The sequence below is a fragment of the Dermochelys coriacea genome, chromosome 1 (assembly GCF_009764565.3).
Source record: "Dermochelys coriacea isolate rDerCor1 chromosome 1, rDerCor1.pri.v4, whole genome shotgun sequence".
NCBI lineage: Eukaryota > Metazoa > Chordata > Testudines > Dermochelyidae > Dermochelys > Dermochelys coriacea.
In genome coordinates, this window is record NC_050068.2 from 352707759 (window position 1) to 352956073 (window position 248315).

The 248315-nt window shown below is 51.6% G+C and overlaps 4 protein-coding genes and 3 long non-coding RNA genes across 7 annotated transcripts; 6 read left to right on the plus strand and 1 right to left on the minus strand.

Moving 5' to 3' along the window:
- Positions 1-43813: 43813 nt before the first annotated feature.
- Positions 43814-47611, plus strand: LOC119860321. The gene is made up of 2 exons (XR_005294498.2): positions 43814-43925; positions 47486-47611. It is a non-coding gene; the product is annotated as an uncharacterized LOC119860321 (long non-coding RNA).
- A 3991-nt stretch (positions 47612-51602) lies between these two features.
- LOC119861176 (protein FAM71F2-like) lies at positions 51603-63329 on the plus strand. Its single transcript, XM_038415904.2, has 7 exons — positions 51603-52067; positions 53850-54034; positions 55327-55582; positions 56524-56663; positions 56924-57003; positions 59744-59917; positions 62951-63329. The coding sequence occupies exons 1-7, from the start codon at positions 51894-51896 to the stop codon at positions 63037-63039; spliced, it is 1098 nt and encodes a 365-aa protein (XP_038271832.2). The 5' UTR covers positions 51603-51893; the 3' UTR covers positions 63040-63329.
- Positions 63330-67262: 3933 nt separating this feature from the next.
- LOC122457109 lies at positions 67263-67581 on the minus strand. The gene is made up of 2 exons (XR_006276440.1): positions 67551-67581; positions 67263-67354 (listed from the first exon to the last, which is right to left on the minus strand). It is a non-coding gene; the product is annotated as an uncharacterized LOC122457109 (long non-coding RNA).
- Positions 67582-76505: 8924 nt separating this feature from the next.
- LOC119846257 (struthiocalcin-2-like) lies at positions 76506-100656 on the plus strand. The gene is made up of 5 exons (XM_043500303.1): positions 76506-76632; positions 83483-83580; positions 88571-88673; positions 95613-95733; positions 99163-100656. The coding sequence occupies exons 2-5, from the start codon at positions 83531-83533 to the stop codon at positions 99228-99230; spliced, it is 342 nt and encodes a 113-aa protein (XP_043356238.1). The 5' UTR covers positions 76506-76632; positions 83483-83530; the 3' UTR covers positions 99231-100656.
- On the plus strand, positions 82772-208850 carry LOC119861893 (C-type lectin LmsL-like). The gene is made up of 6 exons (XM_043500295.1): positions 82772-82849; positions 108867-108871; positions 203469-203554; positions 204367-204507; positions 206678-206789; positions 208534-208850. Exons 1-6 carry the CDS (start codon positions 82779-82781, stop codon positions 208599-208601), a joined length of 483 nt encoding a protein of 160 aa, XP_043356230.1. The 5' UTR covers positions 82772-82778; the 3' UTR covers positions 208602-208850.
- Positions 124011-141458, plus strand: LOC122457111. The gene is made up of 3 exons (XR_006276443.1): positions 124011-124242; positions 124375-124376; positions 141440-141458. It is a non-coding gene; the product is annotated as an uncharacterized LOC122457111 (long non-coding RNA).
- A 21335-nt stretch (positions 208851-230185) lies between the features above and the next one.
- LOC122458854 (lithostathine-1-beta-like) lies at positions 230186-248095 on the plus strand. Its single transcript, XM_043508555.1, is given in 8 exon segments — positions 230186-230206; positions 231564-231593; positions 235636-235714; positions 238973-239057; positions 239562-239671; positions 239674-239696; positions 244716-244830; positions 247761-248095. Coding segments are annotated over 8 exon segments (531 nt in total). The 3' UTR covers positions 247829-248095.
- Positions 248096-248315: the final 220 nt, after the last annotated feature.

Consider the following 248315-nt stretch of genomic DNA (forward strand, 5'->3'; position numbering starts at 1 on the left):
TGCAGACGGGGTTGTCTGGCTCACTGCCCCCCAAAATGGACCCAGCTGAGGGGTCCTGTTCTCTACACCTACAAGCTCTGTGTTAGACCATGTTCCTGTCGTCTAATAAACCTTCTGTTTTCCTGGCGGCTGAGAGTCATGTCTGATTGTGGAGTTGGGGGGCAGGACCCTCTGGCATCCCCAGGACCCCGCCTGGGCGGACTGGCTGCGGGAAGCGCATGGAGGGGCAGAGGATGCTGGATGCTCCGAGGTCAGACCCAGGAAGGGGGGAGCCGGGTGAGCTGTGTGTCCTGCAGACAGGCTGCTCCCAGAGAGACTTCCCCAGAGTCCTGCCTGGCTTCGTGGGGAGCAGCTGCAGAGCATTGCCTGGGGGCTCCGTGACACCTTGTCTCCACAGTCTCCACCCCACAACAGCTGAAGCCAGCCTGTTGCCATGGCTGGTGCCAGCTACAGGCTCCTGGCAGTGCCCTGTACTGCCTCCAGCTCTGTACATGCCCCCACCCCTGGGCCTGGCAGCCTGCACCAGGGGATCCAGATTCACACTACGGTAACCAAACCTTGCTCCTGGGTCAGCCTCCCTCTCCCCTTTCCATCCCCTACTGCTCCCATGGGGGTTCCCGCCCCGATCCAACCCCCAGGGATGCCTCAGCTCTTGCTGCCCTGCGCATCAGATCAGCCCTGTCCGACCCTGGGGCAGGTCTAAGGAACACCCACTGCAGACAATGGGCGGCAATGCTCACGCACGCGGGGAGCCAGGACTGGAACCTACCTCCCTCCGTACCTCATAGGCCCCCTTGGCCAGCTGTCCCTGAGGCCAGAGCAGACGCTGCAGGGCACGTGAGAGCTGCTACCCAAAGCACGCAGGGAGACCAGAGCAGGGTGGGGCCGTGGCCGAGCATGGGACTGGGGGCAGGGAGCTGCCGATGCTAATCCCAGCCCTGGGCTGGAGGAATCTCCTGGGCTGGTTTACAGAGCGTGGGAGCCTGAGGTGCCGAATTTGCATCCTCACGGCAGCTGCCTGAGCAAATGGGGGACATGGAGGTGCTAACATGTGCCTGGACTTCACCTGCCTGAGGACCAGCCCAGCCTCTCCACGGCCCAACTTCTCCACCTGCGCACGGGTTAATCCCAGCACCAAGCCAGGGCTCCCCATCTCCCGCTGGCCCCCAACAGTGGGGACAGAGCTCAGAGCCACCTGATCCGACAGCATCAGTCCTGGCTGCAGCACTACCCTTGTTAGTGCAAGAGGGTGACAGCACACAGGTGAGCCCCCCCCGATCGCACACCCTGCCGATGGAGGTTCACACACCCACACACCTGTATACATGTAATGCCAACAGACCCCAGTCATCGGCAGGTGGGATTGAACCTGGGACCTCTGGAGCTTAGTGCATGAGCCGCTCCAGCATGAGCTAAAAGCCAACTGCCTGTTACCTAAGGCGGTAGAACAGACTCATTTAACTCTCTCTAAGTGGTCTCGGTGCCACTAGATAGGCCAGAACACCACACCCAGAAGGTGTGTGGGTTACACATGCACACACATGCTCTTTATTGGCATGACAAGCTAGCCATGGGCTGCCAAGGTCCCCAGCACAGAGGGGCCTGTGGGCTCTGTCTACTCCAGCCGCCTGTGCTGAGGTGAGACCAAGTAACCCTAGACCATCTCTGGCAGGAGATTGTCCAACCTGTTCTCAAAAACCTCCAGCGATGGGGATCCAAAACCTTGCTTGGGAACCTGTTCTGGAGCTTCATTGCCCAGAGAGTTAGAAAGTTTCTCCTAATATCTGACCTAACTCTCCCTTGCTGCACATTAAACTCATTGCTGCTTGTCCTGCCTTCAGTGGGCACAGAGAATGATTGATCCCTGTCCTCTTTATACCAGCCCGTAACGGATGTGAGGACTGGTCCCCCCTCACTCTCTTGTCTCAGGACTAAACATGCCCAGGGTTTTAACCTTTTCTCACAGGTCAGGTTTTCTGAACCTTTGATCATTTTACTTGCTCTCCTCTGGACTCTCTCCAGTTTGTCCCCATCTTTCCATAAGTGCGGTGCCCAGCCCTGGACACAGTATCCAGCTGAGGCCTCCCCAGTGCTGAGCTGAGAGGGAAAGTTACCTCCTGTGTCTGACACACCACACTCCTGTTAACACCCCCCTCCCGCCAGAATGATACCAGCCTTTTCCAAACGGCATCACATGGCTGACTCGTATTCGGTTTGTGAGCCAGTCACCCCTCAGCTCCTTTTCCGCAGGACCTCACCAGTCATGCCCCGGGTTGTAGCTCTGCTTTTGATTTTTCCCTCCTAAGTGAGGTACTTTGCATTTTGTCTTCATTGAATGTCCTCCTGTTGATTTCAGACCAAATCTCCAATTTGTCAAGGTCATTTTGAATTCTAATCCGCCCTGCAAAGTACTTGCAGCCCCGCGCAGCCTGGTGTCTCTGCAGACTTTATAAGCACACGCTCCACTGCATTATCCGAGGCATGAACGTAAATATTGACCAGTAGCAGACCCTGGACTGACGCCTGCAGGACCCCACTGGATACAGCCGCCCAGCCTGACAGCGAACAATTGGTAACGACTCTCTGAGTACGCGCGCTCGTTCACCCAGTTGTGCCCCCCCCCCCCCCCCGCAGTCATTTCGTCCCGCCCGCAGTGCCCGGCTTTGCTTCTGAGACGTCATGTGGGGCTGTGGCAGAGTCTTACTGAAGTCGCGATATATCACATCCTCTGCTACCCCCTGAGACGAGCCCTGTGTTTGGGGTCCCCCCCAGGGACTCCATCCATTGCCCCCCCCCCGGCACTGTGAGGCCTTGCTGGTGTCTGGGGATGGTCTGGGAGAGGAAAGCACTGCATTGCTGTTTGTGGTGGTTGCCGGGGGGGGGGGCGGCAGAGGACCTCACCTGCAGCCCCCGCCCCCTGTCCCACAGCAGGCTGGGAGCTCCTGCAGCCTGGCCTGGATCACCACCGGAGATGTTTGTGTGCAGGGCTCTCCCAGTCTGCCCCTTGGGCAGGGCGGGGCAGGGGCTCCCCGAGGGCCTTGCTGCCTGTGCTCTGATTCTGGCTAATGACCCCCCAGGGGGGAGTGAGCAAAACAGCTCCAGTCTCTGCCTTTGTGTTCCAGCTGGGGAGGGGGGACTCTGAGCGGGAGGGGGGAGAGCAGTGGGACTGACCAGACCTTCATCCCACTGGGGGCTGAGCCCTGAGCTCACCTCCCTCACCCCCACCCCCCATGGGAACCGCCAGGCTGGATCAGCGCCCAGCTCCACCGAGACCAGGAGCAGTCTGTGCCAGCAGCCAGTGCCAGCGCTGCTGAGGAAGGTGTAGGCACCCGCCTGCTGTACCACCCGGGGGTGGGTCCCCCTCCTGGCCCCCGATTCCATTTGGCTGAAGCCCTGAGGCAGGAGGTTCAACACCCCTACGGGCGCTGCTTTTTGCAGGGATGTCTTAGCCCTGTCGGCTCCAGGGACCTGCTTCTGCTGGGGAGAGAGCCGAGCTTCGAGCTCCACAGAGCTCTTCCTCCGGGCTGGGACACAGAACAGATCCTTCTCTCCAGGGCCCATTTGAGGGGTTAACGCCCCTCCAGGCCTGCAGGAAAAGGCAGGGAGGAGGCTCAGCAATGGAACCTGACAGATAGCCCCACTCAAGAAAGCCACGGACCCCCCCCCACCTACCCTCACAGACTCAGGAACCACCCCAAGAGATCTGTGCTCTACAGCCAGCCCTCAGATACCCCAGAACACACTCTGAACATCCAGGATACACAGCGTAAGACACTCAGAACCACCTTTGCCAAACAAAGATGCTCCCCCAGAGGAGCAGATCACATCATGGACTGGGCCAGCCACATACCCCGACAGAACCGGCTTCAATACAGAAATAACCCACCACCCCCGACCTCACACCCCTACTTCTCATCTGCACCCCATGCTGGAACTCAGATGGGGTACCATCAAACACCTACCACCCATACCCAATGGGGACCCCATCCTGAAAGAAATCTTTCCTGAACCCCCACTTCTGGCCTTCAAACACCCCCCAGCCTCTCCAAGCTCAGCATCAGAAGCAGGCTCCCCACAGACCAGAACACACCAACTCAGAGCGGCACCAGATCCTGATGCAAAACCTGATTAACACCCCCCACAACACTCCTGTCAAGATCCAGGTATCCTACACACGCCGACCACAACATGCGGGGTACGTCAGCCAGTGCCCCAAGGGCTTGTCTTCACGCACAGCGCTACACCCGTGTGGCTGTGCAGCTGTAGTGCTCGTGAAGATGCTCCTAGACTGACCCTCTCCTGTCAGCCCTGTTAATCCACCTGCCTGAGAGGCGGTAGCTGTGTTGACAGGTAAACTCTCCCGCCGATCTAGTGCTGTCTACACCAGGGGTTAGGTCAGTGTGACTCTGTCACCAGGGGTGCGGGTTTCACACTCCTGAGCGATGTCGCTGTACTGATAGAGGGCTGTAGTGTAGACCAGACAGCTGAATTAGTTTCGCAAAGTGGCAGACGAGCTTTGGGTAGCTGGAAAGCTTGTCTCTCTCACCACCAGAAGTTGGCCCAATGAAAGATATTCCCTCCCCCACCTCATCTCTCTGACATTGTTGTTAGCACCGGGTAGGCTGACTCTGGCTGTTCTTGGCATCCAAATAAATGTCTCATCCTTCTTTGAATCATGCTAAATTCTTGGCCTCAGTGACGTCCTGTGGCAATGAGTTCCACATTGCATGTGGTGTGAAATTGCAATTGCATGTGGCTGGTAACTGCATGGGGTGTGAAGAGTCCTTTGTTTCAGCGGCTGTGAATTTCCCACCTTTGAACTCCATCACCTGTCCCCTTGCTCTTGGGCTGAAACGGGAGGACAGAAGCTCCATTCCCTAGACCAGTCAGCCTTTTGCCATGGCCACTGTCATTTCTCTCCCCCCTGAGGTAACAGTCCCAGGCTTTTCAATCTCTCTCCACTGGAGAGTTTTGCCAGGCCCTGATCACTTGGAAGCACGTGGCAGGGGATGCTGCGGAGATGGACCCTGGACTGGCTGGGGCTCGGAGTGGACCCAGTCTGGCCACTCGGGCGTTCCCGGGACTTGACAATCATCGCTTACGTGCTGGACGTTTGCTCAGTCCCACGTGACATTGGTCCTCTGCAGGTTTTTAGGTGGTCACTAGGGGGCACTGTGCTGGGAGGGAGGAGGTTTCTGGTGCCCCCCAGAGGGCAGTGGGTCGGGGCTCCCACCTGGAGTGAGAGTTCCAGAGCTGACCCGAAGGGAGGACCCAGGCCAATAAAGCAACATCCTGGACTGGGATTTTCTACAGCTGGGCCCAAGCCAAAGCTCAACCCCTGGGTGTTTGCAGCGCACAGGGAGGGACCATGAGCCAGCTCTGCAGTGTGCACCCACCTCTAGTACCGTCCCCACCCTGGGTCCCGCAGCTTTTAGTGCCCAGGGCGCTGGGAAGGGGGTCGGCCTCTGTGCCCACCTGTCACCACCGGTGGTCCCTCTAATTTTCCCCACGTACATGCAAAATGAATTGTGTTATGTGCCCCAGTATGGAGGTGAGGTGTGACACGACCCTGTGTGACACATCACCTCCATATTGGTGCATGTAACAAAGTTCATGTGGTGGTGGGGCTCTGGTCTGGGGCAGGGGGTCGGGGTGAGGGGGTGAGTGCTCTGGCTGGGGCTGCGGGCTCTGGGGGGGCAGGGATGAGGGGTTTGGGGTGCAGGAGGGGCTCTGGGCTGGGGCAGGGAGTTGAGGTGCAGGGGGTGAGGGCTCTGGCTGGGGCTGCGGGCTCTGGGGGGGAGGGGATGAGGGGTTTGGGGTGCAGGAGGGTCTGTGGTCTAGGGCAGGGGGTCGGGGTGAGGGGGTGAGGGCTCTGGCTGGGGCTGCGGGCTCTGGGGGGGTGGGAATGTGGGGTTTGGGGTGCAGGAGGGGCTCTGGGCTGGGGCAGGGAGTTGAGGTGCAGGGGGTGAGGGCTCTGGCTGGGGCTGCGGGCTCTGGGGGGGAGGGGATGAGGGGTTTGGGGTGCAGGAGGGTCTCTGGTCTAGGGCAGGGGGTCAGGGTGAGGGGGTGAGGGCTCTGGCTGGGGCTGCGGGCTCTGGGGGGGTGGGGATGTGGGGTTTGGGGTGCAGGAGGGGCTCTGGATTGGGGCAGGGGGTTGGGGTGCAGGGGTTTAGGGTTCTGGCTGGGGGGGTGGGCTCTGCAGGGGGTGGGGATGAGGGTTTGGGGTGCAGGAAGGGCTCTGGGCTGGGGCAGGGGGTCGGGGTGCAGGGGTTGAGTGCTCTGGCTGGGGGTGCGGGCTCTGCGGGGGGTGGGGATGAAGGGTTTGGGGTGCAGGAAGGGCTCTGGGCTGGGGCAGGGGGTCGGGGTGCAGGGGTTGAGTGCTCTGGCTGGGGGTGCGGGCTCTGGGGGGGCAGGGATGAGGGTTTTGGGGTGCAGGAGGGGCTCTGGGCTGGGGCAGGGGGTCGGGGTGAGGGAGTGAGTGCTCTGGCTGGGGCTGCGGGCTCTGGGGGGGCAGGGATGAGGGGTTTGGGGTGCAGGAGGGGCTCTGGGCTGGGGCAGGGAGTTGAGGTGCAGGGGGTGAGGGCTCTGGCTGGGGCTGCGGGCTCTGGGGGGGAGGGGATGAGGGGTTTGGGGTGCAGGAGGGTCTCTGGTCTAGGGCAGGGGGTTGGGGTGAGGGGGTGAGGGCTCTGGCTGGGGCTGCGGGCTCTGGGGGGGTGGGGATGTGGGGTTTGGGGTGCAGGAGGGGCTCTGGATTGGGGCAGGGGGTTGGGGTGCAGGGGTTTAGGGTTCTGGCTGGGGGGGTGGGCTCTGCAGGGGGTGGGGATGAGGGTTTGGGGTGCAGGAAGGGCTCTGGGCTGGGGCAGGGGGTCAGGGTGCAGGGGTTGAGTGCTCTGGCTGGGGGTGCGGGCTCTGCGGGGGGGTGGGGATGAAGGGTTTGGGGTGCAGGCTGCCTGGGGACTACAGCAGGGAGAGACAACTCCCCCCAGCAGCACCTGGGCTGGGGGGAGAGGCGCCTCTCCCCTGGCTGCAGCAGGTCTGTGCTGGGGCTGGGTTGGGGCTGGGGCGGGGCGCCTCTCCCCCTCCCCCCCCCAACGCAGCAAGTCCAGGGCAGGTCTGGGCTGGGGCAGGGCGGGTGGAGAGAGGCACCTCACCCCACCACGGCAGGTCCAAGTTGGGGGAGAGGCATCTCCCTGCCGCAGCCCTGAGCCCTGCATGGGGCTTCCTAGGCGGCTGTGCGGCCGTGCAGCTTAGAGGGAACTTAGGCCACCTCCGCCCCTTTGTGCTCCCCTGGGCCGACAGACGCTGCAGACCCAGCTCCGGCCAGTGGCTCTGGCCCACCACCTGCTGCTGGCCCTGGAGGAGCCGGAGCCGGGGGAGCCGGGGTGGCAAAGGCCTCGGTCCCAGCTGCCCTTCCCTGCCCACTGGATGCAGCATGTCCAGCTCCTCCTGGAGCCACCGGGGCCCTGCTGACCCCACAGAGAGACCCCGGCTGGTGGCCGTCCAGCTCCAGCCTGGTCACTGCCCAGCCGTGTGGCCCCAGCAGCCTGGTCTCTCTCCACCCACCATGCTGGGCATTCGCCTGCGCCAGGGAAAATCCAGGCAGACATCCCATCCTGCGCCAGCCCCTGGAGCCAGGGACGGAGCAGTGCAGGGTGGCTGGGCTCCGGGCCATTCCCCTCCCCCACGAGAGGGGCTGGAGCCACGGAGACATTCGCAGCAGAGTCCCTGTCTACCTGTGGGGCAGGTTCAGAGCTCAGGGCACGGGTCAGGCTGGAGTAGCCCCTCGGGCCTCAGGGTGGGAATCCGGACTGACCCTGGGTCCCCGAGCCCAGACAGGGCCCGTGCCATCTCCTGGGTGGTGACGGCAGCCAGCAGCAGAGGTGCCAGCTCGTCACTCCCCCAGGTGGGGAGCCTGGCGCCACTCATGCCCTGCTCCCCCTGCCCCCGCCTGGCAGCAAACAGCAGCAGCTGGCGCCCTGCACCTCCAGCAGAATCCAGGACTTGGAGCCTGTGAGGAGGGGGCCGGATGGGATCCCCCCAGACCCCTTCTCCCCACCTAGCCAGGTGTGAGTGGGAACAGGGTGATCTCCCACGGGCAGCGGCTGGCAGCCCTGTGCCCAGGGTTCCCTCACGGCCCCCCTGGGGATAAGGGTTTCTTCCTGCTCAGATCAGGGCCACTATGTGCAGGGCAGGGGGAGAGAGGGGCAGTGGGAGATATGGGGGGATGGGGGGAGCAAATGGGGGTTCAACCACCAGCAGCACCAGAGTGACCGGAAAGTGGGAGGATGAGGGGGGCGTCCAGTGCAAGTGTCCAAGCTGGGGGGTTGAGGATGCGTCCCCCCCTCAGCCCCTCCCCACGTGGAGGCCATGAGGCAGGACTGAGGGGTGCTGCAGTCTAGGGCGGGGTGCAGAATGGGCGTGTCCTGTTATGGAGATAGAGGGTTTGCCAAGGCAGCACCCAGTTACCATGGGTCACGGCCCTGCCCCCTCCCTGCCCTCGCTGGTCATGCAAGTTTCTGCCTCCACCTGCAGGACGCTGGGTCCGTCCCTGGGGCTGCAGCGCGGGCAGGAGGAGCAGTGAAGGGAGCAGCCAGGATTAGCGGGATCGTGTCACTGGCCCAGCCTGCCTGAGCGCTAATCCCATGCCGAGCAAACGGGACTGAGACGCTGACAGATCTGCACGGCAAGGCCAGACCCTGCCAGCAGCACGGGAACCTGCAACAGGCAGTGTCTGTGTGTGTGTGTGCGTGAGCTTGTATCCAGGTGTATCCCCAGTGTGTGAGATCTCCTTCATGTCATCTCAACAACTATGTGTTGGACACACACATGCACACTTCACTCTCCATACTAAAAGTCAGCCAAGACCATTTAAAACACAAGAACGTTTCGATCTCATTTAATTCACACCCTCAGCCTGGACAAGGGAACAGGGAAGGGGGCTGCCGTGTGCAGGTAGCAGGAGCTTTGTTTGTAAGCAGCTGGTTTGGTTGAAATTTTAACAATAAACCAAATTGCCAAAGACCCTTTCCTGGGCTGAGGGTTTATGAGAGATGGTGCCTTTGACCCCATAGCCCTTGTGGACCCAGCAACAGGCCCGTACTGTGGCTAGGGATACGTGGGAATTGACAGGGTCGCTGTAAGAATGCACTTGCCTGAAATCGAAATACCAATTTAACTTACTCCTGCCAAGTTCTTATTCCTGCTGGTCAAAACCCACCTCCCACCAACACACCTGGGGCAAAATACTTTGGATCCAAAAGTCCCTCATGCCCCTGCAGGCCCAGGTCTGGCTCGGCCGAGGCCATTTCAAATTCGCATCAAGCTTTTCAAAGTTATTACATAAGAGCCCTGGACACTTAGGCAGAAATGCAGCTAACTAACTGTCAACAAGATGCTTTGCCTTGAGGTCGCGGCAGGCTTGGCTTGCCAGCAGCAGATGGAGAACTGCAAATGCTGCTTAAAAAAATTAAATCAGAATAGCCTGGCTGCTTAGCATAGGCCTTTAATTCATTTCTAGCAGCATCAAAATCCCAGCCCCACTTCCTCACAGCTTCATGGCACAAATGCACAGACAGAGGGAAGGGGGCTGAATGCAGGATAGAAACCAGAGCCCAGGCATGTGGGTGGCTGACCCGGCCAGCTCCGACGCCACGCGCGCGATGGCAGAATTTGGTTAAAAACTAAAAATACCCCCCCCGGCTCGCTGGGACAACGACGGTGGCACAGACCCGCTCAGCGGCAGGTTGCACAGCAGCTGCTCACATGTGGCTGAGTCGAGGATCTGGCTCCAGACGCCGGCACTGCAACCCAGAACCCCACTGGTGGCGTTAGCATTTCGGGAAAGACGGGAATTCCTGGGGCTCAGTAAAGTGAGGGGCCGGTGGGAACAGCACCCAGCACAGGCCACGCCACTCAGAGCTATTAATACACCTCTGCCCTGCCCCACGGGTCCCCTGGCTATTCCCGTCCACCAGAACCTGCAGGTCTGCCAATGCCTCAATCCATCCCTTGCTATTCCAGCCCTGGACTCTCCCCACAGCTCCGCCAATGCCCCTCAGGCCCACGTAACCCCACTGCTCTCCCGGCCCTAGGCTCCCCACAAACCCAGCTCTCCCAGTGCTTCTCGCTCCTGACCCACAGCCCCCTGCTAGCCCAGCCCCCCGCCTTCTCCGAGCAGGGCCTGCCAACCGTGCCGAGTTTGGCAAAATTGCAGAGCGGTTTTGTGAGATGAAGAAGCCTGCTCCCAAGCGGAGGGTGGACACCACAGCCCATTTGCCTGCAGTGTTGTTTGGAAGCCGCTCTCCAGAAGTGCCTTGCAGAGAATATCAGGCTTTGGGGGAGCAGCTGAGGGCCCTGCAGGGTTCTAGTGATGGCCTGACACTGGATGAGGAGCTGGGCACTGCAGTGGGGAGCCCTGGGGGCCCAGATCCTGGGGGATGCAGGCACTGCATGGCGCAGCTGCGTTGTCATCGATGGAGCAGCGCTGAGCCAGCCTGCGGCCTCAGGGCAGCAACAGCTTAGCAGGAGCAGGGCCTGGCACAGCAGCCTGGGGGCCGGGGAGGGGACCCGGAGGAAATGCCCAGACCAGAGTGGGCCAAGGACAGACACCCCAGGACGGGCCTGAGCTGGGCACGAAACACCAGGACGCTCCAGCCTGAGGAACACCCCACCCGCCGCGGGCCGCCCTTCGGACCAGCACGGCCAGGCCGAGGGAGAGCGGGTCCTGCCCGAGGGGCCGGCAGGAGAGATCAGGCCCAGAAGTGCAGGCCAGCCCCAGGCCCCCGGTGGGAGCGTCGCCTGGGCGAGCACTGAGCACAAAGCCTCCAGATGTGGCCAGGTGGAGGGCTAGCTGGGGGTGGCGAGAGGCAGGAGGGGGGTGGAAGAGGAAGCAGCCAATCAGATCGTCCCTGTCATGTGACAGAGCAGCAAATGCTGAGCCAGGTGACTCTGGGCTACATGCATGGGGGGGCATGTCCATCCCCAGAGCTGGGGAGCAGAGGGGGGGCCGTACCCCAGCTTCAGAGCTGGTGAATGGAATAAGAGGGATTGTGCTTCATCCCCAGAGCTCAGGAATGACTACGCCCAATCCCCAGAGCCCAGAGGGGCCACGCCCCACCCCCAGAGCCTGGGGGGCTACACCCCATCTCCAGAGCCCTAAGGCTGAAGTAGGGGGACCATGGCACATCCTCACAGCCCGGGGGTCTGTGCCCCATCCTCAGACTCCAGAGGGGCCATGCCCCATCCCCAGAGCCCGGGGGTCCACGCTCCATCCTCAGACTCTGGAGGGGCCATGCCCCATTTCCAGAGCCCAGGGGGCAGTGCCCCATCCCCAGAGCCTGGGGGGGCCATGCCTCATCTCCAGAGCCTGGGGGCTGCACCCAATCCCCAGAGCCCCATGCCCAGAGCTCATGGAGCAGGATGAATGTGTCCCTGCCTGCATGGCTCAGGGAATGGCACCAGGAAGATGGGACCTGTTTCCCCTGCAAAGTGTGTTAAATGCTCCTGTCCTGGGAGGTCAAATTTGCCTTGGGCCTCGTTTCGCCCGCTGGGCCCAGGCATAAGTGATGATGCCAGGCTGGGGAGAGCCAGCCCCACTGGGCTCAGCCCCCAGATAACTACAGGTGGGGGAAAGGCAGCAGAAGGGACCCATGGGCTGCAGGCACGGACTGCGGGGAGGTATTAAGAGTTCACATCAGCTAGCTCGGCCAAGCACCAGCTAACGTGGGTGGGGCAGTAAGGATGATGAGGAATCGCCTAGGGTGGGATCAAGGTGACAAGCTGCAATCGGGTTAGGAAAAGGAACATTCATACCCAGTCTAGGAAAATCTCCCTCACAGGGCTGGGTCCAGCCCAGAGCATCTCCAGGGGAAGGGCCAGGAGTGCCAGGAACACAGGGACCATCCTGGCTGGGCCCTGGACAAACTGAGGCCGGAGCCGGAGGCGGCTTCTCTGCTGCAAGGGAAGGACGTGAAGGCTGCAAAAGAGCTCTGGGGGGCTCGGAAGCTCGTCTCTCTCACCAGCAGAAGTTGGCCCAATAAAAGATCTCACGGCCCCAGCTCCTCTCTCCAAAGCTAGGAGAGACTGTTCAGAGCTGACCTCCTGCATCGCAGGGGCCAGAGAACCTGCCCCATAAGTCCCACATCACACCCACCAGGCGCCTGTTCGAAAGAGATGCCTGAACCTGCCCCTTTGCAAGCTGGCCCAGTGGTTAATGACCTGAGGGATGTTGCTTTTTTTTTTTTTTTACAAACGTACACTTTATTTCTCTCTGGACGTGTCTCTCTTCACTGCCAGCCACTGCAGCTTGTTCCGCCAGGGCTAGGTTAATAAGCCTTTGCCAACAGAAATCTCTTCCTCCTGTAGGTACTTATAGACCGCGATCAAGTCACCTCTTAACCTTCTCTTTGTTAAGCTAAACAGATTGAGCTGTAAGTCTCTCAGGGAAGCAGGTTTTCCAGACCTTGAATTGTTCTTGGAGCGTTCTGAACCCTGTCCAACTGGCCAGCTTCCCTTCTGAGAAGCGGCCACCACAACTGGACATGGTACCCAGGGATGGTCTAACTGATGTCGTCCACACAGGGAACCCCCACTTGCTAGTCCCTGCTTGTGTGACCATCCCCACCCTGCCAACTCATGCTCACATAGCGTCAGGTCTTCCTGGGGACTGTTCCAGAGCTGGGCACCAGCACCGGACCTGTGCTTCCCTGGCACTTAGTTCCCACCAGGACCTCAAAGGCCCAGGGGTTTAGAGGTATTTGGGCCTTGCTGTACCTAACTGATTTAGGAACCTACATCTCATTTGTAAAAGGAGCCTAAGCACTTTGGAGCCAAATCCCTTTGACTGTCAATGGGATTTTGGCTCCTAGATCCCTTTTGAAAATGAGATTAGGCTCCTAAATCTGGTTGGCATTTCAGTGCGGAGCGCAGCAAGGCACAGGCACCTTTAAAAATCAGGGCCCAAGTCCTTGTCAGTTACTGCCCTCCAAACTACAGCCCCCACCTGAGAACATGACCTATGTCCATCCTTGATGTAGGAGCTTACATTTAACGTGATTAAAGGTGAGTTGTTCAAGTGAGTCCGAGCACCCCATAGAATTCACCTCTCCATCCCTGTTCACTGCTCCAACCACCTCTGTGACAGCTGCAAACTTTCCCAACATGGACTTTGTTTGCTCTCCAGATGGCTGTGATATTGAATAGCACCGGGCCAAGAACAGGTCACTGCGGGACCCCACTGAAAACATCACACAGGATGACAATTCCCAACCTACAATTCCTTGTCAAGATTGACCAGTTCGCCCATCGGGAAACCACTGAATGAGGGCTACACTGATTTTGCCAAGAGCGAATGTCTCCATCAGAATGTGCAGAGGGAGTAAATCCAACACCATAGCGAACGCTTTGTCGGTTACACCTACGCCGTTACCTTTATCAGCCCAACCCACAACCCCTTCTCAAAATGGTCTGACCAGCCCTACTGGAGTCATGAGGAGTCAGCCCCTAGGGTCTGCCTCTTGTTTCAGCTGCAACCTGGGCCAGGAAAGGATCTTTTGGGCTGAAAAGCCACCAGGGGCAGCCAGCAGCTCACACTGGGGCACGCGTGAAAGCCCATTTCAGGGGTGCACTAGGGTGTGTGTGTGGGGGGGTGTCCCTTGGTGAGACCCCAGGGTCACACTGCAGCGATGGTGGGCTTGGGGCAGTTAATTCTTCCCTGGCAGTGAGCATGTACGCTGTGGACTAGAAACCTCCTTCCGAGGAGCAAACCACGGCTGCTCCCTGGCCTGGACAAGGGGGCACCAGAGGGCAGGGGAGGCCCCAGCAGGAGGTTCTCTCCCCCCCCAGAGCCCGGCCAAGGGCTATAGCCCAGCCCACACGGCTCTTGCCAGAACAGGCACAAGCTGACCCTTCGCTCCCCTTCTACCCCTCCAGGGCATAACATGCTCCTCTCCAGCAACAGGTGCTTCCCAGACCCAAGCTCTCCCCTCCTTGGTTCAGACTGCCTCCCAAGGGATCTCCCCCACCTGGGGGACAGGGCTGAGCAGGGGCTAACAGAGATCCTGGGACCCCCTGGGAAACCTGGCCTGGGCAACTCCTCTGACTTTGTCTCCTCAGACAAACACCTACAAGATCTCTATCAAACGTTCTTACAACTACAATACCCACCTGCTGAAGTGAAGAAACAGATTGACAGAGCCAGAAGAGTACCCAGAAGTCACCTACTACAGGACAGGCCCAACAAAGAAAACAACAGAACGCCACTAGCCATCACCTTCAGCCCCCAACTAAAACCTCTCCAAAGCATCATCAAGGATCTACAACCTATCCTGAAGGACGACCCATCACTCTCACAGATCTTGGGAGACAGAACAGTCCTTGCTTACAGACAGCCCCCCAATCTGAAGCAAATACTCACCCGCAACCACACACCACACAAAAGAACCACTAACCCAGGAACCTATCCTTGCAACAAAGCCCGTTGCCAACTCTGTCCACATATCTATTCAGGGGACACCATCATAGGGCCTAATCATTTTAGCCACGCCATCCGGGGCTCGTTCACCTGCACATCTACCAATGTGATACATGCCATCATGTGCCAGCAATGCCCCTCTGCCATGTACATTGGTCAAACTGGACAGTCTCTACGTAAAAGAATGAATGGACACAAATCAGACGTCAAGAATTATAACATTCAAAAACCAGTCGGAAAACACTTCAATCTCTCCGGTCACTCGATTACAGACCTAAAAGTTGCAATTCTTCAACAAAAAACTTCAAAAACAGACTCCAGAGAGAGACTGCTGAATTGGAATTAATTTGCAAACTGGATACAATTAACCTAGGCTTGAATAAAGAGTGGGAGTGGATGGGTCATTACACAAAGTAAAAAGAAAAGGAGTACTTGTGGCATCGAATGCATCCCATGAAGTGAGCTGTAGCTCACGAAAGCTTATGCTCAAATAAATTTGTTAGTCTCTAAAGTGCCACAAGTTCTCCTTTTCTTTTTCCGAATACAGACTAACACGGCTGCTACTCTGAAACCTACACAAAGTAAAACCATTTTCCCATATTTATTCCCCACCCCCGACCCTTACTGTTCCTCACACATTCTTGTCAACTGCTGGAAATGGCCCACCTTGATTATCACCACAAAAGTGATAATCCCGCCCCCTCCGCCCACCCCCCGTAATAACTCACCTTGAGCGATCACTCTCCTTACAGTGTGTATGGTAACACCCATTGTTTCATGTTCTCTGTGTATATAAATCTCCCCACTGTATTTTCCACTGAATGCATCCGACGAAGTGAGCTGTAGCTCAGGAAAGCTTATGCTCAAATAAATTTGTTAGTCTCTAAGATGCCACAAGTCCTCCTGTTCTTTTGACTTTAATATGTGACACAGAGCTCCCGTGCAGGGTTGCCCTGCCCCTCCCCACTGCAGGGACCCCACCCAGACAGAGCCCCCGAGCGCCTCTGCTCCTGCCCCGGTCGGCACCGTCCCGGCCCCGGCTCCCCTCACCTCTCCGGCTCGTAGCCGGCCTGTAGCAGGCGGGCGCTGTACCTCTGGGCCGCCGTTTCGTGTCCCGCATGCAACGGGGCGCAGCCGTTCATGGTCCCCGGGCGCCGCAGCCGCTGCCCGGGCAGCGCAGGCTCCTGCAGGTCCCCGACGATCAGCCGGTAATCGTAGTGCGGGGGCTCCCAGCCGGGGAACGGGCTCCCGGGCTGCGGCTGCTGCCCCTCCATGGGCCCCGGGAGCGCTCAGGCGGGCACTGGCCACGGGGCAGCGGGGCAAGCGGGCACGGGAGGTAGAGGTCGGGCACCTGGCAGGAGCCTGGCGGGGAGGGGCTCACGGGAACGGGGAGGGGCGCACGGTTCTGGAGAGGGGCGCCCAGGGATCGGGCAGGGCGCCCGGTTCTGGAGGGGGCGCGCGGTTCTGGAGAGGGGCTCCCAGGGATCGGGCAGGGCGCCCGGTTCTGGAGAGGGGCGCGCGGTTCTGGAGAGGGGCTCCCAGGGATCGGGCAGGGCGCCCGGTTCTGGAGAGGGGCGCGCGGTTCTGGAGAGGGGCTCCCAGGGATCGGGCAGGGCGCCTGGTTCTGGAGAGGGGCGCACGGTTCTGGAGAGGGGTGCCCAGGGATCGGGCAGGGCGCCCGGTTCTGGAGAGGGGCGCGCGGTTCTGGAGAGGGGCTCCCAGGGATCGGGCAGGGCGCCCGGTTCTGGAGAGGGGCGCGCGGTTCTGGAGAGGGGTGCCCAGGGATCGGGCAGGGCGCCCGGTTCTGGAGAGGGGCGCGCGGTTCTGGAGAGGGGTGCCCAGGGATCGGGCAGGGCGCCCGGTTCTGGAGAGGGGCGCGCGGTTCTGGAGAGGGGCTCCCAGGGATCGGGCAGGGCGCCCGGTTCTGGAGAGGGGCGCGCGGTTCTGGAGAGGGGTGCCCAGGGATCGGGCAGGGCGCCCGGTTCTGGAGAGGGGTGCCCAGGGATCGGGCAGGGCGCCCGGTTCTGGGAAGCAGTAGGCTCCGGGCTCCGCGTCCCGGGAGCTCCCGCGCGGGGGAGGAGGGTGTCTGGGCCGGTGCCAAGTCCTCAGTCCCCAGGCACGGAGCGGCTATCAGCCCCCGCAAGCGTCTCCGGCCTCAGAGTGAGGGGAGAGCCCCGGGCCCCAGCTGCGCACATGCCCCGGGCCGGCCCGGCAGCTCCTCCTTCGCCCCTGCCCCTGCTGCAGCTGCTCGGTAGGTCGGGGAAGCAGCTGGGAGTGTCCAGGGCCCATCGAGCCAGGGGATTTACACTCCGCCATCTCAACCTCCGCCCTCCCCGCTTTGCACACCCAAGCCGGGCGGTCTCCACCCACGCTGAGCCGGGCTGACCCCGGGAGAGCGGCGCGGGGGGAGCCAGAGGCAGAGAAGCGAAGGCTTGAGTCCCAGCCCCGGGCAAATTGGGCGGAGGGGCCACAGACGGTCCGAAGGGGGAGGGGAGAGGGACCAACGGGAGGGGGCAGAGCGGGGGCGCTTGGCAGAGGAGAGCTCACACATTTGAAAGACCCCCGGGACTCCCCGTCTATTTCCCAGGAGATCCCTGTGAAATCCTCGGAGTTCCTGCCCCAGCAGCGCGGCAGAGACACAGGGCCAAGCACAGGGGGCTGCCCCACTGGAGGACAACAACCTGCTATGCTGCCCGCTGATGGAGCTCCCGGCCTGGGTGGTGGGTTACTCTGGCACCTGCAGAGCCTGTGCAACACACTGTCCAGACATGTCTCCCCTCAGAGCACTCAGGAGGCAGGGGATCCGTGCCGTCACCTTGCACTGACAGCGAGGGAAACTGAGTCACGGGCATGGCAAGTGACCGGGCTCAAATCTCTCCCAGCAGTCCAGTGTCAGAGCTAGGAATAGAACAAAACGTCCCAGTCTGGTGCCCCACCCACCATTCACATGGCCTAGCTCCGTTTTAAATATGGGGAAACTGAGGCACAGAGCAGTTATGTGAGTTGCCTAAAATCACACAGCAAGTCAATGAGAGCTGGGAATAGAACCCAGGAATCCTTACTCCCTCTGCCCACTTCTCAAACAGCTAGAAGATCCCACAGCCCCTCCAGAGATGGGACAGGAATGCAGAAGTCCTGGCTCCCAGCCCCCCTTCTCTAACTCCCTAGTTCCCCTGTCCCTCCCAGAGCTGGGAAGAGAACCCAGGAGTCCTGGCACTCGGCCCCTGCAGTCTGCACCACTCAGGCCTAGACAATGGGCCAGGCCTTTCCCAGAGCTAATTCCCTTGGGGTAACTGCTCTCCACACTCCTCCCTGGAGGAGGGCGCCCGCCTGTTCATTCAGAACCAACTGGATTTCTGTGCCGCCCCTGAGTGTGCCAAGAGTAGGAAGCGGCGGCTGCCCCTGGTGACCTGTTTTCCCTCCGTCAAACCTACCAGTTCCATTGCGTCAACACCCCCGCAAGGTCTCCCTTCTGAGCTGCACCCTGAGCTCCACCCTCCAAGCCATGGGGAAGGGTGTTCGCAGAGCCCTGCCCTGCTACCCCTCAGCCCAAACTGGGCCCCCAGTGGCCCTGATTTACACCAGTGAGGAGCTGGGGCATGGTGCCCCACCTGCAGAATGGATGGGTGACAATGCTGATCATTGCGGGAGATGCTGTGATGCCGGAGGGCACAGGAGCAAACAGAGGACACGTTAGCGAGAGAGTGGGATGGCCCCACCAGATCCCTTCCCCTCTCTGGGCTGTGGTTTTCCCTTCCACCCTTTGGGAACAGCCTGTCTCTCCTGGCAGCATGTGGCACAAAGGGGCCCTGATCCTGGGTGGGGCCTCTGAATAATAATAGACCTGTTAGATTAGTTCAGACAGACAGACAGACAACCACAGCTGGTCGGGCCCCATAACATCCATCTTGAATACTGTACTCCAGACCCTGCCCTGCTACTCTGCATTGTACCGGGTCCAAGGAGGACATGGCGGTGCGTTGCCAGCATCAATTCACTGGCTATTCTCTTGGGTAGTGGGCGAGCGCTATGTACAGCACAGATTATTGGCTAAGGTGCCATAGTGTCCAAGTGCTCCTGTGGCCCAGGCCCCATGGTGCCAGCCATGGCCCAGACACCCGGCTACCACCCTGGTGGGCTGACAAGTGAAAGGCTGGTGAAATCTGCTGGGGGAGGGCTCAGAGCCGGTGGGTACAGTGTGTGCAGTTATGGGGCTGTGGATGGGAGGGGCTCATGGCTTTGACAGAGGGTTCTCCCTTTGCCTCACCCACATCTCATGGGGCAGCTGCTCTGCGAGCTCCATCTCTGCCGTTACTGCCACGAGGAACCAGCCCAAAGGTGAAGATGGGGCCATCCTCGGTTCCACCCTGTCTCCTCAGGACAGTCAGCCCGGAGCCAAAGTGCCCTCCACAGAGAACAGAGCTGCAGTGTCCCAAAGTCTCACCCCATCACTGCGACAGGGCTCTCAGGGGGCAGGAATGGGGGGCTGGTCCCACCAGGGCCGTACAGACTACGATCAGGCCTGGAAACTGGCACCAGCAAAGTCAAGTGGCACAAGCCAGCTCAGGGGCAGGGGTGAGACCTGCAGCAACCTGCACCTGCCCCTGGAGTACAGCTGCTGGGCTCAGCAGTGCTACAGCTGCTTTGGGACAGGAAGTGAAGAAGGTTCGTGCATCCAATCCAGACTGAAGGGTGGGACTTAGGGTGGAGGAGCCTTGTTCACCTGTGGGAGCTCCGGCCAGGAGTCAGGACTGGGCCTTACAGGTGCGAGTGGCCAGGCCTGGATTTAGTTCTGTCCATAGTGCCGGCGGGTCTGGCCATCTCTGCCCCAGGCTCTGGGATTCAGAGTCCCTCCTGTCCCAGCTGCTTGGCTCAGCCCAAGGTCACACTTTACAATGCAGCCAAGACAGGCCTTTGTTTGGAATTCTTGAGCTAATCCTGCTGGGATGGTCAACAACAACATCAGCCCTGGCCCCAGTGCAACAGAGGCTGGTGGAAGTTACTGTTTAACCCACCTGAGCCACCGGCCCAGAGACCCAGCCCGAGCCACCGGCGCAGAGACCCAGCCTGAGCCACCAGCCCAGCCCAGAGACCCCAGCCTGAGCCACCGGCCCAGAAACCCAGCCTGAGCCACCGGCCCAGAAACCCAGCCTGAGCCACCAGCCCGGCCCAGAGACCCCAGCCTGAGCCACTGGCCCAGAAACCCCAGCCTGAGCCACTGGCCCAGAGACCCCACCTCAACCACCAGCCCAGAGACCCAGCCTGAGCCACTGGCCCAGAGACCCCACCTCAGCCACCGGCTCAGAGACCCAGCCTGAGCCACTGGCCCAGAGAGCCCAGCCTGAGCCACCAGCCCAGAAACCCCATCCTGAGCCACTGGCCCAGAAACCCCAGCCTCAGCCACCAGCTCAGAGACCCAGCCTGAGCCACCAGCTCAGAGACCCAGCCTGAGCCATCGGCGCAGAGACCCAGCCTGAGCCACCAGCCCGGCCCAGAGACCCCACCTCAGCCACCGGCCCGGCCCAGAGACCCAGCCTGAGCCACCGGCCCAGAGACCCCAGCCTGAACCACTGGCCCAGAGACCCCACCTCAACCGCCAGCCCAGAGACCCAGCCTGAGCCACTGGCACGGAGATGGGTCGTGTCACTGGGAAAAGTATGCTCTGAGCTCAGGTTAAAAGGGCAGTGAGCCCAAGGCACTCAGCGTCCAGTGCAGGCTATCGCGTTGCCAATTTTGGTTGGACGTATTCCTGGATGCTTTGTCACATGACATGATCATTAGTGAAAAAACAATCTTTAATTCCGGGAGACTCCAGGACAATGCTGGAGGGTTGGCATCCCAGGAGGATTAGGCGCTTGTGGTAAAGCTGACAGAGGGGTTTGGGGAAACCTGAGCTGAGACCCCCCCGCCCCAGCTCTGCGCCCTAGTAGGGCGGAGAGGCTCCCAGCCTGCCCCGCATGACAGGGGAACTAGGCTCAGTTATGACCTCCCGCCTCTGCACCACCATCACACCAGGCACGTACCCCTGAACACACAGTGCCATGATGTCAAGGCCTGGGGGCTGTGGGGGCTCAGAGACATGTGGGATGTGTGCTGAGCAGGGTGGTAGGGGCATGTTGCATGGGGTGTGTGCTGTGGGGGGATATTTTGGGAGTGTGTGTTGAGGGGGATGGTAGGTGGGGGGAATGTTGCATGGGGCCCGTGCTGGGTTTGGGGGTATTTTTTGGGGGTGTATTGAGGGGGATGGTAGGTGGGAGTGGGGGTATGTTGTGTGGGGCCCGTGCTAACCCATTCCAGTGCTTCACCACCCTCCTAGTGAAATAGTGTTTCCTAATATCCAACCTAGACCACCCTACTGCAACTTGAGACCATTACTCCTTGTTCTGTCATCTGCCACCACTGAGAACAGTCTAGATCCATCATCTTTGGAACCCCCCTTTCAGGTAGTTGAAGGCTGCTATCAAATCCCCCCTCATTCTTCTCTTCCGCAGACTAAATAACCCCAGTTCCCTCAGCCTCTCCTCGTAAATCATGTGCTCCAGTCCCCTAATCATTTTCATTACCCTCCACTGGACTATCTCCAATTTTTCCACAACCCTTCTGTCGTGGGGGCCCCAAAAGTGGACGCAGTGCTCCAAGTGTGGCCTCACCAGTGCCGAAGAGTCGGGAATAATCACGTCCTTCGATCTGCTGGCAATGCTCCTACCAATGCAGCCCAAAGTGCCGTTAGCCTTCTTGGCAACAAGGGCACCCTGCTGACTCTCATCCAGCTTCTCGTCCACTGTAACCCCCAGGTCCTTTTCTGCAGAACTGCTGCCGAGCCATTCGGTCCCTAGTCTGTAGCGGTGCATGGGATTCTTCCGTCATAAGTGCAGGACTCTGCACTTGTCCTTGTCATCAGATTTCTTTTGGCCCAATTCTCTAATTTGTCTAGGTCCCTCTGTATCCTATCCCTACCCTCCAGCATATCTACCTCTCCTCCCAGTTTAGTGTCATCTGCAAACCTGCTGCCAGTGCAATCCATCCCTTTAGGATACCCAGGGCATTAGCAGGCTTTGAACCCAGGACCTGCAGCACTGCCCATGATCATTGGAAGAACACTAGGAGCTGGTAGCAGTAGTAGGCTGTTAGCCTCTGGAGGGGAAGTGACTCAGGGCTCACATAAACCCACAGCGCTAAATTCTGCGGGTCCCGGGGCGTGACCAGGCCCACGCAGCATGGTGCTGGCTGCACCTCATCCTTGGCTTTGCTCATTGTGGACTCCTGCTCGGCATCATCTAACGTGGCTTTTTGCAGCTGGTCCCAAGATGCTCCCATCGTGCAGTGACGCCCAGGCTGGAGGGGCAGGGTCCCTGCACGGTGATCCTGCCTGGAGGCCACGAGCCCAGTTCTCTGAGACCCTCCGGCCCAGAAAGGGCTAAATGAGCTGCAGAGCAAATACTGTGCATCAAACCCCTCGGGCTGCTCTCCTGACACCCCCAGGCTGAGCTGGCCCCTCCCAGCCTTCTGCAGGGGGAGCTGCTCTGAGCAGCTGCCGCTGAGTCCGGGGGAGTAGAAATGCCAGCAATGTGCAAACAAGCACCACTATCTGCCCTCCCTACCCAGCCCTGGCTCCGGCCCTACCGCCCCCACAGTCTTCTCACCGCTCCAGCTGCCAGGGCGGGGTTGGGAGGCAGTGCTGGCAGCAGCCAGGCAGGATCCCTGGTAACCCCCAGAGCCCCCCAGGCTGGGGGCAGAGGGGCCCGGCCAGGTGCTAGGCCCAGTGCCTGTTTTTGCCCACAGGATGGAGAGCTCAGTGCGGAGGAAGCGGGGGATGGTGCTAAACGGCTGAAGCAGTAACTTGGACCCAGGCAGGTGGCATCAGGGCATTCAGCCTCAGACGTCCCCCGTCCCCCCCCCCGACAGCAGCTCACCCAGAGCAGCTGTTCCCAGGCACACTGGGCACTGGAAGCCTCCGGCCAGGTGGAGACCAGGGCTGTGCCAGCCAGTGCCCTGCGCTGCTCTCCCCAGCTCAGGCTGCTGCCAGGGTCGTGAGACGGGGTCTGGATCAGCCCAGCTGGAGCATGGACATGACTGGGGCCACAGGGTCCCATCACTGCCCATCCACCCTGGTAATGCCAGGTCCCTGCTCTGGAACACAGGCTGGTCTAGAACATGGACTGGCCTAGATCTGGAAACAATGGGTCTAGAACATTCTGGGGCTATTCTGCCCTGGGGGTGCAAGGGAGGGTTGCTGTATCTAGGGCAGCCACCTGCCCAGGTTTTCCCAGGAGGGAGGTAACTAGCCTTTGCTGAGGGAGCTGGCCTGGGAAATGTGCCAGGTGCGCAGTGCCCTGGCCAGCTGGCCACCGTGATGGGCCCAGGATCACTCTGGATGTTGCGGTCGGGGGGGTTGTACTTCAGAGGTGACAGCTCTAGATTTCCCTGTCCCCTCCCTCCCACACACACTGAAGGCTGACCCCCCCCCCCACCTGAGCGACACTCATTGCCTGAGTCAGTGCCTGGCTCCGGTGGTGCTGCCCCGTCCCAGCTTGGCACACGCACGGGGCCGGTTGATGTGGGAACCTGCGTCCCCAGCGACCCCGCAACCTGGTAACAGGCAGCCTGTGCATGGGGCTGGCTGCCTCGGCGACGCTCCCTGGGGGCTGGGGATTAGACACAAACACACAAACCCCTGCGGGCCGTGGACCCAAGCCTCTTAGTGAGCAATCCGGGCTCAGCAGCCACTCGCGGGCCAGAGACACTTACGGAGATTACGTAACCAGCCCTCCTGGATGTCCTCCAACACCTGCACACTCCAGCCTCATGCCCTCCTGCACCGTGGGTGCCGAGGGGAGCGCTTAGAGGGGCACAGCTGGCATGAAGGACACTCCATCCAGCATCCCTCTGCAGCCTGGCCCTCGCACCGGAGCTCACCCGGGCCTGCACCTGAGCTCCCCAGTGCCAGATCCCAGCACAGTGAGCTGTCTCAGGTGCTAATGCTGATCCAGGGCACCCCCCAGCGCTGATTGCCCCCAGCCCCTGCCCCCTAACTGGAGTTTGCTCACATTAACTTAGAGAGATCCTGGAAGTTACCCACAAAGTCATTGGAAGACACTGGCCAGAAGCGCCAGGCCCTTGTGCATATCCTTTGCTCGGCCTCCCCTGCCCACACAGCGCCACACCCCCACTCCTTCCCCCCCACAGGGAGCACCACAGCCCCTCCCCTCAGCCCAAGATGCTTTTAGTTTAGGGAAATGAGCACATGAAAGCAGAGAAGCCCTGAAGGGTGCAGGGCCTATGCATTCACTGCCCAGCGGGCTGAGAAACCCTGGAGCAAAGCGGCTGCTGCCCCCCCGGGCTGGCAGAGTTCAGCCAAGTCCAGAGAGCAAGTACTGAAAACAAGGGCCCCACAGCAAAGCTGTATGTGCAGCCCATTGGCTATCTTGCACCCCCATCCTCCCAGTTCCCCACCCTTCCTGTGTCCAACCTGGGGCTATTCTGGCACTTCAGGGCACGGTGCCACTGCAGGGTTGGGCCCCATAACTAGGTTTCTGTTTGTTTGGACAGGGTTGTGTGCAGCAACAGGACTGGACAAATGACAGCTGCCCATCCAAATCCAAGAGAGGTGTCTATGCTGCATGCCTGCCCCGGCATGTGCTCCCCTCAGTCATTTGCAAGGGTGCAATGCAAGCACTAGTGAGCCCATGGTACTTTGCCATGTGCAGCACACAGAGCCAGTCAGCAAGGCAGCTGAGTGCTGGCCCCAGAGACATGGCTGGGGAACATTGGCCTGGACCTTTGAATGCAACCATGGCCCCAAACCACCACTCCTCACCCTGGTTTCCAGCCCAGTATCACCTGTGGGGTTGGGCGAGTTTCATGCATAAGGAGCCACTTTGTGGAAATTCCTAATAAAGGGGAATTTGGGGGCAAAATCCTGAGAAACCCTGAGAATTTGGGCAGAAATGCTGTGAAACAGAGAGTGGATTTTCTTTCGCTGCAGAACAACTTCCCCTGGGACAGGTGCAGCCTGAGCTTCTTGATACTGTCCTGACGTGTCAGTGCACCTCTGGGTTAGCACACAGCCCTCTGTCTGCACCCGGCACGCCACTGCTGTGATGTTTGCCCAAGGCATGTCTTGTGAGGGCTCATCTGAAACTGCATCATTTGGAGTATTCTCCTTATAAAATGTGTGTGGCCACATTGTCTGGGAAGTTATGAAGTTTCCCTATACAATGTCATTCATCATCATTGACACACGTCCCAAATCACAGCACAAGCTGGCAAACAGACCTGTCTCTAACAAGGAATGGGTGCTTGGCTTAATTGGCAGTTAGTCAGTAACCAGAGTCATCAAGCAGGAGGGGATGCAAAAGAAGTGCCTACAGGTGAGGAGAAAGCAACAGGGAACATCCTTCCCTGTAGACTCTCTGTCTCCTGAATCTCAGCTGGAAACGTTTTCCCAGAGGGGGACTGACACTGTAAAAGGAGAGACAAACACCCCAAGACACCCCTCTGTTCTATCCCCCCACCCCCATTGATTCACTGCAGGGACAAAGGAAGCGTTGGTTGTAACGCTGAGAGAAGGGGTCCTGACCTAAGAAGGTTGGTCGGTGAGACTGTGGAGAGCATGTGGGGAGAAAGCTTTGCTTTCAGTGTAACATAGTGGATTATATTAGGCACTAGTTGCGCTTTATCTTTCTTTTTCCTGGAACAATTTCTGACTTTTATGCTTCATGACTTGTACTCGCCTACAATCACTCTTTGCAGTTAATAAACTTGTGTTACAGTTTTAGCTAATTCAGCATCTTTAAACTGAATTGTCTGGGAAACTCTATTTGGGGTGACAAGTTGTGTGCACGTGTCACGTTATTGACTTGAACTGGGACCCTACAGAACATGGTTGCAACCAAGGTCCTGTAGTGGCACCAACTCCTGTATAAAGGGGGTCAAATAAGGTGTCTCAGACAAGTTTATGGTTTGCTGGTTATGATTATGTTGTTTATATGTGTGTATCATTTTTGTAGTTAAAGTTATGAATACTGGCTCTATACTGTCTGTATTTCAAACTTATGCTTCTGGGTGGCACCCCCCCACCCCAAAAAGTTGGGGTCAGCTCTGCCTAGCCTGCTGGATAGCCCATTAAGGACCATCAGCTACACAACTGACCCATTGAGAGAAGGCAGACACGCCTCGGGACTCAGCCAGGTGTGCAGGGACCTGCCTATGGACAGAACTCTGAGGTTTTTCCAGGCCATGGGATGGACAGCTTGTCTTTGGGATTGTCAAGGTTCCTTCCCCACTCCGAACTCTAGGGTACATATGTGGGGACCTGCATGAAAAGCTCCCTACGCTTATTTTTAACCAGCTTAGGTTAAAACTTCCCCAAGGTACAAACTATTTTACCTTTTGCCCCTGGACTTCATTGCTGCCTCCACCAAGCATCTAACAAATATATAACAGGGAAAGAGCCCACTTGGAAACGTCTTTCCCACAAAATCTTCCCAAACCCTACACCCCCTTTCCTGGGAAAGGCTTGATAAAAATCCTCACCAATTTCCATAGGTGACCACAGACCCAAACCCTTGGATCTTAAGAACAGTGAAAAAGCAATCAGGTTCTTAAAAGAAGAATTTTAATTGAAGAAAAAGTAAAAGAATCACCTCTGTAAAATCAGGATGGTAAATACCTTACAGGGTAATCAGATTCAAAACATAGAGAATCCCTTTAGGCAAAACCTTAAGTTACAAAAAGATACAAAAACAGGAATATTCATTCCATTCAGCACAACTTGTTTTATCAGCCATTTAAACAAAACAGAATCTAAGGCATCTCTAGCTAGATGGCTTATTAGCCCTTTGCAAGAGTTCTGACCTGCATTACTGCTCTGGTCCCGGCAAAACCATCACACAGACAGAGAGAACCTTTAGTCCCCCAGCTTTGAAAGTATCTTGTCTCCTCATTGGTCATTTTGATCAGGTGCCAGCGAGGTTATCTTAGCTTCTTAACCCTTTACAGGTGAAAGGGTTTTTCCTCTGGCCAAGAGGGATTTGAAGGTGATTACCCTTCCCTTCATATTTATGACAGGGACAAAGAAAGGCCACATGGCAAGAGAATATAAAAAGCTGCTGCAGCTCCTCCATCTGGTCTTCAATCCTGCTTCTTATCTCTGGAGGAATCTTGCTGCAGACTGAAGCTCTGAACCAAGGACTGATGACCCGTCCCAGCTGTGGATGTTCTCCAGAGACTTGATTTGAACCTGCAGTTTATTCTATCACTGCTACAAGCCTGAACCAAGAACTTTGCCATTACTGGTTTCAGAGTAGCAGCCGTGTTAGTCTGTATCCGCAATAAGAACAGGAGGACTTGTAGCACCTCAGAGACTAACAAATTTATTTGAGCATAAGCTTTCATGAGCTACAGCTCACTTCATTGGATGCAATCAGTAGAAAATACAGTGGGGAGATTTATATACACAGAGAACATGAAACAATGGGTGTTACCATTTGTATATATATACCATGTATATATAAATCTCCCCACTGTATTTTCCACTGCGTGCATCCGATGAAGTGAGCTGTAGCTCACAAAAGCTTATCCTCAAATAAATTTGTTAGTCTCTAAGGTGCCACAAGTCCTCCTGTTCTCTTTGCCATTACTGTATGGAATTGATTCCATTTCACCAATTCTAGCTCTCATTTCTATCTTTTTCCTTTTATGAATAAAGATTTTAGATTCTAAAGGATTGGCAACAGTGTGATTTGTGGGTAAGATCTGATTTGTATATTGACCTGGGTCTGGGGCTTGGTCCTTTGGGATCGAGAAAACCTTTTTTCCTTTTACTGGGGTGTGGGTTTTCATAACCATTTATCCCCCTAATGAGTGGCCCTGGTGGTGATACTGGGGTGTCTAAGGGAATTGCTTGTGTGACTTGTGGTTAGCCAGTGGGGTGAGACCAAAGTCCTCTCTGTCTGTCTGGTTTGATTTGCCTTAGAGGTGGAAAAACCCCAGCCTTGCTTGAAGCAATTTGTCCTGAATTGGCACTCTCAGTTGTGTCCCGCCAGAACCAGCCTCATTACAGCATTTCTATTAAAGCAATAACAAACTTTATATGAACTTGCATTGTCCAGGAGAGGGCTGGGCAGGACAGGACATACATTTCTGAGGGGAAATCTAAGATTGGGGGTGTGGTGTTGGGATCACCCTGCAGTACAACCAAGGCCGGTGAGAGCCAAGGTGTGGCTGCAGCACACAGAGATGTGGCTGGGAGCGACTTACATGCTGGAGGCTGTTTGTGAGCAGTCCAGCTTGGGGACGACAGTGCAAGGCATCGTAAAGCACACCTCAGGTTACAGGGCAGGGGTGCTTACACAGCTGCTCATTGCTCTGCTCATTGTACCTGGCATGTGACAATCCCCACCCCAGCAAGCCCAGAAACCAGCCGGCTTCCCTTGGGCTGTGGCTGTTTGCAGATGACTCTGAAAATTGCCAGCAGAAGCCTCTCCTCTGCTTTGGCCTATCTGTTCCCGCTGGGTCTGTCGCAGCTGCTGCCCTTAGTGGTAGGCACTCCTGCTCGCCCTGCAGAGCCGCCCTGCTCTGGGGAGAAGCAGCCCCTTTAGTCTGGTCCACGGACCACTCATGGAACGGTTACATCTGCCCAGCCAGTTACACAGGTGCAAACCCATCCAGGGGGCAGGGCAGTGTTGGTGGCACCGGGATCATGGGCAGGGGGCTCATGGGGGCACAGGCTGAGGCAGGGGGTTGGGTCATGCAGGGGGCTGAGGGGGACACAGGCTGAATAAGGGGCTCTGGGGTCTCATGGGTGGCATGGGCTAAAGTAGGCAGGCTGGGATCTCACAGGGACTGGGGTCTCATGGGGGCATTGGCTGAAATGAGGGAAGCTGGAGTCTTGGATGGGGCTGAGGTCTTGCAGGGGGACTGGGGACTCGTGGAGGCTGGAGGTTCGTGGAGGACATGGGCTGAAATGGGGGAAGCTGTGGTTTCAGGGGGCTCAGGACTCATGGGGGGTCTGGCTGAAGTGGGGGCTGGAGGCTCACAGGAACAGGGCTGAAGCAGGGGACCTGGAGGCTCGTGGGTTGAAGCGAGGGGCTGGGGATAAGCAAGGGGCCCAAGGCTGAAGCTGGGGGTGAGCAGGGGGCAGAGGCTGAAGCTGGGGGTGAGCGGGTGGGCAGAGGTTGAAGCAGGGTCTGGGGACTCGGGGGGGGGGCTGGGGGCTCAGCTGTTGAAGGTCAGGGGGCTGGGGGAGGCTGGGGTCTTGAAGTGAGGGGCTGGGGGTGGCTGGGGGGCAGAGGCTGAAGCTGGGGGCGAGCGGGGGGCAGAGGTTGAAGCAGGGTCTGTGGGCTCCTGGGTGCTGGGGGGGGGGCTGGGGGCTCACAGGAGCAGGGCTGAAGCAGGGGACCTGGAGGCTTGTGGGTTGAAGCGAGGGGCTGGGGATAAGCGAGGGGCCCCAGGCTGAAGCTGGGGGCGAGCAGGAGGCAGAGGCTGAAGCAGGGTCTGTGGGCTCCTGGGAGCTGGGGGCTCACAGGAGCATGGGCTGAAGCAGGGGTCCGGGTGGTTCGTGGGTTGAAGCAGGGGCTGGGGGCTGGGGGGGGCCCTCAGGGGTTGAAGCAGGGGCTGGGGGCTGGGGGGGCTGGGGGCTCACAGGAGCATGGGCTGAAGCAGGGGGCCGGGTGGTTCGTGGGTTGAAGCAGGGGCTGGGGGCTCATGGGGGAGCAGGCTGAAGCGAGGGGCTGGGGGTGAGGGGGGCAGAGGCTGAAGCAGGGGCTGGGGGCACGTGGGGGCCCCAGGCTGAAGCTGGGGAGGAGCGGGGGGAGAGGCGCCCTCCAGACCCTTCCTTCCCTGGCCCTGCAGGGGGAGCCGAGGCCCCACCCGGGCCTGCCGGGGGTTCAGTCTCCAGCCAGCCCCCCGCGAGCGGCTCCGGGGCGCCCCCAGCGCGAGTCGCTAGCGCCGGGAACCGACCGGCTCAGACAATCGGCTGTGGGGCGGCGCCATCTAGCGGCCACAGGCTGTACTGCGCACCCCGTTAGCCGTGCACCGTGTCGGCCCCGAGGAGCCGCCCGCGGAAGGCCCCGATCCTGTGACCGATTCACGTGGGCGCGCAGGGCTGTGGGCTCCCCTCTGCCCGCCTCCTCGAGGGGGAGCGCCCAGCTCCCACCACGCCACCCTGCCTGCTCCCACCAGGGGTCAGGGCGGAGTCCTGCAGGGCACACAATGACCGGGGAGCTGTGCAGAGCTGCCCTGCTGCGTCCCCAGGGCCTGCGCACGTGGGGGGCTGCGCACTGGCCCTTTAAGCCCCCTCTCTGTGCAGAACTGCTGTACAGCCCCCTTGGGGTGAGAGGCCGCAGAGCCGCTGGGTCACCCCATGCAAAGCTGCACCAATTCCTCGGGGTGGGCTGGGGGCCCAGATCAAGCCCTTTGCTAACCTAGAGCAGCCCCTGTTCCTTGATGCCTGGGCCTGAGGAGCTTTGCCTTGAGGAACCTCCTGCTCTAGGTCGGCATGCGCCCAGTGCCCCGCTCAGCCCCTGGGGCATCGGGCCCACCAGAGAGCATGCTGGGAACCTGGCCCTGGCAGCCCTTTGCATCCACTCTGCCCAGCGGGGGGAAGGGATTCATTGCCTCCAAGGCCAGAAGGGGCCCTTGCGGTGGTGGAGTCTGACCTCCCGCAGAGCACAGGCCATGGGACATCCTGAATTAACCCCTCTGAACTAGACACATGTGTTTACAGACACCTCCAGCCTTGCCTGAGATGATGACCCCTGCAACACAGGGGGAAGCTGGGCCCCGAAGCTCCAGTGTGCTGGGGACTCGCCCAGAGGACAGGTTCCCTGGGCGGGGGCTCAACTTCCTAGGGTCGCCCAAGAGAGTCCTGTCAATGGGAAGCAGCTGCTGCTGTAGCTTGGGGGCGGGGGGTGGGGGAAGAGAAACCCTCCCTTCGCTGCTCAGGGCAGGCTAAGGGGTGGCAGAGCATGGCAAGCTCTCTGCACTGCCCCACAGGCTTTGACAATGTCCCGCTGCCAGCAGGTAAGCCATGCCAGTGGTAGCTGAGCATCGGGGGCAGAGCTCAGACCCCCAACTGCACGTGTCCAGGCCAGAGGCACTGACCAGAAGGAGACTCCTCACCAGCTGCCCACTGTATCAGGGGACTGGAGCTGGGGGTACCTTTGGAGGGCCGGAATGGGGTCTGGCCTTGCCTGGGGGCTCTGGGATGTCTATTGTAAGCCAAGCCTTTAACAGAGGGTTCCTTTCTCCCCCATGTTAATAGTCGCTAGAGTTACAGGGGTTCCCCCCAGCCCAGAGTGTTCAGCTGTGTTTTCTCTGCCCAGCCGCTCAGCTTCCACCCCCGGGCTCTTTGATGTCACCTTTCCACTAACCTCTGCCAGCCCAGACAGGATCCCTCTGGGTCCATCTCCACCCACCACAGAGATGCAGGAAGGCCCAAGCCCAGGGAGGCCTTTAAAGAGGTTTCATAGCCCAGGCCTTGCTAAGGGGGAAAAGGGCATTCCCACAAGAGAGCAGCTGCCCATGCTGGGGTGGGAGGACCTGCCAAGGGCTGTGTGGGCAGGGGGAGGAGCCATGGGAGGAGTGGCAGATACTGGGTGAGAAACAGGAGGAGACAGGATTGGTGCTGGCGGAGAAGAGCTGCCGGGCAGGTAGGCTGACAGCAGCATCACATGGCACCCTGAATGTGGTGTCAAGGGTGCAGAACGGCCATCCATTCCCCTCCTCCACTCATTCTGCACCCATGAATCGCCTGAGCTCCAGCCCTGCTTGGCATGGGGCAAGCTGCTGCCTGCCTGTCCATCTAGTGGGTGAGGCCCTGTTCTCATAATAAATGTCACATATTGCCTTGTCCCCTGAAAAGATCCTGTGTATTTTCAGAGGACAAGGCAATATGCCACGTTTATTATGAGAACACAATTTGATTTATAACCAATAGCTAATACCTAAGTACACATATACACACACACATTAAATGTTCTGCTGCTATTGTATAGTTACCAGTCCTGGACGTAGCTTGAGTCCATAGCTTGGGTTTGCAGCTTGGGTTCATAGTGGCTAACTGGCGAGGAAAGCCGGGCACGAGGAAAAGCCGGGTCTCTGTCAGTCGCGCACCAATGCCCTTCGATGTTGTCAGCAGAACGTTACCCAAAGTCTTCCATCTCACCCATCCTTTTTATAGGCTTTAGTGTAAGCGGGGGAATGGTCCTGCTCTTGTGGGGAACTTTCCTGGCTTCTGCAGGACCCCAGTGAAGTGGGCTAGTGAAAGGATCTGAGTCCTCGCTCCCACTTCCTTTACCCAGTGGCCTCCCTGCCCTCGCGGACTCCCCTTCCCCTCTCCTGTCTGACAGAGTCCTCGTAATCTCGAAAGGCTGGGCCCAGGATTCCTGGGGGGCTTGACCCCCAACCCTGCTGCGCTCACCTAGGACAGGGGCTAGGATATCCCCCTCCGGGGGGCTCTCTCTGCACTGGGCACTTCTCTGACCCACTGATTATGACATACAATTTGAAGCAAATGCAAGTTTATTAATCAATGATAAATTTTAAAAAGAATAAGGGAAAATGGGAAAGGTTAAACACATCACCCCGCTCTGTGGCAGGGAACATCACAAACAGTGTCTCTGGAACGTCAGGGCAGTTCACAGTCTGTTCCTTGTCAGTCCCAGGACTTCTTCTCCGGCCCTGGCTGTGCTGCAGGGATGCTGCAGATTGGACACTTGCTCCGGTGGTGGCCACACGCTCTCAGACTCTAGGTGGCAGGACCCTTCTTCCCAGCATTTCCCCCACCCCATTGGGGTTACCAATCCCCCTTCGAGTCTGGCCTGTAGAGCCACCTGGCTGAGGTGTCTCCCTGTGCTGGGCCCTCTGCCCAGGGTCTCCCTCGCTCTCCCCAGCTGCTCACCGCACCCGGCTCCGGACGGCTCCAGCCCCAGCTCCAGCTCCAGCTCCAGCCTCAGCCCCAGCCCCACTCTGCCTCAGCACAGCTGCTGCTCTACCTCCAGCTCCCTGGGCTGCTTCTCCGGCCCTTCTGGCTCTGGTTGCTACAGTTCAGCTCCCAGGGCAAGTCGGCTCTCTCTGGATCTGGCACAGCTCTGCTCCCCCCCAGCTGAGCTCAGGCCCCTGCTTTCTCCTTAGCTCGGCCCCACTCTGTCTGACCCAGGCAATTCCAGCTCTCACTGAGGACGACCACGGGACCTCCCTGGCCTCCTGACTCCCTGATTAGCCTGCCCGCTCTGTCATTCAGGCTGACCTAGAGCATTGGCCTCTCCCCTTTGCTCCTGGGAACTGTCAGTCTCAGGGTCCTGATTCCCCATCGACCCTTCCCCTTTGAGTACTGGGAGTTAGCAACTAGAACACCCCCACTGAATGTTAGTAAGGGGGCCACAGTCCCCTTACATTAGTTTGTGCAAGAGTCTATGGGACTTGCTGTGTCACACTGCCTCTGGGTACTGTGTGATTGGTCCCCCGTCCATTGCAGGCGTGACTTTCAGCCTCTGACCTGACTTTGATCTTGTTTCAATTGCACCTTTGTTCTTTTCTTTTAGGGTGGACTCTTCTCACTGTCGTCATCATGAATAGGTCGGAGTATGAACAAGAGGCTACTAGGCAGCTCTCCAACACCACTTTCTACAAGCCATTACCCTCTGATCCCACTGAGAGTTACCAAAAGAAACTACAGCATTTGCTCAAGAAACTCCCTGAAAAAGCACAAGAACAAATCCGCACAGACACACCCCTGGAGCCCCGACCTGGGGTATTCTATCTGCTACCCAAGATCCATAAACCTGGAAATCCTGGACGCCCCATCATCTCAGGCATTGGCACCCTGACAGCAGGATTGTCTGGCTATGTAGACTCCCTCCTCAGGCCCTACGCGACCAGCACTCCCAGCTATCTTCGAGACACCACTGACTTCCTGAGGAAACTACAGTCCATTGGTGATCTTCCTAAAAACACCATCCTAGCCACTATGGATGTAGAAGCCTCTACACCAACACTCCACACAAAGATGGACTACAAGCCGTCAGGAACAGTATCCCCGATACTGTCACGGCTAACCTGGTGGCAGAACTTTGTGACTTTGTCCTCACCCATAACTATTTCATATTTGGTGACAATGTATACCTTCAAATCAGCGGCACTGCGATGGGTACCCGCATGGCCCCACAGTATGCCAACATTTTTATGGCTGACTTAGAACAACGCTTCCTCAGCTCTCGTCCCCTAATGCCCCTACTCTACTTGCGCTACATTGATGACATCTTCATCATCTGGACCCATGGAAAAGAAGCTCTTGAGGAATTCCACCATGATTTCAACAATTTCCATCCCACCATCAACCTCAGCCTGGACCAGTCCACACAAGAGATCCACTTCCTGGACACTACGGTGCTAATAAGCGATGGTCACATAAACACCACCCTATATCGGAAACCTACTGACCGCTATTCCTACCTACATGCCTCTAGCTTTCATCCAGATCATACCACTCGATCCATTGTCTACAGCCAAGCGCTACGATATAACCACATTTGCTCCAACCCCTCAGACAGAGACAAACACCTACAAGATCTCTATCATGCATTCCTACAACTACAATACCCACCTGCGGAAGTGAAGAAACAGATTGACAGAGCCAGAAGAGTACCCAGAAGTCACCTACTACAGGACAGGCCCAACAAAGAAAACAACAGAACGCCACTAGCCATCACCTTCAGCCCCCAACTAAAACCTCTCCAACGCATCATCAAGGATCTACAACCTATCCTGAAGGACGAGCCATCGCTCTCTCAGATCTTGGGAGACAGACCAGTCCTTGCTTACAGACAGCCCCCCAATCTGAAGCAAATACTCACCAGCAACCACACACACACACACCAGAACCACTAACCCAGGAACCTATCCTTGCAACAAAGCCCGTTGCCAACTCTGTCCACATATCTATTCAGGGGATACCATCATAGGGCCTAATCACATCAGCCACACTATCAGAGGCTCGTTCACCTGCGCATCTACCAATGTGATATATGCCATCATGTGCCAGCAATGCCCCTCTGCCATGTACATTGGCCAAACTGGACAGTCTCTACGTAAAAGAATGAATGGACACAAATCAGACGTCAAGAATTATAACATTCAAAAACCAGTTGGAGAACACTTCAATCTCTCTGATCACTCGATCACAGACCTAAGAGTGGCTATACTTCAACAAAAAAGCTTCAAAAACAGACTCCAACGAGAGACTGCTGAATTGGAATTAATTTGCAAACTGGATACAATTAACTTAGGCTTGAATAGAGACTGGGAATGGATGAGTCATTACACAAAGTAAAACTATTTCCCCATGGTATTTCTCCCTCCCACCCCACCCCCCACTGTTCCTCTGATATTCTTGTTAACTGCTGGAATTAGCCTACCTTGCTTGTCACATTGAAAGGTTTTCCTCCTTTCCCCCCCCTGCTGTTGGTGATGGCTTATCTTAAGTGATCACTCTCCTTACAGTGTGTATGATAAACCCATTGTTTCATGTTCTCTGTGTGTGTGTATATAAATCTCTCCTCTGTTTTTTCCACCGAATGCATCCGATGAAGTGAGCTGTAGCTCACGAAAGCTTATGCTCTAACAAATTTGTTAGTCTCTAAGGTGCCACAAGTACTCCTTTTCTTTTTGCGAATACAGACTAACAGGGCTGCTACTCTGAAACCTCTTCTCACTTTGTCAGGGCTTTTATCTGTATCTTTAGCCATTGGTGTTTGCATTTCACTTTATCAGGACAGGCTGGGACTGGAGGTTGATTCCACCATCCATGCATCCCTCATTCACACGTCTGAACTAAGTTAATACGGCTACAGCAGGGTTTTGCAAAATGGAATAAGCATTTCAAAATGGAGTTTTAGTTACAATATGGAATAGTAATTAAAAAAAACAAACAATTTCATTCTTCAGCTCTGCAGTGCCCCTAATGCCAGGCAGCCCTTTCCGCTGGCCCATCAGCTGTCTGGGCTGAAGGTCTGGCCAGGCACATGAGCTCACTCAGCTATGAACGGACAGGGGACTCCTAGGCCATATCCCGGCTGCTGACTCAGTCCCCAGGGAGAATTGAGAGTAAAAGCAAATACAGATTGTAACTGTGATCTCAGAGTGAGGGAACAGCCTGGCCAGCTGGGGCGGGGGGGAGTGTCTGCTCCAACAGGGAGTGTACAGGGCCCAGCCTGCTGTCCAGGTTAGCCCCACAAGAATTCCTAGAGCAGAGCTTTCAGAAAAACCTCCCATCTTGCTTTAAGAATTGTCAGTGATGGAGAATCTACCACAACCCTGGGTAAATTGCTCCAATGGTTAGTTACTCTCGCCGTTAAAAGTTTACACCCTATTTCCAGTCAGAATTTATCTAGCTTCAACTTCCAGCCATTGCATCATCTTAGACCTTTGACTCAAGACTGAAGAGCTCGTGATCAAATATTGGTTGGCCACGGAGACGTTTTTAGACTGTGATCAAGTCACCCCTTAACCTTCTCTTTGTTAAGCTAAGTCGATTGAGCTCCCTGAGTCTCTCACTATAAGGCAGGTTTTCTAATCCTTTATTTCACGGAGTCCCCGGGCGATGCTCTGGAGCTGCTCCCTACGAAGCCAGGCAGGACTCTGGGGAAGTCTCCTCTCTGGGAGCAGCCTGTCTGCAGGGGACACAGCTCACCCGGCTCCCCCCTTCCTGGGTCTGACCTCGGAGCATCCAGCATCCTCTGCCCCTCCGTGCGCTTCCCACAGCGAGTCCGCCCAGACGGGGTCCTGGGGAAGCCAGAGGGTCCTGCCCCCCAACTCCGCAGTCAGACGTGACTCTCAGCCAGCCAGTAAAACAGAAGATTTATTAGACGACAGGAACATGGTCTAACACAGAGCTTGTAGGTGCAGAGAACAGGACCCCTCAGCTGGGTCCATTTTGGGGGGCAGTGAGCCAGACAACCACGTCTGCACTTCACTCCATGTCCCCAGCCAGCCCCAAATGAAACTCTCTTCAGCCCCCCTTCCTCTGGGCTTTGTCCCTTTCCCGGGCCAGGAGGGCACCTGATTCCTTTGTTCTCCAACCCTTTAGCTCTCACCTTGCAGGGGGGAAGGGCCCAGGCCATCAGTTGCCAGAAAACAGGGTGTCGGCCATTCTCTGTGTCCAGACCCCTGCACACACCTGCCCTCTAGGGCTCTGCAACGATCATACACCCTTATCCTACCACCTAGATACTTAAGAATTGCATAGAGGAAACTGAGGCACCCCCACACTATTCAGAGGAAACATTAAGAACAGTCCCACTTCGTCACACTTTAACCATTGTTTTGGCTCTCCTTTGACCCCTCTCCACAAAAGCTTATGCTCAAATAAATTTGTTAGTCTCTAAGGTGCCACAAGTTCTCCTTTTCTTTTTGCGAATACAGACTAACACGGCTGCTACTCTGAAACCTGTTCTTGAATTGTGACACCAGAATTGGACACAGGATCCCAGCAGCGGTCACACCAGTGCCACGTACAGAGGTAAAATAACCTCTCTGCTCCTACTCGAGATTCCCCTGTTCATGCATCCAAGGATTGCGTTAGCTCTTTTGGGCACAGCATCACCCTGGAAGCTCCAGTTCAGCTGATTTTCCACCACAGCCCCAAGACCTTTCTGAGAGTCGCTGCTTCCCAGGTTAGATTCCCTCATCCTGTAAGTCTGGCCTATGTTCTTTGATCCTAGAAACATGTATATTTTGTTTGTTTGCACTCAGCTTACCAAATGATGTAGATCACTCTGTATTAGTGACCGGTCCCCTAGTTTTTGTGCCATCTTCAAACACTATCAGTGACGATTTTATGTTTCCTTCCAGGTTACTGATAAAAATATTAAATAGCGTAGTGCTAAGAATCGTTTTCTGTGGGACTCCACTGGGAACAGACCTGCTCAATGCCAGCTCCTCGTTTACAGTTACGTTTTGAGATCTGGTGTGATCTGAGTGAGGTAATAGCTTTTATTGGACCAACTTCTGTTGGTGAGAGAGACCAGCTTTTGGGCCTCCCCAGAGCTCTTCTTCAGTTTTTTGAGTTAGGAAACTGTCATCTACAGTGTTTAGAAATTCCAAGATTGGCAGCATGAAACTTCCAGAATAAGACACTCAAATCGATGTCCCTCTTGGTTGTTTTCCTACACAGTGTAGATGGGTGCATCAGGAGTTGGTGTCTTACGGACCCCCAAATCACACCAGAGACCAGGAGGACCAAGTAGGACTCCATCTTGTGCACTATCTGTTAGCACTTTGATCCATACACATTCAAGATCATTTTCTTCCAAGTTATCAGTGACTCGGAAATGGTGGTGCCATTTTTGATGCTGAGTGTGTCATTCCCTGCCCCTCTTGCCCGTTAGATCCTTCCTAACTCAGTTACAACCATCGATTTTACCATTCCAATCAGGCCACTCATCCCACCGGGTTTCTGTGATGCCAACTAGACTGAATTTGTGCTCACCAGTGAGCAAGTCCAGTTCCCCTGATTGTTACCCAGCCCAAACGCTGCAGTGCTGGAGCAGGTGGGTTTGTACAGGGGCAGCCTGGGCTATCACCAGCACAGCGACTGTGTGGGAACAGACGGGGAAGTCAGGCAGCAGAACACTCAGGCTGGCTGCTATTCTCAGCACAAAATTCCCCTTCCAGCAGCAGCTGAGCCCAAACTGGCAGTCACGTGGTGCAGGTCTCTGGGAATCTCCATGCACCCTTGGCCCCCCACTCTCAGATGCTGAGTCTGCTGCTGCCCTCTTTCCAGTAAGCTGTTCGCTGAGTTCCAGCTCCTTACGAAGCAGGAGGAACTGAAGTGCAGGGGTCTGGACGAGTTCCCCAGCCTGCTCCCTGGGCAGTGCTGCACTGGTTGAGCCAGCCTGGGTTTGTCCTGGCACTACTCAGGATGCAGCTGTGAGATGTTGCAATTCTATTGTTGCTCCAGTGTGTCTCTAACATGGAGCACAGCTTAGTGCTGAAAGGACTGGGGAGGAGAGCAGGGGCTGTGGGCCCAGCGGGTCCCCACCTGTGACCTTCATTTGGAAGTGCAGGCTCGGTGGCTGGCTGGGGTCCATTTGCAAGGGGACTCGCTGGACGTATTCCTGGAGGTTTCCTCATGTGACAGAATCTTTAATGGCTGGAGAGCCCAGGACAATCCTGCAGGGTTGGAGTGGCACCCAGCGCCATTGCAATGGATCCTGAGACGGGATCAGAGCCTCCCCCCTCCCCCCAACCTTTGGGGAGTCAGAGTAAAATGGGGCCCCATTCCCAGCCAGACATGCCCAGGCCCCGCCCCAGGGAGGTTCTGGGAATCACATCTGCTCCCCGCCAGCTCCAGTGTCTAATCCCATTCCTCCTGGTCTCCCACAATTCGTCCCAGTCCCAACAGGCCTTCATCACTGTACGCTGAGCCTCACCCCCAAACCCTGAGGCAGGAGGTGCTATTAACCCCATAGGGCGGGGCAGGGAGGGGGAGACTCTGGCCCGGAGGAGATTCAGTGACATGCCCAGGGTTATATAAGGGGATCTGTAGCAGAGCTGGAAATTCAATTCAGTCCAAGACCAGAGCCCTAGGTGCCAGGCCATCCCAGCCCTCCCACCTCCCTGATCCCAGTGTGCACCTGGGGAGCATGGTGCGCTGAGAGGCGGGAGGCCCTGTCGGGGTTTGGGGGCTGAGCCTAGGGCCTAACCCCTCTAGTGACACTGCTGGGTGAGAGGGCCTCACCCTGAACGGTTGAAACAGGGATTGCAGAATAGCTGGTGGCCTCCTGCTATCTGGAGTGCAAGGAGCAGCCTGCCTCTCTGCCGGCCCTTCCCAGGAGCGGGACTCCAGGCTCCGGGCTCCAGTCCCAGGTGCTTGGGCAGGGCTCAGGAAGGGGCTACTCTGTGCAAGGCACCCTCGCTGAACAGGGTTCCTCAGCACACGCACCAGCCGTGTGAGGGGGCTGCAGGGAGGGGGCGGACAGGACATGTTGAACCAGCACGGGACGTCCTGGCTTGGGAAAAATCTGTTCCGAACAGAGCTGTCGCAACCGTCTGTTTCCTGCTCGGGTGGGTAGAACGGGGGTGGGGTGGAGCTGGGAGCCAGGATTCCTGGGTTCTGCTGCCACCTCTGGATGGGGTGTGGGGTCAAGTGGGAGTCAGGACTCCTGGCTTCAGTTTCTGATTCTGGGAGGAGAGTGAGATCTAGTAGTTAGAGCAGAGGGGCTGGGAGCCAGGACTCCTGGGTTCTCATTCTCGGTTTAGGAAGGCAGCGTGGTCTAAAGGTTTTAGAGCAGCAGGGACCGGGGGGTGGGTCTCTTAGGTTGTGGGCTAGTTCTGGAAGCAAGATTTGAGTGTGTGTTTGTTCGATGGGGTGCAAGCATCCCTCTGTTCCCCACATCCCTCCCACCTGCATAGCCGTGGCCCCCACAGGAGCGGTGGCAGAAGGGCTCATTCAGGGTCAAGTGGGAGGGGCTGACATGAGGCACGAAGGGAGGGGACATGCCCCAGAGCCCCTGCTCCCTCCCTCCTGCCCTCCGGGGCTGCCCCTATGCTCCCAACAGCAGCAGTGGAGTCTGAAGTTGGGACGGATGCTCATGGGGTTGGGTCTGTGCTGGCCGGGAGCAGGAGATGGATTTTCAAAGTTCCTGCCCTGAGCGCTGCCTGCACTAGACCAACCCCCAGCTGCATGGTGCTGCTGACACTGAGGGAGTGTGGAAATCTCTGTGGGGCCCCACATTCTCTGCTGCGGGGAGTCTGTCGAGAGCAGACAGGGCACTTTCGCTCCCTTGCTGCAGGCAGCCGAGGTGTCGCTGCGTTGGGGAGGGGGTGGACAGCCCTGGGGAGCTGCATTCAGAAAGCCTCAAGTTCTGTGACACCTGCCCAGGTGAATGTGGCCATGTGAGCGGTCCGCCCAAAGAGCTCGGGTCTGGCTTCGGGCTAGGGGCCTTCCCTGCAGGCCCTGCTATGTTTGGGTACTTTTAACAAAGGTTCAGCCTGAGATTCTCTGTGGGCCTTGCTCTGCCGCTGGGCACGGATGCCAGAAGGGGTTGGAGGTGCTGATGTGGGGTAACCAGGGCAGGAACTCTTCCAAGGCTTGTCAGTTCTGCGGTAGCTCGGCGGCTTATTTAACCCTCCTGACATTTCCTGCCCCTACAGATGTGTCCGGGGTCTTCTCTGGCCACTGGCAACGGATGTTATAATACTGAGTCCTGCCCTGAGTGCAGGGGACTGGACTGGGTGACCTCTCGAGGTCCCTTCTAGTCCTATGAGTCTATGTGAATTGGAGGTGAAAGCAGCATTAATTGAAAAGGGAGTTTGGGGTGGGGATGCTGGAGTGGGAAGCCTCCACGGTTACGACCAAGAGGAACCCCCACCTGGCCAGACCTGCAAGGGGACGTGGGCTGGACGCAGCAGGAAAGGCAGGAGTGGCACAATAAGCCTCTGGGTCGAGGAATTCTCTCTCTCTCTCTCTCTCTCTCTCTCTCACAGGGTTTTCACAGTGACTTTGCAACAGGTGCAAACAACAAAGCTTGCAGGCAGACCACAGTCCTGCCGGCCAGGCCCTGCCTTGTGGGGGAAAGTTGAAGGGAGCTGCCTGGCTTCGAGGGAGAACCTGCTGCTCAGGCTATGTACGCCGGCAGGCATGACTCAGGGCTGAGTGATCGGGCCTGAGTGTTATTTCCGCTCGCTCCAGTTACGTGGCTGCTGATTCAGTGTTCACCATGTCACCCTGGCACTTTGCTCTTGGCAAGGGCTCCCACGCCCCCGAATGCCCCTTCCTGCCCTGCCCAGGCCCTCCAGTGGGCAGGAGGTAAGAACCAGGGAGCTCTCGAATGGGGCACACGTGGCATCTGTGTGACATGACACAATTGGGTGACCAGTGCAACATTGTGCCAGGACCCGGCCAGTCCAGTACCTCCCCACAGGGGGCTGTGCCACAGTCCTGTCACCCTGCTTCAAGCTGTTCCCTGGAGCAGGAATGGGTCGGGGGTCAGGCCCTGGGAGGTGGGCTGGGGCTGGTGCCCTGGAGAGGGGGAGCAGAGGGGCGGGCTGCTCTCTGGGGCATTGGACCTTGAGGGGCGGGCTGGAAGTAGGTAAAAGGTGAGTGTTGGGTACAGGAGGGCCAGGCAGGGCCTCCTTCGCCTTCCCCACTTCCCAGGCCTGAAGCTATGGGGACAGTCGGGGGGGAGGGTGGGGAGCACTCCGGGGCTCGTCCAGGAGGCGTGGTACACATGCTGTCATGAAAGGAAGTCATGGTGACCGGGGAGAGGCAGCTCACAGTCGTAGGGGGCCCTGAGGCAGCAAGGAGGCCCCCCAAAAGCCAGATCCGGTCCCGGCTGCCGCATCGCATGCTGACCCCCTTCGCCCTGCTGACCCGAGAACGTTCTGCAGCCAGGAAGGAATGGGTCAGATAGGGAGCACAAGGGCTGGAGCTGGAGGCCAGCTGGAGCTGAGAAGTGAGGCCACCTTTAGAGCGGAGCCCCCTGCGGGGGGCAGGAACCGGGCACAGACAGGGACGGGATGGGCTCTGCAGGTGACCCCCTGCTCCCTGGGCCTCTCCCAACTCCCTCACGGGGCCCATCTTCCTCCCAGTTCCAGGTTGGGGCCCCAGAACTGAGCTTTACCCACAGGGCAAACAGAAGGAGAAAATTCGGAACCCAGGGCCTCAGCCTCTGCTCAGGGGGCCCCTTTCTGCAGCCCAATGGGGGGGGCTGTGCTGCCCCCTACGGCCGGTCTCCCCAGCTCCCCCTGCAATGGAGAGACCCCAAACCTCCTCCCACCCAACCGCCCAGCTCAGTAGGTAAAAGGTCGCAGCAGAGGGAAGTCCCAGGAAAGCAGGGGCCGTGGCTTGTTTGGGGCGTGACGTGAGAAAGTGAGCCATGACTGGTGGCTGCAGCTGATGCAAAGGGTGTGGAGGAATGTAACACGCAGTCATCTGGCATTCAGCAGGCGTGCAACACGAGCGTCATGCGCACACTTGCAGGGCAGTTGGGGAAGCGAGTTAAAGTAAGTGTGTGGGGGGGTCTCTGTACTGTGTCTGGCCTGTCGCGCTGCCTGACTCGGCAGGGTCCCATCTCCTCCTGTTCTCCCCTCCCCTGCCCAAGGAGATGAGCTGGGGCGTCCTGACCCCATCAGTGCACACACACGGCATGTGGCAATGTGCCCCTTGTACTGCAACGAAGGGGAGTTCATCTGCCTGCCCCGATTGTGTCTGGACTCCTTTTATTTGAAGAGCCCACCCATAAATCACTGGTGAAAACACAGGAGTGGGGGGCAGGCTGCCTGGGTTCTGTCCTAGACCCGCACTACAGCCATGTCACCTTTCTGCCCCGCATTTCCCGCTCTGTGAAATGGGTCTGCTAACGGTACCCCATCCACAGGAGTTGGCTGTGAGCGGGTATCAGTGCTTCACGGTGCTTCGAGATCTCTGGGTAGAAGGTGCTGTCTGTTCACAGAGCACCCTAATTTATCGCCCTGTGCACAGCTGGGATCTCTTCCTGTCTTGGGTCAGGCTAGGCCGTAGCTGAAGTGAAGAAAAAGACGGAGGCTCACCGAGAGGTTTGTAGCTGACTCTACCTGCGTCTTGCTTGGCGCTAGGACTCGATTCCTTTGCTAGAGAAAAGAGGTTGAGAACATTGTTCTAGGTGCAGTGTTAACCCTGGTGCCGCTATTACTCCCGCCGCAGACAATCCCTTCACAGCAAGGAGCGATTCATTCACACCAGCCCAGCAAGGCAGACTCAGGCAAACAACACCGCACCAGAGAGAGACGGAAAGGAAGGGACAGAAGGAAGCTGGAGCAATTGGCAGGGCCTCACCACCGCTCAGGATCCATCCCCCCCTCCGGCCCACCAGCAGCTGCTCCCTGGCGGGTGGCAGGCTTGCCGAGAGCGGTGAGCTGGCGAATGCAGCCAGGCCGGGTGGTTAGAAGCTCTCTCCAGGGATATTGTTCCCAGTTCCTCAAAGGTGCCAGGCTGGGGGCCTGCCAGTGAGGAGTGTTTGCGCTGCCCCAGTGCCTAGGGGCCCCAGCCGGGGATCGGCCCCGGGGGCCAGCAGGCGGCTGCGGGAGAACACGGGAGCAGGAGGAAACTTGGCAAGGGGCAAATGTAACCGAGCCGTGTCCAGGGCCCAGCCTGTGCCCTGGGCCCACACGCCCTTGGCGGGCTCCCTTCTCTGGGACACTTGTGCTGGTCAGGTGGGGCTGGCACAGAGCGCGGTGCCTTGCGCCGGGGCCAGCCCCCCCGCTCGCCTGCGCAACCCCTCTGCCCCCCCCGCCGCAGGGGCGGACCTGTGGAAGGGGCGGAGCCCCCGGCTGACCCCGCCCCCCAGGGAGAGCGGGGGGGGGGGGGTATAAAGTCTCCGCGTTCGGCGCTGGAGCGTTGAGTGTCGCGCTGCGGCACCGCTGGACACGCCGCGCTCGGGGCGCGCTGCCGGGGGACCCCGCGTCGGGCCGGCGGGTGAGCGGCTGCGGAGCCTGGGGGCGCGGATCGCGCGGGATCGGCTCGGCTCGGCTCGGCTCGGCGCGGGGCGCCGGCTGCCGGGGTCGCCTGTCCCCGGGGGCCGCTGGCTGGGGCCGCTCGCCCGGCCACGCTGCGGATCTGGCCCGTGGGGCCGCCTCGCCCCGAGCGCTTGCCCCGGGGGGGCCGGGCTGCCCGGGGGCTGCCGAGCCGGAGCCGGTGAGCGGGGCGGCCGCTTGTCTGCGCAGCGACGGAGACTCTGCGGGGCGCAGGGTGGGCGCTGCGGGGCGACCCATGGCAGCCTCCCCCCCCGTCCTTTCCCGGGTGATGCGGAGACACGACTCGAGAGCGGCCCGGCGGCGGCGGTCCTGGGCCAGTGGCCGCTGGGCTGGTCACCTTGGTTCCTGCTAGTCTCTGGATTGCAGGCTCCCGGGGCAGGGCCTGCCCCTCTGCTCGCCCAGCCGTGGGGCCCTGCCCCATGACTAGGGCTCCGGAGTGCTGCGGGATACACGGAGTGCAGGGGACCCCCGCCCCAGCTGAGGGGTGGAAGGCGGCTCTGTGGGGATGGTGTCTCCTGCTCCTGCCGCCGCTGAGCGGAGATGTGGGGGGCGAGCTAATGGCGCGCAGGGGGGCGAGCTAATGGCGCGCTGGGTGGCAGCGCTGTCCCTCCTCCAGCCGCTGGGTCACTCCGTGCGTTCCGGTGGCAGAGCTGACCGAAGACAAGCTCCGGTCTGACTGTAAATCCCCCTGCCTCACACGCTGGCAGGGCAGCCACACCAGCCAGCTCTCCGATTGTCCGGGGGAAAATGGGTCCCCAAACCCTGAATTGCTAATGGGGATGGGAACCCCCAAGACGCAGAGAGCATGGTTACAAAAGCTTCCCAGGTGAGCCCATTGTAAAGGGCCCACAAACATCCGAGGGTTCCTGGCAGGGGTCTCTGCAGATCTGTAGTGGCAGCTTGGCCCAGGCCAGTGGCTGCTGTTATCCTGGTGGGGGCTTATTGAAGTCCATAGCTGAGGACGCTCTAGGTCCCTTCCAGCCCTACAAGTCTAGGAGACGTCATGTCCATCCTCTACGCTCCTGGCAGGCCGAGGTATTATCTGACCATTCCTGACCTGTTTGTCTGACCTGCTCTTAAACATCTCCAATGACGGAGATTCCACAACCTCCCTGGGCAATTTATTCCAGGGCTTAACCACCCTGACAGTTGGGATGTTTTTGGTTGTTTGTGGGAAGTTCATAGCTGAGGACTCGGGGTTCTCGGTTTACAGGGTGGGTGTGGGAGAGAGGGCCTTGTTTCCCCTGGAGGTGGATGGGAGGAAGGTCAATGGATACTGGGCAATGGGCGCGGAGGTGATGCTAGCCTGGCCCGAGGTGGTGGCCCCAGAGCCGGTGGTGCCCAACACGTACCTGACCCTGATGGGGGTGGGTGGGACCCCATTCCAGGTGCCCATGGCAAGGGTACACCTGAAATGGGGGGGCCAAGGAGGGCCCCTAGGATGTGGGGGGGCACCACCATTTGCCCACTGAGGTTTTGATGGGGGGGGGGACCTAGAGGACTGGCCAAGCAACTCCCAGACCACCCTGGTGGTGACCTGTAGCCAGAGCCGGCGAGGGGCACTGCGTCCCGACCTTGGGGAGGGCACCACACTGGAGGCGCAGGACCCTACCCTGGTGGGGAGGGAGCGCCGAGGGGCACGGCTCAGAAAGGCTGTGGCCTCAGACCTGGCCAGCGAGAGGGAACCGGGCCCCATCCCTTCCCCAGCTGCTGAGTTCCAGGCCGAGTTGCAGAAAGATCCCTCCTTGCGAAAGCTCAGGGACCTGGTCAACCTCAGTGTGGTACGGACCATGAGGAGAGGTTGCCAGGAGAGGTTCCTGTGGGAGGAGGGGTTCCTGTACCGAGAATGGGCTCCCCCAGGGGAAGTGGAGTCCTGTGGGGTCAGGAGGCAGCTTATGGTAGCCCAGAAGTATCGCCGCAAGCTACTGTACCTGGCCCATGACATCCCCCTCTCAGGGCACCAGGGAATCCGGCGCACCCGGCAGAGGTTGCTACAGAACTTTTACTGGCCTGGGGTCTTTACCACTGTCCGGCAGTATTGCCGATCCTGTGACCCCTGTCAGAGGGTGGGGAAGGCCCGGGACCAGGTGAAAGCGGCTTTGAGACCTTTGCCCATCATAGAGGAACCTTTCCAGAAGGTGGCCATGGACATAGTGGGGCCTCTCAGCAAGACGACCCGGTCGGAGAAGAAATACATTCTGGTGGTGGTAGATTTTTGCCACCCTCTACCTCGAGGCAGAGCCCTGAGCTTCCATTGAAGCAGACACCGTGGCAGATGCGCTGCTGACCATTTTCAGCCAAGTGGGTTCCCCAAGGAAGTCTTGACAGACCAAGGATCCAGCTTCATGTCGGCCCTTCTCCGGTGCTTGTGGGAGAAATGTGGGGTCCAGCACAACTGGGCCTCAGCGTATCACCCCCAGTCCAATGGGCTGGTGGAGAGGTTCAATGGGACGCTAAAGATGATGCTGAAAATCTTTATGAACCAGGACCCGCAGGATTGGGAGAAGTACTTACCTCCCCTGCTGTTCGCGTACACTGGGGATGGGAGACCTGAGAGCCTGTAACCCGAGCCGGGAGGGGGAGGTAACACCTCTGCTCTGGGAATGTGGACAAAGGCTGCAGGAGGGAGCCTGCTGGGGGGGGTTAGTTTCAGTTTGGGGCTGGGTGGTGAAATGCAGGAAACCCCAGGGCTGGGGTCTAAGCTCCCTGCCCCCCAGAAGGACTTGACTGAGGGATCCTGGTTGTACCCACAAGCTCTGTTTTAGACTGTGTTCCTATTGTCTAATAAACCTTCCGCTTTACTGGCTGGCTGAGATCACAGTGAATCTCAGAAAGAGGGGTGCAAGCCCCGAACTTCCCCATGATCCGTGACAGGCGGCTCACAGGCTACCTTACGGACCTAGCAAAGCAGACCTGCACTACTTGCTGTAGCAGATGAGAACTACTGCAACTCGGAGCTCCAATCCAAGGAGCAGGGTTATGTCTGTGTCGGTACAGAAGGCCACACTCCGCTGATCTGCTACACTGCAGCTGGCCAGTGAAGTCTCTACGTTCCCTTTATACCCACGATAACACCCTACTTTTATTAACACCCCCTCTGGCTCGTTATGTAATTACTTAGGGGTAAATATGAAATTCCATCTTGCATACTGGATTGTAGACCATATTTATGTACTTATTAGCAACAACTCTAAAGCCTATTTGAATAGGACTTTCCTTGGTTATCCTGAGAGATACTCTAATAGGTCACATCCCCTCTTCCTCTGCCCTGTAACCGAATCAGGGACACTCCAAGAACGCAGTCACAATATCTGGTAAGCCAGAAAATCTTGGCTTGCACTCCCCCACAAAAGGGGACCCCTACATGAAGCCTAGGCTGAGTTTATATTGCTTGTCTATTGCTAGCTGATAGCTGTGATCCACTGACTACATGTGGGTCTTTGCCATTGAACGTACAGTGAGTTCACCTAGTCGCTTATACTGATCTCTCTGTCCTCCCAGGAACAGACTGGTGGCGTTCCAGGGACTGGGAGCAGAGTCCTTCCCTCCCCAAAGAACCGCGCAGGCTCTCCTGGTTGTTCCTGCCCAGCCATGCAGTGGGTGGTGAAGCTCTACTTGCTGGGTGCGTTGCTGTCCCTGCTGTCACTTCTCTTTGGATTGATGGACTCCCTGGAGAGCCTGATGGCCCCACAGGGCCTGGAGCAGTGCCCCTCCAGCCCATGGACGGAACCGGGGGGCGGCCTTGCCGAGGGGCAGCCAAAGATCCTCCAAGGACAGGCGAAGCGAAGGACAAACAAATCCTTTGGCTCGTACCTCTGAGCTCTGGGGGGGGCAGGGACTGCTCCCTGAGGGCTCACCATGGTGCTTGGACTCTGGCTTTGGCTCTTCAGGGCTACGTTGCTGGTGTGGCCCTTCCAGTGAGACGGAGGGCACCGAGCTTCTGGCCTGGGGGTGGCTACTCGGATAACATCCCTGCTAAAATTATGCAGATGGCAGGACCACCGTGAGCCAACTGTGGGGATGGGGGGTGTCCTGTGCACCGATCCCTCTCCAGCTCTGTACTCCTACCATGCAGAATGTCCTGGGGCAGCGGGAATGGGAGGCTCCGTGTCTGCCCTTGGAGTGAATTCTGAGCAGTGAGGGTGGTGGGGGCTGCTGCCAAGGTGGATTTTGTGTGTGTGTGTGTGTGTGTGTGTGTGTGTGTGTGTGTGTGTGTGTAATGAAAGGCCTCTCCAAGGGCAATGATCTTGATCTGCTGTTCTAGTCCTTCATCCCCAGCTGCAGAGCTAGCCACTGCTCTCCAAGGTTGGAGACGCCTTGATCTGCTCTCCCTGGGGCCGCTGGGCTGGGGCTGGAAGAGAGGAGTCTGCAGCTGGTGTGCGCTGTGCAGGGGAGATGGAACAAGCAGCCCTTGTTAACGTGCCTCCTGCCAGCCTGGGCGGCCTCCCCTCCCCCTGGGGCCTGCTGTGAGCCAGCAAGGGAGGGGCAGCTGCACGAGGAACCTCCCACTCCCTGCCCACCTGCCTCCCCTCTTAGCAGCGCTGCTCCCCACTGCCCAGCGGGGAGGGGTCAGCTCTCCTGTCTCTGGGGCAGTGGCGCTTCTGGGACCTGGAGCCCTTGATCCATTTGCTCCAGTCTCTTTACAGAGGGAAGAGGGGCCCTACCTGCTTTCTGGTGGGGGGGGGGGATTTCTGTGCAAAGGCGTGTACCCCCTTGCCCCACTGGCCGGGGAGTGTGCTTGCCCCTCTGCCTGGAAGGACGTTGAGTCTCTTATTTGTATGTGAGCTCCAGAACCCTGCGGCTGGTGGCTGGGGGTTGCTAGAGGCTGGGGCATGCCCAGCGCACATGTGCCCCTGCTTGTTGGAGGGGCTGTGGCAAGTGACTGACCCAGATGCCCTGTATTCATGGTCTTTCCAGGTGCCACTGGACAGCCTGGCCCCTTCCCTACCACATGCTCCGTCCCTGTGCTCTGTACATGCTGGGGGGGTTGCGGAAGCTTCCTGCCTGCCCACGCTGGCTCTGCCCTGGGATGGGAGCCACAGCAAGAGCCCTGCTGTAAACAAGGCTGCAGGTTTCCCTCTGCTCATGTCTGTGAGCCCCCAGCTGGCTGTGCTTGGGAGCTCCCTGGCCTCGCTAGCCAGCAGCAAGAGGCCCAAGGCTGGGCTTTGGCTTCTGAAGGGTGCCTAGCAGTCACCTACTACAGGACAGGTCCAACAAAGAAAGTAGCCATCACCTACAGCCCCCAACTAAAACCTCTCCAGCACAGCATCAAGGATCTACAACCTATCCTGAAGGACGACCCAACACTCTCACAGACCTTGGGAGACAGGCCAGTCCTTGCTGACAGACAGCCCCCCAACCTGAAGCGAATACTCACCAGCAACAACACAACAAAAACACTAAGCCAGGAACCTAGCCCTGCAACAAACCCCGCTGCCAACTTGGTGTCCCTTGAATAGATATGCAGACAATCATGGGACCTAACCACATTAGCCTCACCATCAGAGGCTTGTTCACCTGCATATCTACAAATGTGATATATGCCACCATGTGCCCGCAATGCCCCTCTGCCATGTACATTGGCCAAACTGGACAGTCTCTATGCAAAAGAATAAATAGACACAAATCAGACACCAAGAATGGTAACATTCAAAAACCAGTAGGAGAGCACTTCAATCTCCCTGGACACTCAATAACAGACTGAAAAGTGGCCATTCTTCACCAGAAAAACTTCAAAAACAGACTCCAACGAGAAACTGCAGAACTGGAATTAATTTGCAAATTGGACACCATCAAATTAGGCCTGAATAAAGACTGGGAGTGGCTGGGTCACTACAAAAAGTAATTTTCCCTCTGTTAATACTCACACCTTCTTGTCAACTGCTGGGGATGGGCCACATCCACCCTGATTGAATTGGCCTCATTAGCACTGACCTCCCCACTTGGTAAGGCAACTCCATTCTTTTCGTGTGCTGGGTATTTATACCTGCCTACTGTATTTTCCACTCCATGCATCTGAAGTGGGTTCGAGCCCATGAAAGCTTATGCCCAAATACATTTGTTAATCTCTAAGGTGCCACAAGGACTCCTCGTTGTTTTCACCTCCTCAATGTGATCATTAAGTACCAGCTCCCCTGTCTGAAAGGGCTGGCTGGAGCCCCTCCAGCTCTGCCTCTGGGCTGCCCTCCCGCTGGGGCCTGGCAGGGCTGGGCCTCTATTAGTGCTGCTCAGGGGATCTGCTTCATGAGAGCAAACGCTGACAGTTTTCATGGTGTGTGGGTGGGGTGCAAATGCCTCTGCAGGGCCTGCTGCAGCACCCTTTCCACATTCCTGTACGAGATGGGGAGGGCAGGGCTGGCTGGCAGCGGGGGGCCCTGGCCCCATTCTGTCCCATTGACGTGGGGTAGGAGGACCCATTCCAAGCCCTAGTGCCTAGAAATTAAGGGCAGGATTGGACTCTCAGCAGACTTGAGGGTGGTTCTTTGCTTTCTGAGTAGGGGGATAATGTGTGGTGGTTTCAGGTGGGGGTGGGAGTGAGGTTCCCAGTAGAGGGACCTTGGCCAAAGGGAAAACTGCTGGTGTCTGAATGCTGTAACCAGCTGCTGCTCTAAAGCTTCCTGAAGCTGAGCTCCTGGCACCCTCCTGGGTGTGGGGAGGCTCCCCTGTATATGGGGGGACTCTCGTCAGGGGGTCAGCGCAGGGGAAGCCGTGTGCGAGGCCTGGATCCACTGATCGTTTGTCTCTTGCCCTGCAGGGCCTGTCATGGGCTGTGGCTGCAGCTGCCTGGTGCTGTCCCCGGCCCCTCTGTTCCCCCACCCTGTGCACTGGCTGAGTGCTGCTGGAGTCTGGAGGTCCCTGCCTCTAGTTCTGGGGAAGGCTTTTGAGACTTGTTTCCATTGTGGGACTGTAACACGAGGTTTATACCCCATGGTGGGGGTGGGACTTAGTGGCTCCCTTTAATGCACAGAGCTGGAGGACTCCCTAACAGCGGTTGGGGTCCCTGGGTCTGGCTGGGAGCTGTGCTCCTGACGGTAGGTGTAGTGTGACTTCTGTATTGGGGGGGGGTGGGGGAGGGAGCAGCTCCATTCAGGCCAATGGGGCTGCATGTTGGGTGGGGCGGAGGGGGGAATTCTGCACCTGCCTGAGGCTTGCAGTTTGGGAAGGCCAATGCTCCCTGCCCCCCAATCTGCACCCAGGCTCCTGGCCTTGCTGGTATGCAGCTGGCAGTGCCTGTGCCCTGCTCTGTTGGCTGTGGGGCTCTGCACCCAGCCTGCTCTAGGCTCCTGATGCAGGAATGGCCCCACCTCGTGGTGAGCCCTGGAGCCAGCCCTGAGGCCAGGGCCCACAGGTGCAGGTGCAGCCTGGTGCCCCCCCAGACTCTCCCTCCAGCATCCTGGGAGCGGCCGTTAGTGGGTCTCTCCTGCCCCCAGTGGATAAAGCTGCTGGCTAGACACACACGCCTGTAGGGGGGCTTCCCCTTGCCCTGCTGCCCCTCGCTTCTCTTCCACCAGATGCCTCATTGCTAATCCAGGGGCAAGCGCTCCTGCCCCCCCTGTGTCCTGCCTTCCCTCCCAGCTTGGCCCCTCAGCTGCTGGGGCTGCTCTTTGCCCTGCTGCAAGTGGAGGGGTGGGGGAGCTGCAGCCGGCCGGCCAAGCCACTCCCGGGCCCTGCAAATGTTCAGGCCGTTCCCAGGCCCTAGCCAGGGCAGGTCACTTGCCAGTTATTGTGACATCACAAACTCAGCTGCCTGCAGGCTCCCAGGCAGGTTGCAGATGGGGCCTTGCCGGGCTCCCGACATGCTCAGCGTAGTCCTGTCCCCGGCTGTGGTGCAGAGGAGCACTAGGAAAGCCGGGGGGCCGTAGAGACAGAAGCAGCGTGCTGTCTCTAACGAGCTGCTCCCGAGGGCTGCATGGCCGGCGGCAGGCGCTTCCGCGTGAGCAGTGGCTGCGGCACGTTCCTGGCCCATGACCCAGCCTCGGGCGTGCACCTCGGGGTGGAAGGTGGGACACTCTGCCAGCTCCTTCGATCTCCAGATTACAACCTTTTCCCCAAGTCGGCAGTGTTTGAAAGTAATTTCATCCAGGTACTTCCACCTGGCCCAGACGGCCTCCTACTGCTTTAACCACCTTTGCTGGGCTGCCTGGCAGTGCTACTGCGGCACTAGCAATAAATTAATGGCAAGCCGCCCAGGCTCAAACTCCCCTTTCAGAGCTGGATAGTGTCCCTGGTGGGAGCTAAACTCCTACGCTCCAGCAGATGTTACCCCCTGTTTGCTTTATGGTCCCAAAGGCTAGGGCAGAGCTAAGATCTGAACTCACTGGCCAGGCGTCCTGCTCTAGGGCCTTGTGCTTCCTTTGCCAGGCCTGGCAGAGTCCCTGGGGTGGGTGGCAGGAGCTCTGCTGCTGTGGCATTAGGAATCCCCCTGGGCACAGCAGCTGTGTCTCCCTGGCCCTGCTTTGAGGAGGGTTGCAACTGTCCTGGGGGTTGTCTGCACTCCTAGGGCAGTGGGGGAAATGCAGCCCAAGTACCTACTTGGGGGAGCCCTCTGCCCAGAGCACAGGTGATGGGGGGACTAAAGGCCTTTTCTGGGCTGCACTGGGACTCTCTCCTGGGATGGAGGGGGCAGGCCCAGTTTCCGGGGGATTGGGTTCTTTGGGGGCAGTTGGGAGTCGGTCAAAACCGGAATGTGACTATGATCTGTAGGAAGATCTGTCCATCCCCCTCCAGCAGCCCTCTGTATCTATCTGTGCACCCCTTTACATAGCCAGCCCCAGCCCCAGGTGTTCGCACTCTCCTCCCTCACACACGCTAGTGGCTAGGGCAGGTCCAGGAGCTCTCGCTGACCTGGGGGTGGAGGGTTCCCCTCTCCGGAGTGCAGCCCACACATCTTCCCTTGTAACCGACCTAAATCCATTTCCCATGAATCGCAGGCAATGAGAACACAGGTTAGAAGGATGAGGTCATCAGACCCGACTGTCATTGGTTAATTAGTGAGCCTTGGGGTGTGGTGCATTAACCCTTTCATGGGTATCACCTATGCACCGAGTTTGGTGCTGGGGAGCAGACATAGATCAAGATCTTCAGGGCTGCAAGGTAGCAGCAGCCGTGGGACACACCGAGGGCATGCATTAGCGTGCTGTCTTGTCCCTTCTAGCAGCCTAGATGAGGGGCCACGTTGGAAACTCAACTGGTAACCAGTTCAGAGCCGGTTCCTGGGGCCATTTGGTGGGAGGGAGTCACAGCCCGGAGATGCCCAGCGATCCTTTGAGAATGGCCCCGGGAGCAGTGGCGCTGCGGAGTGTGTAGCATCCCTTTCTAGTGGCTGGCGCACTAGAGGATAACAGCCTACTGCTGCTGCTGCTGCTGTAGGGAGTGGAGTTACTCTTTGCACACAAGTGGCATAGGCCTGTGGTGTGGTGCTGAAGGTACGGGGTTCAAACCACAGGTGTGGGGATGCGGATCAGTAACCAAAGATTTATAAAAGCTCTGAACCTCCACCCCCTCCATGTCCCAGTCCCCGGGAGAGAGGAGCTGAGCCTCCACCTTCCATGTCAGCAGGCCAAGGGGGCCGGTTAGTGCCAGGGCTGCCAGCGGCTTCGTGATGGGGATGGTTTTTCACTGGGCGCTAGCCTCAGACCCAGGGGAGCAGCAAGCTCTCAGAGCCCATGGAAGCACCTGGAGGAAAGGCACCCTGGTGCCGGTAATGGGCTCCGTTATATGACCGAGCAAACCTTGTGGGCACGTCCCCTCCACCGGGGCCTGGCACCGGTGGCTTGGCAGGGAACGGAGGTGGGGGGGTCCTGCAGCGTCTCAATGAGGGTACATTTCCGTCTCCTGCTGTTGACCCAGGGCCTTCTTGCTGCAGGTGACAAAGCAGGGGAACTGGGTGGATATCCACAATGCTCCCACACTGGTGACCCTGGGGGTGACGTCCTCGGACCCCTGCCTGCCCCTCCCCAATGTCCTTCTGATTGCCAGGCTCACAGTGCTGGGAGAAACGCCCCCCCGGAGGGCAGGCCAGCCCCAGGAGCCCTCCGTGGCCCTAAGCAGGTGAGGAACGGGGTGGGGCGGGGATGGGGAGCCAAGCAGGGAGCTCTCTGGTCCTGGGATTTAGCTGTTAGACATCTGAGGTGGAAAAGCCCATTGGGTCCCACTGAATCCCGGCCCATTTGGGCCATGGCAGGACGAGCCCCTCGAGTGTGATCGCCAGAGCGGGACCCCAAACAAGCCTAAGTGACATGAACAATAGGGCCCCCAGTTCTTCCCCCAGGGCTGAGCCCTGCCTGGATTCACCCCCTGTCAGGGACCAATGGGTCCCGGCCCTTCCTCCTGGGGGCAGTTCCCGCCCGGACCCATCCCCCTGTCAGGGAGTGACAGGCCCCTGGCCCTTCCCCAGGACAACTCTTGTTATGTTCATAGCTCCCACGACCTTCATACACCCTCACTAACGTCTCCTCCCAGCCCCCGGCAGGTGGGTGAGCCCTACTCTTAGCCCTGTTGTGCAGGTGGCAAATGGAGGCACAGACAGGTTAAGGGCTAATTTTGGCTCTGTGCTGGGAGAAAGCCCCCCCAGGAGGGCAGGCCAGCCCAGGAGCCCTCCATGGCCCTTAGCAGGTGAGGAACGGGGTTGGGGTGGGGAGCCTAGCCGGGAGCTCTCAGGTGCTGGGATTTAGCTGCTAGACATCTGAGGTGGAAAAGCCTGTTGGGTCCCACTGAATCCCGCCCCACTGGGGCTAGGGCAGGACGAGCCCCTGCCCCTCTCCCACGTGCAGCCTGCTGACTCCAGTGCCCTGGCAGAGTGCGAGTCTGGGGGCCTGGCGTGCCGAGCGCTGTCCTGGCCAGCAGCTCCGGCCATGGGACCTGGGGGAGCACACACTGTGTCTGTCACCTGTGTCCCCCGAGACACTCTGCGGCACCGGCCCCACATGGCTGGGGTACCTGGGGGTGCTGCCGCTGTGCTGCTAAATCCGGGGGGCCCCAGCACCCCCTCATCCTGCTCCTGCAGAGAGGAAGCCCAGACCCCGCCCCCCCAGGCACCAAGCTGGGTCACTGCCATGCTGATGGGGGAGTGGTGTTTCCGTTAACCCTTTGTAAGCCAGCCCCTGTCTGGCCATTCATGCCGCGTCCCCTCCCTCATTACCCGGTCCCTGTGCAGGGGGACGGGGCTCTGCATCCAGCCCCTTTGGGGCCCCCTTCCTCTGAGCTCTCTGTGGGGCAGACGTGGCCCTTCCGCTGCCAGACCCTGTCCACACCCCAGAGCCAGCACTGGGCCCCAGCCACCCTCCAGCTGCTCGCTCCTGTCCCTGGGGACTCGGGCAACCTGTGCTTTCCCTTGGCCCCAGGCTCCTCCCGTTGAGGTACGTCAGACTGTCGGTCCAGGACAGCGGCCAGCGCCTGCTGCGGGTGCAGGTGTTGACGGGGAAGGTTTATTACCTGCGGCTGCACCAGGCGCACCCTGATGCCGTGTTCATGCTCTGGAGCCGGCTGGCAGACATCCTGCAGCGGGGCCTCTCCATCACCACCAAGGACCCCTCCATCCATGTCCCACACAGCCTGGTGCTGAGTGTGGGCAGCTCCTCCACCAGCTCCCCCGCACAGGTACGTCGCCCGGGACAGGCTCGCTGCAGCCCCAGGCCAGCGACGGGCCCGAGGGGTGCAGGTCATTCAACTGCCCTGCCTGAAGGCCGAGCCTGATGGCCAGGCACAGGGGGGCATCGGCTTCATAACTCCTGGGCTGTGGTGGCAGCCCATCTGGGGCTCTGGGGCCAGGGAGAGGGACAGGAGGTCTTATGGCCCCTCTCCTTCCCCACATGCCAGAGGCCGGGATGCCCTGGGGATCTCTCTCCGTCCCCACGTGCCGGGGGCGGGGATGCCCTGGGGTCCCTCTCCGTCCCCATGTGCCGGGGGCCAGGATGCCTTGGGGACCCCTCTACGTCCCCAGATGCCAGAGGCTGGGATGCCCTGGGGGTCCCTCTCCATCCCTACTTGCTGGGGGCTGGGATGCCCTGGGGGTCCCACTCTGCCCCCACGTGCCAGAGGCTGGGGTGTCCTGGGGGTCCCACTCCATCCCCATGTACCAGAGGCTGGGATGCCCTGGGGGTCCCTCTCCATCCCCACGTGCCTGGGGCCGGGATGCCCTGGGCACCCCTTTCTGTCCCCACATGCTGGAGGCCAGGATGCCCTGGGGACCCCTCTCCATCCCCACGTGCCAAAGGCTGGGGTGCCCTGGGGGTCCCTCTCTATCCCCACGTGCCAGAGGCTGGGATGCCCTGGGGTCCCCTTCATCCCCATGTTCTGTGGGACCTGTAGGGGATCTGGGGGTCGAGTCTGAAGTCGAAACTGGAGTTGGAGACATCCCAGGACATCCTCTCGGGGACCCCCAGGGCCAGGTGAGCACCGAGCGGAGAGCTCAGCCCTGTGGCTGGAGAGTGCTAATTTCTCTTGCTCCAAACCACATAGACTGTGCCCTGGTGGCACAGCGATGGCTGCCTTACAAACACATGTCATGGTAAGCGTCACCCCGTGGCCTCCCCCTGCAGCTGGTGCCTGATTCCCAGCCGCCCTCGGGTGCCAGTCGCAGCGTGGTGGCAAGGATGGGCAAGCATTTGTCGGGAACGCTCTCCCATCTCTCAGGAGCAGCCTTGGGGAAAACAGAGAAAGACGGTTCGGTCCAGAGAAGGTAAAGGGACTCCCATCAAATATCCTGAACTCCCCTCCCAGAGCCCCTCTCTCCAGCCAGCGAGTGAAGGAGCTGGTCGCACCTGCTGAAAGCAACCCAGACTGAGCTAGGTGGGAGGAACCGAGGCTGGCGGTTATACATACAGGACGGGGCACGAAAGGGCCGAAATGGTCCAACCGCGCTGCCTCTCCCCAGTGCAGCCCAGGGGGGCAAACAGGCTCTGGCCCAGACTAGAACCAATGTGATTTCCCTTTCCCGAGACTCTTCTCCTGGAATCTTACGGCTCGGAGCAAATCTCCTGCCAGGGAAGAGGATTCGGGTGCCCCAAGCTGGTCAGGAGGTAAGAGGTTCCACCACTTCAGCCCCTTCTCCCAGGAGCGGGGCAGGTCATGCAGGGACGAAGCTTGAACGCAGACTCACAAATTGCCCATCATAGGGCGGCTGGGCTGGCCAAGCCCTGGCGCAGAGTGTGACTGTCACGCCGCCCTTGAAATGGAGCGAAACCCCTGCAGCAGCCTTTGGCTGCGTTGAAAGCCAGCAGAGATCTGGATGGTAAGAGGGTGATAAGTGAGAGCTAACGTGAATTTGTTAAGAGCAAATTACGCCGAACCAACCTCATTTTCTTCTTTGCCTGGGTCACTGTCCTAGTGGATAGGCGGGGAGCAGCAGACAGGACTTATCTTGATTTGAGTAAAGCTTTTGACACAGTTCCACATGACATTCTCATAAGCCAACTAGAGAAATGGGTCCAGGAGAAATGATGATAAGTGAGTGGAGAAGTGGTTGAAAAAACATACTTAAAGAGTAGAACCACCAGTTAGCTATCAAACTGGGAGGAAGTCTCTAGTGGGGGGGTCAGTCCTGGGGCCAGGACTATTCAATATTTTCATTAATGAATGGAGCAGAGAGTATGCCTATAAAATTTGTGGGTGACACCAAGCTGGGAGGGGGTGCAAGCACTTTGGGGGACAGGACTAGAATTCAAAATGACCTTTATAAAATGGAGAATCAGCCTGAAATGAACAAGATGAAATTCACTATCGATAAGTGCACTTAGGAAGGAAAGAGCAAATGCACAAATTCAAAATGGGGAATAGTTGAGTGAAGTTGGACACCATCTACAAGAAGCATCTTAAAAAAATCAAACCCCTCAAATGGTATGAATCCAAGCCCTGCTCTCTCAAACAGTCTAAGGTGGTATGTTCGTCTACTCCAAATGCCTGCCAACTTCTCTGTGAGAGCCATCTTCAACTTTGATCCAATGAAAGAAGGCAGGAAAAGACCCTCTGGAAAACCAAAACAGAATGGCTGGATGGTGTCAGACACCTGTCCCTCACAAGCATCCTACCCCAGACTTGACTCAGGACAGAACATCATGGAGGCATGTGACTGTGCTAGAGGCCTCAGGGTCCTACCACACCCTGTCCCAGAAAGAAGCAGTGGAAGTGAGTCCTCCAAGTGGCCTAGAGAGGCTGCATGGGATGCAGCCCATCTGAGGGGGCTGCAGGGGTTGGCCAATCTGGGCCCAGCAGGCCCATATAAAAGGAGCTGCAATGCAGAGCAGAGAGCAGTTGCTGCCATGAGCCAGAGAAGTTAAGTTGGTGCTCCTGGCTGCCTGAAGGACCTCCAGGACCTGGACAGGAGCAGTTGCTGGTAGGGACCAGGGGAGCAAGAGGGAGCTCAGGGCTGGCTGATAGGACTCAACCAGGACAAGGCCCTGAAGTAAGGGTGGAGAAGGTGCTGGGGCTGCAGGAAAATGGCGCAGAGAATTGTAGCAGTTTAGTTAAAGCGATGTGGCGGATGGCTGCTATTCTTAGGGTCCCTGGGCTAGGACCTGGAGGCCACCGGGGAAGTGGCCTGGACTTTGATTCACACCTGGAAGGGGAACTGAACTGTTTAGTGGCCCAGCTGGAGAGCTGGGGCCAGAAAGGCCCAGAGGGGGCAAAGACATTGCCTCCAGGGAGAGAGCGCTGGGGGTACAGCTCGAGACCAGGCCCGAGACCATTTACAGACTGCTGGACTAAGTAAGGACCTGAACCCAGGGAAGGCTACAGGAGGAGGAAGGCCAATGGAGGGGTACGGAGATAGGCCCCTGTTGGACTGTTTACCTCAGAAGAGGGTTGATTTGTATTTCACACACAGACTGTGCGTGACTCGGCCGGAGGGAACGGAGAGAGAGCATGCAGGCACATGCACTCGGACAGAGGGAGCTCATGAGAGCTGAGTGCTGCCCTGTTACGTGGCACATAATGCTTCTGGTGGCTTTGGGCTGGCCAAGGGATGGCATGAGGGCTGCAGAGGGTCGGGAGTTCCAGCAGCTCACAAACTAAATATCAGTCAACAGGGGGATGCAGTTGCGAAGAGGGATAATATTATCTGGGGCCGTATTAACAGGAGTGTGGTGTGTCAGTCACAGGAGGTAACTGTCCTGCTCTGCTTGGCACTGGGGAGGCCTCAGCTGGATACTGTGTCCAGGGCTGGGCGCCGCTCTTATGGAGAGATGGGGACAAACTGGAGAGAGTCCAGAGGAGAGCAACAGAAATGGTGAAAGGTTTAGAGAACCTGAGCCATAGGGAAAGGTCAAACAAACTGGGGACGTTTAGTCCTGAGAAAAGAGATTGAGGGGGGGCCTGAGAACAGTCTTCACATATGTTACGGGCTGTTATACAGAGGATGGGGATCAATCGTTCTCCATGTCTGCTGAAGGCAGGACAAGCAGCAATGGGCTTAATCTGCAACAAGGGAGATTTAGGTTCGATATTAGGAAAAACTTTCCAACTCTCATGGTGGTTAAGCTCTGGAACAGGCTCCCAAGGCAGGTTGTTGAATCTCCGTCATTGGAGGTTTTTAGGAACTAGTGAAACAAACACCTATCAGTGATGAGCTAGGTTTACTCGGTCCTGCCTCAGCACAACAGCCTGGACTAAACCTCTTGAGGTCCCTTCCAACCCTACGTTTCTGTGAGTCTATGAACTAGGAAAGAGGAATATTTTTAAATCATCAGGAGCAGATAACCTGCATCCAAGAGTTTGAAAAGAATCGGCTGAGCTCATGCATTCTCTCCCTCCTGTGGTTCCCAGGGAAGCTGGCAGTATGTGAGCAGTGCCGGGGGCGCAGGCCAAGTGACACGGGAGAGAAAACCAGCCTGAGGACAGCCCTGCAGTGGCTAGACACTAAGTGCCATGGACTGTGGGAACGAGACACAACTGCTGGGCTGCTGCCACTCTCCCGGCTCAGCAGCCTGGTAGCTGCAGGTCAGCAGTAGGGCCAGCGCCCCGAGAGAAAGTGCCTCGTGCACTGGGCTCCAGGGCAGGCGTGAGCACTGAGGGTGCAGAGGATGTGCCGGCTGCCGGGGCTGGTAGTGCCTGACTGGGAAATCCCAAACATAATAAATACATTGTGAAAGTGGAAGGGAGTTCATGCTGGCAGCTTCTGGGTGTTCTTTAGTGCCCTGGACCCTTGGGAACACAGCCCCCAACACTGGGTTCTGGCTCAGAGCGGCCAGGGGAAACACCCAGGAGACACCTGCCGAGGAGCAGGGGAAAGCACTGTTAGAGGCACAAAGCCCCCTGGCTCACACCTCTGCCAGGCTGCGGGGACAGGCCCCTTCCCTGGTCCCCTGCCCTTCTCAGTGGGATCATCCCAAGGTGGGACGGCTCTCACCTGCACAAGTGTTAGGGTACAGAGGTGGGTTGGGGGGAGCTGTGTGGAAGAGGCGCCTGGAATCCAAGTGTCACGGACTCACAGGTCGTGCTCACTCTTGGCCCCATATGGTCTCTGGGGGGAACCCCCTTCAGTGTGACTACACTTCTCGGGGGTCCTCTCTCTGTAGGGGGTTACCTGGAACCACACCTCTCTGAGCCTTAGCATGCCTGTCTCTCACCATGCGCCCCCTCAGGGAGTCCCCTGGCTCTGGACCCCCGGGGCCTCCACTCCCAGAGGGAATAATGCCCCCTGATCTCTAGACTGGAGTGACTCTCGGGCAGCTTAACACAGGAGGGTTTATTGAGTGTCTGAACCCAGCACAGGAAACTCTCAGGGCCTCAGGCCTGACCTCCCTCAGCCAGTACATCTAAGTCTCCCCTGCATCCAGGTGGGCTCTGCCTGCTCCCTCTCCTGAGTCCCAAGCCCCCCTGCTTCTCAGCTGGGCATCTGAGATCACCTGGCCCCCCAAGCCCCACCTCTGTCCTTTGTCCAGGTAAACAGGATTGCCTGGGCCCTCCTCTCCTCTCAGCCTCTCCTCTCTTCCATCCTTTGTTCCCCACTGGCTGGAACCAGCTGGGCAGGTCACCGGGGTCCTCTCGCCTCAGCCCTTTGTTCTCCCACTGGCCGGAACCGGCTGCGACTCCCGAGCTGGGCCTCCCGGTCACCAAGTCACCAGTTGCTGGGGTCTACATTCTCCACGCCAATGGATGGGGTCCCAAGTTCCCTCGCTGGTCCTCTGTAACAACAAACTCCCTCTCCCATCCCCTTGTTAAACCAATAACACCCAGGGAAACTGAGTCCCTCCCCCTCTGCATGCAAACCACTGGAAAAAAAAAGAAAATCCCCTACTTCATCACATCTCTTCCCCCCTTTGAGGGTGAACTGAGTGGGGTCACTGGACCTGGGGAAGTTCAGGGCCCCCGCTCCATGAGAAAGCATCAGCTATAACATTGGCACTCCCCCTCACATGGACCACCTCCATGTCATAACCCTGGAGGAGCAGGCTCCATCTCAGGAGCTGCAGCTTTTTAAGGGCCCACCCCATGGCCAGGCATTCCTTCTCTATGGCTGCATAGTGCTGCTCCTGGGGCAGCAGCTTCTTGCACAGGTACACAATGGGGTGTCACCCCCATAGTATCAGTTTGCATGAGCACCACACCCAGCCCTGCGTCTGAGGCGTTGGTGAATACCAGGAAGGGTTTGTTAACTGCACCAGGCTTTGGATAAGTGCCTCCTTCAGCGCACAGAGAGCTCTCTGGCATGGCTCAGTCCTGTCTGGCTTGCCCTTCCTACAAAGAATGGTCAGCGGAGCTTCCAGGGAGCTCAAGTGGGGCACAAACCTCCGGTAGTACCCCGCCATCCCAATGAAAGCCTGGACCTGCTTCTTTGTCTGGGGAGTGGGCCGCTCCTTGATTGCCTCCACTTCGGCTGGCTCCGCTTCAGGTGGCTGCTCCCCACTTGTGGCCAAGGTACAACACCTCGGCCATCCCCACCTTGCACTTTCCACCTTTACAGTCAGTCCTGCCTCCTGGAGGTGACCCAGCCCCCTCTTCACCTGGGACACATGGTCCTCCCAGGTCTGTCTAAAGACACAGATATTGTCAATGACGCCAGGGCCAAGTTCTCCATCCCCCTCCGTAACTGACCCACCAGGCGCTGGAAGGTGGCAGTTGCCCCCTTGAGGCCGAAAAGCAGGACCAGGAACTCAAAGAGCCCCAAATGGAAGGGGTGAAGGCAGACTTCACCCGTCCTCCAGGTCCAAGGGCACCTGCCAGTAATCTTTGGTGAGATCCCTGGTAGTGAGGTACCGGGCGCCCCTCAACTTGTCTGGGATCTCTTCCCATCCGATCTGCCAAACTCACCTTTCATCTGCACCCCCTCATGGTTGCTCGATACCTGCACCTATCCTGCCCCTCAGGCCCCTCTGACTTCCCTCCCCTGCCCTGCACATCCAGACTGTGTCCAAAGCGTGATGCTGCATCTTCCCCTCTTGCCCAGCTCCCTCCTCATCCTCTGCCTTTATTGCTTCAGCCTCTTCCTCTCTGGCTGCCCTGACACCCAGCCGACCCCCTCCAGTTCTCCCGGAGCGCAGCTGCGCAGATCCTCAGCCTCCCCCCGGGCCTGACTCCATCCATTGGCTCCTGTTTCCCACCACAAACAATAGTCTGAATAGTTCAGAACCAGCACGTTCCACACAGCGCAGTTCATGTCACGTTATCAGGGTCCCCCCCCTTGTTTGTCACACTCGCTCCTCGTATCTAGTGTGGAATGAGATTTGGGCTTGTCTGCACTCCGCACACCGACCGGGGCCCAGCGCCGCTGGGGGAGGTGGTGTTAAGTCAGCGTAATGGGGCACTGGCGCTGGTGGGAGATCAATGTAAGTGTAGACACTGGTTGATACAAGGCAGTTTCCATCAGTATCACTTTGTAGTGTAGACCAGGCCTTGAAAGCTAATGTGGATGAAGACAGGGTGTGGATTTAAGGCACAGTAGATATTGCCGCACAGGCGCACCTGTCCGAGGTGACTCTGAATCCTTTCAGAGGTACCCTGGTTCACCAGACCTCTCTATACTGCATGCAGGTCCTGTGGTGCCATGGGGGCTGCCTCTGGGACTGGACTGCGTTGTCTGGGTCAGAGATCGCTGCAGCGTGGGCCAGAACAGGCTCTGATGTTAGCGCTGAGCCCGAGCTCGCAGATGCCCTCTCCACAGCCAGGTGTCGGGTGGGGAAGCTGGAGCTGGTCGGCTGTGCAGCGGATCTGTGCTTGGCCTACACACAACGCAGGAAGGAATGCGTTACCCCGGCTATGGCTCTGCTACAACAACCGCGACCGCTGGCTCGGGCTGTGTGCCCTCAGCTGGTCACGTCGCCTCACTCCTTTTGGGGGGTGCAAGGTGCTTTCTTTCCATGTGACTGTCATAGAGCCGAAGACGCCCCATCCGGTTCAGGTTATGACGAGTGTAAACTTACAGCTATCCTGCAAATCTGTGCTCTTGTTTTATGGCCCTTTGCTCTCTAGTATTACTAAATCTGAGGTTTACAGGTGACTTGGCTGTTGCTCGCTGCCATGGCAGGAACTCACCACTGGAGCACCCCCTAGCAGACCGGTGTGGAACCTATGTTATGTCTCTGCCTCAGTTTCCCCTAGTGGGCTTTCAGTACGTTCAAGGAGGCTTGCCTTAAGTTAGCAATGCCCCATCAGTGGTCTAGTTTATGTAAATGTGGTATATAAACAAGCCTGCTGCCAGAGTCACCAGACTTCTCCCCTGCCTGCAGTCTCTTCCCTATTGTCTCAGGGCATCTGCCTGCCTGAGAGCTGTCTAGTCTCTCTCTCTGGAGCTTCCTCTCCTTGTGTTCTGGAGGCTGTTCCTGGGCCTAGCTTCCTATCCAGCTCCCCTGAGGAGCTCTCTCCCCTGGAGCTTCCTCTCTCCGTTCTGGGCCCGCCCCCAACTGAACCCTCATCATAAGCCCTTTATTAGGCCTAGGTGCTCGTTACTTCATTAACTGTCACCCAGCTACTGAGCCAATCAGCTAGCCACAGGTGGATCTTTCTCCTTCGCGCAGCCTGTCCCAGGGTGGCTGGTGGCTGACCCCTCGGAGGGCCAGACCCCAGGACAGTCGGGTACATACACTCTGACCACCCCAAAGAGACAAGAAGGGCTGGTAATGCAGTGACTCAGAAAAGCCTCAAGGCAGACTGTTAAGACCCAGGGCACAAACCCCACCCAGGCTGTGAGTTCTAGACCTAGGTCATGTCTACGTGACAAAGTTTTGCCGATGTCCGTTACATCAGCATGTGGCCATTGCAGTTAGTACATTACTTGTGCAGGTACACACTTGGCTTCTTGCATTGGCGGCACGTATACTTACCAGGAGCGCTTGTGTAAGTGCAGAGTGCGGTGCACCATGGGGAGGTAAGCCAGTGTGCACCCACCACCATCCAGCACACTGGCTTTTGGGTAGTTTTGGCAATGCATGGTGAGGCCAAAACAACTCGCTCAGGGTATCTGGGAGCAAGCGGCCAACTTCCCATAATACATTGCTCTCCATCCCATAATATCATCTTTATCCCATAATTTTCATGCCTATTTTCAATTTCCCACAGACCCACACTGGACCTGTTGCAGTCCACCCTCTGTGACAGATGCGTGGAGCTTGCTCAGCTCTGCCCAGTCGGTGTGAAGGTGGCAAACACAGGACGCACGATCTCTGGGATTTGCACAGCCGCAAGAAGAACCACAGGGAATGTGATGACTTCCAGGTGGTCGGTTTACTGGGGACACAGCGAGGACCAATTCAAGGCTGCTGGCAGCTGTCACGCTGTCTGGAGCGTGGGCTGGTCAGGGAAGGTACATGACACTCGCACCTTTAAGAGCAGAGGCCTGTTCAGAAAGCTGTGACAGGGCTGTGACTCCTCCCTGCTGCATTTCTCACAGGTCTCCTTCCTGATTTTCCACTTTTCCCACTCAGCACTCCAGCAATCTGGGTGTCTCTTTTCCTTCCTTTATTCCTTCTTGACAGGGATTCATCCACTTCTGACACCACGTAACCTGAGGGCATAAACCAAAAGAGCCGTGTCTTAAAGAGCAATTAGACAACTCCCCGGCCACGAAGTCCTTCCGTTTATTAAGCTCTCCTTGCAACATGTCCTGGTCCTCTCTGGTAGCTGTAGGGGAACAGGAACTCTATAACTACTCCCCAATGGCCTTTTCTGAGCCTTTACCCTACCTCGCGCTCTGCATGTTTGCAGAGTCACAGAGTGCGCCAAACTAAAACCACCCGGGGAGCTCTTGGCGCTTCCTTCCTTTTCTTTGAACATAGATAATCAAACACTGTGATATAAAGCATGTGGGGTGCACAGGCAGTGCCCTCTAAGCACTGTTGCCAATTGTACCTGTCATGTACGTCTGTACCAGAGATGGGCTGGCTCCAGAGCTTGCTTAAATACACCTGCTGTGCTCATCATAAGATCCTTTAATGCTTTGCCAGGAATGGCTAAGATTAGCTTAAATAAGGTATTTTACTCACAGGGCCACCTCGTGGTTGGACAGTATCGTACAGTTTAGCATTCCATTCCACCTTCCTCTTTAAGTTCTGCATTTCAGCCATTTACTGTTGAGCTGTCATTGAAGTTCAGTACAGATCAGTCTGTAAAGTGTCTCTGAGTTGTACTGGTTTTCTAATTACACAACCCCAACATGTAACAACTTGGACATCAGACTGTCCATTAGCTGCAACAACTGGCTGTGGTTGGTTTGGAATCCTTGAGTCGTCTTCTTCTTCCACATCCACCCTCTGCAGAGTTTTCTTTGTTGATTTGTTCTTCCTGAGCAACAAACTGATGGTGACAGTTTCTGCTGACATCTCCACTATCAGTTTCCATCACATACAATCTGGGTGCTGAATTCTTTTTTGTTACAACAGCTGGAGTTGTCCATCCTTTTCTCCATCCAATTTGACATGAACATGGTCACCAGGTTCTAGACCAGGCAGTTCTGTAACGGAGTGACGTCTGTTGTAAAAGCGTTCACACACTCTTTTAGCCTTTTCCTCCAATCTGGCCACTCCCTCCATGTCTGCCCACTTTGGAGATAGGTTCTTTTCCAGAGTTGGAAAGGTAGTTCTGAGTTGTGTTCCCATCGCGAGCTGTGCTGGGCTATAGCCAGTACCTGCTATGGGCGTTGATCTGTAGCTCAGAGGAGCAAGGAGGGGATCTTCCTGCTGTAAGATTTTCTTGGCTGTCTGTACAGCTCTCTCAGCCTCTCCATTCGCTTGTGAGTAATGTGGGCTGCTAGTAATATGATCACAATCATGTTTTGCTCAGAAGGACTTAAATTCTGCTGCAGTGAATTGTGGTTTGTTGTCTTTCGCTGTTTTGTTCTGGAATGAAGAAGTGAGCAAAAGTGCACTTGAGTTTCTTGATTACACTGCAACATGTCATGTCTTTCAAGTATATTATTTCTATATATCTGGAAAAATAGTCCACAACAACCAGGTAATGGCTGTAACGATACTGCCTTTGGCGGGACATTTCTGAGAGTATCAATTCAGGACAAATTGCTTAGAGCAGGGCAGTTACAGCCTGAGGCTGGGGTTCCTTTACTTTTAAGGCACACCAAACCAGCCAAACAGAGAGGACTTTGGTCTCACCCCACTGACTAACCAGAAGTCGTACAAGCAATTCCCTTAGACACTCCAGTTTCCCAGTATCACCACCAGCGCCATTATGGGGATGAATGGTTATGAAAACCAATACCCCAGTAGAAGAAAAAAAGGTTCTCTCGATCCCAAAGGACTCAATCCCAAAGCCCCAGACCCAGGTTAAAATACAAGTCAGATCTTACCCACAAATCACGCTGTTGCCAATCCTTTAGAATCTAAAATCTAAAGGTTTATTCATAAAAGGAAAAAAATATAGATGAGGATCAATTGGTTAAATGGAATCAATTACATACATTAATGGCAAAGTTCTTGGTTCAGGCTTGTAGCAGTGATGGAATAAACTGCAGGTTCAAATCAAGTCTCTGGAGAACATCCCCAGCTGGGATGGGTCTTCAGTGCTTTGTTCAGAGCTTCAGTTTGTAGCCAGGTTCCTCCAGGGGTCAGAAGCAGGATTGAAGACAAAATGGAGGGGTTTCCAGGGCCTTTTATATCCTCTGGCCTGTGGAAGGACACCCCTTTGTTCTTACTGTGGAAGATCATAGCAGCAAGATGGAGTCTGGAGTCACATGGGCAAGTCACATGTCCATGCATGACTCAGTTCTTTACAGGCCGATGCCATTGTTTACATGCTAGTTTAAAGGTTCCTAGGAAAGCTCACATGTGGATTGGCATCTCCCAAAGTCCATTGTCAGTTAAGTGTCTCTTGATTGGGCACTTACTGGGAATTGTCCTTTCTCAAGAAGCTGACCAAATGTTTCACTGAGGCTACTTAGAATCAAAACACATTGAGACACAAGTACATAGCCAACATTCCTAACGTCAACTACAAAGAAAAGGAGGACTTGTGGCACCTTAGAGACTAACAAATTTATTTGAGCATAAGCTTTCGTGAGCTACAGCTCATTTCATCGGATGCATCTGATGAATAAGCTTATACTCAAATGTATTAGTCTCTAAGGTGCCACAAGTCCTCCTTTTCTTTTTGCGAATACAGACTAACACGGCTGCTACTCTGAAACTACAAAGATGATACACACACACACACACACACACACACACACACACACACACACACAGATAGCACAATCATAACCAGCAAATCAAACCTTTCCATAGACACCTTACTGGACCTCCTTTGTACAAGATTTGGTGCAACTGTAGGACCTTGGTTGCAACAATGTTCTATACGGTCACAGTTCATGTCAATAACGTCACAATGGCATTCTCTGAATTTGCGTAAATCTGCAGCTAGTCTCTTTCAAGTTCTGTCAGGTAGAGGTGCCGTTATTGAACGTTCTTTGTGCTGTCTTAGTCTGTTAGTTCTGCAATGTTCACGTGTAGATATTTTATTCTTTATGTCCATGCTGATGCCCAGCTGTCACACTTATTGGCTGGGCCTGTAATGCTGGCAGACCAGGTGCCAGCTCATGCCAACACCCCTACATCTCAACTGAACGCTGACAAATACAGAGCTGGAACCAACCTGGCTTGCCTGTATGTTAGTACTGTTCAAATAGGTATTAGAGTTATAAAAATGTGCTTAGACTTTATGAAATGCTTGTAAGTTGCGGCGTGCATTAATCTCACTTATCATGCGTGTATCCCTCGTTATAAGGTACTATTTGAGTGTTTGCTCTGTAACTGCAAATCACCAGACAGGAGAGGAGCATTACCAAGGGTGAAATACTCCCCCCGACACAACCACTAAATTTTCAACTTGAAGCAGAAGGGGGAAAGTTATAAAAAGCCCTAAATAGGAGACACTGTGCCCTCGTCTACACTACAGCATAACTTCAGTTTTACTATGTCGCTCAGGGATGTTAATCTACACCCCTGAGCAATGTCGTTATGCCAACCTAAGCGCTGGTGTAGACAGTGCTATGTCAGCAGGAGAGCGTCTCCCACCGACGTACCTACCGCCTCTCACAGAGGTGGAGTTATTAAGCTGATGGGAGAGCTTAGAGTGTCTGCACCAGAAGCGCTACAGTGTTGATGCAAGTTTCTAGTGTAGACAAGCCCTGTATCTTTTATGCTGCTTGTACTCCGAGAGTCAAGGATTAATAAGCATCAGCAAAGATCCCCAGTGCTTGGGCTGCGGTAGCCGTAAAGGACACCGAGAGCTTGCTTATGTAACTCTTCTTCCAGTCAGAGTTGGCAGCAACCAGGGCCAGGTTCAGTATCTAGGGGTTCCTTTTCAACAATACAACACAGAACCGGCTCGAGCCTTCACCCTGTGACCTGGGACAATTACACACCACCCCCTGGGTGCCTCTAAGAGGCCATACTTCCCCCTCACACGCACAGAGTCTGAGTGTAGCAAAACACTTTTAATAAAAGGAGGGAAGTAACTCAGCATTAATTTGGGAAAACACCTAGGGTTCATAAACACAAACCATGAGCAAAAGACCCACCCCCAAGTAAGATAGGCAGTGTCCTTTTCCCTTCTGGGTCTAAAGTCCAGCAACCCAAAAGTCTCTTTAATGTGCCCGCCCCTTCTCTGCACCCCACTCACAGTTGCTGTGCCCTGGACCCTTTAAATCGCTGCCAGAGCCCCAAGGCAGCTTCCCCTTTTTTCATAGAATCATAGAATATCAGGGTTGGAAGAGCCCTCAGGAGGTCATCTAGTCCAACCCCCTGCTCAAAGCAGGACCAATCCCCAACTACATCATCCTAGCCAGGGCTTTGTCAAGCCGGGCCTTAAAAACCTCTAAGGATGGAGATTGCACCATCTCCCTAGGTAACCCATTCCAGTACTTCACCAGCCTCCCAGTGAAATAGTGTTTCCTAATATCCAACCTAGACCATCCCCATTGCAACTTGAGACCATTGCTCCTTGTTCTGTCATCTGCCACCACTGAGAACAGCCGAGCTCCATGGAACCCCACTTCAGGTAGTTGAAAGCAGCTATCAAATCCCCCCTCATTCTTCTCTTCTGCAGACTAAACAATCCCAGTTCCCTCAGCCTCTCCTCATAAGTCATGTGTTCCAGCCCCCTGATCATTTTTGTTGCCCTCCGCTGGACGCTTTCCAATTTTTCCACATCCTTCTTGTAGTGTGGGGCCCAAAACTGGACACAGTACTCCAGATGAGGCCTCACCAACGTCGAATAGAGGGGAACGATCACGTCCCTCGATCTGCTGGCAATGCCCCTACTTATACATCCCAAAATGCCCTTGGCCTTCTTGGCAACAAGGGCACACTGTTTACTCATATCCAGCTCCTTGTCCACTGTAACCCCAGGTCCTTTTCTGCAGAACTGCTGCCTAGCCATTCGGTCCCTATTCTGTAGCGGTGCATGGCATCCTTCCGTCCTAAATGCAGGACTCTGCACTTGTCCTTGTTGAACCTCATCAGATTTCTTTTGGCTCAATCCTCTAATTTGTCTAGGTCCCTCTGTATCCTATCCCTCCCCTCCAGTGTATCTACTTCTCCTCCCAGTTTAGTGTCATCTGCAAACTTGCTGAGGGTGCAATCCACACCATCCTCCAGATCATTAATGAAGATATTGAACAAAACCGGCCCCAGGACCGACCCTTGGAGCAGTGTGCTTGATACCGTCTGCCAACTAGACATGGAGCCATTGATCACTACCTGCTGAGCCGGACAATCTAGCCAGCTTTCTATCCACTTTATAGTCCATTCTTCCAGCCCATATTTCTTTAACTTGCTGGCAAGAATCTGTGGGAGACTGTATCAAAAGCTTTGCTAAAGTCAAAGAATAACACATCCACTGCTTTCTCCTTATCCACAGAGCGAGTTATCTCATCATAGAAGGCAATTAGGTTAGTGAGGCATGACTTGCCCTTGGTGAATCCATGCTGACTGTTCCCGATCACTTTCCTCTCCTCTAAGTGTTTCAAAATTCATTCCTTGAGGACCTGCTCCAGGATTTTTCCGAGGACTGAGGCTGACCAGTCTGTAGTTCCCCGGATCCTCCTTCTTCCCTTTTTAGAAGATGGGCACTACATTAGCCTGGGACCTCCCTCGATCGCCATGAGTTTTCAAAGATAATGGCCAATGGCTCTGCAATCACGTCTGCCAGCTCCTTTAGCACTCTCAGATGCAGCGCATCCGGCCCCAAGACTTGTGCTCGTCCAGCTTTTCTAAATAGTCCCGAACCACTTCTTTCTCCACAGAGAGCTGGTCACCTCCTCCCCCTGCTGTGCTGCCCAGTGCAGCTGTCTGGGAGCTGACCTTGTTCGGGAAGACAGAGGCAAAAATAGCATTGAGTACATTAGCTTTTTCCACATCCTCTGTCACTAGGTTGCCTCCCTCATTCAGTAAGGGGCCCATATTTTCGTTGACCTTCTTTTTGTTGCAAACATACCTGAAGAAACTCTTCTTGTTACTCTTAACATCCCTTGCTAGCTGCAACTCCAAGAGTGATTTGGCCTTCCTGATTTCATTCCTGCATGCCTTTTGCCCCGCACCCTCCATCAGCGACCCTGCCGGTACGGTGGGCTGTGTACCGGTGGTCATTTTTTTTTTACCAGGACGCCATACTGACCGAGCCCTCTGCTCTGGATTCCCAGTCTCTAAAACCTACCTCACCCCTTGAAGGAGGGAGTGTCTCTTTAACTGGTTTTGGATCCCTTCTCTGCACAGGGACTGTGTCCTTCCTGGGGAAACTGGTCTGGCAGGGCTGAGATAGGGCCTCAAAATGAATGGTGTGTGCATTGTCCCTGGCAGTGTTGACTGAGAAGTGTGTATCGGGTTCCATCTCCCCTTTCCTGCTATTGAATAACTTAATCCCTGCACACAGTGATCGGGAACAGAGTTCATAAACCATTATGGGCAGCTCCAGAATTGTCACATGCTCATTGCTCACGTAACCCTTTACGTCCACAGGACAGACTGTTCTGGCACATGCGGGTCTGAGCAGTATGGGCAGAAGACAGGACCCTGGGATAGAAGGGTCACTGCTCTGCTCTGGATGGCAAATCTGACTTTCCCATCTTGAAATCCAGACAGTTCCAAGGGTGAGGGCTTCATGGCCCGAGAGGCACCAATTAAAGCAGCACTGAAGGCGCTTTCTGTGAAAAAGAAGAACCACCACCACCACCGGCAGCGGGGTGTCCAGAGGGCCCCCAGGGGTTTGAGGACCAAAACCTGATGTGGAGGAGGAGAGAGGTGACCAAATGAGAGCACGGCGCCTGTCCAGGCAGCAGGGGAGAGCCAAAGCCAGCAAGGCAGCAGAATGAGCTGCTCTGTACAACTCCTGGGCCAGATCCCTGGCCGGTCTCAGGCAGTGACACTCCACTGCAGTAAACCCGCAGAGCTCCCCGGCCACCAGCTGAGTACCTGGCCATTGAGCTGCCCATCCTCTTCTCTGAGCCACTGCGCCACAAACTAACCTAGACAATACGCCATCATGTTACAGTGCGACAGGAAGTGCTGCTCCCCTCCGAAAACAAGAACACAGGTGCATCCACCCAGAATGCACATCACCCCTCCAGCCTTCCCCCCACCCCTCCCTAAAGCCAGGGAATGGGCAGTCAGCTTTCAGCCTGGAAACGGTGAACAGAGGGTGAGCCCCTCCCTCTGTGCCAGGGCTGGCCAGGAACGAAGGGAAGGCAATAGCCTCTTCCACCGTCCAACTTGCATCCGAGTATCTCTTCAGTGCTGAAATTAGCATCTTCTCTAAAATCCACAAGCCTAGTCAGAATGGTTTGAAATTTGGTAGGCCAGGTCAAGGCCTGGTGTGGACTCATGGCTCAGTCACTTGGGTAGCCACTTTGGAGTATGTCAATTCTATGGGCTTGGCTGTCCCACCTGGAACCACTGCTCTAGCAACTCGCCCACACTCCCTTCCCAGAGCTGGCTGTGAAATCCAGGAGTCCTGGCTCCCAGCATCCTACTGCTTGCAAGCTAACAGTGGGATGGCTGCCTGGCAGGGCACGCTGGCACAAGTGGCAGGGGGCTGTGGTGAGGAGCTGAGGGTCCCTCATCCAGATCCTGCTCTGTGAGGGTAGTTATGGTTCCACACAACCTCTGTCCTGTCGGGGATGGCACTAGGAACTGGGAACCTCCCGCTCTTAGCTAGCCCTGCCGTATTCTCTGTGCACTCCCCAGCCTGATTTCCCATCACGCATCCCACGGGGCCTGCAGCACAGCCCCTGCAGATCATCGATCCAGAGAGTAATCGTTGAGGGACAGAGCACGCCGGGCACCGCGAGGGGCCCTCTCACAGATCCAAGACGCCCCTTGCTGGCCACCCACAAGGAAGCTGTAAGGGGAAGCCAGGCCCTCGTGCTCAGCATCTCCCAGCTGTGTTACACCCCTGGAGCTTCAGCAGGCGGAATCACAAGCTCCTCTCTTGGTGTCTCTGGCACACTTCTGGGCACCAACTCTCCACCTGTTGCCCCATCTCAGAAACGGGGCTTCTCAGCCATGCCCATACTTGGCCCAGTCAGACACCTTTGTGATCTTTTACACTTAATCATGTAAAGCACAGGAGAGCACAGAGCATCCCAAACAAGACACACAAAATGTACTTCCTTGCCTCCGGCTCCGCACCACTCAGGGCAGGGCCCTGACTCCCCTGGGTTGTCCAGAGCCCTTGGAGTGATCTGGGCTCAGGAAAGCAAGCAGCTCCCTCTTCCCCTGGAAGCTGCTACATACTGGGTGACCTGTCCCTCCTGGAGCCCCTCATCTCGCTTCGGTGTCCTTGCCATCTCCTGCCCGTGCTTCCATCCTCTTCCTGTCCAGCCCCTGTTCTTGTGGGTTTAAACCAGGGCACAAACCCCAGACTGGCAGTGAGTTCTATAGGTAGAGTTCGCCAAGTGTGAACTCCTCAGGCACTATAACAGCCTTAACACGGAGTCACCAACAGTCCCCGCGGGAAAAAAAGAAAAGGAGGACTTTTGGCACTTAGAGACTAACAAATTTATTTGAGCATAAGCTTTCGTGAGCTACAGCTCACTTCATCGGATGCATTCGGTGGAAAATACAGTGGGGAGATTTATATACATACACAGAGAACATGAAACAATGGGTTTTATCATACACACTGTAAGGAAAGTGTACTTTGACCCGTCATGCCACCCAGGTGAGCCTGCCTTGTGATAGATGGTCCCTTACACCAAAACTCACAGCAATATTCATGTTACTCCCAGTCCCAAAGGACCAGTCCTTTATTCCAGGTCAATTGCACTTTAGACCTTACACCGAAGACAACGCTTGTAGCCAATCCTATAATAAGCTATCCACTAATTTATGAATAGGAAAAGGGAACAAGAGAGCTAGTCAGAAGATTAAAGCAGGTGAGCCAGGCTGACTACAACCATGTATTTGTCAGTGTTCAGTTGATGCATGGGGACCTTGGCATGAGCTGGCACCTGGTCTGCCAGCATCACCTCTGCCCACTCCCGAGCACTTGGCCTCTTTTGTTCTCCTCCACATAACTTTCCACTGCTCCTACCTTTCCCCCTTCCCTTCAGAGGAATCAGCTGAATGGGGTTTTCTAAGGCTGCAACTGCTTTTTATAGCGTAGCTTTTTGTGAGGTTTAAGCACCATTATTAATCTTAAGCATTTTCCTTTGCGCCTGTGTGAGGTGTACATGCTACCGGCCCTGTCAGCAGTGGTGGATTCACATACACGTAGGAACTCGTGATCCAGCCGTCTTTCATAATACCACTTCCCAAGAGCAATGGGAATGCACGTGTTATTCACAGGTAGCCCCAATGTATCACAGCCCCTTCTGGCCCCCGCCCCCGTTTGCAGTCACACAATCTCAGTTATGGAGGCTAACGATGCATTAGGGAATTTCTTACAGTTACTTTCCTTTGGACCTGCCTCTGGCCTCGCAGGCATTTGTAAATGTTTACACGGCCTCCCTGAGAGCGTCTGGAGGGACACCAGCGCTGGCTCTGGGGAGTACACGGCATAATCCCGGCAAGCAGCTGACATGGGTGACTGGGAAAGAATTTCTAACAGCATGAAGAGAGCAAATATTTGTGCAGAAAGAGAGTGAAGAGCCCTTGGGGCAGCAGGATAGTTGGGACAGGAACCTTCATCCTGGTGGCCCTCAGGGACCAGCCATGCTCTGCGCTGCTTGTGACCCATGGGCGACCAAAAAGGTCGAGCTAAACTACCTCCACCTGGACAGGCCCAGGCCCCAGGGGACTGGGCTCCCTGACTCCAGTGTGATGGGCAAGGGCACACTTGGCTGGAGACCCCTCAGATACAGGCTTGTGGGGAGTCCACAGGCCTCCTGAGGGCGCCCCATCTCAGGGGCATAACCCGCCTGTTAGCAGAGACCCCGTGCTCCAGCTCACGATGTGCAATACAAGTCAGCCATGACAAGTGTGTTTCTGCTCGCTGTGGGAGGGAAACAGGCGGGGAGCAGATCTCTGGTAAGTAGGCGCCGGGGGAGGGGGCGGATCCCTGGCAGGGACTGGGCCCTTTGTTAGCTCATCACCTCCAGCTGGCACTGGTGCAGCGGGCTTGCAGAGCGGGCGGGGAGGTGGAGCAGCCTTGCTGGCTGCGTTAAAGGACGGTTGCTCCAGGTTCAGGCTGAGGGCAGGGTTGATCTGGGAGTAGCCAGGGGATGCAGCCAGCCCCATTACATCTAGACTCCCTGCCCAGCTGACCGAGCGCGGTCCAGCCGCTCCCAGAGGTCGCCAAGGCTCAGTGCTGTGCGCTCCCTGAGGGCCCTTGGGGCAGGCTGGTCATGTCCCAGGTGGCTCCACACACACAGTGCCCCCCCCCCCCGAGCCTGGCAATGGAGGGTGCAGTTCTAATCTCCTGCCAGCGTCAGAACGTCTCCTCCTGTGGGTTGGGACGAGGCTGCGGGACAGTGTCACACCAGCCTGGAGCAATAGCCCTCACCTGTGTCGGAGCAGAAACTGCTGCTGGCTCCTGAATTGCTGGGTGAGGGGATTGGCCGGGGCCTCTGCTAGCTCCTTCTGAGAGACTCAGAAGGGGGCACGTTGATTTGCCTCTTGCAGCTGCACAATGTCACGTAGAGAGGCTGCCACTGGCCCCACCCGCCCTGCGGATTCACAAGTACGATGCTTTGCTGAGCTCTGCTCTGCCACCTCGGAGGGGACATGGGCTGCCCTGGGATCCCCTTGGCTCTGTGTCTCACTCCCGCCCAGCCGGTGGTGGAGTGTCTATGATCCCCCTGCGCCTGATCAAGACCGGTGCCTAGTTTATACCGGAGAAGGTTTGCTGGGGTGACGATACAGGTGCAGACGTACCTGCAAACCCCCTAGTTTAGCTGCAGCCGCACCTTAGACCAGCAAAATGTTCTTCTCCTGATATAGTTTATACCGATTCCTGGAAGGAAATACATGCTACCAGCAACAGCACTGCTCTGCTGGAATAACTGCATCCACACTGGGGCTTTGTCTGGAGTTAAAGTGCCCAAAAAAACCACCCAGACCACTGTTGCTGTAACGGCAAAAGATTTAAGTGTAGATTTGGCCTCAGGCAGTGCAGGGTTTGACCTGTCCAGGCGAGGGCTCCCACCCTTCCCTTGGGGGACGGTGCCCCAGCCCCACAGATCCTCCTGATCATCAGCCTCGGTTCCCTTTGCCAGCAATCCCCCCATGGCTCCCCATGTCCGTCCCCGCACCCCACGACGATTGTCCCCCCCTGCAGCCTATGCAGCCCCTCTAAGGCCCTGCCCAGAGGCACCTGGCTGCAGCAGCCTCTTGTATCCAGGTGCAGCATGGGCTCCCCCCAATGCAGGGCAGTGCTGGCGACCGGGGAGCAGTGGGGAGCTAAGCCGAGACCAGACCCCTTGATGCATGAGACTTGCCTGGTGCCTGCTCCCCCTGGGCCCAAGGGCTGGGACTGCCCGACCCATCAGCAGAGTGTGGGGAGCAGCTAAGGGTGATATCGCCTCTCCAGCTGCCCCCTCCCCCCAGCCCTGCACCTCCCCCCTTCCCCTCCCAGCAGAGCAGATGGATGGGGAAACGTCCTTAATCTCTGTTTGCGCTGGGCTTGAATTACCTGGTTTGGCAGGTAATTCAGTTTCCCTGTTCAGCCCCCTCTCTCCGCCTGGGCTATAAACCCCTCAAGACCAGCACCCAGCACAGGCTGAACTCCCGTTCCCAGCTCTGCGGACCAGCCGCCCAGCCAGACAGTCAGGACTGGTGAGTCCCTGCCCCTCCCGTCCCTTCTCCGGGGTGCTGGGCACTGGGTGGCAGCTGAGCCCCGTGATGGGGCCTCATGGCTGGACTTGCCCTGTGTGAGTCCCTGGGGCCGTCTCTGCCCCACCCCTTCCCCCACAGCGCGGCCCCAGCACCCTGTCCCCGTGGGTCGTGCTGAGCATCCTCTTCCTGGAGCTCCGCTCCCCACGCCCCTGCCCTGCCCTGCATGGCTGGAGAGGAGGGGCAGGGGGAGCTGCAGGCCGCTGGGCCCATGGGAACCAGCCCAGGGAGACGGGCCCCTCACAGCTCCCCTGCCCCACGGGGGTCTCTGAGCCTGGACCCCTGGGGCTGGGATCCCTCAGGACCCTTCCAGCCCAGCCAGGCCCTTAGCAAACAGCCCAGCTCCGAAGTGCCTCCCCCCGGGAAATGCCCCCTGGCGGGGTGGGATCACTCCGGGGTGTCTCGGTGTCACAGAGTGTGGGAGAGTGCAGGGCCTGCACCCCTCTTCCTGGGATTCACTGTGACTCTCACCCAGCCAGTAAAATGGAAGGTTTATTGGACAATAGGAACACAGTCTAAACCAGAGCTTGTGGACCCCTCAGTCAAGTCCTTCTGGGGGGCAGGGAGCTCAGACCCCAGCCCTGGGGTTCCCTGCATTCCACCACCCAGCCCCAAACTGAAACTAACCCCCCCCAGCAGGCTCCCTCCTGCAGCCTTTGTCCAGTTTCCCATGCAGAGGTGTCACCTCCCCCTCCCCCTCCTGGCTCAGGTGACAGGCTCTCAGGTCTCCCACCCCCAGTGAAACTCCCCTGCCACATTCCCAGGCAACACTCCCCCCCCCCCCCGCCCCGGGCTGCGTCACATCTCTCCCCCCTTTGAGACTGAACTGAGCGGGGTCACTCTGACCAGTGACCTGGGGAAGTTCAGGACCCCCTCTCCGGGACAACGCATCCGCTATCATGTTGGCACTTCCCTTCACGTGGACCACGTCCATGTCCTAATCCTGCAGGAGCAGGCTCCACCACAGGAGTTTGGCGTTGGCTCCTTTCATCTGGTGCAGCCAGGTCAGGGGAGAGTGGTCGGTGCACACGGTGAAGCGTCGCCTGAAGAGATCTGGCTCTAGTTTCTTGAGGGCCCACACCATGGCCAGGCACTCCTTCTCGAAGGCCGCGTAGTGTTGCTCCCGGGGTAGCAACTTCTTGCTCAGGTACACGATGGGGTGTCTCTCCCCCTTTTCATCCTCCTGCATTAACACCGCCCCCAGTCCCGTGTCTGAGGCGTCGGTGAACACCATAAAGGGCTTGTCAAACTCTGGGTTTGCCAGAAGTGGGCCACTGACCAGAGCCTCCTTCAGCACCCAGAAAGCCTCCTGGCACTGCTCGGTCCAGACCACCTTGTCTGGCTTCCTCTTCTTGCATAGCTCAGTGATGGGGGTGGCTATGGCACTAAAGTGGGGCACAAACCTTCAGTAGTATCCTGCCAACCCAATAAAGGCCTGGACCTGCTTTTTGGTGTGGGGAGCGGGCCAGTCTCGGATCACCTCCACCTTAGCTGGTTCTGGCTTTAGGCGGCCACTCCCCACCCGATGGCCCAGGTAAGATCCTTCAGCCATCCCCACCTTGCACTTCTCAGCTTTTACAGTCAGCCCAGCCCCCTGGAGTCGGTCCAGCACTTCTCTAACCTGGGACACGTGGTCCTCCCAGGTCTGGCTAAAGACACAGATGTCATCAATATACGCCACAGCAAAACTCTCCATCCCCCTCAGTAGCTGATCCACCAGGCGGTGGAAGGTGGCCGGCGCTTCCTTGAGGCCAAAAGGCAGGGTCAGGAACTCATAGAGCCCCAGAGGGGTGATAAAGGCCGATTTCAGCCGGGCATCTGAATCCAGCCGCACTTGCCAGTAGCCCTTTGTAAGGTCCATGGTGGTGAGGTATCGAGCTCCTCCCAATTTGTCTGGGAGCTCATCAGGCCTGGGCATGGGGTTGGCATCAGATACAGTGATGGCATTGAGCTTCCGATAGTCCACACAGAACCAGATCGATCCGTCCTTTTTGGGGACCAGCACCACTGGTGAGGCCCAAGGGCTGGCAGATGGCTGGATCACCCCCAAAGCCAGCATGTCCCTGACCTCTCTTTCCAGGTCCTGAGCCGTTTTCTCTGTGACTCGGAAGGGGGAGCATCTTATTGGTGGGTGCGACCCTGTCTGCACCTGGTGGACAGTCAGATTAGTGAGTCTAGGCTGGTTGGAAAACAGCTGTCGGTACGGATGCAGCACCCCCCTGACCTCAGCTTGCTGGGCAGGGGTTAGCTGATCCGAGAGAGGAATTGTTTCTATGGGGGAACTAGCTCTGGTCCCAGGGTGTAGATCTACTAAAGGGGTCATCTCCCTGCTCCTCCCAATGTCCACACACGGCCAACACCACATTCCCCCTGGCATAATATGGTTTCATCATATTCACATGGTACACACGGTGGTGTGCCCGGTTCGACAGCTCCACCACATAGTTTATCTCATTTAGCTGCTTGACAACCTTGAAAGGGCCCTCCCAGGCAGCCTGTAGTTTATTCTTTCCCATGGGGATGAGAACCATCACCGGATCCCCGGTGGCGTAGGCACGGGCCTGCGCCGTGCGGTCATACCAGACCTTCTGCTTCCTCTGGGCTCTGGCCAGATTCTCCCTGGCCAGGCCCATAAGTTCAGCAAGTCTCTCTCGGGAGATCAGGACATACTCCACCACTGACTCTCCATCGGGAGTGGCCTTCCCCTCCCATTCGTCTCTCATCAGGTCCAGGGGGCCCCTCACCCTCCTGCCATATAACAGTTCGAAAGGCGAAAATCCGGTAGACTCCTGGGGTACCTCCCTGTATGCGAACAGCAGGTGAGGTAAGTACTTGTCCCAATCCTGCGGGTGCTGGTTCATAAAGGTTTTCAGCATCATCTTTAGCGTCCCATTGAACCTCTCCACCAGCCCATTGGACTGGGGGTGATACGCTGAGGCCCAGTTGTGCTGGACCCCACATTTCTCCCACAAGCACCGGAGAAGGGCCGACATGAAGCTGGATCCTTGGTCTGTCAAGACTTCCTTGGGGAACCCACTTGGCTGAAAATGGTCAGCAGCGCATCTGCCACGGTGTCTGCTTCAGTGGAAACTAAGGGCACTGCCTCGGGGTAGCGGGTGGCAAAATCTACCACCACCAGAATGTATTTCTTCTCCGACCGGGTCGTCTTGCTGAGAGGCCCCACTATGTCCATGGCCACCTTCTGGAAAGGTTCCTCTATGATGGGCAAAGGTCTCAAAGCCGCTTTCACCTGGTCCCGGGCCTTCCCCACCCTCTGACAGGGGTCACAGGATCGGCAATACTGCCGGACAGTGGTAAAGACCCCAGGCCAGTAAAAGTTCTGTAGCAGCCTCTGCCGGATGCCCGGATTCCCTGGTGCCCTGAGAGGGGGATGTCATGGGCCAGGTACAGTAGCTTGCGGCGATACTTCTGGGGTACCACCAGTTGCCTCCTGACCCCACAGGACTCCACTTCCCCTGGGGGAGTCCATTCTCGGTACAGGAACCCCTCCTCCCACAGGAACCTCTCCTGGAAACCTCTCCTCATGGTCCGTACCACATTGAGGTCGGCCAGATCCCTGAGCTTCCGCAAGGAGGGATCTTTCTGCAACTCGGCCTGGAACTCAGCGTCTGGGGAAGGGATGGGGCCCGGTTCCCTCTCACTGGCTGGGTCTGAGGCCCCAGCCTCTCTGAACCGTGCCCCTCGGCGCTCCCTCCCCACCAGGGTAGGGTTCTACTCCTCTGGTGTGGTACCCTCCCGAAGGTCGGGGCGCAGTGCCCCTCGCCGGCTCTGGATACGGGTCACCACCAGGGCGTTCTGGGGGTTGCTTGGCCAGTCCTCTAGGTTCCCCCCCATCAAAACCTCAGTGGGCAAATGGTGGTGCACCCCCACATCCTTGGGCCCCTCCTTGGGCCCTCATTTCAGGTGTACCCTTGCCACGGGCACCTTGAATGGGGTCCCACCCACCCCCGTCAGGGTCAGGTAGGTGTTGGGCACCACCGGATCTGGGGCCACCACCTCAGGCCGGGCCATCGTCACCTCCGTGCCCATATCCCAATATCCATTGACCTTCCTCCCATCCACCTCCAGGGGAACAAGGCCCTCTCTCCCACACCCACCCTGTAAACCGAGAACCCTGAGTCCAGAGCCTCCAGTCCTCTGGCAGAGCTGGCCTGGGGTACTCTTCCCTCCTGAGCAGGTGGTAAGCTGGCAGCCCCCCTTGCCTGTGCCGTCTGCCCCTCGTCCAGCTGGGTCCCTACCCAGTTAACCCTGGGTAGGTTGGGTTTGCTCAGTCTGTCCCTGAGCCTGGGGCTCTGGGTCCGTACATGGCTTCTCTGGAGGTCATGTTGGTCCCCTCGAGCGGGTCGGAGGGTCCTGACGCCAGGCGTTCCCCTTAGGAGGGGGTTCTCCATATTTCCCTGCCGGGTGGTCCCATGGTGACTCTCTCTGCATCGTGGGGGGCCTTTTGGGACTCCTCCCTGCTACCCCCTGACTGACTGTTCACAAACTCGTCGGCCAGCTGCCCTGCATGCTGTGGGTTCTCTAGTTTTTTGTCCACCAACCATAGCCTCAGGTCGGATGGGCACTGTTCATACAGTTGCTCCAGTACAATTAGGTCAAGCAGGTCCTCTTTAGCGTGGGCCCAGCTGTCCACTTGCAGGCATATCCCTGCATCCGGTTGACCAGTTGTAGGTATGTGACCTCAGGCGTTTTACGCTGACTCTGGAACCTTTTCCGGTACATCTCGGGGGTCAGCCTAAACTCACGGAGCAGGGCCTTTATGAACAGTTCATAGTCCCCTGCCTCCGCCCCTGTCATTCGGCTGTACACCTCCACAGCTTTGGGGTCCAGTAAGGGGGTGAGAAACTGGAGCCTGTCTGCAGGGTCAACCTGTGCATCTCGCAGGCATTCTCAAAGGCTGTCAGGAAGCTATCTATGTCTCCCCCTCCTTACGCTGGGCCAGGAAGCACTTATCAAAGCTCCTTGCAGTCTTGGGTCCCCCCTCACTCACCGCAGCCGGGGCCCCAGTGCTCCTCAGCCTGGCCAGCTCCAGCTCATGCTGCCTCTGTGGGCAGAGTCTCGGCATGTCTTTGGCAGCTGTCTGACCCCTCCCAGCCCGGTCAGACCCCAGGGCCCACGCTGAGTCCACCAGGCGGCTTCCGTCAGGGACAGGATCGGGTCATCCAAGCGATCCCTCTCCTCCAACTGGGCAATCAGCTGTTCCTTGGTGGACCTCCCAATGTGCAGCCCCCTCTGCCTGCACAGCTCCACCAGGTCGCTCTTAAGATGTTTAGCAAACATCTCCCTGCTGGCCACTCGCAGGCCTGGGCAGCTTTCTTCGGTTTCCAGGGAGAACCCCTAGTGTGCCATCCCTTCTTCAGGTCACCACCTCTTTGCCAGGATCGAGCTGCAGACTCCTCCGCCCCAGGACCGCTCGCTGAAATCCCCTGGGGGACCCTGTTACTGCAAAAATCTTTCTCTCTGGTCACACACTCCCAGGGATTAACCACCCCTGGAAACCATCTCTCTCTGAATCTTCATCACGCCTGGTCCCCGTCAATCCCCCTTCGTTTTATTGTTCCCCAGTCACTTACTGCGGGAAGCACCGTTCACGGGGCGCAGTGGATCCCAGCCCTGCCACCAGTTGTCACGGAGTGTGGGGGAGTCCGGGGCCTGCACCCCTCTTCCTGGGATTCACCGTGACTCTCAGCCAGCCAGTAAAACAGAAGGTTTATTGGACAATAGGAACAGAGTCTAAAACAGAGCTTGTGGGTACAACCAGGACCCCTCAGTCAAGTCCTTCTGGGGGAGCAGGGAGCTTAGACCCCGGCCCTGGGGTTTCCTGCATTTCACCACCCAGCACCAAACTGAAACTAACCCCCCCCAAGCAGGCTCCCTCCTGCAGCCTTTGTCCACATTCCCAGGGCAGAGGTGTCACCTCCCTCTCCCTCTCCTGGCTCAGGTGACAGGCTCTCAGGTCTCCCATCCCCAGTGAAACTCCCCTGCCACCTTCCCCCTCGCTGCTGTGTCACACTCGGGCTCTCATGGCCCATCTCCCTGGTGTGTTTTCCCCCCAGGGAAGCGAGAAGATGGGGCCAGTCGCCTACTTCAGCCTCTGCCTCCTCGGCTGCCTGATCTTTAGCCCCTCGCTGGCAGGGGAGTCCTGCCCGGCTGGTTGCCGTGGTGGGAAGTGAATTTACATCACTGCCCTGCCCCCAGAGCCCCTTCCCCACTGAGTCCATGAACCAGGAGCCCAGCCAGTGGCTCAGCACCCACCCTGGGAGACACCTGCCTCCTGCTACCCTGGAGCTGGGTGAGAAGTGACACGCTCATTCCTCACTGGGATTGCCTCTGTCCAAGGGATGCCCTGTCCCTGGGGGACCCTGGGGTCTGTATCTCCCCCCGAGCTGGGAATCCAGGAGCTGTTTCGGGCAGGTGCAGGGAGGGGTTCTCAATCCCCCCTCCCCACCCCTGCAATGCACTGGCTCCTTCCCTGCCCCAGCGAGCCAGGAGGAAAGGAGCCCATGCCCCATTGAAACCCAGAGGCCCTGCCCTGCTGGGATCCCTGCACAGGGCTGGGTTCCAGGGGCCCTGTTCTGCCGATGTGGGGTCTGGGCAAACCCAGCTTCTTCCTGCAGCCCCAGAGTCAGGAGGGTCTTGCCTGCCAGACACAGCCCCAAATGGGCTCCCGATGTTATTCGTGCTTATGGGAAGCCACAGCTGTGCCTCTGAAACATACTCTAACTGCGGTGTCCTGTCCCCACCACTGCCCCCCCGACCCCCCCTCTCTCAGCAGGGGCACAAGTTCCATCCTGTCCCAGGGGCTTGCTGCACTTCCAAGATGACGGCTATGGATACTTCCCCCAGGAGGCAACCTGGAGAAGGGCTGAGGTGAGGGTCTGGGGACCCAGCTGGGGTTGGGAGGGCTCAGCGTTAGGGCCCTAGGTCTTAGGGCTGCTCAGTGCTAGAGCACACCACGCCGTGGGGCGCCAGTCCTGTGCCCGGTGTGCCATGACTCAGAGGCTAGTACTGAAGGCACATCAGCTCTAGGCCTGTAGTGGGATCCCCGGTGGCTCCCGTCACAGGCTCAGGACAGGGCAGTTCCTGGGGCTGGCAGGACTGGGAAGGTGGCAGATACCCCCTAGCTACAGAGGCTTAATCACTTACAGTTCAAAGTGGGCAACCGTGGTTCTTGTTTGGCCCCTGGGCCAGGCCAGTCGCCAGTCAGGGCTCTGCAGGCCAGCGCCAGGGGAGGAGGCCTCCAGTCCAGTCTCTATCCCAGCAAAGAGGCTGGTTTCCAGGCCAGGCTCAATTAGCATCTCTCCCTGGAGCCCTGCCCAGCTGCCGCTGCTCCCCCATAAGCCCCATACATCCCTTCCCCTGGCTGCAGTGTCCAACAGTCACAGCCGGTCCCACAAGTGGTTCTGTCCATGACTCCTGGGCGCTCTGCTTTGAATCCAGCTTCCCTGCAGCTCCTGGATCCCCAGGCCCCGGCTGCTTTCCCCATCACTTGTGGGAAGGGTGCTGCTGGGGAACATAGCCCCTGCTTTCCTCTGGGCCTGACACGCTTGGCATACGCTGTGTCTAACAGGGACACCCAGGACGACCTGGGCCCGGGTGGGGTCATGTCTCCCTCTAGCAGGCGGCTCAGGATAGGCCTGCTCCTTACTTGGTGTTACCAGAGCAGCTCCCTCAGCTCCGTCGGCAGGGCTGTGCTAAGGTCTCCGGTTCGATCCCCATTGCTGGCTGGTTTCGGTGCACGTGGCCAGGGAGTCGTTCCACAGGAGGTGTTTAAAATGCAGACGCCTTCCCCGTGGCGGGGAGATAGAGTCTGCAGAGTGTACCGCTGTCGCTGGGCTAGTGACAGAGAGAAAGGCAAACTGAACCGGGTTGGGGAAGCTCGGTCAGGAATGGAACTAAGCAGCAGCTCTGCGGGTGTTTATACTCCAGAAAGCGTCTAGAAGGGGCTTTTCTGGGCCCCATGGTTATCGTCTCTGGCTGGTTTCCAGACCAAATGTGCTTGCAGCTCTAGTAACGTGATGGCTTTCTACTTGCCAGATGCAGACACAGCCTGGCAGCTGAGAGTCACGCTGGGCTCTGCCTGGTAACTTCAGCCTGGCCATAACGGCGCAGCAGGGTGCTTTGTGCCCTCAGTGACGGCTGGGCAGGCCCAGTGCCCTCCACGGGCTGCACGGGGCACTGACTGGAGCTGGTACAATTCTGCTGGTGATGCCCAAAATGGGTAGACCCCGGGTCCCCCTGCAGAGCTAAGTGGAGTCAGGGCCGGGGGCTGGGTGCTCTGTGTCCCTGCTCTGTGGTCTGGGGGGATTGTGGGGGGTGATGGGGGCTGGGTGCTCTGTGTCTCTGCTCTGTGGTGTGGGGGGGTGATAGGGGGGCTGGGTGCTCTGTGTCTCTGCTCTGTGGTGTGGTGATGGGGGCTGGGTGCTCTGTGTCTCTGATCTATGGTGTGAGGGCCATAGGCTGAGGGGTGGGGACGAGGGGTTCAGAGTGTGTTCTGGGGTGGAGCAGGGGATTGGGGTGCAGGGTGTGTGTGAGGACCCTGGCTGGGGGTGCAGGCTCTACTGGGGCCGGGATGAGGGGTTTGAGATGTGGGAGGGGATTCAGGGCTGGGGCAGAGGGCTGGGGTGCGGGAGGAATGCAGGGTGTGGACTCTGGGAGGGAGTTTGGGTGCGGGAGGAGGTTCCAACCTGGGGCAGGGGGTTGGGGTGTGGGAGGGGGTTCGGGGTGTGGGCTGTGGGTGGAGTTTACCCCAGGTGGCTCCCAGAAGCAGCAACATGTCCTCTGGCTCCTAGGCGCAGGGGCGGCCAGGGAGGCTCCGTGCGCTGCCCTCGCCTGCAGGTGCCAGCCCCACAGCTCCCATTGGCTGTGGTTCCTGGCCAATGGGAGCTGTGGGGGCGGTGCTTGGGATGGGGGAAGCACGAGGAGCCTCCCTGGCTGCCCCTGCGCTTAGAGATGCAGGGACATGATGGCTGCTTCCAGGAGCCGCACAGAGCCAGGGCATGCAGGGAGCCTGCCTTAGCCCCGGTGCACCACTGACTGGACTTTTAATGACCTGGTCAGCACCCGCCAGGGTCCCTCTTCGACCAGGTGTTCCCGTTGAAAACCGGACGCCTGGCAACCCTACCACAGATGTTGGGCAGGGGCACTGATCAGTTGTTTGGTGGATGGCTGGATGCGCTTGGGGGAGGCCGGAGAGCAGAAAGCAGCAGGCTGCGGGCAGGCAGCGGGGCTGGGAAGAGGGGGCTTGTGATGAAGCGGGACTGTTCTTAATGTTTCCTCTGAAGAGTGTGGGGGTGACTCAGTTTCCCCATGCAGGTCTTAAGTATCTAGGGGGTGGGATAAGGGTGTATGATCATTGCAGAGGGCAGGTGTGTGCAGGGGTCTGGACACAGAGAATGGCCGACACCCTGTTTCCTGGCACCTGATGGCCTGGGCCCTTCCCCCCTGCAAGGTGAGAGCTAAAGTGTTGGAGAACAAAGGAATCCGGGTGACCTCCTGGCCCGGGAAAGGGGCAAAGCCCAGAGGAGGAGGGGCTGGAGAGAGTTTCAGTTTGGGGCTGGCTGGGGACATGGAGTGAAGTGCAGATGTGGTTGTCTGGCTCACTGCCCCCCAAAATGGACCCAGCTGAGGGGTCCTGTTCTCCGCACCTACAAGCTCTGCGTTAGACCATGTTCCTGTCGTCTAATAAACCTTCTGTTTTCCTGGCTGGCTGAGAGTCACGTCTGACTGCGGAGTTGGGGGGCAGGACCCTCTGGCTTCCCCAGGACCCCGCCTGGGCGGACTCGCTGTGGGAAGCGCATGGAGGGCAGAGGATGCTGGATGCTCCGAGGTCAGACCCAGGAAGGGGGGAGCCGGGTGAGCTGTGGGTCCTGCAGACAGGCTGCTCCCAGAGAGGAGACTTCCCCAGAGTCCTGCCTGGCTTCGTAGAGAGCAGCTCCAGAGCATCACCCGGGGACTCCATGACAACTGGTGGCAGCAGTGGGATGTACTGCACCTTTGTGCCGCTTCCTGCAGTAAGTGACTGAGGAGCAGTAAAACAAAGGGGGATTGATGTGGACCAGGCATGCTGAAGGCTCAGAGAGGAGCGGTTTCAGGGGGCGGTTAACCCCTGGTAGTGTGTGACCAGCGAGAAGGATGGTGCAGTAATGGGGTCCCCCTGGGGACTGCGGTGAGCAGTCTCGGGGGCGGAGGAGCCTGTGGCTTGGCCCTGGGAGAGAGAAGGACTTTTGCAGTAACAGGGTTCCCCTGGGGATTGCAGCGAGCGGTCCCAGGGGCGGAGGAGTCTGCAGCTCGACCCTGGCAAAGAGATGGTGACCTCGAGAAGGGCTGGTGCACGAGGGGTTCTCCCTGGAAACCGTGGGGAGCTGAGAGCACACAGGCCTGTGAGTCCACAACAACTTGGGGACAGCGGAGTGATGGCCTGTCACCATCTCCTTAAGAAGGACATTGTAGCCCTGTGCAAAAAGAGAGGGTTACGCACTGGAAAGTTCCCCAAAGCCCAGTTAATTGTGCAGCTGGAGGAGGATGATCACTCTAAGGAGCAGATTCCTGACCCAAATGGGGCTATAGCAGGTTCTGGGAGTAGCTGGAGTGGTAGCCAGGCATCCCCAAGACTCCTGTCCCCAACCAGACGGGGGCCTTCACGATCGGGTTCCCCATCAGGGGATCGGAGATGGACGGGATTGGAGCTGAGTCCGAGAGAGCAAGAGGACTGTGAGAGACAGCGAGAGCCCGAGGAAGAGCTGCAGAAGCAGCAGCAGCATGAACTGGCGATGGTGGAGTGGAGAGGCAGAGGGGACCAGGGGTGAGTGGGGATAGACCCGGGGTGCCAGTTCCGCAGGGAACCTCGAGATTAAATTGCTGCCCCTGGTTAAGGGAGGTGAGATGCGGATGCCCCCCTCACCGCCTTTGAGCAGGCTGGCGATTTGAACCAGGGGGAACTTGCGGAACAGCCCCGGTGTCCAGCTCCCTTGCTGGGTCCCAAGGCCATAGACTCCGTCAGCCAGATGGGTGGGGAGATGAACAGGCTCCCACTCCTGGTCCCAACCTATATGTCTGTGGGGAGTTTCCTGGGGCCAGGCCCCTCGGACCCCCAGTGGGAGCGGAAGGTGATGGTCAATGGGGAGACAGTCCTGGGGTGGCGAGATCCTGGGACAGAGGAAACATTAAGAACAGTCCCGCTTCGTCACGGGGCGGAGCGGGGGTGGGAAGAGTGGAGGGAGGGCGGGGCCTTGGGAGAGGCGGGGAGAGGGGGCGGGGCCTTATGGCACAGCAGGGGTGGAGCAGCGACCAGGAAAAATAGAAGTCAGCGCCTGTTTCTCGGTGGGATTCTTTTCCTTCTTCGGTTTTCAATCAATATGTTCCCAGCCCAGGGCATCGGTCGCACAGAGCATTTTCCACGGTGCCAAGTAGGCGGAGGTCTCTGGGGATAGACCCCCAGATCATGTGTAGCTTTGTTTCATGTTGGACAGTGACTGGGTCATGTGAAAACCTTTATCCCATATATTACACCTGAATTACTACAACAGGCCCCCTCGGAGGGCAGGGTGTGGTGCTCAGCATCAGGGCAGCTGGGGTCAGGAGGCGTTTGGCTCTGGGGTGTTTCTGCAGAGTGGGGTGCAAGGAGGGATGTGCACAGGAGCAGACCCTGGCTAGGGGCTGGGGAGAAACACTGGGGGCTCTCTCCCCTCATGGCCCTTCTGCTCGGGGTGCTGCCCGGGGGAGGCAGGGCCACAGGTTCCTGCCAGGCACTCTCCAGCTGCCGTCAGCAGTGGGATAAATGGAGGGCACTGGCTTCGTCCTTGTCACAGGCTTGGTGTCAGAGCTATGTCAGCGGGGCCCATCTCGTCTCCATTCACAGCGAGGAGGAGCACAACGCAGTCGCTGGTTTCATCGCCCACTCTCAGCACCATGACGACGATGAGGGTGACAATGTCTGGATCGGACTCTATATCCCCACCTGGGTGAGTGCCTGGTGCCTGCCCTGGCAGTCACTCCCCTGTATCTCTGCGGATTGTTTCCTTGCTGTGCAGTTAGCAGGGTAGTTATCACAGTTAGTAAATGTTGGCTCTATCGGAGTCTCTGGTGCCCGTAATCCTCTGCCAGCCTCTGCCTTGACCACTTCCCATGGCCCTGCCATGCCTGGCCTTGGCTCTTCTCTAACTAATCTTAGTTTCCACTCACAAAGGAATCCTACAAAAAGTGGGAACATGGACAAATGGCTAAAGATGAGTACAAAAGAATAGCACAAGCACATAGGGACAAAATCAGAGAGTTTAGGTAAAAATGAGTTACACCTTGCAAGGGACAGAAAAGGCAGTAGGAAGAGGGTCTATAAATACATTAGGAGCAAGAGCAAGACAAAGGAAGGTGTAGGTCCATTACATAGCAGGGAAGGAGAGCTAACAACCGACAGCACCAAGAGGGCTGAGGTGTTTCATGCCTCTTTTGCTTCAGTCTTCTCTAAAAAGGTTAATTTTGAACAGCTGCTTACCACAATTAATATAAACAATAAGGGGAAAGAACACGAGCCAGAACAGAGCATGAACAGATTAGAAAATATTTAGATAAATTAGATGTATTCAGTTCAGCAGGGCCTGGTGAAATTCACCGTAGGGTACTTAAGGAACTAGCTGAAGCAATCTTGGAACCATTAAGATTTATCTCCAGGAACTCATGGAAGATGGGTGAGATCTCAGAGACTTGGAGAAAAGCAAACATAGCACCTGTCTTTAGAAAGGGGAACAGAGGACCTGGGGAATTAGAGACTAGTCAGCATAACTTCAATACCTAGAAAGCTGCTGGAACAAATAATTAAACCCTCAATTTGTAAGCACTTAGGTTACGTCTACTGAACACTGTGAATCTAGGGTTAGTGGGACTGGAATCAGCTGACCTGCGTTAGGGAACCCTGGGTGTGAGCGTCTATGTTGCACCTTGCTCACTTTGCCAGCCACCCGCTTCTCTCTACCAGGATGTCTCCAAGTCCCACTACCTGACCCAACTCTCGTTGATTTCAGCTGTTAGTGGGGGAAGCCTCACTGCTAATGCACACCGGGCATTCTCTTGCATTAGAGACACTAGCGTAAAACAGGTCCAATACTTAGCCCTAGGTAGTGGTGAATTAATCTCACTGGTGTGTAACACAACTTTCACTTAAGTCTTAATCAGCTTTGTTATTACATAGCAGAGAGAGAGAGAAAAAAACAAAAAAAGCATCTAGTACTATTAGGCAGGAGAGAGACACCCACACTCTTCCTGATACAAGTATCTCCCCCCCCCCCCATCCTTCCTCAGGACTCATTGAGCTTAGGCACCCCTGTCCCCTGGCTAGTGAGTGCCATTTAGTTGTGGGTGAGTCCCTCAATCATAGAATCATAGAATCATAGAATATCAGGGTTGGAAGGGACCCCAGAAGGTCATCTAGTCCAACCCCCTGCTCAAAGCAGGACCAAGTCCCAGTTAAATCATCCCAGCTAGGGCTTTGTCAAGCCTGACCTTAAAAACCTCTAAGGAAGGAGATTCTACCACCTCCCTAGGTAACGCATTCCAGTGTTTCACCACCCTCTTAGTGAAAAAGTTTTTCCTAATATCCAATCTAAACCTCCCCCATTGCAACTTGAGACCATTACTCCTCGTTCTGTCATCTGCTACCATTGAGAACAGTCTAGAGCCATCCTCTTTGAAACCCCCTTTCAGGTAGTTGAAAGCAGCTATCAAATCCCCCCTCATTCTTCTCTTCTGCAGACTAAACAATCCCAGCTCCCTCAGCCTCTCCTCATAAGTCATGTGCTCTAGACCCCTAATCATTTTCGTTGCCCTTCGTTGTACTCTTTCCAATTTATCCACATCCTTCCTGTAGTGTGGGGCCCAAAACTGGACACAGTACTCCAGATGAGGCCTCACCAGTGTCGAATAGAGGGGAACGATCACGTCCCTCGATCTGCTCGCTATGCCCCTACTTATACAACCCAAAATGCCATTGGCCTTCTTGGCAACAAGGGCACACTGCTGACTCATATCCAGCTTCTCGTCCACTGTCACCCCTAGGTCCTTTTCCGCAGAACTGCTGCCGAGCCATTCGGTCCCTAGTCTGTAGCGGTGCATTGGATTCTTCCATCCTAAGTGCAGGACCCTGCATTTATCCTTATTGAACCTCATTAGATTTCTTTTGGCCCAATCCTCCAATTTGTCTAGGTCCTTCTGTATCCTATCCCTCCCCTCCAGCGTATCTACCACTCCTCCCAGTTTAGTATCATCCGCAAATTTGCTGAGAGTGCAATCCACACCATCCTCCAGATCATTTATGAAGATATTGAACAAAACGGGCCCCAGGACCGACCCCTGGGGCACTCCACTTGACACCGGCTGCCAACTAGACATGGAGCCATTGATCACTACCCGTTGAGCCCGACAATCTAGCCAGCTTTCTACCCACCTTATAGTGCATTCATCCAGCCCATACTTCCTTAACTTGCTGACAAGAATGCTGTGGGAGACCGTGTCAAAAGCTTTGCTAAAGTCAAGAAACAATACATCCACTGCTTTCCCTTCATCCACAGAACCAGTAATCTCATCATAAAAGGCGATTAGATTAGTCAGGCATGACCTTCCCTTGGTGAATCCATGCTGACTGTTCCTGATCACTTTCCTCTCCTCTAAGTGCTTCAGGATTGATTCTTTGAGGACCTGCTCCATGATTTTTCCAGGGACTGAGGTGAGGCTGACCGGCCTGTAGTTCCCAGGATCCTCCTTCTTCCCTTTTTTAAAGATGGGCACTACATTAGCCTTTTTCCAGTCATCCGGGACTTCCCCCGTTCGCCACGAGTTTTCAAAGATAATGGCCAAGGGCTCTGCAATCACAGCCGCCAATTCCTTCAGCACTCTCGGATGCAATTCGTCCGGCCCCATGGACTTGTGCACGTCCAGCTTTTCTAAATAGTCCCTAACCACCTCTATCTCTACAGAGGGCTGGCCATCTCTTCCCCATTTTGTGTTGCCCAGCACAGCAGTCTGGGAGCTGACCTTGTTAGTGAAAACAGAGGCAAAAAAAGCATTGAGTACATTAGCTTTTTCCACATCCTCTGTCACTAGCTTGCCTCCCTCATTCAGTAAGGGGCCCACACTTTCCTTGGCTTTCTTCTTGTTGCCAACATACCTGAAGAAACCCTTCTTGTTACTCTTGACATCTCTTGCTAGCTGCAGCTCCAGGTGCGATTTGGCCCTCCTGATATCTTTCCTACATGCCCGAGCAATATTTTTATACTCTTCCCTGGTCATATGTCCAAGCTTCCACTTCTTGTAAGCTTCTTTTTTATGTTTAAGATCCGCTAGGATTTCACCATTAAGCCAAGCTGGTCGCCTGCCATATTTACTATTCTTTCGACTCATCGGGATGGTTTGTCCCTGTAACCTCAACAGGGATTCCTTGAAATACAGCCAGCTCTCCTGGACTCCCTTCCCTTTCATGTTAGTCCCCCAGGGGATCCTGGCCATCTGTTCCCTGAGGGAGTCAAAGTCTGCTTTCCTGAAGTCCAGGGTCCGTATCCTGCTGCTTACCTTTCTTCCCTGCGTCAGGATCCTGAACTCAACCAACTCATGGTCACTGCCTCCCAGATTCCCATCCACTTTTGCTTCCCCCACTAATTCTACCCGGTTTGTGAGCAGCAGGTCAAGAAAAGCGCTCCCCCTAGTTGGCTCCCCTAGCACTTGCACCAGGAAATTGTCCCCTACGCTTTCCAAAAACTTCCTGGATTGTCTATGCACCGCTGTATTGCTCTCCCAGCAGATATCAGGAAAATTAAAGTCACCCATGAGAATCAGGGCATGCGATCTAGTAGCTTCCGTGAGTTGCCGGAAGAAAGCCTCATCCACCTCATCCCCCTGGTCCGGTGGTCTATAGCAGACTCCCACCATGACATCACTCTTGTTGCACACACTTCTAAACTTAATCCAGAGACACTCAGGTTTTTCCACAGTTTCGTACCGGAGCTCTGAGCAGTCATACTGCTCCCTTACATACAGTGCTACTCCCCCACCTTTTCTGCCCTGCCTGTCCTTCCTGAACAGTTTATAACCATCCATGACTGTACTCCAGTCATGTGAGTTATCCCACCAAGTCTCTGTTATTCCAATCACGTCATAATTCCTTGACATCACCAGGACCTCCAGTTCTCCCTGCTTGTTTCCAAGGCTTTGTGCATTTGTATATAAGCACTTGAGATAACCTGTTGATCGCCCCTCATTCCCAGTATGAGGCAGGAGCCCTCCCCTCACAGACCTTCCTGCCTGTGCTTCCTCCCGGTATCCCGCTTTCCCACTTACCTCAGGGCTTTGGTCTCCTTCCCCCGGTGAACCTAGTTTAAAGCCCTCCTCACTAGGTTAGCCAGCCTGCTGGCAAAGATGTTCTTCCCTCTCTTCGTAAGATGGAGCCCGTCTCTGCCCAGCACTCCTCCTTCATGGAACACCATCCCATGGTCAAAGAATCCAAAGCCTTCTCTCCGACACCACCTGCGTAGCCATTCGTTGACCTCCACGATTCGACGGTCCCTACCCAGGCCTTTTCCTTCCACGGGGAGGATGGACGAGAACACCACTTGCGCCTCCAACTCCTTTATCCTTCTTCCCAGAGCCACATAGTCCGCAGTGATCCGCTCAAGGTCATTCTTGGCAGTATCATTGGTGCCCACGTGGAGAAGCAGGAAGGGGTAGCGATCCGAGGGCTTGATGAGTCTCGGCAGTCTCTCCGTCACATCACGAATCTTAGCCCCTGGCAAGCAGCAGACTTCTCGGTTTTCCCGGTCAGGGCGGCAGATAGATGACTCAGTCCCCCGGAGGAGAGAGTCCCCGACCACCACCACCCGCCTTCTCCTCTTGGGAGTGGTGGTCGTGGAACCTCCAACCTCAGGACATCGCATCTCATGCCTCCCAACCAGCGGAGTCTCCTTCCGCTTTCTCCCCCCAGACATATCATCTGGTCCACTCTCCGCATTGGTACCTGTGGAGAGAACATGAAAGCGGTTAGTTACCTGTGTCTGTGTTACTGGAACCCGGACATTCCGCTTACCTCTTCTGGAGGTCACATGTTGCCAAGCTTCTTCACTGGCCTCTTGGCTCCTCTGTGCAACCTGCTCTACATCTTTAGAGCTTTGTGCCCCTAGAAGGCTATCCTGAGTTTGGTCCAGAAAATCCTCAGTCTCTCGTATACAACGCAGGGTCGTTACCTGTTGCTCCAGACCTTCAATCTTCTCTTCCAATATGGAGACCAGCTTGCACTTTGTACAGACAAAGTCGCTTCTGTCCTGTGGAAGAAAGACAAACATGGCACATCCAGTGCAGGTCACAACAGCTGAATTCCCCCCCTTCCATATCACCTACCTACTACGGAGCTTCCTCAGAGACGTTGGCAAGATGTAAGCCTCACTGGGCTCACTCCAGGCGAACTCCCAGGCAAACTCCTGCTGTGAGCTGCTCTGCTGTCCCCGCTGCTCAGCTGGTTCGCGAGGCTCCGGCTATTTTTAAACAGCCAGGCTTCCCTGACGCAAACACACAGACACCCTAATGCCCGCCCCCTGCAGGCTAGCAGCCAATCAGACACTCACTCAGGCTCCCTCCCAGCAAACACACGCTCGGATACTTCCTCAGCAAGCAAACACACACACTCGGATACTTACCAGTCCCAGGCAAACTCCTGCTGTGAGCTGCTCTGCTGGGTTTGCCAAGTACAGTTCTGCTGCCCTTGATTCACACAACAAGGATAACAACCCTTTATTACTCCTGCCCCAATAACAAAGAGACTGGGGATCCAACACCAGCCACAAGTGATCATTTGGGCAAGCAATCCCATCTTGCTGAGCACCTAGGCAGAGTGGGTGTGCCCATGCAAACAAGATCAGCTCCTGAAGTCCTCTTCCCCAGCTTGTCACTAGATGTCAGGGGAGAACTCATTCAGTCCTGCTTACACTTGTAATATTTGTAGATGACACCAAGCTGGGCGGGGCTGCAAGCTCTTTGGAGGACAGGATTCAAATTCAAAATGACTTTGCCAATTTGGAGAATTGGTCTGAAATCAACAAGATGAAATTCAATAAAGATAAGTGCGAAGTATTTCACTTAGGAAGGAAAAATCTAATGCACAACTATGAACTGGGGAATAACTAGCTAGGCAGTAGTGCTTCTGAAAAGGATCTGGGGGTTCTAGTGTATCACAAATGGAATATGAACCAACAATGTGAAGTAGCTGTGAAAAAGGCTAATATCATTCTGGGGTGTGTTAACAGGAGTGTTGTATGTCAGACATGGGAGCTAATTGCCCCGTTCTGCTCAGCACCGGTGAGACCTCAGCTGGAGTATGGTGTCCAGTTCTGGGTGCCACATTTTGGGCAAGATGTGGACAAATTGGAGAGAGTCCAGAAGAGAGCAACAAAATTGATCAAAGGTTTAGAAATCCTGGCCTGTGAAGAAAGGTTAAAAACCTGGGCAAATTCAGTCTTGAGAAAAGAAGACTGCAGGGGGCACCTGATAACAGCCTTCAGATATGTCAAGGGCTGTTATAAGGAGGACGGTGATCAGTTGTTTTCCATGTCCACTGAAGGTAGGATAAGAAGCAATGGGCTTAATCTGCAGCAGGGGAGGTTTGATAGTAAGAGAAACTTTCTAACTCTCAGGGCAGTGAAGCTCTGGAACGGGTTCTCAAGGGAGGTTGTGTATTCCCTGTCTCTGGAGGGTTTTAAGAACGGTCTGGACAAACCCCTGTCAGGGATGGTCTAGGGTTACATGGCCCTGCCTCTGCACAGGGGACTGGACTAGATGACCTCTCAAGGTCCCTGCTGGCCAGACGCTCAACTGGTTCTGTGATCGAGAAGGTGCGTCACTGTGGTCTCCTCTCACCCATGTGACTGCAGAGGCGAAGATGGTCATGGACAGACATCTCAGAACTGGACTTCGATGCTTGGGATAGCCACAGAAGCTACTCTTTCCCTTCCCTGAAGATGGAGTGCTGTGTGGCGCTGGAGGAAGGCACAGGTAAGGAAGAGGCTCAGGGCCAGGTGTGTCAGTGAGGGAGCCCAGGCAGCTGTCTGGCCACACAGCCTCTGAGATGCTGACCGGGTGCTGGTACCAGTCCCCAATGTGTGGGTGTGGCATGTACACAGACTCTGGTCCCTGCTGAGGGACTCTGCTGATGTGTTCAGGGCAACGGCCAGGAGCAGTTCTTGTGCCCCTACTCCACTAAGTGGTGCTCCTGGGGGATGGTGGGGGGGGGTGTTGCTCACGAGTGCTCGCTGGGTCGCTCCTGGGGGGGGTGTTGCTCCTGGGGGGCTGCGTCGCTCCCGCGGGGGGGCAGGTCACTCATGCATTGACACAGGCTGCTCAGGAAAATGTCCCGAAGTCTCAGCGTGGTCAGGAATGGAGCATGAATGAGGGCTCCCACGAAACTCACAAGGGGCTAGTCCCAGTCGCTTGCTTAACGTCTCCATCAGCCAGCCAGGGAGCAGAGACCGGGCGTGTGATGTTGGGGAGCGGCCATGCCCTGAGCCCGCGGTTGGAGTTCAGAACCCACAAGTGATCTGACCCGGGAGAGCGGTTGACCCAGGCGCCTGGTGAAGCTGAACACATCATGGGTCGTGTGGCATGGGAGCCCCGGCTGATCAAGGGGGCACAGTGTTTCTGGGTGTATCCCAGAGCTCAGCGCCCCCAGGCCACATTCCCAGACCAGGCCCTGAGAGGCTTTGCTATGAAGCTTGTGCACAACTAGCATTTCCAGGAGGCCTGCTGCCAGTCAGACCTGGTGCTGGCAGATGGGCACAGCCAGGGCTGCAGTCACTGGGCGGGCATTGGGAATGGGCGACAGAGGACAGATCACTCCATTCCCTGCTCTGTTCAGTCCCTCTGGGGCACCCGGTATTGGCCACTGTCGGCAGACAGGAGACTGGGCTAGATGGACCTAGGGTCTGACCCAGTCTGGCCGCTCTTATGTTCTTATGGAGTCAAACAGCAGCAGAAACCCGCACCCACGAGAACAGGGCCCTGAGAGCGGCCTGTCCCCCCTGCGGAGCTCCCTGCTGGCCCTGCGGTGCTGCTGAGGGGCTGAGCCCACCCAGCCCAGCCCCAAGACTGTCCTCCCCTAAAAAAAGGAGGACTTGTGGCACCTTAGATACTAACACATTTATTTGAGCATAAGCTTTTGTGAGCTACAGCTCACTTCATCGGATGCATTCAGTGAAAAATACAGTGGGGAGATTTATATACCCAGAGAACAGGAAACAATGGGTGTTACCATACACACTGTAACCAGAGTGATCAGGTAAGGTGAGCAATTACCAGCAGGAGAGTGGGCGTGATAATCAAGGTGGGCCATTTGCAGCCGTTGACAAGAATGTCGGAGGAACGGGGAGGGAGGAGGATGCGGGGGGGATAAACACGGGGAAATGGTAACACCCCTTGTTTCATGTTCTCTGTGTATATAAATCTCCCCACTGTATTTTCCACTGAATGCATCCGATGAAGTGAGCTGTAGCTCACGAAAGCTTATGCTCAAATAAATGTGTTAGTCTCTAAGGTGCCACAAGTCCTCCTTTTCTTTTTTGCGAATACAGACTAACACGGCTGCTACTCTGAAATCTGTCCTCCCCTAGGCGCTCTCTGGCCCGACTCAGCAGGAATACGACCGCCAGGGCAGCTGTGAGGCAGCAGGGAGCGGGGTGGACTGATTGGGGATGGCGTCTAGTTCTGCTGGGACTGTCTGCACGGGGGATGGGAGAGCAGGGGGTGACTCCACTGGAGTGAGGAGACCTGAGCCTGTCGCCTGAGCCAGGAGGGGGTTGGACCCAGGTGACACCTTTGCCCAGGAAACTGGACAAAGGCTGGAGGAGGAGCCGGGGGGAGGAGGAGTGAGATGGGGAAGGGGGTCACTTGGAGTCCCCGGGCGATGCTTTGGAACTGCTCCCTACCAAGTCAGGCAGGACTCTGGGGAGTCTCCTCTCTGGAAGCAGCCTGTCTGCAGGACCCACAGCTCCCGCGGCTCCCCCCTTCCTGGGTCTGACCCCAGAGCATCCAGCATCCTCAGCCCTCCGTGCGCTTCCCACAGCGAGTCCGCCCAGACGGGGTCTTGGGGAAGCCAGAGGGTCCTGCCCCCCAACTCCGCCGTCAGACGTGACTCTCAGCCAGCCAGTAAAACAGAAGGTTTATTAGATGACAGGAACATGGTCTAACACAGAGCTTGTAGGTGCAGAGAACAGGACCCCTCAGCTGGGTCCATCTTGGGGGGCAGTGAGCCAGACAACCCCGTCTGCACTTCACTCCATGTCCCCAGCCAGCCCCAGACTGACTCCCCCTCCAGCCCCTCCTCCTCTGGGCTTTGTCCCTTTCCCGGGCCAGGAGGGCACCTGATTCCTTTGTTCTCCAACCCTTTAGCTCTCACCTTGCAGGGGGGAAGGGTCCAGGCCATCAGGTGCCAGGATGCAGGGTGTCGGCCATTCTCTGTGTCCAGACCCCTGCACACACCTGCCCTCTAGGGCTCTGCAATGACCACACACCCTTATCCCACCCCCTAGATACTTAAGACCTGCATAAGGGAAACTGAGGCACCCCCACACTATTCAGAGGAAACATGAAGAACAGTCCCGCTTCGTCACAGGGGGGTTTTGGTTTCAGTTTGGGGCTAGGTGGTCGAACGCAGGGAACCCCAAGGCTGGGGTCTAAGCTCCCTGCCCCCAGAAGGACTTGACTGAGGGGTCCTGGTTGTACCTACAAGCTCTGTTTTAGACTGTGTTCCTATTGTCCAATAAACTTTCCGGTTTACTGGCTGGCTGAGAGTCACGGCAAATCCCAGGAACAGGGTTGCAGGGCCCAGACTCCCCCACACTCCATGACAGCCGGGGCAGGGCACAGACACCCCCAGAGCAGAGGGGTCACGGTGTCTGAGGGGGGAACGTGCTGCTCTGCGCACAGCAGCCGGGAACACTGACTCCTGGGCAGGGACACATCCCCTCTGCATGGCGGCTGAGCCCGGCCTGGGACAGATGTTCCCATGGGTGTAGCTAGACCCAGGCAGGCAGGAGAGGGAGGGGGCCTGGCTGTGGGGCAGCTTGCTCAGCAGGGAGGAGGTAGCAGCCCGGTTCCTGAGCGGGTGCCCCCAGTCCGGAGGCAGGGCTCTTGCTCTCTCCTCTGCCCTTTGCTGGGGTGGGGGGCACATGGGGTGGAGGAGGTAGGAGCAGTAGCACATGGACCAGGCGTCTCCCCTTTCACACTGAGCCTCAGCATCTCTTTGTGGGATGGGGCTGCCTCAGTCTGGGGTGCTCAGAGCTCCATCCCACCTTCCTCTTCCTCAGGGCCATGCACAGCATCTGGGATCTTCTGCAAGGGGCATGGAATGGGGCAGGATTGGGGTCACTGTACAAGCAGGAACAGCCCAGCTTGCCCCACCCCACGGGTCATTTCTGTTTTTCTTTCTAGGTTTCATGACTTGGGTCAACGACTTCTGTAAAGATAGAAACACATTTGTCTGCAAGTACAGGCCTTAGTGGAGGCCACTTGCCTGCACCTGGGGGCTCCCAGCACATGGGCTGTGAGTGAATCGGGTCCCTCCGTCTCCACGGGGACACCAGATCCTGTGTCCCCAGCTGCAAAATCCCTTCGGCAAAGCATTGCTGTGTTACTCTGTGTCACTCCCGCTCTGCCCCCTTCTTGGGGGAGGAGGGCATCTACTGGGTAGTTTTACCCTGGGCTCCCCCTCTTGTCTTTGCCCAAACCCTGCTACCACCCACACCCCGAGCCTTCCTGCATGTCCAGCATTGCACTCTGAACCCGATGGCTTGCAGGGCTGCGACTGCGGGGTGAAGCCTCAGTGGTGCCTTAGCTTGGGCTCCCACCCGTCCCCTTTGCAGTGAAGGCGCAGGCCGGGTGATGACCATCCTGCAGTGCCCTTCCCACAGCTCCCAACGACTGACACAAATGGCTGGGAACGAACCCTGGAGCATCTCAGCCCAACCCCCTGGGACATGCCTCAAGGCACACGAGGGTAGGAACAAGGAGCACACGGTCAAGCTTTGCAGTCAAGCTAGGCTAGCCCGAGCACTGAGAGCCAGGTGCCATTCCCCCGAAGTAACTGAATCATGGTTGTCCCGCTTGCTCTCTCGTCTCCACCTCTTCAACACAGTGAAGCAATAATAAACTTTCCCTTCAGCATTCAGTCCTGTGTGTGTCTCCTGGTCTCTGGAATGGACCGTTCCATGTGCCCCCGCCTCCGTCCTGAGCACCCCAGAGCCAGACCCCTGGGGCGGACAGGGGATGAACAGGAGGGAGCATGGCCCTGCCCTTTTCGCTACAGCGCAGGACACTGGCATCCTCCTCTGCATGCATTAGCCCCTGAGGCACGGCCCCTCCATCCTGCTCCCCTCTGCCCCTCCCTGGGCACTCAGCCCTCCTGACCTCATCTCAGCGCTCTCCGGGGAGGGGCCTGTCTAGCCTGCCTTCAATGCACCATGCACATCTTACAGAGCAGGGATACCTGACTGAGCCAGGACTCCTGGGTTCCCTTCCCTGCTCTCCTGTGTGACCTGGAGAACAGCCCTTCCCCTCTCTGATATCATAGTCGTTGCTAGTCACATGTCTCAGGCTGGTGGGTTTGGCACCAGCCTCATGGGCACCATGAGCCCGACCAGATTCCAGGCAGTGGCCCTGGCTGGCATCTCTCAGTGCCCTGTAAACAAGCTCCGCTGCAAAAGCACAAGCTGACCCCGTGGCGAACAGGCAGAAACTTCTGGGGGTCAGAGGAAGCCAGCCCTGAGTTGTGTTGATGTTGCAACCCAAAGAAGGGGTCACAGGCAAGCAAGGGGGCTGGTTGGGTGTGGGAAATGCTGAGTATCAGATGTTTTAGAAATGTGTGCCAAGTAATGGAAAATAACAGTACAAGAGATAAAGGACAAGGCCAGAAGATTTTGGCTGGACTGAGGACTAATGATATAAGCAGCACCTGAGAGTCTTTACTACCACAAGATAATGGAACCCAAAGATAAGAATGATGAGAACATTGGGTGATAAACAACAGAAAAGGAATAAACAAGTGCTGTATATATATGGCTGTGGGAAGGGAAATAAAGTGCTTTTTACCAGCAACTGTGTCAGTTGTCCTGTAAGCCAGCCTGCTAGCAGCAACAAATGGTGACCCCGACGTGATTGAATTCTGTGAATTTGACACCACGGACAGAGGAAGAAATAGCAGGGACCGCCGCTGCCGGTGTCCTCCGTTCGGGTGACGAACCGGGACGCCCAAGAGGCGGGGGAGCTCCCACTGAAAGGTGAGCGGCGGGGAATATCTCTCATAATGGGAGCAGCAGCATCGGCAGATGAGCAGGCCGTGTTTAAGGTCTTAAGCAATCTGCTTAATAACCAGGGAGAAAAATTTTCCCCAGAAGCTCTTCAAAAATTGCTTCGGTGGGGAAAGCGACGGGGTGTCCTGGTTAATGCAAAGAATGTGTTTGACTCCTCGGTGTGGAAAACAGTGGGGGAAGACCTGTGGGACTTTGTGGGGGTCGGAAATAAAGAAGCTGCTGCCTTGAGCCCTATCTGGCGGACTGTTCATCGAGCCTTTACCACCGCAGCGGCTCAGGCAGGGGCGCGTATTGCCTTACGTGAGGCATTAGAATCATCAGCGAAAGGGGCCTTCACGGTAGGAGCGAAAGACTTTTTTGGTAAAACAACGCCTATGATTCCTTTGGCACCGTTGGACCCCAGTGAGGTACCGTTGCCCTTGAAGGATGACGACTCAGATCGGGGCGAACCGATGGCCGTGGATCAGCCTGTGTCGGGGGAATTGTCATTGGGCAATCCAGAGAACCCATTACAAGGGGGGTCAGGATTGCCGCCCGCGGTTGTGCCATCAGCCCCTCCCCGACACGTTCGGATTATTGACTTGCCTAAAACTGGAGAGTTTGATAACTTGACGCAGGACCAGATAATTCGGTGGTTATATAAGGAAGGTATTGCAGCTCAACAGATGATGGATGAGCTGGATAGAAAGGAAAACAGACCACAAGGATCGTCACGATCGCATTTGCTGCAACAGCTTCAAGAGCACGGCATACCTGACCCCTCACGTTTGCCCCATATTTGTAGGTTGTGTGGGTATTATGGTTGTACGGAGCACCTCACTCCCGAGGGAGAGTTGCGACCGACAGCAGAGGAAGAATATCGCAAAATTTATGCCCCCGCTACGCAACCGGTTCAACCAAAAGTGAAACCTCCGCCACCTACGTGTTCTTCAATTGGATGAGGGCAAGAAGAACGGGGGACGGGGGTGATTTGGAGGGATGGGGGGGAGGAGTGGGATCTCCTGACCCAATTAAGCGCTGGCATGGATTGATAAAGGATGCTATAATTGAAGGGGAATTTTTGGATGCCATGCCAGCTACTTTCCCGGTATCGGTATCAAGGGAGGGGGTTAAATCTTGGGTGCCATTAGACTGGAAATTGATGAGGGAGGCTCAGAAAGCTATTGTGGCGTATGGCTTGAAAAATCCGTATGTACAAGCGTTATTAGAACAAATATTCTAGGGGCAAGCGATGTGTCCCTTTGACGCCCAGAAATTTGCAGACATGTTGTTAACACCCACACAGAGATTATTATGGAAGGATTCATGGAGAAAAAAGGCTGAGCACGCGGCAGTGCTTAATTTAGGTAGACCCTGGGACGACCCTCTCCAGGTAGCATCAATAGACATGTTGTTGGGACAGGGGCGATTTGAAGAGCCTCAGCTACAGGCGCGATTGGTACCCCAAATATTACAACAGTCTCAGCTTCTAGCATTGGAGGCATTCAAAGAGCTCCCTGATTTGGGCACCCCTTCACCTCCCTATTTAAAAGTCACGCAGGGAGTGGGCGAATCTTTTGCCCTCTTTTTGGACCGCCTAAGGACGGCATTGGATAGGGCCCCTAATTTAACACCAGACGCCAGATCGGCATTGGGGGTAGATTTAGCCCTTCAAAATGCTAACCCCACGTGTAAGAAGATTTTGGTGACTTTACCAAAATCGGCCTCTCTAGTCGACATGATTGAAGCCTGCACTCGTGCCCCCTTGGTGGAGGAGGAGGATAAGGCAAAGATTCATGCACGTGCCTTGGCGGTAGCCTTAAATACCTCCAAGTCAAATTGGCATAGAGAAAGGGAGGGGGCGTGTTATTAGTGTGGAAAGATGGGTCATTTAAAACGGGATTGCCCCAAGAAAAGAGGTCAGACTAAAGCCCCTTTTTTGTATTTGGGACTTCGGATCACTGACTGCACCGTATGCCCCCAGCAGTTGAAAATCTCTCCTCATGTGCGCACACTGTATGATGCACAGAAACTGCTAGGTGAACTGCAATGGCTTCGCCCCCTTTGTGGCATCACAAATCAGGATATAATTCCTCTTATTCCTTTATTAGAAGGGGGGAGAGCCCCTGGAGATAAACGACAACTGTCGGTACTACAGAAGCAAGCATTACAACGAATAGGACAGAAGGTGGGAGAGGGTTATTCCGGGAGATATCGGGAAAACTTACCCTTCGTGGTAGCGGTCTTTAGCCTAGATGCAGTATTGGAAGCGCTATTATTTCAGTGGGATACAAGGGATAAAGACCCCCTAGTTGGTTTGGAATGGATATTCCCACCGTGTAAAAATGTGCGTACGGTAACTTCCAGAATTGAAGCAATAGCCATGCTAATAGTGCAAGCTCGGAAAAGAGTAACCGTAATGACAGGAATTGATCCTCATCAGAGGAGGTTGTGCTTGTGGCCATATCCTGTTTATTTCCAGAATGAGGATGTGGGTTATCGATATTGTTATAGTGGTATTGCTTGGGTTACAGGGGGGACTCCTTGTACCCCTACGCGTGCGAATGACGTATAACCTATGGGAACGTCTAGCATTGATAGCCAATGTCACACACTTTTGTTTGTCTGATTCTGTGGCAGCCGGGGAACTACTGGGCACTTGTCTTGTGCCCATATGTCATCATCCCGAGGAAATTGGCAATCACACCATGCTTGCAGCTTATGCCAATTTGTCTTCACAGTATTCGAATATGGCAAATTGGGGCCCCGCCAATTACTCCTTGCCCCCTGGGGCCCTATCTTTACATACCCCGTACCCAGCCGGGGCAGATAATGTAACGTGTGCGCGAGTGGTTAATTGCACACGCGCAAAGGTACCCATGGGCTGCCAAACCGTAAGTGCCCCCCTTTTGAATTGTACTAATGCGGTTAATGTTTCTTTTAATTATGGACATATTATTTTGCTGTCTGGTTGGTTTTTTACCTGCGGCGAACGAACCTTTAGTTATATTCCTGCCAATCTAAGTCATAATACCTTGTGTTGTCTTAGCCGAATGACCCTTTTGTTGCCCGGAAAGAATCAGCAGCGAAATCGGCGAAGCACGGCCCTGCAAAATACGTGTTCCGCCGATGTTACCTTATATAGTCACTCAGAATATTTGGCTTTGCTGAATGCTGTTGCAGGCATTCCTGGCTTTGCAACTTATTACACGGTGCAAACTTTGAATGCATTAGCTTGTTTTGCTGTTAAAGCGCTTAATGCTATATTACAGGCAATTGCTCTTTTAAGTATGGAACAACAGGAATTAAGAGATGCCATTTTAGATAATCGAGCTGCGATTGATTTTCTATTGCTTAAGCATCCCTGGTGTTGCTATTATGGAAAATGCTTTTAATTTAGAGAAATTAGTGTGTTGGAGTATTAAACAGTTTAATCTAATTTTTGAAATACTAACTGAGTTATTAATCAATGTAGATAGCATTTGCCATGCAGTTTTATATAATAGTGCTGCAATTGAATTTTTATTATTAGCACATGGGCACGGATGTGAAGATTTTGAGGGTATGTGTTGTGTTAATTTGTCAGATCATTCTCACTTTGTTCATGAGTTACTTGCAAAATTAGAACAAAATATGAATAACATCATTATAGAACACTCTTTTATTAATTGGTTTCTGTATTGGTATAATTTGTTTGTGTGGTCCATATATAGTTCAATGTATGCATTGGGGAATGTCACGGATGTTTCAAGCTGCTTTTTAACAAAAAGGGGGAGATGTGGGAAATGCTGAGTATCAGATGTTTTAGAAATGTGTGCCAAGTAATGGAAAATAACAGTACAAGAGATAAAGGACAAGGCCAGAAGATTTTGGCTGGACTGAGGACTAATGATATAAGCAGCACCTGAGAGTCTTTACTACCACAAGATAATGGAACCCAAAGATAAGAATGATGAGAACATTGGGTGATAAACAACAGAAAAGGAATGAACAAGTGCTGTATATATATGGCTGTGGGAAGGGAAATAAAGTGCTTTTTACCAGCAACTGTGTCAGTTGTCCTGTAAGCCAGCCTGCTAGCAGCAACAGTTGGGGCGGTACACGTGTTGATGATGAGGCTTAATGCGTCTGTAGCAATTTTGTAAACTTGTAAAATGTTATCCATAAGTAAATAACAGGAGGCTTTTGTTTTGAGGAACTAACAATAGTTGGAAGATTCCTTATCAACAGTGTTGCCAACTCTTGTGAACTAATTGTGAGTCCCTGGCTTTTGGCACCTGCAGGAGTGACCGAGATGCTCCTGTGACCCTGTGGTTTTCAGAGCCGGGCAGGGCTCTGTGTGAGAGCCTCAAGGCTGAGGCCACTAGCTTGCTATTGTGCCCCTGCTCCACAAAGTGGTGCTTCAGGGTGGGGGGCATCTTGCTGTGTCTTCCCCTCTTGCCCAGCTCCCTCCTCATCCTCTGCCTTTATTGCTTCAGCCTCTTCCTCTCTGGTTGCCCTGACACCCAGCCGACCCCCTCCAGTTCTCCCGGAGCGCAGCTGCGCAGATCCTCAGCCTCCCCCCAGGCCTGACTCCATCCACTGGCTCCTGTTTCCCACCACAAACAATAATCTGAATAGTTCAGAACCAGCACGTTCCACACAGCGCAGTTCATGTCACGTTATCAGGGTCCCCCCCCTTGTTTGTCACACTCGCTCCTCGTATCTAGTGTGGAATGAGATTTGGGCTTGTCTGCACTCCGCACACTGACCGGGGCCCAGCGCCGCTGGGGGAGGTGGTGTTAAGTCAGCGTAATGGGGCACTGGCGCTGGTGGGAGATCAATGTAAGTGTAGACACTGGTTGATACAAGGCAGTTTCCATCAGTATCACTTTGTAGTGTAGACCAGGCCTTGAAAGCTAATGTGGATGAAGACAGGGTGTGGATTTAAGGCACAGTAGATATTGCCGCACAGGCGCACCTGTCCGAGGTGACTCTGAATCCTTTCAGAGGTACCCTGGTTCTCCCACAAGCCCTGGGGAAGGGGCTCCTTGGTGTGTGAGGGCTCCCTGGGGAAGCCCACCCTGCTGAATGTTGTCAAAAGGTTATCAGCCACTTGGGCTGCCAGCCTCAGGAGAGACAGCCACTGCCAGGGGTGGGCAGGCAGTGGGGTCTGTCTGTCTGTCCTGCCCAGGTCATTCTGCTGAGGGGTGCCACGATATCCATAGCCACGCTCGGTAGAGGGTCACCTCACTGGTGGTGGCATCACGGTGGCTGCTTGTGTCTCTCCAGCTCCCCCCAGAACATGAATCACTTGTTTTCCAGTCGTTTTTAACGTGTCCGAATCATCCCCATGCATCCTCTCCATGGGTGGGTGTTTGTGCACCCTGAAATCCTCCCCTTCCCCCCACTTCAGATAGAGCCGAGCTCTGGGTACCGGTAACTGGGGTTTCCCTAACTTGGGGCCAAATTGTATCTGGGTCTGCTACATCGGTCCAAGCAAGAGTCACCTGAGCACCCAGAACCTGCCAGCCTGGACCAGTGCCTCGTGGACCCCTGCCAAGGTCTGACCTCACCTTGGTAACCTGCTGTACTGGGCTGGCAGCATCTGGGGCTGCGTACGCTCCAGGCATTATAGTCCCTGCCTCCCTCTGGGATTTCATTGTCCTTGGGATCTCACAGCCCACTGATCTGTTTTGGCCTCTGCCCCTCTGCTGGCCCTGCAGCTGAGCTGGGTCCTGCTCTTGAGTCCTCCCCAAGCTCTGGATGATGCTGTCTTGTCTTTTTTTTTCAATTATTTTTATTTATTTGCAGTTCCAATAAACGGTTAGAGAAACATTCTCCCAGTGCTAACTGGCCAGTCCCCCCAAGAACAGGCTGGTCACCTACACAGTCCAAGACAGAAACTTGTCTTCAGCCTCTGCGAAGCGAGGCCGGTGGGCAGCGAGCCAGGGAGCAATGTGGTGCTTTCGCCCACCCTTGGTACAAGTCCTCAGGCTTGGTGGGGGGGATGAGTCTGGCCAGCAAATTCCAGCAGGCTGTTGGGTAAGAATCATTTTCCTTGTTCCCTGTAGAACTCTGCCCGGATGGGGCAGCTTGTCGAATGCTAGGGTTGCTCATATGTTTAGGAACTAGGCATTAGATACAGAGGAAGCACCTTTCTTCCACCACCTTGCAGATGTGGCTTCTCTGGCAGAGGGTTAATTGGCTTCTGGTGGCTTTTATACAGTGCAGAATATTTGGGGAAATTCAGCACCCTCCACCTGGGGGATTATCTGGCAGCAAAGTCTGAATCTTTGGACAGGTCCACCATGTGTGACGAAATCCACCCATTTTCTTACACTCTTCAGCATTTACCCGCCCGGCACCATAGAAGTATTTAACGTGAAGGGAGATTCGGTACTCATTGGGTGACTGGCCCTTTAAGAGAGACGTGGCCAGCGCATCTGTGACTATCAGCTGCATCCTAGCTGGGCTTAGGAGAAGGCACCTGGGCCATAGAAATAGGCAGGAGAGGTGGGTGGGAGCTGACGAGGAGGAAAGGGGAGCCCTGGAGAGAGCAAGCAGCAGGGGAGAGCTGCTGGAGACGGGAGCAGTGGAGAGCTGGGAAGGGTTCAGGGACAGAGCTCCAGGACAGAGCTAACGGTGACAAGAGCCGGAGCTGGTGGAAGCTGGCCATAGCCGGGGAGTCCTGCAAAGCTCCAGGAGAGCTCGTGCAGAGGCCTCTGGGCAAAGACCCAGCCTTGTCCGGGGAAGCCGAGGTTGGGAACAAGAGATGCTAGAGGGGGGATCCCCAGGCAGGGCTCACAGGCAGGGAGGGCTGGGGAGTGGAACCCCGCAGGGACCCCTCTCAGGGGAGCAGGGGACCTGGCTTGAGAGCTATGATAGCAGAGTCATGGGAGAGGAGCGACTTGGGTAACTCCAGTGCCTGGGTGGGAGTGTGGGGCCCTGAAACAGGAGCTAAGAAACTGTGTCCAGAGGTTAGCCTGACTCTCGGCTGGCTGCCCCCAAAATGCTGAGTCTGCAGGGAGGCTGGAGAATGGCTGGATGGCACCGGTTGTACTTTGCGGGTGGAGGAGTGGTTTTATCACAAGTACTCTCGTATGTGGACAGGAATAACTATGCCCAGAAGTGAACTGGGCTTTGAGGGACTATCTTCCTTTTGTGCCCAAACAAAGGGGACACTGAGAGTCGTGTATGGGTTGTGCCCCGGGCCTGAGGCGGGGCGGGGGGGGGGCTTGAGGAGGTGCTGCCATCTTACACCCTGGTAAGAGATTTCAGTGGAGTTTTCTTTTATGACCGGGCATGTGGGGGCCACAACTCCAAATCCTATCTCATTCTTTGGACTTGATTTAATTCCCACGTCTGCCTTCCACCGCCTCATGACCATGCTTTTCTAATAACAGTAACAATTTAAACTAATGCTAGGGAAGGTGGCAAGCAGACCCTTGTGTGACGCCGTGTTTTTTTGTCGGTTTCCTGCTTAGCTTTGCCGTTCTAAGCCGGTGGGGATGAAACATTTCTCAGTTGCAGGTTTTGGGACGGTGGAACTTTAGTATCTTTTTCAAGCTGTTGAATCTTTTCAAACAATCTGAACAAAGCTGTGCTGAAGCGGCAATGGGGTTTGTAATATTTTTATGAGTCCCATTTGTGACTCAGTTTCCCCGACATGTTGCATTGTTCCTCTAGTGGGTGGAAAGGGGATTGTTTTCTCTCCAGGCAGGCTCATACCCACAGGTGTGGGTATCGCTCAGCTGTCTGGGCCTTAGTCCCCATAGCAATGGAGCATCTGAGAAGACAATGGCAAATCCAATTGCTTGGACGTTGACACTTAGCAACCAATGGATGTGGACTTCCCCACTTCACTAGCCAAGGTGGCCAACTGTGCGTGGGGGCCGCGGAGGGAGAGGGGAGTGATGTGTTAAAGGGCCATTCATTCAGCAGACGTTCCCCTCATTCATCTCTAGCAATCCCTGAACAGAAACAAAAGGAGGACTTGTGGCACCTTAGAGACTAACAAATTTATTTGAGCATAAGCTTTCGTGAGCTACAGCTCACTTCATTGGATGCATTCGGTGGAAAATACAGAGGGGGTATTTTCCACCAAATGCATCCGATGAAGTGAGCTGTAGCTCACGAAAGCTTATGCTCAAATAAATTTGTTAGTCTCTAAGGTGCCACAAGTCCTCCTTTTCTTTTTGCGAATACAGACTAACACGGCTGCTACTTTGAAACCTGAACAGAAACAAGAACTCTCAGCTGGGTCCAATCTGCTCTGTCTTTACACACGGGAGAAGGGTAATCAAATATTGTCTAGGGCTCTGTATGCAGAGTCCACACCCCAAGGTGGGAATACCTATCCCCACCCCCTCCTCTTCACTAGGATTTGGCTTTGCAAGCCAGCTTCAGTTTCTTAAGGTGAACCCCCCATCCGGGCTAACTACCATTCTGCTGCCCTGGATGCATCCAATAAGGATAAAAACTTTTCATCACCCCGGCATTAAAAGTGGTTTGTAGCCCAACACCAGCCAAATCTGATCGCTTTGGCAATTCAGCGCCATCTGCTGAACACCTAGGCAGAGTGTGTGTGTTTCTGCGCACATACAGTCTGTTTCTAAATCTTCTCCCAGTTTGTCTCTAGATGTCAGGAGAGAGCTCATTCAGAGCATGTTTACAACCCTATTCTCTGCAAAGTTTGCCACTTATTTGAGTTCCTTCAGCACTCTTCGGGGAATACCAACTGGTCCTGGTAACTTATTACTGTTTAGTTTATCAATTTGTTTCAAAACCTCCTCTCTCGACACCTCAGTTTGGGACAGTTCTTCAACTCTATCAGCTAAAAAGAATGGGTCAAGTATGGGAATCTCCCTCACATCCTCTGCATTGAAGACCATTGCAAAGAATTCATTTAGCTTCTCTGCAATAACTTGTCTTCCTTGAGCCCCTTGCTTGAATGGTCCGTTAGCACTTCAATCATCCAGCGGCCCCACTCATTGTCTGTCAGGCTTCCTGCTTCTGACATAATTAAAAAAAAGTTGTCATTAGTTTTTGAGTCTTTTGCTAATTGCTCTTCAACTTCTTTTTTGGCCTGCCTAATTATGTTTTTATATTTGCTCCTTTCTATTTTCCTCAGTAGGATTTGACTTCCAGTTTTTAAAGGATGCCTTTTTGCCTCTAACCTCCTCTTTTACTCTGTTTAGCCATGGTGCCACTTTTTTGACCCTTTTACCCCAAATTAAAAACAAAATAGTATACATTTAATTCCAGCCTCTATTAGGATGTTTTTAAAAAAGCTTCCATGCAGTTTGTAGGCATTTCACACTTCTGACTGGTCCTTTTATTTTCCATTTAACTAATTCCCCATTTTTGTGTAGTTCCCTTTTCTGAAGTGAAATGCTACTGTGGTGGCTTTCTTTGGTATTCTTTTCCATCACCATTGGATGTTAAATTTAATTATATTAGGGTTGCTATTATCGAGGAATGCAGCTATATTCACCTCTTGGACCAGATCCTGGGCTTCACTAAATCAAGAACTGCCTCTCCCCTTGTGGGTTCCCGGACTAGCTGCTCCAAGCATCAGTCAATAGTGTGTCCCAGGCTCCATTCAGTGCCCCCATGATATATTCCAGACCCCATTTAGTGCTCTATAGATTTCACTAATATCCACATCAAAAGGGGGGAAGGTATTGCAGAAGTTAGTTTAAAGAATTTGAAAAAAAGATGGTTCACACATGGCTGATTACAGGGGACAAAGCTATGGCTCCGGAGTAACATGGCTGCAGCAGAAAAAGGTGTTACAAGTCAAGTTCAGCCTGTTCCCATGCAGCCTCGTGAAGGAATAAAGGGGGTTCTAAGGATGAAGCCAAGGGACCAACGCACCCAGATGCTGAGAAACAACTGGGGAAAGTGAGGGAAACACCTCATGTCCCCTGAAGAACCCTGCTTCCCTCCTGACTTGGGCTGGGGGCTCTGGCCCCACAGGGTGACAGAGACACAAGGAGGATCAGACCTCTTGGTTCAAAGCCTGACCTCGGAAACTTCCCCCTTGCTAAGGAGGTACAGGCTTCTCCTGCCCAGAGCTAGGAGTGATGGGGGCATTCCAGTCCCAGGTGACTGATCAATATTTACCCTGAAATACCTGACTCATGCCAGGTAATTCCTAAGAAAGCTGTGCCTGCTAGAAGGAAGGGCCAGAGGCATGAACATTGCTGAGAAGGAGCTTGCGCCTGGGGACAGGGAAGTGAATTGTAGTTGACTTCTGTAATAGGAACTCTGCTCCCCTTAGCTTCAACATTTGCATTTCGCCCCAACAGTCGTGAGAAGCTCAATCCTTCCTTGTGTGCGAATGTGAAAAGTGCCGTTTAACACTGCCATGTTGGCAGGTCTGATGAAAATAGCCAGTTATTTCCCCTCAGGTCACTCCTGTGTTACAAACACTAAAGCAAATGCAGAGGGCTGCTCCTCAGCCAGTGTGAAGAGCTGAGTGCTCTGGGCTGATGGTGGGTTTACACCTGCTGAGGATCTGGCCCTTTACATTAGTTTTCAGATTTAAGTGTGGGCCATTCAGTTTGCCCAGGAAGGGTATGCAGGGGGTGCACCAGGCATCTGCTGCCCCTGATGGAGGCCCTGTTGCCCAAAGAAGATGTTCTTTCCAGGGCAAACAGTGAGTTCAGACATCCGAGAATGGCCTAGAGCGCTGGGGCACCATTTCAGATTTTGCCGGGGGGGGGGGGGGGAAGGAGGACTTTAACCGTGATTGCAGGAGCTACTTAGGCATCTGAAAACTCTAGGGGTTTTTTTTCCTCCCGATAATAACTTAGAAATTAGCTGACAGGAGCACTGTATCTAATTCAGGAGTGGACAAACTTTTTGGCCTGAGGGCCACATCTGGGTGGGGAAATTGCATGCAGGGCCATGAATGTATGGCTGGGGCAGGGAGTTGGGGTATGAGAGGGGGTATGGTGTGCAGGAAGGGGCTCAGGGCAAGGGGTTGGGGTGCAGGAGGTGTGTGGGGTGTGGCAGGGGACTCAGGGCAGGGGGTTGGGGGTGCAGGGTGTGGCAGGGGGCTCTGAGCAGGGGTTTGTGGTGCACGGTGCAGGAGGGGTTTGGGGTGCAGGCTCTGGAGTGGCTCCGGAGTGGCAGTGGCATGCAACGGGGCTAAGGCAGGCTCTCTGCCTGCCCTAACCCCGCGCTGCTCCCAGAAGTGGCTGGCACCACATCCCTGCGGCCCCTGGGGGGGTGGCAGAGGAAAGGGCTTTGCGAGCTGCCATAACCTGTGGGTACCTCTCCCAAAACTCCCATTGGCCGCAGTTCCCCATTCCCGGCCAATGGGAGCTGTGGGGGGCGGTGCCTGCAGGCGAGGACAGGATGCAGAGCCCTCTGTCCCCTCCTCCCCTCAAGTGCCGCAGTGTGGGCCGCTTCCAGGAGCAGTCCAGGGCTGGCAATCCCGTGGGCCGGATCCAAACCACTGATGGGTTGGATCCGGCCCATGGGCTGCAGTTTGCCCACCCCGATCTAATTCCCATTTAAAAAGAGAAATAAATAAATATTAGACCCACTCCCTTCGAATACTAACATGTTCTCACATCTTGTGTCGTCACTTAAGGGTCACTGGTTAGGTTTAAAATTTTAATGTATATTCTTACTATGTTACTAACTCCTGAATACAACAATTGGAGCAATTGTAGAAAAGTCTAGATGACTTTCTATCACTTTTTTGCAGTTGACCAAGCATGGACTAGATCATTTAACTTTGGAAACATCCTACTAGGGCAAGGCCCCGTGAGTTTATACTGCACCTACGTGGGGCTCTAGAGGTGTTATCTCACTACAAATAATAGACTAGAAACTGACCCTAAACAGGAGTGAAGATGACATTTTCAGGTCACTTTCACAGTATTGCCAATCCCAAATGTTCAAAAATCATGAATTAGGCTCACCAAAAATCATGAGATTGGCTTTAAAATCATGAGATCATGTAATAATAATAGATTTAGGGTTCTTTTTATTTGCCTTCTGCTTTTTGAGCCTTTCAGGTGCACTGGGATCACATTTCAAAGCTTTCTCCACAGCCACGAGGCCTAGAAACTTCATTTTTCTTTAAGAAGGAAAGCTGAAATCATCACATATCACTTTACTCCAGGAGCTGGGGCTTTAAGGAAAACAATAATTATCATGAGACTCATGACAAAATCATGAGAGTCGGCAACATGCTTTCACTTCTGTTTAAAGGCAAGTTACTCTCCAGAAGGCTCTTAAACACAACACTCCAGTGACTGAGTTGCAGTTCTCACAGCAGAACATTTAAAACCAAACACCAAGAAAATTTCACGTTTTAAAGTTGAGAAAAAAAATTAAGCCGTCTGAGGTATCTGAGGGCCACGGCAGGCAGGAAAGGAAAAACAAACAGGCCCAGGAGCTTCAGGCAGCTCTTCCTCTTGAAAGAAAGTTGGAGGGTCAAATCTTCAAGTCCTTAATCCAGTAAAACTTCTGTTGCCATCAGTGCCTCCGCCCATGGATATTAATATGTGCTTAATAACTACACACTTCATACTTAAATATTTGTGCCGTCTTAGCCAGGGCTCCACAGGTTAGACACATTGACTTAAGGCCTGGTCTACACTGCAGGGGAGAAATCGACCTAAGAGACGCAACTTCAGCTATGAGAATAGCGTAGCTGAAGTTGACGTACCTTAGGTCGACTTACCTGGCGTCCTCACGGTGCGGGGTCGATGGCCGCCGCTCCCCCGTCGACTCCGCTTCCGCCTCGCGCCGCGGTGGAGTTCAGGAGTCGACAGCAGAGCGATCGATTTATCGCGTCTACACTAGATGTGATAAATTGATCCCTGACCGATCGATCACTACCCGCCGATCCAGCTGGTAGTGTAGACGTACCCTAGGGGACTGCATTTACTGGCATATTCTGAATAGTGCTCAGCACACAGACGATGTCTAGTGAATAATACAAATCTGGACAATAATTGTTGACTTTATGGACTCTGTGGATGCAGTTTCTATTTTTTGTTCGGGAATTGGCCTGGATACAACCAAAACCCTAAGAATTTGAGGTAAAACATAAACACTTCTGATACTTATACGACACTTTCTCATTCCTTCCTTTCCTCAAACTCAGAACAAAAAATGACTAAACACAATAGTTTTCAGTTGAAATGTAAAAATGCCCAGCAGCCATTGCTGTACAACCCAGCCTGGGGCCGAACCTGCCACCCCTTGGGAGTTAAGTGATCTCCTCTCATCTCACTTGCTCCATCCTTCCTGAACTCTGTGCTGCTTTTAATGCTGTCAGCCATGACACCCATCCCAGCCTCCTGGGATTGTTTGCTGGAGTCTCAGAACAGGCCACCTTGGTTTTGCTCCCAGCTATCAGAGTCCTCTCTTTTTTCACAGCAGGCAGCAGAGAGATAGGCAGGGAGCTAATCCTGAAAGACCTGAGTTCTGCTCCCTGCATGGCCTTCTTGTATGACCTCAGGCCAGTGCCTTAAGGATAGAGTTTCAAAACATTTTAGGCACCCAAAGATGCAGCTAGGCATCTAATGCGGTTTACAAAACACCTGACCTTCTAGGCACTTTTGAAAATCCCACTAAGTGACTAAATACCTTTGAAAATCTGGCCTTTAGTCTGTGTGTGCCTCAGTGCCCCACCTGTACAATGGGGATAAAAGCACTTCTCTACCTCACCGAGGGGCTGTGAGGAGAAATCGGTTAGACCTTGTGAGGCGCTCAGATACTATGGTGATGGGGCCACATAAGTGCCACAGGTAGAGTGGGAACCTCTCTGTACCACTGCTGGACCTTTCCTTGCTTTTGGCACCTTCTTTTCACCCACACCTCCAAATCTCCCCCTTTTCTGAATGGAACCTTGGCTCAGAGGGCTTGGCTGCATTTTTCCGAGTCCCCTGTGTTCTCTCTAAAACAACCCCTCCTTCCTCCCGCCAGGGATTCCTGTTTTACAGGAAGAAAAGGAGTACTTGTGGCACCTTAGAGACTAACAAATTTATTTGAGCATAAGCTTTCGTGAGCTACAGCTCACTTCATCGGATACATCCAGTGGAAAATGAATGCATCTGATGAAGTGAGCTGTAGCTCACAAAAGCTTATGCTCAAATAAATTTGTTAGTCTCTAAGGTGCCACAAGTCCTCCTTTTCTTTTTGCGAATACAGACTAACACGGCTGCTACTCTGAAACCTGTTTTACAGGCTAGACTTCTAGATCCTTAATTTAATCACCAACCCTTTCGTATGGTAATCATCCTGCTTCCATTTGTAAACAAAACACTGACTCCCTGCCCTGGAGGCACTGCTCCTCTGCAGAACCTACATTCCCATTAACGCTGTGCTGTAGTGAAGAGTTCCACCTGGGAGCTCACCCATCTCCTGTATGACACTCGGGAGGGGGGAACCCTCTAAATGGCACCCCTGCTAGAGCAGCCACCCAGGATCAAATGTTAACGGAACCAACGAGGTCTGGTCCTCCAGTGGCTAGAAGGGCCAGGGACAGGTAGAAGCCAATCAGGACCCAAAAGGAAAGATAAAAAGGGCTTGCTGCTTGTTCCAAGGCCAGTTCTGAGTAAGGCTAGGACTGGGGGCTCTTCTCGTCTTAACTCAAGAGCCTGGTTGGAAGCTCTTGGGTTGAGACAGAAAAAGACCATTTCATGTTTTAGAATTTAAAGCTCAGGTGGCATATTGAGTTAAATATCGACTTATTGCTGGGAAATTAGGGCGAGCTTGCTGCAGGAGATGCCCCCGGCTCTGCTGAGCCCAGTGCAACATCACTGAGGGCAAGAACTTAGTAAGATACCAAAAGGGATTGGACTCTGCTATGAATAGCGAGACTCTCCAGAGTTAGAACAGCCACCGATGGCCCTCAGTGCTGATCTAGCCTGGCAATCCCTGTGCTCACTTCAATGGAGACATAGGATTTCACTGAATAGACACCAGACAGCTGCACTTACTCAAACTAATCCCAAAAGGACACCCAGCCCATCCAGACCTACCAGCGCTTCAACCCCGCCCCAGGGGAGAGAGGGAGATGGAGGAGGCACCAGCCTGCACCACCAGTACCTTGGACCCTGAGGTCCCTCAGACAAACTCCCCTCCCCTTTTCCAGGTGAGGGTGCTCAGTGGTGGAGATGGTGATTTCCAGAGGGGTTGCCGTGGTTTCTAGGGAGTGGAGCTGGTTGGCCAGTCTGGTCTCTCCCTTGCTCAGGTTAGCTGTTCCTGGGTGTGTGGTTTAAGTGTCCAGGGTTCCCAGGATTTGCTGTAGGAGGAGATACCTTTGGGGCAGGCAGGACAAGGAGAGTGGAGAGCTGCCCACTGCAAGGAGTGGCTCCCATGGGAGGACAGCAGTGCTGCCTGCTTGGGGGTGGTCCCGGGAGGGTTCAGTGCACAGATTTCCCTTCCGAGAGAAATACAATTTGACCTTCCCCCTCCCCTTGTCCGGCCTTTGTTTCCCATCCCACAGCTCCCGCCTCCTTCTCCCCAGTCACAGACATAGCAGTGTCTCACCTGCTCTAACCCCTGCTTACCCCAGTGACCCTGATCTCCCTCACACCCACTCTCAGCTCCCCCCTTACTCTTTTCCTTTATGTCTTGCTCCCTTCTCGTTAAGCTCGATGGACGCATTGTCTACAGTCGCTCTCCGGAGTTCCTCTCGTCCATTTCCAGCCGAGCCCCTCTCCAGTCCAGCCTCGGCCTCTTGCACCCCACCGACACCGCTGGCCTGGCACCAAAGTCTCTAGTGACCTCTGCCTAGCTAGAGCTCGAGCCTGTCCTCCACCCTCCGCCTCCGTGCCCGGTTAATCACTTTCTACACGGTCGACCATGCCCTTCTTGAAACCTTGTCCTCCCTCGGCTTCTCTGACTCCAGCTTCTCCTCCTGCCTCTCTAATGGCTCCTTCCGCATGTCCTTTGGAGGATCCTCCTCATCCGCGCTCCAGCCTTCCATGGGGATTCCACAGGCTCTGTCCTTCGTCCCCTTCTCTTCTCCCTCTGCACCGTATCTCTGCATAAACTCATCCACAAACCCCAATCCAACCACCATCTCTGCCGACACCTCACGGATCTACCTTTGTGCTGAGACCGGTCTTCTTCTGCCCAAAGGGGAATCTCAGCCTGTCCCGCTGACAGCTCCCCATGAATTCTAGCCATCAGCTCAAGCACCCCAGGGCTACACAGATCTCCTACTCTTCCCCCCACCCTGCCCCACGCTCTCCCTGCTACCTCCTTCCTTAACCGCTGGGGCCCCACCCCACCGTGCCTGTCACACTGAGCCATAACCTGAGAGCCATCTTTGACTCAGCTTAGCTGTGAGGCCCTAGAGGGAGGTTTAGGTCTCAGTCCTGACAATTCTTTTTGCATTATTTCCCTAAGACGTGGCCTTCTCTATCCATCCACAGAGCTAGAGCTCTTGTCCTGGCTCCCAACATCTCGATTCCTGCAGGAGAATGCTGCTGCAAAGATCATTCTCCTAGCCCGGCCCTTTGAGGAGATCACCGCTCACTGGCTTCCCTTCGACATAGCATCAAACATTAGCTGCAAGGCCCTTCAGGGTCAATCCCACCCTACCTATCGTCTCTCATGCGCACTCACGCTATCGATTCCGACCTCCAATCAGCCCATGGTGTCAGCCTCCATCACCCTCTTGTAAAATGTTCTAACAAAGAGCTTTGTGCTTCCCCCCCACACAGCCCCCATGCTTGGGAGGAGCTCCTCATTAACACCAGCCAAGCTCTGTCACTGTCCTTCAAAGCCCTCCTTAAAGCTCTCCTTTGCCGGGGCAACGACAAGAAACTTGACAATGGTTAGGCCGTTGGTATTGAACTCGTTTGCATCCAGAAGTGCGGAGCACGGGTACACGGCAACGTTCTAGCTGGGCGCAGCACCCTCAGTGAGGGGCAGACACATCCCGGCCTGGTGCTGACAAGGGATCCTTGGGCCCTGGTCTACCTGCTCAGCTGGCTAAGTGACAGGGAAGTGCTCTTGGCCACGGCTACTGCTTGGGGGTCGCAGAGTAGCCAAGGAGCCACCAGGACCCTGCACCGCAAAACGAGGGACTGAAGCCAGGCAGTGACTGCCCCCCAATCCACCAGCCTTTGCTCAGACTCCCCCAGCCCCAGCTCAGGCCAGGTCGCTCTCATCCCTGCCTCACTGTGAGCTGGACACTGGGGAAGTTGACACAGCCTGGCCCAGTGGAGCAGGAATAAGCAACCTGTATATGCTAACTGCTGCTGAATAGCTCCCTCAAGGCCTGGGGTGCCTGTGACCTGAGCCTGCCCGCTCCTCTCAGCCTGTCTAGGGCTCTTCCCCCTGCCACTGCCCGTCAGACGCTCCCCTCTCCACCCCTACAGAACAGCCATAGCTGATCCCCAGAACCTCCCTGTAGCAAAGTGAGACTCACCAGTGTGGTGCCTCCTGCTGGTTGTCCTGGGAATTAGCTCCTTTCCAGCCTTGGAGTGCCTCCTGGCGGCCCGAGGCTCACCTGCTACATGCTCCCATGTCCCTCCTAGACCCTGCTGCCCTTTACCTCAGGGTTCTGCCCCAGCAGTGCCCCGCAGGCTCTGGGTCTCCCGTCCTAGGGGAACCCCGAACTCTTGAAACCCACCTTGCCTCAGTAGTGACTGCCAGTCACCATATAGCCCCCGCTCACTGGGGCAGACTGCAGTCTGTAATGGCCACTCATCATCGGCAAGGGGGGTTTGGACCAGCTGCCTCTGCCTAACCCCAGGCTGCACCTCTGCAACCCCAGTACCTCCATAGGCCTTCACCAAGGCCTGCAGCCTGGGGTTTTACCAGGCTGGAGCTCTCCAGCTCCCTTTGCCCCTCCCCAGCACTGCTCCACTTCAGGTACCTTGCTCCCAGGCAGCTAGCCCTTCTCTCTCCATAGCTAGATAGAGACTCCTTCAGCTTCTGGCCCACAGGCCTCTTATCAAGGCCAGCTGGGCCTTAATTGAGCTGGCCACAGCTGTGGCTGCTTCCCCTCTTAGCCTAGCTTTTCCCAGCCACAGCCCTCTCCAGGGCTGCTTTTAACCCCTCTTCTCCAGGAGTGGGGCAGTCACCCCACTACACTCCTCCCCGGAAGCCCTCTGTCGCATGCCCACTAATAAATCTCCGGGCATAGACGGGCTGACTGTGGAGTTCTACCGCGTGTTCTGGGACGTCCTCGGCCTGGACCTTTTCATTGTCTGGCCCGAGTCCTTGGAAAGCGGGGTCCTCCCTCTCTCATGCAGGCGAGCTGTGTTCGCCTTATTGCCGAAGAAGGGGGACCTCCGCAACTTACAGAATTGGCGTCCCGTCTCGCTCCTCAGCACAGACTACAAGGTCGTAGCGAAGGCCATCTCGCTGCGGCTAGGGTCCGTGCTGGCGGACCTGGTCCATCCCAACCAGATCTATGCCGTCCCAGGCCGGACCATCTTTGACAACTTGTATTTGGTCCGGAACCTCTTGGAGCTGGGGCTTAGGGATGGTCTGTTGTTCCCCCTCCTGTCCCTGGACCAGGAGAAGGCATTTGACAGGGTGGACCACGGGTATCTCCTGGGCACCCTGCAGGCGTTCGGCTTTGGGCCCCAGTTTGTGGGCTTTCTCCAGGTGCTGTATGCTGACACGGAGTGTCTGGTCAGGTACAACTGCACCCTGACCGAGCCGGTCAGCTTCAGGAGGGGAGTACGGCAGGGGTGCCCCCTCTCGGGCCAGCTGTACGCTCTGGCAATCGAGCCCTTCCTCCGTCTCTTCTGGCAGAGGTTGATGGGGTTGGTGCTTTGGGAGCCGGAGCTGCGGCTGGTCCTGTTGGCATACGCCGACGACGTGCTCCTCGTGGTCCAGGACCTGGACGACCTGGTGCGGGTGGAGGCCTGCCAGGCTGTTTACTTGGCGGCCTCCTCCGCCCGGGTCAACTGGGTCAAGAGCTCTGGCCTGGTGGTCGGGGATGGCTGGCAGGTGAGCTCCCTCCCACCTGCGCTTCAAGCCATCCGGTGGAGCATGGGTCCGCTGCTCTATCTTGGCGTTTATCTATCTGCCATGCATCCTTCTCTGCCGGAGAATTGGCAGAATTTGGAGGCCAGGGTGGATGAGCAGCTGTGGAGATGGACAGGACTGTTCCGGTGTCTCTCCCCGCGAGGGAGGGCGCTGGTGCTGAATCAGCTAGTCCTGTCCATGCTCTGGCACCGATTCAACACCCTGACCCCGGCCCCCAGGATCCTCGCCAGGCTCCAGAGGATGGCTCTGGAGTTCTTCTGGCTGGGGCTGCACTGGGTCTCTGCAGGGGCTCTGAGTCTTCCCCTGGAGGAGGGAGGACAGAGCCTGGTTTGCTTGCGCAGCCAGGTCCATGTCTTCCACCTCCAGGCCCTGCAGAGGCTCCTTTACGGTGCAGGTAGTCCTGTGCGGAGCACATTGGTGCATGCCTGCCTCCGCCGCCTTCGAGGGCTTCAATATGACCGGCAGCTCTTTTTTCTCCATCCGAGAGGCCTTCCGCGAGACCTCTGCGAGCTGCCGGTCTTCTACCAGGACCTCCTCCAGACCTGGAAGCTTTTTTAGTGACCAGGTCCTTTGTGGCCACTGAAGGAACGGACCTCCTCGTGGAGCCCCTGCTACACAACCTCGATCTCCATGTGCAGGTGGCAGAGTCTCCCTCAGTGTGTTGGAGGTTGGTCCTGGCAGAAACCACCAGAGTCGGAGACCTCCTGGACTATGATGGGGGGATTGGGTGGAGCCCCGCGCACTTGGACGACACATGGGGCTTTCCACCCTTCCGACCCCTAGGCATGTACTCTAGGAGGTGAAGGCCACCTTGTCACCCATTCTCTCGCTTTCCTGCGGCAAGCCCTGCGAGAGGGCTTTCCCCGCCCACCCTTCACCCCTGGTCCTCTGGACATTTTTCTAGGGCCCCTGTTCTGCGAGCCCCCCCGGCCTCCCCGCTCCCAAACTCCGAGCTGGCTGCGTACCCTGCAGCCGGTCCGGTTTCGAACCGCGCCCAGAAACCATCTGTACACGCTCGTGCTTCATACATTGCATTTCCTCACCCTCGTGTCCCGCCCCGACACCAAATGGCAGGACTATCTTCCACCTAGAGAGGGTGAGGAGCCCCAGTGGGCCAGCCTTTATTCCATCTTGGTCCCACGGCCCGCCGGGGACATTAGTTGGCAGCTCCTTCATGGAGCCGTGAGCATCTTGTGCAGTTCACCCCTACACCTGAGGCCTGCCCCTTTTGCGGCGTGAGGGAGTACCTGGCGCACGCCTATCTTGAATGCGCCAGGTTGCAGCCCCTATTCCGGCTCCTCCAGAACCTCTTATTGAGGTTCTGGCTGCACTTCTCCCCACACTTGTTCCTTTTTGCACACCCTATCCATGGCCCCACGAAGTCGCAAGACCTCCTCGTCAACCTCCTCCTGGCTCTGGCCAAAGTTTCCATCTATAATACCAGGAGGAGGATGTTAGACGAGGGAGTGCTCTGTGACTGCAGGGCCTATTTCCGGTCCTCCCTAGTGTCATGTATCCGGGCAGAGTTCCACTGGGCAGCGTGTGCTGGCTCCCTTGACAGCTTTGAGGAGCAGTGGGCGCTGTCCGGGGTTCTCTGCTCGGTGTCCCCATCCAGTATCCTCATTTTGAACCTTTGATCTTCACTCCAACCCCTGTTTTTCTTTAGTTATCCCCCGTAATCAGTTGGTCCCTGGGTCCAGTGATCCCTTCTGCTAGGCTGGGGGAAGGGCCTTTAGCAGTGGGTGGGCTTGTGCTCACCCACTTCCCAGGTTTCCAATACGACTACACTCCTCCCTGCAGAACAGAGGCTGGGAATGGGCCGATGGTGCTGGTTCAGGTACGTGGCCTGGAACAATGGGCAACCTGACCAGGTACAGAACAAGCTGCCCTGCATGGAGCTGCTTGGAGAAGGGGAGCCAGGGCCTCAGTGCCACGTGCACCATCCAGGGAACCACAGCAGCTCCGATGTACTGCCCCAGTGCCCAGGGGGACAGGCACCTGCTGCTTTCCCCTTAGTCCTGGTGCTCTATGGGGTGTGCAGGGCGGGATCCCGCATCTCACCTGGCACAGCTGCTCCCTCCAGACCCCATGGGGCCCAGTTTGAGGCACAGCTTTGTTAGGGGCTTTCCCTTCACCCCCTCCCCTGGTTCTTATCACGCAGACAGGAAGCGGAGGACTGGAAGTCCGAAGTGCAGACAATGTGATGTTTACTGGGGTTAGTTTCAAGCAAGCTTGTCCATAGCTCTGACACCACAGAGCCTTTACCCATGTTCCCATTTCTTATTCCCACCTCCTCCTCCTTAGCAGGCCCAGATATACCTGCAGTGCACACTTCTAGTCACACCCCTTACAACTTATGGTCGTGTTCCACTTTGGAGGGTGGTGAGTCTGGGGTCTTCGTCCCATCTTTTCTGTATCCCATGGGAGGGGTAAGGAGTGAGTTATGTTCTGGTCAAGATCAGGCTTTTCTTTGGCTTTTAGTGTTTCTTATGCCACCCCCTGTCCCACCTCTCCTAACTGGTGACTTGACCTTGGTATGAGAGAGGAGCCAGGCAGCCTCCCAATGTATGCTCGTATATTACTCCCACCATACCTAGTAACACTTTAGCCCTGTCTCTTATCTCTTCCCATTATACTGACAAACCCATCTAGTTCTTTAGTGATTTCAGCTTGTAGTAGGGGAGCCTCAGTGCTGGTGCACCATTGGCCCAATGTGAATTCAGCTCAGCAGCCTGTAACTAAACTCCTAATGGAATCAAAATTAGCTCTGATATTCCACAGTGGAGAGGAGGAGGTACAGTTGGCATTTAGGACCCTCAGAAGAGGCCCATGCCATAAGGTACAAATGTCTGTCCCCAGGCAGAAGCAACACCCACAGTGTCTTTGTCCTTTGTTCACACATATTAGTATAAGAGTATCTAAAATCAAAGGGGCAAACAAGACCCAAAGTTCTATCTCTGGCGAAAATTACAGGCCTGAATCTTGCATTATCACTAGTACTCCTAATAAGCTTCAGAAACACGCAGCATAGATGGGTACACACAAACCAACACACGCACACACCCACATACACACATGTGCACACACACAAATATATGCACACTCAAACCCATGCACACCCCTGCCCCCTACTGCACACAGTGCTGCCAGGCCCAGAGGGGAGGCTCTGTGCTGTTTAGTTAAGGGAATGGAGTGAGGGGCTCTGACACCCCAGAGGCATAGGTGCTGGAACTATGGATGCTGGGGGGGCTGCCGCATTGCGTCACTTTAAGTGGTTTCCATTATATCCAGAGTTTACAGTTTGGTTCAATGGTTCTCAACACCCCCACTATACAACTTGTTCCAGGCCCCTGCCCAGAGATTAAATAAAGACTCTCTGCGCAAAGCCAATTTCTTCAAGTTATGGCTAAAATCTCTCTTAGGCTAGTTTGCTTGGACCCAGAAAGAGGGAATGCATACAGCATTAATTAGTGAAAGGCCAGAATATGGTCCCTTGATGTCTCACTACTCAACAAGATAAACAGAAGTTATATATATATTAAAGGATGGGAATAGTGATGCGATCTTTGCAATGAAATCCCATCAGAACTCCTTAGTCCCGTAACCCTAGAATGGGGAGAGTCATTTCCACATGGCTGGTCTGGGCGTCAGTGTCAGGACAGCCAAGTCACTGGCCATGGCTGGAGTAGGAACAGATTGTCAGAACTACCAGGTAGCTGGGAGTAGCCTCAACAAAGAAGTGACATTGAGCAGACTGAAGTAGTTCATTAGGAGCCTGCCTTGGGGTAACCTGGTTAGACCCTTGTCTGTGGATTGGCTGGACAGCTAGGATTTCCAGGGCATTATCTCCAATGACTCACCAGGCTCAGACTGCTCCTCACAACCAGTCACGTTTCTGGAGTCTGCAGCTTCTGTGTGGGTTCAGGTTTCAGAGTGGTAGCCATGTTAGTCTGTATCAGCAAAGACAACGAGGAGTCCTTGTGGCACCTTAGAGACTAACAAATTTATTTGGGCATGAGCTTTTGTGGGCTAAATCCCACTTCCTCAGATGCATGGAGTGGAAAATACAGTAGGGAGGTATAAATACACAGCACATGAAAAGATGGGAGTTGCCTTACCAAGTGGGGGATCGGTGCTTAAGAGTCAATTCAATTAAGTTGGAGGTGGCCTATTCTCAACAGTTGACAAGAAGGGGTGGAAGTCACTTCTGTAGTGCTAATGAGGCCAATGTAATCAAGGTGGCCCATTTCAAACAGTTGACAAGAATGTGAGAGTATCAGCAGGGGGAAATTAGTTTTTGTAGTGACCCATCTGTGATTAAAAGTAATGTCTAGCTTGCACTGAACAAAGGGTATGTCTACACTATGAAATTAGATCGAATTTATAGAAGTTGGTTTTGTAGAGAGTGTTTTTATACAGTCAATTGTGTGTGTCCCCACACAAATGATCTTAGTGCATTTATCTGGAATTTAGTCGGTGGAGTGCGTCCACAGTACCGAGGCAACCGTTGACTTCCGGAGTGTTGCACTGTGGGTAGCTATCCCACAATTCCCGCAGTCACCACCACCCATTTGAATTCTGGGTAGAAATCCCATTGCCTGATGGGGCAAAAACATTGTTGCGGGTGGTTCTGGGTACATCTTGTCAGGCCCTCCTTCCCTCCCTCCCTCCGTGAAAGCAAAGGCAGACAATCGTTTTGCGCCTTTTTTCCTGGGTTACCTGAGCAGATGGCATACCACGGTAAGCATGGAGCCCGCTCAGCTCACGTCTCCTGGGTGCTGGCACACGTGGTACTGCATTGCTACACAGCAACAGCTTATTGCCTTTTGACAGCAGACAGTGCAGTATGACTGGTAGTCGTCGTCGACGTACTCCAGGGTGCTTTTTAACCGACCTTGGTGAGGTCAGAGGCACCTGGGAAAACATGGGACTGACTCAACCAGGTCATTACCCTTTTAAGTTTCGTCTCATGGCGATTCAGTCCTGCCGGCAGTCCTACTGTACCGTCTTCTGCCAAGCACCCAGGAGATGACGATGGCCAGCAGTCGTACTGCACAGTCTGTGCCAGCAAGATGTATAAAGATAGATGAAGTGGCTCAAAACAAGAAATAGACCAGATTTGTTTTGTATTCATTTTCTTCTCCCTCCCTCCATGAAACCAACGGCCTGCTAAACCCAGGGTTTTGAGTTCTATCCTTGAGGGGGCCATTCTGTTTCTCTTTGATGCAAAGCCACCCCCTTTGTTGATTTTAATTCCCTGTAAGCCAACCCTGTAAACCATGTTGTCATTCGCCCCTCCCTCCGTCAGAGCAACAGCAGACAATCATTTCGCGCCTTTTTTCAGTGCAGACGCCATAGCACTGGAAACATGCTCAGATCAGTGCTCAGATCACTGCGGCAATTATGAGCACTATAAACACAGCGCGTGTTATCCAGAAGGATATACAGAACCATAACCTGCAAGAAAAGCGAAACCAGGCGAGGAGGAGGTAACTGCAGTGCGATGACGAGAGTGATGAGGACATGTACATAGACTTCTCACAAAGTATGGGTCCCTGCAATGTGCACATCACGGTGTCAATTGGGCAGATTCATGGCATGGAACGCTTATTCTGGGCCCAGGAAACAAGCACAGAGTGGTGGGACTGCATAGTGTTGCAGGTCTGGGATGATTCCCAGTGGCTGCAAAACTTTCAAATGCGTCAGGGCACTTTCATGGAACTTTGTGATTTGCTTTCCCCTGCCCTGAAGAGCAAGAATACCAAGATGAGAGCAGCCCTCACAGTTCACAAGCGAGTGGCGATAGCCCTGTGGAAGCTTGTAATGCCAGACAGCTACCAATCAGTTGGGAATCAATTTGGAGTGGGCAAATCTACTGTGGGGGTTGCTGTGATGCAAGTAGCCAATGCTATCACTGAGCTGCTGATATCAAGGGTTGTGACTCTGGGAAATGTGCAGGTCATAGTGGATGGTGTCGAGGACTCGAACCCCAAACGGCACGGTTTATTGTCTGACCGGACTGAGACAGGCAACAACAGCAAGGTCCGAACACAAAGCTCTTTATTGAAGAGTGCACACAACAATAGAGAGCAGCCCGTCTCCAAAGAGAACCAGCAGCCTCTAAGTAAAACTAATAGGTTTTTATAGACAGTCCCGTCGCGTCATAGATTTATTCATAAAGCAGCCCACCCCTCCTCTATGTTAGTTAAAATCCTCTTTTTCTATTATGCATGCACTTCTATCCCCTTATTGTAGATAACTTTTAGCAAATTGTAATGCTTCACTAACTTTTTTATCGGTATGGGTGTCAACCAGGAGACGAGGAGTTAAGAACAGACATAATACAAAAAACAGGGAGTGGAAAACAGTGCCCCGTATCTCAAGGACTGTTCCCAGTACATCTGGTACAAAATGCAGGAATCCCCGTTTTTCTCACTCTCTGTAACTTAAACAAGTATTCCTCCATTCTACTTTCAGAGACTTTCCCAGCAGCCTTTCTTGGCCTGACTTTGGTTCGGTTAGCATAACTGCTTCATGTTTAACTTTACTCACCTAACAATGGCTTTGCTGCAATGGGATTCCCTAACTGTGATGGGGTGATAGACAGAACACATAAACCACAAGGGGTACTTTTCAATGGTGATGCAAGCACTGGTGGATCACAAGGGACGTTTCACCAATATCTGTGTGGGATGGCCGGGAAAGGTGCATGACACTCTCATCTTCAGGAACACTGGTCTTTTTCAAAAGCTGTAGGAAGGGACTTACTGTCCAGACCAGAAAATTACTGTTGGGGATGTTGAAATGCCTATAGCTATCCTTGGGGACCCAGCCTACCCCTTAATGCCATGGCTCATGAAGCCATACACAGGCAGCCTGGACAGTAGTCAGGAGCTGTTCAGCTACAGGCTGAGCAACTGCAGAATGGTTGTAGAATGTGCATTTGGGCATTTAAAAGCACGCTGGCGCAGTTTGCTGACTCAGTTAGACCTCAGCGAAACCAATATTCCCACTGTTATTACTGCTTGCTGTGTGCTCCACAATATGTGTGAAAGTAACGGGGAGACGTTTATGGCAGGATGGGAGGTTGAGGCAAATCACCTGGCTGCTGATTACATGCAGCCAGACACCAGGGCAGTTAGAAGAGTACAGAAGGGCACGGTGCACATCAGAGAAGCTTTGAAAACCAGTTTCAGGAATGGCCAGGCTACGGTGTGAAAGTTCTGTTTGTTTCTCCTTGATGGTACCTCCCCCTCACCCCCAGTTTCACTCTGCTTTCCTGTAAGCTAAGCACCCTCCCCTCCCCTCTTCGATCACCGCTTGCAGAGGCAATAAAGTCATTGTTGTTTCACATTCATGCATTCTTTATTTATTCATCACACAAATGGGATAACTGCCAAGGTAGCCTGGGAGAGGTGGTGGAGGAGGGAAAGACAAGGCCACACAGCACTTTAAAACTTTAAAACTTATTGAATGCCAGCCTTCTGTTGCTTGGGCAATCCTCTGGGGTGGAGTGGCGGGGTGGCCAGAGGCCCCTCGACTGCGTTCTTGGGCGTCTGGGTGGGGAGGCTATGGAACTTGGGGAAAAGGGCAGTAGGTTACACAGGGGCTGTAGTGGCATTCTGTTCTCCTGCTGCCTATCCTGCAGCTCAATGATATGCTGGAGCACATGAGTTTGATCCTCCAGCAGCCTGAGCATTGATTCCTGTCTTCTTTAAGCAAGCTGACACCACTTACCATCTTCAGCCCACCACCTCTCCTTGCGGTCATATTGTGTTTTCCTGCACTCTGAGATTGTCTGCCTCCATGTATTTGCTGTACTCTGTCAGTGTGGGAGGACAGCATGAGGTCAGAGAACATTTCAGCGCGAGTGCGGTTTTTTCACCTTCTAATCTTTGCTAGCCTCTGGGAAGGAGAAACGTATCCAGCTGGTGGAGGGAAAAAAAAGGGAGAGTGGTATTTAAAAGATACATTTTATAGAACAATGGATACACTCTTTCACGGTTAACCTTGCTGTTAACATTACATAGCACATGTGCTTTCATTACAAGGTTGCATTTTGCCGGTTATTGAGGGTATGCCGGTTTGGTGTGAGAGATCACTCACGCAGGGCCGGGCAGCAGAATTTGGCTTGCAGGTGGCCATGGTAAGTCTTTTGGCTTCTTTAACATTCATAACATGTGGGAATGGTTTCAAACAGCAGCACCCTCATTTCCCATACAAAGTAGCCGTTGGGTTGTCCATTAAAAATGGGTTGGCAATTTAAAAGGAGAGGCTGTGGTTTCCGGGTTCACGTGCAGCAGAAACCCAACTAACTCCCCCCCCCACACACACCCAATTCACTGGGATGATCGCTTCACCCATCCTCCCACCGCGTGACTAACAGCAGGAAGATTTCTGTTCAGCCACAGGCAAGCAGCCCAGCAGGAACGGGCACCTCTGAATGTCTGCTTACTAAAACCACCCTATTTCAACTAGGTGACCATGAAAGATATCACTCTCCTGAGGGTAACCCAGAGATAAAGAACAGATGTTGTCTGAATGCCAGCAAACACCGGGACCATATGCTGCAATGATTTGTTCCTCAATGATTCCCGATTACGTGCTATTGGCCTGGCATGGTAAACTACCATGGAGGACGGAATAAGGCTGCCCTCCCTGGAAACCTTTTTGCAAAGGCTTTGGGAGTACCTCCAGGAGAGCTTTATGGAGATGTCCCTGGAGGATTTCTGCTCCATCCCCAGACATGTTAATAGACTTTTCCAGTAGCTGTACTGGCCGCGAATGCCAGGGCAAATTAATCATTAAACACACTTGCTTTTAAAGGATGTATAATATTTACAAAGGTACAGTCACCAGAGGTCCCTTCTCCACCTTCAGGGTCTGGGAGCCCATCTTGGGTGGGTTCGGGGGGTTCTGGCTCCAGGTCCAGGGTGAGAAACAGATCCTGGCTGTTGGGGAAACTGGTTTCTCTGCTTCCTTGCTGTAAGCTATCTACAATCTCCTCCTCATCTTCCTTGCCCCCAAAACCCACTTCCGTGTTGCTTCCCACTCCTTGGATGGAGTCAAAGCACAGGGTTGGGGTAGTGGTGGCTGCACCCCCTAGAATGGCATGCAGCTCATCATAGAAGTGGCATGTCTGGGGCTCTGAACTGGAGTGGCCATTTGCCTCTCTGGTTTTTGGTAGGCTTTCCTGAGCTCCTTAAGTTTCACATGGCACTGCTGTGGGTCTGTGTTATAGCCTCTGGTGGAGATTTTTTTCAAATGTTTGGGCATTTCGTCTTTTGGAATGGAGTTCCAATATCACGGATTCGTCTCCCCATACAGTGATCAGATCCCATACCTCCCGTTCGGTCCATGCTGGAGCTCTTCAGCAATTCTGGGACTGTATGATCTCCTGTGATGATGAGCTCTACATGGTGACCTGTGCAGGTGAGCTCACCTTGCTGGCCAAACAGGAAACGAAATTCAAAAGTTTGCGGGCCTTTTCCTGTCTACCTGGCCAGTGCATCTGAGTTGAGAGCGATGTCCAGAGCGGTCACAATGGAGCACTCTGGGATAGCTCCCGGAAGCCAATACTGTCAAATTGCGTCCACAGTACCCCAAATTCGACCCGGGGAAGCCGATTTCAGCACTAATCCCCTCGCTGGAGGTGGAGTAAGGAAATCGATTTTAAGAGCCCTTTAAGTCGAAAAAAAGGGCTTCGTCATGTGGACAGGTGCAGGGTTAAATCGAGATAACACTGCTAAATTCGACCTAAACTCATAGTGTAGACCAGGCCAAAGGCATAAACAATGTTAGGCCTCAAACTTCCAGATGCTCAAAAAGCAAGCCTTGCAAAATTAAGTCGAAGCTTGTGGTTAGGATGCGTTGCAACCAGACAACTTTTGCTGACTCCAATGAACTAAGCAACCACATTTAAAACTCAATTGGCTACAAAAGATAAATAGGCCTAAATTATACGATTAATTGACAATTGGCTGTAAGAAAATAAGATGCATCAATTATACAATTGGGTAAACCACACAAGCAATGTGGTCCACCCTGATTGGTTGTTCTGTATTAAAATATGGCCAACAGACCAGATAAATATGACAAAGGCACAAAGCCAGTGTGTGTCTTGGGGGTACGACATACCTGACTCACACCCCCGAACCGAAGGGACGTGTACTTCTCCACTGTCTGTACTGGCCAGTGTGGAAAATGGCTGACTAAAGGATAACGTATTTTTGGACAAATGCAGGGTAAGTTTTTGGAGTAAAAAAGTCTGGTTGCTTGAGTTGAATTGATCTCAAGTTTTATTGATATTACAGTATAAAATTAGCGATAGATAAAGAGTGGATGATAGCTTTACATATGCTGGTCTTCAGGGTTTTCTGTATAACCTGCCAGGACGAGTGTATGTAACGGTGCTGTTAATTAGCTTCTTAGTGTATAATGGCTTTATATGTATTTGTGCTTGTCTTTAGTATAAATTGCCAACACAAATGCATGTGGGGTTGTCGTTGATCAGCTCTTTTGATTAATAGTAACTTTAGGTGTACTTGTGCTTGTCTTCAATATAACTTGCCATTTATATTAATTCTTATCCAATGCTGGTGTTTGCTTTTTCTTTTCCTGTTATGTTTGTGCTGTCATTGTAGTAAAAAATCATTAAAAACCTTCCTTGAGAAATAATTAGTAGTTTTTATTTATCTTATACGGACTCCACTTGACCTAATTACATCTGTGTTGGGTGGTGGGAAGTAGTGAACACTTCGGGGTGAATTAGGGCCCCGAGGCATGCCTCCTTCTTCTTTTATCTCCGCACCATCCACTCCCAGTCTTTATTCAGGCCTAATTTGATGGTGTCCAGTTTGCAAATTAATTCCAGTTCTGCAGTTTCTCATTGGAGTCTGTTTCTGAAGTTTTTTTGTTGAAGAATTGCCACTTTTAAGTCTGTTATTGAGTGACCAGGAAGATTGAAGTGTTCTCCTACTGTTTATGAATGTTATAATTCCTGATGTCAGGTTTGTGTCCATTTATTCTTTTGCGTAGAGACTGTCTGGTTTGGCCAATGTACATGGCAGAGGGACATTGCTGGCACATGATGGCATATATCACATTGGTAGACATGCAGATGAACGAGCCCCTGATGGTGAGGCTGATGTGGTTAGGTCCTATGATTGTGTCCTTTGAATAGATATGCGGACAGAGTTGGCATGGGGGTTTGTTGCAGGGTTTGGTTCCTGGGTTAGTGTTTTCGTTGTGTGGTGTGTAGTTGGTGCTGCAACTCCCCCATCTTTTCATATGCTGTGTATTTATACCTCCCTACTTTATTTTCCATTCCATGCATTTGATGAAGTGGGTTTTAGCCCATGAAAATTTATAACCAAATAAATTTGTTAGTCTCTAAGGTGCCACTAGTCTCTAATTTGTTAGTCTCTAAGGTGCTCCTCATTGTTTTTGCTGATACAGACTAACACTGCTACCACTCTGAAACCTAAACCCACACAGGAGCTGCAGACCCCGCATTTGGTAAGGCAGCTCCCATCTTTTCATGTGCTATACTATATATTCTGCTTGCTGTATTTTTCACTCCATGCATCTGACAAAGTGGGTTTTAGCCCATGAAAGCTTATGCCCAAATACATTTGTTAGTCTCTAAGGTGCCACAAGGACTCCTCATTGTTTCTGTGTGGGTTCAGTCACTTGTCTTAGTCCTGTGAGCCTGGCAGAAGGAAGAGGCTGCCCAAGGGTGTTCATCAAGCTCTGAGATCCACATGGTGGCTAAAGAATTATACACCATTGGAGGAGGAAAATCCTCATTTCTATTGAGCACTGGTCAGCTAGAACTCAGATTTCATCTTAGTTTTCCTGCTGCTCCCATGGGATTGGTTAGATGGCATTGGTGTACAACAAACTTCTTCAATGCTCCTTTAGTCAGAGGGCTTGGTACATTTCCTGGACTGTGTCTCAGTATTAGCCCAAAAAGTTAGTCTCTAAGGTGCCACAAGTACTCCTTTTCTTTTTGCGAATACAGACTAACACTGCTGCTACTCTGAAACCTATCAGTATTAGCCCAGACAATGAATTGGGTGCTTACGTCTTTCAACATCCCTTTTTCCTTCCTGTGCCATACAAGTCCTAGTGCTTGACAGTCATTTAAAAAGGAAACACACACACTCTAACAATCTGTACATTCTAATGATCCATACATTCTTTGATTATCTTTAATACCTTTCATTTCACATCGTTGTGGGCAGGGGCGCTGGAACAATGTGTACAGTGGTGGGGCTGAGAGCCATTTAACCAAACTTTAAACCCTGTATACAATGGAAACCCCTTCCAGCCAGGGGGTGTGGCAACCTCCCCAGCACCCCTAGTTCCAGCACCTATGGTTCAGGTGTATCAAAGTATTTGAGACATGATATTGGAGGAGCTTGACAGGTCACTCACAAAGACAGATGTAGATTTGTGTCATAAAGCAAACAAATGCAATTTCTGATTTGGGATGAAAGACACAAATTGGCTGAGGTATCAGAAAGTTTGAGCTCTGGGACTTTCAACTTCCCTACACACTCCACTCACACAGCTAGTTAACCCTAGCTGGTTTAAACAGACTTCTTCTACCCTCATCTCTGGTTCTTAATTAACACGTAGGTGACAACAGAGCACTCAGCACAGTCTGTTTCTGGACGGGGTGTAATATTTTGGGGATCACCCAGCCCTGTAAAGGGTTTGATCACTGCCTGCCTTCTAACTTTGGGTGCTGTAATGCCATGCTGCTGTGACTCAGAGCTCTGATGCTAGCAGCCAGCCCACAAGTATAAAGGCTTCATCCTGGCTTCCACCAGCCTAGTTATTCCTTGCCAGGTGGCCCCACTAGCCCTTCTGGTCCTGAGTCCCCCCAAATCTGTCTGCCCAAGTTCTTAACTACCAGACACTCAGTTTTCCCCTGCAGCTTGTCTCCCCCAAATGAGGGATGCCTGCCCCAGTTATCACTTCCCCTTGGCACATGCACTCTACATTGTTTGCACAGCAATGACTTGCTTGAGGAAAAATAAACAAGGATTATGTAATAGAAAAGTCACAGATGCAAAGATCAAGCAGCAAGGCAAAGCAAACACAGATGACTTCCACAGCAAATCAGCAGAGACTCAACCTCAGGTGTTCCATGTCTAATATAACTACATTCCCTTCTCTAATGCAAGTCTCCTAGTGGCTGTTAGCAGGTTCCCAGAATGCTCTCTGTCTGAGAGGGGATCCAGAAGTCCAGGGCTGAGATGCTGGCCTCAGCTTCTGAATCTCCTGCTGTGATGTTATTGACATGAACTGTGACCATATAGACCATTGTTGCAACCAAGGTCCTATAGTTGCACCAAATCTTGTATAAAGGAGGTCAAGTAAGGTGTCTATGAAAAGGTTGTAATTTGCTGGTTATGATTATGCTATCTGTATGTGTGTATCAATTTTGTAGTTGAAGTTATGAATATTGGCTATGTACTTGTGTCTCAGTGTGTTTGATTCTTAGTAGCACCAGTGCAACATTTCACCAGCTTATTGAGAAGCGACTCTTCAGATTAACTGTCCAATCAAGAAACACTTAACTGACAATGGACCTTGAGTGACTCCAATCCACATATGAGGAGCCTCCCTGGGAACATTCAAGGTAGAATGTGAGCAATGGCTGCCTTACCTCTAAAGAACTGAGTCATGCATGGACATGTGACTTGCCCATGTGACTCCAGACTCCATCTTGCTGCTGTGATTTTCCACAGTAAGAACAAAGGGGTGTCCTTCCACATGGCAGGGGATATAAAAGGCCCTGGAAACCCGTTCATTTTGTCTTCAATTCTGCTTCTTACCTCTGGAGAATCTTTGCTACACTGAAGCTCTGAACAAAGGACTGAAAGACCCATCCCAGCTCTGGGTGTACTCCAGAGACTTGATTTGAGCCTGCAATTTATTCCATCACTGCTACAAGCCTGAACCAAGAACTTTGCCATGACTGTATGTCATTGACTCCATTTCACCAATCTAGCTCTCATCTATATCCTTTTCCTTTTATGAATAAACCTTTAGATTCTAAAGGATTGGCAACAGCGTGATTTGTGGGAAAGAGCGGACTTGTTTATTGACCTGGGTCTGGGGCTTGGTCCTTTGGGATCGAGGGAACCTTTTTTCTTTTACTGGGGTATTGGTTTTCATGACCATTCATCCCCATAAGGAGCGGTGCTGGTGGTGATACAAGGGAACTGGTGTATCTGAGGGAATTGCTTGTGGGACTTCTGGTTAGCCAGTGGGTGGTTAGCCAGCCAAAGTTCTCTCTGTTTGCCTTGTGCTGTGAGTGCCCTGCGCTAAGCAATTTGTCCTGAATTGATACTCTCAGTAGTGTCTCACCAGAGGCCACATTGTTACACCTGCACTTCACCTCTCCTCTCTTTTAAGGGTTTTTTTTAAAGGGGGGTGTTCTTTCTCACACTCTGGTGTTTCATGGTGGGGGGAAATTCCCTTATCTTTTTGTTTTCCAAGACTGGGCACCTGTGCACCCAGGCACTGAGCCTGTGACCCAGGTTTTGAGATGGAACTGTGTAACTCATCTCCTGGAGGGGAGCAATCACACAGCTGACTTCTCAGGGACAGAGAAAGGGGTGGGGGGAGGGTACCGCAATCCAGGTCCCGGTTTTTCAGGATGCTATTTCTGATAAGCTTTTGGAAAATGACTGTTTCTTTAAATCAAGATGCAGCACCAATGCATGTGATAACAGAGGAGTTGGGACCAGGAAATTGAGAGGTGGTAGTTTGCCAGAATACAAATGACCCAACTGATGGGTTGGGGGGGTGTTTTCCCCCAGGCTGGTGAAAGACAGGGAGCGGTTATGGGAAAGCTGCTGGAAAGGTGCAGCTGATCAAAGGGTAAACACACCTAGGCCATAGAGCACGGCTCACAGCCCTCTAGGGGGCAGGGAGGGACTAAGTGCTGGGAGGAGGAAACACCAGGTAACCCCAAAAGGGAGCTGGATTTTCTGTATATGTACAATCTTGGGGTTGTTCCCCAGAGGGCCAACCAAGGTGCAGGATCCCCCTGAACACCTATCTTGCCAGACCCTGAGATACCAAAATTCCAGAAACGTGATTAAGAGCCCACATACAGGGGAAAACTGGAGAGAAAGAAAAGCCAGTGACTGATTACATGGGAGACAGTAAAAAGACATCATGGGTAATGAACAAACTAACCTCAAACTACACTATCTGAACAGAGGGCGTGGTATCATAAAGATACTTGTAAATGCACATCTGTGATAAAAAATTTGTTATTAATGTTAAGTTTTGAGGATAAGAATTTTCACATGGCTGTTAAACCTTATGATAATGCTACTCTTCAGTTAATACCTGTATACAGGCTTAAAGCTTACCACAGCGAGAAACCACAACAAATCTGGTTTGCTTGGTGAGCAGGAAACAGGTACACTGCCTCATGGTCTTGATGGCTGGGTGCCCAGAGAACTATAACACAAACTGCCTTTGAGATACACAGTGACTAACCCTTTTGCAGTAAACTAACGGGGGAAGTGTGACATTCTATACCTTGGGTGAGCATACTGTAACCCCCATAGTCCTCATTTTCATATAATCGTGTTCTTACATATAAAGCATGCCTTGTAAGATATCAGAGGAAAGATTATGTACCAGGCTTGTGGCACCTTAGAGACTAACAAATTTATTAGAGCATAAGCTTTTGTGAGCTACAGCTCACTTCATCGGATGCATTTGGTGGAAAAAACAGAGGGGAGATTTATATACACACACAGAGAACATGAAACAATGGGTTTATCATACACACTGTAAGGAGAGTGATCACTTAAGATAAGCCATCACCAGCAGCGGGGGGCGGGGGGAGGAGGAAAACCTTTCATGGTGACAAGCAAGGTAGGCTAATTCCAGCAGTTAACAAGAATATCTGAGGAACAGTGGGGGGTAGGGTGGGGGGGAGAAATAACATGGGGAAATAGTTTTACTTTGTGTAATGACTCATCCACTCCCAGTCTCTATTCAAGCCTAAGTTAATTGTATCCAGTTTGCAAATTAATTCCAATTCAGCAGTCTCTTGGAGTCTGTTTTTGAAGTTTTTTTGTTGAAGGATAGCCACTCTTAGGTCTGTAATCGAGTGACCAGAGAGATTGAAGTGTTCTCCAACTGGTTTTTGAATGTTATAATTCTTGACGTCTGATTTGTGTCCATTCATTCTTTTACATAGAGACTGTCCAGTCTGACCAATGTACATGGCAGAGGGGCATTGCTGGCACATGATGGCATGTATCACATTGGTAGATGCGCAGGTGAACGAGCCTCTGATAGTGTGGCTGATGTGATTAGGCCCTATAATAGTGTCCCCTGAATAGATATGTGGACAGAGTTGGCAACAGGCTTTGTTGCAAGGATAGGTTCCTAGGTTAGTGGTTCTGTTGTGTGGTGTGTGGTTGCTGGTGACTATTTGCTTCAGGTTGGGGGGCTGTCTGTAAGCAAGGACTGGCCTGTCTCCCAAGATCTGTGAGAGTGATGGGTCGTCCTTCAGGATAGGTTGTAGATCCTTGATGATGCGTTGGAGAGGTTTTAGTTGGGGGCTGAAGGTGATGGCTAGTGGCGTTCTGTTATTTTCTTTGTTGGGCCTGTCCTGTAGTAGGTGACTTCTGGGTACTCTTCTGGCTCTGTCAATCTGTTTCTTCACATCAACAGGTGGGTATTGTAGTTGTAGGAATGCATGATAGAGATCTTGTAGGTGTTTGCCTCTGTCTGAGGGGTTGGAGCAAATGCGGTTATATCGTAGAGCTTGGCTGTAGACAATGGATCGAGTGGTGTGATCTGGATGAAAGCTAGAGGCATGTAGGTAGGAATAGCGGTCAGTAGGTTTCCGATATAGGGTGGTGTTTATGTGACCATCGCGTATTAGCACCGTAGTGTCCAGGAAGTGGATCTCTCGTGTGGACTGGCCCAGGCTGAGGTTGATGGTGGGATGGAAATTGTTGAAATCATGGTGGAATTCCTCAAGGGCTTCTTTTCCATGGGTCCAGATGATGAAGATGTCATCAATGTAGCGCAAGTAGAGTAGGGGCATTAGGGGACGAGAGCTGAGGAAGCGTTGTTCTAAGTCAGTCATAAAAATATTGGCATCCTGTGGGGCCATGCGGGTACCCATCGCAGTGCCGCTGATTTGAAGGTATACATTGTCACCAAATGTGAAATAGTTATGGGTGAGGACAAAGTCACAAAGTTCAGCCACCAGGTTAGCCGTGACATTATCGGGGATACTGTTCCTGACGGCTTGTAGTCCATCTTTGTGTGGAGTGTTGGTGTAGAGGCTTCTACATCCATAGTGGCCGGGATGGTGTTTTTAGGAAGATCACCAATGGACTGTAGTTTCCTCAGGAAGTCAGTGGTGTCTCGAAGATAGCTGGGAGTGCTGATAACGAAGGGCCTGAGGAGGGAGTGTACATAGCCAGACAATCCTGCTGTCAGGGTACCAATGCCTGAGATGATGGGGCATCCAGCATTTCCAGGTTTATGGATCTTGGGTAGCAGATAGAATACCCCAGGTCGTTGCTCCAGGGGTGTGTCTGTGTGGATTTGTTCTTGTGCTTTTTCAGGGAGTTTCTTGAGCAAATGCTGTAGTTTCTTTTGGTAACTCTCAGTGGGATCAGAGCGTAATGGCTTGTAGAAAGTGGTGTTGGAGAGCTGCCTAGTAGCCTCTTGTTCATACTCCGACCTATTCATGATGACGACAGCACCTCCTTTGTCAGCCTTTTTGATTATGATGTCAGAGTTGTTTCTGAGGCTGCGGATGGCACTGTGTTCTGCATGGCTGAGGTTATGGGGTAAGCGATGCTGCTTTTCCACAATTTCAGCTCGTGCACGTCGGCGGAAGCACTCTATGTAGAAGTCCAAGCTGCTGTTTCGACCTTCAGGAGGAGTCCACCCAGAATCCTTCTTTTTGTAGTGTTGGTAGGAAGGTCTCTGTGGGTTAATATGTGGTCAGAGGTGTGTTGGAAATATTCCTCGAGTCTGAGATGTCGAAAATAGGATTCTAGGTCACCACAGAACTGTATCATGTTCGTGGAGGTGGAGGGGAAAAAGGAGAGGCCCCGAGATAGGACAGATTCTTCTGCTGGGCTAAGAGTATAGTTGGATAGATTAACAATATTGCTGGGTGGGTTACGGGAACCATTGTTGTGGCCCCTTGTGGCATGTAGTAGTTTAGATAGCTTAGTGTCCTTTTTCTTTTGTAGAGAAGCAAAGTGTGTGTTGTAAATGGCTTGTCTAGTTTTTGTAAAGTCCAGCCACAAGGAAGTTTGTGTGGAAGGTTGTTTTTTTATGAGAGTATCCAGTTTTGAGAGCTCATTCTTAATCTTTCCCTGTTTTCTGAAGAGGATGTTGATCAGGTGGTTCCGCAGTTTCTTTGAGAGTGTGTGGCACAAGCTGTCAGCATAGTCTGTGTGGTATGTAGATTGTAATGGATTTTTTACCTTCAGTCCTTTCGGTATGATGTCCATCTGTTTGCATTTGGAGAGGAAGATGATGTCTGTCTGTATCTGTACGAGTTTTTTCATGAAGTTGACAGATTTCCACTCTATATGGCTAAATTCAGTGCCTTGCACAAGATATTCTTGTTAACTGCTGGAATTAGCCTACCTTGCTTGTCAACATGAAAGGTTTTCCTCCTTTCCCCCCCCTGCTGCTGGTGATGGCTTATCTTAAGTGATCACTCTCCTTACAGTGTGTGTGATAAACCCATTGTTTCATGTTCTCTGTGTGTATATATAAATCTCTCCTCTGTTTTTTCCACCAAATGCATCCAATGAAGTGAGCTGTAGCTCACGAAAGCTTATGCTCAAACAAATTTGTTAGTCTCTAAGGTGCCACAAGTACTCCTTTTCTTTTTGCGAATACAGACTAACACGGCTGCTACTCTGAAACCTGTACCAGGCTTGTTATCCCTAGGGGAGTCTGACATGCTTCAAACCAAATGCACTGTTTCAGGTAGAATAAAAAAACAAATTTATTAACTACAAAGATAGATTAAGTGAATATAAGTGATAGGGAAAAAGTCAAAGTGGTTACCAAAATAAAATATAAGCCCACAGTCTAAACTCTCAACCCTATTAGATTGGGCAACATCTAGATTAAACAGTTTTTCTCACCGCACTGGATATTGCAGTCCTCAATATACAAATTTGTTCCTTAAACCTGGGCCAATCTCCTTTGTTGGACTCTTGTCTTCTTCTGAGCATCCTGGTTGCTTGTGGCAAAGGTGGGGGCAGGAGAAGGGCCCAGTACGTGTCCACTCTGTCTGTTTTATACCCTCAGTCCATGTGCTTGGGGAGGACAAGTCCAGGAATGTCTGGGGCCATTGCTGAGTCTCTCCAGGCAAGGTTGAGCAATTCTCCTGGCGTGTCCTAATGCAGGTGAATCATTGCATTGTCGCTCCCTGGCTGTTGGTGGTTATTTCACACCTGCCCAGGAGTTGGTTACTTTCCTTGCTGTTGCCTCTGGGGAGCTAATATCTGGCTGATTCCCCAACTTACAGCATGTTTTAATGACCACCATACAACACAATTCTTATAACTTCATATGCATTAATGATAGACATCTATGGACAGAGACATGACTTTCAGCAGGTCATAACCTTTTCCCTGATACCTGATGCCTTATATATAAGATCATGATTATATGAAAATGAGAAATATGGGGGTTACAGTATGCTCCCCAAGGTATAGAATGTCACAATTTCTAAGGCATATTTCAATGTCTATACATCTTATACCTCTGAAATCTTCTCCCCATGTAGGTACTGTTTATGGGGAATCTCTATGTCTTAGTAAAGAGGAGAGAATAGAAGTTGATAAAGTACTTGTAGGAGGTAAAGAGAAACAGTCAAATAAAAAAAAAAAAGAGTCCCATTCAATTACATCACATAATGGCAGACCACCAAAAAGTGACAAATTTTAGAAGTGCTTGTATACAAATGCTAGAGATCAAAATATTAAGATGTCTGAACTCATGTGCCTCATATTAAATGAGGATACCGATATACCAGGCATTATAGAAACTTGGTGGAACAAAGATAATCAATGGGACATGATAATACCAGGGTACAAATATATAGGAATGGCAGAGTAGGTTGTGCTGGTGGGGGAGTGGCACTGTATGTGAAAGAAAGCATAGAGTCAAATGAAGTAAAAATCTTAAATGAACCAAACTGTACCATAGGTTTCAGAGTAGCAGCCGTGTTAGTCTGTATTCGCAAAAAGAAAAGGAGTACTTGTGGCACCTTAGAGACTAACAAATTTATTAGAGCATAAGCTTTCGTGAGCTACAGCTCACTTCATCGGATGCATTTGTACCATAGAATCTCTATGGATAGAAATTCCATGCTTCAATAATAAGAATATAGCAGTAGGGTTATATATTACTGACCACCTGGCCACAATGGTGATGGTGACTGTGAAATGCTCCAGGAGATTAGAGAGGCTATAAAAATACAGATTTCAGAGGGGGTAGCCATGTTAGTCTGTATTAGCAAAAACAACGAGGAGTCCTTGTGGCAGCTTAGAGACTAACAAATTTATTTGGGCACAAGCTTTTGTGGGCTAGAACCCACTTCATTAGATGCATGGAGTGAAAAATACAGTAAGTAGAATATATAGTATAGCACATGAAAAGATGGGTGTTGCCTTACCAAGTGTGTGGGGGGTCAGTGCTAATGAGCCAATTCAATTAAGGTGGAAGTGGCCTATTCTCAACAATTGGCAAGAAGAGGTGAATACCAAGGGAGGGAAAATTACTTTTATAGTGCTAACAAAGTCAATGCAATCAAGGTGGTGTGGCAAATTGCCAGCACTACTATGATGGGTCTCACACTTTCTCCTCTTGGGGGGGTGGTTCAGGGCACCATTTCTTGCCCCTGAACTGGGGTATTAACTGCCCCACTAGTGTTCTAGAGGAGGGGAGTGGAGAGGGAAGGACCCAGGCCCGCCCTCTACTCTGGGTCCCAGCCCGGGGGCCCTCGGGGTAGCAGTAAACCACTTGAACTAGTGCTTCCTTCCCCTGGGCTACTTCTCTCTCCTGCCCTTCAGCCTGTGGGGCTTCCTGACCTCCCTCTGCACAAACCAGGTGTCCCTTTACTTAGTATCTTGGTCTTCTTAGCCCACCGGAGCACTTCTCCAAACTCTCCTCTGCTTCCATCCAAACTGCTCTCTACTCCAACACCAATCCACTCTGCTTCAACTCCTTCTCTTGTCTGATTGAAGCAGGAGGGTTTTATCATGTGACTGGCTTCAGGTGCCTTAATTGGCTTCAGGTGCTTTAATTAATTTATAGCAAACTTTCTTCCCTCTACAGGGAATAAGGTTCCCTTCTAACACTCTCTTGCTGCCCTCTGGCCATGCTATATCACAGTGGCCCATTTCCAACAGTTGACAAGAAGGCGTGAGTGTCAGCAGAGGGAAAATTACTTTTTGTAGTGACCCATCCACTCCCAGTCTTTATTCAGGCCTAATTTGATGGTGTCCAGTTTGCAAATTAATTCCAGTTCTGCAGTTTCTCGTTGGAATCTGTTTTTGAAGTTTTTTGTTAAAGAATTGCCATTTTTCAGTGCGTTATTGAGTGTCCAGGGAGATTGAAGTGTTCTCCTACTGGTTTTTGAATGTTACAATTCTTGATGTCTGATTTGTGTCCATTTATTCTTTTGCATAGAGACTGTCCTGTTTGGCCAATGTACATGGCAGAGGGGCATTGCTGGGGTTTTCAACTATCCCCATATTGACTGGGTACATGTCACCTGAGTATGGGATGCAGAGATACATTTTCTAGACACCATAAATGACTGCTTCTTGGAGCTGCTAGTCCTGGAACCCACAAGAGGAGAAGAAGTTCTTGATTTAGTCCTAAGTGGAGCACAAAATCTGGTCCAAGAGGTGAATATAGCTGAACACTCTGTAATAGTAACCATAATGTAATTAAATATAATATCCCAGTGGAGGGAGGGGGAAATACCAAAGAAGCCCACCACAGTTGCATTTAACTTCAAAAATGGGAATTACACAAAAATAAGGAAGCTAGTTAAATGGAAATTAAAAGGTACAGTCACAAAAGTGAAATGCCTGCAAGCTGCATTTAAACTTTCTTAAAAACATGATAGAGGCTCAAATTAAATGTATACCCCAAAAAAAATGATCTGGAAAAAGGGGTAACCAGTGAGGTGGCAAAATTTGCAGATGCAAAACTACTCAAGATAGTTAAGTCCCAGGCAGACTGCGGAGAGCTACCAAAGGGTCTCTCAAAACTGCGTGACTGGGCAACAAAATGGCAGGTGAAATTTAATATTGATAAATGGAAAGTAATACACATTGGAAAACATAATCCCAACTATACATATACAATGATGGGGTCTGAATTAGTTGTTACCACGCAAGAAAGATCTTGGAGTCATTGTGGATAGTTCTCTGAAAACAACCACTCAATGTGTAATGGCAGCCAAAAAAGCAAACAGAATGTTGGGAATCATTAAGAAAGGGATAGATAATAAGACAGACAGAAAATATCAGATTGCCTCTATATAAATCCATGGTACGCCCACACCTTGAGTACTGCATGCGGATGTGGTCGCCCCATTTCAAAAAAGATACACTGGAAGTGGAAAAAGTTCAGAAAAGGGTAACAAAAATGAGGAGGGGTCTGGAACGGCTGCCGTGTGAGGAGAGAGTAATAAGACTGGGACTTTTCAGCTTGGAAAAGAGACTCAGGGAGGACAGGATCGAGGTCTATAAGATCATGACTGGGGTGGAGAAAGTAAGTGTTGTTTACTCCTCATAACACAAGAACTAGGGACCACCCAATTAAATTCATAGGCAGATTTAAAACAAACAAAAGGAAGTATTTCTTCACACAACACACTGTGAGCCTGGGGAATTCATTGCCAGGTGATGCTCTGAAGGACAAAACTATAATAGAGTTAAAAAAAGAACTAGATAAATTCATGGAGGATAGGTCCATCAATAGTTATGAGTAGGGCCCTACCAAATTTATGGCCATGAAAAATGCGTCATGGACCATGAAATCTGGTTTCTCCCTATGAAATCCAGACTTGTGTGTGCTTTTACTCTTTACTGTACAGTTTTAACGAGGGAAACCAGTGTTTCTCAAACTGTGGATCCTGACACAAAAGGAGGGTGAGGAGGGGGTCTCAAGGTAATTTTAGGGGGGGGTCACAGTATTGCCACCCTTACTTGTGCACTGCATTCAGAGCGGGGCAGATGTAGCGTGGCAGCGGTTGGCCAGGCACCCAGCTCAGAAGGCAGCACACCACCACCAGCAGCACAGAAGTAAGGGTGGAAATCCCATACCAGGCCATCCTTACTTCTGCCCTGCTTCTGGTGGCGGCTCTGCTTTCAGAGCTGGGCTCCTGGCCAGCAGCCACCGCCCTCTGGCTGCCCAGCACTGATGGGAGTGCCAATGCCAACAGCAGCACAGAAGTAAGGGTAGCAGTAACACACCCCACTACAATAACCTTGTGACCCTCCCCACAACTCCTTTTTGGGCCAGGACCCCTACAATTACAACACCGTGAAATTTCAGATTTAAATAGCTGAAATCATGAAATTTATGATTTTTAAAATCCTATGACCATGAAATTGACCAAAATGGACCATGAATTTGGTAAGGCCCTAGCTATTAGCCAGGATGGGCAGGGATGCAAAACCATGCTCTGAATTGTCCTTAGTCTCTGTTTGCCAGAAGCTGGGAGTGGACAACAGTGGTGGATCACTTGATAATTGGCCTGTTCTTTTTATTCCCTCTGAAGCATCTGGCACTGGCCATTGTTGGAAGCCAGGTTTCTGGGCTAGATGGTCTTGCTGCCCTGGATTTGAGGAGTGTGTGTACCCCAGAATGTGATTAAGCTAATTGTAACTATATTATGTGTATTCAGCCACCATGAATTAATAAAATAGAACACCACATAGCATAGTGTTAGTTTGAAAGCAAACTTTTAGAGGCAAGGTCAAAACTAGCTGGCAATTTCTGCTAATCAGTATGGGAAGAGGGGAAAGAAAACTCAGCAATTGAGACTGAAAACCTTGGTGGATGAGAACCTTGAATTTGGGTGCCCTTGATATAGAAGTATTATAATTAAGATTGTTAGGAATGTTTGTTGATAAGTAGTTCATTGAAAGTTAGGAAAAGTGATGAGCCAATAGGGGTCATTATGATCTATGTGTTTTGAAGAAATTAGTTAACAGACTAGCTAATACAGTGTACTTTGGAGCAGTCCTCTGAAGCCATCTTGGGAGAGGTTTTTCCTGAGACCTTTTCTCCCTGGCAGGTGAGAAACTGGACATTATGTACCCACTGTTAATTACTCAATATCGTTGCAGATTTTAGGTAGATATCTGGGATGTTCTAAACCTATAGCTTATGTCTGTGTGTGCTTAAATCTAATAAACTACAGTTTTAGATAGAGCACGCTTACTTTCTTTAATCTTTTATCAGACAGAATTGCTGTGTTCCCATTGATTTATTCCTGACCCCACCTGTAGTGAAACAGTTAAGTAACCACTACTGTGGGTTCTGAAAACCCTGGGTAACAGACTGACCCCATGTGGCCATTCTTATGTACTTACAAACCATAATCATGTCATCTCTTAATCATCTCTTTGCTAAATTAAATAGATTAATCTTCTTTAGTCTCTTTCTATAAAAGAGGTTTTAAAGATCTCAAATTATTCTGGTAGCTCTTTTTGGAACCAATTTGTCAAATCCTTTAAGCGTGGACACCAGCACTTGGTGCAGTATCCAGTAAAGGTGTCACTAAAGCCATCTGCAGAGAGAGAATGCAGTTTCCTACTCCCGCTCAATATTTCCCTCTCTATTCATCCCAAGACCATGAAAACCTTTATGCCACAACATCACAGTGGGAGCTCATGTTCAGTTGAATCCTTTGCAGAGTCACGGCTTTCCAGGACACTGTCCCCATCCTATGTGGGGCTGACATTCCTGGTTCCTAGATGTATGACTTTGCCTTTGACCATATTAAAATATTTTGCTTTCGAGGTTTCAAGGAATAGAAGGATTATTTCTGTGACTATAAAAACTCATTCACTTGCAAGTATCAGCTCCAGGACAAGGACAGTAGCAGGGATGTGGGGGACATGGGTTCCTTCCAGCAGTCAGGATCCTTTGCATTATCAGAGAAGGATCAGCTGCCGCTGTGGCTCCATTGAGTGAATGTCCTTCTGCTCCCTTGAAAGGCCATATCCCAGGTCCCCAGCTGCAAAGTCCCTTCTCTGGAGAGTCACTGGGTTAATCTCTGGGCCAGACACACTTTCCTTTCTCCAGAGTGTTAGTCTGTATCAGCAAGAATGAGGAGTACTTGTGGCACCTTAGAGACTAACAAATAAATAAATACATTTGTTAGTCTCTAAGGTGCCACAAGAACTCCTCGTTCTTTTTCCTTTCTCCAGCGATCACAGCCCCTGGAAAGATCACAAACTGGACCCTGAACAGGAGTTCTGTGCATCTTCTTTTCCAGAAGCTGTGTGAAAGGGAGAGGGGTTCCCTGTCCCCTACCTCTGCCAGAGTGCTTCAGAGCTGATTCCCTTCAGCAGAGATGGGGCCCGCACAAGAGCTGGATAGTTCCATGGCTAAGGATGAAAAGGAAGTCTAAGAGGGAAAACAATAGAAGACAGTTGGCAGTTTTTTAAAGAGACATTATTAAGGTCACAAGAGCAAATTATCCCACTGCGTAGGAAAGACAGGAAGTATGGCAAGAGACCACCCTGGCTTAACCAGGAGATCTTCAGTGACCCAAAATTCAAAAAAGAGTCCTACAAAAAGTGGAAACTAGGTCAAAATACAAAGGATGAATATAAACAAATAACACAAGCATGTAGGGAAAAATTAGAAAGACTAAGGCACAAAATGAGATCAAACTAGCTAGAGACAAAAAGGGTAACAAGAAAACATTTTATAAATACACTTGTGGCACCTTAGAGACTAACAAATTTATTAGAGCATAAGCTTTTGTGAGCTACAGCTCACTTCATCGGATGCATTTCCGATGAAGTGAGCTGTAGCTCACGAAAGCTTATGCTCTAATAAATTTGTTAGTCTCTAAGGTGTCACAAGTACTCCTTTTTTTTTTGCGAATACAGACTAACACGGCTGCTACTCTGAAACCTATAAATACACTAGAAGCAAGAGCAAGACCAAAGACAAGGCAGGGCCGTTACTCAATGAGGTGGGAAAAATAACAGAAAATGTGGGAATGGCAGAGGTGCTTAATTACTTCTTTGTTTCAGTTTTCACCAAGAAACAAAGTGGTGGTGATTGGACATCTAACATAGTGAATGCCAGTGAAAATGAGGTAGGATCAGAGGCTAAAATAGGAAAAGAACAAGTTAAAAATTACTTAGACAAGTTAGATGTCTTCAAATCACTAGGGTCTGATGAAATGCATCCTAGAATACTCAAGGAGCTGACTGAGAAGATATCTGAATCTTTAGCGATTATCTTTGAAAAGTCATGGAAGATGGGAAAGATTCCAGCAGACTGGAAAAGGGCAAATATAGTGCCCATCAATAAAAAGCGAAATAAGGACAACTTGAGGAATTACAGACCAATCCGCTTAACTTCTGTACCCGGAAAGATAATGAAGCAAATAAATAAGCAATCAATTTGCAAACATCTAGAAAATAATAAGGTGATAAGTAACAGTCAGCATGGATTTATCAAGAACAAATCCTGTCAAACCAACCCGATAGCTTTCTTTGACACAGTAACAAGCCTTGTGGATGGGGACAAGTGGTAGACATGCTATATCTTGACTTTAGTAAAGCTTTTAATACTGTCTCATATAACCTTCTCTTAAACAAACTAGGGAAATACAGCCTAGATGGAGTTACTATAACGTGGGTGCATAACTGTTGAAAAACCGTTCCCAGAGAGTAGTTATCAGTGGTTCACAATCATGCTGGAAGGGCATAATGACTGGGGTCCCACAGGGATCAGTTCTGGGGCTGGTTCTGTTCAATATCTTCATCAATAATTTAGATTATGGCATAGAGAGTACACTTATAAAGTTTGCGGACAATACCAAGCTGGGAGGGGTTGCAAGTGCTTTGGAGGATAGGATTAAAATTCAAAGTGATCTGGACAAACTGGAGAAATGGTCTGAAGTAAATAGGATGAAGTTCAATAAGGACAAATGCAAAGTACTCCACTTAGGAAGGAACAATCAGTTGCACACATACAAAATGGGAAATGACTACCTAGGAAGGAGTACTGCGGAAAGAGCTGGGCTGACCTTAGGGAAAAATAGCACACTGGGCAAACTTGTATTTTGGAGCCTCTGGCCCCAGCTGCCTTCCCAGGCTCTCCACCCCACCACCATCACCCCAGCCCCTGCTGCCTCTCCCTCCACCCCTCACTGCCCCAACTCCTTTCCATGACCTCGCACTCCAGGCCCACCCTGCTTCTTGCCTCTTATCCACAGCACCTCCTTGACCACTTAGACTTGAAATCAGACGAAGGTTTTTAACCATCAGAGGAGTGAAGTTTTGGAATAGCCTTCCAAGGGAAGCAGTGGGGGCAAAAGATCTATCTAGTTTTAAGATTCTACTCGATAAGTTTATGGAGGAGATGGTATGATGGGATAATGGGATTTTGGTAAGTAATTGATCTTTAAATATTCAGGGTAAATAGGCCAAATCCCCTGAGATGGGATATTAGATGGATGGGATCTGAGTTACTATAGAAAATTCTTTCCTGGGTATCTGGCTGGTGAATCTTGCCCATATGCTCAGGGTTTAGCTGATTGTCATATTTGGGTCGGGAAGGAATTTTCCTCCAGGGCAGATTGGAGAGGCCCTGGAGGTTTTTCACCTTCCTCTGTAGCATGGGGCATGGTTGACTTGAGGGAGGCTTCTCTGCTCCTTGAAGTCTTTGAACCATGATTTAAGGACTTCAATAGCTCAGACATGGGTGAGGTTTTTCATAGGAGTGGGTGGGTGACATTCTGTGGCCTGCGCTGTGCAGGAGGTCGGACTAGATGATCAGAATGGTCCCTTCTGACCTTAGTATCTATGAATCTATGTCACACACTCATAGAGCCGATCTAGCCCTGCAGTAACTCACGTTTGGATGCCAGGGTGATGGGCATAATAGGAAACCCCACAGCAGTCACTTTGACTCCCCCAGCCAGTGCTACAGGGATCCCCTCATCGAGGTCATTGAGCAGGACAGCCAAGAAGATGTAGTAGGTGGTCTTCCACAATCTGACAGGGTGAGCAGGCTCTGGGGCAGAGTCATACCTCTCCTGCACCTCCCAAACTCTCCCACTCAGTATGGCATCCAGCTTCTCTGCTAGAGCCCCAGAGGGTTGGCAGCCCAGAGGGAGGTGCAGTGACAGGAGGGCACCAGAGGGCTGAGGGGTCAGGGGCGCATGGTGACCTGAGAGCCTCAGGAAGGGGGGAAGAGAACCAGAGGTGTCTAGATAGAGTCTCACTGGTGTGGGGCTACCAGGGGGGCAGTGACATGGGGGCTCCATAAGGGCACATCTCTCCCCAAACCAATACTGAGGATCTCCAATATTCAAATGCCCCTCCCCAGGCCCAGGGAAGGGGTTTATTGGGGGAGGTTAAAATGCTCCAGTACACTGAAGGTAGCTAGGGTGGGTGGTGATGGTGGAAGGTTCACTCCTGAAATATCTCCAACCCCCTGCACAAACACCTCCCTTAGGGATGAGTAAAAAAAAGGGGGAGCCCCTGAGAGCTGGGGAGCTTGGGGAATTGTGGGGTCAGAGTGTGGCATACAGGAGGGGGACCACAAAGATGTGAGGGACACCCTGAGAACAGGGGAGAATGGGGGGGGGGGGTTGAGAACTGGGAGGCTGAGGCCTGTGGGGCAGAGGGAGGGGCCTCCTGAGAGCTGTGTGGGCATGAAGGGGTCTGGGAGCTGTGGGCACAGGGATTGGCCCTTTGGGAGCTCTGTGGGCTGGGACCTAGAGGCACAGGGAGGGCCCATGGGGCCTGGGAGGGGACTGGGACCTAGAAGCACAGAGAGGGGATCCCTGGGAGATGGGGAAGCTGGAGGCACAGGGAGGGATCCCCTGGGAGCTGGAGGGCTGGGAGTTGGGGGCACAGAGAGGAGGTCCTCTGGAAGCTGGGGAGGTCTGTTAGGAGCTGAGGGGCCCAGTTTTGAGATGGGGGCACAGAGACGGGGGTCCCCTGGGAGCTGGGTGGACTGGGAGCTGGGACATAGGGTCAGGACTTCCTAAGATGTACTGGTCTCTTTGCCCTGCAGTTTTAGTTCCCAGTCCCTTCCCTACCCTTCACCTCCCAAACTGGAAGAGGCTGGCAACTTCCATCTCCCATTGGCTGGCCGAGATGCCACACTCACCTTCCATTGGGTGGCATGGCTTTCATTCAGGCCGCCCCTGGAAAGAGAAGCAGCAGGGCGGGAAGGAGAGGAGCCGGCTCACAGTTGCAGAGTACGGAGGCGGGATTAGGAGCCAGGCTGGGACGGACACTATGTGGGGTGGTGAACAGGGGGCCTCTGCTCAGGAGCAGGGAAGCAGATGCTCCTGCCATGCCAGGCTGCACCCCGCAGGCAGCAAGGGGAAGCTTCTGCACCATGGTGTCCTCTGGCTATGGCCCCCCACATTGCCCTTCCCTAGGCTGGCCCTGGGAACGGGATCTGGGTGTCAGAGTGGACCCCAAGCTAAATATGAGTCAGTGTAATGCTGTTGCAAAAAGAGCAAACATAATTCTGGGCTGTATTAGCAGGATTGGGATACCGGGAGGAAGCATGAGCAGGAAAGCACAAGAGGGGAGGACTCCTGCCTCATACTGAGAAAGCAGGATGATCAGAGAGTTCTCAAGTGCCTATACACAAATGCAAGAAGCCTGGGAAACAAGCAGGGAGAACTGGAAGTCCTTGCACACTCAAGGAATTAGGATGTGATTGGACTAACAGAGACTTGGTGGGATAATTCACATGACTGGAGTACTGTCATGGATGGATATAAACTGTTCTGGAAGGACAGACGGGGGAGAAAAGGTGGGGGAGTTGCATTGTATGTAAGAGAGCAGTATGAGTGCTCAGAGCTCCAGTATGAAACTGCAGAAAAACCTGAGAGTCTCTGGGTTAAGTTTAGAAGTGTGAGCAACAAGGGTGATGTCGTGGTGGGAGTCTGCTGTAGACCACCAGACCAGGGGGATTCGGTGGATGAGGCTTTCTTCCGGCAACTAACAGAAGTTACTAGATCACAGGCCCTGGTTCTCATGGGGGATTTCAATCACCCTGATATCTGCTGGGAGAGCAATACAGCGGTGCACAGACAATCCAGGAAGTTTTTGGAAAGCGTAGGACAATTTCTTGTGCAAGTGCTGGAGGAACCAACTAGGGGCAGAGCTCTTCTTGACCTGCTGCTCACAAACCAGGACAAATTAGTAAGGGAAGTGAAAATGGATGGGAACCTGGGAGGCAATGGCCATGAGATGGTCGAGTTCAGGATACTGATAAAAGAAAGAAAGGAGAGCAGCAGAATACGGACCCTGGACTTCAGAAAAGCAGATTTTGACTCCCTCAGGGAACTGATGGGCAGGATCCCCTGGGAGAACAACATGACGGGGAAAAGTGTCCAGGAGAGCTGGCTGTATTTTATTGAAGTTGCAGGAACAAACCATCTGAATGTGTAGAAAGAATAGTAAATATGGCAGGCGACCAGCTTGGCTTAACAGTGAAATCCTTGCTGATTTTAAACACAAAAAGGAAGCTTACAAGAAGTGTAAGGTTTCAGAGTAGCAGCCGTGTTAGTCGATATTTGCAAAAAGAAAAGGAGGACTTGTGGCACCTTAGAGATTAACAATTTTATTTGAGCATAAGCTTTCGTGAGCTACAGCTCACTTCATCAGATGCATTCAGTGGAAAATACAGTGGGGAGATTTATATACACACACAGAGAACATGAAACAATGGATTTTATCATACACACTAAGGAGAGTGATCACTTAAGATGAGCTATTACCAGGAGGTAGGGATGGGGGAGGGATGGAAGAAAGAAAACTTTTTGTCGTGATAATCAAGGTAGGCCATTTCCAGCAGTTGACAAGAACGTCTGAGGAACGGGGCGGGGGAGGGGGGAAAGGGAGAATAACATGGGGAAATAGTTTTACTTTGTGTAATGACCCATCCACTCCCAGTCTCTATTCAAGACTAAGTTAATTGTATCCAGTTTGCAAATTAATTCCAATTCAGCAGTCTCTCGTTGGAGTCTGTTTTTGAAGTTTTTTTGTTGAAGGATAGCCACTCTTAGGTCTGTGATCGAGTGACCAGAGAGATTGAAGTGTTCTCCAACTGGTTTTTGAATGTTATAATTCTTGACGTCTGATTTGTGTCCATTCATTCTTTTACGTAGAGACTGTCCAGTTTGACCAATGTACATGGCAGAGGGGCATTGCTGGCACATGATGGCATGTATCACATTGGTAGATGCGCAGGTGAACGAGCCTCTGATAGTGTGGCTGATGTGATTAGGCCCTATGATAGTGTCCCCTGAATAGATATGTGGACAGAGTTGGCAACAGGCTTTGTTGCAAGGATAGGTTCCTGGGTTAGTGGTTCTATTGTGTGGTGTGTGGTTGCTGGTGACTATTTGCTTCAGGTTGGGGGGCTGTCTGAAAGCAAGGACTGGCTTGTCTCCCAAGATCTGTGAGAGTGATGGGTCGTCCTTCAGGATAGGTTGTAGATCCTTGATGATGCGTTGGAGAGGTTTTAGTTGGGGGCTGAAGGTGATGGCTAGTGGCGTTCTGTTATTTTCTTTGTTGGGCCTGTCCTGTAGTTGGTGACTTCTGGGTACTCTTCTGGCTCTGTCAATCTGTTTCCTCACTTCAGCAGGTGGGTACTGTAGTTGTAGGAATGCATGATAGAGATCTTGTAGGTGTTTGTCTCTGTCTGAGGGGTTAGAGCAAATGCGGTTATATCGTAGAGCTTGGCTGTAGACAATGGATCGTGTGGTGTGATCTGGGTGAAAGCTAGAGGCATGTAGGTAAGAATAGCGGTCAGTAGGTTTCCGATATAGGATGGTGTTTATGTGACCATCGCGTATTAGCACCGTAGTGTCCAGGAAGTGAATCTCTTATGTGGACTGGTCCAGGCTGAGGTTGATGGTGGGATGGAAATTGTTGAAATCATGGTGGAATTCCTCAAGGGCTTCTTTTCCATGGGTCCAGATGATGAAGATGTCATCAATGTAGCGTAAGTAGAGTAGGGGCATTAGGGGACGAGAGCTGAGGAAGCGTTGTTCTAAGTCAGTCATAAAAATATTGGCATCCTGTGGGGCCATGTGGGTACCCATCGCAGTGCCGCTGATTTGAAGGTATACATTGTCCCCAAATGTGAAATAGTTATGGGTGAGGACAAAGTCACAAAGTTCAGCCACCAGGTTAGCCGTGACAGTATCGGGGATACTGTTCCTGACGGCTTGTAGTCCATCTTTGTGTGGAATGTTGGTGTAGAGGCTTCTACATCCATAGTGGCTAGGATGGTGTTTTTAGGAAGATCACCGATGGATTGTAGTTTCCTCAGGAAGACTGTGGTGTCTCGAAGATAGCTGGGAGTGCTGGTAACGTAGGACCTGAGGAGGGAGTCTACATAGCCAGACAATCCTGCTGTCAGGGTACCAATGCCTGAGATGATGGGGCGTCCAGGATTTCCAGGTTTATGGATCTTGGGTAGAAGATAGAATACCCCAGGTCAGGGTTCTAGGGGTGTGTCTGTGCGGATTTGTTCTTGTGCTTTTTCAGGGAGTTTCTTGAGCAAATGCTGTAGTTTCTTTTGGTAACTCTCAGTGGGATCAGAGGGTAATAGCTTGTCAAAAGTGGTGTTGGAGAGCTGCCTAGTAGCCTCTTGTTCATATTCCAACCTATTCATGATGACGACAGCACCTCCTTTGTCAGCTTTTTTGATTATGATGTCAGAGTTGTTTCTGAGGCTGTGGATGGCACTGTGTTCTGCATGGCTGAGGTTATGGGGTAAGCGATGCTGCTTTTCCACAATTTCAGCCCATGCACGTCGGCGGAAGCACTCTATGTAGAAGTCCAGTTGTTTTTTTGACCTTCAGGGGGAGTCCACCCAGACTCCTTCTTTTTGTAGTGTTGATAGGAAGGTCTCTGTGGGTTAGTATGTTGGTCAGAGGTGTGTTGGAAATATTCTTTGAGTCAGAGACATCGAAAATAGGATTCTAGGTCACCACAGAACTGTATCATGTTCGTGGGGGTGGAGGGGCAAAAGGAAAGGCCCCGAGATAGGACAGATCCTTCTGCTGGGCTAAGAGTACACTTGGATAGATTAACAATATTGCTGGGTGGGTTAAGGGAACCACTGTTGTGGCCCCTTGTGGCATCATAGGGCCTAATCACATCAGCCACACTATCAGAGGCTCATTCACCTGCACATCTACCAATGTGATATATGCCATCATGTGCCAGCAATGTCCCTCTGCCATGTACATTGGTCAAACTGGATAGTCTCTACATAAAAGAATAAATGGACACAAATCAGATGGTCATTACACAAAGTAAAACTATTTCCCCATGTTATTTCCCGCCCCCCTCACTGTTCCTCAGACGTTCTTGTCAACTGCTGGAAATGGCCCACCTTGATTATCACCACAAAAGGTTTTCTTCCTCCCCCCTCTCCCCACCTGCTGGTAATAGCTCATCTTAAGTGATTACAGTGTGTATGATAAAACCCATTGTTTCATGTTCTCTGTGTGTGTATATAAATCTCCCCACTGTATTTTCCACTGAATGCATCCAATGAATTAAGCTGTAGCTCACAAAAGCTTATGTTCAAATAAATTTGTTAATCTCTAAGGTGCCACAAGTACTCCTTTTTTTTTATGAAGTGGAAGATTGGACAAATGACCAGGGAGGAGTATAAAAATACTGCTCAGGCATGCAGGAGTGAAATCAGGAAGAACATATCACAACTGGAGTTGCAGCTAGCAAGAGATGTCAAGAGTAACAAGAAGGGTTTCTACAGGTGTGTTTGCCACAAGAAGAAGTTCAGGGAAAGTGTGGGCCCCTTACTGAATGAGGGAGGCAACCTAGTGACAGAGGATGTGGAAAAAGCTAATGTACTCAATGCTTTTTTTGCCTCTGTCTTAACGAACAAGGTCAGCTCCCAGACTGCTGCACTGGGCAGTACAGCATGGGAAGGAGGTGACCAGCCCTCTGCGGAGAAAGAAGTGGTTCAGGACTATTTAGAAAAGCTGGATGAGCACAAGTCCATGGGGCTGGATACGCTGTATCCAAGCGTGCTACAGGAGTTGGTGGATGTGATTGCAGAACCATTGGCCAAAACTCATGGCAATTGGGGGAAGTCCCAGATGACTGAAAAAAGGCTAATTTAGTGCTCATCTTCAAAAAAATGGAAGAAAGAGGATCTGGGGAACTACAGGCCAGTCAGCCTCACCTCAGTCCCTGGAAAAATCATGGAGCAGGTCCTCAAGGAATGAATTTTGAAGCACTTCAAGGAGAGGAAAGAGATCAGGAACAGTCAGCATGGATTCACCAAGGGCAAGTCATGCCTGACTAATCTAATTGCCTTCTATGATGAGATAATTGGCTCTGTGGATGAGGGGAAAGCAGTGGACATGTTATTCCTTGACTTTAGCAAAGCTTTTGATAGTCTCCCACATTATTCTTTCCAGCAAGTTAAAGAAATATGGGCTGGATGAATGGATTATAAGGTGGATAGAAAGCTGGCTAGATCATTGGGCTCAACGGGTAGTGATCAATGCTCCATGTCTAGTTGGCAGCCGGTATCAAGCGGAGTGCTCCAAGGGTTGGTCCTGGGTCCGGTTTTGTTCAATATCTTCATTAATGACCTGGAGGATGGTGTAATTGAACCCTCAGAAAGTCTGCAGATGACACTAAACTGGGAGAAGAGATAGATTTGCTGGAGGGTAGGGATAGGATACAGAGGGACTTAGACAAATTAGAGGACTGGGCCGGAAGAAATCTGATGAGGTTCAACAAGGAGAAGTGCAGAGTCCTGCACTTAGGATGGAAGAATCCCCTGCACCGCTACAGACTAGGGACCGAATGGCTAGGCAGCAGTTCTGCAGAAAAGGACCAAGGGGTTACAGTGGACGAGAAGCTGGATATGAGTCAACAGTGTGCCCTTGTTGCCAAGAAGGCTAATAGCATTTTGAGCTGTATAAGTAGGGGCATTGCCAGCAGATCGAGGGACGTGATCATTCCCCTCTATTCAACATTGGTGAGGCCTCATCTGGAGTACAGTGTCCAGTTTTGGGCCCCACACTACAAGAAGGATGTGGAAAAATTGGAAAGAGTCCAGTGGAGGGCAACAAAAATTATTAGGGGGCTGGAGCACATGACTTACGAGGAGAGGCTGAGGGAACTGGGATTGTTTAGTCTGCGGAAGAGAAGAATGAGGGGGGATTTGATAGCTGCTTTCAACTACCTGAAAGGGGGTTCCAAAGAGGATGGATCTAGACTGTTCTCAGTGGTAGCAGATGACAGAACGAGGAGTAATGGTCTCAAGTTGCAGTTGGGGAGGTTTCGGTTGGATATTAGGAAAAACTTTTTCATTAGGAGGGTGGTGAAGCACTGGAATGGGTTACCTAGGGAGGTGGTGGAATCTCCTTCCTTAGAGGTTTTTAAGGTCAGGCTTGCCAAAGCCCTGGCTGGGATGATTTAGTTGGGGATTCATAGAATCATAGAATCATAGAATATCAGGGTTGGAAGGGACCCCAGAAGGTCATCTAGTCCAACCCCCTGCTCAAAGCAGGACCAAGTCCCAGTTAAATCATCCCAGCCAGGGCTTTGTCAAGCCTGACCTTAAAAACCTCTAAGGAAGGAGATTCTACCACCTCCCTAGGTAACGCATTCCAGTGTTTCACCACCCTCTTAGTGAAAAAGTTTTTCCTAATATCCAATCTAAACCTCCCCCATTGCAACTTGAGACCATTACTCCTCGTTCTGTCATCTGCTACCATTGAGAACAGTCTAGAGCCATCCTCTTTGAAACCCCCTTTCAGGTAGTTGAAAGCAGCTATCAAATCCCCCCTCATTCTTCTCTTCTGCAGACTAAACAATCCCAGCTCCCTCAGCCTCTCCTCATAAGTCATGTGCTCTAGACCCCTAATCATTTTTGTTGCCCTTCGTTGTACTCTTTCCAATTTATCCACATCCTTCCTGTAGTGTGGGGCCCAAAACTGGACACAGTACTCCAGATGAGGCCTCACCAGTGTCGAATAGAGGGGAACGATCACGTCCCTCGATCTGCTCGCTATGCCCCTACTTATACATCCCAAAATGCCATTGGCCTTCTTGGCAACAAGGGCACACTGCTGACTCATATCCAGCTTCTCGTCCACTGTCACCCCTAGGTCCTTTTCCGCAGAACTGCTGCCGAGCCATTCGGTCCCTAGTCTGTAGCGGTGCATTGGATTCTTCCATCCTAAGTGCAGGACCCTGCACTTATCCTTATTGAACCTCATTAGATTTCTTTTGGCCCAATCCTCCAATTTGTCTAGGTCCTTCTGTATCCTATCCCTCCCCTCCAGCGTATCTACCACTCCTCCCAGTTTAGTATCATCCACAAATTTGCTGAGAGTGCAATCCACACCATCCTCCAGATCATTTATGAAGATATTGAACAAAACGGGCCCCAGGACCGACCCCTGGGGCACTCCACTTGACACCGGCTGCCAACTAGACATGGAGCCATTGATCACTACCCGTTGAGCCCGACAATCTAGCCAGCTTTCTACCCACCTTATAGTGCATTCATCCAGCCCATGCTTCCTTAACTTGCTGACAAGAATGCTGTGGGAGACCGTGTCAAAAGCTTTGCTAAAGTCAAGAAACAATACATCCACTGCTTTCCCTTCATCCACAGAACCAGTAATCTCATCATAAAAGGCGATTGGTCCTGCTTTGAGCAGGGGTTGGACTAGATGACCTCCTGAGGTCCCTTCCAACCTTGATATTCTGTGATTCTATGAACAGGTAATGTTGGTGGGGGAGTGTCATTATATGTGAAAGAAAGCGTAAAAAATTGTAAATGAATCAAACTGTACCATAGAATCTCTATGGATAGAAATTCCATGTTCTAATAATAAGAATATAGCTGTAGGGATATATTACTGACCACCTGACCAGGATGGTGATAGTGACTGTGAAATGCTCAGGGAGCTTAGAGAGGTTATTAAAATAAAACTCTAAAATAATAATGGGGGATTTCAACTATCCCCTTATTGACTGGGTACATGTCACCTCAGGATGGGATGCAGAGATAAAGTTTCTTGACACCTTAAGAGACTGCTTCTTGGAGCAGCTAGTCGTGGAAGCCCAAGAGGAGAGGCAATTCTTGATTTAGTCCAAAGTGGAGCACAGGATCAGGTCCAAGAGGTGAATATAGCAGGACCACTTGGTAATAGTGATCATAATATAATTAAATTTTATATCCTTGTGGCAGGAAACACACCACAGCAGACCAATTCTGAAGAATTTAATTTCAGAAAGGGTGACTACACAAAAATGACGAGGTTAGTTAAACAGAAAATAAAGGGTACAGTGCGAAAGTGAAATCTCTGCAAGCTGTGTGGAAACTTTTTAAAGACACCATAATAGAGGCTCAACTTAAATATATACCCCTGTCAGGGTTCCCCCCGCACTCTGAACTCTAGGGTACAGATGTGGCAATCCTCCTGAAAGACCCCCTAAATTTATATTGTACCAGCTTAGGTTAAAGCTTCTTTAAGGTACTAATTCCTTATACTGATATTGCTGCCACCACCAACTGATTTACACAAAACATTCAGGGAAGGGTCACTTGCAATCCCTATCCCACCAAGATATGCCCCCAAGCCCATTCACACCCTTTCCTGTGGAGGCTTAAGAATAAACTACCAACCAGTTGCCTTAGCAATATAAGCACAGACCAGACCCTTTGTAAAAATCCATTACAATCTACATACCACACAGACTATGCTGACAGCTTGTGCCACACACTCTCAAGGAAACTGCGGAACCACCTGATCAACATCCTCTACAGCAAACAGGGAAAGATTAAGAATGAGCTCTCGAAACTGGATACTCTCATAAAGAACCAACCTTCCACACAAACTTCCTCGTGGCTGGACTTTACAAAAACTAGACAAGCCATTTACAACACACACTTTGCTTCTCTACAAAAGAAAAAGGACACTAAGCTATCTAAACTACTATATGCCACAAGGGGCCACAACAATGGTTCCCGTAGCCAACCCAGCAATATTGTTAATCTATCCAACTGTACTCTTAGCTCAGCAGAAGAATCTGTCCTATCTCGGGGCCTCTCCTTTTTTCCCTCCACCCCCACGAACATGATACAGTTCTGTGGTGACCTAGAATCCTATTTTCAACGTCTCAGACTCAAGAAATATTTCCAACACACCTCTGACCAACATATTAACCCACAGAGACCTTCCTGCCAACACTACAAAAAGAAGGATTCTGGGTGGACTCCTCCTGAAGGTCGAAACAGCAGCTTGGATTTCTACATAGAGTGCTTCCGCCGACGTGCACAAGCCGAAATTGTGGAAAAGCAGCATCGCTTACCCCATAACCTCAGCCATGCAGAACACAGTGCCATCCACAGCCTCAGAAACAACTCTGACATCATAATCAAAAAAACTGACAAAGGAGGTGCCGTCGTCATCATGAATAGGTCGGAGTATGAACAAGAGGCTACTAGGCAGCTCTCCAACACCATTTTCTACAAGCCATTACCCTCTGATCCCACTGAGAGTTACCAAAAGAAACTACAGCATTTGCTCAAGAAACTCCCTGAAAAAGCACAAGAACAAATCCACACAGACACACCCCTAGAACCCCGACCTGGGGTATTCTATCTGCTACCCAAGATCCATAAACCTGGAAATCCTGGACGCCCCATCATCTCAGGCATTGGCACCCTGACAGCAGGATTGTCTGGCTATGTAGACTCCCTCCTCAGGCCCTTCGTTACCAGCACTCCCAGCTATCTTCGAGACACCACTGACTTCCTGAGGAAACTACAGTCCATTGGTGATCTTCCTAAAAACACCATCCTAGCCACTATGGATGTAGAAGCCTCTACACCAACACTCCACACAAAGATGGACTACAAGCCGTCAGGAACAGTATCCCCGATAATGTCACGGCTAACCTGGTGGCTGAACTTTGTGACTTTGTCCTCACCCATAACTATTTCACATTTGGTGACAATGTATACCTTCAAATCAGCGGCACTGCGATGGGTACCCGCATGGCCCCACAGTATGCCAACATTTTTATGGCTGACTTAGAAAAACGCTTCCTCAGCTCTCGTCCCCTAATGCCCCTACTCTACTTGCGCTACATTGATGACATCTTCATCATCTGGACCCATGGAAAAGAAGCTCTTGAGGAATTCCACCATGATTTCAACAATTTCCATCCCACCATCAACCTCAGCCTGGACCAGTCCACACAAGAGATCCACTTCCTGGACACTACGGTGCTAATACGCGATGGTCACATAAACACCACCCTATATCGGAAACCTACTGACCGCTATTCCTACCTATATGCCTCTAGCTTTCATCCAGATCATACCACTCGATCCATTGTCTACAGCCAAGCTCTACGATACAACCGCATTTGCTCCATCCCCTCAGACAGAGACAAACACCTACAAGATCTCTATCATGCATTCCTACAACTACAATACCCACCTGCTGAAGTGAAGAAACAGATTGACAGAGCCAGAAGAGTTCCCAGAAGTCACCTACTACAGGACAGGCCCAACAAAGAAAATAACAGAACGCCACTAGCCATCACCTTCAGCCCCCAACTAAAACCTCTCCAACGCATCATCAAGGATCTACAACCTATCCTGAAGGATGACCCATCACTCTCACAGATCTTGGGAGACAGACCAGTCCTTGCTTACAGACAGCCCCCCAATCTGAAGCAAATAGTCACCAGCAACCACACACCACACAACAGAACCACTAACCCAGGAACCTATCCTTGCAACAAAGCCCGTTGCCAACTCTGTCCACATATCTATTCAGGGGACACCATCATAGGGCCTAATCACATCAGCCACACTATCAGAGGCTCGTTCACCTGCGCATCTACCAATGTGATCTATGCCATCATGTGCCAGCAATGCCCCTCTGCCATGTACATTGGCCAAACTGGACAGTCTCTATGTAAAAGAATGAATGGACACAAATCAGACGTCAAGAATTATAACATTCAAAAACCAGTTGGAGAACACTTCAATCTCTCTGGTCACTCGATCACAGACCTAAGAGTGGCTATCCTTCAACAAAAAAGCTTCAAAAACAGACTCCAACGAGAGACTGCTGAATTGGAATTAATTTGCAAACTGGATACAATTAACTTAGTCTTGAATAGAGACTGGGAATGGATGAGTCATTACACAAAGTAAAACTATTTCCCCATGGTATTTCTCCCGCCCACCCCACCCCAAATTGTTCCTCTGATATTCTTGTTAACTGCTGGAATTAGCCTACCTTGCTTGTCACCATGAAAGGTTTTCCTCTTTTCCCCCCCCCTGCTGCTAGTGATGGCTTATCTTAAGTGATCATTCTCCTTACAGTGTGTATGATAAACCCATTGTTTCATGTTCTCTGTGTGTGTGTATATAAATCTCCCCTCTGTTTTTTCCACCAAATGAATCCGATGAAGTGAGCTGTAGCTCACGAAAGCTTATGCTCTAATAAATTTGTTAGTCTCTAAGGTGCCACAAGTACTCCTTTTCTTTTTGCGAATACAGACTAACACGGCTGCTACTCTGAAACCTGAAATCAATCAGGTTCTTAAAAGAAGAAATTTATTTAAAAGAAAAAAGTAAAAGAATCACACCTGCAAAATCAGGATGGAAGGTAACTTTACAGGGTAATAAAGATATTTTAAACATAGAGGATCCTCTGGGCTCAGATTCACAGTTACAAAAACAGGAATGAAACTACCTCAGTAGCATAGGAAAATTCACAAGCCAAAACAAAAGATAACCTCACGCATTTCCTTGCCCTACTCACAGTTTCTGTGTTTTTAGATGGATTATTCCAGGTATATTTTCAGGAGATATTGTACCTGCTTGGCTTCTCCCTCCATCCGGAGAGGGAACAACACACACAATGACAAACAAAGCCTTCCCCCCCAGATTTAAAAGTATCTTCTTTTCAAATTGGTCCTTCTGGTCCGGTGCCAGCTAGGTTATTTGAACTGCTTAACCCTTTACAGGTAAGGTAATCCAGCACAGCTGCCAAGTATACATACAGTTTGCTACCCGTCCCCCTGTATCCATGACAACCCCAAATTTAAAAACTTAGTAAGAGAACCAAAAAACAGCCACCATGGGTAAAGAACAAAGTAAAAGAAGCAGTGAGAGGCAAAAAGGCATCCTTTAAAAAGTGGAAGTTAATTCCTAGTGAGGAAAATAGAAAGGAGCATAAATGCTGGCAAATGAAGTGTAAAAATACAATTAGGAAGGCCAAAAAATAATTTGATGAACAGTTAGCCAAAGATTCAAAAAGTAATAGCAAATTTTTTTAAAGTACATCAGAAGCAGGAAGCCTGCTAAACAACCAGTGTGGCCACTGGAAGATCAAGGTACTAAAGGAGCACTCAAGGATGATAAGGCCATTGCGGAGAAACTAAATGAATTCTTTGCTTTGGTCTTCACGGCTGAGGATGTGAGGGAGATTCCCAAACCTGAGCTATGCTTTTTAGGTGACCGACCTGAGGAACTGTCCTAGATTGAGGTGTCATTAGAGGAGGTTCTGGAACAAATTGATAGATAAAATAGCAATAAGTCACTAGGACCAGATGGTATAACCCAAGAGTTCTGAAGGAACTCAAATGTGAAATTGCAGAATTACTAATTGTAGTTTGTAACCTATCATTTAAATCAGCTTCTCTACCAGATCACTGGAGGATAGCTAATGTGACGCCAATTTTTAAAAAGACCTCAAGAGGTGAGTCCGGCAATTACAGGCCCATACGCCTGACTTCAGTACCGGGCAAACTGGTTGAAACTATAATAAAGAAAAATATTGTCAGACATATAGATGAACATAATTTGTTGAGTATGAGTCAACATGGTTTTTTAGTAAAGGGAAATCATGCTTCACCAATCTACAAGAATTCTTTGAAGGGTCAACAAGCATGTGGATCAAGGGGATCCAGTGAATATAGTGCATAAGCTTTCGTGAGCTACAGCTCACTTCATTGGATGCATCCTAACTAACTAACTAACAAGGTCAGCTCCCAGACTGCTGTGCTGGGCATCGCAAAATGGGGAAGAGATGGCCAGCCCTCTGTAGAGATAGAGGTGGTTAGGGACTATTTAGAAAAGCTGGACGTGCACAAGTCCATGGGGCCGGACGAATTGCATCCGAGAGTGCTGAAGGAATTGGCGGCTGTGATTGCAGAGCCCTTGGCCATTATCTTTGAAAACTCGTGGCGAACGGGGGAAGTCCCGGATGACTGGAAAAAGGCTAATGTAGTGCCCATCTTTAAAAAAGGGAAGAAGGAGGATCCTGGGAATTACAGGCCAGTCAGCCTCACCTCAGTCCCTGGAAAAATCATGGAGCAGGTCCTCAAAGAATCAATCCTGAAGCACTTAGAGGAGAGGAAAGTGATCAGGAACAGTCAGCATGGATTCACCAAGGGAAGGTCATGCCTGACTAATCTAATCGCCTTTTATGATGAGATTACTGGTTCTGTGGATGAAGGGAAAGCAGTGGATGTATTGTTTCTTGACTTTAGCAAAGCTTTTGACACGGTCTCCCACAGCATTCTTGTCAGCAAGTTAAGGAAGTATGGGCCGGATGAATGCACTATAAGGTGGGTAGAAAGCTGGCTAGATTGTCGGGCTCAACGGGTAGTGATCAATGGCTCCATGTCTAGTTGGCAGCCGGTGTCAAGTGGAGTGCCCCAGGGGTCGGTCCTGGGGCCCGTTTTGTTCAATATCTTCATAAATGATCTGGAGGATGGTGTGGATTGCACTCTCAGCAAATTTGCGGATGATACTAAACTGGGAGGAGTGGTAGATACGCTGGAGGGGAGGGATAGGATACAGAAGGACCTAGACAAATTGGAGGATTGGGCCAAAAGAAATCTAATGAGGTTCAATAAGGATAAGTGCAGGGTCCTGCACTTAGGATGGAAGAATCCAATGCACCGCTACAGACTAGGGACCGAATGGCTCGGCAGCAGTTCTGCGGAAAAGGACCTAGGGGTGACAGTGGACGAGAAGCTGGATATGAGTCAGCAGTGTGCCCTTGTTGCCAAGAAGGCCAATGGCATTTTGGGATGTATAAGTAGGGGCATAGCGAGCAGATCGAGGGACGTGATCGTTCCCCTCTATTCGACACTGGTGAGGCCTCATCTGGAGTACTGTGTCCAGTTTTGGGCCCCACACTACAAGAAGGATGTGGATAAATTGGAAAGAGTACAGCGAAGGGCAACAAAAATGATTAGGGGTCTAGAGCACATGACTTATGAGGAGAGGCTGAGGGAGCTGGGATTGTTTAGTCTGCAGAAGAGAAGAATGAGGGGGGATTTGATAGCTGCTTTCAACTACCTGAAAGGGGGTTTCAAAGAGGATGGCTCTAGACTGTTCTCAATGGTAGCAGATGACAGAACGAGGAGTAATGGTCTCAAGTTGCAATGGGGGAGGTTTAGATTGGATATTAGGAAAAACTTTTTCACTAAGAGGGTGGTGAAACACTGGAATGCGTTACCTAGGGAGGTGGTAGAATCTCCTTCCTTAGAGGTTTTTAAGGTCAGGCTTGACAAAGCCCTGGCTAGGATGATTTAACTGGGACTTGGTCCTGCTTTGAGCAGGGGGTTGGACTAGATGACCTTCTGGGGTCCCTTCCAACCCTGATATTCTATGATTCTATGATTCTATGATTCTAAGTGAGCTGTAGCTCACGAAAGCTTATGCAGTGAATATAGTGTACTTAGATTTAAGGAAAGCCTTTGACAAGGTCCCTCACCAAAGTCTTTTACGCAAAGTAAGCTGCCACGGGATAAGAGGGAAGGTCCTCTCATGGACTGGTAACTAGATAAAAGATAGGAAACAAAGGGTAGGAATAAATGGTCAGTTTTCAGAATGGAGAGAGGTAAATAGTGGTGTCCCCCACGGGTCTGTTCTGGGACCAGTCCTATTCATAAATTATCTGGAAAAAGGGGTAAACAGTGAGGTGGCAAAATTTGCAGATAATACATGTCAGGGCTGAATCCCCACATCAGGGTTGAATCCCCACTCTGGCACTCCGAGTGCAGAAGGTGGGGGCCCACAAGGATCCTAAAAATTAATACTGGCCACTCCAGGCTTGCATTAAGCTCCCAAGGTTACAGCTTTTCTCTGACCTTGGCTTGGTAAATGTTGCCACCACCCAAATGCAAAAATCCCCCTTGGACCCAGGAAGAAGCACTTGGGAATTCCTCCCTATGGGGTACCCTCAAGCCCTTTCACCTCCCCCATCCGGGGAAGAGCTGAGAAAGAAAACAAAGGAAATTAGCTGTTGCCACCAGCTAATCAAACAGCATATGCATAAACCTCTTAGGACACAACAATCCAAATCCTGTTCTTATAAAAGGTAAATTTTATTAAAAACAAAAAGAAAGAAAATCCATCTGGAATTTAGGCTTTTGCTAGATTTTAAAAGAGCAATTCCAAAAATTAAGCACCCAAAATAGCTTTCTTGGGGGTTCAGCTTAAAGGTTATAAGCAAACAAAAGCCTCTGGGGTTAGCACAGAGGAGATCCACAAGCCAAAATAGAGAAATAAACCTAATCATGTCTACCTACATTCCTTATCCCAGTGATTCCTTCTAAGTATGGAAAATAATTTTTCATACCTGGTTCAAACCTTACGCAGCATTCCTCCTTATAGCATTGCTGCTCTGTGTCCCTGCAGCCCAAAGAGAACAACAGACAAAGGGAAAGTTTCTTTCCCAATTTTAAAAAGTTCTAGCCTTCCCATTGGCTCTTTTGGTCAGGTGCCCTGTCATAAATATAAAGGGAAGGTTAACAACATTTATGTATGCAGTAACATCAAATCCCTCCTGGCCAGAGGTACAGAATCACTTACCTGTAAGGGGTTAATCAGTTCAATTAACCTAGTTGGCACCTGACCAGAAGGACCAATTGGAAAGGAAGATACTTTCAAATTGTGCGGGGGGAGGGGGGGGTGGAGAGAGAAGGTTTTTGTTTGAGCTTTTTGTTTTTGTGTGCCCTCTGAGACAAACAGAGAGACAAAGCAGATCATAGAATCATAGAATCATAGAATATCAGGGTTGGAAGGGACCCCAGAAGGTCATCTAGTCCAACCCCCTGCTCAAAGCAGGACCAAGTCCCAGTTAAATCATCCCAGCCAGGGCTTTGTCAAGCCTGACCTTAAAAACCTCTAAGGAAGGAGATTCTACCACCTCCCTAGGTAACGCATTCCAGTGTTAAATAATCCAGCTCCCACTGATATGATACATCTAAAATTACAGAAACTGTAAGTAATAGCAAAGAAATGCGTTAGATTATCTTTTGTTTTAGCTTGTGAATTTTCCCTATGCTAAGGGGGAGGTTTATTCCTGTTTTGTAATGTTAAAGTTGAGCCTAGAGGGGAATCCTCTGTGTTTTAAATCTTTTTATTACCCTGTAAAATTACCTTCCATCCTGATTTTACAGAGGTGCTTCTTTTACTTTTTTCTTTATAATAAAGTTCTGCTTTTAAGATCCTGATTGGTTTTTAGTATCCGAAAAAACAAGGGTCTGGTCTGTGCTCACCGTGTTTACCTATTTGGTTGGTATATTATTCTCAAGCCCCCCCCAGGAAAAGGGGTGAAGGAGCTTGGGGGGATATTTGGGGGCGGATAGGGCTACAAGTGGCCCTCCCCCCAAATGTTTGTTTAAATCACTTGGTGGTGGCAACAATACCGTCCAAGGACAAGAAAAGGAATTTGTGCCTTGGGGAAGTTTTTAACCTAAGCTGGTGGAATATAAATGTAGGGGGTCTTTCATGCAGCTCCCCACATCTGTACCCCAGAGTTCAGAGCGGGGAGGGAACCCTGACATGCCCACTTTCTTTTCTTTACCTGGGGGACTTTTTAACCCTTTACAGGTAAAGCAAGCAGAGAACAGCTACCAAGAAGGATTTTACAGCTAACTGGCTTGCTGGGTGTCCATAAAAGGGAGCTTCCCCCAACCTTCATTTATCACAATACAAAATTACTAAAGATAGTTAAGATCCAGGCAGACTGAGAAGATCTACAAAAGGATCTCACAAAACTGGGTGACTGGGCAACAAAATGTCAGATGAAATTTAATGTTGATAAATGCAAAGTAATGCACATTGGAAAGCATAATCCCAAATATACATGTAAAATGATGGGATCTAAATTAGCTGTTACCACTCAAGAAAGATCTTGAAGTCACTGTGGATAGTTCTCTAAAAACATCCACTCAATGTGCAGCGGCAGTCAAAAAAGCGGACAGAATCCTGGGAATAATTAAGAAAGGGATAGATAATAGGATAGAAAATATCATGTTGCCTCTATATAAATTGATGGTATGCCGACATCTTGAATACTGTTGTCATAAATATAAAGGGAAGGGTAAACACCTTTAAATCCCTCCTGGCCAGAGGAAAAACCCTTTCACCTGTAAAGGGTTAAGAAGCTAAGATAACCTCGCTGGCACTTGACCAAAATGACCAATGAGGAAACAAGGTACTTTCAAAGCTGGAGGGCGGGGGAAACAAAGGGTTATCTCTGTCTGTGTGATGCTTTTGCTGGGACCAGAGCAGGCATGCAGGTCAGAACTCCTATAAAAAGTCAGTAAGCCATCTAGTTAGATATGCGTTAGATTCTGTTTTGTTTAAATGGCTGATAAAATAAGTTGTGCTGAATGGAATGAATATTCCTGTTTTTGTATCTTTTTGTAACTTAAGGTTTTGCCTAGAAGGATTCTCTATGTTTTGAATATGATTACCCTGTAAGGTATTTACCATCCTGATTTTACAGAGGTGATTCTTTTACTTTTTCTTTAATTAAAATTCTTCTTTTAAGAACCTGATTGCTTTTCATTGTTCTTAAGATCCAGGGGTTTGGGTCTGTGTTCACCTATGCAAATTGGTGAGGATTTTTATCAAGACTTCCCCAGGAAAGGGGGTGTAGGGTTGGGGAGGATTTTGGGGGGAAAGATGTTTCCAAGTGGGCACTTCCCCAGTTCTTTGTGTAACACTTTGGTGGTGGCAGCATTTAGCCTAAACTGGTAAGAATAAGCTTAGGGGGTCTTTCATGCAGGTCCCCACATCTGTACCCTAGAGTTCAGAGTGGGGAAGGAACCTTGACAACTGTGTGCAGACGTGGTCGCCCCATCTCAAAAAAGATATATTGGAATTGGAAAAGGTTTAGAAATGGGAAACAAAAATTATTAGGGGTATGGAATGGCTTCCATATGAGGAGAGATTAATAGGACTGGGACTTTTCAGCTTGGAAAAGAGACAAATAAGGGGGGATATGATCGAAGTCCATAAGATCATGAATGGCATGGAGAAAGTGAATAGGGAAATGTTATTTACTCCTCATAACACAAGAACCAGGGGCCACCCAATTAAATGCATAGGCAGCAGGTTTAAAACAAAGAAAGGAAATATTTCTTCACACAATGTACAGTCAACTTGTGGGTTCAAAAAAGAACTAGATAAATTCATGGAGGACAGGTCCATCAAGGGCTTTATCCAGGATGGGCAGGGATGGTGTCCCTAGCCTCTGTTTGCCAGAAGCTGGGAATGGGCTACAGGGGATGGACCACTTGATGATTCCCTGTTCTGTTCATTCCCTCTGGGGCACCTGGCATTGGCCACTGTCAGAAGACAGGATACTGGTCTAGATGAATCTTTGGTCTGACCCAGTAGGGGCATTCTTATGTTCTTATTTATAGATTCATAGATTCATAGATACTAAGGTCAGAAGGGACCATTCTGATCATCTAGTCCGACCTCCTGCACAGCGCAGGCCACAGAATCTCACCCACCCACTCCTACGAAAAACCTCACCCATGTCTGAGCTATTGAAGTCCTTAAATCATGGTTCAAAGACTTCAAGGAGCAGAGAAGCCTCCCTCAAGTCAACCATGCCCCATGCTACAGAGGAAGGCAAAAAACCTCCATGGCCTCTCCAATCTGCCCTGGAGGAAAATTCCTTCCCGACCCCAAATATGGCAATCAGCTAAACCCTGAGCATATGGGCAAGATTCACCAGCCAGATACCCAGGAAAGAATTTTCTATAGTAACTCAGGTCCCATCCATCTAATATCCCACCTCAGGGGATTTGGCCTATTTACCCTGAATATTTAAAGATCCATTACTTACCAAAATCCCATTATCCCATCATACCATCTCCTCCATAAACTTATCGAGTAGAATCTTAAAGCCAGATAGATCTTTTGCCCCCACTGCTTCCCTTGGAAGGCTATTCCAAAACTTCACTCCTCTGATGGTTAAAAACCTTCGTCTGATTTCAAGTCTAAACTTCCTGGTGGCCAGTTTATACCCATTTGTTCTTGTGTCCGCATTGGTGCTGAGGTTAAATAATTCCTCTCCCTCTCCTGTATTTATCCCTCTGATATATTTATAGAGAGCAATCATATCTCCCCTCAACCTTCTTTTAGTTAGGCTAAACAAGCCAAGCTCTTTAAGTCTCCTTTCATAAGACAAGTTTTCCATTCCTCGGATCATCCTAGTAGCCCTTCTCTGTACCTGTTCCAGTTTGAATTCATCCTTTTTAAACATGGGAGACCAGAACTGCACACAGTATTCTAGGTGAGGTCTCACCAGTGCCTTGTATAATGGTACTAAAACCTCCTTATCCCTACTGGAAATGCCTCTCCTGATGCATCCCAAAACCGCATTAGCTTTTTTCACAGCCATATCACATTGGCAGCTCATAGTCATCCTATGATCAACCAATACTCCAAGGTCCTTCTCTTCTTCCGTTACTTCTAATTGATGCGTCCCCAACTTATAGCTAAAATTCTTGTTATTAATCCCTAAATGCATAACCTTACACTTCTCACTATTAAATTTCATCCTATTACTATTACTCCAGTTTACAAGGTCATCCAGATCCTCCTGTATAATATCCCGATCCTTCTCCGAATTGGCAATACCTCCCAGCTTTGTATCATCTGCAAACTTTATTAGCACACTCCCACTTTTTGTGCCAAGGTCAGTAATAAAAAGATTAAATAAGATTGGTCCCAAAACCGATCCCTGAGGAACTCCACTGGTAACCTCCCTCCAACCTGACAGTTCGCCTTTCAGTAGGACCCGTTGCAGTCTCCCCTTTAACCAATTCCTTATCCACCTTTTGATGTTCATATTGATCCCCATCTTCTCCAATTTAACTAATAATTCCCCATGTGGCACGGTATCAAATGCCTTACTGAAATCTAGGTAAATTAGATCCACTGCATTTCCTTTATCTAAAAAATCTGTTACTTTTTCAAAAAAGGAGATTAGGTTGGTTTGGCACGATCTACCTTTTGTAAAACCATGTTGTATTTTGTCCCATTTACCATTGACTTCAATGTCCTTAACTAATTTCTCCTTCAAAATTTTTTCCAGGACCTTGCATACTACAGATGTCAAACTAACTGGCCTGTAGTTACCCAGATCACTTTTTTTTCCTTTCTTAAAAATAGGAACTATATTAGCAATTCTCCAATCATTCGGTACTATTCCTGAGTTTACAGATTCATTAAAAATTCTTGCTAATGGGCTTGCAATTTCAGGTGCCAATTCCTTTAATATTCTTGGATGAAGATTATCTGGGCCCCCTGATTTAGTCCCATTAAGCTGTTTCAGTTTCGCTTCTACCTCTGATATGGTAATATCTACCTCTATATCCTCCTTCCCATTTGTCATGCTACCATTATCCCCAAGATCCTCTTTAGCCTTATTAAAGACTGAGGCAAAGTATTTGTTTAGATATTGGGCCATGCCTAGATTATCTTTAACCTCCACTCCATCCTCAGTGTTAAGCGGCCCCACTTCTTCCTTCTTAGTTTTCTTCTTATTTATATGGCTGTAGAACCTTTTACTATTGGTTTTAATTCCCTTTGCAAGGTCCAACTCTACTCGACTTTTATCCTGTCTCACTTGATCCCTACATGTTCTGACCTCAATTAGGTAGCTTTCCTTGCTGATCCCTCCCATCTTCCACTCCCTGTATGCTTTCTGCTTCTTCATAATCACCTCTCTAAGATGCTTGCTCATCCAGCTTGCTCTACAACTCCTTCCTATGAATTTTTTTCCCTTTCTTGGGATACAGGCTTCCGATAGCTTCTGCAGTTTTGATTTAAAGTAATCCCAGGCCTCCTCTACCTTTAGATCCATAAGTTCTTCAGTCCAATCCACTTCCCTAACTAATTTCCTTAATTTTTGAAAGTCAGCCCTTTTGAAATCAAAAACCCTAGTTGCAGATTTATTTTTGTTAATCCTTCCATTTAGTTTGAACTGAATTAGCTCATGATCACTTGAGCCAAGATTGTCCCCTACAACTATTTCTTCTATGAGGTCCTCGCTACTCACCAAAATTAAATCTAAAATGGCATCCCCTCTAGTCGGTTCAGCAACTACTTGATGAAGGAATCCATCAGCTATCGCATCTAGGAAAATCTGAGCCCTATTATTATTACTAGCACTGGTCCTCCAGTCTATATCTGGGAAGTTAAAGTCTCCCATGATCACGCAGTTTCCATTAGTATTTACTTTATTAAAGACATTAAAAAGGGCTGTATCCATATCCAAATTAGATCCCGGAGGTCTATAGCACACCCCAAGCACTATCGTAGGAGAGGCTTTACTAGTTTTCTTCCCCAATGTAATTTTTGCCCAGACAGACTCTGTCTTATCCATTGCATCGCTTCTTATTTCTTTACATTCTACCTCATCATTGATATACAATGCTACTCCACCACCTTTACCTTTGTTTCTGTCTTTCCTAAAGAGCACATACCCTTCAATACCTGTAGTCCAGTCATGACTACTATTCCACCATGTTTATATTATCCCTATAATATCTGGTTTCACTTCCTGCACCAGTAGCTCTAGTTCCTCCATTTTGTTACCTAGACTCCTCGAATTGGTGTACAAACATCTTAATTTTTGCTGTTTGGCCTCGCTCACATTTTGTACCCTATTAGGCACAGTCATTCTACATCCAGTATAACCTATTAGACTAGTATCCACACCGCCCTCACTCCTTATATACATTCTCCTACCCACGGCTGTATCCATTCTTACTTCATCTTCTTCCCTCTCAATGCTAAAATCTGGCGTGGAGATTTTCTGGACATCTCCCATCCATCTCCCCCCAATTCCTAGTTTATGTTCAACCCCCTACTTTTTGTGCCACTGTCATTAATGAAAATATTAGATAAGATTGGTCCAAAGATTGAGCCTTCTCTGGTAACCTCCTGTCAGCCCAATAATTCTCCTTTCTGCATAACCTGTTGCCTTCTGCCCTTTTGCCAGTTCCTTATCCATCTTACCTGCACTAATCCCCATCATCTGTAGTTTAACCAATACCTTCCTATGTGGTACTGTGTCAAGTGCTTTCTTGAAGGCCAGAGAGAATGGGTCTATGACCTTTCCCTTGTCTAAGAAATGAGCTCTCTTGTCAATGGGTACATCTGCACTTTGAGCTGGGGCAATGAGTCCCAGTGTGAGGAGACAGGCCTGTGCTAGCTCTGCTTGAGTGAATGCGCTAAAAATAACATACAGTCCCAGCAGTGGGAGGGCCAAGCCATTCCGAGGAGGATCCTGTCTGAGACACTAGCCATGTTTTCAGACCCTTACAGCTCTGCTCTGTTTTTAGGGCCGTAGCTGGATCAGAGCTAGCTCAGGTCTGTCTCCTTGTGCTGGGAATGATCCCCCAGCTCAAAGTGAAGACATACCCAAGGAAAGATATCCCGTCAGTCTGGCCCCATCTACCTTCCCTCTGTCTCTGCAGAACCATGCCTGGAAATGGGCAGATGGCTCCAAGTTCAACCACAGCGCCTGGGACAAGGGGTAGCCCAGCAACTATGGTGGAGTTGGAGAGTACTACACAAAGCTGTGGAAATCCACCAGTGAGCAAGGGGCTCAGAGCCACAAGCACCACTGGGGAGCAAGGGCAGGTCTGAGATACTGACCCAGTGCCAGACCCAGCACTCTGGAGGCTGGTCCTGCATCCTGAGCCCCTGCGCTCTGTTGGGTGTTCAGGGGAGGATCCCTCATCTCCCATGGCAGAGCTGCTCTCCCCAGACCCGACAGGGCCCAGTTCGAGTCACGACTTTGGGAACAGACAGAAGACACTCTTGCACATGCACATACCTTCATGTGTACATGAAGGGTACCTCCTCCCTTCAAAAGGGAGATGTGCCCTTCACCTCAGTTAAACTCCTAGTGTAGGCATGGCAGGCATAGTTTTAACATGGGTTAGCAGGTTGAGTTACAGACTACAGGGCAGCCTGGGGTATAACGCTACCTGTTAACTCAGGTTAAAACTACAGCGGCTGGGATACAGGGCTAACCTACACTAGGATTTTAACCTGAGTGACAAACAAACCCTTCTTCGCAGTGAAGACACTCTGACCATGTGTCTGGCCCCATATGGGAGGCTCTGTGCTGTTTAGTTAAGGGAATGGGGCTGCACGGGGCTCTGACACTCAGGTGTTAAATAAAGACTCTCTGGGGGCAGCAGGGCCCAGAAATCCCCATCAGAGACTCAGGGCTTGTTTACATGGGAATGTTTTACTAGTTATACTGGTATAACTATATTGATTTAGTTCACGTGATCTAGTTATCCCAGGACAAGACCCTATGTATTCCCTTCCAAAGGTTCATGAGCTAAACTGCAGCAGGTCACTCTTATGCTGGAACAAGAGAATCCACAGGGGGTTACAATGGGATAACTAGATCAGTTCAAACTCACCCCTGAACTCACATCAGTGTGACTTTCCCATGTTCCATGTACAGAAGCCTTTATTCTCTCGCCCCCAGGGTCTGGGGCTGGGATCTCTCTTGGGCTGGAGGTGGGTTAGAGCACAGGCCTTGCAGTCCCCTGGGAAGGAATGGGAGGGGCAGGACCCTTAGAACTCACCCTCTCCCAGCTCTGAGGCTCCTGCCAGCTCCTTCCATGCCCCCCCTCCCCGAGCATCATTGCCTGAGTCTCCCCAAAACCCCCAGCCCAGCTGGGGACAGCTTTGCTCTGGCTCCCTGTGCCTGGTTCAGTCTCCCTGGGTGTGTATATATAAATCTCCCCACTGTATTTTCCACTGAATGCATCCAATGTTTTGCGAATACAGACTAACACGGCTGCTACTCTGAAACCTTTCACAGACTAGATTCCTTCCTAGTCTGGCCACAATCCTTTCCCCTGGTACAGTCCTTGATAGTTCCAGCAAACATCACAGGTGGTAAGCTGGGGTTATCTCATGACTGACCACCCACTTTGTCCTGCTCAACCCCCTTTTATAGCTTTGGCACAAGGCGGGAATCTTTTGTCTCTGCTTGTCCCCACCCCCGCCTTCTAAATGGAAAAGTACCAGATTTAAGATGAATTTCATCATCAAGTGACATGGTCACATGTCACTGTAAGACCCCTAGTCTCCATTCCCCCTGGGCTGGCTCACACGTACACAGGCAGGCTTTCAAGTAACTAAGGCCACTTACAATTGATTGTTTCTGGAGCACCCTTAATGGCCTCCACTTAATATGTTTTCATCAGTGATACAAGTTTCTCTTATTCTGCTACCTCCAGACATAGAAATAACACATGCAAACACATAGGATGAACACACTTAGTAGATTACAAGCTTTCTAATGACACCATACAAGGGGTATTTAGCATAAAGTATATTCCAGTTATGTCATATTCATAAGCATATTTCCATAAAGCATATGGAGTGCAATGTCACACCAGGGCAGTCAGTTCCTCTCAGGGATTCACTTGCCTTTGCCATCAGATCCAGGGTTGGGACCTTTTCACTTTAACATGGCTCCAGTGTCCAGCCCCTTGGCTGACATGGCCAGGCTGAGCTGCGGGTCTCTCTGGGGAATGGGTCTGTCCTCATATGGGGTACTCAGGGCTCCATCCCATCCTGCTCTTGCTTGGGACCTGTGAAGAGGAGATGGACACTTCTCTGAGGGGCACAGAACAGGGAGGGGTCACTGTGTGGGCAGGAAGGGCCCAGCCTGACCCTCCCCAGGGATCATTTCTGTTTTTTTTCCTGGGTTTTAAGTGGTGGAACAATGAGACCTGTAGTCACAAACATACCTGTATCTGCAAGTATGGCCTCGATCAAGGGGAAAATTTCACCTGCACCTGAGGGGACCAGATCCTACGTCCCCAAGTCTCTTCTCCAAAAAGCCCCTGTGTTAATCTCCTTGTCACTGCCACTCGGCCCCTCCCCATCTCTGTATCAGTCTCATCCACTCTTGTCTCCCCAACAATCACCGCACCTGGGTGGATAATAAACTCTCTGTGAAGCCAGCCGTTCCATGCGTCTCTGTTACTCTTGTCTAGCCTCTGGAATGGGCGGGGCTTCTTTTGCCCCAGGGAGCTTTGCCTCATTCTGTTCGCACCTCACAAGATACATCCAAGCTGTAGGGAGCTGATTTAGCTAGGTCTGTATGTTTGTCCGAGCCTGCCCTCCTGCTGTATGAAGATGAGATGGGTGAAGAGGTCCTAGCTCATTAGGAGTCGGGCCTAGGACTAGAGCACATGCCTATGCTGTTGGGGTCCCTGAGGGATGCTTATGAGGCAACACTCAATCACCTCCCCATTTCCCTGTCCTCCCTCCTGACTGGCTCCTTCTCCACCTCTTGGTTTGACCTGTGCCAGGTGTAAACACAGGAGCCAAAAAAGTCAAGGGATCCCGAGTCACCTGTGACATACCAGGTACAATCCAGAGCAATGAATAGCTGTGTCACCCCTGCCATCTTAGTGGTGGTGCCCTTTGCAATGCTTTGCTGTCGTAGCCTCCTGCCTGGACTGCTCATAAACAGCCTTCAGAATGTAAGTCACTCCCAGCCTCACTTCTGTGTGTGTTGCAGTCACACCTTGGCCCTCACCAGCCTAGGTTATACTGCAGGCTGACCCCAACACACCTCCAGTCTTACATTTCTCCCCAGACATGTATGTCCTGCACTGCCCAGCTCTCTCCGGGATGATGCAAACTATAAAACATACGTCATTTCTTTATTCACATAACTTGCCACCCCAAATTGAGTTTCCCAAACATTTCAGTTCAAACACACTGGAATAGATAAAACAATAAAACAAGTTTACTAACTATAGAGTGGTGGATTTTAGGTGATTACAAGAAATGAGGCATAAAAGTCATAAATAGTTACAAGAAAAATAAAGATAAAAATGCTGCTAGTGCCTAACTTAACAAACTATGTTAAATTCAAGGCAAAGTTCTCATCCCACATGCTCACAGCAGTCATACTGACCAAACTTCTCAGGTCTGGACCCCTTCTCCTAGTATTCAACAAATGCTTCCTTTGTCCCTTCTGGTGCCCGGTAATGTGATGAACAGGGAGAGGGGGTCTCTTGGTGTGTTTGTCCCTCTTTTTTATATTGTCAGTCGCCCTCTTGAAAAACATTTTCAGATCAGATGAGGGTCTCAATGTGTGGGTGAGATGATGGTGTAGGGAGGAAAGGATTACATTTATTAGGAACTGGGGAAACTTTTGGGAATGCGGGAACCTATTCAGGAAGGATGGACTCCACCTAAACCAAAATAGAACCAGATTGCTGGCATTTAAAATTAAAAAGGTTGTGGAGTAGTTTTTAAACTAAGGGCTGGGGGAAAGTCGACAGGTGAGGAGGAGCACGTGGTTTGGACAGAGACATTCCTTAGGAGAGGATCTATTAATGCAGATTCTCTATGTCCTAGTAAGAAGGAGAGGATGGAAGATGATAAAATAGGGTAGGATCTGATGAGAAATAGTCAAATGAAAGAGTCCCATTCAATTACATCATGTAATGGCAGACAGCTGAAAAGTGACAATTTAGAAGTCTAAATAATAAGATGGGTGAACTAGAGTACCTCATATTAAATGAGTATATTGATATAACAGGCATCACAGAAATTTGGTAGAATGAGGATAATCAATAGGACATAGTAATACCAGGGTACACAATATATCTGAAGGAAAGAGCAGGTTGTGCTGAAAGAAAGTGAAGAATGAAATGATGTAAAAATCTTAAATGGACTAAACTGTACCATAGAATAACTATGGATAGAAATTTCATGCTCGAATAATAAAAATATAGCAGTAGGGATATATCACCAACCACTTGACCAGGATGGTGATAGTGACTGTGAAATGCTCAGGGAGATTAGAGAGGCTATAAAATAAAAAACTCAATAATAATGGGGGATTTCAACTATCCCCTTATTGACTGGGTACATGTCACCTCAGGATGGGATGCAGAGATAAAGTTTCTTGACACCTTAAGAGACTGCTTCTTGGAGCAGCTAGTCGTGGAAGCCCAAGAGGAGAGGCAATTCTTGATTTAGTCCTAAGTGGAGCACAGAATCAGGTCCAAGAGGTGAATTTAGCTGTACGGCTTGGTAATAGTGACCATAATATATTAAATTTAACATCCCTGTGGTGGGGAAAACACCATAGCAGTCCAACATGGTAGCATTTAATTTCAGAAAGGAGGACTACACAAAAATGGGGAGGTTAGTTAAACAGAAATTAAAAGGTATAGTCACAAAAGTGAAATCTCTGCAAGCTACATGGAAACTTTTTAAAGACACCGTAATAGAGGCTCAAATTAAAAAACTTTATAAGAGAATCTAAAAAATGACATCGTGACTAAACAATAAAGTAAAAGAAACAGTGAGAGGCATAAAGGCATCCTTTAAAAAGTGGAAGTTAAATCCTAGTGAAGAAAATAGGAAGGAGCATAAACTTTGGCAAGTGAAGTGTAAAAATATAATTAGGAAAACCTAAAATGAATGTGAAGAACAGCTGGCCAAAGACTCCAAAAGTAATAGCAAACATTTTTGTAAGTACATCAGAAGCAGGAAGCTGCTAAAAAAACAGTGGGGCCACTGGACGATCGAGATGCTAAAGGAGCACTCAAGGACGATAAGGCCTTTGCGGAGAAACTAAATGAATTCTTTGCATCAATGTTCACAGCTGAGGATGTGAGGGAGATTCCCAAACCTGAGCTTTTCTTTTTACGTGACAAGTCTGAGGAACTGTCCCTGATTGAGGTGTCATTAGAAGAGGTTTTGGAACAATTGATAAATTAAACAGAATAAGTTATCAGGACCAGATGGGATTTACCCAAGAGTTTTGAAGGAATTCAAATGAGAAATTGCAGAACTGCTAACTGTGGTATGTGACCTATTGCTTAAATCACCTTCTGTACCAGATGACTGGAGGACAGCTAATGTGACGCCAATTTTAAAAAAAGCTCCAGAGGCGATCCTTACAATTAGAGGCCAGTAAGCCTATATTCAGCACTGGGAAATCTGGTTGAAACTATAGTAAAGAACAAAATTGTCAGACATAGATGAACATTATTTGTTGGGGAAAAGTCAACATGGTTTTTATAAAGGGAAATCATGCCACACCAATCGACTAGAATTCTTTGAAGGGGTCAAAAACCATGTGGACAAGGGGGATCCAGTGGATATAGTGTACTTAGATTTTCAGAAAGCCTTTGACAAGGTCTCTCACCAAAGGCTCTTAAGCAAAGTAAGCTGTCATGGGATAAGAGGGTTAACTGGTTAAAAGATAGGAAACAAAGGGTAAGAATAAATGGTCAGTTTTCAGAATGAAGAGAGTTAAATAGTGGTGTCCCCCAAGGGTCTGAATTGGGACCAGTCCTATTCACCATATTCATAAATGATCTGGAAAAACGGGTAAACAGTGAGGTTGCAAAGTTTGCAGATGATAAAGAACTACTCAAAATAGTTAAGTCCAAAGCAGACTGTGAAGAGCTACAAAGGGATCTCACAAAAATGGGTGGCTGGGCAACAAAATGTCGGATGAAATTCAATGTTGATAAATGAAAAGTAATGCACATTGGAAAACATAATCCAAACTATATATATAAAATGATGGGGTCTAAATTAGCTGTTACCACTCAAGAAAGAGATCTTGAAGTCATTGTGGATAGTTCTCTGAAAACATCCACTCAATGTGCAGCGACAGTCAAAAAAAGTGAACAGAATCCTGGGAATAATTAAGAAAGGGATAGATAATAAAACGGAAAATATCATATTGCCTCTATAGAAATCCATGGGACACCCACATTTTGAATACTGTGTAAGATCTGGTCACCCCATCCAAAAAAAAATCTATTGGAATTGGAAAAAGTTCAGAAAAGGGCAACAAAAATGATTAGGGGTCTGGAATGGCTTCCGTATGAGGAGACATTAAAAAGACTGGGACTTTTCATCTTGGAAAAGAGATGACTAAGGGGGGATATGATAGGGGTCTATAAAATAAAGACTGGTGTGGAGAAAGTGAATAAGGAAGTGTTATTTACTCCTTCTCATAACACAAGAACCAGGGGTCACCCAATGAAATAAATAGGCAGGAGGTTTAAAAGAAACAAAAGGAAGTATTTCTTCACACAATGCAAAATCAACCTGTGGAGCTCTTTGCTAGAGGATGTTGTGAAGGCCAAGTCTATAACAGGGTTCAAAAAAGAAATAGATAAAATTCATGGAGGATAGGACCATCAATGGCTATTAGGCAGGATGCGGAGGGATGGTGTATGCCATTCTGTACCTCGGGGGAACATCCAGCACCTCCATGTTCATCCTTATAATATGATTGTGTGGTAATGCAAATTTTGTCATGTTGCATGTCTTCGGAAGGCTCATGATGTACGGAACATTGTTGTTATGGTAATATTATAGTAATCGTTGTTATAGTGATGTTACAGGTTGTAATTTCATGTATATAGTTATGAGGCTGAAATGTGTTTTCATGGCTTAAAGCAAGCCGAGGCAAAAACTCTCCAGAAGCAGAGGGGCAGTTCACACCTCATCGGGACATGTATGGGACAAACCCAGACCAGCCTCACAGGAACAAAAGACATTGGCCTAGGCAACAACAAAGGATGTATTGGAGTCTGAGTGCATCCCCCCCCATTCCTTTGGTCAGTTTGGGCCTGCAATGAGGTAATGCTCACCTGACTGTGAAGGGGGTGGGGGCAAAGCCAATAGGGAAGAAAGGACAAGATAAACAGGAGAGATGTTTGCCATGCTCTTTCTCTCTTTCCATCTACAGACATCACCACCACCAAGCGACTGAAGTGCTGAACAAAGGGGAGAGCCTGGCTGAAAGGCAACCAGCCAGCCTGTGGTGAGAAGCATCTAAGTTTGTAAGGGCACTGAAAGTGTTAAGATCAGCTTAGAATGCGTTTTGCTTTTATTTAATTTGACCAAATCCGACTTCTTATGCTTTGACTTATAATCACTTAAAATCTATCTTTCGTAGTTAATAAATTTGTTTGTTTATTCTACCCGAAGCAGTGCATTTGGTTTGAAGCGTGTCAGAGACCCCCTTGGGATAACAAGCCTGGTACATATCAATTTCTTTGTTAAATTGACAAACTCATATAAACTTGCAGCATTCAGCAGGCATAACTGGACACTGCAAGATGGTGGTTCTGAGGGTTGTGTCTGGGACCGGACATATTGGCTAGTGTCATTTGGTTGCGCAATCCAATGATCAGTTTACATGCCAGAGGCTGTGCGTGAGCAGCCCAGGAGTGGGGGTTCTCACAGCAGAGCAGGGTAAGGCTGGCTCCCAGAGTCAAGGATTGGAGTGACCTAGCAGATCACCGGTCCAGATAACACCAGAGGGGAATGTCACAGGGTGTCCCGGGTGTCAGGGCTGTGCGGCTCAGGGCTCTCATTCCTTAATGTGGCCCTTGATAGCAGGGCAGTGTGGCCTATTGGTCAAAAGCAGTACTCCAGCCCCAGATGTCAGGGCAGTGTGGCCCAAGGGCCAGAGTCAATACTGTAGCCCTGCTGTCAGAGCAGTGTGGTCTAATGGCCAATGTCAATACTACTGGCGAGCTGGGCCACCACCCTGGGTTGGGTGGTGGCCAGGATAGGGGGATCTGGGCCCTCCCTCTCCATGGGTTCTGACCCAGGAGCCTGTCCGTGGCAGGTTTGCCCACCACCAGCTCAGCAGGGTCCAACCAAAACATGCCGAGCCTTGGTCAGGTTCTATCCCATTTCCCCACAAAACCTCACTGGGTCACTTCCTACCTGAGTCCCTGGAGTCCTCCATCTCTGGGGATCTCCAGGCTCTCCCCTCTCTGTGACATCCTGTGCTGGTGTGTTGGGGTCCATCTCCAACTGGCTGGCCTTTGTGTCTCTGAGTGCAGGCGGTCCTCCCTCAGGAGCTGGCAACACACCTCCTTCCCCGCTGGTGGTCATCCCAGACCAAGCTGCTCTGCTGGCTTTTATATCTTGCTTCCAGCTGGAGCATGCCCAGCAGAGCTGGGGTGTGTGTGGTCTCTTCAGCTAAAAGAGAAGGGTTAACCTCTGCTGTACCAGTGCGGGGCTGATACACCCTGTCACAGGTCTCTAGGAATAAACATTTTAAAATCATCAAGGCCAGATAATTTGTTCTAAAAAGTTGGCTGAGGAGATCTCTGGCTTGTTGATGTTAATGTTTACTACATCTTGGAATATCATGGAAGTTCCAGAAGACTGGAGGCTAATGTTGTGCCAATATTCAAAAATGGCAAGCAAGATGACCTGGGTAACTACAGGCCAATTAATCTGACAGGAGTCCCAAGTGAAACGATGGAAAAGCTGATATGGGATTCAACTGATTAAAGAATTATAGGATGGGAATATAACCAACACCAATCAACATGGTTTTATATGTACCCCCTGCTTGCTTGGAATAGTGCGGTGTCCCCCTGTAGTGGTGGCTAGGCCAGCTAGAGATTGATAAGCGGGCTACAGACTTGGCTAACAGAGACGTGTCTTTTAGTTCATGAAGGAGCAGCTTATGCCTTTAGCTCCAGAAGACCCAGGTTTGACCCCACTGCTGATGCCCCGAGTGGGTCGGCGTTGCAAGTTGGAAATTTCTCTCTTACATTCAGAATTAACTGGGATGTGAGATTCATTTCACTTTGCTTTCTGGATATTTTACAGAACTAGTATCCTACCTGAGACCTCTAGAGCTAGAGAGTGACATTCTTGGCTAATGGAAATGTGTTTTTATCTCAGGCAGTAGCCAGCTCATCAATCTCTGTGCCCAGGTAGGCAGAGCCAGATCTGCCTTGTCCATCCCACCAGAAGTGGAAAGGCAGGACAGGAAGTATAAAAGGTGGAGCCTACAACTCAATTGGGGCCAAGACAGTGAAGGAGACAGAAACATCCTGCTCAGTCCAGGCTGCTGACTTCGCTGCCAAGCCAAGAGAAACCCTGCTCCTGGAGGAACCTACATCTGCAGGGGAGCTTCTGGGATTGCCACTGGCCACCTACCCTGGGGAGACAGAGGACACCCACTGATCCAGCTACACCCTGAGGGAAGGGGAGGAAATGGCCCAGGAACAGCCAACTCCAGCCTAGCTGTATTTCTGCCTGAAATGCAGTCAGCATGTTTTGGTTAAAGAAAAGAAGTACTTGTGGCACCTTAGAGACTAACAAATCATAGAATCATAGAATCATAGAATATCAGGGTTGGAAGGGACCCCAGAAGGTCATCTAGTCCAACCCCCTGCTCAAAGCAGGACCAAGTCCCAGTTAAATCATCCCAGCCAGGGCTTTGTCAAGCCTGACCTTAAAAACCTCTAAGGAAGGAGATTCTACCACCTCCCTAGGTAACGCATTCCAGTGTTTCACCACCCTCTTAGTGAAAAAGTTTTTCCTAATATCCAATCTAAACCTCCCCCATTGCAACTTGAGACCATTACTCCTCGTTCTGTCATCTGCTACCATTGAGAACAGTCTAGAGCCATCCTCTTTGAAACCCCCTTTCAGGTAGTTGAAAGCAGCTATCAAATCCCCCCTCATTCTTCTCTTCTGCAGACTAAACAATCCCAGCTCCCTCAGCCTCTCCTCATAAGTCATGTGCTCTAGACCCCTAATCATTTTTGTTGCCCTTCGCTGTACTCTTTCCAATTTATCCACATCCTTCCTGTAGTGTGGGGCCCAAAACTGGACACAGTACTCCAGATGAGGCCTCACCAGTGTCGAATAGAGGGGAACGATCACGTCCCTCGATCTGCTCGCTATGCCCCTACTTATACATCCCAAAATGCCATTGGCCTTCTTGGCAACAAGGGCACACTGCTGACTCATATCCAGCTTCTCGTCCACTGTCACCCCTAGGTCCTTTTCCGCAGAACTGCTGCCGAGCCATTCGGTCCCTAGTCTGTAGCGGTGCATTGGATTCTTCCATCCTAAGTGCAGGACCCTGCATTTATCCTTATTGAACCTCATTAGATTTCTTTTGGCCCAATCCTCCAATTTGTCTAGGTCCTTCTGTATCCTATCCCTCCCCTCCAGCGTATCTACCACTCCTCCCAGTTTAGTATCATCCGCAAATTTGCTGAGAGTGCAATCCACACCATCCTCCAGATCATTTATGAAATTTATTAGAGCATAAGCTTTCGTGAGCTACAGCTCACTTCATCGGATGCATTTGGTGGAAAAAGCAGAGGAGAGATTTATATACACACACAGAGAACATGAAACAATGGGTTTATCATACACACTGTAAGGAGAGTGATCACTTAAGATAAGCCATCACCAGCAGTGGGGGGGGGGGTGGAAAGGAGGAAAACCTTTCATGGTGACAAGCAAGAAGCAAGGTAGGCTATTTCCAGCAGTTAACAAGAATATCAATAACCTCAGCCATGCAGAACACAGTGCCATCCACAGCCTCAGAAACAACTCTGACATCATAATCAAAAAGGCTGACAAAGGAGGTGCTGTCGTCATCATGAATAGGTCGGAGTATGAACAAGAGGCTACAAGGCAGCTCTCCAACACCACTTTCGACAAGCCATTACCCTCTGATCCCACTGAGAGTTACCAAAAGAAACTACAGCATTTGCTCAAGAAACTCCCTGAAAAAGCACAAGAACAAATCCGCACAGACACACCCCTGGAATCCCGACCTGGGGTATTCTATCTGCTACCCAAGATCCATAAACCTGGAAATCCTGGACGCCCCATCATCTCAGACATTGGCACCCTGACAGCAGGATTGTCTGGCTATGTAGACTCCCTCCTCAGGCCCTTCGTTACCAGCACTCCCAGCTATCTTCGAGACACCACTGACTTCCTGAGGAAACTACAATCCATTGGTGATCTTCCTAAAAACACCATTCTAGCCACTATGGATGTAGAAGCCTCTACACCAACACTCCACACAAAGATGGACTACAAGCCGTCAGGAACAGTATCCCCGATACTGTCACGGCTAACCTGGTGGCAGAACTTTGTGACTTTGTCCTGACCCATAACTATTTCACATTTGGGGACAATGTATACCTTCAAATCAGCGGCACTGCGATGGGTACCCGCATGGCCCCACAGTATGCCAACATTTTTATGGCTGACTTAGAACAACGCTTCCTCAGCTCTCGTCCCCTAATGCCCCTACTCTACTTGCGCTACATTGATGACATCTTCATCATCTGGACCCATGGAAAAGAAGCTCTTGAGGAATTCCACCATGATTTCAACAATTTCCATCCCACCATCAACCTCAGCCTGGACCAGTCCACACAAGAGATCCACTTCCTGGACACTACGGTGCTAATAAGCGATGGTCACATAAACACCACCCTATATCGGAAACCTACTGACCGCTATTCCTACCTACATGCCTCTAGCTTTCATCCAGATCATACCACTCGATCCATTGTCTACAGCCAAGCGCTACGATATAACCGCATTTGCTCCAACCCCTCAGACAGAGACAAACACCTACAAGATCTGTATCATGCATTCCTACAACTACAATACCCACCTGCTGAAGTGAAGAAACAGATTGACAGAGCCAGAAGAGTACCCAGAAGTCACCTACTACAGGACAGGCCCAACAAAGAAAACAACAGAACGCCACTAGCCATCACCTTCAGCCCCCAACTAAAACCTCTCCAACGCATCATCAAGGATCTACAACCTATCCTGAAGGACGAGCCATCGCTCTCTCAGATCTTGGGAGATAGACCAGTCCTTGCTTACAGACAGCCCCCCAATCTGAAGCAAATACTCACCAGCAACCACACACCACACAACAGAACCACTAACCCAGGAACCTATCCTTGCAACAAAGCCCGTTGCCAACTCTGTCCACATATCTATTCAGGGGATACCATCATAGGGCCTAATCACATCAGCCACACTATCAGAGGCTCGTTCACCTGCGCATCTACCAATGTGATCTATGCCATCATGTGCCAGCAATGCCCCTCTGCCATGTACATTGGCCAAACTGGACAGTCTCTATGTAAAAGAATGAATGGACACAAATCAGACGTCAAGAATTATAACATTCAAAAACCAAAAGGAGTACTTGTGGCACCTTAGAGACTAACAAATTTATTAGAGCATAAGCTTTCGTGAGCTACAGCTCACTTCATCGGATGCATTCAAAAACCAGTTGGAGAACACTTCAATCTCTCTGGTCACTCGATCACAGACCTAAGAGTGGCTATCCTTCAACAAAAAAACTTCAAAAACAGACTCCAACGAGAGACTGCTGAATTGGAATTAATTTGCAAACTGGATACAATTAACTTAGGCTTGAATAGAGACTGGGAATGGATGAGTTATTACACAAAGTAAAACTATTTCCCCATGGTATTTCTCCACCCCACCCCCCACTGTTCCTCTGATATTCTTGTTAACTGCTGGAATTAGCCTACCTGCTTGTCACCATGAAAGGTTTTCCTCCTTCCCCCCCTGCTGCAGGTGATGGCTTATCTTAAGTGATCACTCTCCTTACAGTGTGTATGATAAACCCATTGTTTCATGTTCTCTGTGTGTGTATATAAATCTCTCCTCTGTTTTTTCCACCAAATGCATCCGATGAAGTGAGCTGTAGCTCATGAAAGCTTATGCTCTAATAAATTTGTTAGTCTCTAAGGTGCCACAAGTCCTCCTTTTCTTTTTGCGAATACAGACTAACACGGCTGCTACTCTGAAACATGTTTTGGTTGGATTCCCCGCTGACCCAGTGGTGAAACACTCTGCCATTGTTAGGACCCTGGGCTGGGATCTGGTGGAGTTGGGTGGGTAGAAATCCCTCTACCCCTGCTACCCCACCCTAGATGGCAGTCTCCCCACTGTAGCCCAGGAGGCTGGTGTTAACCTACTATCTGCCGAAACTAGGACAGTAGCCTATTCACTGGTCTGCCCTGCCTTAGGACTGGAGCCCTAGGCTGTTTGGTGCCCTGCCCTGCCTAAGTGACTGGGCTCCTAAACCATCCCCTGCCTGAGGGCCAGAGCCTATAAACTGCTGTCTTCTCTGCCCCTGCCTGAGGGCCAGAGCCTATAGACTGTTTGGTCCTGTCAATAAAACTGATTTCAAATTCAGGTTTGGTAGATACAAGTAACTGTGTAGATATAATATACTTAGAGAGACTTGACACGGCTACAACAACCCTGCATATAATATACTAAGACCTTTGTGAGGCCTTTCACTTAATCCCATATGAAATTCTGATTTAAAAATTAGCACTATACAGTATCAATAGAGTTCATGTTAAATGGATTAGAACTGGCTAACAGACAGATCTCAGAAAGCAGTTGTCAATGCAGAATCATCACTGCAGAATGGGGTTCCAGAGTGGTAGCCGTGTTAGTCTGTATCAGCAAAAACAACGAGGAGTCCTTGTGGCACCTTAGAGACTAACAAATTTATTTGGGCATAAGCTTTTGTGGGCTCAAACCGACTTCATCAGATGCATGGAGTGGAAATTACCGTAGCAGGTATATATACACAGTACATGAAAAGATGGGAGTTGCCTTACCAAGTGGGGGGTCAGTGCTAAAGAGACAATTCAATTAACAGTAGAATACCAATGGAGGAAAAATCACTTTTGTAGTGGTAATGAGGGTGACCCATTTCAAACAGTTGACAAGAAGGTTTGAGTAACAGTAGGAGGGAAATTATTTTGGGGAAATTACTTTTTGTAATGACTCATCCACTCCCAGTCTTTATTCAGGCCTAATTTGATGGTATACAGTTTGCAAATTAATTCCAGTTCTGCAGTTTCTGAATGGGGTGTTTCTATAAGTCTGCAGGGATCAGTACTAGGCGCAATGCTGTTCAACGTTTTCATCAATGATCTGGGAGTAAAACATGAAATCACTGCTGATAAAACTTGTGAATGACATGGCGATTGTTTGAGTGGTGAATATTGATGAGGACATGGCAGTCATACAAAGCGATCTGGATTGTTTGGTAAGCTGGGTCCATTCAAACAAAATGGATCAAATGCAAACTCATATATCTAGGTACAAGGACTGCCAGCCACACCTAGAGCATTGGGGCCTGTGTCCTGGAAAGCAGAGACTCTAAAGTGATTTAGGGGTCATAGCAGACAAGCACTCAACTCGAGCTCCCAGAGTGCTGCTGTGGCAAAAGGGGCTAAGGCAACCCTTAGGTGTATGAACAGGGGAGTAGTGGGTAGAAGTAAGGAGAGTGTTTTACTCTCTACATGAGTTGGTTGAGTTCAGGATCCTGACGCAGGGAAGAAAGGTAAGCAGCAGGATACGGACCCTGGACTTCAGGAAAGCAGACTTTGACTCCCTCAGGGAACAGATGGCCAGGATCCCCTGGGGGACTAACATGAAAGGGAAGGGAGTCCAGGAGAGCTGGCTGTATTTCAAGGAATCCCTGTTGAGGTTACAGGGACAAACCATCCCGATGAGTCGAAAGAATAGTAAATATGGCAGGCGACCAGCTTGGCTTAATGGTGAAATCCTAGCGGATCTTAAACATAAAAAAGAAGCTTACAAGAAGTGGAAGCTTGGACATATGACCAGGGAAGAGTATAAAAATATTGCTCGGGCATGTAGGAAAGATATCAGGAGGGCCAAATCGCACCTGGAGCTGCAGCTAGCAAGAGATGTCAAGAGTAACAAGAAGGGTTTCTTCAGGTATGTTGGCAACAAGAAGAAAGCCAAGGAAAGTGTGGGCCCCTTACTGAATGAGGGAGGCAAGCTAGTGACAGAGGATGTGGAAAAAGCTAATGTACTCAATGCTTTTTTTGCCTCTGTTTTCACTAACAAGGTCAGCTCCCAGACTGCTGTGCTGGGCAACACAAAATGGGGAAGAGATGGCCAGCCCTCTGTAGAGATAGAGGTGGTTAGGGACTATTTAGAAAAGCTGGACGTGCACAAGTCCATGGGGCCGGACGAATTGCATCCGAGAGTGCTGAAGGAATTGGCGGCTGTGATTGCAGAGCCCTTGGCCATTATCTTTGAAAACTCGTGGCGAACGGGGGAAGTCCCGGATGACTGGAAAAAGGCTAATGTAGTGCCCATCTTTAAAAAAGGGAAGAAGGAGGATCCTGGGAACTACAGGCCGGTCAGCCTCACCTCAGTCCCTGGAAAAATCATGGAGCAGGTCCTCAAAGAATCAATCCTGAAGCACTTAGAGGAGAGGAAAGTGATCAGGAACAGTCAGCATGGATTCACCAAGGGAAGGTCATGCCTGACTAATCTAATCGCCTTTTATGATGAGATTACTGGTTCTGTGGATGAAGGGAAAGCAGTGGATGTATTGTTTCTTGACTTTAGCAAAGCTTTTGACACGGTCTCCCACAGCATTCTTGTCAGCAAGTTAAGGAAGTATGGGCTGGATGAATGCACTATAAGGTGGGTAGAAAGCTGGCTAGATTGTCGGGCTCAACGGGTAGTGATCAATGGCTCCATGTCTAGTTGGCAGCCGGTGTCAAGTGGAGTGCCCCAGGGGTCGGTCCTGGGGCCCGTTTTGTTCAATATCTTCATAAATGATCTGGAGGATGGTGTGGATTGCACTCTCAGCAAATTTGCGGATGATACTAAACTGGGAGGAGTGGTAGATACGCTGGAGGGGAGGGATAGGATACAGAAGGACCTAGACAAATTGGAGGATTGGGCCAAAAGAAATCTAATGAGGTTCAATAAGGATAAATGCAGGGTCCTGCACTTAGGATGGAAGAATCCAATGCACCGCTACAGACTAGGGACCGAATGGCTCGGCAGCAGTTCTGCGGAAAAGGACCTAGGGGTGACAGTGGACGAGAAGCTGGATATGAGTCAGCAGTGTGCCCTTGTTGCCAAGAAGGCCAATGGCATTTTGGGTTGTATAAGTAGGGGCATAGCGAGCAGATCGAGGGACGTGATCGTTCCCCTCTATTCGACACTGGTGAGGCCTCATCTGGAGTACTGTGTCCAGTTTTGGGCCCCACACTACAGGAAGGATGTGGATAAATTGGAAAGAGTACAACGAAGGGCAACGAAAATGATTAGGGGTCTAGAGCACATGACTTATGAGGAGAGGCTGAGGGAGCTGGGATTGTTTAGTCTGCAGAAGAGAAGAATGAGGGGGGATTTGATAGCTGCTTTCAACTACCTGAAAGGGGGTTTCAAAGAGGATGGCTCTAGACTGTTCTCAATGGTAGCAGATGACAGAACGAGGAGTAATGGTCTCAAGTTGCAATGGGGGAGGTTTAGATTGGATATTAGGAAAAACTTTTTCACTAAGAGGGTGGTGAAACACTGGAATGCGTTACCTAGGGAGGTGGTAGAATCTCCTTCCTTAGAGGTTTTTAAGGTCAGGCTTGACAAAGCCCTAGCTGGGATGATTTAACTGGGACTTGGTCCTGCTTTGAGCAGGGGGTTGGACTAGATGACCTTCTGGGGTCCCTTCCAACCCTGATATTCTATGATTCTATGATTCTATATGGCACTGGTGAGGCTGATACTGCAACCAGTCCTGGGTTCCATATGTTTAAAAGGATGTTGAAAAATTGGAAAGGCTGCAGAAAAGCCAGGGGCCCCACAGGCACACCCCCCTCTTACCCTCAGTGGCCCCTCCCTGCAGCTCCCAGCTGTTTCCTGCTGCCTCTCCCCGTAGTAACAACTCCCAGCTTGTCAGCTCCAGCAGCTGCTGTGCGGAGGGGGCCCAGCCACACCATGTGACCAAGCGGGGACGGCAAACCCTGGCAAAAATCTGGGGGGCATGTGACCCCATGTGTCACCTCTGACTGGCTGCTCTATGGAAGATGCTTTAGCCAAACACAAGTTGTTGGGTTCAGTTTGGGGGTAGTTACATTAAGTCATCTGGTGTGTGATATACAAGAGTTCAGACTACATGATTAGGTGATTATCTGGCCTCATATGCTATAAGTCTCTTGACCTTAGTAAGGTAGCTAAGCATCATTTGTGACAGGTTGTCATCTTTGGGATGCAGTCTGCGAGCTGTTGGAACCACTGTGCCCCCTAACAATTCATCTGGGTTAGCCTTTCTTATGCTGCTCTGCTGATGATACACAGCCAGCCTCTCCAGGGACTGTTATCACCCAACATGACAGGAGGTGGTGCCACAAACGCAACTGAGTTACCTGAGTGCTTTACCTAAGCCACTTATGGACAAACAGAAGACACCAGCCAATGTACCAGCTCTCCAGCCTTGCACCCCTACTGGAGTATAGACCCAGAATTATACCATCTTGCACTGCCCAGGGATCTATTCGGTGGAAGCTTATTAATATAGTTAGCTCCCCCCGCAATGTGGGGAAGATATGCAGCAAGTCTATGTTAACCAAGCTGAGATTTTCCCATACACTTCACTCAAAACACACTGGTTAAGATAAAACATAAAACAAGTTTATTAACTACAGAAACATAGATTTTAAGTGATTATAAGTGATACAAACATATCAAAGCAGATTACCTAGCAAATAAACAAAAACAGAAGCTACTCCTAATATACTAGATAGATGGGATTTGAATTAGCAATAGTTCACCCTGACTGATGATACAAGCAGGCTTGTGGCACTTTAGGGACTAACAAATTTATCTGAGCATAAGCTTTCGTGAGCTACAGCTCACTGCTGTAGCTCACGAAAGCTTATGCTCAAATAAATTTGTTAGTCTCTAAGGTGCCACAAGTCCTCCTTTTCTTTTTGCGAATACAGACTAACACGGCTGCTACTCTGAAACAAGCAGGCTTGCATATTCTTAAGGCACAAGCTGCATGAGCCTTGAAGCTTGGGTTCCCCTCCCCCATTTCATGTCCTTTGTCTTCCAGAGCTTCTTTCAGGTGTTGACTCATGGGGGAATGAAGACAAATCATTATGTCACTCCCCGCCTTATATAGTGTCTCCATATGGCAGGAACCCTTTGTTTCAGCAAACCAGGTTCCCAGCCCAGTTTATGGAAAAATACAGGTACCGAAATGGTGTTCAGTGTCATGTGGTCTGGTCACATGTCCTGGCATGTCTTGCTGAGTCATAGCAGCCGTTATCCACAGGCTGTCTGAAGCATTCCCAGGAAGGCTACGTTCTTCCATGGTCCATTGTTGATGGCCCATCAGAACTGTCTAGCTCAGGGGTGGGCAAACTTGTTGGCCCCAGGGCCACATGGGGTTGCGAAATGGCACGAAGGGCCAGGTCGGGAAGGCTGTGCCTCCCAAAACAGCCTGGCCCCCGCTCCCTCTCACTTCCCACCCCCTGACTGCCCCCCTCAGAGCCCACAACCCATCAACCCCCTCGCTCTTTGTCCCCTGACTGCCCCCCCAAGATCCCGCCCCCTATCCAACTCCCCCCCCTGTTCCCTGACTGCCCTGATCCCACCCCCTATCCACACCCCTGCCCCCTGACAAGCTGCCCAGGACCCCCACACCCTATCCAACCCCCCCGTTCCCCATCCCCTGACCGCCCCCCCAAACTCCACCCCATCCAACTGCTCCCTGTCCCCTGACTGCCCCCAAGAACTTCCTGCCTCCTTACCAGGCCGCTCAAAAGGGCAGGACAGGCTTATTGGAAAGCCTGGGAGGTGGGCGGGTGCAAGCCCTGCTGCCTGGCAGGAGCAGCAGGCCAGAGAGCTCCCTGTGCGGTGACATGGCTGCAGGGGAGAGGCGGGGGCTAGCCACCTCGGCTGGGAGCTCAGGAGCCAGGCAGGATGGTTCCACAGACCAGATGTGGCCCGCGGGCCATAGTATGCCCATCTCTGGTATAGCATCATAGAATCATAGAATATCAGGATTGGAAGGGACTTCAGGATGTCATCTAGTCCAACCCCCTGCTCAAAGCAGGACCAATCCCCAACTACATCATCCCAGCCAGGGCTTTGTCAAGCCTGACCTTAAAAACTTCTAAGGAAGGAGATTCCACCACCTCCCTAGGTAATCCATTCCAGTGCTCCACCACGCCTTTTAGTGAAAAAGTTTTTCCTAATATCCAGCCTAAACCTCCCCCACTGCAACTTGAGACCATTACTCCTTGTTCTGTCATCTGCTACCACTGAGAACAGACTAGATCCGTCCTCTTTGGAACCCCCTTTCAGGTAGTTGAAAGCAGCTATCAAATCCCCCCTCATTCTTCGCTTCTGCAGACTAAACAATCCCTCAGCCTCTCCTCATAAGTCATGTGTTCCAGTCCCCTAATCATTTTTGTTGCCCTCCGCTGGACTCTTTCCAGTTTTTCCAAATCCTTCTTGTAGTGTGGGGCCCAAAACTGGACACAGTACTCCAGATGACGCCTCACCAATGTCAGATAGAGGCGAATGATCACATCCCTCGATCTGCTGGCAATGCCCCTACTTATACAGCCCAAAATGCCATTGGCCTTCTTGGCAACAAGGGCACACTGTTGACTCATATCCAGCTTCTCATCCACTTGCAACCCCTAGAACTGCAGAACTGCTGCCGAGCCATTCGGTCCCTAGTCTGTAGCCGTGCATGGGATTCTTCCGTCCTAAGTGCAGGACTCTGCATTTTTCCTTGTTGAACCTCATCAGATTTCTTTTGGCCCAATCCTCTAATTTGTTTAGGGCCCTCTGTATCCTAACCCTACCCTCCAGCGTATCTACCTCTCCTCCCAGTTTAGTGTCATCTGCAAACTTGCTGATGGTGCAATCCACACCATCCTCCAGATCATTTATGCAGATATTGAACAAAACCAGCCCGAGGACTGACCCTTGGGGCATTCCACTTGATATCGGCTGCCAACTAGACATGGAGCCATTGATCACTACCCGTTGAGCCCGACAATCTAGCCAGCTTTCTATCCACCTTATCGTCCATTCATCCAGCCCAGACTTCTTTAACTTGCTGGCAAGAATACTGTGGGAGACCATATCAAAAGCTTTGCTAAAGTCAAGGAACAACACGTCCACTGCTTTCCCCTCATCCACAGAGCCAGTTATCTTGTCATAGAAGGTAATTAGATTAGTCAGACATGACTTGCCCTTGGTGAATCCATGCTGACGGTTCCTGGTCACTTTCCTCTCATCTAAGTGCTTCAGAATTGATTCCTTGAGGACCTGCTCCAGATTTTTTCCAGGAAATGAGGTGAGGCTGACTGGCCTGTAGTTCCCTGGATCCTCCTTCTTCCCTTTTTTAAAGATGGGCACTACATTAGCCTTTTTCCAGTTGTCTAGGACTTTCCCCGATTGCCATGAGTTTTCAAAGATAATGGCCAATGGCTCTTTATTGTTGAACCTGAAAGGCTCTTTGTGGGTGTTATGCAGAGTAAGCTCATTTGAAATACAGATACATAGTCAATATTCATAACTTCAGATACAAAAATGATACATGCACACAGATAGGATAATCATATACAGCAAATCATAACTTTTCCATAGACACCTCACATGACACATTTTGTACAAGATGCATCATAACTTTGTAATAATCATATCATAATGATACCAGTATGATGAATATGGAGTGCAGTGTCACATTATTATCCCCATTTTACAGCTGGCTTGGAAAAGCACAGAGACTGGCACAGCTGGATGAAGGGCCCAGTGGTCTGGTGGCTGAAATATGGGTCTGCCATGTCGGAGATCAGGGTCCTGTTCCCAGCTCCACTCCAATCTTCCTGAACAATGTTTAGCAAGCTCTCTGGCTCTGTGCCTCTGCTACTGACAATGTCTGTAAAGGGTTGGGTAGGAGGAGCTTGCGGGGGGAGAGGCAATTTCACCCCAGAATTTCCTTTGCGAAGTAGCCCTGGCCAGTTTAGAAGTTGACAATGAAAATCTTCTGCATCAGCAGGTTCTTATCCCCATAAGTGTCCCGGAAAGAGAATTGTGTCAGGGGTTCAGATAATATCAGCTCCTTAAATGGTTTACTGGTTCTGTCCTTTAAAACTTCCTCTTACCTAAATCAATGTCAGAAATGGACCAGTTTCAAAGTACCTGGTGTAATGGGTCCTGAGGGCAGCTGGAAGGGTGAAAGGGAAACATTAGCCACTTTGCAAACACTCCAAGGAAGCCTCCTTTAAATATCCTTTAATCTCCGAGTATTTATTGCTATGCAAACATCCAGAAGACGTGCTAGAATTGATGAGGAAGAGCCCTCAACTTTCAAAATCAGCCGGATCCCAATTTGGAAAATTGTTCCAATGCTTTTCTTAGCTCCTCTTGGCTCCAATGTGACTTGGACTCCAAACTCCAAACTCGTTTGATTATCTAGGCCTGGCCAGGGAGCTTCTGGGTCTTTTTGGAGGTTAAACCTCAGTTTCCAAATCAATGCAGAGCCCTTCATGGCTGAAAAGGCATAACCCCACCTGTAAATAATGTCCATGATTATCATGAAAACAAACTGATCTGTGTTTCAGAGTAGCAGCCGTGCATCCGATGAAGTGAGCTGTAGCTCACGAAAGCTTATGCTCTAATAAATTTGTTTGATCTGTGTTTGTTATGGTTTGTGATGACTGATTATACTTCCAGCCCCACCTCCCTGGGTCAGGACAGCAAATCCCGCTGGCTCCTGAGGGGGCTGGGGACAAAGGAGTGGGGAGCACGTGCCTCTGGGCATGGCTGGGGTCAGCACCGGCTGAGCAGAGTCCAAGGAACCTGCTCCTGGCACTAACCCCCACCCCACCCTGTGCCCAGCTCAGGGCCCACCGCATTCTCCCCACCCCACCAGAGTTATCTGTCGGGCAGGGGTTCTGTCTTTCTCCTTTCATGCCTCCTGCCAGCATGATTGGCTGCTCTCCTTGGTAGGCAGGCCCAGGCGGGGAGTGGGACACAGCCACTTCTCACAGGGCTGTAGCTGGCACCTGAGAGAGCCCAGCTGGAGAGGTGGCAGTGGCAGACCACAGTCTCTGCTTCCCGCTCGGGCCCCACTGCTGGGGACAGAGGTCGAGGGTGACGGGAGGAAGGTGTGGCGGGAGAATGGAGCCCCTCTCCCTCCCCCTGGCAGGCCGAACACAAATCTCAGGTGTAATTGACCCTGCATGCCCCCGCAGATGCATCACCTAGGCTGTGACCAGCCAGACTTGCTATCAGTCCCAGTAGGTGACCTTGGTGCTAGGCAGCATTTGTCCTGCTAAACTGGTCCCTCTGCCTTTTGTCGACAGCGGTTACATGCCAGTGGTTGGACACAAAGTTGGAGGCATCCTTTGGTTAGCTTTCTGCCACCCCCTTTGGCATTGCAGTCCAACACACAGGGGCAGACACAGAAGAGAGACGACAACCGGCGCCCACACTTAGAACAGAGATTGCAGCATCGTGAAGATACATCCAAAGCGTTCATCACTTACTATAGAACTCATCGATGGCACAGACAGACTCCCCGGCTCCTCACCCAGGCTTCTTCCCCAGCCCTAACGAAGGTGGGTGGCCTTGGGATGAGGGCAAAGTATTGTCAGGATCAGACACTGGCTAAGGGATGGAAAACCCAGAACAGGGTTAACTGGTCAACTTTCACCATGACAGGAAATTAACAGCAGGGCCTCAGGGTTCCTGACTAGGTCCTGTGTTGTTTCCTATATTTCTTAATGATCTGGAAAGGGGGGTGAACAGTGAGGGGGGAAAATGTGCAGACAGAACAGAGTTATTGCAGTTAGTCAGGAGAAGAGACTCAAAGTGCAGCTGTAGCCAAAAGCAAACGCTGTTGGGATGCACAAGGGATGGGATGGAAAATAATACAGAAACATTACAGTGCTGTTCTATAGATCAATGGTGTGGCCTCGTCTGGACACTGTGTGCAGTCTGGGTCAGCCCAGAGGGTGGAACAACGTCCACACGGAGAGAGATTTACAGATTACCTTACAGAGTGATGCATGACAGGAGACATGCAAAATATACAGAATAACAACTGCTCTAGAGAAGGGAGATTGGGAATGTCTGTTCAGCCCGACTCCTAGCACAAGAACACGGTGACAGTCCAATACTGAAAAGCATCAGAAAGGAAATACTTTTCTCACACAATGTATAATTAGACTGTAGAACTCACTGCCACAGTATATTATTGAGGTCAATAGCTTAGCAGGATTCAGAAAATGTCTCGATATTTACCTGGATAACAAGAACATGCAGAGTTCTAACAATGAGGATAAAACTATCCCAGAGCTCAGGTTGGGCTATAAACCCTCCTGCTTCAGGGCATGAGCTGGATGCTGAGCATGGGGGTCAGGCAGCATCTTCACCAAAGCAGATTATCTCCTTGCTGCCACAGCTGGGATTCTTGCCCTGTCCCATGAGGCAGCTGGTCCTGGCCATGGCCGGAGACAGGAGACTGGGCTATAGAGTCCCGGGCTGATCCTCCCTGAACCCCCGGGATGGCAAAGAGCTGGCTGCAGCCTGGTCAAGGGAGATGGCAGCGATGTGCGGGGAGGAAAGACTCAGGTTTGTGCAGAGGCCAAGGATGGGTCCGTTACCCAAAGCCTCTGCCTTTGATCTCATCCTAACAAAGGCTTCCTGATGGTCCCAGTTCAGCTGACGGGCGGGTCACAGAGTCTCTGTTTGCTCTGGGTTGGGATCCTTGTATTTGCCAGCTGGGCTGATTTGCATTTTCAGCATCCTCCCCCCCTTCTCTCCCCTGCACCTGCAGGAGGCCTATAAATACCCCTGAGAGAGAGCGAGCACCCTGTACGGGCTGAGCTTCGATCCTCATCGCTCCAGACCAGCCACCCAGACAGACAGGTAAGTCCCTGCCCCGCCCGTCCCTCCTTCCTGTGTGCCCTGTGTGAGTCCCTGGGGCCGTCTCTGCCCCACCCCTTGCCCCACAGCGTGGCCCTGGCACCCTGTCCCCGTGGGTCAGTGCTGAGCATCCTCTCCCTGGGGATCTGCTCCTTGCCTCCCTGCCCTGCCCTGCGTGGCTAGAGTGAAGGGGCAGGGGGAGCTGCAAGCTGACAGGCCCATGGGAACCAGCCCAGGGAGATGGGCCCCACACAGCTCCCCTGCCCCACGGGGGGCTGTGAGCCTGGACCCCTGGGGTTGGGGGCTGGGATCCCTCAAGACCCTTCCAGCCCAGCCAGGCCCCTTAGCAAACAGCCCAGCTCCGAAGCGCCTCCCCCCAGGAAATGCCCCCTGGTGGGGTGTGGTCACTCCCAGGGTGTCTCGGGCTCTCGTGGCCTATCTCCCTGGTATATTTTCCCTCCAGAGGAAGCGAGAAGATGGAGCCAGTCGCCTACTTCAGCCTCTGCTTCCTTGGCTGCCTGATCTTTAACCCCTCACTGGCAGGTGAGTCCCTGCCCGGCCCTTTGGGAATTAATTAATTCCCCTCGTCTCTCCCAGAGCAACTGCCCATCTCCTGCTGCTGGGGGTCACCGCCGCAGGGGGAGCCCAGCCCTGCAGCCCCCTCCCCAGGGAGTGGGTGAGAGAAGGTGGATGAAATGCCTCCCAGGGTCGGGCTGTTCCCATGAGGGTTGGGTGGGGCCAGTCCCTGGGCAACGGGCACTCAGCCCCCGTCAGCTACAGGCTCCCACCCTGCCCTCCCGTGGTCCCCTGCCACTGGCCGGATGTGTCCCCATGGGGTCCCTCTCCAAGGGCTGGTCATGGCTCTGCTCCAGCCCCAGCTTCTCCCTCATCCAGCCTCTGATCCCAGCTGGGCTGCCACGTTCTCAGCACATCATCTATCCATCACATCCTTCTCCTCTAGACTGTCCCATTCCCTACTCTTGCTGGGATACGACTCTACCCCATCTGTATGTGACCCTGACCCTGAGAATCATAGAAATGTGGAACTGGAGGGGACCTCGAGAGATCATCTAGTTCAGTCCCCCGCACACCAGGCAGGACTTAATAATAACTAGACAATCTCATACAGGTGTTTGTCTAACCTGTCTTAAAAATCTCCAATGATGGAGATTCCACAACCTCCCTAGGCAATTTATTCTGGTGCTTAGCCACCCTGACAGTTAGGAAGTTTCCATTGCTTCTTGTCCTACCCTTGTTGACTCAGATTTAAATTGTGGTCCACTATGATCTCCAGATCCCTTTCCGCAGGACTCCTTCCTAGGCAGTCATTTCCCATTTTGTACGTGTGCAACTGATTGTTCCTTCCTAAGTGGAGTACTTTGCATTTGTCCTTATTGAACTTCATCCTGTTTTCTTCAGACCATTTCACCAGTTTGTCCAGACCATTTTGAATTTTAATCCTATCCTCAAAAGCACTTGCAACCCTTCCCAGCTTAGTATTGTCCACAAACTTTATAAGTGTACTCTCTATGCCATTATCTAAACCACCAATGAAGATATTGAACAGAACTGGACCTAGAACTGATCCCTGTGGGACCCCACTCATTATGCTCTTCCAGCATGACTGTGAACCACTGATAACTACTCTCTGGGAACGGTTTTTCAGCCAGCTATGCATCCACCTTATAGTAGCTCCATTTAGATAGTATTTCCCTAGTGTGTTTATGTGAGACAGTATCAAAAGCTTTACTAAAGTCAAGATATATCACGTCTACCACTTCCACACATCTACAAGGCTTGTTACCCTGTCAAAGAAAGCTATTAGGTTGTTTTGACATGATTTTTTCTTGACACATCCATGTTGACTATCACTTATCACCTTATTATCGTCTAGGCGTTTGCAAATTGATTGCTTGAGTATTTGCTCCATTATCTGTCGGGGCACTGAAGATAAGCTGACTGGTCTGTAATTCCACAGGTTGTCCTTATTTCCCTTTTTACAGATGGGCACTAGATTTGCCCTCTTTAAATCCTCTGGAATCTCTCTCGTCCTCCATGAGTTTTCAAGATAATGGCTAATGGCTCAGATATCTCTTCAGTCAGCTCCTTGAGTATTCTAGGAAGTATTTCATTAGACCCATGCAACTTGAAGACATGTAACTTGTCTAAGTAATTTTGTTCTTTCTCCTTTAGCCTCAGATCCTACCTCATTTTCACCAGTGTTCACTATGTTTTTTCAACATCTTTATTAACGATCTGGATGATGGGATGGATTGCACCCTCAGCAAGTTCACATATGACACTAGGCTGAGGGGAAAGGTAGATACGCTGTAGGGTAGGGATAGGGTCCAGAGTGACCTAGACAAATTGGAGGATTGGGCCAAAAGAAATCTGATGAGGTTCAACAAGGACAAGTGCAGAGTCCTGCACTTAGGGTATGTCTACACTATGAAATTAGGTCGAATTTATAGAAGTCGGTTTTTTAGAAATCGTTTTTATATAGTCGATTGTGTGTGTCCCCACACAAAATGCTCTAAGTGCATTAACTCGGTGGAATGCTTCCACAGTACCGAGGCTAGCATCGAATTCCGGAGTGTTGCACTGTGGGTAGCTATCGCACAGTTCCCGCAATCTCCACCGCACATTGAAATTCTGGGTTGAGATCCCAATGCCTGATGGGGCAAAAACATTGTCACGGGTGGTTCTGGATACATGTTGTCAGGCCCTCCCTCCCTCTGTGAAAGCAAAGGCAGACAATCGTTACGTGCCTTTTTTCCTGAGTTACCTGTGCAGACGCCATACCACGGCAAGCATGGAGCCCGCTCAGCTCATATCTCCTGGATGCTGGCAGACGCGGTACTGCATTGCTACACAGCAGCAGCAACCCCTTGCCTTGTGGCAGCAGATGGTGCAATAGGCCTGATAACCTTCGTCATCATGTCCGAGGTGCTCCTGGCTGCCTCAGTAAGGTCAGTCAGGAGCGCCTGGGCAGACATGGGCACAGGGACTGAAATAGGAGTGACTCGACCAGGTCATTCTCTGCAGGCAGTCGTATTTCACCGTCTTATGGTGAGCAGCCAGGAGATAAGGATGACTAGAAGTCCTACTGCACCGCCTGCTGCCAGCCAAAGATTTAAAAGATAGATGGAGTGGATCAAAACAAGAAATACACCAGATTTGTTTTGTACTCATTTGCTCCCCCCTCCCTCCCTCCCTCCCTCTGTGAAATCAATGGCCTACAATCGTTTTGGTGAGATCTGTCAGGGGCACCTTGCAAAATTTAATGGAGATTCAGTCCTGCCTGAAATACTGGGGGGAGGGATAGCTCAGTGGGTTGAGCATTGGGTTGAACATTGACCTGCTAAACCCAGGGTTTTGAGTTCAATCCTTGAGGGGGCCATTCTGCGTAACAGTTGTTTTTGTTTCTCCTGGATGTAAACCCACTCCCTTTGTTGATTTTAATTCCCTGCAAGCCAACCCTGTAAGCCATGTCATCAGTTGCCCTTCCCACCGTCAGGGCAATGGCAGACAATCATTCCGCGCCTTTTTTCTGTGCAGACGCCATAGCATGGGAAGCATGGAGCCTGCTCAGATCACTTTGGCAATTAGGACCACATTAAACACCACATGCATTATCCAGCAGTATATGCAGCACCAGAACCTGGCAAAGTGAAACCAGGCAAGTAGGTGATGTCAGCACGGTGACGAGAGTGATGAGGACATGGACATAGACTTCTCTCAAAGCACGGGCCCTGGCAATGTGGGCATCATGGTGTTAATGGAGCAGTTTCATGCGGTGAAACACAGATTCTGGGCTCGGGAAACAAGCACAGACTGGTGGGACTGCATAGTGTTGCAGGTCTGGGACAATTCCCAGTAGCTGCAAAACTTTCGCATGCGTAAGGGCACTTTCATGGAACTTTGTGACTTGCTTTCCCCTGCCCTAAGGCTCAAGAATACCAAGATGAGAGCAGCCCTCACAGTTGGGAAGTGAATGGCAATAGCCCTGTGGAAGCTTGCAATGCCAGACAGCTACCGGTCAGTCGGGAATCAGTTTGGAGTGGGCAAGTCTACTGTGGGGGCTGCTGTGATGCAAGCAGCCAACACAATCAAAGATCTGCTAATATCAAGGGTAGTGACCCTGGGAAATGTGCAGGTCATAGTGGCTGGCTTTGCTGCAATGGGATTCCCTAACTGTGATGGGGCCATGGATGGAACCCATATCCCTATCTTGGCACCAGAGTACCAAGCCAGCGAGTACATAAACTGCAAGGATGTTGTTTGAACGCCAGCAAACATACACTGCAATGCTTTGTTCTGCAATGATTCCTGACTACATGCTACTGGCCTGGTGTGGTAAAGTGTCCTTCCATGGTGGATGGAATAAGGCTGCCCTCTTCAGAAATCTTTTGCAAAGGCTTTGGGAGTACCTCCAGGAGAGCTTTATGGAGATGTCCCTGGAGGATTTCTGCTCCATCCCCAGACACGTTAACAGATTTTTCCAGTAGCTGTACTGGCCGCGAATGCCAGGGCAAATTAATCATTAAACATGCTTGCTTTTAAACCATGTATACTGTTTAAAAAGGTACACTCACCAGAGATCCTTCTCTGCCTGGTGGGTCCGGGAGGCAGCCTTGGGTGGATTCGGGGGGTACTGGCTCCAGGTCCAGGGTGAGAAACAGTTCCTGGCAGTCAGGAAAACCGGTTTCTCCACTTGCTTGCTGTGAGCTATCTACAACCTCATCATCATCATCTTCCTCATCCCCAAAACCTGCTTCCGTGTTGCCTCCATCTCCATTGAAGGAGTCAAACAACATGGCTGGGGTAGTGGTGGCTGAACCCCCTAAAATGGCATGCAGCTCATCATAGAAGTGGCATGTTTTGGGCTCTAACCCGGAGCGGCCATTTGCCTCTCTGGTTTTCTAGTAGGCTTGCCTCAGCTCCTTAAGTTTCATGCGGCGCTGCTTCGGGTCCCTGTTATGGCTTCTGTCCTTCATGCCCTGGGAGATTTTGACAAATGTTTTGGCATTTTGAAATACTGGAACGGAGTTCTGATAGCACGGATTCCTCTCCCCATACAGTGATCAGATCCCGTACCTCCTGTTCGGTCCATGCTGGAGCTCTTTTGTGATTCTGGGACTCCATCATGGTCACCTCTGGTGATGAGCTCCACATGGTCACCTCTGCTGATGAGTTCTGCACTCACCTGCAGCTTGCCACACTGGCCAAACAGGAAATGAAATTCAAAAGTTCGTGGGCCTTTTCCTGTCTACTTAGCCAGTGCATCTGAGTCGAGAGTCCTGTCCAGAGTGGTCACAATGGAGCACTCTGGGGTAGCTCGTGGAGGCCAATACTGTCGAATTGCATCCACAGTACCCCAAATTCGACCCAGCAAGGCCGATTTCAGCATTAATCCCCATGTCGGGGGTGGAGTAAGGAAATAGATTTTAAGAGCCCTTTAAGTCAAAAAAAAGGGCTTTGTCATGTGGACGGGTGCAGGGTTAAATTGATTTAATGCTGCTAAATTCGACCTCAACTCCTAGTGTAGACCAGGGCTTAGAACTGAAGAATCCCATGTACTGCTACAGGCTGGGGACCGACTGGCTAGGCAGCAGTTCTGCAGAAAAGGACATGGGAGTTACCGTGGACAAGAAGCTGGATATGAGTCAGCAGTGTGTCCTTGTTTCCAAGAAGGCTAATGGCATATTGGGCTGCATTAGTAGGAGCATTGCCAGCAGATCAAGGGACGTGATTATTCCCCTCTATTCGGCACTGGTGAGGCCACATCTGTAGTATTGCATCCAGTTTTGGGTCCCCCACTACAGAAAGGATGTGGACAAATTGGAGAGAGTCCAGCGGGTGGCAACGAATATGATCAAGGGGCTGGGGCACATGACTTACGAGGTGAGGCTGAGGGAACTGGGATTGTTTAGTCTGCGGAAGAGAAGAGTGGTGGGGGGGATTTGATAACAGCCTTCAGCTACCTGAAAGGGGGTTCCAAAGAGGATGGATCTAGACTGTTCTCAGTGGTAGCAGATGACAGAACAAGGAGCAATGGTCTCAAGTTGCAGTGGGGGAGGTCTAGGTTGGATATTAGAAAAAACTATTTCATTCAGACTGTGGTGAAGCACTGGAATGTGTTACCTAGGGAGGTGGTGGAATCTCCTTCCTTAGAGGTTTTTAAGTCCTGGCTTGACAAAGGCCTGGCTGGGATGATTTAGGTGGGGATTGGTCCTGCGTTGAGCAGGGGGTTGGACTAGATACCTCCTGAGGTCTCTTCCAACCATAATCTTCTATGATTCTATGATTCTAAGTTAGATGTCCGATTGCTACTAAACTTTTTGGTGAAAACTGAAACAAAAAAGACACTAACCATTTCCACATTTTCTCTTATTGTCTTTCCCCCCAACTGCGAAGAGAAATGCCTTCACAGTGTTCCCCTCCCCTCTTCCCCAGCCCCACAGATCCCTGCTATTTCCCCTTTTTATGCCCCAATTGCTCCTCCCCATCTCCCTAGGCACCTCTCTCTCCTTTCCTCCTCTTACAATCCCCCAGCTCCTTCCATCCAGTACTGGGCCACTGCTCTCGATTTCCTCTCAGATCCCAGTCTGTGTCAACCCCATTACTCCCCCAGCTTCACCCCTTGCTCCTGGCTGTTCCCTTCATCTTCCCGCCCCTCCCCCCTCCATTCCAGCTTCCCTGCCCCCACTGTCCCGCATGGCCCAAAGGGAGAGGGGGAGAAGCTCAGGGTGGCAGGAATTCCCTCTGCCCAAGGGATGCGGGCCACTGTGGCTGGCAGCTACATATTCCCCCCCTTTCCCTTGGGCTGGGAGTCCAAGGGGCTCCCTGGGGTAGGGCAAGGGCAGGAAGGGCTATCAGCCACCCCATAATATGGGAGCTCCTTCCTCTCTCCAGGAAGCCATGGGAAAGGAGCCCACCCTCCATTCTGACCCAGAGGTCCTGCCCTGCTGGGATCCCTGCTCAGGGCTGGGTTCCAGGGCCCCCATTCTGCCAATGTGGGGTCTGGGCAAACCCAGCTTCTTCCTGCAGCCCCAGAGCCAGGAGGGTCCTGCCCGCCAGACACAGCCCCAAATGGGCTCCCGATGTTATTCGTGCTAATGGGAAAGCCATGGCTGTGCCTCTGAAACATCCTCTAACTGCGGTGTCCTGTCCCCACCACTGCCCCCCTCAATCCCTTCTCTGCAGGGGCACGAGACATGTCCTGTCCCGAGAGCTGGCTAGTCTTCCAAGGCAACTGCTATGGATACTTCTCCCAAGAGAAAACCTGGCTAGAGGCTGAGGTGAGAGGCGGTGATAGGGGGTGGAAGCAGCGGGGCTCAGGGGCGCTGGGCTGGAGCTGGAGGCTGCGGGGATGGGGAGGGTTAGGCTCAGTATCAGAGTCAGTGAGCGGGGCTGGGCAGGCGAATCAGCTCCGGAGGGAGCCCAGGGCTGGCACATTTCACACTGCCCCAGCCAGAGCCCTGGGAACAGGCTGTGAGGGATCAACCAGCCATGGCCAGGCTGGGGAGCAGAATACGATGTAAACATAGCTCCCGGTGGGGTGCGATCTCCTCTGGACCCAACGCGCCTGTCCTGTGCTGTGTCTGCCAGGGACACCAGGGACGGCCTGGTCCAAGTGGGGTCATGGCTCCCTCTAGCAGCCAGCTCCAGAGGGGTCTGCTCCTTACTCGGTGTTACCAAAGCAGTTCCCTTGGCTCCAGGGGCAGGGCTGTGCTGAAAGTCTCTGGTTCCATCCCCATTGCTGGCTGGCATGTGGCCAGGGAGTCACTGCACGGGACCACATGGCAGGGCTGTGGCCCCGTGTAATGCTATGGGGGGTGCTGGGTGCATGTGGATGTGACCATCAGGCTGGGAATTCCCTGTCCTCGTGCTCTGGAGAGGCTGGGGAAACTGTGGTTTCTGTCATCTACATTCACAGGAGGAGGGAGGCTATTGGTGCTGGGGGTGGGGAGAGGCGCTAACAGGGGGTCCTGTCCCCTCACAGCCCTTGATGCCCGGGGGAGGTAGGGCCCCAGAACAGGGCTGGACTTGCTCCTGCTGCTCCCTGCAGTGCGGGTGGGGGGATAACTGATTTTGTTTCTTCTTGGCCCAGGCTGAGTGCCGGCACAACGGGCAAGGGGCCCATCTTGTCTCCATTCACAGTACTGGAGAAAATAATGCATTGGCCCTTTATGTCAAGTGGTACCACAAAAAGAACAGTCCCATCTGGATCGGACTGTTGGATCTTGAGCAGGTGAGTGCCCGGTGTATTCATCCTCAGGGTGGGCTTAGTGACAGGGGGATCCCCTAGCCAGAGGCGCTTCAGCTCCAGGCCTATAGCGGAATCCCCAGTGGGTCCCGACACAGGCTCAGGACAGGGCAGTTCCTGGGGCTGGCAGGAACGGGAAGGTGGCAGATACCCCCTAGCTACAGAGCCTAATCACTTACAGTTCAAAGTGGGCAACCGCGGTTCTTGTCTGGCCCCTGGGCCAGTCCAGTTGCCAGTCAGGGCTCTGCAGGCCAGTGCCAGGGGGAGAGTGGGGGGAACCTCTGCAATCCAGTCTCCAGTCCAGCAAAGAGGCTGGTTTCCAGGACAGGATCAATTAGTGTCTCTCCCTGGAGCCCTGCCCAGCTGCTGCTGCTCCCCCATGGACTCAGGGGCAGGACGCCAGCAGGGATGCTATGTGTGGTCATGTGTGTGATGCGGGACTTGCATGAGGACAAATCTTCTATTTAATCCACACAACCAGCTGCTGAGGCTGTACGGGATGTTTCTGAGAGCTCTGGGCTGGTGGCATATGGTGGGTGCGGCTGGCCCTGCTGCCTGGCGGGAAGCCAGAGAGCAATGCCGCCGATGGTACTGATGGGAGACTGGGGAGGTCCATGGGCAGCACTGCTGGGCTGCACAGAGGCACCCTGCTGCAGCCGCTCCTGTCTGGACCAGAGCACGGGAGAGGCTGGTGCTTCGGGGGGCAGCGACGGAGCAGACTCCTGCACGAGGCTCCCTGCAGCCGACAGGCTGTCACTTGCTAAACCCGCCCGGCTGCTCTTGGCCTCCTCACTTCTCACTGTGATCAAATGCCAGAGACAGAGGCCTCCGGGCCCATGTCGCAGCCTGTCCCCGCTTGGAGCGTTAACAGAGCCTGGGGCAATGTCTGCACGGCCTCTGCCCCTCGGCAGCTCCCCCTGCACCCACCCACTAAGGAGCTGCCCACCGAGGGACACAGCCCCGTACAAAACCCTGGGGAATTAATAACCCAGAACTCCGTTCAGGGACAGGGAAGGGGGGATCAGGGCCCACCCGAATCCCTGAACGCACGGACAGAAGAAGGGGATTGTCGCCAACATTCCCGGCTCCTTCCCATCGGCCGAGGAGCTGGCAGCCCACTCCAGGGTGCAGGCAGCTTCTGCTTCCCCCCAACAAACAGCCCAAGGGGACACACGATAGCGGCTGGGCTGTGGGCCGTCAGGGTTACTGGTCGGAGCAGGCAGCAGATCCAATACAAGGGTCAGAGTCGGAGTCAGGAATTAATAGCCAAGCCGAGGGTCAGAGCCAGGAGGGGGACCCAGGAGGCACATCAAGGGTCAGAGCCGGAGCCCAGGGTCAGGGTAAGGAAGCCAGGACCAGGAGCAAGCTGAAGCGGCCAGGACTGAGCAGGGGCAAGGCTGGGAAACAAGCAGGAGCAGGACTTGGAGCAGGGCTGGAGCAGGACAGGAGCACGGCAAGGAGGCACACAGGGAGGATCGCGGCCGTGGCATGAACACACTGAGCAGCCAGAGAGCTGCTGGGCTAAGAGCCGGCCAGCTGCCCTTCCTGCCCAGGCGAGTGGTGCAGTCAGTCCGGTGGCCTGCAGCCGGCTGGTTGGGCTGCCAGGTGACTAATTCTGCTGCAGCCCCCGATCCCCGACAGTGTGTACCCCAGCTTCATCCAGCGCCCTCATCCCCCAGAACTAACACCATGATCTCTGCAGCGGGGAGCAGAGTAACTCTCCTGTGGATGGGCTTTGGGAGCACTGTCGTGTTGGTCGGTGCACACGAGAGAGAACGGGTCGGCAGCGTGGGTCTGCGGGACAGCACGTGGGATGACGCTGGCACGGTTGCCTGTCGGGCTGGGCTGGAGATGGACGTGGAAGCTGAGGGCAGGTCAGGGTGCGCTTCCCTCGGCAAAGTGGGGATGGCAGGGGATGCTGGAGACTCTCCCTTCACTTGCTATTTTCATGCTTCCGAGGGCTTGGGCTGGTCCTGGTGTAACTTCAGCTGCCAGTAAATGTAACCCTAGTTGTCAGCGCTGACATTTCATAGCAATGATCAGTGTCTCCAGTGTCACTGGGCAGCCTCTGCCCGTGGCCCCTCGGCTCTGGGGCATGTCTCTAGCTGTGTAATCTTGGGTTTTACAGGGGCTCTGCTCTCCTTTGTCTCTGCAGAATCGAGGCTGGAGATGGGCCGATAAATCCCTGGTCAGCTTCAGTGCTTGGGATAACGGGCAACCTGATAATCGTTTAGGAAATGAGAACTGTGTAGTGTTAGAAAATGCAGGTAAGTCGTTGGATCAGACCCACATGCACTTACAAGGGGAACCCTGGCAGTTATCTGACCACACAGGTCCTGAGATACTGATCCGAGTTGTCCCCAGCGCGCTCTGGGGTGCAGATCCTTGCTCCTCTCTCTTCCCTGCCCCATGCTGGGAGGGCAGTCAGGAAAGAACCCCTTGTCTGACCTGGTAAAACTCCAGTCCACCCAGCCCAGCCTCAGGACTGTCCTCCCCATGGCGCTCTCTGGCCTGACTCAGCAGGAATACGACTGCCGGGGCAGCCCGGGGCAAGGCACAGACACCCCCAGAGCAGAGGGGTCACGGTGTCTGAGGGGGGAAAGTGCTGCTCTGCACACAGCAGCCAGGAACACTGACTCCTGGGCAGGAACACATCCCCTCTGCATGGTGGCTGAGCCCGGCCTGGGACAGATGTTCCCATGGGTGTAGCCAGACCCAGGCGGGCAGGACAGGGAGGGGGCCTGGCTGTGGGGCAGCTTGCTCAGCAGGGAGGAGGTAGCAGCTCGGTTCCTGAGCGGGTGCCCCCAGTCCTGAGGCAGGGCTCTTGCTCTCTCCTCTGCCCTTTGGCTGCGGTGAGGGGGAGGCACGTGGGTGGGGGAGAGGAGCAGGAGCACATGGACCAGGTGTCTCCCCTTTCACACTGAGCCTCGGCATCTCTTTGCAGTGTTATGCAGACAAAACCACACAGGATTGTTTCCGGGGTCAAGACAAGACGTCACATTTATTATAACACAATTTGATCTATAACCACTAGCTAATTCCTAATACTTATACACCCAAATGTTCTGCAACTGCTGAATAGTTACCAGTCCTGAATGTAGCTTGGGTTTGTGGCTTGGATTCGTAGCTTGTGGCGACTAACTGGCCAGGAAAGCCAGGCACAAGGAAGAGCTGGGTCTCTGTTGGGCACCGATGCCCTTCCATGTTGACAGCAGAATGTTACCCTCCAAAGTCTTCCATTTCACCCGTCCTTTTTGTAGGCTTTAGTTTGAATCCAGAGTCTATAGGTCTTGCTGTGTCAGGCTGCCTCTGGGTTCGGTGTGATTGATCACCCGTCAATGGCAGACATGACTTTCAGCCTAGGACCTGGCTTTGATGTTTCTTCAATTGTACTTTTGTTCTTTTCTTTTGAGGGTGGACTCCTCTTACTTTGTCAGGGCTGTTGTCTGAATCTTCAGCCCTTGGTGTTTATACTTTATTGCATCAGGACAGGCTGGGGCTGGAGGTTGATTCCGTCATACCTCATTCCCACATCTAAACTACACTAATCAGATTACAGCAGGGTTTTGCAAATGGAGTGAGCATTTTAAAATGGAGTTTGGGACAAGTTAAAGGACTGACAAACAGTGAGCAGAAGTTACAATGCTGAAGCAGTGCAAATTTCAGTGATTTAAGAAGCAATTGGATTGAAAGTGAAACTCAATTAGCCAGTTATTGGGGTACCTGGTTTTATGAATGAATGTAGTCTCATTCATAAAACTTTACTTATGAAATTATATTAATAAAGTGAACAATTAAAAACAATTTCATTGATCAGTTCTACAGCAGGATGGGGCTGCCCCAATCTGGGGTGCTCAGAGCTCCATCCCACCCTCCCCTTCCTCAGGGCTGTGCACAGGAGCTGGGATCTTCTCCAAGGGGCATGGAATGGAGCAGGGTTGGGGGTCACTGTATGAGCAGAAATGGCCCACCCTGCCCTACCCCATGGGTCATTTCTGTTTTTCTTTCTAGGTTTTCAGAAATGGCACGATTATCCCTGTGAAGAGAGATTCTCTTTCATTTGTAAGCGCAAACCCTAGGGGAGGCAGCTCGCCTGCACCTGGGGATTCCCAGCACCTGGGCTATGAGTGAATTCAGTTCCTCTGCCTGCCCTGGGGGACCAGGTCCTGTGTCCCCGGCTGCAAAGCCCCTTTGGCAAAGCTTCGCTGTGTTATGCTGTGTCACTCCCGCTCTGCTGTGCCCCCTTCTCTCCCTGTCGCACCCACGCTCTGCTCTTTTCAGCAATCTCAGCACAGTGACGTGATAATAAACTTTCCCTGGAGCTTTCAGCTCAGTGTGTGTCTCCTTTCTCCTGTTCCTGACTCTGGCCTGGACAGTTCCATGTGTCGCCTGGCTCCAGCCTCAGCACCCCAGAGCTAGCGCTTCAGGGCAGGAAAGGGAATGAATTAAGAATGAGGAGGGCCTGGCCTTCTGGTGAAAACATCGCTACCCCTGAGACATGGCCCATTCATCCTGCTCCCCTCTGCCCTCCCCCCCCAGGCACTCATCCCTCCTGTCCTGTTCTGGGGGTAAAAGAGAAGAAGTTAGAGGAGATGCGCCAGAGCTGTTGTTACTCCTGTTCACGTTTGGTTTGATCCCAGGTGGTGTTTGGAGTTAGCTGGCACCAGCAGAGGTGCCAGTGGCATTTGGGATGGTGTTTTAGGCCCACTCTGGTCAGGACGTTTTCAGGATGAGGATGACGAGGGCCTGGGGTTTCAGGAGACGGTGCGGGCAGCAGCTCTGATGAGGAGGCTGGCGTCGGTGCCTTTGTCTGTGTCCCTGGGATTCCTGCTGAAGTGTCTTTGTAGATAGCGGAGTCACTGGTCCGTCCGCCCAGCATTTTAAAGCCTGTGGAGAGAGCAGGAATACAGAACCGAAAAGACTGAGCCAGGACTCCAGGGTTCCAGCCCCAGCTCTGCCAGAGGCCTCTGTGTGACTTGGGGAATATCCTTTCCCCTCTCCCCTGCCATGTTTATCTCTGTCCCTGACTGACAGGGCCTCCTCTGCCCCCAGCCTTCATACAGTCTCTCTCACAGCGTCCCCTTATTGTGCTGGCCCCAGGTCTTTCCTCCAGGAAAAGGGGCTCTCCTGATTCAATCCCATTCAAATTGCAGCTAGAGTAGTCATCAAACTGGCAAACCAAGTTTGTTCGATTTCAGCTTTAAAACTTAACTGGCCTCCTGGGAAAGCCACAAACATGAGGCCCGTTTGGGGTACCAGAGGTAGGGGACCCCCACAGTACAGCTCCTTTCAAGGAATCCGTTGGTTTACACAAGCTGGACAAAATCAGCCCTGGGTATGTGAGCGGGATCTGAATGGGTCCCCTCTGCCCTGTGGGGATGAGCTGGGGGAGCAGACCGCATCTGACACACCTGGGCTGCCTAGGCACTCGGCAGACAGACCTGCTTTACCACGGTGCTCAGTCTGGGCTGTTCTGGGTTAATCTGGGATGCGGGGTGTGAAATGTTGTTATTCTCATTGTACAAATCCAAGGCAGCAGAACCATACTCACCCTGCCTGATTGACCCTCACGCGCTGAGCGGGGCGAGTGACCCCAATCCAGGACGAGCCCCAGGTGGTGGGGCCAGGTGTTCTCTCCTACCTGGGCTGGGGACTCTGTCTAAAGACAACGTGATCAAAGACAACACAGGATGCAGCAGCAGGGGGGTCCCCCACTACCTAGGGAAATCACTAAGCACTGAGCTAATTGGCAGAGCCTCAGATCTCAGCATCACAGCTCAAGGCAGAGGCAGAGCCAGCGATGAGCCCACAGCAAAGGGGCTGGGACAGAGACAGCAGCGACAGTGTGAGCAGCGGCAGCAGGGCCATTGTGCAGCACCCCCAGGGGCGGGAGGTGAAGCCACACCAAGACACCCCTGAATTGTGGGACTTCTCTGACGTGGGAAACCAATGGGGAGTGGGGGGCAGTGAAGGGGAAGGGGCAGTGGCGCATTAAGGGACATTTGTCCATCCAATAGTCAGACTGCAAGGTGGGAAACTGAGGCAAATGTAACCAGGGAATGGTCCCACTCTTGTGGGGAAGTTTCCTGGCTTCTGTGCTACCCTGATGGAATTGGATAGTGAAAGGATCTGAGTCCCTGCCCCAGATGCCTGCCTGCCCTCATTGTGGATAGTTCACTGAAATCATCCACTCAATGTGCAGCGGCCGTCAAAAAAGCGAACAGAATGTTGGGAATCATCAAGAAAGGGACAGATAATAAGACAGAAAATGTCATATTGCCTCTATATAAATCCATGGGACACCCACATCTTGAATACTGCGTGCAGATGTGGTCGCCCCTCTCAAAAAAGATACATTGGAATTGGAAAAGGTTCAGAAAAGGGCAACAAAAATGATGAGGGGTCTGGAATGGCTGCCGTGTAAGGAGCGATTAATAAGACTGAGACTTTTCAGCTTAGAAAAGAGATGACGAAGGGGGGGATATGATCGAGGTCTATAAAATCCTGAGTGATATAGAGAAAGTGAATAAGGACGTGTTATTTACTCCTTCTCATAATACAAGAACAAGGGGCCACCAAATGAAATTAATAGATAGCAGGTTTAAAACAACACAAGAAAGTATTTTTTCACACACACACTGTCAACCTCTGGAACTCCTTGCCAGAGGGTGCTGTGAAGGCCATATTATGATGGGGTTCAAAAGGGAGCTAGATAGATTCATGGAGGACAGGTCCATCAATGGCTATTAGCCAGGATGGGCAGGGATGGTGTCCCTGGCCTCTGTTTGCCCGAAGCTGGGATTGGGTGACAGGGGATGGGTCACTTGATGATTCCCTGTTCTGTTCATTCCCTTTGGAGCACCTGGCCCTGGCCACTGTCAGAGGGCAGGATACTGGGCTGGATGGACCTTTGCTCTGACCCAGTATGGCCGTTCTTATGCCCTCGAGGACTCCACTTCCCTCTCCCATGCGGCAGATCCTTGTAACCCTGACAAGGCTGGGCCCAGATTCCCTGGGGTACTTGCCCATGGGAGACTCAGTACGGTGCTAGCATGTCCCCTCTGCGGGGTAATCTCTGCTCACCAGCCACTTCCCTGACCCAGCAATTGCTGCATTGAGTTTAAACCACACACAACTTATTAAACAGCAACTGCAAAAAAATGAGGGGGAAATGGAAAAGGTGGAAGGATCTAGGAACCCGCCCGATGGGCCCGGGGATACCACAGACTAGGGTCTCTGGGACTCTGGGAGTGTATTGTGAACAGACAGTACTGATTTTCTTATACTGCCTTTTGATCATTAGCAAAACTTTTGCTGGCAGAACATTGCAGTGTAGATAAGACCTGAGAAAGAGAATTTTCAGACCCACCCCAGAGCACTGGGCACCCACAGTCATTGCGCCATCTCCAGCCATCGTGATCTCTACGGAAAAGGAACAAAGAATGTCAGCCATAATTACAGGAGGGGACTCTATCCTGAGAAGCAGTGACTCTAAAAGAGATTTGGGGGTCATGGGTGATAATTAGCCAAACATGAGCTTCCAATGTGACTCTGTGGCCAAAAGGGCTATTCTAATCCTGGGGTGTATAAACAGGGAGATCTGAAGCAGGAGTAGAGAGGTTATTTTACCTCTGTATTTGGCCCTGGTGTGACTGCTGCTGCCGTCCTGTGTCCAGTTCTGATGTTCGCAATACAAGGAGGTTGTTGATAAATTGGAGAGGGTTCAGAGAAGAGCCACTAAAAAGATGAAAGGATTAGAAAAGCTGCAATAGAGTGATAGACCTCTGGGAGTTCAATCTATTTCACTTAACAAAGACAAAGTTAATGGGTGACTTGATTACAGTCTCTAAATATCTATATAGGGAACAAATGTTTAATAATGGGCTCATCAGTTTAGCAGAGAGCAGATGAATGTGCTCCAGTGACTGTCAGGCCACCAGCGGTGGAGGATATGGCTGTGTCACAGGGATGACACTAGCTGCTGGTTTCTTTTGGAAACAGGCAGTGCTCCACCCCTACTCCCAACCAACCCAACATACTGATGAAGAATCCATTGTGATGGGATCCCCGGGGTACAACCTGGAACTGGGGTACCATTGTGACCCCTTAACTCTCCAGTCTAAGCTGCTTCTCACAATGCTTTGATAGTGACAAACAACAAACCCCTCCAGGTCAAGTTATCACTGAACACAGCAGCAGATGGAGTCCCACACACAGCAAGATTGCGGGAATGCTCCCTGAGCCACTCACAAATCACACAGAGAAGTGCACCAGCAAATATCACAAGTTACCAGACTTGCACCTCTGGAATATACTGTATTTCCCTGGTCAGAAGCCTGCTGGTGGACCCTGCATCTGCCTAGCCATGGCAGGGGGGCTGGCGGACTCTGCAGTTATCCAGCTGCCACAAAGAGCAAGGGACCAGCCACAATGGGAAGCAGGGACTCCCTGCCATTACCAGCTGCCCGGGGGCTGAGGGGACCCTACAGCAGCCCAGCCCCATGTGCACAGGGATCTTGGAGCTACCAGGCACCACAGTGGTGTGGGACCCAGCAGCCCCAGCAGCAGTGGGTGCTGAACCTGCCTACCCCTTTTGTCAGGGATATTTTTAGCGAAAGTCAGGGACAGGTCACGGGCTTCTGTGAATTTTTGTTTATTGCCTGTGACCTGTCCATTACTTTTACTAACAATATCCATGATAAAAAGTGAGCCTTAATTACAAGTGGTAGGCATAAAAGGTCAGAGATAGTTACCAAAGAAAATAAAAGGTAAGCACACAGTTTAAATCTTAAACCTTATTATACAAGGCAGTATTTGTATCAAGCAATTTTTCTCACCCCACTGGATGTTGCAGGTAAAAGATAAATTTTAATACACAGGCTTTCCATTTAAGCCTGGGATTAGTCTCCTCAGTTCAAGTCTTTGTCTTCCCAGTGTTCTTGTCGCTTCCAGTGTAGATGGGGGAGGAGAAAGGCAAAAGCATGATGCCACTGTCGGCTATTTTATATCCTCAGGCGATGTGCCCGGAAAACACTAGCCCAGACATGTCCTGGTGGGCTTTGCTGTGTCACGGAGTTGAGCAATCCCCTATTGTGTGATGCTTTGTAAAAGCCCTTGTTTACAACACCCCTGCTGATTAATGGTTGCTTAACACCCTCCTGGGACTGGATCACTGTCCTTGTTGTCACTGGGGAACTAGTAGTAGTGACTCAAACTTACAACATATTTCAGTAACAACCATACAGCAGAATCTCATACCTTCATACACATATTTGGACAGAACAATGGGTTTCAGCAGATCATGACCTTCCATATGATATCTTCCATGGCATGCTTTTTTTGAAATATGAGCATTGTGCTGCAGGAATCATCACTGTAAATGGGAGAGTAATTGAGGAGTGTGACAATATATTTATCTCGGTCAGCAGCTGAACAGAGACAACACATTCAAAGGGGAATGCAGTAGGAGGAGAAAGGTGGGGTGGGCAAGTTTCAACGAAACAAAGACATCTCTAATGGATGATGAACTTCCCATAAAGAAAAGGAAAGAACTGTTTAACTCCACTGTTCTTCCAGCAATTATATGGAGCAGAAAGCTGGTGAATGACAAAAGCAGAGGAAGAAAAATTCACTGTCACCCAGAGAGCTATGGAAAGGCAAATGTGTAAGATATTGTTCCATGATCACATACTGAATAAGGAGATCAGAAGGTGTACAGAGGTGACTGATGTAGTGCAGGCGATGTACAATGTGAAGCAGAGATGGGCGGGTTATGTATTCCGCAGGCAAAACAATAGGTGGATAACCTGCATCTGAGATTGGAATATCAGAGACCACAATCGACCACTGGCAATACCGAAAACACGCTGGGCTGACCCCATGACAAAGCTCTTTGGCCAGAAATAGAAAGAATGTGCTCACAACAAAAGAAATGGTCTGACGTCGACTTGAGTTCGTGGAGGGACGGATGAGGACAAGTCAGGCAAAGGTGATAGAGTGCTGCTTTGATGTACAGAGTGCCACACCTATATGCTGCCCTGGCAACGAGTGATGAGGATCGCAGCCACCACTCCCCGGAAGAACATAAGATACTCATGGTTGACGACTTTCTTCTGAGGGGGACATAGGCACCCATTTGTCGGCCTGACATGGCATCTCGGGAAGTATGCTGCCTGTAAAAGGCCCCTATCTGAGATGTTATGGAGGGATTGTCGAGGATCATCCAGGCTTCTGACTATTATCCCATTCTACTCATCCATGTGGGCACTAACGATACTGTGAGGAATAGGAGTACTTGTGGCACCTTAGTGAGCTGTAGCTCACAAAAGCTTATGCTCAGATAAATTTGTTAGTCTCTAAGGTGCCACAAGTACTCCTTTTCTTTTTGCGAATACAGACTAAGACGGCTGCTACTCTGAAAACTGTGAGGAATGACGCTCAGCAGATCAGACTTGACTACAGGGCTCTGGGAGTAAGGGTGAATGAGTTGGGAGTGCAGGATGTGTTCTCTTCAATCCTTCTGGTGAAGGGTAGGGCTCGGGCAGAGACAGATGCATCCCAGAAGTGAATGCCTGGCTGCGAAGATGGTGTTGCCAGGAGGGCTTCAGCTTCCTTGACCACGGGATGCAGTTCCAGGAAGAAGGACTGCTAAGCGGAGGTGGAGTCCACGGATCGAGGAAGGGGAAGAGCATAGTTGGATACATACTAGCTAATCCAGTGAGGAGGGCTTTAAACTAGGTACGAAGGGGGCAGGTGACAAAAGCCCACAGGTAAGCCTAAGACATGGAGACTTGGGAGAAGGGTCAGAATCAGGGGGGAGCATGGTCCATTATAGCAGGGATAAGGGAGAGAACCCAGAGAACATAGGGGGAAATCAAATCAGTATCTAGATGTCTGTATACTAATGCAAGAAGTATGGGGAATAAGAAGGAAGAACTTGAAATGCTAGTTAATAACACAAACTCTGATATAGTTGGCATCACAGAGACTTGGTGGGATAATACGCATGACAGGAATATTGGTATAGAAGAGTACAGCTTGCTCAGGAAGGACAGGCAGGGAAAAAGGGAGGAGGTGTTGCCTTATATATTAAAAATGTATATCCTTGGACTGAGATTTGTATGGAAATAGGAGACAGACTTATTGAAAGTCCCTGAGTAAGGATAAAAGGGGTAAAAAACAAGGGTGATGTCATGGTAGGATCTACTACAGACCACCTAACCAGGAAGAAGAGATGGATGAAGCTTTTTTTAAACAACTTAGAAAATCATCCAAAGCATGGTACATGGTGATGATGGGGGACTTCAACTACCCAGACATCTGTTGGGAAAACAACACAGCAGGGCACAGATTATCCAACAAGTTCTTGGAATGTATTGGAGACCATTTTTTAGTTCAGAAGGTGGAGAAAGCTACTAGAGGAGAGGCTGTTCTAGATTTTGACAAATAGGGAGGAACTGGTTGAAAATTTTAAAATGGAAGGCAGCTTCATGAACATGATCTTGAAATCGTAGAGTTCATGATTCTAAGGAATGGTCTGAGGGAAAACAGCCCAATAAATAATGGATTTCAAGAAGGCAGACTTTAGCAAAATCAGGGATTTGGTTGGTGAGATCCCATGGGAAGCATCAGGGAAAAACAGTTCCAGAGAGTTGGCAGTTTTTCAAAGAGAAATTGTTAAGTGCACAAGAGTGAACTATCCCACTGTGTAGGACAGACAGGAAGTCTGTCCAGAGACCACCCTGGCTTAGCCAGGATATCTTCAGTGACCTGAAGTTCAAAAAAGAGTCCTACAAAAAGTGGAAACTAGGCCAAATTACAAAGGATGAATGAACAAACAACACAAGTATGCAGGGAAAAAATTATTAAAGCCAAGCTGCAATACAAAATTAAACTACTTAGAGATATAAGGGTAACAACAAAACATTTATAAATATTTTAGAAGCAAGATGAAGATGAAGGACAAATGATACGGCTAGATTCTCGCTGGAACGTTTCAAGAGAGACTATGCCAGGCTGGGGAAGACGCTTAAGGAAATCGAGTCTCAGGTGATCTTCAGTGGGATTCTGCCTATTCCTAGAGAAAGGCAACAAAGATGTGACAAGATTATGACTATCAACAGATGGCTCAGGCACTGGTGCTATAAGGAGGGCTTTGAGATGTATGGCCACTGGGAGGCATTCATGGACAGAGGACTGTTCTCTCGGGATGGACTTCATCTGAGTAGGGAGGGAAATAGACTTCTAAGATGGAAGCTGGCACAATTGATCAAGAGAGCTTTAAACTAGGAATTTGGGGAAGATACTTGGGAGATGTCCAGGTAATCTCCACGTCGGATTTTAACATTGAGAGGGAAGAAAACGAAGTAAGAGAGGATACAGACATGGGTAGGAGAATGGACATAAGGAGGAGTAGCGTACATAGCAGTCTAATAGGTGATACTAACAGTAGAATGTCTGTGCCTAATTGGGTAAAGAATGTGAGCCAGGCCAAACAGCAAAAATTAAGATATTTGTACACTAATGCAAGGAGCCTAAGTAACAAAATGGAGGAACTAGAGCTACTGGTGCAGAAAGTGAAACCAGGTATTCTAGGGATAACAGGAACAAGGTGGAATAGTAGTCACGACTGAAGTACAGGTATTGAAGGGTATGTGCTGTTTAGGAAAGACAGAAATAAAGGCAAAGGTGGTGGAGCAGCATTGTATATCAATGATGAGGTAGACTGTAAAGAAATAAGAAGTGATGGAATGGATAAGACAGAGTCTGTCTGGGCAAAAATCACACTGGGGAAGAAAACTACTAGAGCCTCCCCTGGGATAGTTCTTGGGTGTGCTATAGTCCATCGGGATCCGATGTGGATATGGATGAAGACTTTTTTAATGTTTTTAATGAAGTAAATACTATAGGAATTGTGTGATTATGGGAGACTTTAACTTCCCAGATAGAGACTGGAGGACAAGTGCTAGTAATAATAATGACAGGTTTCAGAGTAGCAGCCATGTTAGTCTGTATTCGCAAAAAGAAAAGGAGTACTTGTGGCACTACAGAGACTAACAAATTTATTTGAGCATAAGCTTTCGTGAGCTACAGCTCACTTCATCAGATGCATTTGGTGGAAAATACAGTGGGGAGATTTATATACACACACAGAGAACATGAAACAATGTGTTTTATCATACACACTGTAAGGAGAGTGATCACTTAAGATGAGCCATCACCAGCAGCGGGGGGAAAGGAGGAAAACCTTTCATGGTGACAAGCAAGGTAGGCTATTTCCAGCAGTTAACAAGAACATCTGAGGAACAGTGGGGGGGGGGGGGGGGGGGGGGGGGGGGGGGGGGGGGGGGGTGGGGGGGTGGGGGGGGGGAGGGGAGGGAGAATACCATGGGAAATAGTTTTACTTTGTGTAATGACTCATCCATTCCCCGTCCTATTCAAGACTAAGTTTAATTGTATCCAGTTTGCAAATTATTCCAATTCAGCAGTCTCTCATTGGTCTGTTTTTTGAAGTTTTTTTGTTGAAGATAGCCACCCTCAGGTCTATAAGCGAGTGACTGGAGAGATTGAAGTGTTCTTCACTGGTTTTTGAATGTTATAATTCTTGACGTCTGATTTAAAAAAGGGAAGAAGGAGGATCCTGGTACTACAGGCCGGTCAGCCTCACCTCAGTCCCTGGAAAAATCATGGAGCAGGTCCTCAAAGAATCATCCTGAAGCACTTAGAGGGAGGAAAGTGATCAGGAACAGTCAGCATGGATTCACCAAGGAAGGTCATGCCTGACTAATCTAATCGCCTTTTATGATGAGATTACTGGTTCTGTGAATGAAGGGAAAGCAGTGGATGTTGTTCCTTGACTTGCAAAGCTTTTGACACGGTCCTCCCACAGCATTCTTGTCAGCAAGTTAAGGAAGTATGGGCTGGATGATGCACTATAAGGTGGAGAAAGCTGGCTAGATTGTGGGCTCAACGGGTAGATCATGCTCCATGTCTAGTTGGCAGCCGGTGTCAAGTGGAGTGCCCCAGGGGTCGGTCCTGGGGCCCGTTTTGTTCAATATCCTCATAAATGATCTGGAGGATGTGTGGATTGCACTCTCAGCAAATTTGCGGATGATACTAAACTGGGAGGAGTGGTAGATACGCTGGAGGGGAGGGATGGATACAGAAGGACCTAGACAAATTGGAGGATGGGCCAAAAGAATCTAATGAGGTTCATAAGGATAAATGCAGGGTCCTGCACTTAGGATGGAAGAATCCAATGCACCGCTACAGACTAGGGACCGAATGGCTCGGCAGCAGTTCTGCGGAAAAGGACCTAGGGTGCAGTGGACGAGAAGCTGGATATGAGTCAGCAGTGTGCCCTTGTTGCCAAGAAAGGCCAATGGCATTTTGGATGTATAAGTAGGGCATAGCGAGCAGATCGAGGGACGTGATCGTTCCCCTCTATTCGACACTGGTGAGGCCTCATCTGGAGTACTGTGTCCAGTTTTGGGCCCCACACTACAAGAAGATGTGGATAAATTGGAAAGAGTACAGCGAAGGGCACAAAATGATTAGGGGTCTAGAGCACATGACTTATGAGGAGAGGCTGAGGGAGCTGGGATTGTTTTCTGCAGAAGAGAAGAATGAGGGGGGATTTGATAGCTGCTTTCAACTACCTGAAAGGGGGTTTCAAAGAGGATGGCTCTAGACTGTTCTCAATGGTAGCAGATGACAGAACGAGGAGTAATGGTCTCAAGTTGCAATGGGGAGGTTTAGATTGGATTTAGGAAAACTTTTTCACTAAGAGGGTGGTGAAACACTGGAATGCGTTACCTAGGGAGGTGGTAGAATCTCCTTCCTTAGAGGTTTTTAAGGTCAGGCTTGACAAAGCCCTGGCTAGGATGATTTAACTGGGACTTGGTCCTGCTTTGAGCAGGGGGTTGGACTAGATGACCTTCTGGGGTCCCTTCCAACCCTGATATTCTATGATTCTATGATTCTATGATTCTATGATTTGTGTCCATTTATTCTTTTACCTAGAGACTGTCCAGTTTGACCAGTACATGCCAGAGGGGCATTGCTGGCATATGATGGAATATATCACATTGGTAGATGTGCAGGTGAACGAGCCTCTGATAGTGTGGCTGATGTGATTAGGCCCTATGATGGTTCTCCTGAATAGATATGTGGACAGAGTTGGTAATGGGCTTTGTTGCAAGGATAGGTTCCTGGATTAGTGGTTCTGGGGTGTGTGTGTGGTTGCTGGTGAGTATTTGCTTCAGGTTGGGGCGCTGTCTGTAAGCAAGGACTGGCCTGTCTCCCAAGATCTGTGAGAGTGATGGGTCGTCCTTCAGGATAGGTTGTAGATCCTTGATTATGCGTTGGAGAGGTTTTAGTTGGGCTGAAGGTGTGGCTATGGCGTTCTGTTATTTTCTTTGTTGGGGCCTGTCCTGTAGTAGGTGACTTCTGGTACTCTTCTGGCTCTGTCAATCTATTTCCTCACTTCAGCAGTGGGTATTGTAGTTGTAAGAAGCATGATAGAGATCTTGTAGGTGTTTGTCTCTGTCTGAGGGATTGGAGCAAATGCGGTTATATCGTAGAGCTTGGCTGTAGACAATGGATCGTGTGGTATGATCTGGATGAAAGCTAGAGCATGTAGGTAGAATAGCGGTCAGTAGGTTTCTGATATAGGGTGGTGTTATGTGACCATCGCGTATTAGCACCGTAGTGTCCAGGAAGTGGATCTCTTGTGTGGACTGGTTCCGGCTGAGGTTGATGGTGGGATGGAAATTGTTGAAATCCTGGTGGAATTCCTCAGGGCTTCTTTTCCATGGTCCAGATGATGAAGATGTCATCATGTAGCGCAAGTAGGTAGGGGCATTAGGGGACGAGAGCTGAGGAAGCGTTGTTCTAAGTCAGCCATAAAATATTGGCATCCTGTGGGGCCATGCAGCTACCCATAGCATACTGCTGATTTGAAGGTATACATTGTCCCCAAATATGAAAGTTATGGGTGAGGACAAAGTCACAAAGTTCAGCCCCGGTTAGCCGTGACAGTATCGGGGATACTGTTCCTGACGGCTTGTAGTCCATCTTTGTGTGGAATGTTGGTGTAGAGGCTTCTACATCCATAGTGCCAGGATGGTGTTTTAGGAAGATCACCGATGGATTGTAGTTTTCCTCAGGAAGTCAGTGGTGTCTCGAAGATAGCTGGGAGTGCTGGTAACGAAGGGCCTGAGGAGGGAGTCTACATAGCCAACAATCCTGCTGTCAGGGTGCCAATGCCTGAGATGATGGGGCGTCCAGGATTTCCAGGTTTATGGATCTTGGGTAGCAGATAGATACCCCAGGTCAGGGTTCTAGGGGTGTGTCTGTGCGGATTTGTTCTTTTTGTGCTTTTTCAGGGAGTTTCTTGAGCAAATGCTGTAGTTTCTTTTGGTAACTCTCAGTGGGATCAGAGGGTAATGGCTTGTAGAAAATGGTGTTGGAGAGCTGCCTAGTAGCCTCTTGTTCATACTCCGACCTATTCATGATGACGACAGCACCTCCTTTGTCAGCTTTTTTGATTATGATGTCAGAGTTGTTTCTGAGGCTGTGGATGGCACTGTGTTCTGCATGGCTGAGGTTATGGGGTAAGCGATGCTGCTTTTCCACAATTTCAGCCCTTGCACATCAGCGGAAGCACTCGATGTAGAATCCAGTCTGCTGTTTCGACCTTCAGGAGGAGTCCACCCAGAATCCTTCTTTTTGAAGTGTTGGCAGGAAGGTCTCTGTGGGTTAATATGTTGGTCAGAGGTGTGTTGGAAATATTCCTTGAGTCGGAGACGTGGAAAATAGGATTCTAGGTCACCACAGAACTGTATCATGTTCGTGGGCGTGGAAGGGCAAAAGGAGAGGCCCTAAGATAGGACAGATTCTTCTGCTGGGTTAAGAGTACAGTTGGATAGATTAACAATATTGCTGGGTGGGTTAAGGGAACCACTGTTGTGTCCCCTTGTGGAATGTAATAGTTTAGATAGCTTAGTGTCCTTTTTCTTTTGTAGAGAAGCAAAGTGTGTGTTGTAAATGGCTTGTCTAGTTTTTGTAAAGTCCAGCCACGAGGAAGTTTGTGTGGAAGGTTGGTTCTTTATGAGAGTATCCAGTTTTGAGAGCTCATCTTAATCTTTCCCTGTTTGCAGTAGACCAAGCTGGAGGAGCAAGCATCACAGAGAGGTGATTAAGAAAAAGCAGAAAGCCTACAGGGAGTGGAAGATGGGAGGGATCAGCAAGGAAAGCTACCTTATTGAGGTCAGAACACATAGTGATAAAGTGAGAAAGGCCCAAAGCCATGTAGAGTTGGACCTTGCAAAGGGAATTAAACCAATAGTAAAAGGTTCTATAGCCATATAAATAAGAAGAAAACAAAGAAAGAAGAAGTGGAACCACTAAACACTGAGGATGGAGTGGAGGTTAAGGATAATCTAGGCATGGCCCAATATCTAAACAAATACTTTGCCTCAATATTTAATGCGGCTAATGAGGATCTTAGGGATGGTAGGATGACAATGGGAATGAGGATATGGAGGTAAATATTACCACATCCGAGGCAGAAGCGAAACTCGAACAGCTTAATGGGACTAAATTGGGGGGCCCAGATAATCTTCATCCAAGAATATTAAAGGAATTGGGACATGAAATTGCAAGCCCATTAGCAAGGATTTTTAATGAATCTGTAAACTCAAGTTTAAACTACAGACAGTATAGAGCCATATGACTGGAGAATTGCTAACATAGTCCCTATTTTTAAGAAAGGAAAAAAGTGATCCAGGTGTAACAATGCTGGTTCTAGCGGGACCCAATGGAGAGTGCCAATACAGGACAAATTGCTCAGAGCAGGGCAGTTACAGCCCAAGGCTGGGGTTTCTATGCATACCAAGGCAAACCAAACCAGCCAAACAGAAAAGACTTTGGTTTTACCCCACTGGCTAACCACAAGTCACACAAGCAATTCCCTTAGACACTCCAGTTTCCCAGTATCACCACCAGTGCCACTCGTTATGGGGATGAATGGTTATGAAAACCAATAACCCAGTAAAAGAAAAAAGGTTCTCCCGATCCCAAAGGACCAAGCCCCAGACCAAGTCAATATACAAATCAGATCTTATCCACAAATCACACTGTTGCCAATCCTTTAGAATCTAAAATCTAAAGGTTTATTCATAAAGGAAAAGATAGAGATGAGACTAGAATCGGTGAAATGGAATCAATTCCATACAGTCATGGCAAAGTTCTTGGTTCAGGCTTGTAGCAGCGATGGAATAAACTGCAGGTTCAAATCAAGTCTATGGAGAACATCCACAGCTGGGATAGGTCATTCAGTCCTTGGTTCAAAGCTACAGTGTAGCCAAGTCCTTCCAGAGGTAGGAAGCAGGATTGAAGATAAGATGGAGGAGCTGCAGCAGCTTTTTATAGTCTCTTGCCATGTGGCCTTTCTTTCTTTGTCCCAAGGACAAGCTGTACATCACATGGCCTGGAAACATCTCAGACTTCTGTCCACAGGCATGTCCCTGCATACCTTGCTAAGTCCCAAGGCATGTCTGCCTTCTTTCAATGGGTCAGTTGTATAGCTGATGGTCCTTAATGGGCCATCCAGCAGGCTAGGCAGTGCTGACACTAATTTATCTGGGTGTGACCCAGAAGCATAGCACAAGTTTGAACTACAGATAGTACAGAGCCAATATTCATAACTTTAGCTATAAAATGATGCACACATATAAACAGCATAATCATAATCAGCCAACCATAACCTTGTCTTAGACACCTCATTTGACCCCCTTTATATAAGATTTGGTGCCACTACAGGACTTTGGTTGCAACAATCATAGAATCATAAAATATCAGGGTTGGAAGGGACCTCAGGAGGTCATCTAGTCCAACCCTCTGCTCAAAGCAGGACCAATCCCCAACTAAATCATCCCAGCCAGAGCTTTGTCAAGCCTGACCTTAAAAACCCTGAAGGAAGGAGATTCCACCACCTCCCTAGGTAACCCATTCCAGTGCTTCACCGCCCTCCGAGTGAAATAGTTTTTCCTAATATCCAACCTAAACCTCCACGACTGCAACTTGAGACCATTATTCCTTGTTCTGTCATCTGCCACCACTGAGAACAGGCTAGATCCATCCTCTTTGGAACCCCCTTCTCTTCTTCAGACTAAATACTCTCAGTTCCCTCAGCCTCTCCTCATAAGTCATGTGCTCCAGCCCCCTAATCATTTTTGTTGCCCTCCGCTGGACTCTTTCCAATTTTTCCACATCCTTCTTGTAGGGTGGGGCCCAAAACTGGACACAGTACTCCAGATGAGGCCGCACCAATGTCGAATAGAGGGGAACGATCACGTCCCTCGATCTGCTGGCAATGCCCCTACTTCTAAAGCCCAAAATGCCATTGGCCTTCTTGGCAACAAGGGGACACTGTTGACTCTTATCCAGCTTCTCGTCCACTGTAACCCCTAGGTCCTTTTCTGCAGAACTGCTGCCGAGCCATTCGGTCCCTAGTCTGTAGAGGTGCATGGGATTCTTCCGTCCTAAGTGCAGGACTCTGCACTTGTCCTTGTTGAACCTCATCAGATTTCTTTTGGCCCAATCCTCTAATTTGTCTAGGGCTCTCTGTATCCTATCTCCACCCTCCCATCTCTACCTTTCCTCCCAGTTTAACATCATCTGCAAACTTGCTGAGGGTGCAATCCACACCATCCTCCAGATCATTTATGAAGTTATTGAACAAAACTGGCCCGAGGACCGACCCTTAGGGCACTCCGCTTGATACCAGCTGCCAACTAGACATGGAGCCATTGATCACTACCCGTTCCCGACAAACTAGCCAGCTTTCTATCCACCTTACAGTCCAATCATCCAGCCCATACTTCTTTAACTTGCTGGCAAGAATACTGTGGGAGACCGTATCAAAAGCTTTGCTAAAGTCAAGGAATAACACGTCCACTGCTTTCCCCTCATCCACAGAGCCAGTTATCCCATCATAGAAGGCAATTAGGTTAGTCAGGCATGACTTGCCCCTGGTGAATCCATGCTGACTGTTCCTGATCAAGTGGATTCCTCTCCTCCAAGTGTTTTAAAATGGATTTCTTGAGGACTTGCTCCATGATTTTTCCAGGGACTGAGGTGAGGCTAATCTATCTGTAGTTCCCCAGGTTCTCTTTCTTCCCTTTTTTAAAGATGGGCACTATATTTGCCTTTTTTCAATTGTCCAGGACCTATGCTGATTGCCATGAATTTTCAATATACCCAGCCACCCTTACTTCCGTGCTGCTTCTGGCAGCGGCGCTGCCTTCAGATCTGGCCACTATTATCCAGCTGCCCAGCACTGAAGGCAGCACCATCACTTGCAGCAGCATGGAAATAAAGACAGCAATACGTACCATGCCACTCTTTTGTCCATGCTGCTAGCTATTGTACTGCCTTCAGAGGTGGGTGGACAGCCAGTGGCCAATGCTACCTGGCCACCCATCTCTGAAGGCAGCGCCACTTCGAGAAGCAGTGCAGAAGAAACAGCAGCAATACCATTCCCTCCCACCCTTCCTTCCACGCGGCTGCTGGAGGCAGCACTGAATTCAGAGCTCAGTGGCCAGCCATTGGCCCCCCCAGCACTGAAGGCAGCATCACCACCCGCAGCAGTGCAGAAGTAAAGGCGGCAACACCATGCCACCCTGACTGTCATGCTGCTGCTAGTTGTGGTGTAGAAGTCAGGGCAGCAATACCATAATGTGCCACCCTGACTTTCTTGCTGTTGCTGGCAGCGGCACTGTCTTCAAAGCTGGGCAGGCAACCAGTGGCCACAGCTATCTGGCCTCCCAGCACTGAAGGCAATGCTGCCTCCAGCAGCAGTGCAGAACTAAGGGTGGCAGTACCATACCATGCTACCCTTCCCTCCGTGCTGCTGCTGGTGGTGGCACCGAAGTAAGTGCGGTATTACCATACAATGCCACCCTTACTTTTGAGCTACTACTGGCAGTGGTGCTGCTTTCAGCTCTGGTGGCCAGCCAGCAGCTGCCACTATCCAGCCACCCAGCACTGAAGGCAATGCCGCCATCATCAGCCGCATGGAAGTAAGGACAGGAATACCATACCCTGCCACCCTTTTCTGTGCTGCTGATGGTGGCAGTGCTGCCTTCAGAGCTGGTGGCCAGCCAGCAGCCACTGCTATCCGGCCACCCAGCTCTGGGCGCAGAAGTCAGGGTGCCGATATAATACCTCACCACCTTTACTTCTGTACTGTTGCTAGTGGCAGCGCTACTTTCAGAGCTGGGCAGACGTCCAGCGGCCACCACTCTCCAGCCATCCAGCTCTGAAGGCAGCCCACAAATAAGGGTGGCATAGATTACCCTTACTTCTGTGCTGCTGATGGTGATGGTGGACAGAGAGCAGTGGCTGCTTGCCAGGGCGTTCATGTTGTTTGCAGTGTGGGACAGCTATTCTTTTAATCCCATTCCCATCCCATTGGGTGGAATGGCAGGATTAAAAAAAAGGTCCCACTCAGGACTCTTGTCAGGGGTTCCAATATGGTTGCTCATCCCGGGTGCTAAAATTCCTAGTTACGGCACTGTTTGTTGGCACCCTGTCGTGGGAGCTGGCAAAAGCCCCATATCGTGGCCTTGATGCCATGGCCATGCCTGACTGTTGCCATCTCGGACATCTTAGCCAAAACCCGTGAGTGCTTTCGCTGGGAGAAAAAACACAAGGAGGTCCTGATCTTGAGCAGTGGCCCAGACTCTTTAGAAATGTTGTTGGCTTTGACTCCAGCCTGAACAGAGGTCTGGGTGGCCGGTGGCTGAAAAGATTGTACTGGAGCAGTTCACGCAGCTTCTCCTGGCCGTGGGGCAGGAGTGGTTTTTGCGGCCTATACCCAAGGTACTGGCTGATGTGGTGAGCCTGGTAGAGAATTATAAGGCAGCTGCTGAATCTCTCAGGCCTGAAGCCATGATAGGAAATTCTAGGACATGTCCTTGAAGCCACTAAAGCCAGCATAAGTCACGTAGTGTCTATAATCACACTGCGTTGACTCACTATGTCGACCTAAGCGCTACACCCTCCGCAGAGGTGGAGTTATTAAGTCGGCGTAGTGAGTGAGTTACATCGCTGGGAGAAACATTTTAGTGTAGATGCTTACAGAGTTAGGTTGACCTAGGCCTTGCGTTGACCTAACTTGGTAGTGTAGACCATGCCTTACGCAATCACAGTTAATATAACCTGATATCATGGGGTTCCGGTGTTATAGGTAAGATTAATACATGAAGGTTTCAGAGTAGCAGCCGTGTTAGTCTGTATTAGCAAAAAGAAAAGGAGTACTTGTGGCACCTTAGAGACTAACAAATTTATTAGAGCATAAGCTTTCGTGAGCTACAGCTCACTTATTAAAGCTTATGCTCTAATAAATTTGTTAGTCTCTAAGGTGCCACAAGTACTCCTTTTCTTTTTGGTTATCCCAGAAGCAGCAGGATCCTCCACCCCTGCCAGAGGCATGTGCACAGCACTTGTCTTATCTCAGCTCATTGTCGCCTCTAATTAAGTTGCTCACTCAGGGGTGGGTCCTAACATACCACAACTGTTGCATTACAAGGGAATTGCAATAGTAGCAGCAACTGTCCCTCTTAATGGGGCAATAAAATGGCACCACCCATAATAGTTTGTGCAGGAGAGTCCTGTCCTGACTCTTCAGTCCGTATTCCTAGCAGGTGTGGGTGGGTGCTGATCAGGACAGGAGAGGCTGGCTCCTGTTGGATTTCTAGAGAGATGTAGGGCGCTAGGAGGGCAGGATCTGGTGCCCATCACAGGTCTGTGGGTACTGCCTGAGAGGGATGCGGAAGCCACCCAGTGCAATGCCCCTGCCCCCTGCCCCATCTGGGAGGTGGGGCAGCAGACTCTCTGGTCAGTCGTACCTGGTGCTGTGGGAGCAACTTGAGTATGCTGGCCCTGGAGCCTGGCCAGGAAGAGATTGGCCCTCAGAGCTCCCAGTGCCATGTGATGGGGCCCTGGCCTGTCTGGATATTCATCAGCTCCTGACTCTGGTGACCTTGGGCTGTTCCCACCACTAACCAGACACCCCGGTCCTCCTCAGCGACTCCCAAGGGGCTGTTCCAGGAATCATCCCTTATGGTTACGAGCGATGAGGTGGGTGATATTTGCCCTGTAACACAACGTGGGAGTCAGGGAAATCTGCGTGTCAAACAGCTGGCAAATGAACGACAGCTCCATGCAAAGCAGAGCCTGAGCAGTTTTTGGGAGAAAAGGTTTTCAGCAGAAACCCTGGGCAGCAGGATATAACAGCACCTGACCCCTGGGACGGGAACTTTCCCATGTCCCCTTAGTTAGTCATAGGAACCACACTGATGTCATGAAACAACCTGCTAGGTGGAATTGTCTCAGCCAATAAGACCCGATGTACTCATCTCTTACCTTGCTATAGAAATACCCTATTCCATGATAGAATGTTAATTAGCAGCTGTTAAAGAGAATCCTTTTTAATTCAGCAGCACTGGATAATTGGCACCCAAGAGTATTAAAAAACGTGGCCAAGGAGCTGTCTGAAGCACTAATGTTTTTTTAAGAATGTTGAAACACTGAGGAACTTTTTGGAGGACTGCAGGAAAGCGAATCTTGTGCCAATATTTAAGAAAGGAACGGAATACTGTCACGGCTAACCTGGTGGCTGAACTTTGTGACTTTGTCCTCACCCATAACTATTTCACATTTGGGGACAATGTATACCTTCAAATCAGCGGCACTGCGATGGGTACCCGCATGGCCCCACAGTATGCCACATTTTATGGCTGACTTAGAACAACGCTTCCTCAGCTCTCGTCCCCTAATGCCCCTACTCTACTTGCGCTACATTGATGACATCTTCATCATCTGGACCCTGGAAAAGAAGCCTTGAGGAATTCCACCATGATTCAACGATTTCCATCCCACCATCAACCTCAGCCTGGACCAGTCCACACAAGAGATCCACTTCCTGGACACTACGGTGCTAATAAGCGATGGTCACATAACACCACCCTATATCGGAAACCTACTGACCGCTATTCCTACCTACATGCCTCTAGCTTTCATCCAGATCATACCACTCGATCCATTGTCTACAGCCAAGCGCTACGATATAACCGCATTTGCTCCAACCCCTCAGACAGAGACAAACACCTACAAGATCTCTCATGCATTCCTACAACTACAATACCCACCTGCTGAAGTGAAGAAACAGATTGACAGAGCCAGAAGAGTACCCAGAAGTCACCTACTACAGGACAGCCCAACAAAGAAAATAACAGAACGCCACTAGCCATCACCTTCAGCCCCCAACTAAAACCTCTCCAACGCATCATCAAGGATCTACAACCTATCCTGAAGACGACCCATCACTCTCACCGATCTTGGGAGACAGACCAGTCCTTGCTTACAGACAGCCCCCCAATCTGAAGCAATACTCACCAGCAACCACACACCACACAACAGAACCACTAACCCAGGAACCTATCCTTGCAACAAAGCCCGTTGCCAACTCTGTCCACATATCTATTCAGGGGATACCATCATAGGGCCTAATCACACAGCCACACTATCAGAGGCTCGTTCACCTGCGCATCTACCAATGTGATATATGCCATCATGTGCCAGCAATGCCCCTCTGCCATGTACATTGGCCAAACTGGACAGTCTCTACGTAAAAGAATGAATGGACACAAATCAGACGTCAAGAATTATAACATTCAAAAACCAGTTGGAGAACACTTCAATCTCTCTTGTCACTCGATCACAGACCTAAGAGTGGCTATCCTTCAACAAAAAGCTTCAAAACAGACTCCAACGAGAGACTGCTGAATTGGAATTAATTTGCAAACTGGATACAATTAACTTAGTCTTGAATATAGACTGGGAATGGATGAGTCATTACACAAAGTAAAACTATTTCCCCATGTTATTTCTCCCTCCCCCCACTCCCCACTGTTCCTCTGATATTCTTGTTAACTGCTGGAAATAGCCTACCTTGCTTGTCACCATGAAAGGTTTTTCCTCCTTTCCTCCCCCTGCTGTTGGTGAGGCTTATCTTAAGTGATCACTCTCCTTACAGTAAAAAGAAAAGGAGTACTTGTGGCACCTTAGAGACTAACAAATTTAAGGTGCCACAAATACTCCTTTCTTTTTGCAATACAGACTAACACGGCTGCTACTCTGAAACCTCTCCTTACAGTGTGTATGATAAACCCATTGTTTCATGTTCTCTGTGTGTGTGTATATAAATCTCTCCTCTGTTTTTTCCACCAATGCATCCGATGAAGTGAGCTGTAGCTCACGAAAGCTTATGCTCTAATAATTTGTTAGTCTCTAAGGCCACAAGTACTCCTTTTCTTTTTGCAAAACAGACTAACACGGCTGCTACTCTGAAACCTGGGTAACTATATGTCAGTTAGCCTGACACTGGGGCAAAATATGGAAAGACTGATCTAGGGTGCAATCAATAAAGAATCAAGGCATGGCAGCATAATTTACTGGCAATTAGCATGGGATTTTGTTAAGATTACAATATGGTTGATAAAGGTAACTGTGTTGACATGACTTAGACTGTGTAAGGTATTTGGCTTAGTCCCACTGGACATTGTGATTAAAAACCTACCACAATATAAAACCGTCAATGTCACTCATACTAAATATGGTAAGAACTGGCTAACTAATAGATCCCAGAATGTAACTGTCAATGGGAAATCACCATCCACCAGGGGTGTATGTAGCAGGGTCTTGCAGGATCAGTTCTCAACTCTATGACAATCAATATCTTCTGCAATGATCTGAAAGATAATCTAAAATCACGGCTGGTGATATTGGCAGATGAGAAAGAATTAGTGGAGCGGTAAATAATGGTGGGGACGGTCAGTTCTACAGATCTGCTCTAGTGAAACCAGACGCTCTGGGCTGGACACAGAACTCACTGGTGGGTCTCTGGCCCACGTGACACAGGAGGTCAGACGAGATGGTCACAATGGTCTCTTCTGGCTGTAACACTTGTGAAAACCAAGGCTCCCAGCCTGCCCCAGGCCCCTCGCAGGCCTTTGGTTCAATGACATTGAGCCTGTGTCCAAGTCCCTGGATAACAGACCCTCAGTCTACAGCCTCTTCCCCAGCAGGTCTGTAACAGGGCAGCCCAGGCTCATCGCTCCACTGGCACCACAGGGCTGACTGGCGCCATCACTGTATGGTTTGGGTTATCGTCCCTCCCTTCCATTCCCCACCTCCCGGCGTTGTCAGCAAATACAAGTGCTGTGGGGAGAGAGACCCCAATTTACAGCACTTGGTGTGAGTCTGATTCGTGTCACAAGAGTCACTCAGGACTGGCTGGGCTCAGGGCTGGTGTATATGGTTGGGTGGCAGGTGCCCTATGAGGGGTGCTCAGGGACACGAGTGGGAGGATGGGGGGGCTGTGAGACAGCTGTGGGGGTGGATTGCTCACAACTGGGTGCTCAGGGACAGGTGTGGGTGGTTGGTGGGTGCTCACCTCTGGTGCTTGGGAACGGGTGGTGGGGGTGGGTCACTCAGGCAGGAAGTTAAACCATTGCTGTCCCCCCCTCACACTGAGCTGTAGCTCACGAAAGCTTATGCGCAAATAATTTGTTATCTCTAAGGTGCCACATACTCCTTTTTCTTTTGCGAATACGACTAACACGGCTGCTACTCTGAAAACTTTCTCTGCAGGAATCCTGCCCTAGTGCCCCTCTGGGCCGTCCGTATGCCGGTGCCTGCCCCAGGACCCCCTCCCCTTGCCAGCTGTGACTCAGCAGAGATATGCTCACCCCACAAGCCACTTCCGGCACCGCAGGGGGCAGCAGGAAGCTGAGCAGAAGCGGGGGCAGATTGCCATCTCTTATCTGTGTCCTCACTCAGTTTGAACTGTCACATCTGGTCCCATTTCCAAATTTACCCTCCTTCCTCCCCCCAGCCGCCCACGCTGAGCTATAAACTCCTCGGGACCAGCGCCTGGCACAGGCTGAACTTCAGTACCCCGTGCTCTGGACCAGCCACCTAGACAGACAGACAGACAGACAACGGTGAGTCCCTGCCCCCCTCCTATCCTTCTCCCCTCCACACTGGTGCTGGGCACTCGATGGCAGGTGAGCTCTCAGGCCTCATGGCCAGACATGCCCTGTGTGAGCTGCCTGGGGCCCTGGGGACAGGATCTACCCAGCTCTCCACCACCCACAACCCTGCCCCACACCCGACATGGACCAGAGCTGAGCATCCTGTCCCAGAGAGTGGTGCCCAGGGCCCCTGCTCCCCGGCTGGCACTGAACCGGTGTGTCTCCCCTCTGTGAGTCCTGCACTCACCCCCTGCAGGGTGGCACCTGGCCCTCATCCCCCTTTGGCCCTCCCCCACCCCAGGGATGTTTCAAGCCCTCCCAGCCCCCACCCGATTGAGCAGGGAGGGTGGGGAACCCCCAGAGTCACCGAGGGCAGGAAGGGTGGGAAAAGCCCCCCAGCTGAGAGCCTGCATGGCAGGGAGCTGACAAGCGTTCTAATCTCCAGCTAAGCTCACCCTTGCTGTGGCCGTGTGGTAACCAGGGGCCCACAGCTGTGGTTTTCCGGCCACGGAACATCCACCACGGGGCGGTTTTTTTTCCAGTGGGGTCCTGCAGGGATCGGTCTCGGCCCTACATTAGTAACGTTGTTATCAGCGACCTTAAAGGAAACATAAATCCATCACTGATAAGTTTGCAAGTGGCACAAGTTTGGGTGGAGTGGTAAATAATGAAGAGGGCAGGTCACTACAGAGAGCGATCTGGATCTCTGGTAAACGGGTGCAGCAAACAATTTGCGTCTCAGTATGGCTAAATGTAAATGCCGACATCTAGGAAACACAACACAGAACCAGACTTACAGATGGGGGCCTCTGTCCTTGGGAACCAGGACTCTGTAAAAGATTTGTGGGTGTGCTGGATACCAGCTGAACATGAGCTCCCATTGCAGTGCTGTGGCCGAAGGACTAATGCAAACCTGGGATACAAAACCAGGGAATCTGAGTAGGACAGAGAGTTATTCTACTCTGTGTTGGCACTGTGCGACTGCTGGTGGAATCCTGTGCCCCAGTTTCTTGTCCATGGTTCAAGAAGGATGTTGATAATTGGAGAGGGGTCAGAGAAGAGCCAAGGAAGGATTAAAGGATTAGAGAACCTGCCTTATCTGTTTAGCTGAACAAAAAGAAGGGTTAAGGGGTTGACTTGATTCCAGTCCGTATAAGTACTACATGGGGAACAGATATTTAGCAATGACTCACCAGTCTTGCAGACAAAGGTGGAACATGCTCTATGGCTGGGAGCTAAGACTAGACAAATTCAGCTTGGAAATGAGGCAGAAATTTTTACCAGTGGGAGTAACGGTGGAACAACTTCCTCAGGTTGTGATGAGAGTTTTCTCCATCTGGGCAATTTTAAATCAACATTGGATATTTTTCTAAAAGCTCTGCTCTATGCATTATGTGGGGCAGGTCTCTGGCCTGTGTTTTTGTGCGGGGTCAGACCATGATCACAATGGCCCTCCTGCCTTGCAATCTATGCATAAAAATTCACATTAGCATCGCTGGTGCTGGGAAATGGAATGATGAAGTTACCAGGTGTCAGCTTCACAGGGTCTGTGCTATGCCCGGCCTATAAACAGTCTCAATCGCCCCAGATACAATAGCCAAGCAACAGAAATGTGAGAACAGATCACTTCGGGTGCAAGTCTTACACAGCTTTCATTTGGCCATGGTCAGCACCTACATACCATGTAATGGGCTCCCTGAAACGCAGCAGAAAGACGAGGGAGCGTGGCATCCCAGAACAGGGCCATACCTTGGAGACAGGCAGCACCCTCAAGTTATAGTCCAATTCTCATGGCCTGATTGTCCCTGGCACATACGTCACCATTTACACCAGTGTCCGGTACACGTAATCATCACCCAGGGAAGGTGCATTTCAGAGTCTCTTTGCACATGGTAAATGCAACACCCAGTGCAGGATGATGAGCCAAGCACAGGGTGCATGATGGGCCAAGTGCCTCCCTGGGCTTGAGGGCCGGGAATTGGATTGCCATTTTACCCTGCCTGATGTGGGCCTGATGCCCAGCTGGCGTGACTCCCCTGGGCTGCAGCTAGTTTACACTCAGTGGGGTTCTAGCCCCGTGATTCCAACAAATCTGAGCAACGCCCACCCGCTGGGGGTCTGACCCCAATGACTCCAATCGCCCTACACCAGACCATACCCCACTGGGGATCCCACCCACTGACTTCAGGGGACTCCAGCTGATTTACACTCCCTGGGGATCTGCCCAGAACTTTTCAGTCAGGGCCAGGGCACGAAGGCTCCCTACAGCCACACTGATCTCAGTCCTGACAGATGGGGTGGGGGGGGGGCGGGGGGGGGAAATAGCTTTCATTTTATCTGTTATCTCAGCCCTGACAACGGCTTTCTCCTGGTCACAGCCTGGCTGGTGGCTGGTCATAGCTCCTCTTATCTCTGTTTGCCTGGGGATTAAATGATTGGAGCTGCCATCAGGACAGATTTGCATGTTCAGTATTGACATCTAGTCCCCTCCCCGGACTGTTCTATAAATGACCCGGGCCTGGCCAATCTCTCCTACAGGCTGCACTTGAACTGGTTTTGCACTAGAGTAGCTACCCAGAGAGAAAGGATACTTGTGGCACCTTAGAGACTAACAATTTATTAGAGCATAAGCTTTCGTGAGCTACAGCTCACTTCATCGGATGCATTTGGTGAAAAATTTTTTCCACCAAATGCATCCGATGAAGTGAGCTGTAGCTCACGAAAGCTTATGCTCTAATAAATTTGTTAGTCTCTAAGGTGCCACAAGTACTCCTTTCTTTTTGCAAATACGGACTAACATGGCTGCTACTCTGAAACCTGCCCAGAGAGACAATCAGGTTAGACCCTGGCTTCCTCCAGCTTCTTTCTTTTCCTGATCTGGGTGGCCGGTGACAGCTAATCTGTTAATGCAGTGGGTGGCCAAGCTTGTCCTGTGTGTCCCCCCTGACCCTGGGGCTGTATCTGTCTCACCCCTTCCTCCCACCCAGCACAGTCCTGCACGTGGCACCCTAATGCCCTGCAGAGCTGTGCGAGCTCTCTGCCCCCCAGGAGCTGGGCCCAACATCCAATCCTTTGTCCAGTCCCTGCTGGATCATCACACTGCAGGGCAGCTCTCCCATTGGATCCTTCTCCTAATAATGGTGCAACAGGGATCCCAGCCCCCACCATGGGCTGCAGTAACTATCACCCCTGCCCCAACCACACACTGTTGGATTTCCAGACACTCAGTGTCCATGGAGATAGAAATATGAGTGTGATTCAAACACCTGTTAGTGGGGAAAGGCCCCGGGTGGGGTCAGTGCGTGTTTCATGTACTAGGTGCTGGTGATACACGAGAGGACTCCAAGTTTCTAACACTAAACTGGTCTCTAGTCAGAGAACTATTGCAGAGGTGCTGCACCTGCGGCTGGCATTCCAGCCACGTGCACGCAGACTGGCCTCCCTCCTGGTGACACAGGTGCCTCTTCCAACTCTCTCCTCCTCCCACCTGTGCTCCTCTCTCCAAGTTCCATGTAAGTGGCTACCATGGGACCTGCCAGCCCCAACACTGGGTAGAGAGGGACAGCGGGATATGGCAAATGCCCCTTCTGAGAACTGCTTTGCTCTGCAAATGGAACCTGTTGCCTGAGACCTCTTCTCCCTGCTGACCCCCAGCTCCCTCTCATCTGCAGCCTGGTTTGGGGAGTCCCTGGTGATGCTGCTTGCAGAGCCCAGCTACTGAGGAGCTGGGCCTGGTTCCCTGCTGGGTGCCCAGTTCTGTCCCTGGGGCATGGCTCGGTGAGGACTAGAGGCAGAAGGGCCCTTTGGAACCAGGGACATGGGCTCCAAGGTGGGTCCCTCAGGGCAGGGATGGGATCCCTCTTGGGGCCCTTCCAGTCCAGCCAGGCCCCTTAGCAAACAGTCTCAGCTCCAAAGCGCCTCCCCTGTGACATGCCCCATGGGAGAAGGGGGGTTGCTCTGGGGACTGTCTCGCTCTCTCGTGGCCCATCTCCCTGGTGTGTTTTCCCCCCAGGGAAGCGAGAAGATGGGGCCAGTTGCCTACTTCAGCCTCTGTCTCCTCGGCTGCCTGATCTTTAACCCCTCACTGGAAGGTGAGTCCCTGCCCGGCCCCTGGTGCTGGATCCCCCAGGTGCTCTTTGCCCTCAATGGAAAGTGAATTCATTTCACTCAGGGGGTCCCAGCCCCACCATGTTGGAGAAGCCACCACAGCTGGGTCCCCAGAGCCCCTTCCCCACCCAGCCCATTAATCCAGACCCTGCCCAGCAGCTCAGCACCTGCCCGAGGAAGGCTGCTTCCTGCTGCCCCTGGCTTGAGTGCAGAGGGAATCCCTGAGACCTCCTGGAGCTGAGTGTGAGAGATAGCTGGGAGCTAAACCCGCCCCCAACTCCTGCTGCCGCCTAGGGAATGACTTTCCCCACTGGGTGGGGGTCCCGTCCTACCCAGGGAACAGAATGTGGGGAAATGTCCCAAATGAATCACTTCTCTTTTCATTGGCCTCAGAATGGCACCTCTTCGTCAACTTGATCCCTCTGCTTTTGATAACCCAAAACCTTCCCTCCTTCTCCCCCAAAGAAAAATCCGGGATCACAGACTATTCTCTCCCCCTGAACCCCTTCCTTACTTAGCCCCACAAATCTCTGCAGTTACTCCACATGCAGCTAATCCCTCCACACCTATCTGTCAGTAGCTCTCTGCCTTCCCTTCCCTCTATGGGTCCTCAGCTATCAGAGAATCATAGAAATGGGGCTGGAAGGGGCCTCCAGAAGTCACCTAGTTCCTGATCACTTTCCTCTCTTCTAAGTGCTTCAGAATTGATTCCTTGAGACCTGCTCCATGATTTTTCCAGGGACTGAAGTGAGGCTGACTGGCCTATAGTTCCCCGGGTCCTCCTTCTTCCCTTTTTAAAGATGGGCACTACATTAGCCTTTTCCAGTCAGCCGGGACCTCACCTGATCGCCATGAGTTTTCAAAGATAATGGCTAATGGCTCTGCAATCACATCTGCCAACTCCTTTAGCACCCTTGGATGCAATGACTCCAACCCCATGAACTTGTGCTCGTCCACCTTTTTGTAAATAGTCCTGAACCACTTTTCTCCACAGAGGGCTGGTCACCTCCTCCCCATGCTGTGCTGACCAGTGCAGTAGTCTGGGAGTATCCTACGATGAATTTCATCAAGCTCTGCCTATCTGAAGCATAAATTATCTAAAAATTATTTAACCTGTTATTTCCCTGTTTTGGCTTGCTTTCCTTCCCCCTTGTTGATGATATTTATTGTGTTCTTGTCACACAAGAGTATTTTGTCACAATTTCCTTTTCAGTGACGATAGAAGCAAAATAGGCATTAAACACCTTCACCTTCTTGATGCCATCTGTTATTAGCTCTCCTTCCCAGCTAAATATTGGACCTACACTTTCTTGCATAAATAACGAGGAGTCCTTGTGGCATCTTAGAGACTAACAAATTTATTTGGGCATAAGCTTCGTGGGCTAAAACCCACTTTGTCAGATGCAGGAGTGGGAAATAGATTAGGGAGGTACAAATATGCAGCATCTGAAAAGATGGGAGTTTGCCTTACCAAGTGTGGGGTCAGTGGTAAAGGGCCAATTCAATTAAGGTGGAAGTGGGCTTTGGAAATAAGAAGTTCTTCCCAGTACATTCTAAGACCATTATGAAAATTTTATGTTTTGCCACATTACTTTTTCAACAGATATCTGGAACGTTGAAGTCCCCCATTACTGCCAGGTCTTGTCTTTTGGATATTTCTGTCAATAGTAGACCCCTAGCATGACATCACCCCTCTTTTTGTAGGTTTCCTTTTTGATTTTCAGGAATTGAAGAGCTCCTGATGGCCTCTCACTGGCCTCTTACTACTCTTCCTATCTTTTCTTTGCATCAGGCTAATGTGCTGGTGTGCCTTTAATATTGTCTCTTTGAGACACTGCCAGCTTTGCTGAACTCCTTTTTCCCTTAGATCTTCTTCTGATAGGACCTTACTGACCAGTTCTCTGAGTTTGTTAGAGACAGCTTTTTGAAGTCCATTGTGATTATTCTGCTGCTGTAATTTCTACTCTCCTTAGAATCATGAAATCTTTCATTTCATGGTTACTTTCACCCAGTTAGCTTCACTTCAGATTCTCAAACAATTCCTCTCCGTTAGTCAGAATTAAGTCTAACAGGTCTTTTCTTCTTTTTACTTTCTGCCTTTGGGAAATAGAAGTTATCTCCAATACATTCTAAGAATGTTTTTTTAAAAATTTATGTTTTGCCATATTGCTTTTCCAACAGATATCTAGGAAGCTGAAGTCCCCCCATTAGTACCTGGGGTCTTGTATTTTGGATATTTCTGTTATTTGATCTAGAAATACCCATCCACCTCCTTCTCCCCCTGATATGGTGATCTATAGTAGGCCCCTACCATGACATCACCCCTCTTTTTTTCCCCTTTTATCTTTACCCAGAGACTTCAGTTAGTCTGTCTCTCACCTTCTGGACCTCAGAACAAATGTATATATTCTTGATGTCTAATACAACACCTCCTCCCTTTTTTTCTCTGACTGTCTTTCCTGAACAGCCATACCTCTCTATGCCAATATTCCATTCATGAGATCTATCCCACCAAGACCCTGTGATGCCAACTAAGTCATAATTTAGCTTATATACTAATATTTCCTGTTCTTTTGTTTATTCACCATACTCCTTGCATTTGTGTGTAGACACCTGAGATGCAGAGCAGATTCCCACACTGTTATCCTCTTGTTGCTCCTATGACCCCATTGTAATTTTCCATTTCCCCTCCCCCAACATTTAATCTTCTGTTAAGGTCACCTGTGGATTTTGTCACTGCCCTTTTCAACCCAGTTTAAAGCCCTCCTCACTAGGTTGGCAAATCAGTGTGTGGTGTCCCTTCATCCTCTACTATACAACAATGCTCCCAACCTCCCCTCTGCTCCCAGTCCCACCAGTGTCCCCATGACGTCCAGTGCTGCCCACCTCACCCCATAGCCCCTGTGTACTTTGACTCAACCCCCTTGCTACCCCACCCCATCAGGTTCCCCAGTGACCCTGCACAGAAGATAGGAGGCGACCAGCTTCCTTGAGGGCAGCCCAGCTCCTGTCCCCTCAGGAAGGGAACAGTGGTAATTTTTACTAGGACAGCCTCACTGCCACAGACAAAGGGGGCAAGGAAGGGCAGCTGTTTTAAACTGAGTGGGCTTCAGCTCCACTGAAGTAACAGGAGACAGTGGCCATTTTGAGAGAGGGCAAAAGTTCACAGAATTTTGAGATCTGGAGAAGCTGGAAATGATGACAACTGACAGCTTCTGATCCCATTCTCTTCTCCGAAATAGCCTTTCCCAGCAAATTCCTCTCTCCCCATCCCATCTCCTCTCTCGGATCAGAAGTAGAGGTCAGGTCCTGGTCCCATGGTTGGCTGTACTAACATCATCACTGTGCTATGTTTCTTCCCCGGAAAACAGACCTGGTCGAGGCTGGGTACGAGTTCCTCTCAGGGATCCATGGTGCAGTTGTGGGTTAGTTGGGAGGAGTGGGGGCTGAAGGGTGGTTTTGGTGACATCCCATTGGCCCTGGCATAGTTGCTGGAACTAGAGGTACGTGGCGTGCAGCCACCCCCAGCTTGAAGTGGTTTCCATTACATCCAGGGTTCACAGTTTTGGTTCAATGGCTCTCAGCACCCCCACTATACAGCTGTTTCCACCTGTCCCTGTCTGTGGGTGTATCTCTGCAGTGGGTGGGATGGGGAGGCTGCAGAGGTGACATGGTCTGTTGCTAGGCCTGGGGCTCGGGAACAGGCAACAGAGAGGGGGCTCTCTCCTCACAGCCGTCCCTTCTCCTGCTGCAGTCTGCAACCCCACACCAGTGTGCCAAACAGCATCCCCTGCATGGGGGTAACAGGCCTCACTGATTTCCCTGCCACAGGAGTGGATGTCCATCACCGCAAGGGGGCCCACCTTGCCTCCATCTCACTGAGACAGAAGGGAACATGGTGGCCAGATACATCAGCAAGTCATTCTCCAAGGATTCTGTGTGGATGGACTCCACAGCCCCCAGCATGTGAGTGCCCAGCTGGCTGTTAGCCTCTGGCAGCTCCTCCTATTGGAGGTTTTCCCAGGCACTCTGCAGAGACCATGCTCCATGGACCCCTCATAGGAGCTGCCAGGATCTCCCTCCCCATTCCTACCCCCCTTCTCCCTGTCATGGGCACCAGCATCTCCCTGCACTTCACCTTTAACCCCTGCCCTCCTGCACCCTTTCCATCTCCATCCTACATTGAGGTCTAACTCTCCTTTGGCTTTTCCCTCTAAATACAACCAGGCCCTGGTCTCCCTGGTCATCAAATGAACCTTTGACCTGAACCTGCCTCTCCAACTACTGCCCCATTTCCCTTCCCCTCTCCCACCTCATGCAATGTGCAGTGCCCTCCCCCACATCCCGTCTCCACTCCACCCACCAAGTTTTTTAGCAATTTTTTCCTGCCCAAAACTTGAGTCTCTGCTCCCAGTGACCTCTGCATTGCCCCTGACGCTGCTGGTTGCTCCCTCAGCTTGGGGATCGTGTCATCACCTGCTTCTCCTTAGGAGATCCCACAGCTCTTAGGGCAGGGAGATGAAGGGGGGAGCAGTCACAGGCTGGGAAGGCCCCCAGATGGGGACATAGCAGTTGTAACTGTAATGCTTCTGCCAGGTGGAGTTGACAGCAACCAGGCCTGGGTTCAACATGTAGGGGTTCCTCTTAACAATATAATACAGAACTGGCTCAAGCCCCCACCTGGTAACCTGAGACAATTACACACCACCCCTGGGCACCTCTAAGAGGCAATACTTCTCCTCTCATACCCACCATGTGTGGGTATAGAAAATAATTTTTTAATAGAATGAGGGAAGGAACTCAGCATTAATTTGTGAAAATGCACAAGCAGGATTCATAACATAAAACCATGAACAACACCCCACTCCATAGTATGTTTGGTAGCACCTTCTATTTCAGGTTTGAGTCCAAAACCCTTTCATTACCTTGATGGGTTCCCCTCTAGGATGCCACCTGGAATTGGGGTACCACTGAGCACCCTGACTCACTAGCCTGGGCTTCTTCTCACACCGTACTGCTGTGACAAGCTGCAAAGCCCTCCAGCCTGAACTTTCAACAGCATTCCCACACGTAGGGACACATCCTGCTGCAGTACACGCAGGCTCTCCGACAACCAGCTTCCCAGCCTAGGATCCCAGAACGGCAACGTCCTGCCTGGCCAAATCTGGCCAGTGTAAGGTTTATTACCTGGTCCGACTCTCCCTCAATGTGAAGAGAACAATGCACACTTGTGGTAACCAAGCAGAGGCTTCCCCCAAGCACTCCATTCAAAGCTCACTGGTTTAGAGTGAACAAAAACAAGTTTATTAACTACAAAGAGATAGATTTTAAGTGATTAATTGATAGCAAACAGATTAAAGTAGATTACCTAGCAAATAAAGCAAACTAAGCTTATATACTAAATAGATTGGATATGAATTAGCAAATTCTCACCCTAACTCATGGCACAGGCAGATTTGTAGAGGTCTCAGGCACAAACTATGCTTGCTTTGCAGCTTGGAATGCCCAGGTCTTTCATACACAGGCTAGAAATTCCTTTAGCCTGGGTCCAGCACTTCCCCCAGTTCAGTCTTTTTTCCTCAGATGTTTCCAGGAGTCTCCCTGTGTGGGGAGTGAAGAACCACAGATGATGTCACTCTCTGCCTTTAGCATATGGCGGGAACCCTTTTTTTCAAAGCTTGGTTCCCAGACCAATTTGTGAAAAAATACTGACATCCCAGGATGGAGTCCAGCATCATGTGGTCTGGTCACATGTCCTTGTAGAGTCATAGCAGCCATCACTCACAGGCTGTCTGAAGCATTGTCAGGGAGGCTCACCCGGTGGGGGATAAGCTTCTCCTAAGGCCAATTGTTTTTTCTCATGGCCCATTGCCCTGAATAGGCCCTTTACAACCAGCTATTTAGACTGAAAGCATGCTGCCTAGTGGACGATACCCAGGTGTAGCTACATTGAAGTACAGATACATTGTCAGTATTTATAACTTCAGATAGAAAAATGATATATGTATACAAAGAGGATAATCATATTCAGCAAATCATAACTTTTCCAGTCACACCTCACATGACTTATCTTGCATAAAATCCATCATAATTATGCTATAATCCTATCATAATAAAATCACTATGAAGAATATGGGGTGCAGTGTCACAGTACCCCTCCCTTCTCTGTCTACTGCACCCCACCATATTTGTTGTCCTTAGTCAGTGAACCCCCTTGTTCAGAGGTGCATCTGCGTGTTCACCTCACACCCTCGTGGGGTAGGGAGAAGAAGGCATCTTGTTCACTCCACCATCCAGGCCCTAGCTTTGGCATCATCTCCCTGCCCGGTGGCCACCTCTCTGCTCCACTGTTTGCTGAGGCCTAACCGCTGTTTCCTGTGCCGTTTGACATTGACGCACACCGCCACTTTCTCTTGCCACCTGCCTCTCTTCTGTGATCTCTGCAGCTTAGTCTTCTGAGGTTCCACCCATCTCTCAGTGACTTTTGGCTCTCCGTGGAAAACCTCACTGCTGAAGCAGGCTTAGCAGAAATGCGGTCCCAAGCAGATGTTTTCTGCTGTAGTGATCACTTAACAAAAAAAAGACCCCCTAATGGAGCCTTAATTAGCTCTGTCTTTGAACAGTAGGGAGGGGCATTTTAAACCATGCCTAAGACTCTTAGGCAGAGCCCACACCTTCAGGGAAGACACCTATCCCCACCCCCTCTCACCCTTCACAAGGTCTGGCATCTGAGCCCCTTGCTTAGCAAGTTCAGTTCAGTTGAGGGTGACCTCCTCAGTCAGTCAGGGCAGGCTAAGCACCGTTCTGCTGCCCTTTACTGATACAGTAAGGATAACAACATTCATTAGCCTGCGTTCAGTACTAAAGTGATTTATAACCCAACACCAGCCAGAGTTGATCACTTTGCCAGCCCAGCTCTGTTTGCTTATAGCTAGCCAGACTGGGTTTATTCATTTAAATATGGTCTGGTCCTGAAGCCCAGCTCATCACTAGCTGTCAGGGCAGAGCTCATTCAAGCCTTGCTTACATGAATGTAGGACTGAAAAGAACCTGCAGGGTCACCGAGTCCTGCCCCCGCTATGGCAGGTAACCCTGTCAGAGCATCCCCTTTGTAAACTTGTCAAGCTCCATCTGAAGCTTTGTCTCCATCAGTTTCCTTTCCATCCAAACTTTTCATAGGGGTGCTGGGGTCAGGAGGCTCCCTGAACAGCACACACAGACAGAGGCTATGGATCTCATTAAGAACGGCCATACAGTGTGTCAAGATTCCTTCCCACTCTGAACTCTGGGGTACAGATGTGGGGACCTGCATGAAAGACCCCCTAAGCTTATTCTTACCAGCTTAGGTTAAAAACTTCCCCAAGGTATAAACTGCCTTGTCCTTGAACCCTATGCTGCACCACCAAGCATTTTAAACAAAGAACAAGGAAACAGCCCACTTGGAGATGTCTTCCCCCAAAATATCCCCCCAAGCTCTACACCCCCTTTCCTGGGGAAGGCTTGATAATAATCCTTACCAACTGATACAGGTGAACACAGACCCAAACCCTTGGACCTTAAGAACAATGAAAAATCAATCAGGTTCTTGAAGGAAGAATTTTAATTAAAGAAAAGGTAAAAGAATCACCTCTGTAAAATCAGGATGGTAAATACCTTACAGGGTAATCAGATTCGAAACATAGAGAATCCCTCTAGGCAAAACCTTAAGTTACAAAAAGACACAAAAACAGGAATATACACTCCATCCAGCACGGATTATTTTACAAGCCATTAAACAAAAGGAAATCTAACGCATTTCTAGCTAGATTACTTACTAACTTAAAAGGAGTTGGAAGGCTGCATTCCTGATCTGTTCCCGGCAAAAGTATCACACAGACAGACAGACCCTTTGTTCCCCCCACCTGCAGATTTGAAAGTATCTTGTCCCCTCATTGGTCATTTTGGGTCAGGTGCCAGCTAGGGTCTCTTAGTTTCTTAACCCTTTACAGGTGAAAGGGTTTTGCCTCTGGCCAGGAGGGATTTTATAGCACTGTGGACAGAAAGGTGATTACCTTTCTCTTTATATTTATGACACAGGGTCAGACCAAAGATCCATCCAGCCCAGTATCCTGTCTACTGACAGTGGCCAATGCCAGGTGCCCCAGAGGGAGTGAACCTAACAGGTGATGATCAAGTGATCTCTCCTGCCATCCAGCTCCACCTCTGACAAACAGAGGCTAGGGACACCATCCCTTCCCCATCCTGGCTAAAGCCATTAATGGACTTAACCTCCATGAATTTATCCATGATCAAACAGGTAATGATTCCTCAGACCAGAGGCTGGATTGAACCCAGAGCCGGAAAAGTGTGAGGCTCTGTATCCCATTTTCTAGTCTCCTCAGCCATCTAGTCCCCCTGTTATGGAAAGAGATTGGATCTAGTACTCTGACTCCCAAAGCCAGAGCCAGTACTCCTAGAGGTGAAAGGCCCCATGTCCCCTTCTCTGATTCTACTGAGCTAGCCAGTCCTGCTACCTTGGGGCCAGACTGGTGCTCAGCCCGCTACAGGAGAAAAGGCCCTGTATCCCATTCCCTGAACGAACAAGCATCTCCATCACACAAAAAGCACTTTTTTTTTGCTTAAACAAGATGACATCACCCACCTTAAAACCACCAGTGTCCCACGGTGGGCTGTGCCCATGGGGTTTAGGGACTAGAACATACTCTAGAGCGACTCTGCCATTACGAGGAATTTCGCTAATTCAGGCAAAGAGCTTGGAAGGCAGAAAGTGACGTTTATGTGCTAAGTGTTACTATTGGACCAGGGTCTCCAGGGCCTGTTCCCCTGAGCTGGCCTCTCCCCACCCACTGCCCCACGGACCTTCCCCGACTCCCTCCCACTGCCTGAGTAGGGCACGTCTTTGTTGGGTTCAGATGTTTCGATGGTGCCTTATCACCAAGATCTCTTCTCCCCAGGACCCCACAACCTTTCTCCCTGTCTCTGCAGAACCAATGCTGGAAGTGGACAGATGGATCATTGTATCATTACAGTGCTTGGAACCCTGGGGAACCAAACAATGTGAATAACGTTGAGTACTGTACCGAGCTGCTGAACTACAAGGGTAAGCAGATGGCTCAAACACATTCACCCACAAAGGAGCCAAGACAGGACCCTGGAGGGACGGCCTCCTGTCCAAGCACCTGTCTCTCTCTCTCAGCTCACACTGGCTCTCCAGAGATAATCCCCTTATCTCACCTGGGAACTCCTTCCCCACGCATCCCAGGTTGAGGCTCAGTTCCAGTCCGAGGCAGGCCATGCAGTATATTTGGCCTCAGATGCGCAGTTAAAGGGAAAGACCAGAGCAGAGGTATTGCCCACTAGGGGCCACATAGGTGGGGTATGGGCTCTTCAGTTGGTGCCTTGGTGGCTTTTGCCACCCTGATTCCAGAGGCAACCAGGAGGCTCATTGGGCCCCAGGGCAATTTAGAGCAACCTCAGGGCTGCTCTGACAGTGGCAGTAACAACCTGGATGGCCAGAGTTCAGTGGCTTCTGCCACACCCTGCCTGTCCCTTATGCTGTGGGGGCCAAGACTGGACAGGGCAGCTGTCTCTGGGTTCCCCTACGCACAAGGAATCCCCAGCTGGCTGTTTAAGCCAGCTTCTAGCTATCTGTGTGGCTGGAGTGGCCTGCGGGGCAGAGAGGGGCTGAAGGTCTTGTCTCATTCGCTGGCAAAAGGACAGAGAGCTGGGTGAACAGGGAAAGCTCACTCACTAATTCATGAGTGACTCATTGTTCATGAAAACAACAAGGAGTCTGGTGGTACCTTAAAGACTAACAGATTTATTTGAGCATAAGCTTTCATGGGTAAAAACCCCACTTCTTCAACAAGCGAGAAATCACCTACTACAGGACAGGCCCCACAAGGAAAATAACAGAATACCACTGGCCATCACGTACAGCCCCCAGCTAAAACCTCTCCAGCACATTATGAACGATCTACAACCTATCCTGGAAAATGATCCCTCACTCTCACAGACCTTGGGAGACAGGCCAGTCCTCACTTACAGACAGCCCCAACCTGAAGCAAATTCTCACCAGCAACTACACACCACACCACAGAAACACTAACCAGGAACCAATCCCTGTAGCAAACCTCGCTGCGTACTCTGTCCCCATATCTACTCATGTGACACCATAAGAGGACCCAGCCACATCAGCCACACCATCACCTGCATGTCTACTAATGTGATATATGCCATCATGTGCCAGCAATGCCCCTCTGCCGTGTACATTGGCCAAACCAGACAGTCGCTACGTAAAAGAATAAATGGACACAAATCAGACATCAGGAATGGTAACACACAAAAGCCAGTGGGAGAACACTTCAATCTTTCTGGACATTCTGTAACAGATTTGAAAGTAGCTATACTTGAACAAAAAAACTTCAGAAACAGATTTCAAAGAGAAACAGCAGAATTAAAATTGATTTGCAAATTTAACACCATTAATTTGGGCTGGAATAGGGACTGGGAGTGGCTGGCTCATTACAGAAGCAGCTTTGCCTCTCCTGGAATTGACACCTCCTCATCTATTGTTGGGAGTGGACTACATCTACCCTGATCAAATTGGCCCTGTCAACACTGGTTCTCCACTTGTGAGATAACTCCCTTCACTTCATGTGTCAGTATATAATGCCTGGTTTCAGAGTAGCAGCCGTGTTAGTCTGTGTTCGCAAAAAGAAAAGGAGTACTTGTGGCACCTTAGAGACTAACAAATTTATTAGAGCATAAGCTTTCGTGAGCTACAGCTCACTTCATCGGATGCATAAGGTGCCACAAGTACTCCTTTTCTTTTATATAATGCCTGCATCTGTAATTTTCACTCCATGCATCTGAAGAAGGGGGTTTTTACCCACAAAAGCTTATGCTCAAATAAATCTGTTAGTCTTTAAGGTGCCACTGGACTCCTTGTTATTTTTGTGGATACAGACTGACACGGCTACCCCTGATCATTGTTCATGGGCCATGCTAATCACATGACTCGCCCAGCCTCCGATGCTCATGAGTCTGAGTGTTCAGGAGCATTGGCACGAATGCTCCTTCCCTCAAACTCACCCTGGGCAGGATTTACTTTTCCATTATCTCCTACTGAAAAAGAGTCATTCACAATCATGGAGCGGGAGCAATGCCATGTGTCCTGCATGACCAATCACACACTCAGCAAACAGTTAAAGTGAAAAATTTGCAAAACCAGTGTGGGAACCATTTCTGATTAATGCTCCTGGGGCTCTGTGGCATTGCAAATGGGAGAAAGGGTAAAATTCACAGCAATTCAGCCAGAATCCTTCGTGCTGTCCTTTGGGGAGAGATGCTTCCCCTGGGCCACACACAAACCCAGATGTGCAGGAGATGGAGGTAGGGCCGGCTCATTCAGCAAAGAGCAAGCTGGTGTCACACTTCCTGAGCTTGTCTCCCCACTGGCACCTAGCGAGGACTATCATGCTCCTTTCTGGCCTTTTGAGGGGTCTTGGTGGGGATGGGTGATAACAGCAGTCACAGATCGAGAGGCAGCATGGTCTAGTGGACAGGTATGGGACTCTGACTCCAGAGACCTGGCTTCTATTCCCAGCCCTGCCACTGAGCTGCTGCGTGACCTTGGGCAAGTCACTTCTCTACTCTGTGCCTCAGTTTCCCTTCCCACCTCTTGTCTATTTAGACTGTGCGCTCTCTGGACAGGGATTATCTGTCAGTGTGTGTATGGACACAGCACTAGCACCAAGAGGCCCCGTCGTGCTCTCATCAGACACATTCCAACACAATAGAAGAGGGTCTTCCACTATCACGCTGACACAGCGTCCCTCAGGGAGTGATGGAACCTGTCCCTGTCTGAGGCACATGGGCCTTCACCTCCAGCCTCCTCATCCTCACAGCCTCATGCACAGGAGCTGGGGTCTTCTCTCAGCAGTGTGCAATGAGGAGGGGTCACTGTAAGGGCAGGAATGGCCCCACTTGCCCTTCCCTTGCCCAAATGATTTCTGTTTTGCCTTCTAGGTTTTAAGAAATGGAACGATATTACCTGTAACAAGCAAAATGCCTACATTTGCAAGTATGGACTCTAGCGAGGGGAGTCGCTCGCCTGTGCCTGAAGGAGGAGCTCAGCACCTGGGATGCAAAAGAACTGGGCTCCTTGGCCATGATCAGGCAACGTCCCAGACATTCGGATGCTTTGCTACTTCAAGGGCCAGTCCCCTCCCTCCCTGAGAGACCAGATCTCACTTCCCCAACTGCAAACTCTCTTCCCCCAAGTGTCTCTGTACGACTTACACTCCTGCCCCTTCCCTCAATGGCTGCAGACCACTACAATAATAAACTCTCCTGAGCATGCAGTTCTGTTTGTTTCCTCTGTCCCATTCCTGTCCCCATATAGATAAGTCCATCCTGCCTCCTCTGACTGTGTCCTGAACTGCCCAGACCCACTGGAGGAGAGGAAGGGGACCCCCAGCGGGAGGCAGGATGGGTCTGGCCTTTGGATAAGGGACAGGACTTGGTCTCCCTCCAGAAATCTGCAATAAGCAGAGTTTCCTCTTTTCTGGCCCACCCTCCCTG

What these genes read in the sequence shown, in the direction of transcription:
- LOC119861176 (XM_038415904.2), top strand. Translation starts at nt 51,894, where the DNA reads ATGGCCGGCGGCAGGCGCTTCCGCGTGAGCAGTGGCTGCGGCACGTTC. An exon ending in TTGAAAGTAATTTCATCCAG is followed by an intron (nt 52,068 to 53,849) that starts GTACTTCCACCT and finishes TTCTTGCTGCAG; the next exon opens with GTGACAAAGCAGGGGAACTG. An exon ending in CAGCAGCCTGGTAGCTGCAG is followed by an intron (nt 59,918 to 62,950) that starts GTCAGCAGTAGG and finishes TACTGCATGCAG; the next exon opens with GTCCTGTGGTGCCATGGGGG.
- LOC119861893 (XM_043500295.1), top strand. Translation starts at nt 82,779, where the DNA reads ATGGGGCCAGTCGCCTACTTCAGCCTCTGCCTCCTCGGCTGCCTGATC. An exon ending in GACTGTTGGATCTTGAGCAG is followed by an intron (nt 204,508 to 206,677) that starts GTGAGTGCCCGG and finishes TTGTCTCTGCAG; the next exon opens with AATCGAGGCTGGAGATGGGC. An exon ending in TGTAGTGTTAGAAAATGCAG is followed by an intron (nt 206,790 to 208,533) that starts GTAAGTCGTTGG and finishes TTTTCTTTCTAG; the next exon opens with GTTTTCAGAAATGGCACGAT.
- LOC119846257 (XM_043500303.1), top strand. Translation starts at nt 83,531, where the DNA reads ATGACGGCTATGGATACTTCCCCCAGGAGGCAACCTGGAGAAGGGCTG. An exon ending in CAACCTGGAGAAGGGCTGAG is followed by an intron (nt 83,581 to 88,570) that starts GTGAGGGTCTGG and finishes CTCCATTCACAG; the next exon opens with CGAGGAGGAGCACAACGCAG. An exon ending in GACTCTATATCCCCACCTGG is followed by an intron (nt 88,674 to 95,612) that starts GTGAGTGCCTGG and finishes ATGTGACTGCAG; the next exon opens with AGGCGAAGATGGTCATGGAC.